Source organism: Punica granatum, chromosome 3 (assembly GCF_007655135.1).
Source record: "Punica granatum isolate Tunisia-2019 chromosome 3, ASM765513v2, whole genome shotgun sequence".
NCBI lineage: Eukaryota > Viridiplantae > Streptophyta > Magnoliopsida > Myrtales > Lythraceae > Punica > Punica granatum.
In genome coordinates, this window is record NC_045129.1 from 8,127,074 (window position 1) to 8,407,920 (window position 280,847).

The 280,847-nt window shown below is 38.4% G+C and overlaps 30 protein-coding genes, 1 long non-coding RNA gene, 3 other non-coding genes and 3 pseudogenes across 57 annotated transcripts; 15 read left to right on the top strand and 22 right to left on the bottom strand.

Annotated features, from left to right (window-relative positions):
- The first annotated feature begins 19,845 nt into the window (after positions 1-19,845).
- On the top strand, positions 19,846-22,100 carry LOC116201547 (cyclin-dependent kinase inhibitor 1-like). The gene is made up of 4 exons (XM_031532809.1): positions 19,846-20,569; positions 20,712-20,764; positions 21,031-21,300; positions 21,458-22,100. The coding sequence occupies exons 1-4, from the start codon at positions 20,186-20,188 to the stop codon at positions 21,543-21,545; spliced, it is 795 nt and encodes a 264-aa protein (XP_031388669.1). The 5' UTR covers positions 19,846-20,185; the 3' UTR covers positions 21,546-22,100.
- Positions 22,101-29,174: 7,074 nt separating this feature from the next.
- On the top strand, positions 29,175-32,223 carry LOC116200855 (B3 domain-containing protein Os01g0234100-like). Of its 4 annotated transcripts, none has more exons than XM_031531790.1 (7): positions 29,176-29,716; positions 30,037-30,117; positions 30,317-30,348; positions 30,453-30,615; positions 30,779-30,985; positions 31,115-31,205; positions 31,297-32,223. In XM_031531790.1, the coding sequence occupies exons 1-7, from the start codon at positions 29,507-29,509 to the stop codon at positions 32,058-32,060; spliced, it is 1,548 nt and encodes a 515-aa protein (XP_031387650.1). In that variant the 5' UTR covers positions 29,176-29,506; the 3' UTR covers positions 32,061-32,223. The 4 variants fall into 4 exon arrangements, with proteins under 4 accessions (XP_031387653.1, XP_031387650.1, XP_031387654.1 ...); XM_031531791.1 differs by having other exon boundaries at positions 29,178-29,716; positions 30,483-30,615; positions 31,297-32,203; XM_031531793.1 differs by lacking the exon at positions 30,037-30,117 and having other exon boundaries at positions 29,175-29,716.
- An 830-nt stretch (positions 32,224-33,053) lies between these two features.
- LOC116201211 (B3 domain-containing protein Os01g0234100-like) lies at positions 33,054-37,394 on the top strand. 2 transcript variants are annotated; one of them, XM_031532352.1, is made up of 7 exons: positions 33,054-33,214; positions 33,340-33,426; positions 34,193-34,224; positions 34,320-34,479; positions 34,775-34,981; positions 36,289-36,379; positions 36,465-37,394. In XM_031532352.1, the coding sequence occupies exons 1-7, from the start codon at positions 33,149-33,151 to the stop codon at positions 37,190-37,192; spliced, it is 1,371 nt and encodes a 456-aa protein (XP_031388212.1). In that variant the 5' UTR covers positions 33,054-33,148; the 3' UTR covers positions 37,193-37,394. The 2 variants fall into 2 exon arrangements, with proteins under 2 accessions (XP_031388212.1, XP_031388213.1); XM_031532353.1 differs by having other exon boundaries at positions 34,389-34,479.
- A 19,163-nt stretch (positions 37,395-56,557) lies between these two features.
- LOC116201801 (ribitol 2-dehydrogenase) lies at positions 56,558-59,455 on the top strand. 2 transcript variants are annotated; one of them, XM_031533214.1, is made up of 5 exons: positions 56,558-56,935; positions 57,203-57,462; positions 57,754-57,847; positions 57,953-58,064; positions 58,166-58,646. In XM_031533214.1, the coding sequence occupies exons 1-5, from the start codon at positions 56,800-56,802 to the stop codon at positions 58,299-58,301; spliced, it is 738 nt and encodes a 245-aa protein (XP_031389074.1). In that variant the 5' UTR covers positions 56,558-56,799; the 3' UTR covers positions 58,302-58,646. The 2 variants fall into 2 exon arrangements, with proteins under 2 accessions (XP_031389074.1, XP_031389073.1); XM_031533213.1 differs by lacking the exon at positions 58,166-58,646 and adding an exon at positions 58,851-59,455 and having other exon boundaries at positions 56,561-56,935.
- Positions 59,456-63,070: 3,615 nt separating this feature from the next.
- LOC116199017 lies at positions 63,071-66,218 on the top strand. Its single transcript, XM_031529308.1, has 3 exons — positions 63,071-63,829; positions 63,916-65,046; positions 65,344-66,218. Exons 2-3 carry the CDS (start codon positions 64,855-64,857, stop codon positions 66,160-66,162), a joined length of 1,011 nt encoding a protein of 336 aa, XP_031385168.1. The 5' UTR covers positions 63,071-63,829; positions 63,916-64,854; the 3' UTR covers positions 66,163-66,218.
- Positions 66,219-68,785: 2,567 nt separating this feature from the next.
- On the bottom strand, positions 68,786-70,749 carry LOC116198764 (peroxidase 10-like). Its single transcript, XM_031528996.1, has 4 exons — positions 70,503-70,749; positions 69,812-70,003; positions 69,532-69,697; positions 68,786-69,379 (listed from the first exon to the last, which is right to left on the bottom strand). Exons 1-4 carry the CDS (start codon positions 70,713-70,715, stop codon positions 68,970-68,972), a joined length of 981 nt encoding a protein of 326 aa, XP_031384856.1. The 5' UTR covers positions 70,716-70,749; the 3' UTR covers positions 68,786-68,969.
- A 950-nt stretch (positions 70,750-71,699) lies between these two features.
- LOC116201194 lies at positions 71,700-72,447 on the bottom strand. The gene is made up of 2 exons (XR_004155828.1): positions 72,081-72,447; positions 71,700-71,977 (listed from the first exon to the last, which is right to left on the bottom strand). It is a non-coding gene; the product is annotated as an uncharacterized LOC116201194 (long non-coding RNA).
- Positions 72,448-86,167: 13,720 nt separating this feature from the next.
- Positions 86,168-90,497, top strand: LOC116198843 (LOB domain-containing protein 36). Of its 4 annotated transcripts, none has more exons than XR_004155398.1 (3): positions 86,169-86,505; positions 87,200-88,301; positions 90,194-90,497. XR_004155398.1 is itself a non-coding variant. In XM_031529099.1 (2 exons), exon 2 carries the CDS (start codon positions 87,215-87,217, stop codon positions 88,232-88,234), a length of 1,020 nt encoding a protein of 339 aa, XP_031384959.1. In that variant the 5' UTR covers positions 86,168-86,505; positions 87,200-87,214; the 3' UTR covers positions 88,235-88,305. The 4 variants fall into 4 exon arrangements, 1 of the variants encoding a protein (XP_031384959.1); XR_004155400.1 differs by lacking the exon at positions 86,169-86,505 and adding an exon at positions 86,578-86,961; XR_004155399.1 differs by lacking the exon at positions 86,169-86,505 and adding an exon at positions 86,579-87,083.
- A 2,813-nt stretch (positions 90,498-93,310) lies between these two features.
- On the bottom strand, positions 93,311-98,586 carry LOC116201885 (probable disease resistance protein At5g66900). Of its 3 annotated transcripts, none has more exons than XM_031533335.1 (6): positions 98,235-98,586; positions 96,907-97,624; positions 95,581-96,026; positions 94,944-95,302; positions 94,405-94,616; positions 93,311-94,264 (listed from the first exon to the last, which is right to left on the bottom strand). In XM_031533335.1, exons 2-6 carry the CDS (start codon positions 97,559-97,561, stop codon positions 93,456-93,458), a joined length of 2,481 nt encoding a protein of 826 aa, XP_031389195.1. In that variant the 5' UTR covers positions 97,562-97,624; positions 98,235-98,586; the 3' UTR covers positions 93,311-93,455. The 3 variants fall into 3 exon arrangements, with proteins under 3 accessions (XP_031389195.1, XP_031389196.1, XP_031389194.1); XM_031533336.1 differs by having other exon boundaries at positions 98,205-98,586; XM_031533334.1 differs by having other exon boundaries at positions 97,998-98,586.
- A 3,132-nt stretch (positions 98,587-101,718) lies between these two features.
- Positions 101,719-107,114, bottom strand: LOC116200272 (probable disease resistance protein At5g66900). Of its 5 annotated transcripts, XM_031531109.1 has the most exons (8): positions 106,880-107,114; positions 106,728-106,801; positions 106,012-106,359; positions 105,635-105,924; positions 104,206-104,651; positions 103,573-103,931; positions 102,976-103,187; positions 101,719-102,788 (listed from the first exon to the last, which is right to left on the bottom strand). In XM_031531109.1, exons 3-8 carry the CDS (start codon positions 106,287-106,289, stop codon positions 101,980-101,982), a joined length of 2,394 nt encoding a protein of 797 aa, XP_031386969.1. In that variant the 5' UTR covers positions 106,290-106,359; positions 106,728-106,801; positions 106,880-107,114; the 3' UTR covers positions 101,719-101,979. The 5 variants fall into 5 exon arrangements, with proteins under 5 accessions (XP_031386969.1, XP_031386968.1, XP_031386967.1 ...); XM_031531108.1 differs by having other exon boundaries at positions 105,635-106,313; positions 106,946-107,114; XM_031531107.1 differs by having other exon boundaries at positions 105,635-106,359; positions 106,946-107,114.
- A 7,663-nt stretch (positions 107,115-114,777) lies between these two features.
- On the bottom strand, positions 114,778-117,284 carry LOC116201931 (probable disease resistance protein At5g66900). The gene is made up of 4 exons (XM_031533396.1): positions 116,848-117,284; positions 116,099-116,742; positions 115,569-115,978; positions 114,778-115,308 (listed from the first exon to the last, which is right to left on the bottom strand). Exons 1-4 carry the CDS (start codon positions 116,877-116,879, stop codon positions 115,135-115,137), a joined length of 1,260 nt encoding a protein of 419 aa, XP_031389256.1. The 5' UTR covers positions 116,880-117,284; the 3' UTR covers positions 114,778-115,134.
- Positions 117,285-118,563: 1,279 nt separating this feature from the next.
- Positions 118,564-123,383, bottom strand: LOC116200343 (annotated as a pseudogene).
- A 3,084-nt stretch (positions 123,384-126,467) lies between these two features.
- LOC116200738 (probable disease resistance protein At5g66900) lies at positions 126,468-130,797 on the bottom strand. Of its 2 annotated transcripts, none has more exons than XM_031531603.1 (7): positions 129,920-130,797; positions 129,319-129,495; positions 129,011-129,178; positions 128,551-128,807; positions 127,823-128,184; positions 127,498-127,709; positions 126,468-127,395 (listed from the first exon to the last, which is right to left on the bottom strand). In XM_031531603.1, exons 1-7 carry the CDS (start codon positions 130,365-130,367, stop codon positions 126,584-126,586), a joined length of 2,436 nt encoding a protein of 811 aa, XP_031387463.1. In that variant the 5' UTR covers positions 130,368-130,797; the 3' UTR covers positions 126,468-126,583. The 2 variants fall into 2 exon arrangements, with proteins under 2 accessions (XP_031387463.1, XP_031387462.1); XM_031531602.1 differs by having other exon boundaries at positions 128,963-129,178.
- Positions 130,798-131,314: 517 nt separating this feature from the next.
- Positions 131,315-133,246, bottom strand: LOC116200740 (protein DA1-related 5-like). The gene is made up of 2 exons (XM_031531611.1): positions 133,107-133,246; positions 131,315-132,790 (listed from the first exon to the last, which is right to left on the bottom strand). The coding sequence occupies exon 2, from the start codon at positions 132,672-132,674 to the stop codon at positions 131,958-131,960; it is 717 nt and encodes a 238-aa protein (XP_031387471.1). The 5' UTR covers positions 132,675-132,790; positions 133,107-133,246; the 3' UTR covers positions 131,315-131,957.
- A 357-nt stretch (positions 133,247-133,603) lies between these two features.
- LOC116200739 (pentatricopeptide repeat-containing protein At4g37170) lies at positions 133,604-137,793 on the top strand. Of its 6 annotated transcripts, none has more exons than XM_031531607.1 (3): positions 133,604-135,958; positions 136,047-136,724; positions 137,563-137,793. In XM_031531607.1, the coding sequence occupies exon 1, from the start codon at positions 133,634-133,636 to the stop codon at positions 135,704-135,706; it is 2,073 nt and encodes a 690-aa protein (XP_031387467.1). In that variant the 5' UTR covers positions 133,604-133,633; the 3' UTR covers positions 135,707-135,958; positions 136,047-136,724; positions 137,563-137,793. The 6 variants fall into 6 exon arrangements, with proteins under 6 accessions (XP_031387467.1, XP_031387469.1, XP_031387468.1 ...); XM_031531609.1 differs by lacking the exon at positions 137,563-137,793 and having other exon boundaries at positions 136,047-136,168; positions 136,304-137,004; XM_031531608.1 differs by lacking the exon at positions 137,563-137,793 and having other exon boundaries at positions 136,047-136,168; positions 136,321-137,004.
- An 828-nt stretch (positions 137,794-138,621) lies between these two features.
- LOC116201371 (L-ascorbate oxidase homolog) lies at positions 138,622-142,282 on the top strand. Of its 2 annotated transcripts, none has more exons than XM_031532592.1 (9): positions 138,622-138,805; positions 138,975-139,123; positions 139,266-139,375; positions 139,870-140,140; positions 140,331-140,427; positions 140,513-140,858; positions 140,962-141,327; positions 141,420-141,498; positions 141,861-142,282. In XM_031532592.1, the coding sequence occupies exons 2-9, from the start codon at positions 138,980-138,982 to the stop codon at positions 142,062-142,064; spliced, it is 1,617 nt and encodes a 538-aa protein (XP_031388452.1). In that variant the 5' UTR covers positions 138,622-138,805; positions 138,975-138,979; the 3' UTR covers positions 142,065-142,282. The 2 variants fall into 2 exon arrangements, with proteins under 2 accessions (XP_031388452.1, XP_031388451.1); XM_031532591.1 differs by having other exon boundaries at positions 138,623-138,805; positions 138,927-139,123.
- A 5,557-nt stretch (positions 142,283-147,839) lies between these two features.
- LOC116201965 (dof zinc finger protein DOF1.4-like) lies at positions 147,840-149,467 on the bottom strand. The gene is made up of 2 exons (XM_031533452.1): positions 149,357-149,467; positions 147,840-149,224 (listed from the first exon to the last, which is right to left on the bottom strand). The coding sequence occupies exon 2, from the start codon at positions 149,177-149,179 to the stop codon at positions 148,055-148,057; it is 1,125 nt and encodes a 374-aa protein (XP_031389312.1). The 5' UTR covers positions 149,180-149,224; positions 149,357-149,467; the 3' UTR covers positions 147,840-148,054.
- A 12,478-nt stretch (positions 149,468-161,945) lies between these two features.
- LOC116201490 (autophagy-related protein 101) lies at positions 161,946-165,579 on the top strand. Its single transcript, XM_031532740.1, has 7 exons — positions 161,946-162,203; positions 162,367-162,403; positions 163,227-163,312; positions 163,547-163,642; positions 164,336-164,498; positions 164,583-164,748; positions 165,198-165,579. Exons 1-7 carry the CDS (start codon positions 162,171-162,173, stop codon positions 165,271-165,273), a joined length of 657 nt encoding a protein of 218 aa, XP_031388600.1. The 5' UTR covers positions 161,946-162,170; the 3' UTR covers positions 165,274-165,579.
- A 2,386-nt stretch (positions 165,580-167,965) lies between these two features.
- Positions 167,966-169,952, top strand: LOC116201297 (methylesterase 10). Its single transcript, XM_031532481.1, has 3 exons — positions 167,966-168,340; positions 168,495-168,632; positions 169,280-169,952. The coding sequence occupies exons 1-3, from the start codon at positions 167,972-167,974 to the stop codon at positions 169,556-169,558; spliced, it is 786 nt and encodes a 261-aa protein (XP_031388341.1). The 5' UTR covers positions 167,966-167,971; the 3' UTR covers positions 169,559-169,952.
- Positions 169,953-173,337: 3,385 nt separating this feature from the next.
- On the top strand, positions 173,338-175,006 carry LOC116198899. The gene is made up of 4 exons (XM_031529169.1): positions 173,338-173,893; positions 173,988-174,040; positions 174,152-174,313; positions 174,541-175,006. Exons 1-4 carry the CDS (start codon positions 173,507-173,509, stop codon positions 174,749-174,751), a joined length of 813 nt encoding a protein of 270 aa, XP_031385029.1. The 5' UTR covers positions 173,338-173,506; the 3' UTR covers positions 174,752-175,006.
- A 5,177-nt stretch (positions 175,007-180,183) lies between these two features.
- On the top strand, positions 180,184-181,578 carry LOC116198588 (putative clathrin assembly protein At4g40080). The gene is made up of 2 exons (XM_031528774.1): positions 180,184-180,668; positions 180,764-181,578. The coding sequence occupies exons 1-2, from the start codon at positions 180,243-180,245 to the stop codon at positions 181,394-181,396; spliced, it is 1,059 nt and encodes a 352-aa protein (XP_031384634.1). The 5' UTR covers positions 180,184-180,242; the 3' UTR covers positions 181,397-181,578.
- Positions 181,579-186,446: 4,868 nt separating this feature from the next.
- Positions 186,447-191,057, bottom strand: LOC116201644 (protein DETOXIFICATION 27). The gene is made up of 9 exons (XM_031532934.1): positions 190,656-191,057; positions 190,303-190,562; positions 189,807-190,088; positions 189,410-189,496; positions 188,936-188,992; positions 187,760-187,998; positions 187,508-187,626; positions 187,239-187,328; positions 186,447-186,909 (listed from the first exon to the last, which is right to left on the bottom strand). Exons 1-9 carry the CDS (start codon positions 190,941-190,943, stop codon positions 186,862-186,864), a joined length of 1,470 nt encoding a protein of 489 aa, XP_031388794.1. The 5' UTR covers positions 190,944-191,057; the 3' UTR covers positions 186,447-186,861.
- A 7,910-nt stretch (positions 191,058-198,967) lies between these two features.
- Positions 198,968-200,407, bottom strand: LOC116202046 (classical arabinogalactan protein 4-like). The gene is made up of 2 exons (XM_031533560.1): positions 199,962-200,407; positions 198,968-199,493 (listed from the first exon to the last, which is right to left on the bottom strand). Exons 1-2 carry the CDS (start codon positions 200,133-200,135, stop codon positions 199,227-199,229), a joined length of 441 nt encoding a protein of 146 aa, XP_031389420.1. The 5' UTR covers positions 200,136-200,407; the 3' UTR covers positions 198,968-199,226.
- Positions 200,408-208,408: 8,001 nt separating this feature from the next.
- Positions 208,409-210,262, top strand: LOC116198930 (esterase OVCA2). Its single transcript, XM_031529201.1, has 6 exons — positions 208,409-208,798; positions 208,890-208,988; positions 209,199-209,240; positions 209,338-209,482; positions 209,612-209,716; positions 209,952-210,262. Exons 1-6 carry the CDS (start codon positions 208,430-208,432, stop codon positions 210,005-210,007), a joined length of 816 nt encoding a protein of 271 aa, XP_031385061.1. The 5' UTR covers positions 208,409-208,429; the 3' UTR covers positions 210,008-210,262.
- Positions 210,263-218,305: 8,043 nt separating this feature from the next.
- LOC116201901 (GLABRA2 expression modulator-like) lies at positions 218,306-221,161 on the top strand. The gene is made up of 4 exons (XM_031533355.1): positions 218,306-218,730; positions 218,825-218,926; positions 220,108-220,379; positions 220,719-221,161. The coding sequence occupies exons 1-4, from the start codon at positions 218,415-218,417 to the stop codon at positions 220,905-220,907; spliced, it is 879 nt and encodes a 292-aa protein (XP_031389215.1). The 5' UTR covers positions 218,306-218,414; the 3' UTR covers positions 220,908-221,161.
- Positions 221,162-225,368: 4,207 nt separating this feature from the next.
- LOC116199716 (mitochondrial uncoupling protein 5-like) lies at positions 225,369-226,937 on the bottom strand. Its single transcript, XM_031530180.1, has one exon. The coding sequence runs from the start codon at positions 226,602-226,604 to the stop codon at positions 225,630-225,632; it is 975 nt and encodes a 324-aa protein (XP_031386040.1). The 5' UTR covers positions 226,605-226,937; the 3' UTR covers positions 225,369-225,629.
- A 4,614-nt stretch (positions 226,938-231,551) lies between these two features.
- On the bottom strand, positions 231,552-231,633 carry TRNAS-GCU. The gene has a single exon. It is a non-coding gene; the product is annotated as a tRNA-Ser (tRNA).
- Positions 231,634-232,394: 761 nt separating this feature from the next.
- Positions 232,395-234,515, top strand: LOC116199719 (IMPACT family member in pol 5'region). The gene is made up of 6 exons (XM_031530181.1): positions 232,395-232,738; positions 232,917-232,958; positions 233,079-233,194; positions 233,393-233,498; positions 233,654-233,707; positions 233,893-234,515. Exons 1-6 carry the CDS (start codon positions 232,442-232,444, stop codon positions 234,049-234,051), a joined length of 774 nt encoding a protein of 257 aa, XP_031386041.1. The 5' UTR covers positions 232,395-232,441; the 3' UTR covers positions 234,052-234,515.
- An 851-nt stretch (positions 234,516-235,366) lies between these two features.
- On the bottom strand, positions 235,367-237,040 carry LOC116199715. The gene has a single exon (XM_031530179.1). The coding sequence runs from the start codon at positions 236,567-236,569 to the stop codon at positions 235,535-235,537; it is 1,035 nt and encodes a 344-aa protein (XP_031386039.1). The 5' UTR covers positions 236,570-237,040; the 3' UTR covers positions 235,367-235,534.
- A 1,385-nt stretch (positions 237,041-238,425) lies between these two features.
- Positions 238,426-238,621, bottom strand: LOC116202120. The gene has a single exon (XR_004156002.1). It is a non-coding gene; the product is annotated as a U2 spliceosomal RNA (small nuclear RNA).
- A 3,510-nt stretch (positions 238,622-242,131) lies between these two features.
- Positions 242,132-242,337, bottom strand: LOC116202143 (annotated as a pseudogene).
- Positions 242,338-245,768: 3,431 nt separating this feature from the next.
- Positions 245,769-245,963, bottom strand: LOC116202131. Its single transcript, XR_004156011.1, has one exon. It is a non-coding gene; the product is annotated as a U2 spliceosomal RNA (small nuclear RNA).
- A 1,793-nt stretch (positions 245,964-247,756) lies between these two features.
- LOC116202099 lies at positions 247,757-247,911 on the bottom strand (annotated as a pseudogene).
- Positions 247,912-250,244: 2,333 nt separating this feature from the next.
- LOC116200842 lies at positions 250,245-252,745 on the bottom strand. The gene is made up of 2 exons (XM_031531773.1): positions 251,426-252,745; positions 250,245-250,726 (listed from the first exon to the last, which is right to left on the bottom strand). The coding sequence occupies exons 1-2, from the start codon at positions 251,901-251,903 to the stop codon at positions 250,677-250,679; spliced, it is 528 nt and encodes a 175-aa protein (XP_031387633.1). The 5' UTR covers positions 251,904-252,745; the 3' UTR covers positions 250,245-250,676.
- A 3,802-nt stretch (positions 252,746-256,547) lies between these two features.
- Positions 256,548-259,141, bottom strand: LOC116199591 (magnesium-dependent phosphatase 1-like). Its single transcript, XM_031530007.1, has 4 exons — positions 258,886-259,141; positions 257,523-257,694; positions 256,991-257,107; positions 256,548-256,877 (listed from the first exon to the last, which is right to left on the bottom strand). Exons 1-4 carry the CDS (start codon positions 258,999-259,001, stop codon positions 256,767-256,769), a joined length of 516 nt encoding a protein of 171 aa, XP_031385867.1. The 5' UTR covers positions 259,002-259,141; the 3' UTR covers positions 256,548-256,766.
- An 848-nt stretch (positions 259,142-259,989) lies between these two features.
- Positions 259,990-264,487, bottom strand: LOC116199590 (O-fucosyltransferase 39). The gene is made up of 10 exons (XM_031530006.1): positions 264,065-264,487; positions 263,031-263,093; positions 262,854-262,935; positions 262,672-262,742; positions 262,319-262,407; positions 262,032-262,235; positions 261,420-261,687; positions 261,100-261,327; positions 260,609-260,806; positions 259,990-260,489 (listed from the first exon to the last, which is right to left on the bottom strand). Exons 1-10 carry the CDS (start codon positions 264,152-264,154, stop codon positions 260,280-260,282), a joined length of 1,503 nt encoding a protein of 500 aa, XP_031385866.1. The 5' UTR covers positions 264,155-264,487; the 3' UTR covers positions 259,990-260,279.
- A 7,857-nt stretch (positions 264,488-272,344) lies between these two features.
- LOC116198898 (MADS-box protein SVP-like) lies at positions 272,345-277,227 on the bottom strand. Of its 3 annotated transcripts, none has more exons than XM_031529167.1 (9): positions 277,021-277,227; positions 276,400-276,604; positions 274,316-274,394; positions 273,731-273,795; positions 273,497-273,596; positions 273,342-273,383; positions 273,140-273,181; positions 272,692-272,849; positions 272,345-272,488 (listed from the first exon to the last, which is right to left on the bottom strand). In XM_031529167.1, the coding sequence occupies exons 2-9, from the start codon at positions 276,579-276,581 to the stop codon at positions 272,470-272,472; spliced, it is 687 nt and encodes a 228-aa protein (XP_031385027.1). In that variant the 5' UTR covers positions 276,582-276,604; positions 277,021-277,227; the 3' UTR covers positions 272,345-272,469. The 3 variants fall into 3 exon arrangements, with proteins under 3 accessions (XP_031385027.1, XP_031385026.1, XP_031385025.1); XM_031529166.1 differs by having other exon boundaries at positions 276,954-277,225; XM_031529165.1 differs by lacking the exon at positions 277,021-277,227 and adding an exon at positions 276,653-276,873 and having other exon boundaries at positions 276,400-276,573.
- Between the last annotated feature and the right edge of the window lie 3,620 nt (positions 277,228-280,847).

The following is a 280,847-nucleotide window of genomic DNA, read 5'->3' on the forward strand; positions in this document are numbered from 1 at the left end:
AAAATTATTTGGAACTTTATTATTATTATTATTCTTTTTCATAATAAGAAATATCGATCTCATAGCCTGATTCATCCACAATGCCACCTGTATGCCTTGCAATCCCACAAACATGCGAGTTCGATGATTCAATTTTTGCAAATGGTCTAATAACGAGTAATTACTCGCATAATTTTAACCATAACTAGGTAACTTGGGGTATTTACTAAGAAACTGCTTTGCTGGGACACCATCAGACCAACTTGATTTATTGTTATTATTATTATTATTATTATCAGTAGTAATAATAACAAAATAAGAGACATTGGTGGACCATAAATAATGGTATTATTTTTCAAATAGCATATCCAACAGGGAAAGCCATAGCCATAGCCAATCCAAGCCATGGGTAAAAGGATGGCGATATGATTTTTAGCTACAAATAACAAACTCGTAATAAACACCACTATCGCACTTAAAGGTCTCTAATTTGACGCCAGCAATGAAAGCGCCTATTTTGTGTAGTAAGAAGATTACCCTGAAAATGTCGATTGATACATCGATCAATCGATATCTAGATCGATTATGAGTGTCAAGAGACCGAGTGATCATCCTTAACAGGTCCAATCTAATCAACATCGGGATAACTGATATAGAAATATATAGAAACTAAAAGGTAAAAAAAAATGTAAATGTGAAATATATATATGTATATATATAAAGAGTCAGAAATTGCAGAGTAATTGAGGGGTTGGGAATTAGTGTATGGCGGCGCTTTGAGACAAATAATGACCCATCCGATCAAAATTCTATCCACAATGACAAGAGAAAGAAGCTAATATCTAATCATTATTGGTATGACTGAACATTTCTTTTTAACAAAAGAGGCCCCTTGAACCTAGTGCGCATGATTCAATATTTTCTTTTTCATTTTCCATAACTCTCTGTGCATATATATATATATATTATATACATAGTGTAGAGCATAATTTTATGTTCGACCATTAGAAAATGAAAGTCCCATGCACGGGCTTTGAATGGTGAAATATTAGACTTAGAGTATTTCTATTGATCGGTTAAATTAGGTTTTTTGTTGGGATAAATAATATCTCACAAATGGTTTTTTTTTCTTGGACAATAGAATTAGATAGTATCTAAAAAACAAGCTGGAATTCCATTTGAGAATTTTATTGGAACTGCCACAACAGAAACTAATAATCGAAAGAATTAATTCACAGAAAAAAAAATAGGAGGTCCCGGAATTTAATTATTTTAAAGCCCATCCGCATATGTAGAATTTTGGGGCCTATATAATTTATATATATACATATTCTTATATATATGAATTATATTTATATAGCGTCGATTATTGATGAACGATTTCATCCACATATCCTCACTGAGTTCCTAATATCATGGGATAGGTGTCATATCGTACTGCCTTGGCTTTCCTAAGATTTTGGTGGGAAATTTTTTTTGAAAAGATAATATTAAAATTTGAAAAAAAAATGTCGAAAATGATTGTGAGATCTGTTTTTTTCAACTATTTTCGTCTTCATCTCATCAAATTAAACTAAATCAAACTTAACTTTGTTACCACATACAATGGAGGTGTTCCAAATCTGTTGGGTAAGAACAATTACGCTTGGATGTCCATTTGCCTCAGTAATGAGATGGTTTTCATGTGTTTTGAATATTTATTTATACTACAAATAAAGTTCACCTAATAATAATATGGTTTATAAACTGTATTACAATTTTCAAATTATTGCAAGAACTTAAACCACAATCATTTTTGAGAGGCACGCACTTATACTACGTATATGAATTGTTCTTCCGGCCTCTTAATGAGGAGGAGAATGCGAAGTCGCATGGACATCTAAGCAAGGAGATTGGAGATGCTTTCCGAAATATGAAACTTCTCGGAAGTCCAATAAGAAACCGAGTACCAGTTCATGCATAACAATAATTCAATCACAACAGAAGATCTGTCTGGGATGTGAATGCGAAATTGTCCTCCAACTCAATCAGTTGCTCTGTCTTGGAAGAATAGATAGTAGCTCGACCGACTGGCTTGGCTACTCCTACGGTTGTGGGTACATAAGCATAGCGACATATTGGATGGATATGAAGTGAAGAATATACACGATCGGGCGGTCTGATTATGGACTTCGAAAGAGGGTAGATGTTTGTGATGAATTGAGCTAAATGACGAGGGAAGGAAGGGTCCATATCCCCACCAACAAGTACGTAACACCCTCTCGTTGAATTGGACCCTACTTATAAATGAAGCTAGTCCCCCAAGATAGAGTGATAGAGAGAGAGCACATGGACAGATGGTCCAGCCCTAGAGGAGTGCTTTCGCATACAAATTCCCGTTATCGACCCTTCTCATTCGAGAGTCCCATATTTAATTGTGCCATCACCATATCTCTTTTGTTTAATAAGTTCTTCACTAATCGATTATTTTGTATATTATTCTATGCAAATCAATATAATTACAATCTATAAGGTCTTATTGTAAACGAATGCTATCCGAATATTTCATCAACTGTAATTGAATTGATCGTCATACAAAGATTCGATTCGATGGTTAGACTATTTAGGTGGTTCTTACGATGACAAAAACACGAATTGACCCGTCTAGTGGTGTGTTAATTTCTAGTTTCACGCAGCAAACTTCCGAACTACATATGGCATAAAATGGTACAAGGGTCTTTGTCTGCAGGTTGACCAGCAGTTAGGAGTTTCAGCTTGACTGCTCTTCTTTATCTCTCTCTATAGGACGGCGTCCCAATCTTTAATATAGATCAGATTTGGATAAGGTTTTACATATATGTGAGGCCGGAAAGAACACGAGATATATACACCAATAGCTTGGCTCTGTCCGTCGATGTGAGTGAGTAAACAACACTAATATTTGTAGCTATACCGATATGACCTGTCACGCATTCAATCAAGCCAGAAAAGATTCACGATCGGTATTAACAATTGATATAAAGATAATATATTCATGATGAATGAAAATACGCGAAAATCGTGGCTGATGCTCAGGTAGTTTTGGAAGTGCGGCGATCTTCTTTTAAGATCCCAGCAGAGACAATATAATTCAACGGGTCTGCTGCCATTAGTTGGAGTTTAGAGCTCGTTCTGTCTTGCATGCTGCTGCAGTTGCAGTTACAGTGGCGGGCTCTGCTCTTACGATCCTTTTCTAAGGTCTTCAATTCTTATTGACGGGCTTCTGAACACGACACACACACAATCCTCTTCTCAATAGTTGTAACTTCATCGAACTCTCTATGCGGTATATGATTAAATGATTGGCTTTCTCGGTTCTATCAAAAACTTTGATAGTGCGTCATTTCAACATCAACGTTATTGTTTTTAATTTCCTTTTTTTTTTTCCAGTGAATTATGACGAAAATGCATGCATTTTTGTTAAAGGTATTGAATGCATGATTTCTTATTAAAAACTAAAGCCACGCGTATATATATTACATACGGAAATAGACACGCACAGAATGGCCATCAAGAATGTGAAAATTAATAATTATGTTGGTGAACTCCGTGGAGCATGGTGCTGTGAAGATGATCCGTGCTACTCTTCATCCGGATGATTTATGAGTCAATGTTATGGCTGTATTGCGTCACAATCATCGGGGTGCTGACAGCCATCACATATAATATACAAGATGCATACTGTGCTACGCATGGATTGCCGTAACTTTTTTCTTTTATATTATTAAAATTTTGAAATATAATTATTTTACAATTTTATAATATATATGTATGTAGAATGTTTGCTATGATTTATCAATCAAATTAATTAAAAATAAAAAATAAAAAATTGTAAAATGAGAGATGGAAAAGGGAGAGCGAGAGTTGAATAACCGTGAGAGGAGAGAGGAGAGAGGAGAGATAGGAAGAGGAGAGAAAGGAGAGAAAGGGGGAGAGAATCGTGGGAGTGGTGGTTATTTAGTAATTGAAAGTGGTATAAAAATTTACTATTTTTACCTTAACTGCTTCTTAATCGAATGGCTGGTAAGTATTTATGTTATTGCAGTATGGGCATTTTAGGGAATTGAATCTTACCCCAACTTCCACCATATTCCCTTTTGTAATATATATATATATATATATATATATGATAAGGTAGAAAATTTTTGGGATATAGTTATGAACTATTAATATGTACTTGAACAAACCACAAGAAATTAATGTGGTTTATCAGCTCAATGTATTGCAAATTTGCTCTTTGTGAACGAACTTTACTGGCAAAAATCTACTTGAAGTACTTCATGTTTAGAATAAAGCCGATGCTGAAATGGGATTAATTTCAATCAATACGCTGAGAATATCCATGGCCTTACAGAATTAGTCAGGCCGTGCTCCCTCTGAATTGTATATTGGGGTTGATATCATTTTAAAAGCAATATAATGCAGTAATTAAAACGGCATCTAAGAGGTTGAGATCTCCTACATAATGAATGTGTCAGTAAAGATATTAAATTTTACTCTCTTCTATTGGAAATTTGCTAATAAAGGATCCATCATAACACTTATCAAGGACTCTGGACAGATGTTGATTTTTCTTGTTAAGAGAAAGCTTTTGGAGCCAATTGTTTATGTCCGTAAAATTAGTAAATTGTAGAACCTTCTGTATCGAGATAATTTACCATTATATTGAAACTAATATGTATAAGCCCATAATTAAATTAATGCGTTTATTTCAATATACACCCTATTGTTTGAGGGCGATCTCAAAAAAACATCCTATAATTTAATTTTTCAGAAAATACTCTTTAGAGATAATATAAACCGTCTCAATACACTTCAGATGGCTATCATCATTTTTTTTTTTTGGATGGGAACAGATTCATGTTCAAGTCACACGAATCCTAATCTGCACAACTGAAATTTAACAAACATCAATTTCTATTTAATGCACAAAGAAAGATAGTAATTTTTTTTAAAAAAGGAGTTGTCTGTTTGATATATATATATATATGTTCTCTTTTTCTTTTTCTTTTTTTCCTGGTAGTAATGTTATGTTCTCAGTTGCTAATAGTATGGATGATGTTCAACTACATGAAAGAAAACCTGAAATGACATGAACGCTCTCTTTTAGTCTTCCGCAAAGAAATAGGAATGAGATCTGAGGGAGAGATCAATATAAAAAAAAAAAACACTAACATAGATATAACCCTTCACGAAACTCCCTTTTAATCTTTAGTTCAAATTGCCCTTGATTAAGATTTATGTAAATCACACTTAAACCTCTTCCCATTCCATACATTTACGATACTAGCAGTTTGGAGCATATTGAGATGCTTTGACTATCTCTCAGAACATTTTGAGATAAATTAAACTATAAAGTGTACTTTGAGACTATCCTCAAAATATGAGGTGTATATTAAAATTAACCCTAAATTATAGCCGCAATAAGTAACCGTTTGTCTACATGCATGTCTCGAATTTACACGTGAAAGGGTTGCTAAACTTTCTCAAGGAGCCTAAATTTTCCCTCCATAATAAAGAGGCTAGTATTTTTCATCACTTTGACATAAAAAAAGAAAAAAAGAAAAAGAAGAGAAAGTAGCTTTTTTTACCTCTTTATTTGAAAGAAAAGAAAAGAAAAGAAGAACAAGGTGGAATTAGAGGCAAATTCCAGTCAAACATATAACCAATGATAAAAAAAAATTAAAAAGAAAAAGAAAAAGAAAAGACGATCTTTTTGGATGGAAATTCTCACTACATGTTGGTTTTTGTTTTTGGTTGAACTGGGCTTTCTTTTTGTTAGATAAGTATATATTGGGTTTTCATTTGCACGGACTTGAAGATTTTCTTGTTCTCATGCACAATAAAATATGTTTCGTGTTTTTTATTAATTACGAGTTCTTTTTTATAATCTACTTAATATAAGAAAATTTTAAATGATTCTAACTCATAATAATATGAGAAAAATCAATGACATTTCTTTAACAAAGAATAATATTTATGATATTTACTCGAGTGATCATATTGACGCTCATATTCTTGTCTCATGCATGCAATCTAATTTGTTATTTCTCACACCATATGATAAGATAGGATTGTCGAAAAATATCTCGTATAGTATCTCTTCTTTCTTAAGCCTCCAAAGCCGATCAACTACCAGTAAAGCATGCTTGTGATGTTAAAACAACCCACCATCCGACATGTAGTATCCACTTGCATGCCTCAAATGTTGTAATCATAGGTGCCATAGTGAGCCTAGTGCCGGTACCATTATTTCCTTAGTAGCAAGTTAAGGGACTCGATTTCTGATATACGCGATGGAAGCTCAGCACCATTGGAACGGATCAATTAGCTTCAATATATATAGCATGGTCGTGTGTCACCGCCGCTTGCCTTAACATGAATAGCCCCACTAATGTTGGTGATGATCGTGTGCAATAGGTCACTTCGAGCTAGCTGAAGGTCAAATCACTTTGAGATATTGCGAGGGGCTGCATCAAGGTAACAATCTATATATATTACAAGAAAATTGACAAAATATGTTAATTCAGTCTCTATGAGGCAATTTGGGATGGAAACATTGTTTCTATAAACTACACATCGCTAAAATTTAAAAGGGAATTAATTGAGATGTAAGGTATAGTCAAATTCACACATATTTGGTAGGGCTAAGATATGACATTGAGCCTTTTGAACCCATGCAACGCACACGCCGTTAAGACCTTGTTTCCCATTTTATTTTATTTTATTTTATTTTTCACACCAGTATTGCACTAGGCTTCGTCAGGTTTCGTTATGTTTTCTCGAAATTCATAATCGTTAAACTCATCTATTTTTTATAAAAGTAATTTATTTAGGATGTTATGTTTTTAATTGGATGTTAATTTGTTTGGTGTGCTTTTAGAACTATTATATTTGCATGAAAATTTTTCTTTATCATTTATTTTGTAATCTACACCTTAATAGATTTTGAGGTGGTATGATGATTTATCATATAATAAAAGAATTGGAATTGGAAGAAGTAACAAAATTATCAATTGTGATATAATTTTCCTTGATAAAGAGGTATACTTTGAGGTGTTTGATCGAATATATTATTTTATTAATAAAAATCAAATTAGTGTTAATAAAAATTAAATTATGACTAATTTGTTGTTTCTAATGAAAATAGGATTCATTGATGCATATAAGTATAAGAAAGTCTCAGATAGATCTGTTTCGGGCCTCACTTTGAGAAGAATTTTATACACAATTAATAATTTCAAGATAATTACACTCTCATCCAAGTATCGCCCAGTTGATATTGAAATAAAGATATCATTTTTACTTAGTCGATATGAATGATTTTTTTTTTAATTTATTGATATCCTTAGCATAATTCATTCAATTTTAACTAAATTTTATTTTATGTATAATGTGTAAAATTATTTATATTAATTGTAACAAAAAATTATTCAATTGCACCCGCGCAATGCGTGAGTCATCTATACATTACGAGAAAATTGATAAAATATGTCAATTCAGTCTCTACGAGGCAATTTGGAACGTATTAAATTTCCATTGGGCTTATATAGGCTCAGGCCCATATCCACTTAAAAGCTCAAGCTGATAAGTGGTGGTACCCAAGCCATATATTAACCCATGAATTTTCCTTTTCTTTTCTGATATGGGATTTATCCCATTTTACTCCTCAACACCCGCTCTCACGTGCAATGTGTGGTCTATTTCTGCCTACACGTTGTTACGTGCCCTTAAATACCCGCCCTCAACAATTGACCTCGAGTCGGGCTCATCTTCCGCGCTCGGGCGAGGGGGGACACTAACACGAGGCGCACTCCTGGCTGCACTCGGACATACTGGACCTGGCGTGGTGTGAGTCCATGCGCATACGCGCGTAGGCATGCGGAGGCATGCTGAAGCATAACCCGCTCTGATACCATATTAAATTTCCATTGGGCTTATACCGGCTCAGGCTCATATCCACTTAAAAGCTCAAGATGATAAGTGGTAGTACCCAAGCCATATATTAACCCATGAATTTTCCTTTTCTTTTCTGATGTGGGATTTATTCCATTTTACTCCTCAACAGAACGGAAATGTCTTTTTCTATAGACTACACATCGCTAAAATTTAAGAAAGAATTAATTGCGATGTGAGATATAGTCAAATTCACGTATATTTGATAGGGCTAACTAAACCCATGCAATGCGTACACCATTAAGATCTTGTTTCCCATTTTATTTTATTTTTTCCAATTACAATTGAAATCGAACTGATGAATTTAAAAGGAAATAGATAGGAGGACGGGAAATATGGGACACAAAAATCAAACTCAAAAAACATTTTGGTCTGAAGTGGAAGTCGTACAATGTCACTGTCCCTGCCGTATTTCTCCTGGTTTTCCGTTTGAATTTTTGATGCTCATTTCCAATAAGTTCCCCCTCGCAATCTTTCTTTCATAGTGACCCATATCACATCTTGCCATTCTCAAGGGATTGCAGGCATGGAAAACCCCTCTCTCATACTCTTTTTACTATTAATTGTAGCTCGCTATAGTCATGCTTTTATCTTTTTTTCCACAAATTAACATCCACCTTTTTAGAGAAGATTTTGGATCCTCGAGAGATGGCTGGCATTATGTCTACTTCTTTTTCACACTTGGGTCATGTTCGTTATGCATGCATGAGTATAAAGGAATGAAATAAAATCAACTATACGAAAATGATTTTTGTTTGTATGATTCCATAAATTACGTACAACCTTTTCATCAGACAGATTGAATATATAATTAATACCCATTTGAAAATTATCATATTCCTGCCATGTCTTTTTTAAATAGAAATTGTTGGTGGCCCAAAAAAACTAGAGAACTAGAGAATGTTGACTCCGTTAACTTTAACAGTATGCAAGCACTAATCCATTGACAATAGGAAAGCCCAAAAATGAAAATCATAAAAGAAGCTGCTCTAAAAAAATATGAGTGTGATGCAATGGCATTACTATCCACTCAAAAGTTGAATTTAGAATCAACGAGTCTTGGATTAAATTTCACTGAAAAGGTTCTCGTGCTTTTTATTTTCTCTTCTCTTATAGGAGTTGATTTTTTTTGTAATCGGAAAAAAAAATTCAGCTCTTATATTTCCATAGAACGTATATTAGATCCTACAAATTAACTATACATGCATATATATTATCAAAAATGATTTTTCCTCCGATTCCGAATACGTCGAATCTCTCTGCGGGACAAAATGCCCTTGTTTTTAATAATATTTACAACCATGCCCCACATAGAGATTTGACTGTGTCGACTTCGGAGGTAATAGAATAACTCTTATATTATACATTAGCAACAAATTGAAATTCTTCTTTCACCTATTCCGATGACCGAGTTCAAGATATTTTTTGGGAAGGAATCCATCTCCCGCCAAATAGATCCATGCCAAATTAAATTCCATGACACCTACCAAAAAAATTGTCTGTATATAGCCACCCACTTCATGGATGACAAGTGGCAATTCCTCACAGGAACTGAACTCACAGAATTTATCAACGTTAAACATCGTTTTCTGTGATCATTGTAATAATGTACCAATCACATTTACTCACAACACAAAAATAATTAACGCTAAATTCTCAGAGGGGATTTTAATTCATCACAACATAAAAAGGAAAAAGTGGGAAAGTAAGAAAAGACGTGAGCCGCAAAAGTCTTCGCTTTAAAAAGAAGAGATGTGAAGCCGCGAAAGGAAAAGGCCGTCATGACTTTGGAATGGAAAAGTGGATCAATGTTAGTGCTTTTGGAACTGTGGAGATGGAGATGGACGCGGAGAGGGGGAGGACCATTTTTGCACCATCATCGGAAAGCATGTTTTCGGTATGGAAGAGAGACCTCCTGAAAGGTCTCATAATAATGCGTCCTTCCATCCTCTTTTCGTGTTAACCCCATCTGACATCCATAGAATCTGTGTACATATTCAGCTAAGGGTCTAGATCGGTCCATCTTTGCAGTATATATCGAGTCGATCGTCATACAATGTCATTCCTCTAGTAAGATACAAATCATATGCTCGTGTCAATCATAAAACATGAGTTGCAGGTTGTGATCACCCTTGTTGCACATTACGTATATTTTGATTCCGCTAGTTGTCAAGTCAGACATATATAATTTTTCACCTCTGAAAAATGGGCCTTATCCCAAAAGGAAATAAAATAAAATAAAATAACTTACATACAAATAAGGTAGAACGATTATTAAATTTTCATTGGACTTATACGGATTTGGGCCCATTTTCACTTAAAAGCTCAAGCTGATAAGTGGTGGTACCCAAACTATATATTAACTTATAGATTTTCCTTTTCTTTTTCAATGTGGGATTTATCCCATTTTACTCCTCAACACCCGCCTTTACGTGCAACGTGTGATCTATTTCTGCCAACACGTTGTCACGTGCCCTTAAACACCCGCCCTCAACAATTGACCTTGAGTCGGGCTCATCTTCTGTGCTCGGGCAAGGGGGGACACTAACACGATGCGCACTCTTGGCTGCACTCGGACATATTGGGCTTGGCTTGGTGTTGGTACGCACACGCACGTAGGTGCGCATACGCGTAACCCGGGCTCTGATACCATATTAAATTTCCATTGGGCTTATACGGACCTGGGCTCATTTCCACTTAAAAGCTCAAACTGATAAGTGATGGTACCCAAGCCATATATTAACCTATGGATTTTCTTTTTTTATTTTCGATGTGAGATTTATCCCATTTTACTCCTCAACAACGATCTCAGTAATATCGCCAAATGGGAGAGCATGGCCATCATACGATGGAAAGTGAAATATTATATGACATATCCAATATAATTCAAGAGATTTCTGAACAAGCCAATCACCAGATGATTTAACATGTGGGATACTTACGGTGCATTTGATTTCAGAGTTAAAGTAACTTTGATTTTGATTTTGATTTTGATTGTGGAAAAGGACAAATGAGATGAGATTATAAAATTGACTTGGGAAACGTGTGTTTTTGTCGTGTAGTGTGTTGAGTTAAAATTAAAAATTTTGACTTGAAAAATATGTGTTTTTATTGTGTAATGTGTTGAGTTAAAGTTAAAGTTTTTTTATTCCCTATCCAAACAAGGAGACCCCAAATGGCTGAAACCGGAGGCCAGACAGTTTGGTGCACACTCATCTCCTGCTCGTAATGAGGTAGCGAAGTATGAGCGTCATTCCACACCTAATACACATAATGATTTGGAAACTGATACACTGATGCGACCTGTCTCCAATCATCATTGATCGAATTTTTATGTTTTCTTGACTACTTCATGGGATAATTTGCATATTTCATGAATCCAACTTTTTCATTTTGAACTCGGAGAGATTTCAAGAGATTTGGAAGGAGAGAGCCCAATTCTTTCGTTTAGAAGAAATTCTTGGAGGGGTCAGAGAAAGATAGAGAGACGTTATTGAGGAAAATGGACAGACGCCTGAATTTTCTGATCAACCCTCTCCGAACCGGGCATTTGGAAAGAGATAGACAAATCTTTTGGCCCCTTCATGATACAATGGAAGATCTTAAATGACGAGGCTTTACATCATCCGGAAACATCCTTATTGTCTCCTCTCTTCTGCTCTCCCTTAGGGAAATCTTTCAAACGAGGGAAACCACATTCCTTCCCTTTCTTCCTCCCTTTCTTCTCCCTCCATTACCGATCCCCCACCTTTCCTCCTCAATCAGAAGCATTCCAGACAGAGTAATGGATAATGTATCAACATTCCAATGCTGGATCATTCCTGTAGTACTCACCCTTCTCTCCACCTTAACAATAATAGTTGAGATTCCTATCTGATCCCTTCCTTTTCCACTTTCCTCTTTTCCCTTGGCTTTCCTTTAATTTCTTTCTTTTTCTTCCAAATTTCTTTTCGCAAGCCTTTGAATTTGGTACACCTTTATACTGTTGGGTGCCATAAAGAGATGACAAACATAAAGCTCTTTTCAATCTTAACCATAATTGCCACACTATGCATTTCAAACAATATGAATCAGAGGGTTACGAAAATGATCTTGTTTTCCGCTTTTACATTTTCCCAAGACCATCCACCTACCATCTAATAATTAACTTTGATTCTTTCTAGGTTTACGTTAGTCATTGCTAAAGATGTCTTTGCTTTTGATAACAATTAAGGATTACTATGAGCATATATATTATTAACCATCAATTGTCTGTAATACATATACATATATATATATATATAGTTACACATTGTTTATGTGCATGGCAATTGTAAATAGCATGGATTTTTACAATGCGTTTGCGTTTCCGTGCATTTGAGGATCCTTAATTATACTTTGTCATAGTCCTCCGTCATCATTGTTAGTGTGCAACAACTTCAGGAATACAAATGATGAGGATCTAGAATTTCGTGCGCTGAAGGGAATATTCCACTATATGTAATTATGAAGGTATCATTTTGTTTATCAAGAGTCAGCATAGTGACAAAACCATAAAAATATATAACAATGTTGACACTATAGAGTTTAGATGCGTATCAAAGTGTCGGTTCAACTTCTATGTCAGTAATAAAACAATTTCGCTATTCATCAAAAGAATAAAACAAATTAGCTATATATATGTACACAAACATATATTATATGCTCATGAAATATGATAAAATTGGCTTTCGAGGAGATTCGTTCTACCATACCAAATCAATGATCATAAATACGAAACATATAAAATAACACTCACATGCAAAGCCGGAAAAAAGAGAAAGGAAAACGCTAGCTTGAAGAAGACCAACGAGTTTCAAATCATGGCATATCTCTCTCTACATATAAGCATATATATGCGTGTGTAATAATTCACCATTTACAACTTTTTAAATTATCCGTTATAATAGAATTTTCATTGTAATGATGCTTGTCAATTGCTACCGTATATTGAGATTTTCTGGTCATATTGAGGAAAATGTGAACTTAATCAATATATAATATATTAAAGCGGGAGAGTGAGATTATGAGAGTTTTATTTGAGATCCTTCAACTCTTGGTAAAATTAGAGAATCTCTCAGCTCATGGTTGAACAACCTTTCCCTTGTACGTCTAGAAAGAGGTTACTTCATGTACAAGAATGAAAAATATTCATCTCTCTCTGTCTCTCTTGGGCAGAGCAAAAATTATTTAAATTCAATTTAATAGGCAGCCCAGACGAGATTTTGTTTGGGCTTTCCGAAGATGATGAGGGGGTTGTGAGCTTTATCGTGATAATTAAACATTAACAAAAAGTCGGTATTTAGTGTAAGAGTTCTTTCATTTAGTTTGGTGGCAGACGGCTGATAATTTACTCATTGCACGTCCTGATCTAGTTAATTCAATCTCACCAAAATCTAATTAATAGCATTTTATGTAATAAGAAAAGTAGAAATGAAATGGATAATTTGCTAGAGTTATAGATGCTTGTGGGGCTATATATTTTTCGAACACACAGAATCATATTGCTGTGCATTCAATTGTGAAAAATTGCAAATAATTAACGGACTGATCGCTGTACAATAGTAAAAGTGAATATTATAGCTATAAATAAATGACACTTGAATATGCATACAAAATTATGATAAATCACTTCGTATATATCTCAAATCATTTAATGAAGTCTAGATAAAGAATGAAATGAATCTATATATAAATATGTAATGCCGGGATAAAACAAGAAGGATGAACGTGGCTCCTTCATTTGGATCACTGATATTGTCTCGTTTTCCTTGAATGGCCAAATCCTCAACTTATAGTTGATCGACTTATCATTCATCTAATGGAGATGATTTGGCTCATAAGAAAAGGAAAATTATTCATATCTCTATTATTCTTTTTTCTTGGGAAGTGACACGCAAGCGACTGTTCATAAAACCTCTACTAAAGGGATTTGCAAAACGGAAAAACATACCGAAACGCAAGAGAAAGGATACGAAGGACACTGAGGGCAACCCCCTGCTCATGAAGACCTACAAGGAGGACCAATGATTTATCTGCAAGTTGAAGCCTTTTACTCTCTCTATATTTAACTTCACTTGCCTCATTTTCCGCTCATTAAGCAACAAAATTGCAAAGGCAGATGATGGCCGAGAGCGACTGTGACTGTTAAAGAATAAAAAATCAAAAATCCACGCAACGCGGGCTACATGGCTAGTTACTGATAAAGACGGCCTCGATATATGAATTGGTTGGCGATGATGAGAATATTTGGCAAAGAGACTATTAATGCATGAATGAATCAAACTTTGAGCAAAAGTGGTGATTGCACAAAAGCGCTTTGAGATTAAAGTGGAATCTTTTTAGCCTTTTCTTTTTTTCCCCTCTTTTTTTTTTGGATGAAATTTGATTTTAGCTTTTTTCTTCTTTTTCGCTGAAAATATTAATTGTTTCTAGCCTTAGACGGTGGCCGGCTCCAAGCTAGGTAAGTAATTTGAACGTCCTCATCAAAGGTTTATAATTAGGTGCAAATAACATCAAACCACATATTGAACCGGAAATAGAACATGAGACGGCATGCTGCAACGCGTGATTCGCCTTCTATTTATGCCAACTCGATTAGCTTAAATTAAACTAGGTGCAAGCGACTTCACTTAAATAAGAATTTCACATTAAAATATGATTGAGCCTAAAATGTATATTCATTGTTAATGCTACTATAACTTAAATATCGACAGAATCATGTTGAAACAGGATATCATCGGTACTATATTATAGAAAACTCGATCACGATCTATAGAGGGTTATTTTAATTTAAGAATAGGGACATATGTAGATGTTGGACATCAAAGGCTCATCATTGCACTACCTTACTTTCATTATATATATATATATATATATATATATGTGTAATTGCACTAACTTACTTTCATGTGTAAGAGGTGGTAAAAATAAAATCAACCTATCTTTGGGGTTATAGTTTTCCGTGCCCCCCCTCGCCCTATAAGGTTCCATGTGCCCCTGTCTGTTCCCTTTAAAATTCAAAGGAATCTTTCCCTTCGCTCTGCTTTTATATATTTTTTTGTGGGTGTTGGGTGTTGGGTATAATGATAGCTAGGTGTCTCTTTAATTTGAATCAAAAACATCCATCAAAGACATGCCATTCCCATTCACTCATGTCGTCTTCCTTTAATTATTCCCTTAATTTCATATTACTCTCCAATCTCACTTCTTTTTAAATTTGCAAGAAATCAAACTTTTAAAGGTTGTTGATCCAAATGCATTGTTTACCTTTGAACCGACGGTATTTTTTGAACTTCTTTTAAAAGAAAATTAAATATAAGGTAATTTCCTAATTACTTGAAATGAGTTTGACTTAATTCAAAACCCTCAAAGAACAAAGAATAATAGAAGTTACTAGCTGCAGTTTGAGGAGAAATTAATGGTCCATTTGATGGTCGATGCAAGGGTAGAATTTGGAACACACTGATTTCACCCATATTTCGTCCTTGGCTTCTGGGCCTGTCCCTCGATATGGTCAGTACTCGATACCGTCGGGCAAAATCTTATACACTGTTCATGACAATTAGTTAGAACCTCTTTTGCCCCTCTTATTTCGCTCATCCACAGGGGGATAAATCCCCACAAAGGGGGTTGAAGGAGGAGGAAGTCGGCTATGCACCTCAGTCATTGTCGGTTGGCCTTTACCCATGGTTTATTAGTGCAGTTGTATACATGTGTCTAACAAGGCTTACAGTCGATCATTTCTGTTAAAGATGTTCTCAATATTTATCGATAATTCCCTCTCCTTGAAAGGCCTGTGTCAGGTCTGATACATCTGATAAAGACATTGACTACTATAAATTTAAATTAAAAGTTAGTAAAAATTTATATGTAAAAATATGGACTCTAAAATCTCGATCAAAGCATGTCACCTTACAATAATACAAAAGACCTGTGGACAGATTCAAATTTGAACCTTTAAAAGGTAATCAATCATGAACATCTTCCTAAGACGTTAGGTTCATGATTAATTGAAGAAAGCCATAAAAGGCTATGGCGAAGAGCTTGCAAGTGATAAAATTTTACGGAGTAGTAAAAGCAAAGGAATATGGAAAATTTTTAAATTGGAAGCTCCCCCGTTTAACGGCTGCCGCAGCAGAGGAATTAACACTGGCTAACGAATTCAAGGAGGGGTGGTCCCACGTGCGGGGAAGCCTCGAATGACCCGAGCCCCACGTGCGATAATTTGGAATGACATACCTAACTCCTCTCCCCATTAGTTTTTTTTTTTTACTTATTTATTAATAATTATTGTCCTATCTTTTTTCTAGTTGTACATTATCTAATATCTAGAAGCTCGACTAATTCAAGTTCAATTTAAGCTGGTTCAATAAGAGATAAATCGGTCCAATAATAAAATTGCAGATCAAAGTTTTCTTATGCTCAGAAGCTAAAAGCTTATGACATATTTATAAGGTGAAATTACATGTTTTAAAATATGAAGAGTTATTTATAATTCAAATACATAATTATGAATAATATAAGACAAACACGGTACACTATGTTTAGAAACTATACAGCATATAGTTCCATACGAAACTTTCAATTTTTCTTGATTTCTTTCACCCCAAACAAAAAAAAAAATGATTTCTCAATGTGAAGGATATCTAATACTAACTGGTAACTAATGATGAATACAAATGTTAACATCCCAAAGGGGGACTATAGAAACATACAACTCCCAGTATGGCTTGAAAGAACTAATGTTTTTTCACCAATGTACGTACCTAATACTTCAAATCATTACGCAGTTCTCAGTGGACAAAAGAGTTCCTTCATCTTGAGCAACGCTAACCACGTCAGTACAAGCATCAATATCGAGGTTTTCTTGTGAAAGGATTCAAATTCAACATCATTTACTTGCTCGCTTGCGGCAATATTTTGCGACAAGACAAGCTAGCCTAATTAATATTTGAAATGGACAATAAAATATAGGGTTAATAACAAAAAAAAAAAAACATAAACTTTGTCCCATTTTTTAATTTTGACATGAACTTTATTCGTTGTCAAGAAAATGCATGAACTTTGATTTTTTTTTATCACGTTAGGCATTTGTATCATTTTCTATCTATTTTGCTAACATGACGGAAAATAGTGCATACGTGACGAACGGTGTCATGCAACTTCAACAAAAAGAATAAAAAATCTAAAAAAAAATAGAGAAAGACTTTCATCGAAGAAAGGGTGGGTGTCCCATATCGGTCACCACCCATCGCTAGCCACACAAGTAACTTCGATCAAGGGATGGTGGCTGGGATCGAGGCCCCACCTATTGGAATCGAGAGAATCCTCGGGGTAGCGGGGGCCCCCACCCTTTCTTCGAGCAAAGCATTTCTCTCTTCTTCTTCTTTTTTTTTTACTATTTTTGCTGAACTAATGCGACAGTATTCGTTGCGTAAACACTGTTTTCCGTTTCGTCAGCAAGATAGATAGAAAACGGGATAGATGCCTAACATAATAAGAAAAGCAAATTTCATGCCTTTTTTACCAAAAAATAAAGCTCGTATGTATCAAAATTGAAGAAGTGGACAAAATTCATGTTTTTTTTAGTATTAACCGTAAATATATGAATAGTTTTGGATCCTAAGGACAAGATTTGATAGAGCAAACGGTACAAGATATTTTCCATCTTGGGAAAAGGAAAAATTTCCCACAATTACGCATTCACTGGTTAATTAATAGACCACCTAACCGTTGAACCGTTATGGCCCCAAATTAAATGTCCATGCTCCCAATGTCCCCATCCTACTCACTGCGCGCATCACGCATACCTCTATACACTATCCTACATTTCAATTTCTAATCTAGCTTGCCCTAAGCTGAACGTGCCTAACCTGTTTTGACTTATCCAAAGAGAATGAATTAGCTGAAATACGCTCAAACTAATATAGACACCGCTTGATCGACTAAGTGGTGTATTCGAATGAGATGATTGAGTTTATCAAAATTCGAGCATTTAATTTGGCTTAAATCATAAACACAAAATTACTGTGCTAACAACTGGCATGTATTCCAAGAGCACCAGTGTCAACGAGCAGAACTAGTTATGAGCTACTTGGACTCGGCTAGGTAAATATTTGAGACTCGTTTCATAATAGTCGAGTCAATAAGGTCACGAACTTAAAACAAGCTTACTTAAAATTACAAAAATACCGTTTCTGATTGGGTAAATCACATTTATATGGCTCATAAGCTAGCATTAAAATTACTTATTCTCCTTGTCTTCCTTTTATGATTTTTAGTCCATTTAATCTCATAAATGTTGATGCTTCGATATGCTAGCTCACTTTTCTAATTGTAGCTTTTCTATACTGCATAAGTGAAATCGCAGAATGAATATATACGTTGAACTCAGTACTCGACTAAACTCGTGAGCAAGCTCGAACTGAATGTTTTTTAAGGTGAAAGAGTCGTGCTTCAGCTGGCCAGTACTCGACTCCGCTCGACTCCACTACACCCTTAGTCAAGAGTGCTCATCATTCATACAAGAGCAGAATTAATTTGGGAACTAGCTAGCCTTTTGATTATTGGTCTTAGTTTGGCAACGAGACTGTAGAAGTTGCTTCCAACGCGTTTCTAGCACTTAGCACTTGCAACAGTGACTAATGTATGTCAATTATCAAGCTTTTTAGTGATCTTATCCTGTCAAACGATGTGAGGAAGCACAAAGAAATTACAGTAAATGAGTGAATCGATTAAGTGTACGGGTAATATATAAGGCTAACTTTTATTAATTATAGGAATTTTCCTCATAATTTCATTATTATTATTGTGAGAGTGATCATCTTAGATTTTTCAGACCATGACGACATTGTTGGACCAGCTCAGATATTTAAAAAATGAGAAACCTAACCTTCAATTCGTTTCATCATCCTAATCAATAATTTACGGGTTCGCACTTATTATTACATCAAAATTCGACCTGCGCATTCTACTTCTATTGTTGATAATCAAAGACTACCCTATAAGAAAAAAACCAACATCAAGATGATCAATGGCATATTAAATTAACAATATTATGATGGCTGTAATTATTGTTCCTAATTAGCATCAGATATATATGCTCATTAATCTGTTTGTTTTCAGAAAATTTTTCAACTCTACTTCACTTAACTCAACTTATGTTCAATTCAACAACACAATTATTACTTTTCCTTTTTTCTTTAATTTTTTTAACCATTCAATTTAATTTTTAATATTTAATTCTCTCAACTATTCATTACTTTTTCCATAATTCAAAAATACAATCATTACTTTTTCACACGTTTTTTTCATAATTCAACAACATAATTATTACAAACCAATTAAAATCAAAACTCAATTCTAAAATCAAACACAACCTAAGTCACGCATTGTTGTAGGTTCACCTTTTTCATATTTTTCTTATGAATTCATTATCAATCAATAGATGGAAGGGAAATGTAAAATTTAACGACCTGATAATATATGTAGATTAGTTGTTCGTCATAGTCGTTTGCCACTCGATCAAACCCGACCGACCATGGCAACTTTACGAGCAAATTCGAAAATACAAAAAGAGAGAGAGACGTTGGAAGTCCCTCCGTTCATGCTAATTGGCTTTGGCAGCACAAATTTGGCATCAAATCCGCAGTTAAAAGATCCTCAAAAATAACAGAACGGGAAGAACAAAAGCAAGGAAAGGAGAAAAAACCGGGTAAATCTGCAATTCTCATCTCAGCCGTACGATATTATTCTCCCACTGTTAAATCAAGAGTGGACGCGTCGCATTGTATGACTAACCCCCTACCACCAGCAGATCGTACGGCCCCGCCTACTTTATCCAATCATTTCCTACAGTTCCCTCCGGTTACTGCCAAACGTTGACATGACGACGTGGAGTGGGGCGATTGGCCAGCCGACCGGTGCTGATAGGAACGGTGCACACCTGCATAACGGCGCCGTCAAAATTCCCGTTTGCAGATTCCCTCCATTAGCGTTAACGGAGCCTGGACCACGCATCATCGTTAAGTTAAATCCTGACCGTTCATCAGCCACCGTCACCATCACCCCCCCTCCCTCATATTAACTTTTTTCCTCCCGAAAAGAACTTACGGAACCCAGCCTGAAGAACTGCACAGGGGAGAGAGAGAGAGAGAGAGAGAGAGCAGAAGCCAACAAAATTCTAGAAAGAGAAAGAGAAAGAGAGAGAGAGATGGTGAGGAAGTGTGGAGGACGAACTACGGAGGTCGCCGTGATAGACGTGGCGGCGGTAGGGGTGAGGACGCGAGCTCAAGCCATGGCCCCGGCTTCCTCCGCTGCAGCTACAGCCTCGGCCAAAGCAGCGAAGAGGAGGAGGACTATTGGAGATGGTAACAGCGAGTCGTTCAAGCTGTCGAGCAACAATTCGACGTGCACTCAGCTCAGGAGCAGCTCCGGACGGCGGAATTCTGCCTTGCCGCCGCCGCCGCAGGCGCCGGTTGCACTGACCGAGGACTTCCGCTGCCTGAGCACCAGCTCCGATGATCAGGCCTCGTGCTGCTCGAGCTACGGATCCAGCGAGCTGGAGAAGGACAAACTCAGGTTCACAGATCTGGAGGTGAAGTTTCGAGAGACTATATACATGTCAGAGCTTAATTGCACACGATCCGCTGCTTCTACTGCTCTTCTCTTTCCGGCTTTATTGCATGAATTTATGCCTGAAGAGGCCTTTTAAAATCTCCGCGTTGCGGTTTCTGCAGGAGGAGCACAGCGAAGCCGATTCCTCGACGTCGTCGCGATTTAGCAGAGAAAGGTCTCTACTCTCTTCCTCTCACAAGCGCACACATCCATATACATATATATATTTAGATATATGTGCGTGTGTGTATAGAAGGAGTCGCCTTCACGGCTTCGCAAATTCAATTTGTACTGACGTGAAATTCAAAAATGGACGTCTCTTGAGTTGTTTGAAAAACCTCTCTCACTGCTATAAATGGCTTCCTTCTTCTCAGTAATAAATGTCTCTCATCTCTTCTCTTCAATCCGCTGAAGAGCTCCTCTCCTTCGCTGTGATTGCAGAAGAGAGAAGACGCCGTCGAGCGTGGTTGGAGGAGGAGAAGAAACGGACAGCATGAACTCGTCACTGGACAAATTAGCAGCGGAGCCGAACCATCCACAAAGATCAAAGGAGGAGTTTCAGTCCTCAGTTGTTGACGCCGAGATCGAAGGACTGTTTGGGAAAATCGGAAAGCCGGAGATCATCAAGATGCCGACGCACTCCGAGATCGAAGAATTCTTCGCCGCTGCAGAGGCTGAAAATCGCCGGGAGCTCGAGCGTTACAAAAACAAGTAAGTCCTAGAGAAATTCAGTGTCGCCTTTCCATTTCAGATCAGTTTCCGAGTAAAATAGTTTCCAAATTACCCCGCAGTTTCGTTGCAACCAAATGTACCGCGCTCACTGCGCAGCTTAATTTCGGCTCTAGATTAAGCATCGGAATGAATGCAGGTACAACTTCGATTTCGTCAAGGAGGAGCCGTTGAAAGGTCGGTTCGAGTGGCATCAGATATCGCCAGCAGAAAAAGTTACCGAGTAGCTTAAAACTACAACCAACAAGGGATTCGGATAATTCAGGCAAACCGCATCGGAATTCTTATTGCCCTAGCATTGTTAATGAATCAATCAGCATTATCATGATAACTACTATTATTAATTATTTAGAGTATAGCTCAGAAATTCGAATCGGTTCGAGCGAATTCCGCTTCTACTATAGTACTCTTATTCTAGTTTGTACAGTTATGTGTAAGCCAGTTTCTGTACCGGGGAGGGGGGCTAATACGAAGAAGAAGAAATCTACGAGGAGCACGCGGGGAGGGGAAATGGAAAAGGTGAGAAATAAAGGCCCTTTGTAGCAAGGAACCAGTGGATATTGATGAGTGACAGAAATCTTTTCTTCTCTCATATATATTCTCATTTTCGTGCTTACGGAGCTCCCAAAATTCCCGTCTCTTTCTCTGCAAATCTGCAAAACAACTTCTTCCCCTGATATCTCTCCTAGTACTTTCAGGCTCGCTCTTTTTCTGCATTTATGATTTCCCCCATTTTTCGGCCCTTTTTGTTTTTGAAATATTATTAATTATTATTACTGCCCCATGAATATGATGGATATGATGATACAATTTTATTTTACCTCTGTTTTTATTTATTTATGAAATTACTGGGTCAGGAAAAATAATTAAAATAAGAAAAAGGGGAGAGGGGTAAACTCATCAGGCGGGTGGATGAAGAGGGAAATCGTGTCATGGATGGTGGTGTTGGGTGAAGAAGAGGCAGGTACACGGGCCATGCCGAGTAAGTCACGGACACGTGTTGGTGGAATAGGAAAGCCTGATCTTATCCCGCCACCCATGTGATGGAGTGTGAGCCTCCTCCAATTGCTTCAATTTGTGTCTAATTATTAAGGGTGGCGGACTGCTACTCCTCTTCCTTCGAATGAATTAATCACAGCAGTTGATTGATACGGAACCATCCTATTGCCTGTCGGGCTCAGGTTGGACTCAAAATTATCACCCAACTTTCTCAAATGCGCAAGCAAGGAGGGCGTGCAAGGAAAGCATGTAGGGGATCTTGCTCACATATAGCTTGTACTTTCTCGACTTAAATTGTTTGGTTTTATTTATCATATGGACATGGATACGTGCGCTAGTGTAACCTTCACACGATGGTCGAACGTATTGCCAGCCCTAATTAAGGCAGGAGGGGCTAATGGTGGAACATTAATATACCTAATAGTTTCTTACAGTATGTTAACCAGTACTATCTCATTCTGTTAAGGCGTTTATATGATATCTAGAATGCAGGATGAAATATAGCAAAAACATACTCTACGCGGTGAAGTGAGATAAGTCGGGAAGGCTGGGGGTGGTTGTGAGCAATGGAGGAAGGGGAGGGGGTGGTCCAGCATGGAAATTGTTCCTGTTGATGAGAGGGGGCCCTAAGGGGAAGAGATGAAAAAGGAGAAGAAGACTGATGAAGGAGGCCATAGCTATATAGACAAAGTAAACGCTATGGCTAACTGCTTATATCGTGGGGAGTTGATGAGATTTGTTTCTATTATTGATTGTTGTGTAGTGAAAGAGAGGGTAAGAGGGGATAAAGAGTAAGGACATAACTGTGAGTTAGGGCAAGGGGGTTAGAATCTCATATGGATGGGTTGCTAGTTTTAGGGCAGGTAAATGCACATGCTGATGCCCGTAAACTAATTATAGAGGAAGATTCTCTTTGTGAAATTTGATGCTCTCTGCTTGTAATTATAGGCGCATTGTGTGTGTGTGTGTAAGTCAATATATATATATATATATATATATATGTACTGTATGCATGTGTAGTTGGGAGAGAACACACATTTTAAATAAGCTTATATAAAAGGAGGTTGAGAAATCAAAGAAAGTATAGTGCAGAGGTACTACACTCTGTGCCCGACAATCAAGAGATTGCAGGTTCGACAATTATTAATTTTCACCATGAGTAAGTAGGAGATTATCGGGAAATATTCTCAGCAGCTGCTCCTCTTACATGGAATGTTAAACCTTTCTTCCTCTTCCGGGGTGCTTTCGAGTCGAGTGAAGCCATAATCAGTAAACCGAAAGCGATCTCTGCTATCAGATGCCAAAGACACTTATTCGTCCAAATATGAATAGTCAGAGCCTAAGTTCCATCCATCTTTTATTCCTGGAGTCATGGCCAACGATAACATATATTAGCTACCATTTAAGAGTTTGAGTGAAGGACGAAACATACATCGAAATAGAAATATATACATTACGGTGATAGGGAAGAGTAATGAAGGCACATGACACCTTGTCCCTTGATTAGCTTAATTAGTAACATCAATAGCTAAGTCGGTCTCAACTCTCCTCCGGTATGCCATATACTCGTAAAAAAGCACGCAAGAAGTACGATTGAAACCTTGAAGAGCCTTTAATCTTCAGACCGAAAACGGGAAAACAACGAACTGATCACAACAAAACTGTACCATCTCCTCCAACATAATCTTGAGTCCGATCCTTTACGAATAATCTGTACTTCAAACTGAAGAGAATCCTAAACGGCTGCTGGTCTGGCTATTGATGTTTACAGTACAGTAAACAAATTAGTGATTGGATGGGCCATGTGCTGAGTACGTCCCGTGCTTTGGTTACTTCGGTCCTCGTCCCCTTTTTTATTCTTATTAAAATTTGGTATGCTGGTACGGAATGCCGCGTGAAGGAGCCACCAAGATGATGATTCCAAACGATGTGATAGAGCCTGTCATTAATTTGGTTCTCGATGACTAGCACGGAAACTCTCCTAATCCTATGATATCGACCAAGCTGTTTCTCTTTTCATAAATTTTTCCCAATAAAGTAACGACTTAAACGTGTGTCATTTTTCGATCAGTATATATGAAGGTGGCCCACGTAAAATTGCATATTATACTGATGCCTATGGGGTCTAATATTATTTAGTTTGCCACCAAAATGTTCATTAAAGCCTGGAAGTCAAGAGTATTAATTAGTACGCAACATTGGCAGGCCGTCCATATATTCTGGGTCATCTCATCATCGTCTTCCTTAGCAACACTGCCAACCATGCAACTGCTACTTAAAATATATATATATATATATGCAGTGTAACCAGCTTGTACTTTCTGTTTACTTTCATTTTCCACACTTCGCGGTAAATGAGACCTAGATGTGTGAAGCACGTGAGATTGGCCCATGTGAGGAGGATAGCCCACAATTGATAAGGTTCAAGGAGGTCATCCATGAGCTAAGGTTCCGGCTAAAGCTCACTATTTTCGGTTGATCTAGCCGATACCCAACTCTTCATGCAACTTCTGGCTAATGAGGCCGAGAAGTCATACAAGTCTTCTCACGAGCCAATCCACGCCGTGAGCTACTCGATAAGACCAACTTCTAGCCGTCTCTTGAGGTCACCTTATTGTTAGCACTCGAATTAGAGAAAATCCTAGCAGCCAAATCTTCGGGCCGCATAACCATCTAACCATCATCGTCTATCATCTACTACAATATCTCTCCTAAATCCAGCTACTGACTAGACTTACAGACTTTCGAGCTGTATAGCTACGCTCTAGCACGGTGAAGTCGGTTGGTAGTTTCGCTACCAATCTTTGGGACTGCATCCTGACACCCTTGACAATCCCAATCTCTTAAGAGATTCACGTAGCAGACACCGAAAGTGGGATTGCGTGATTCTACGCGAAACGCTTTCTAAAAGCAACTGGACAGAAGTTATACTTATAGCAACGGCATGCAACTAATTAATCCTGGGTTAGGGATCAAAATGAAATGGTGCTCAGTGGGCTCCGCCAGCCCCTTGAGTCCTAACTAACATATCCAGGACATGGGAGGTTGACAATTCATATTAACAACCCGTGTTTCGTTTCAGTTTCCATTAATGAGAGATCGAACGAACCAGTACTAGCTAGCATAGCTAGTCTTCACTTGAGATTTTCGGCTTGCAGGACTTGTAGATAGAAGCGGTTGGATAAGATGAGATGGATCGGCCCTTGCCGGTTCATGCAAAATGTCCGGCATGGTCATTGATGCGTCCAGCTTTCATGTTATTGATCTTAGTATAATAACCGGGTAATGTACTTGCATCATATAGGAGTTCAGTAGTTATATGCCTTGTATGTGCTCGACCAGATAATGTTGCACGGCCTTCTAATTTATGAGATGTACGTGCTTGACAGCGCACTGGAGAATCCAATCCCATTTCGAGGTTGGAGAGAACATCTTCTGTTATCTCGCAAGTAAGAATAAATTTAGGGGGGGACATCAAGTACCAGCAAAATTGATGGTAATTAAGAACGGGAGGATGTAAATTGATTGCTAGAGTACCTTCACGCAACTTCACAACAACTTGCATCTTTTTAACTTCACAGCGTACTCCCTAGAGCTGAAAAGACCGTTTCATAGGCCAAAGCCACAGCACTTCGAGTATATATGAGCGTACTCGGTTTTCATTTCCCGATGAGACCATGGAGTCGCTCTCAGCCTATTAATTAGCCGAGATTAATCCATGTTCAGATATTGATTCGGTTACGGCAAATGTGGTTAGTTCTAGTAAATTTTGAACCTCTACACGGTGCATGTAACAGACTACTATTTTGTAGGTCAAAAAATAAAATAGAAGCAAATACAGTTGAAAGAAATTTATTATTCACTGCAATGTGTCATCCTGGTGACTAAAGGAGCCGGATTTTCTTGGTGGTTCCGCAGAAAATCATACTAGGAAAATATTCTCTACTGCCCACTTGCCATAAAAAAGAAAAAGATAATTCCGCCATATAGCCTAACGTTCGAAGAAATTCTTAGTTTTAGTCTAAACTTGATTTTTTACCTGAGATATCACAACGTTGACGTGTTGGTTTCATATCTAGCCCGACACTAATTTTCCGTCCAAAATTGACGGAATTGCATACCTGGCACGTTAATTTTGTAACAATGCTTACACAAAATTAATATGCTACGTGTGCAATTCCGTCAATTTTAGACGAAAAGTTAGCGTCGGGCTAGATGTGAAATCAACACGTCAACGTTGTGATATCTCAGGTAAAAAATTAAGTTTGAGCTAGAACTAAGAATTTCTTCAAACGTTAGGTTATATGGCGCAATTAACAAAATAAAAAAAAACTATATATGTTCTTGTGGGTAAATAAAATAGGGAGAAATTAAATAAATAATCGCACCCAAATTATAAAAAGTAAGAGAAATAAAATGGACGTCAGATGTAATATATGATAGATAGCATTATGTCTTGGATCCGGTGTCCCCTCGTCTGTCCGCGGTTGTTTCATGTCATTCTCTCTGCGCTGAACTGTCCGTTGACTTGACCTCTTTCTAGTCAACATTTTTTTGCCTCTTTCTTTTCAGCTCCCTCCCTTGTCTTCTTCCTCCATTTTCTTCTTCTCCTTTAGTGTTCCCTGCATGACCTGACGATGTACATAATTTTCAATCATCTTGTTTGGTTTATTAATGACGATTTACTTTCGCATATCGATAGAAATTGGGGTCTCGACATAGTCGGCGGTCACACCTCTCAGACCCCGATAACTCTGGATTAAGTAGCCATGTTACGGGGCAGGATTGACTCCGAAGTGCTAACTTTGAGGCTGGACTCGCTTGAGTTGGGGCAATTAGTATTGGGCTATGGATGGGATCTTAAAGATGGTGAAATGTTTGTATACCTACTAATGAAGTGATCTTGGGAGCCCAATTTGTCACTTGAGCAAAGCCCGAATCTGTCATGGGGGACATTACTAGCTAAGCCCAATCCAAATGCTTCGTGCGATTTTGTGAGCGAATAGCCCTAGACAGGCCTACTTAGGTAATGAGCCCTTCAACCACTCCATGGGAAGGCATATATGGCTTCCAAAGTGCCATGACAACAATGGCTTGTGGTCAACAATGTAGATGTCCCTCCCTCTAGCAAAAGGGCATCTCGGCGATTCATCCGCGCACACCAAGGCGAAGCATATCTCATATCCATAACATATATCATGCCCAGATATATACACAAAGACTACCACGGTTTTCGAAATGGTCCCAACCAAACAATCATATATACAAAATACATAAGTACAGAATACATACTTATATGTGCATGAGACTTGCGATGATCCAGACGAAATGAAAATATACGTAAGGCAACGAAGAATCAAAGCATGTCTATTGTTTACATTTTCTCATTTCTCTACTTGGTCCAGTTCATGCGTATCTATATGCATAGCTCCACTAGAGGAATAGTAATTGAAAGAGTGCTCTGCCCTCTTGCCTTCTTGGCGGCCGGGCACATAATTATAAGCAGCGGACAAGTTCCTGGCATGGGTCAAGGTGATCGAGTGACGCCCTAATATTGCTTGGAGGTCAATATATAACTAATGACGACATTTGGATATGCAACTGCCTGTTTTACTAAGATCATTTATGGTAAAAACACTCTGATAGGACGCAGCAAAGCAAGCCAGAAATTTGGTTTCCATAAGATTTTTGGGTTTACAGATCGAGATTACAGACGGAAAGAGTTGTTTTTGGTAGGCCGTAGAGCTAATTCCTGGCGCATGGTTGCTTGACCTAATGGAGTTGGAGAACAAGTTATTCATGCGGCAGCGTAATGTCCAGTGGCACCAGCTAGCTGCAGACTGCAATTTGGAAGCCCTAACTCTTGTATGAGGTTTGCTCTAATGTTCCTGCAACAAATGACGACGAAGGTGCTCGCTCAGAAACCAGAATCGGGTGGACGGGAGTGATCATGTGGAATCAACGTTATGTTCATCAGGGGGCTTGAGTTGTATTCAGACGATCGTAAACATTTATATTGTTGGCAATCGATCCCATTATAATCGCTTGTGCATATCAACCTGAAAAATCTATCATCACAGACCAAAGATTTATCATATCCATGGTACTAAATCTCGAGTCATTTAGAAGAAAGACAAAGAAGCAGAACGTTGTATCATTGAGCAAGCATAGGCTTGGAGAAATTTGTAATGGGTTCTCTCTATTATTTGTATGAGCTGATCATCGGGATGTCTCATTAGATTTTGATGGCAAGAAGCACACAACATTCAGTGAGTAGACCTAACTTTCAATGGCAACCGGGAATATTAACCGGTTGATGAGGTTTTCTGATGAGATTGATGATCTTACAGGGTATATTTTGTGCTAAGATAGCATACGCAAGGCCTACGTGCTAACTGTGATACCATGGACTCATGAACCAGGGTCTAGGCAATGCGCAGATGAGACACTCTGTTCACTAGCTAGTGATAGAGAACCCGGTGATCGACGCCTTCTTCAAACCGGGAGTATGTAAACACACGTACTCCTTGGCACAACATGAGGCTTGTGAGACATGGGCGAGCAGAGGCGGCTCGTTGACGGCTGACACTATCCCTCCCTTGGATCGATAAGAACGGATGAGGTTTTCCTCCTACTCAAACAAAATATATGCATCACATTTTTCATTCCATTTAAGTTATGATAACCATTCATATGAATGGAAAGTTATAAATGTAAGAAGTAAATCTTTTTGAAGAGGTATTATAATTTATCGATTTCTCCTCAAATTGTTATCAGAAAAAATGATTATTTTTTCTATAAGAAGTGACACTTGAGACATACACTTCTTTCGATCCTGGACCATCCAGCCCCGGGGGCTCCCGAAACTGTTGGAATCTGCCAATCCGAAGGGCTCGGGGTCCCTCGCTGGTTCGGTCGGGACTGTAGAAAAACCCTAGTCTTCCATATTGTGGCTCAGTTGCATCAGCACTTTGGACCGTTAAAAGCCGCCTCTTTCTTCCTCACCCGAAAAAAAAGGGCCAAAAAAAAAAAAGGAAACCAAAACTTTCATTTCGTAAGCTCAGACCCCACCATGCAATTGTGCTCGGAGGCCCTGCAATCGAGCAGCGCCCCCCTCGGATTCTCCGATTTTCTTCAGCCAAGACCCTCGACCCGCTTCTTGAACTAGACCCGAGCTGCCCTTAAAGCCATGGAGCCTGCGGAGGTCAAGAGCGAGGCGCCCGAGGTGGAGGAGGGAACCCCCAACAATACGCCGACGCCGCCGCCGCCGCCGGCGGAGAAGCATACGCGCCGCAACCTCCGTGGATCTGCTAGTGATGTCAACAACAACGACGAGGCTGCAACCCTCGCCGAGCTCTGGCCTTCCCGGAAGTCCAAGTCCGACACTGCCGCCACTTCGGTCTCTCTCTCCTCTCTTTCTCTGTTGTAGTTCGAGTTCTAGGTCATGTTCTGCTCAGAGCCTCTGCGAATTAGTTCCACTCAGCTCGAATCGGAAATGCGGGCCGAAAAGATGGAAAATTTTGGGAAATTGCTTCCTCAATGCTTCGCAATCTCAAATAAACCAACTTTGACCTAATCTAACCTATCCCTAAATCATCCGCTTCGGAGGATTCAGATCCGTGAAGCTGTAATTTCTGCCACCGATTTGTCGACCTCCAGAATCTTCCCCCTTTATGGCTTGAGGTTAGTTTTATGGTTAAGTTGTCTTTCTTCCCCCAGGGAAAGGCCGGGAAGACTGTGGAGAAGAAAGACTGGACTTCGAAGATGAGGAAGAGGCTCAGCAACTCGACGACTAAGCCCGTGAGGGTTTTTGCTTCAGGAACCTCTGATTAGATATCCTTTAGCTTTGGAAATACGAATAATTACTCATCGTTAAGCTTCAAAACGAACGATATTGCTCGAGCTTCAAACTTGAACTGCTTAGAAAGAGTAGGGACAGCATCTGTTGATTGCTATACTGATGGAGGATCTTGCTGACAATGTTTAATTTCTTGGGCAGCCGGTGGCTCTTCGTTCCGGGAAGAGGTTAAGGTCAGTATAGCGTCTAGGAGGCTTTTTAAAATCTTTGGCAGTTCGATGTTTGCTTTCAGTAGATTGTCTTACAGAAATAATCGTGCAATTTACTTTACTTGAAGCTATAAGAAGTATATGTCCTCAATCGACAGATCAGGTACCCCTACTGTAACCAGGACTGCTGTTTGGCTTAAGGCAGAAGAGGTCCGATCAAATCTTGACCCAAATTTCCCAAGCTTCATCAAAGTTTTGGTCAGATCTCACGTCGGCAGTTGCTTTTTCCTGGTAATGTTGCCTCTCTTGGACTTCTCTATTAGGTGCATCAATGATGGAAATTTTGACATTGACTGATTTTCTGTCTTTTGACCCCTTGCGGTCTAGTAATGTTGTGTATATGTTGGAGCCAGTTGAGTTTATAGGGTATTAATTGTTGCCTTATGTCAAGCAGGGGTTTCCAAGTCCCTTTGGCAAAGCATATTTACCGCAGACCGACACAGCTATAATTGTGGAAGATGAACAGGGGAAGCAGTATGAGGTTAAATATATTGGTCAAAAAACGGGACTGAGTGCAGGTTGGAGGCAATTCTCTGTGGATCACAATTTGCTTGAGGGTGATGTTTTGGTCTTCCAATTAGTTGAAGCCTCCAAACTGAAGGTAACTCATGTTGGGTTTCTCGCATTTGTAGTAATTGGTGAAGCACTGCATAGGTACTGCTACAGTCCTGAAGTGAGTGATGTGGACCGGTATTTGAAGCTTTTTATGAGAGCCTTTTGCTTTTTGTAGGTTCATATAATCAGGAAAAGTGACAATAGAGAAATTGAAGGTGCCGTAGGACTCCTTAATCCAGATTCTCCTGCTGAAAATCCAGGAACTGGTAAGTTTGCTTAATTTCTTCGATCTAATATTTTCTTTCATTAATGCTGCTCTAATTTGTCTAACTTTCTCTTGTCTTCATCCTTTTAAAGACATCCCTCAAGCTGATATGATCGCTTCTAAGCGTGGTAGGAGAAAACGTCCTAAGTCTCTCCCTTTGAGTATCCTCCAGAAGAACAAAAAGAAGCCTCGCCAGCAAAAGTCATTGACCCCTGAAATAGGACGATCTGCACAACAATCGGGGAACGACAGTGAAGAGGTTGGTTCTGAGGTTTTGGAGAGCTCCAGGTTAAGTGTCACCAAGGTTCAATTTAAAGATGTTGCAGCTCTCGAGAACTTCAAAATCTTGATAGAAGGAGTTCTTGTGGACTCGGAGTTCCTCGAAGATACCCGCCGCAAGTACTACGAGCTCTGTTGTAGTCAGAATGAGTTTCTTCACGAGAACCTCATGGAGGGCATCAACTTGAAACTGATCATCGGCGCCATAGCTGAAATTGTCGGTATTTCTGATGCAATAAGAGCATGCGATCTCGCTACCACTCAGGACAAGTTCTTGAGTTGGGATAGGACTCTGCATGCCTTTGAACTTTTGGGAATGAAGGTTGGGTTTCTGCGAAAACGGGTTAATTGGCTTATAACCCTTGCATTTGAATCTGAGAGTGCAGCCGAGGCTCGAAAGTTAGCTGAAGCTAAAAGTAAACGGGCTTCTGCGGAGGAAGAGATAAGAAAGCTGGAGTTGAGGCTTTTGGAGTTGGAGGAAGTGAATGAGAATCTGGGGGCTGAGATAGAGAGCTTAAGGCCAAAAGTTGAGACCCACGCGCTGAAATTCTTGGAAGAGGTTAATGCTCCGTGGTGAGCGAATTCTCTATGTTGCTGGAATGTATTTCTGTAGCTTTTAGTCACTTATGGCATGTTTCCATACTCTGTAAAGATCTTCCATCCTTTTCAATGAGACGGTAGTAGTTGAAGGAATGCGAGAGACCTGAAGTTTCACTAAAATATCTCTTATCCCTTTCACATGTCAAACTGCTCCAGGATTAGATGGAAATTAGTTCAAGTTCGCGGAATGTCCAGAACGGGAATGATATATTCTTCCACGATTTGTAGAAAGACGGACCTTCGGAATGAAATGAACATGTAAACTTTGTTCGAACTGTTAAGGCGCTGGGACCTATGGAATTCAAAGCCATTTGCGTCCTTGAGAGCCTTATAGGGCTGTCGAAAGAGCCCAAAATGAATCCTGAGATTTCCTAGGGCGATAAGGCACATTCTTCCAGGATATTCATTCAGTTCCGTGGACAATTTTTAGCTTCCATAAGAAGTCCTACATTCCACTCCATGACAGTTTTGCAATGTGAAGCTGTTTTAGGCGGTTCACAATCTGATCGTTATGTTCCACAATGAATCCCTAAAACACGGGTGCGGGCTCAAGTCAATTGATACGGTCCAAATATGAGATGAACTCGAAGAAGTTGTTATATGGGTTATGATTTAAAATCATGATCCTAAGATTGAAACTTGTCAAGATTAATCGCCGGAAGAAAGTATCCATTATTTTTCCGAACGCAACCTCTATTTTTATTTTTATTTTTTTCGGTAGAAGAAATGCCTTTGCCGCGTATTTGTGACTACTTTCCTAAATCTCAAGTTGATCATATTGAACAATCCAGAAAGAGAAAAGCGAAGACTAATACTATTCCAGGAACCCGATCAAGAGCTACCGAGGCAGATGCGAACCTGAATCGAACCCGACCCTTGCGTACTCGGAAAAATTAACACAGCCATTAGTCTTTCTTTTTGAAGGATAACACGGCCATCAGTCTTTTGACAAGTCCATTAGGATATATATCACACAACCACGAAATTCCCTACCAACTGTGACTGGGTCTGGAATCCATAAAGACTAAACAGCATCCATCGACCTCTTTCCAGGAGACGGGAAAGATGGCGGAGGAAGACTCTGCAACGGCGCCGCCGTCACAGCTTCTCGAGCCATGGCCCAAGTCCACGGTCCCTCTCTCTCTCTCTATCTCTCTCTCCTATTCTCTCTTCGTCTCTCTCTTTCCGAGGTTTCAATTCTTCGACTGGTTTTAGCTCATGGGTTGGGTTCGTTTGGTGGGCTATTGATGGGTCAGGGAAAAGTGAAGAAGCCAATGGAGAAGAAAAGCGACGAATCAAAGACCAAGCGGAAGAGGAAGCATTCCTTCACCAAGACTATGCATGTGAGTGCTTCTTTATCCTTCGGGAGGTCAAAGTTCTGCTGCTGATTTTTCAGCATTTGAGCCCTGAATCTGCTTTTACTCTGTTCCGAGGACGGACGCCGATCTTGAATTGCATTTTTGGGTTGGGAATGAATGTTTTAGTTAGATCTCTGGTAATGCATGCCCTCTTGCCAACAGAGTGACACTTCTGAGCAACTCCCAGGTCATCAGTTGGAGTTGCATTTGTTATGTACCACATCTTCCGGATCATGTTCATCGCTCTGCATAGTACTCATGTCCCGATTCGTGTGTATTTGGGGAGGATTATAACCTAGGAGGCAAAACTGAAATGGTGAATCCGTGATCTAGTTCGCGAAAAATCACGGGTGAAGGAGTTAGCAAATTTCGCCGAAATGTTATATGAACTTACGTGGTTTTCTCCTGAAGGGAAACCTGGAGCAATGGTCATGTGTTCGGATTAGAACATCCCTATCATTCTCTTGCTTCGCTCCAAGTTCCCTTTTTTATTTTTTTTACTTTTAGATGTAAGTGATTTAATCAGCTAGCAACGCGTTGATGCTCTTTATTGATAAACCGCTGTAGGTTTTCTTATGATAAGATGCAGGTTAATGCAGTTTGGGTTTTAGCATATCCTTGAAATGGTTTGTGCGTCTGCGTGTTAATCCGCGACTACGTCACATCATCATTCGCGAATCCTTGCCCTAACAGTTATTTTTCTGAAATATGGGAGCCCTAACAGACAAGTTTCCTTTGTGTTCTTTGACAGGCTGAATCTAATGAACATGGAAATTCTACAAGGTCAGTGTAGCACCCAAAATGCTCTGCAAGAGATGTTAGAAATACCCGTTGTACTTTGCAGATTACTTACGAGAATACTGGCAATGTACTTACAGCGTTATGAGAACCAAGTCCACAGTGGATGGTACATCCCCTCATTTAGAAGCTAATTCGGCTATTGGCAGGGCATTAGAGGTCCAGTCAAACCTAGAACCGGCTTTCCCCAGCTTTGTCAAGACTCTCCTCAGATCGCATTGTCAGGACCGCTATAGGATGGTGCACTTATCTTTTGTCATCAACCTCTGTTTGATATTGGGAACTGGGGAGTGTTTTTTTTTTCCCTCCATTTTTCTCCTCTCAAAAAAGAAAGAATATAAGAAAATCAATTGCACTTTAAAGGTCATGAACATCTTTAACAGTGCAGTTTAACCCAGTTTTTCCTCATCTTTTTAATAAAAGATATATGGAAGTTGGAAACTTGAATGGCCCGACAAACAATTGGAGCTATTTTCTGAGACTTCAAGGGGAAGTTGCTAATTCAAGTAATATTTATTGCTTTATCATGTAACAGGGGCTCCCAGGGTATTTCAGCAGGGAATACTTACCACATGAAGATGTCACGTTGGTTATAGAAAATGAGGATGGAGTATGTTACGAGACTAGATACTTCAGTCGTGATGCAATGCTTGGTGCTGGTTGGAGGCAGTTCTGTCATGCACATCAGTTGAAAGAGGGAGATGTTCTGGTCTTCCAATTAGTCGAGCCTACCAAACTTAAGGTAATTATCATTAACTTTGTAATCATCTTTCTCATCTTTGTAAAGCTTGTAGTACTCCACATCCTTCCAGGTAGGATAATGCATATTCAAAGTTTATTGAGCATGTTCAAGTTCCTTTCTTTGTCATTGGTTCCATTGTTTCTCCAGCAGAGCGTGCCAATGACATAGTACTTCTTGTTTTCTGCAATGATAGGATAATTAACAATATAAAGCATAATATATGTAGAACTAGAAGTGGTACATATTTGGTGTATGCTGTATCAGATTTAAAAGCTGGTTTAGCTCATCTCAATAATGATCTTGTACTCAAAATAGTGTTTGTTTTTCATTCCCCAGTGGGAGGGAGGAAAACTGAGAAACCGATAGGGAACACTAGCCAATTGTAGCAACGGAACCCAAAGAAGCATAGGCATGGGTGGCATAGGTGGCGACATAAACAGGAGCAGCGGGGGAAGCCATCTGTTTTGATAAGATTAAAACTCTACAACCCAAGGGGCAATCAAGCCTTTGAAACTAGTGAAAATCAAACTAACAATCAACTAGGCAATCCAGCTGACATTGAAAGCAGATGTCATAAAGATAGAAAGCGATTCGGCTTAAGCGAGTGAGGGAACCCTATAGGTCAGGGGAGAGATGGGGGGTTTTCTGCAAATAGGGGACCACGTTTACCACTTCTTTATAGGGTAAATATGAGATTACCTTAATTATATGCAATGTATTCGGCAAACATAGTAGTTGAGATGAGGAGAAATCAAGAAAACTAAACATCATTTTGAGGAACATTATCAACATGGTGCTGAGAAAAACATTTGGAGGTTTCCTTCCCCAAGAATTCTCAGAATATGGAGAAAGAAGATATCTGCATTAGGGAGTTTATAACTAGTTCTGTACCATTGGATCAGTAGTGAATCTCTAGATTCTAATACGATTTATCTTCTTGTATCGAGGACTTGTACCAGAGGGGTAAAGGTTAGCATGTGGTTAACCTAGTGATTTCTCATGGCATCTCTTATTTTTTAACATTTTGCATAGATTGGGTGTTCGAGTTGAATCTAATAAATCTAATAGATACATGATGGGCCTCTGAAGCTGAGAATTTCTGGAGAAATACATGAAAAGTTGATTTGGGATCAGAATTGCTCGTGTAGGCTTCCCATAAATGTAGTTTTCATTAAAGGGACCGGATGAATTTTGAATTTAGAACTTGAATTACTGCAAAATCTCAATATTGGGTATAGGATGCAAATGTAGAATTTATGGAGATTGACTATTTTAATTTACTGATTGATTGCTACCCTCTTATGGAGGCTTATATAGTGAAAATAGACAACCTTAATGAAGTCGATGGGGCCCTTGGACTCCTCGGTCTTGATGCTTCTGCGAAAAGACTCTATCCAGGTGACTTCCTATCTTTTACATTTGATGCCAATTTCTTCCTTTGGACATTGCTTGCTTAGTTTTCTTAACCTCTGGCACATTCAAGATGATGATCGTGTGGAGGAGAAAGGCCGTGAGCCGGCAGAAAGTGAACACCTGGAGACTCCTTGTTCGTCCTATCACAGGCGGAAGAAGAAAAAGAAGCTCCCTGAGCAAACTTCGGAACAATCTCGAAATCAGAGTGAAGAGATAGTCTCGGAAGTTCTAGAAGGCTCCAAATCGGGCGTCTGTGATACTCAGTTTGAAGGTATCCGAAGTCTCGAAGACTTCAAAATCTTGGTGAATGGGAAGGTCATGGACTCGGAATTTCCTGAAGATATCAGGAGGAAGTACTACGAGCTTTGCCTCAGTCAGGGGTCCTTCCTCCATGCTAACATTGTTGAGGGCATAAACGACCAATTAGTTGCCAGCTCTATCTCTGAGACCGTCAGTGTAGCCGATGCCATAAGATCCTGCAACCGTGGTACTGCCCGGGTGACGGCATGGGACCGGACACTGAAGGCCCTGGAGATGCTGGGGATGAATGTAGGGTTCCTGCGGGACCGGGTGAAGAGACTCATGGGCCTCAACTTCGACTCGGATAACACTGAGCAGAGGTACAAAGTAGCAGAGAGGGAGCGGGCTCGCGCGTCGGAAGAGATACGGAAGATGGAGGCAAGGCTCAAGGAGATGAAGGAGGAGAAAGAGAAGTTGAGTGCCGAGGTTGAGAGCTTGAGGGTGAAGGCCGAGTCACTTCGAGTCAAGTACCTGGAAGAGGCTACTGCTCCCTGGTGAAAAGGAGCCAAATTTCCCATTATCATACATATTATACAGTGTGTATTCTGTGCCAAACTCCATAATGTTGATATCAGCTGTCGCTCCATCTTGTGTCGATACTCTTACAGATTAGACCCTTTGACATGAAACAAAGATTAGGTGACTCAAATATGTTAAAAACTGACTCTCATTAGTAGGTCTGGCTTTTTTCTTGCACTAATCTATCCTATTTTCATTGCGTAAAGTGAAAACTGTTTTCTTCTGTACTCTTAATCGACATTGGAGGACCGGGAAATGCATCAATTCCCGAAAAAAGAGATGCAAAATTTAAGGAACATTGCCTTGTAATGCGATGAAACATTTCGGCCTCTGGAACTATCACCTAGAGCAGTTACTTAGAGGCGACCCGAACTACTGTTCTCGTACAAGCAATGGTCATCTTAAGTCGCGGTAAGAACATTCACTCATTCTTTTATACAAGTTATGGTCATCTTAAATGACGGTACGGTACTAGGAACATTCACTCGGGAGTGGAAGGAAAGTCCGGTGATGTCTCTTTCTCTTGCTGGGCCTAGAATATATATGGCATTGGCTCTGGAAAGCCCGAAGCTTCGTTGGGCTGTCAAAGCCCAGTTATTCTTTGCAATAATCAGCAAGTCGATATTTATCGCTGTGATCAGTAAGAGCACTGCTCGACTAATCCAGAAAAAGACTTCTTGGCACAACGAAAAGTCAACTTTATTGTGCTTTAGGAGACACAAAGATTGAGTTTCTTTTCGAAGAGTCGAATTCTCGCCGATCTCGTTTGCTTTCTCACCGGGAAAAGAACCCTCTGATAGAAGGAATTAGATCTTGATAAGTCGATGTACGTCCGCAGAAACCCGCACATTTCAATATCGAATTAATTCATTCACTCCCCCAATAAATGCCTTTGAGTGTACACTACATTTATTCTGATTGAATCCTCAAGGTGGTCCTAATAGGGGCTGCTCGAGGCAATGGAAATCCCTAAAATAAAAGTAATTGGTTTGAAGAAAAGTGCCTTTGTGAAGATCTCCATAAAATTAATGGTATACATGAATTTGGTTGAGGTTCCTCTCACACACACACATATATATTTATATACTATTGGGGGATTTCATGGGACCCGTACAGGATCTTCTCTTATCACCAGGATTCTATTGGGATATAATTAAAAGTATGAAAGCCTATGGGACATATATGGACAATGAATTCCTGTATTTTTGGGAGGAATTGTTGATCGAGAAAATAGAAAAATGTCGATACGCCCAAGTGGATAGGATGCTAATCTTAAAACTCTCAGTCTGTTCCTAATTGGTTTGTACATGAGGTCTACAGAAAACCCCAGCTAGAGGGGGATTCCTAGGGCACGTTACGATAAGAATGTCGAACATGCTTCTTCGGTTTTTCAATTGTAAAGTATGTCGTCTTCAAGATCTTTTATTTATTTATTTTTACTTTCGACTTATCGACTTTTACAGCTAAAGGGGTTCGGATTCTTCTTTTACATGCATATACATCAAAGCCACAGCACGTTGCCATATGCATGAGGTAACTACGTACTAGTAGATTATTTTATATCAAAAATCTTTTTGGCAATGCAAAACTAATTAGACCATAAAAATCCACTGCCAATTAAGAAAAGATAAAGGAAGAAAGAAAGAAGGAAAAGGAAAAGGAAAAATATCTTAAAATATGATTCTTCTTATCTTTCTTTCCTTGACTAAATAAAATGGGTATAAAGTGATGATGGCTACATATATTGGTCCCCTTTCACTTGCAATTTTCATCTCCCGACACCTCACCATATTTAATGCTTCCAATTATTTGCAAATTGGAAAAAGGGCAACAAAATTGGTAATGAATATTAAAGGAGAAGTAGTAGAACCTCTTCTTCATGAGCAGATTTATCGAAATAACATTTATAAACAGAAAGGAAAAACATATAAAAGGAGACAGTTAGTGATGAGAATCGAACTTGAAACATCTTTTCATCATCAAGCGAGGGTGGCTACAAGGTTACACCCCATTTCTCTTCACCCATTGAAATTCGATTTTAATTCTGTTTACCTATTTTGAGCAATAACTCCTCTACCAACATGGTTGTTTAGAAACAGAACAACAATGTACACAGTATCAGCATGTGAGCTCATTAAACAGCTACAGCAGCTCTTATTGCTCGCAATATGCAGCCACAGATAGTTCAGTCACCTCTAGTAGGGTCCCGGCCGCATAAACTACCGCATGCATCGAGGCAACCATACTGATGATCAATTTATGGCATATACTGCATCTGCGGGCCTACGATGGATGAGAAATGACACATGAGTCGATAAATATATGACATGTTCAACTGCGGTGGCCTGGCTGTCTTTTTACCAGACCCTTTACACTGCAACAGACACACACACACACACACACACACACACACACAGACATATTTGACCGGATATTGAATATATGTTAGAATCTATCTATCCATCTATCTATCTATCAATCTACCTATCTATGTATATTTAAAGCTCTTGTCTTCATCTCTCTTTCGCAAGGGGTTTTCTTTAACAAAAAGTATGCGTGCGTGCGAAAGGAATATCTGGCATTTTCATAAATCCGTAAGGGATGGATAGAATGTAGTGAAAATGACCGTACATCACTACATTTTCCCAATTCGCATGGAACATTTCAATCTATTTTCGACTGCTCAGGATATTCAAGTCACCTTGACGGCCAAATGATACGGTAACTAATGCATATATTTTGAGCACGAGAATGTGAGAGAGAGAGAGAGGATTTTTTAAGGGCTAATAAAACGACCTCATTTTTCAACAGATATTAGTTGGGAAACAACGGCATAAAGATGTGGAGGTCTTGAAACCACAATGCAGAAAAAGATCTATGATGCCTCCTGCATATATATTCTATCTTTTTACGTTAGAAAAAGGTAATGGAACCATAGAACGAAAAATATATTCCGAACTAAATCCGAAGTGAATTTTGGATGTTTTGGAAGAATAATCGTAAGCTAGTGGGATTGCTGGAAAACGATGGAACATAGTGATGAACTACTTCAAAAGCAGGAGACGCCAGAACCCAAATTAAGAGGTGAGAAACGACTTTAATTTCATGGTCCCAATTTAATGATTAGGTCTGCGGCTATTCGTCCTCCTTTTTCTTTTCCATTTCCTTTTTTTTCCCTATTTTCTTTTGCTTTTCTCCTTTTTTGTTTGATTTCCTTTTTCAAGTTAGTTTTATCTAGAGTATGCACATGTATCGGGTATACTCGGAACCGATTAGAACTTACCCATTAAGATAGAGTCCGGATAGCTCGTATTGAAAATAAAGTAGGGTTCGAGTATTAAAATTAGAAACCGGTAAAAATCGATTCCAGTTTCGGTTTTTGCGTACAAGGTATCCAGAACCGAAACTGAAACCTGTACCTGAAACCGGATATTTTAAAAAAAAAAGAGAGAAAGAAAGAGTACAATTACTATCTTCTCTTATTGAATCAAAATAGAAGTACTTCTCTCCGTTCTCTTCTCTTCGAAACCTAATCTCCATTCTCTTCTCCAGCCTTCTTTGAGACTCCGATTTCTCTCTCTCTATTGCCAACCCCGACTCTTCAGAGGCTTCCCTCTGTCTTTGACTCTCCGCCAAGGTAAAGTTCAATAGTCTTCCATAACAGTAGGATGAATTGTCCCCACAAGTAAAAACCTGCATCAGTATAAGCCAATACCATTAGAAAGCCAACAAGAATATTGATCAAGATTATTTTCGAAATATGGATACATCAGCACGTGTTTACTGAAAACTGAGAATTTACAAGTTTCAAACCTCTCCAGATTGCATGACAAAAGTGACATGATTGTGGGAGGCCAACACTTGCAATACATGAGTTGGGTATGGAAAACTAATTGGGGTGAATGCTACGCATTGTGTTATTTCAGCATTATGACCGAGTATACTTGACAAACTAGATCCGCAAGAATACAACAATGATTCACGAAGTAGCAATGTCAGTATCCCATTTTGGTCCACCATAACAAAAGGGATGTCATTTTTTTATTTAATTTGATTTAAAAAAAAATCAGGCCGGGGGGGGGTGTCAGATTGGCGTCAGACCGGTCAAATCGGCATCAGACCGGTCTGACGCAGGTCGGAAGTTTCTGACTGTTTAATTTTCGCTCCTGCTCTTTCTTTCTTTCCACTTCGCCCCCTCTTCTTTTCTTCTTCTTCCTTTCCGCCCCCGCCGTTCTTTCCTTCTCTTATCCTCTCCCCCTTCTTCTTCTCCTCATCTTTCACCGACGTCCCTCTGCCATCTCCGACACGCCGCGGTTGCCCACCCACCGCGACCGCCTGCCACCGCTGACACGTTCGCCCGACACGCCACCGCTCACTTCCCCGGCATGTTCCCTCGGCCGCTATCTCCCCCTCACGGTCCTGATCTCACTCTCACTCTCTGGACTCCCGACTCTCGGCACTGGGCTCAAGCTCAAAATCAACACCGAATCCCTCTCGCTCGCTCTCGGTTTTTCTCCCCAACGGACTCGCGACACTCCCCGAGCAAAAACCCCTCTATTTCCTCCTCTCAATTCCCCCGATTTCCGATGATTGAACTCGGAAAATCCCTCGCCGAAAAAACTCGAAAACCTCGCCAAAAACCCAAAATTTCCCTCAATCCCGACCGACCCGAGCCTCATGATGCCCCTCCCGAGTACGGCGTAGCCCAGGCGGTGCTTGTCGCCGTCTCCCACACCCTCGCCGCGGCACCCAGAGGCGGGAACCGCTGTCCGCGGCTGCTGGACTCCTCTCCTCTGCCCAACTTCGTCTTCTCCGATCATCCCTATCTCACAGGCTCGGCCAGTCTTCTTTCGATTTTTGCAGGTCCAGCCCAGTCGATTCGGCCCAGTCCAGTCCAACCGAGACTACCCGACTCAGTCCAGACGACAGACCCGTTCAGCCACGCCACGGATTCGGCCCGGAACGCCCGACCCAGTTCGCCCAACTCCCCTTTGCGGCCCAGCTCGCCCGCTGATTCGGTCCAACCGCTGCCCCTCCGCGGCCCAACTGTCTTCCGCGGCCTAGCTCTCCTCTGCGGCCCAGCTCCAGCGCCTGGCCCAGCTCGCCCGCGCTCCCGGCTCGCTCCCCGCGGCCCAGTGCTCTGCACGGTCCAGACCGCCTCCGGCCCGGTCCAATCCCCCTAATTCCGGTTTGAACCGATACTAGGTATATTATTCCGACTTAGTGGCATGCGTGACGTTCAATTTATGAATAAATTCGATGATTGCGGTGATAATTTGTGATTGTCGTGTTAAAAAAAAATTGAAAATTGGGAAATAGGAAAAATGGAACAAAAAATAAATAAATAATTGTGTTTTTATTAAACTGACGAAAGCACAAATTGGAACATTTTTAATTACTCGACATTAAAACTGGTTGTTTGAAGCGAGAATGAATTCACACGAACCAATCTCATGTTCACTCGGCTTTAAGGGAATTAAATCGATTAAATACATCAAAATTGATTTAATTAATTATTCAGACTTAAAATTGACAAAATTAAATTCCGTCGTGACTGATTTTGCTTGTTCATATGCACATGTGAATAGTTAGATACGCTTTGATCGAAATCCCGCACGAATTGGCTAATCACGTAAACACGGCATTAAAAGACACAACTCTCTGTTTTCTGTTTATTTATTGCAAGTCGAGCCCGGATCCCTAGGATATGATATACACAGGGTCCAACACCCTCTCTTGTCAATCACGGGGTCTAACGCCTCCACACACCTAGCGCGCGTAACCCGAGCGCGGAATCAGATCTTGTTTGGACTTACTGCTTCGCTTCTAGTAGTGTCTTTGTAGAAGACGACTCGGATCGGGTAAAGTAAGTCGTGGCCGGACATGACCCGAGAGCTCAACCGATCTTACGGCTATCAAGAGAGTCACGTGACTCTTTCGCCATCCGTTCGTTCGGTTGGACCCGACCCTTGGCTCTTTGAGCTCGCGTTACTTTAATTTCAATTTCAGTCTTTTCAAACCACACGGTGAGCACAAGTGGAATAATGACCGAACGCGAACCGATCGGGATTCAGTTATTGTAATTTGTATTTTATTCATTTGAGAGAACAATGTAACGGTTTATGTTGTACGATGTCAAAACGCGCAAGATGAGCAGAACTTAATTAAGCGGTAATTAAATTAAAATGGAAAGCTTAGACAAGCTAGAGTACTGATAGGGCGTGAGGGATATATGCCCGCACGTAACAGAACCCCCGAATTCGGAACTTTGGGTTCCGCTAGACCATTCGGAACTTTGGGTTCCGCTAGACCATATGCCTTAGCAATTAGGTGTAGCCCGTACCCCTAGACTCAGGTAACTTGCCGGCCCTTGACCTTCAGGTCGTAAAATGACAAGTAGCGACTCTTTCTCACCTGCGTCCATCGCGCGTCCCCGGAAAGGTGGACGCTCCCAAGCCGTGTTGTATAGGCGCGCGCACGCGTACCCCGACGAGACGAAATTCGGGTGCGCACCAGCAAAGTATGATATCTCCTAGTTGTAACTTACATTTGCTTGAGAATTAGACATGGAATTAGAACATGTCCAAGTGCCCGCAAGTGAAGTAATAACCAATGGTTTGCACAATATGTTGAGGTTTACTATGCAATCATAGTGCATATAGGAAATCATGTGGATTAATCTAAATCTATGTTGATATTCTATTTGGCGTGATTACTGATTATGGATGTGATATTTTAAATTTTATTTAGCGAGATAAAAAAATTTTCAGGTTCCAATAGGGTGCCTGGAACTCGTGGTATAATACAAGTTCCGGATAATTTTCGATTCCAGGATTCAACCGGGTCGGATCCGATTCCAAAATCTTGAAACCTGTCCCTACAGAGTATGGCCGGATATTGTAAAAAATATAAGGTATTCGGAACCGATGACCCATAATTCTATCTTCAAGCTGTCGTTCATCTGATTCCTTTCCATTTCAAGATGGAATCATGAGCCTTGCTGGAGTCCTTATCCACTGAAGACTATTGGACAATCATATATATATATATATATATATTCAAGCTGATATACATGTATAGAATCAGTCATCTATTAATATTACTATTTTAATTAGTTGCAAGTCATGTCTTCTTCACTAAGCCCATTGTGGATCCTACATGCTTACTTGTGCCCCTAGTTCGACCTTATAACTATGATCGTTAACATCTCAATCCTAAAGCTATTTTTAAGCACATTTGCCCCCTACACTATGGCGAAGGAAAAATGTATCCCATCATTAGAATTTCAATCGAACGCATGCGATGAACGAAAAAATTTTGAAAAAAATTTAACGAAACCCCCCAACCAAAAAAAAATTGCTGCCATTGCCCACTCCCACAAGTCTTCGACAATCTTGTGAGGGTGGGTAGTGTCTGCAGGCGACCGCCCCCAATCTTAGATCAAAGGAGAGTTAGTGTAATATATATATATTCCGAATTTCCTTATTGAAAAAATTAAATTTCTTCTCTAATCCCGTGCAATGCATGTGACTTTTCTGTTCAGTTGGATCAAAATTCTAACGAATACCCTTTTCCCTTGCCATAGTTTTAGGAACAAATATGCTCAAAAAATTATTTAGGATGCAAAAGCGTCCGCCGCATAGTCTAGGGGACAAAAGGGTAATTTTACCTATTTTAATCCGATTGGCATATTATTAGAGGAAGTAGGTGGACACGTGTCCCAGTGTGACGTAATTAAGATAGTGATTATGCATACAGAAAATACTAATAAGATGCAATACAGCGAAGCAAGAGGGGTAGGGGGAGGAAAGTGCATAGAGCAAATATTATGTGAGTATTATTAATTTATTTGGATGTGTAACACCTAATTTAGATGGTTGAAAGTGAGAAACCGATTCCACAATGAGCCCATGAATTCTGATTTACAAGTGTTTTAATTGATTTTTATTCATTTAAAGTAGATGAGTAATACATATTGAATATTTGTGAAAGTGTATCTATTGGGTATCTTCGAGATGATGGCAAGTTGCAATTTTTTTTCTCTTTTTTCTTTTTGGTGAATTATGGGGCCAAGGCCCCATAAGCAAGTTGCGATTTCGAAAGCAATATACCTAGAGCTGCATGCAAAATGAAAGTCATATGTTTGTTATGTATCTTCCACATGATCAGTTGCAGCTTGCCATTAGTACAGCTAGCTAGCTGCTGCCGACTCCTCACGGTCACGGGCCCAACCTTATTTCGATTACAGAGATCCTCAGACCTAGTGCTAATGAATAGAAAAAGTTATAACAAAATGAATAAATTTCACGCGAATCTCATATAATTTATAAAGTCATATACATTCCTCGTTTTAAAATATGACACTGCTCCTGCTTTTATGGTCAAGGCAACGGATTCAGCATCATGTGTGCCTTTAAGCTGATACGTTGAAACATTTATTCTTTTATCTTAAAAAATTAAAATGATAGTAAAAAGAAAGGATTAATTATTTAAAAAATATAAACTTTTCACATTTTATCAATTTCAATAATAACTTTTTTGACCTAAAAATACGTAAACTATCAATTTGATATCAATATTAACACAACTTTCATTTTTTCGGTTCGTGCGCCTCAACGACAACCACTGCCCTCTCAATTGGGGTTGTCCGTGATTACAAAGGTTTCCGATGATCCCAATTAGAGAGATTATGGTTGTTAATGAGACTTTTACCACCCACTCCATTCATTCTTTTTCTTGATTTTACTTTTTCTTTTTTCAAATTTGGGCAATGATGGCCTCATCGGGGCCCGCTGCCACCCCTATAAGGTCGCCAGCAACCTTAGCTACCTCGATTGGAGGGTGTGGTCATAGATTCTAGTTTAAATTAACGAAAAAGTTGAGGTATGCTAAAATTGATATCAAATTGGCAATTTGTACATTTATAGGTCAAGAAATTTTTTTTGATATAATTTATAAAATGTGAAAAGTTTGTATTTTTTAGCAAGGTTATCAGAATCGCGATTCTACCTAGAATCGGTCGATGGTCGTGGAATCATGAATCGTAGAATCGAATCGTGAATCGTAAGATTCTACTTGTAATTAAAAAAACAACATATATATATACACACACCAAATCCCATGTCAGAAATAGTTAAAGTAAATATTAAATGATAAATCTTGCTGCCTCCTACTTTGTTTATCAAAATCAAATGGTGCTTAGTCTTCACAAGAGAGCGCTCCCACTATAACAATCTCCAATGAAAATTGATATAATACTGTAATTACGGATCTTGTAGACGAATCTGCTTTCCTCCCTAATTTCTTATTGGCCTATCCCTTCTTGAAATCATATTTCTCTGCACTTAAAAAATTCGAAAAAAATTACAGCCTAAATCATCTCAAACCAGACGGCAATCAAGAATCGACTGGAACCCAATTTGAAGTAGTTGCAGAAACTTTTCAGGTCCCTATCACTTACAGTCAAGATACAAGTTTCAAACTTTTCATAAAATAAAAAAACCAAAGAGCAATATTGTAGCACAATGAGAAAGATGAAGAGGGAAAGAGGGAGGGCATATGACTTTGGGTTGAAACTAGAATCGTAGAATCGGTACGATTCTATGATTCTACGATTCGAATCGCGATTCATCGACGATTTTACCTTCTTGATTCATGTCATAGAATCGGAATCGCTAGCTACTCCTTGAATTGTAGAATCGTAAGATTTTATGATTCGAATCGCGATTCTAACAACCATGTTTTTTAGACAATTAACCCAGGAAAAAGACACACACATGCAACTTGCCAAAGAGAGAGAGACAGAACAGAATCCTAACCAGGCTTTTCTTTCTTTATATTATTCTTAAACTTTTGAAAATAAATAATATATATTATCGAGCTATGTCAGTTTAAATATTTGTTTGGGCTGCAGGTTATGAGTGGTTATGAATGATGAGTTATGAAGAATTATCATACAATCAATTTTAATATATAAAAGCAGAAAAATACTTATGAGACGATGTCTTTTTAGAATCCGCATAAAAAAAAGCTATATAGCTATTTTATTAGTATTTTTTTTATTATAACTCTTTTGTAGATCGTACTTTTATAAGGGATGCATGTGAAATTTTTTATCATAAATAAAAAGATACACATTGTCCCCTTAACAATTAGAAGGTAATAGATGATCTATCAAAAATTCTTTTTTACTAGCCGTAAAGGAGGCAAACGTCCTAATACATGGATAAAAAAATAGAGGCGAAATAAAATGGAACATAAGTAATACTAGTGAGGATGGGATTCCAGACCTCTTCATTATGAATTGATAGAATGTGTTACTACACCAAGACCCTTTCTTGATGACCTCTTAATTTTTTTTTTGGGTACATATGACGTCCTAATTTTGAAACATAGAACGAATGTTACTGAAATATGATCCTTTCTCAAACTTATCTCCCCCCTTTGGATAGTTAATTAACTTGATGTAATCGCCATGCTTTTTATCGGGGATATTGCTTTGTCCTGTTTGCCTTATTTAGAAAGCCAAATCCTGAAATTTGGGAATGTATTGAGTGAATGCTGTGCTACCACGTGGCAAGCTGATGTGATATTTCCAGCCAATAAGAAACTGACACCTAATAATGGGTTACATGACCATAATTGACGGATTGCTTTAAAAAAAAATGTTGTTAACTCACTTCACTAATGTCAGGTTGCTCTCAAGCGATCATGTTTGACAGTGATTTTAGAGAATCTCTTTTCTCATATTTTCCATTTTACTTTTCGTAAGCTTATCTCTGAAAGAAATTTTCTGAATGACGTTTCAACAAACGGAAAAATGACAATTTGAAAATAATTTTCGCATAATTTCACCGATTGTGACTTCCCCAAGCAACTAATGTGGCGAAGTCATCACTTCTCCAAAAGCATTCCAAGGTAATTACTGCTTTTTTACCTCGTTCATGTGAAAGTCAATATAGCGAGATTGAGTGCTACTTTTGACATTTGTCCTACATTTCCTCGTAATGGCACCACATCAGCTTTGCCACATGGTAACACGGCTTCATGAAGACTTTTCTCATGAAGTTTGTGTGGTTGTTTTGTGTACACTAGTGATGAGTGACCTCAATTGAGACAACCAAGCTGCCTAGGCCATCTAATTTGTCATCGTTTTGATCTTGTAATCATTGTGTGTTTTTTTCTTTTTTTGATTAAAGCTGAGAAAAAGAAAAAGAAAACGGAAAAAAAGAGAGTTTTTCTATTTTATGAAAGACTTTTATGATATAGTAAAAATAAGCACGATGATATTTGATATATTTACCTTTTCTTTTTGGTGATTAAAGCATAACCGAAACTATCCATAAATGTTCATGCAAATTGATGCTTGGTCATCTTAAGTAAGTTTTAAAATTGAGTCTTGTAAATAGAGAAAATTCTTAATTGAGAGAGCTTTACTTCTACGTCAGTCAACCCGGCTCGAATTGGATTAGTCAATTTTCATTAGATTTCTATATATCAGCGTAAATACAGAAAAAAAATGGAGCCGAAGCTTCATAGAAGCATAGGATTTCAACAGTTTGAAAACGATATGATCTATTGAAAAAAAAATATTATTACAAAGTTGAGTTCTACTCTCGGATCCTTTTGACTAGAGTCGAGCTGACGATACGTGTGGTGTCACCTAAACGTCTAACGAAATTAATAAAGAAAAAACTAAAAGAGAATTTGGAGTATTAGTGGGAGAGAAAGAGAGAGAAGGGAATGTGAGGTGAGCAAGTAGAGGAGAAAGAGGGAATTGGAGAGGGAGAGAATTAAGTGGAAGTTTGGAAGTTAAAAAAATTAAAATTATTCATTTATACATAAATTTCTTTAACTTAAAGGCGATTTTAGGTTAATAAAGTGGTGGTTACAATATTCATCTTTTCCTACACTAAGTAGCATTAGTTACTTTAGTTTCTATACGCATCGTCTTAATAAAAACTTAAAAAATTTAGGAATTAACTAACTAATGAAACCAAAACCAAAATTTGAGAAATGAGTCTATGATTACCATTCGGCCCTTCCCTCCACCGTCGATGAGTATTTTCACTCACCTTTGCCTACTGAGAAGAGGTCATCTGCCGTGTTGGCCGATCTTGATCCAATCTTTAATCTACATTATGTTTCTGCTTATTCGAATCCTCAAATCCTCTCTGAGATCATCTATGATGTTCTTCCAAGGTTTTAATGACAGATTTTCATAAGGTCAGTTTTGGCCCGAAAATAGGTCATAAGGTCAGTGTTAACAGAGTATTTTTATATCTTGAGAGTCCTTTGATCAAAACAAAATTAAAAGATTTGATGGTTTGTGTTTTCATTGGGCCGTTTGTGAGATATTTTTATAAGGTCAGTTTTGGCCCGAAAATAGGTCATAAGGTCAGTGTTAACAGCGTATTTTTATATCTTGAGAGTCCTTGGATCAAAACAAAGTAAAAAGATTTGATGGTTTGTGTTTTCACTGGGCCGTTTGTGAGATATTTTACCTGTTTTGAATTATGTGATAAAAATTGAATTTAAAGCTAATTTTCTGAACTCATTTCTCAACCCTTTGTCCTTTTTCCCCCCCTAAATTATAACTTGATATGTGAGGTTTACATTGATACAATGAACACGTGAAATGAAGATTTGAACCAAGAGAATGAACAACCCAAAATTAGCTCGTTGGTTTGTTACATTCGTATGGGCATTGGGCAATCGGGCGAGTCCCATATTTCTTTCACGTGTATGCCACATCATCACTTTTGTTAATATTTTTTATGATTTTGTTAACAATATGTCACATTTGACATGAAACTCAAAAGCTGTGCCATATTCTGAAAATATATTTCAGAGACAGATCGGTCACATTTTATGTATGGTACATCGTTTTTAGAACATACAATACATAATATAATAAAAATAACACATCAAATCTATATCTATAAAAAAAGGATCTAATTTGCTTTATCCAAAGTAAATATATAACACGCCATATCTATGAAAAATATGACCTATTTTATTTTTTAAAAAGTAAATATGATTTACGCGATTTGTTTCATGAGAATCTCTTCATAAAATATTTTTAATTTAAAGAAATTCAAAAAATTAAGAATATAATGACTAGTCCCATAATTCTATACATTTATTTATATGTTTTAAAAAATTAAAAAAAAAACTTATGTTCTAAAAAAGTTCAAAACGCTGAGAAAATAACTACCAGTCGCGCAAATCTATATTTATATGTTTTATAAATTTTAAAATTTTAAAATTAAAAAAATCGTTTTTCTAAAAAACCTCTAAAAACCAAGAGGATGACGTCCGTTTCCACAAATCTATATTTATGTGTTTTAAAAAAAATTTCAATTAAAAATTGAAAAATCTTTTTTAAAGAAAGCTAAAAAATTAGAGAAAATACATTACAGTCCCACAAACTTATATTATATATTTTTAAAAATTTAAAAATTTGTTTTAAAAAAACTCAAAAAAAGAGAAAATTTCATTCAACAACCGAGTGCTCTGAAGCTATCTAACCGTGCCTAACATAGCTCTGCTTTATATTATCTGAAGAGGATATAGATATAGATTAATGTGGCACGACAAAAAGTCATACTAGCCAATAATTTAGGGCTAAAAATTCAACGAGTGTTACTCATTAGCAACAATCAATTAAAATATATGTAAGTACGAATCTGTGAGACCAATATGGCATTGTGTTAGTTAAGACTGAGAGTAGCTTGATCCAGTTTTGAGGCAACCAAAAATCTCTCTAGTTAGGCCTGATTATGGAACATGTGGTTAGTTTAGTTTGTCCCCCCTTCCCGAGCATGGAAAAGGATGCTTGGCTTATAGTCAGTTATTGAATGTTTAAGGATATGTGGCACATGATAGACCATGCATTGCCATGTGAGGGTATGTGTTGAGAGTTGTCCATCCCACATCGGAAAAGTAGAAAGAAAACATTGGGTTTTATATGAAATTGGATACCATAACCTATCAACTTGAGCTTTTGTATAGGAGATGAGCCTAATCGCTACACCTAGTTGAAAGTTTACACTCTAATATGTAAAGGTAAGAGTACGAATGCAATCTAACCATATAGTTCCTCGATCTAGCCCTCTCAGACTCTATTGGTGTAGAATCAAAATTGTCGAGGTCTGAGGCTTAATAGTAATTGGATGAAAGGTTGGCGTACATATGCGAGTTAGATTATTGAAAATAAAATAATAATCATTATTACAACACATATGCAATATAATCTTAGTATAGTTGATGTGAGATCTGGAATCTCATCCCGTCTGATGTTTGCTTATTATATAGGCAATCTAACTTGTAAAATACGTATGCTTTATGAGGTCAGCACAAAATTAGTTTTTCAACCCATGCCACGTTGTATGAATCTAATGGGCCAGTATATTTGGGGTCACTGGCGCAAACAGATAAAGATCAAGGACTTGTTTGCAATAATCAATAAGTTCATGACTTGAATTCCCCGTGTCGTCCAGTATAGGGAGATAATACGTTGCGTTTTGAAGATAGACATAATAATATGCTCGGTCGAACCATCTACGAGTAAAAGATGACCAAATGACACATTTGGTCGAATCATTCTGAGCGGGAGAAGAATGATTTGGCAAGAATTTTGCATTGATAATAACGAAGACACGGCTCTCAAGGATAAGATCATGTGAAAAATGTGCGTGGAAGACACGACCCAGAGGTTACTAACGAATTTACTTGGAGTAGGGAGCACACAAAGACTTTTCTTAATCAGCAAAAAAGTTCATTTCAGCCACTTTGTCCATGATCTCCACCTCAAAAGAAACCATCATAATAACCAGGGGAGCTTGAAGGCCTATAAATACTAGCTGATCTCCTGGGTTCACAACAACAACTCAACACACAACTATCGACATATTGCAACTTAGCTTAGCTTGTGGGCATTTTCCTTTTTATCATAGGAGTATAGTAATTTAGATAACCGAACTTGTAGCAATAGGGCTTATCCCGATTTAGGTTTAAATTCTATGGCGGTAGGAGTGTTCCTCAAAGACACGATCACGACTACATCAGTCCTTGTTCATGAAGGTTGGCAACGTCCCATGGTATTTGCTTCCAAGCATCTCAACGTAGTCACAATTCTTCCAAATCTTTGAACTTAGGTGAGCTCGAGTAAAGGTTTTCATAGCCTAAATTGCCTCTATCGATGGAAAGCAGTGTAGGTCATCCTTGGTAACTTTGTTTCGAGTATGTTATCTTTTAATATTTCAATTGTAATTCTGGTATTGTTATTGAAAATCACAATTCATTCTCATTTAATTGCTTTGCAATTGCGTATTTCTCTCTATTGTCAAGAAATACTTGTACGCAAGGTATTACCTAAAAGAACCCATAGGGTTTGGACCGGAAAGAATTTCTCCAGAAAATTAAAAATTGAAAATTGTCTTCTCTAATCTGTTAAAATCCGCAAACAGTCATGTATTCCACGAAGGGAATTACTATACAGTTTGGCTTGCAAGGCCGGCAGTTTCTCTTCCCTTTGGAGTGCATGTCTTATCTTTAGTTCCTAATGACTTAGGCACTTTGCTGTTAGGCGATCTTTCGAGAGTCTTTATACCTCGTCTTTGTATGCTTTAATTTTTTCTAGGCTCCTGCCCCGTTAGCTTATTGAGAAAAAATGAAATGTAGTATATATACATATAACAGTAGTATAAAGTTATCATTACATATATGATATTAGACTACTATATATGATCATAATAGTAGTGTATATACATATATATATGCTAGTATATATTATCATAATATATAGTAGTATATTATCATAATATATAGTAGCATATATATATATATATACCGTTACTGTTATATATACATATACTGGTATGTATAACAATAGTATATATATTACGGTTATACATAGTATGTATATTATGACAATAGTATATATATATATGTGTTTGGTTACTGTTATATATACGCTACTGTTATACTAGTATACGTATAATACAACAGTAGTATAATATATAATCCTTTATGTGTTCCCATTCTTTTTTTTTTCTCGTGCTTCAGAATTCGTTCATAATATGTAAAAATTACATGATAAGAGTACAAGGTAAAATGCTCAAGAAACGAAAGTTATAAGATCAGAAATAATCTGATCCTCCTATACATATTACACAAAAGAATTGAGGTGAAATACAAAGTAGTAGATATTCGAATTTCTGATCAAAATCTTCTCCCGTCACGCATGAAATTTGAAAAGAGACGGAGGGAAGGGCCAAGGGAGGGATCCCTGTTCCTTTATTTTGCAAATTTTAGGGAGGAGGGGGATATGGAAGGACTCAAAATTCTTTATTTTTTGCGGTCTTATGTTTTTAATTTCTCCAAGTTGGAAGAATTTGAAGGAAAAGGAACTAACAAAAATATTTACACCCTTCTGATTTGCAAGAACATATTATACAAGGGCATATTAGTGTTTAGTTGATTTAAGTAAATTTTCATTCCCATTCCTTTCCCTCCCAAATTAATTCTATCCAAATAATGCTAAATTCCTCCAATTCCCTCATCGTAACTCTCTTTTCTTTCCCTTCCCTCCTTTTCTCTGTTGTCGAGTGAAATCAAAATTGATGTCCCACCTAGCTTTTTCCAAAAACAAACTCAACCTTGCCTTTTTCGGTAACTAGTTTTTTTTTTTAAAGGGTGAAATACGGAACCAAAGCTCGTATCATTAAAACAAAAAATAAATTTTGGATCCCCAAATTACACGGAAGTAAGCAATCAGTCCATTTGCATCATATATTATTAAAAGGAGTTATTTGAACCAATCTACGGTAATTTAAGTTAAATTGATTTTTTTCTTTACCTTAGGAAATGAGTATATGCCTCTCTTTTTTTCATGCAATTATTTGAGAGATGGATCTCCAGCCTAGCAGATTAGTTAGGTCATCACAAGTCACTCCCCAACGGTCTGCGCCAAAAATGGGAATAGAGAACATAGCCGTCAACGTGGTCGACATGCAGCGGCTCCCGAGGAAACGATGAATTTAAGGGCAACGGATTTCGTGTTTAAGGGCCCCGATGGACAGATTCCTATTTTCTAGTTAATTATCATGTGACTGCGTTCAGTGGACAGATTTCGGAGATGAGGAATCTTGGAATCCTTAATTTCCCGTTTGGGGCGATGGAATAGGATTAAGAATTGGGACAAGGTAAGATATAATTATTAAGAAATTAATCCCCGCTATGACTGAAATTAGGGTGATTTAGAATGATATTTTATTTATAATGGCAGAAATGTCTCCCTTCTAACGTTGAAATCGAAAAACTCACCATTGTAGAGTTTGAGAATGAAAAGGAGAGAAAGAAACCAAACGGTGATTCCCGCCGCAATCAAGATCGCCTATACATGGCTTCAAAGGTCACCGGCAGCCCTTCCTCTCTTTCGTTTCAAGGAGAGAAAAATGGGGCAATTCTATGGGGTGCTGCCTAACGCCGACCACTACCGCCTAAAGGAGGTCGTAAGCGACCTTGAGGCTGTCGGGCAACCTTGATTGGGCAGCAGCCGGCATCGGGTACCCACCGCCCTTTCATCATTTTTTTTCTGCTTCTTTTTTTTCCATCTTCAATCATCGTTTTTTAACTAATCTTAATTTTTTTATTTTCTTTAAAAGTCTATTATTATTTTTCTGAAAATTAAAAGAAGCATCTGATTTTATGGACACCTTGGTCATTTCACCATTCTAATACTAGACATTGCCATGCTCTAAAATCTTAGGATTTTCAAATCTCATCCTATCTCCACTCTCGAATCTTGTCCAGTCCGACATACCAAACACAACCTATATATTTTGGAATTAATTTTTTTACTTAAAGTAATGATGTTCAACCCGTCGGGGATTGTTCTGTCCTAACCACGAGATAATTGCACTAGATTTTGTAGCATTATGCTCAAATCACATGGAATCCAACTTATTAAGATCACAACATGAAAAAATTGTGAGAAATATTATTCTCGTAATTCCTAGAATTGGAACTAATTTTAAACTTGCTTCGCCTCCCAAAAATCTGAAACTCGACATTGTTAGTTCACATTTTTATTTTTAATATTAATATCATTTTCCTTTTTTTTCATTTCACCAAATCAGCAGAGAGGGGGTGACATGAGAGAGAGTAGCGGCGACAATGAATTCCGAAAATTTAAAAGGAACTTTTTTCTAAATTTATTCTTTATCTGTAGTTTGACGACCGGGATTACTTTTCTGAATAACCGAAAGTTACTGAGCCCCCAACTACTGAAAGTTGCTGAAATTACTCTCTTAAAAGGTTTTTCTTCTTTGTAATCGAGAAAATATATTCTTTTATGAAATGAATGAAAAAAGCAGTCCAATTTCGCCTTGTGAATGCCCTTGGCCACTTTCATCTCTTACAGGCACAATTAAAGCCTTGGCCAGCTATAGTTTTGGGCCTTTTGGCCATGCCATTTATTAACAGATAATTAAAACAAAAATGATTATCAATTATGAGATTTCCAGATGAGGAGAGCTAAAGAAATGGAAAATTAAATTTTCACCCTAATTAAATAGATTTTAATAAAGGTGCTGAAAATGACCTTGAAAAAAAATTCTAAATCATCATATCTCACGATAAGTTGGTGAGAAAGAACCATTAAAATTATCATAATTAAAAAAATTATGCAATTATTCGAGAGATAGACATTCAATACTCTATTTCTAATAATTTGTTTGGTGCTTTCACATGTCACATCGCGATATTGAATCACTGAAAAATCTCTGACAAGATAAAAATATAATCTCTACTCCTTTAGTTTCTAATTTAATATTAATAAAATCATTTATAAAATAATAGAGAAAGCAAAATGTTACAAAAGTCTCACTAATTCACGAGGATCGAACCATAATACTCTTAATTCTGGGTCGGTAACCTGTGCCATTAGATTAAGCTCTTTTCTCATAACCATAGTTATTTAACTCTATATTTGGAAGGAAGAGAAATGGAGGGAAAGGGAAAGGGAAAGGGAAGAAGAGAAATGGAGGGATTTATATGGAAATTCTCATACAAATACATCAATCTCTCCCCTCTCTTTCCTCCCAAATATATTAGTTATAGTGGAGAAACTAATAGATGATCATACCTCATAATGATGAGGAATAATCAATAAGATTGCTTCAATTAAAAAATGTAGTATAATTAATCGAGTGATTATTACTTTTTATTTAGTTTATTACAATTTAATCATTGTTTCATCAAGTCACTTGACGAGGTAAGATATCTGAATAATCTAACGTGAGAGAGAGAGAGAGAGAGACTGTATGATATAAAGGAGAGGAAGAGGCTGAGAGGGGCAGCTGGGAAAGGTGTAGAGGGGAAGAGAATGCCTCTCCAGGAGGCAGCCACTGAGACAGCGACGAAACAGATCCAAACCCCACTAATTCTCCCTTTCTCCTCCTCCTTAAACGACCGCTGCCACCGCCGCTGTCACCACGATCACCACTAGTTCCTAGCTCCTTCCGACAAGAGGGGGTCGGGGCCGACGACTTTGGCAGTCTGCTACCTAAGGTGATGCAAAGATGCGCACCATGTCAAGCTCCACCTCCAGCAAGGGCATCGCTGCCATTGTTGGGGTCGGCCCAAAGCTCGGCCGCTCCGTCGCCCGCAAATTCGCTCACGAGGGCTACACTGTCGCCATTCTCGCCCGTGACCTCGGCACGTTATCCTCTTCTTCCTCCCAAAACTGACATCCTTAATGTTTAACTTTCTTTTTACTTTTATCTTTTTATTTTTATATGTAATCAAATATACTGAGCCACGTAAGTATTTATGTCCAAAATCAATTTTATCGGCACTGAAAAATATGGATTCTGATTGGATAATCGAGTGGGTGGAGATTTAGCCCAGTCTCCCCGAACTGTTGTCATTTTTTTTTTTTCGTGTACACATAAATAGAATAGAAGGCGACTGGAATATTTGCAGGAAGGCTTTCGAGGTTCGCCGATGAGATCGCGAGGGAGGAGAAGGCGCAGGTTTTTGCAATTCGGATAGATTGCTCGGACTCGAGAAGCGTGAGGGAGGCGTTCGAGGGCGTGCTCTCGCTGGGGTTTGTGGAGGTGCTAGTCTACAATGCATACCAGCCCGTCTCTTGGCACCCGTCCAACTTCGCTGATGTCCGGGTTGACTCCTTTGAGAAGTCCCTTGCCGTCTCCACTGTCGGCGCCTTCCACTGTGCCCAGCAGGTGAAACATACTAATCTTATATCAGTTCATCAGACGTTACTGTAAGAGTACTATTTCAAGCCGGCAGTACCATGCTAAGTAAAGGGACCACGCACATCAACCGACAAATATCGGAATTCTTGTTTGTAATTGACGCGAGACACTATTAGGCAATACTGTTCGTCCCTCGTAAGTTGCCCATGAATTTGACATCCCAAAATTAATCAGCCTTCGAGATTAGAATATTGGTTGGGATATGAATGCATGCGTGGTACCATATGTGGCTGCAATGTACTGTCAACTTGGTGACAGGTCCTGCCTGGCATGGTGGAGAGAGGAAGAGGAACGATTCTCTTCACAGGCTGCTCGGCTTCACTGAACGGCATTGCCGGGTTCTCTGAATTATGTAATAAGTCTAATAATCAATAGCAGTTTCTAGCCATTGCCCGCTCTGGTATTTTGTCAGTTAGGGCTTAACCATCAATTCTTGTTTTCCCTTTTCCAAATCAAGGCTGTGGGAAGTTTGCATTGAGAGCTCTATCGCAGTGTTTGGCAAGGGAATTCCAGCCGATGGGAGTGCACGTTGCACACGTTATCATTGATGGAGTGGTTGGCCCACCGAGGTTCGGCTCACTCTTCTTTGGCCTCTCCACTCTTTCTTGATCCTCCATCCATACATATAATGCATTCTTCTTTTTTATCTTTTATACATTCTCTTTGGCAGGCCTTTTCGATTCATTCATATTCGTTTGGCTGATTCCTTTCCCCGCCTCCCAAAAGTTTCTTTGAATTCTTATCTCTCTGAGTCAGCGATTGCTCAAAAGTTGGAATTTAATTTGTTTGAAGATACCGGGAATTAATGTAAAACCTTATCTTCCTATCAATTTTTCGAAACCGGACTATACCCGCATGATCAGTTATCCGTTTAGGGCAGAAATAAGTTGTCTTTCCAATCCCCGTATGGCCAGACCTTAGAGATGTTATGTGAGAAAGCTTCCAATATGTTTGGCAGAAGGGAACTGGGAAAATAGCTCTCCATCAGATTCAGAGTACGGATTATTCTTAGCTTAAAGGTGTACTGATGAAGTTTTCCAAATACATTGAATTGTATGTTAGCCTGAGCGAAAGGCAAGCTGACATAGACTATAGAACATGAGTATCACGACATCGTGGTACCAATCTACTAGAACTTTATTTACCAATAATTACGCGTGGGATGCTATGGACCTAACCTTTTCCACAGCAGATTCCTAAATGTTGCAGATTCCATATCTTTTCACTTGTACATTGTTTCACCTCCAAAAGAAAAAGATTTGCTGTGTTGGCTTGGTGAAATAAATATTTTCCAGAGTTATGATTGATGATGAGCAATAAATTAGATGAAAGGGGGCGTCCTGTCTGTGTCGCAGGGGGGCACTGACGATGTCGTTGCAGAGAGCACCTTCCGTTGGGGAGCCACAACAGCAAAGCATAGTTTCAGTAGACCATGGGTCGGGGCCAATGGACCCGGACTCGCTGGCACAGACCTACTGGCACTTGCACATTCAGGACCGAACTGCCTGGACCCAAGAGATTGACCTCCGCCCTAGTGGCCCCAGGCTCTTTTAAAATTCATTACCTGGTCCTATCACCAAAAATTATCAGGTACTTTCAGCAGTATACTAGATCTCCAGTATGAGGCTGGTGCCTCATAAGATGGGTATCTAGTGCATATATTACATGTTAAAGACTTACCCAAGTGCCATCTCCACAGATTTCTTTATTTCGTAAAGATCACGGGCAGGCCCAAAGTTACACTGTTTTTGGATTTTCAGTGTGTTTTGCCCTTGTTTTGTCGTTTGGGGTCTCTGGTTTTGACTTGATTTGACTGTAAATAATCGTGGGATTAAAGAGTTGATTTTATGTTTTGTTCAAAATGTACTTTGATTAGCTTCCCGAGTGGTATATTAGAAGAGGGAGAATGATTATGAGATGATTGATCTTGTCGGCTTCATCAATATATATCATCATGCCATGATTGGGGTGTAGGTTACCTTTATAAATCCTTAAAAATGATTTTCGTGAGTGACGTAGAAATTCACGAGAAACATAATAGTTGAAATTACGTGGAGGAACATGTTACCCTAGAATAAAAACAAGACATGGCACATTACATCATCGCTTTATGGACGGTCGAAATTGCCCATTATAATACTAAGGGGCCGATTTGTGTATATATGTGTACGTAAATGTATGATTGTGGCATCCATCAATGGGAGGGAAGGGAAGCTGGAAGGACTATATCAATATGCTCTAATCCAATCATTTCTGATATGGAAAAATTGCGGCAAGGAGGCCCACCCGATGGTGAGTCGTCGGGGGAAGTGACACAAGGGGGGCAGCTTTTGCATGGATGTTAAAGGGCATTCGTGTTCCAATAAAGGACACATAAACGCTTTGGAGCTTTATGACTGGCCACTGCACTATATGCTCCAATAGAGAAAAGTGATAAAATTTTCATACTCAGAAAAAGGCACGGGGAATCAAAGAGGGTGAATTGATTAAAGTGATTTGGAATATATTTTTTAATTAATATTCGGATTCGATTCTTATAAGTTAAGAAAAATATGATTTTGAGAGCTTTACTCTTGATAGATCGATTCAGCTTGAATCTGAATTAGTTAGGATTTATTGCATTTACTCGTACTAAGTGGTGCATATCGGAAAGGGTCTGGGAAATTTCTCTTTTTCAATTATTCCCCTTTCCATTGGCTCCCCTCAGTTTCGGCTGGGAAAAACCAACGGTGGAAAAGTAAGTATTCTTTGTTGTACTTTAACATAAAGGCTTTGGTACTTTATGACTGGCCATTGACTATTCCAATAGAGAAAATGGTAAGACTACATTTGAATTATTAGTGTGATTTTAAAATTATGATTATGATTTTGATTTTGATTGTGAAAAAAGACAAATGAGATAGTATTATAAATTTAACTTGGAAAACGTGTATTTTTGTTGTGTAGTGTATTGAGTTAAAATCAAATCATAATTCTAAAATCAGTTTAACAATTCAAACGGGGCAAAATTTCATACTCAGAAAAAAGGCACAGGGAATCGAGGTGGGTGAATTGATTAAAGTGATCCAAAATATGTTTTATTAATTAAAATCCGAATTCGATTCTTGTGAGTTGAAAAAAATATTATTTGGAGAGCTCAAAATCGATTCAGCTTGAATCTGAATTAGTTAGGATTTATTGCCTTTTTCGATACTAAGTAGTGCATATAGGGAAAGGAATGGGAAATTTCTCTTTTTCGATTATTCCCCTTTCCATTAGCTCCCCTCAGTCACGGCTGGGAGAAACCAACGGTGGAAAAGTATTCTTTGCTGTACTTTAACATCACATTTGGATAGAAGGATAGGAGGAGTTGTGGGGGGAATTTTTATGAACGAATTAAAACCATTCATGTTTAGCTATTAAAAAATAGAGGGTTATGAAGGATTAAAAAATAAAGGGTTATGAAGGATTATGAAGGGTTATGGTGAGATTACTCAATCTTTCATAACCCATCAAAAATCTATATTTTCATTCCACCAATTTAGGGTGTTATGAAGAAATAAGTTGTCAAAAGTCATTTTTAGCCTTCTCTCTTTTCACAAAATTGTAATAATGCCATCTCTAATTATATTACAATTGTTCGCTCATATATATGCACCTAGATGTATATATACATATATAGATATTATAAATCATTTTCTTTTATCTATACACACTTCTGTTATTTATATATGTGTGTATATATCGTCTAAACTCTATTATTTTTTTATATCTATTATTTGTCCACCCCTGTCTGCCTTGGTTCTTATACATATAATATACATATATACATATACATATACATATGTTTATATATATAACACATTTAAACCATACGGACATACATATATACATATATATACCTAGTAAATATTACAAATCTATTGTTTATCTTTGTTTGTGTATTATATGAAATGTGTATAATGGTAAAATAATATGTCTATATTATTCCACCTCATCATTTCTTAATGCTATCCAAACATGAATTATAAAGGGTTAAGAGAATCCCCTCATAAACCACCCCATTCCAACCCCCAATCCCTCCATAACTCATCCCATCCCGTTATCCAAATAAAATGAAAGAGGTGTAGGCTGAGTCCGTGATTGGCATGATGTTAAAACCATCACGTCACCGGGTCAGAGAACAGAACAATGACACGATAAAACCAAAGCAGCCAAAATCAAGATACATTTTTGCAAACCTTTAGTTTATGTTCATAGACTCTGATTCTGAGGAAGAAGATCTCGAACTGCTCATCTGTGGCCTTTCCTACGTGGCAAATGATGGCATTTTGAGAGAGCATTAAAGATTATGTTCTCCCCTCTCGTAGAACTGATAGACCCCATTGGTGCTGAAGTTCACTATTTTAATTGTCAATTTCGCTGTTGGTTCGTTTAAGTGAAAACAAGTCTTTCAGATGTCATAAATTCTAAATAGAAATTGAAAGATAATCCGGTCTGTCTCGATGAGGCCAGAACATTTATGACATGAGGGATTATGCATTTCCATTCCCCTGGTCGAAACATGACCATTGATGGCTAGTTTCGTTTTGAATGGCTAAAGCTACTATGTGACACAGGACATTCTTTGCTAAGCACAAGATTGGTTCCCTGATGAGGGTCTAGCCCAAGATCATCGACTTTGAAAGGTCCGTCGAGAGGCATTGTTTGCTTTGGGCCTGATCTGCATGGTTTTGCCTTTAAAAAGGCTTCTCTTGAGAAAAATAAGTGTTTCTTATTCTTGTAAAGAGGCTAAACCCTAGTCTCTCTTTAATGTGAGAATGGGGTACGCCTCCATTTCCACCAGCCGGATATGGAAAACTTATTGTGCCAATATCCATTGAATTCTCCAAGATGTAGCCTGTACTGATGCAAGCACTAGCTTTGTAAACAATAGTCGTCCTATGTTTCTTTCGGAGTTTATTTAAGTTATATCTGTATATTCCGACAGCTACTTTGCATGATCTTTACCAAATACTCAGCTTAAATCAATTGACTTTTTTTTTGTTTTTGCTTTTAGTGTAAGAAAATGAAACACGACTATATAGTAGCCTAGCACATCAGCTTCACCCACGAGTAATAGTAAGACGGCGAAGGAAATTGAATGAGAGGGACAGTATATAGTCCAGCAGAAGAGGGTAGCTCCATTCGTGGTGCATCCCTTGCCTCAGGAAAAGCCTAAAATATTCTCATAAGCAAGTACCAATACCAACAAAAACAAAGAATAGCATTGCATAGCAAAGAATTTTATGCATGAAATACTAAGGACTGTTGAAAATTGGAGTGAAGAATTAACAAGCTTGCATGCTCTGTTCGGGTTCCTTTAGGTTTCAGAACAGAAGAAATTTATGCACGAACCCAAGCTATAGCACAGAAACATTATCAAAACCGTGAAAATGCAACTCCATTTAGCATAAGCATCTTCTTCAAGGTCTTCAGCAAAACGGCAGTGGACAGAATGTGGTCTTGACCCTCATCAGTTGAATTGAAGAGAGCATGCGGAACTTGCAAGAAGAGAAGAATTCTGCCAAACTGGCACTCTGCCATGTAGAGTAGACGACCTATTGTAAGATGCAACTTTGCTCGTGGAAAATCGAATTCCATTCATCTCCAGTTTGGAGAATTGCCGATATTGCTGTTGAGTACATAGTGATCCTTTTGAACCATCCCTTCCGGGAAATTCCTGCTTCTTGTTGAGAAATCCCCTGCATTCTAATTTTCCTTGTGAATTTACTAACTCATTGTTCTCGGCATTAATGCAAATTTCGTGTTTGATGCAGGGGATATATTTGGACGTATACTTCACCTTACATTTGACATGAAAAACTTGTAAATTCTGAAGACCAAGTTAGGCAGGGAGTTTGACAATTTAAGAGCAGCATTCGGTCATTGGATGCCAAATTCTGGTAGTTTGGTGGAGAACGGAGTTGATTGTTTGGCCAAGCAACTCCTCTCCTCAGTAACGAATAACAGTGAAAAGAATTAAAGAAACGAAAAGCAACTCATTTAGTGTTAGAAAACGCAGCTGAGGATCAGTCATACTATCATAGATATCTTTAGGATAAGCTTTGTTGATTTCTCAGAATCGGCCTCTTAAAATCTAGGCACAAATCCTTCCATTTGATAAGGCCGTAACGACAGTGTATAGGTCATTGCCACACCTAAACTTTGATTATTTGGTCACACAGAAACATACATTCAGCTATTCATTGGTTTCCTCGATCGAAAGACTGGGACTCCCATTCTCGATCTCAAGTAAACTCTCTACAGCTTTTCCATGTTCAAATGCAAGGTGGAGCATGGATTTACTTTTTAGGTAAAATCCTAATGTATTTTATTCCCATAAAATGTACCATTTGTTCTTTTAATGCGAGTCAGCTTGACCCATATTTAATCTGCCAGGAAATAGATCGAGCTAGTTTTAAGGCACTCGGACCTCCTGGGTGAATGCGCGAACATAGTGGCTCCAGCTTCGGTGGTGGGGTTGTTATTTATGCTAACTGATTCGGATTCATTACTTCTGCTGGTAATTCTAGTATTGATTCGATAAATACCGTAACAGTAAACGCAATTTTTTCGTGTTTGATCACATGCAGCTCATATGGAAAGCTGTACAGGTTAATGAACGTACTCAGGAGCAGAAAGTTCTTCTTGCTATGCCATATCGTAGAATCAGACTTCCAGTCAACGATCACTTGCTCTGAAGGTCCTTAATGCCGTAGGGGAAGTTCCACGGTGCTTATCACTGGTAAACTTAATTTGTCTCATTTAGCAAACATGTCGTTGGATCTTCCACAAGGAAAGCACATTTCGTCCTGACGAGCACCGAATGGAATTGTCCATGGATTATTCCTAGATGTCTTTATAGTAATGATATTCTCTGCACATGCTTGGGCAATGAATGAAGTCGCTTGTCAGTTAGCAAGCACGACGACGCATCTATTGCAGGAGGTTGACAATCAGTTCTTTCCTATGGTAACCACAAAGCAGCCAAACTAATAGGACATTTCTCCTGCATAGACCCGGCAAGAACAAAGCAAACATTGAAACAAAAACTGCATATTAGACAAGAAACAGCATCCCTAATTTATATCTTTCTGATGGGCATAACTCCATTTTTTAGTAGGCAATTGATAGCCATGTCTAATATATCCCATGGGGAAAAAGGTTCCACATATGAAATTAGACAACCAGTATAAGACAATAGAGAACAAAGCTCCTTAAGGATCTTATGGTTCAGTGCTTATCCCAATCACCAGTCCTTTTACTTCCCCTTCCTCACAAGTTTGATCTACTAGGAAAAGAAGCCATAAATTCCTGATCTCTCATTCAAAGGGGAAGATGGAGCCTCGCAAAGAGAAGACTATTTCGAAGAAGGCCAGAGATTCTGGTCGAGGAATTAGCCGTAAGAACAGTGTTTTAAAGGCAAAGATGGATGAGCTGACAATGACAAAGGATGAGCTTAAGAAAGCTAAGGATACCGCAATGCAGTCGTGGTTAGATTCCAAACCTCTCCTTGATGAGCTGGAAAAGGTAGATACACTCGAAATTGCGCAAACATGCACGACACATATCCCTTAAATCATATTGTTAATCATTAAAAGGTTTGTAAATTGTTTCATGCATGGACTAAACTTCCGATCACAAAGTTAAAAACATTAGTGATAATTGCAAGATACTCCAAGATCTCTTGACACTTAATGATAATGTTCACGAGTAGCTGATGGTTTTCCGTTGAATGTAATAGCATATTATGTACCTACTTATTAGCATGGTCATCCGGAGAAAATGTTGCGGGAATATATATCAGTCCAAGAAATTTTGCAACAGGTAAAAGCGGCACTTGCAACTGCACATAAGCGATCTTCCATGTCCACAATTGTGATCTCCGAGCTCGAGGTGCAGCTTGAGACCACCAACTTGACGATCCGGGCCAAGAAGCAGCAGGAGCTAGAGGCCACTAGGACGATTGACCAGCTCACCCAGGCAATTGAGCGGGGCACTGGAGACAGAGAGGCCCTTGAGCTCCATATTGATGAGCGACGCCGCCTCAGGTCCAAGCTGAAGCAGCTCCTCCGTGTCAGGCGGCAGACCCACCGTGCACTCAGCCTTGCACTGCATGCCACAAGAGCTGAGATGGAGGCTGCCACGGTAGCTGCAGAGGAGGCGAAGCAGCATATCGAACACACCGAGAAGACCAAAGAGACCGTTCAGCTCACCCATGAGGAGTACCGAGCGCTGAAGAGGAGGGCGAGGGAGGAGACCCTGCTTGCAGAACAGCGGGTGTCGGAGGCGGGAGAGCAGCGAGCCGCAGCAGAAGCAAGCAGGCACAAGGCCCTGACAAGGAAATACACGAGGGAGGTGGCACTGGCATCAGCACCAGCGGCACTTGTGGAACAGGACGTAGATGTGAGGCCCGAGGCAGAAGAGGGAGCAGAGGATGCCATTGAAGGTCCGGTTTTGCCCAAGGCTTGGGTGCGAGCTGGGGCTCGGATCACGGTCGAGTCAAATCGGGTGGGCACAGCAAGGGGGATGAGAGGAGCAAGGACAGGAGGGAAAAGGAAGATTCTGAAGAAGAAAAAGAAGCCATCAATATTTCAACAGATTAAGAGTTTTATAGTGAGGACCATTAATAGGTTGTTCGGGTGATTGTGTAGAACGATTAAATGTAATAACTTTTCACATGGAGAACTCATTCTTCATTAGAAATCTCCCAAATTATTGCAAGTGAGTTCTCCTGTTAACTAGAACATCTTTTTGTATATAGAATATTTCGACAGTCCCGATCCGATCCTCTCGAATCCATGACATCAGTATAAGTGAGCTTAAGCAAGGTTATTAGCCATCATGTATGCATAAAGGCCCAATAATGTTATAGTTTTGGTCTCAAATGAATCAAAATCCATTGGTTTATATGATACTTGGGTACCACCACTTATAAGCTTAAACTTTTGGGTTGCAGATGGACTCAATCTGTGTAAGCTCAAGTGGAAATTTTACATGGTATCAGAGCGGGTTATGCTTCTGCATGCTCATGTGGGCTCACACCACGCCATATTCAGTTTCAAGGCAACCAAAAGTACGTCTCATGTTAATCGAACCCAAGATTGGCCTAATCCAGTTACGAGATAGCTAAAAGTGCACCTCTAGTTAGGTCCGAGTGTGGAGCTCGAGACTAGTTTGATATTTGTCCCTCTTTGCACGAGCTTGGAAGAGGATGTCCGGCTCATGATGAGTAGTTAAGGGCGGGTGTTTAAGGGCACGTGGCACGTGTTGGACCACATGTTGCCACGTGAGGGCGGATGTTGAGATAGATTATTCCACATGGAAAAATTAAGAAAGAAACCACAAGCTTATATGAGATTTGGGTCCAACAACCTATCAGCTTGAGCTTTTAAGTGAAAATGGACCCAAGTCTGTATATTCCAATGGAAATTTTAATATGGTATCATAGCCTAGGTTACGCGTATGCGTGCTTACGCGCGTGTGCACACTTACCACTCTAGGCACAGTATGTCGAGTGCAGCCAAAGTGCGTCTCGTGTTAGTCCCCTCTCGCCCGAGCACGGAAGAAGAGCCTGGCTCGAGGTCAATTGTTGAGAGCAGGTGTTTAAGGGCATGTGACAACGTGTAGGCAAAAATATACTACACGTTACAAATGAGGGCGGGTGTTAATGATATTAATCCCATATACAAAAGATGAATCAAAATTCATTGGTTTATATGAGATTTGGGTACCACCACTTATCAATTGGATTGCAAATGGGCTCAAATCTATGTAGGTTCAAGTAAAAATTTTACATCAACCACTCAAGGTCCAGGCAAGCCGGCAAGGCATGCCCTAACTTGTGGCTCGTTAAAAGTGGAACGCTACAGAGGTCAAGGGATCTCAGAGAATGTAATGGTCATAATGATCCCCGAGGCAGTTGCAACAATCATGATTGCAGGCACAAATGCTTCAAGATATTACCAGCTCCGGGGGGGTGTTTGGGGGAGGATATATGAAGGAAAATTATAGGGCGAGACTGCAGAGTTCTCAGCTATGGGGAATGAACTCAATCAAGATTTCTTTTGTCTTCCTTCATCGTGAAGGCACAACAGGTGCATTTATCAATGAAATAATACTATTACTCTTCAGCAAAAAACAAACCCGGAATGAGCGTAGCACCGGATGGCTGGCGCATAGTTGCAGGGTTTGATCAAACACACTTAAGATTTGAAACTTGGAAACTTCTCCTTATAATAGAAATAGGCGATAGGCATTTCAGCAAACAATAATAGGACTAAAGATGCAGGATTTTCCATCTACGCCACAACAGCCTCTTTTCAGGAATGTTTGTTTGTTGTGATCAAGAAGAAGAGAGGACAGAGCAGAGAAATTTGTCGGGCAGTCCATTTATGTGACTGTCAGCTTTTCCAGTTTCCTTTCTCAACAACAAACAACACACATCAGTAGTTACAGGCAGTTCAGACTGCCGTGACATAGGTTGCGATTGATTTCATAGTAGGATTTTAAAATCAGATTTTGATTTTGATTTTGAGTGGTATAAATAGGGCCCACCTTTAACTTTGTATGTGTTATGTTGTTTTGTTGTGGAAAAAAGTGGTATAAATGGAGCCCACTCTTTGACTTTGTATGAGTTATTTTGTTTTATAGTGGGTAGAGTTAAGTTAGAATTGTGATTTTAAAATACTATCTTGAAACCAAACAGGCCCTAATTGTACTTTGCAATTTGGTTGGTCTAATTTATCTCGTTCAAAGCCGAGAATCCTAGAAGGCTAGTGAAAGATTTATCAACAGTACCACCTCATGAACATATTTGGGTTAGACATTGCCAGAAACGTCACTAGCATGGAACTGTGCCTATTGCATCAATTTCATGCGTAAATAGCTCCCCTTCTTGGTTTCCTATTCTTTTTTTCACCAGTACAGAACACTGTCCCCCTACTTGTTCACCCAACTAAATTCACAAAATCATACAAGGCACGGTTCATATGTAAAACCAAGGTGAGAACTTGAAATCCAGGTAAATTTCACATCAAAAGAAGTGACTGGTGCCCTTGTGTCATGATGCTTGTTTTCGAGTTCTATGCAAAGACGGAGGCTGTTCTGATGGTGTACTGTCTCGTAGTCTGCACATTCTTCCGATCCATGGATTCTGCTGTCTTTAATTTTAGAAAAATCTTAGTATTGCCTCTGAGCCCAAATGTCAGTTCTACTATTACAATCAGGACATTGGAGTCATCGAAGGAGCTTTCAAACCAAAATGAAGTAAGAGAAGAGAACAGCTACTGTAAAGTTTATTACATAAGTTGTGCATATTATTTTTACATCCATACATTGGTGAAGCATCTTAGATAGAACCTGGAGATCTTTTTCCCTCCTTAAGTTCGTTTTCATTACTATGGACATTCCATTTCCAAAGAGCACAAATTTTTTAAGGTTTCCTTATCTTCTTAATTCACTGCCCTGCATGTCTTCCTTATTTGTCCGTTTTGTCCCGTAAGCACTCCTAGCCCAGCCATTTTGACCATGGATGCTCCGAAATCCTTCGCAAAAAGGAAGGGATACTTGCTATAATTCATGACCATGGATGCAGTCTTGTCGTTGCCCATGAGGGCTTGGTCTGACTGGAGAAGGCCAGAGCTGTTGACGAGGTTCATGTAGTAGCTGTTGTCAAACTTGTTAATTGTCAGCGGGTCCAGAGGAGCCAAATTGGTGTCAGAATCAACCTGGTTCGGGCACACACTTTGAAGGTTTTGCAGGAGTGAGGTGTCTAGTGCTGGGTCAGGCTTCCCCGAGCCGCCGAAGTCAAAGAGCCTAGACTTGAAAGTGAAGCACTGGGCAAAACCAATGGTATGTGCACCTGAAAGTGATGAACTTGGTCAAATTCAATTACTGTTTATGTTTCTTGAGCGCCCATATGCTAGTCGATGCTTGACAACCATTGTTTAAAACATTTTTATTGATTTTTGCATTCAACATATATTTTCTTGTATTATGTTAGGGAAGTCAAACCTGAGAGGACGACAACATCCTTCAAGTCAAGACCCTTTGAGGTAAACTTCGCTGTAATATTCTCCAAGGGCTCAAGAGGTGATGGAAGCTGCTCATTCGCTGAACTTTCCTTAGCACTGAGACCATCTCGACGACCTAATGGTACCATGTAAAATGGGCCACCTGCCTGAGGAACAAAGCATTCAAAAACAGATCAGTCAACGGAAGTTTTCCTAAAATGCTTTGAAGTTTGATCGATTGGAGACAGGAAGCTAGAGCAATTAAGTTAAACTTTTTTTACCAGATACACAGCCTCTCGGGCTGCTAGCGTGAGTATATCAGCACAGGAGACAGTGCCCGGGCAGGACTTCTCGACACTGGCTTTGATGGCATCTATGACCTCAAAACCTCTTACTGAGTTTCGATTGGGGAATGCATTTTTCTCGCCTTTCATGCTGCTTGTATCATCGAGCATCACCGATCCTTCACATCCCTATATTCATCAAGACATAGAATTACTCCTCCAGCTTACGGGAGTCATCAATTAAAAGAATAGAAAAATACCATCGAAAGTAGCATCCATATATGGAATAGCATCATAAAGGTGGAAAACTACACCCATTTGGTTCTGAGAAACTACAGTAACTAAACCTTCCAATGTTTTTTTCTTTTTCAACAAAACGAAAACAAAGATAAGTTGAAAGACTGCTGAGTCCGGCATCATGTTGGATCACAAAACATCACTTGAAATGCTATCAACCACATTTTCTGTTCCATATCTTCTTTATTTTCAATGTGAAAGGAACGAAAGCACGAATGTTGGTATCCCGGAAAAGCATCTTTTGTTCGGAATCCACAGATGGTTCATTTTTTATCCTCTGGTTTTCCTGAAAGATCATTTGTACTCTTTACTGTTTAAAAAAATGCCAAACAAACTAAGGTTGGTCGGAAAAAAATAAAAATAGATCCTACAAAGAAAAGCAGTCGATTACATCTACGAGACAGTCGTGGAAGTGAAGCCGTAAGATAGAAGCTGCCATCCTAGTCTCATTTGCGATTGCCGACCAAACACCATACCGGACTATTTTCGTCAGGCTAGCACAGGTACTGTCATAGAACCTATAGTCAAGTTGACATGACACAAAGTGACCAAGGAATAGGACAGAGAAAAATGGCAAAAAGTGAAATTTCTTGATACAATTCATATTTTCTGAATATGGCTGGATGAGGAGGATTGCTCGGCACCTCGAAGCAATTTATACATGAGAATTCAGCGGAGAGATAGTAAGATTCCATTGATTATTGAGGCAATTTAGGGTAAGTAACGCTGAGAGTGGGAGGGCCACTACGTAGATGTCCTTTTCAGCTGATGAGTTTGGCTCAATTCCACTTGCCTAAGTGTGCAAGATGATGAATTGGACACTATGCGAAGAGCACTAAGCAGAACAAATCAATCTTTAGTTTTGACTTAGTGCTGACATGGGGGAAGAAAAAACTGCAGCTCTTTTTACTTTTGCGGATACTTCCTACATGGATGATCTTTTGTCGTAGATATGATTGTTTATGATGCCGAAAGTTGGATAATGCCAAGGACCCGAGCACTTAAACGAGAGCTCGTTTTATGCACATGTAAGGTGGAGGTAGTTGACAAAGTTGGAAGAGCAGGGAATTCGATTTCAACTAGTATATTGGGAGGATCAGCAGCCGGAGCTGATGATTTATTCCACTAACATGTCGAGGCAACAAGATACTTCATGGTATATGAGTTCAGGGTTCTGTTATCTTCACGAGAGATCACACGTCAGTGAGTGCTCAACATGAGTACGCCTATTCATTTTCCTTCACAGACGCAGTATTTTGATGGATTTTGATTTACTGATGAACAAGTTTTTTGTGTATGGAAAACTTAGAGGGATTGATAATCCAAGTCAAACGGATTTTCAACTGGCTATAGATAGGCAACTCATTGTTTCGATCTTTCTCACCCGGGAGGAATGCAGTCTAGGGGTCTAGCAGGTGGGAAGCAGGGGGAAAGTCTCGAAGTGCCAAGCTGCCACAATTCAACACAACTCTCGACTTGGCCATGAGAGCTTTCCAGTAGATCACGTTATCAGTAAAAAGGAAAACCACTTCAGTCACAGAGTTGTAATGTGGCAAACCTCTAAATATATATCTGAATTGTTGCCAAATTTCACAAATATAGATCATTTAGACTAACTGGTTTCATTCAGTGTCTTTCTAACAAGGAGATCAGAGAACAAAAACATCATTCCGGAACGAAAAATGCATAAAGCAGTACTAATTTTCTCTCTGTATAGTTCCCATCTTTTGACCTTAGATCACTCTCTACATGATTCCATCTCGGACCAAAATAATCCTCCAAAGGGGACTCCGCCGATGCGCCTAACAGAGGTTACAGAACAAGTAGTCGAGGCAGCTCTCCGTGCAGTCGTAACAGCAGGAACAACTGGGCACAAGCAAGCATTCAACGAGGACATACAGATGTGGTACCAAAAAATAAAAATAAAAAGACAAAAATGAGAAAACACGGGCAAGCCATCGAGTATTACCATTCATTGGTGGCTTTGTCCTGCTTATCCTCCACAGCATTAACGTTCCTGCTAATCTCTTGAAATTGGGGCGGCTCCATTGTCCCTCTTCCTCTCTCTCTGTATTTCTCTTCGTGTGGGTTTCGTGAAGGTTTCTTCGCTGCTTCTTCTCAGAATTTCTATGGAGGGCTGAACTGGACCGGGAAGGGGATAGATAGTGATTTTCCTTTATCTCTTGCCGAGATGTAATTTGTCCTTCCACGAGTTAAAGATGGAAAGGACCTTTATCTCTTGCCTAGATGTCATTTGTCCTTCCATGAGTTAAAGATGGAAAAGGCATTCATGGATGTTATGGCCTTGACTTGATCCCATTGATTCCATGCAAAGCGATTCCCATCCCATGTGTAGTTTCTCCTAAAGTTATATACAGTAAGGTCAGTTTCCTTCCCGTTTTCAATTCCAAATCCTATTCCGAATCCAATTATCCTACAGACCCTCTCCACCCTTAAGGTTGCACCCCGTCATCGCCGTACTTGCCAGTAATTCCACTGCCTCCTGCTCTTGGCACAAAAGGATTTGGGCTCTAGCCCATATATACTGGCTAGTTCATGAATCACCACATGGAATCAAAAAGGGGCTTCCGCTTCACGAAGCTGAGCCGTACCAGGGAATCAGTTGTCATCTTAACAGCTAACCAGCCAGAACACGATTTTCGCATTAGAAGGAATGGGATAGGGGGTTGGATACTTATGGAGGGATAGGAATCCATAGTAAGGAATCCCAAGAAATTACGGAGGATTATGATGTATTGGATTAAAAATTAGAGCATACCGACCCCGAGAGGTCCATGACTTGGTCCAGCTTTTGGGTTTGGGCTGGGCCCCTTGAATTGAGTGGGCGTCAGCCCAAAACATGGCTAATTCAAAAGGATTTCTTGTAAGGCATGGATGCATAATCCTTTGTTTAAGTCTCTACATCGATTTTGTGTCAATTACCCTCAATTATGGAAAAACCTGATTTGTCCTTACCATTCAAGCAAATACATGACATGGACAAATAAGGAAAACGATTATTTTATTTTTTTGGGGGGGTGAATAAGGAAAACGATTAATTGATTGGTGACTATTTCCAAGCTAGTCAATGGACAAGGTGAAAACAACTCACAACTTGATAAATTGGACTTCCTCCTTTGATTTCATTTATGAATTCTTGAACTATATAGAAACTCTCTCTTCTCCTATGCCAATGAAAGGAAGGGTCTCAACTGCATCACAGCACCTATCGAGATTCGAATTCAAGGCTTTCGGCTTTTTTAAGGTTGAGCCACCCAGTGCTCCCGTTATTGGAATGACTAACCATATATAATAACTTTGTGAATCTGAACATTACCTACCATAATAATTTTGGAGGCACCGATCCTATGAATTCTCTACCTACTAAAAAGAAAAATGACTACATCCATGCCCCATCATCCAAAGACATATATATATATATATATATATATATATATATATATATATATATATATAAGCAATTGAACTTTTTACTAACTACAAGAAACCCAAACGGCGTCTTCTTTTGCTGGTTTTCTACCGACAGTTGCACACGCTTTATCATGGCGGAAATTGGAAAAAGTGATCCGATAAATAAACTCTAACATTATTGATAAAAAAAATAAAGAGATAAAGAATTTTATCAAAGTACTAACAAGAAAACGAATTATTCAGTTGAGGAATATCATATGTAGCGAGATCTTAAAATAGACCAAAACTATATTAAGAAAATCGTGCAACTTGTCCTCACACGCACCAAGATGGCAGGAAAAATCAGTATTATAATAATTAATGAGAAATTCCATAATTTATTATTAATTCCTTTTAAAAGGCACATGTTTCTTAACATGGAGATCAATTGAATCGTTCTTTATATACATTACTATTGCTGCGTCATTAAAGGGAAAGCCTCGAGTCGCATATTATCAGTCTAATAAAAGGGAAAACGATGTTGATGTTTTGAATTATTTGGGGTTGCTTTCTATTTCGTATGAACTGCATGCAAGATGGAGGAAAAGAATTTAATTAAAGGCTTAATTTGTCGAAATAATAAAGTTTGTATTTTTTTTGCTTTTTCCAATTATTGATACTCGTTTAGATTTTGTATTGTCCGATGTTTCGTATATTTATTTGAACATCAAAATTTTTTTCCATATAACATGCGCAGATTTTTAAATTCTTAGCGGGATGTTATACATAATCATTCATATTTTTATTTTTATCATCATATATTACAAATGGGAAACCATGCTGAAAGTCGTTTTTTCTTCTTCTTTTTTTAAGATAGGAATGCTGAAAGTCTTCAAATTATCTAATCGAGTTAATTTGCTTCTGAATACCATATGTCATTGTTGTAGTAGAAGAAGGTACAACTCCCCACATGACAAGTTGGAAAAATCGCCTGCGCAAATCTCAAAGTGTAATATGGTAGCTAGCCGACATATGTTGCTTCATATAATCTAGACATTATTGTATACAATAATATTTTCTTATTATAAAACTATGATCAACTAACACTTTAGCCAATTCAAGTGTCCTTACCTATCTGGTTTTAATATAGATTTCATCTTAAAAAACAAAATGCAACTCGATACTAAATGAACAATACAGATATAACAAAATTACTAGAAATGTAAGTTTTTTTATTAGACATGAATTTCTAGTATAAATAACAGTTTGTGATTACACATAGCATGAAACGCAGTCATGGGGACCCGCATGTATCAGCCATCGGATGAGCTGCTCTCTACGGGGTCCATGAGTATCACGCGGCTGGGACGAAGGGATTACCGTGACACACGGTCACTCTAGAGGGGTCCCACACATTCATAGGGCAAAAGGCATGGTAAAAATCTTAAGTCATTGACGAAGTGCATTAAACTAATCTCATTTTATCACTAGTAATTTATATAAGGTCATCACGCGTTGACACGTAAGATTTTCTGGATATCCTATCTCATTACATGATATAAAAAGATACCAATTTTTTTTTTGTTTCAATGGAGCCCCATAAACCTAATACAATGAAACATAAATCATAATAATTAATAAAATGGCATGAATAATCTCACTGAGTATTGAACCCAGAACCTCTTGATGATCAGGAGATAGTGTGCGACACTGCGTTATACTCTTTTTTGATATAATAAAGTACCAATTAGATTGCAAACAAACAGGTAAACTTATGCAAATCAAACGATCAATTGCCACAAATACCATTAGCCATAACAGTTTTATTGATTCTTTTTTTATCTCATCATTATAAGGTAATGATTATTTAAGATTTTCTTCACCGACACTTATAAATGTTTTAACTTTAAAATTTTCCTCTAAAAACCATTTCCCAGCATAGTTCATGTCATAGAAAAGGAACAATATTTTTTCTTTTCTGATTACAAGTGGAGCTTATAGACGTAGTAAATAAATAGGGAAAGGGAATGAATGGATGTCGAAAGTCTTACTATTGAGAATCAATTTTAGAATGTCTTAGCTTCGAACAAAAATATTTATATATTCTATAAAGCACCTCTCTTTTTTTCTCTTTTTTTTTTTCCGGGTGGGGGGCAGGGGGAGCACGCAAATACTGTGCACCGGCTTTAAAAGGAATAACAATGGTTAAAATTTATGAGATCACCTTACTTAATAACTTCCGAGAAGTTATTTACTATGGGACTTTTTTCTGGATTATAGCCCAAAATTTTAGATTGATTGGTAAATTATATTAGATTACAGGAAATATGAGTGATAATATATAATTTATTTTTACAGAGATAAATGTAGGTCCTATGACCGTAATCTTGTAATCTAACAATTCCACTTGTTTCGGATGTAAAGTATTTACGAAGCATGGCTGTAATGTTTTAACTCGTGAAAATAATTACAATAGTTAACTTTTACAACCAAACATTGTAAAATACGATGTAAACAATGTGAAATCCAAACTTTACACCCCACCAAATGCCCCGAAAAGCATTTTTCCATATAATACTATCTCTCACTGTTCCCGGTCAGGAAGAGATAATTTACATTATTTTAGAATAAATCAGAATATAGGTATAAAATTATAACTGATTCTTATAAGTTATAAAAAAGGACATAATCTCAAATAATTTTTTTTTCTTATATATTGAGAATAAGGTGTAATGCAGTAGCGAATATTATTACTTATTAACCAGTTTTAAATTCGATTCTTTAGAACCATCTAAATCTTTTTAATTAGTTAATATATAATTTTCTTGTACTAAACTCATGTACTTACTCGTAATTGATACTAAGCTAATAATATATATTTAGGTGAATAAATAATATTCATATGTTTTTAATTTTTTGATACTAGACTCAAGTACGTACTTATAACCTATATGTAGCTACTAATATATATTTAGGTGAATTATATATTATATTCGTATGTTTTTCAATTGGTCTGATGGGTTCGTGATTGATGAGAGAAAGGTGTATCAAAAGATGGCACAAACTCCAATAGAAAAGGTCGAGAGGGGGACTTATTTAATTAAGGAATGGTCTACTCCTAAAAAATGAGAGGTTATGTCACAATAAGTAAAAGACAGAAGGCCAGCCTGACTGATCATACAGAGAACTGTCAAACAAAAGAAAATATAACTGAGAGAATAAGACGGAGCATTTAAATCTGGGGAGAGAGAGCTATTTAGCTCAGACACAACAGAATTTGGCAGCAGGATATATATATTTGCGGAAGATAATAAGAGAGAGCTGGCTAGGTTTTAACGGGGAATATATATATATATATATATATATGTACATGTTTGTCATTTTTCATTAGGATTTCCAGAACCGTCGTGCTGATCCAATTTTTCCATGCATATGTATATAGATTCGCATCTAAATTAGGCAATGTCATTGTGTTCCATTCTATTGCTGTCCAAGTCAATGCCTAGAGGGACCTGCATGTAATGGTGATCATCAATGATTCAAATCCATGCACGCGACCAAAACATCCACCCAACTACCCAGTTACCCCCTATGCAAAAAAAAAAAAAGTCAATGGTTTTCACCCAGAAAAACAAAACAAAACAAAACAAATTATTGGCGAGAAAGAATATGTAATATAATAATATACGTTCATTTAATATTATGAAAGTTTCAGATTCGATTTTTGTGATAGAACTATTAGTGTCTCTTTATATTTTCTTTTATTCATTATACTGGTGGACATGATTCCCCTTATTATCGGAAAAAAAAAAAGTCAACGACAAAATGGGTAAAGGGGAGGAAAAGATATCAACAATAACTTAGAAAATACTCAGTCCAATGCGGTAACAGTTCGCCTGATCATATTAAATGATTTGTTAAGTGATTTCTTGTTACATCTTCTGACCTAATGTGATTAATCTCCCATTCTTGGAGCCAATAGACTGAGATTTAATGATACTCTTACATCTTCTGATCGCTATAGTAAAAAAATAGTTGATCATAATTGCAATTGACTAATTATATCAGGTGAATTTTCACACTAGGAATGCGCACGAAAGGATTTCGTAAAAGGATAAAACAGTAGCCGTCCTTTTTTGCTTTTAGGTACGGAAAGACCAGAAGTTTTTTCTGTACAAATCCTCCACGTGAGCATCCCAGCAATATTAATTAGGAGGGATTTTTTTTTCTCTCCGGAGTAATTTAATTAAAAAAACTAATTTTACCTAGTGATAGGATCAAGTAGTAGCAAACGCTCGAATAAATTATTCTCAATTAATAAGCTAAGAATATTTATAATCTTACAAAAAAAAAAGAGAAAGATTTGTCATACTTTTTATTATGTCAAGAGTTTTTTCATTCATATTACCATAATAAAATATTTAGAAATTTAGAATTGCGATAGCTCAATATCAGACGGCATACCTATATAACCAGACAAGTTTGCCAATAGGGGCATTGGCACTATCAACCCTAGTACGGGCTCGCAATGAGGGCACCTAGCCCGTGCAATTCCTGATCTAGAGAAGATCCTTGGTCTCCTCTAATCAGATATCCAGGTAGGTGCAGGTGAGGTCGGGCCACCATGAAATATATATTTGGGGATTGGGCCTTTCGGGGTCCATGTCAAACTATATATATATATATATGTTTGTTTGGAAGTGAATACTGAATAGTATATTTAATTATTTTGTTTGGAATTATGTTGAGGTCAGGGTCATTGGGCCTTCTTTGTCTTGCTTTTTCCGAGGGACAAAAACTTTGTAGCGATATGCGCAAAATCAAGCCATGAAATTCATCTCAGCAGACAAGCTAATAGATTTGATTGATTAATTTAATCATGTAAGCGCCTAATAATGTCAAAAGAATAAACTTGTCACGTAACGACAACAAATTCCAAAGATATGCCAATACTCTTTCTAACCTTACTTCAGATTTTGTATTTGTCGGTCTCCTATTTTGGGACGTTCCATCGTTAACGACGTGACATATAATTTAATTATATATATGTATAATTAACTTACGAAAATAATTTCATTGTCAACATTTACATGATATTCCCCCCGGAGTCAAGCTTAGTTTATCAATATCAATATAAATATATTAATATTAATCAATAGTAATATTTAAAATATGAGCCATGAAACTAGTATCCGTTCTGAAGAAATTATAGATATGTGATGGTCAGCATACTCTATATTCCTCTACAGCATATCTAATCTATCTTGATTATTCTTTAATTAATTTGTAGGCTAGACAATTCTTGGCCGAATTAATTACTTGATCAATTAGTTACATACATATATATATGTATATGTTTTTTCTTCGCCAAAAAAAAGGAAAAAAGAATTTATGCATTTTCTCATAACAACAATAGCACCCAGAAAAAAAATTAGGAAATATAATTTCCAAACTATGAGATGATTCATGATGTCCGCTCGAAGTTTTTATTCATAAGAAGGAATATATAGCCCATTAATTAATTACATATTGCTCAGTAATTTTCCACCGTGGAATCCACGACTCGGTTGTTCCTGTCATGGTAACTTAATGAAATTAGCTGCCTATTTGCGTACCACAACAGTCTATCAGCCCGTGTTACTAACATGGCAACACAGCAGATCTGTATGAGTATGATAGCTTACCGACAATCATATGCTCTAAGAATCGTTACTTCGGAGATAATGGTTTGTTCTATAAAGGAGAGGAACATAGATGGAAATTCACAAAGGGTACGGAATTAGTGAGAGAGAGAGACTGAGAGAGTTTTTTTTTTCTGTGGTTAAAGGAGATACGTGAGTCTAATACAATAAAGAATAGGAGAACATTTGAAAGGAAAGAAATTAAGAGGAAGAAAGAGAGATACAGAGTAAAGTGGAGGCAATTGCATGCTCACTACCAACAAAATGTTTGGTTAAATGCATGGTAAGCAGCAGTTTTGACTTTCAACCAACAAGGAGAATATAATTTCAAGTTTTGAAAAATTCATTTGTCTGTAGAAAAAAATAATTTTTACTATTTGATGTGAGAGAGCGATACCTCCTATAATTTTATCTACCATAAACAAATGGCATACTCAACCATAGCAAACCCATACTGGACTTTTACTGTGTCTGCGTTGGCCTGTGCATGCATGTATGTGTCCCTTCTTTTCTTCATCTCTTTCTCTCTTGCCCTTTTGTCCCCTTCTCTCTCTCTCTGTAGAGTAGAGACATATTTCGAATCCTGTGCAGTACTGAAGGTTTAAAGAGGGGGGCATTAATGGGGAGTGTCTCTGGGTACGAGATATATGTGCATGGATATGAATTGACCGCACCACCCTCGACTCACTCTATGGTTTGTCCATATTTGATTTGACCCAAGATTAGGAAAATTAAGCACGTTTCCGTAACAGCACAAGCCCGGATCTACAATGATGCTTGAATGTATCACTTTTTTTTTCCCCTCATAAGCTATGCCAATTATTAGAGATGCTCGGTTTGGTGCAGTTTTTGATTTAAACTGTAACCAAATCATAATTTCGGTTTTTGAAAATTGAAAATCATATTTATATCCAAATCACAATTTTTTAAATAAAAACTAAGTCATAAAATTCGATTTTTTTGGTTCGGTTAAGCAAATAACCAATTATTCTTTTGGGCCATACTAATCCTAATATATCATGAGTAATTTAATTCTTGTATTACGTCATATCCAAATTCATTTATTTATAAAAAAAAAGTCACAAAACATCATACATGATGCATCCCAAACAACAAAAACAAATGGCAAAATAATGCCAAATTTAACCTTCATATGCCTGAAAAGTTCATGATTAAGAAAAGTAGCAAAGTAAATCAAGTTTGAAGTAGCCAAATAAATAACTCAATACACATATAAAAAAAAGTTGTTTCAAGATAGGGATTGTAAGGCTAATGTGAAGAAAAATATAATTTATATGCACATGCAGTTCAGTTTGGTTTTTTTCTTTCAACCTAACCATATCCACTAAACTGCAAGAAAAACCACTCGCAACCAAACCACATTTTTGGATATTCAGTTTTTTTCGGTTTGATTTTTCAGTTTTGAGCAGCCCTACCAATTATATAAACCCCTACAAGAAAAATCAAAGTATAAAAGAAGCTCTCGGACACAATATGATAGGATTGTGTGAATTGTCTTTGCTTGGTTGTGGTTAGATTTTTATATCATTATGATTTTCTTTTGAAATGTATTGGTTTATCTCATATTTTTGTATAATTTATAGTCAAAGTACTATTACTCGAGCAGATTCAACAATAAATAGCTACCAGAACCTTCCTCCCTTTATTTGCTCTTAAGTCTCAAAGGAGATTTGAACTCCTAACTTAATAATACTTGAAACATTAATCTGTTACCAATTGAACTACATGCACTTGTCAAATACGATAAAGAGGCATAACTTTTGTTCAACAATTTCATGTTCTTTCTTGGACCAATATATAAATTAAGAAATTTAATACCTTCAAGACTCATTAGCACAATTTATTAAAATATCTATCAAGCAAATACATGATTTACTAGAAGCCTCTAGTTTTTTTTTTTTTGGTTGTAAGAGAGACTTGTGAGTTTAGTCTAATAAAATAGAAATCCTAATAATTAACAAAGGAGCATGGTAGTCTCACGGAGTATCGAACCTGAAACATGTTGTTATTAGGCAAGGACGTGCGCCAATGCGGTACACCTTCTTTTAATGGAAGAAGCCTCTAGTTAGGTTATTGATCATGCAACTTTCTTTGAGTGGACATGTGCAAAGAAGTCTACTTTATTTATGTCGATACGACAAAGAGGCATAGGGCAGTCAATAATTTCCGCGTTTTTGATGGACAATGTAAATTAAGAAGTTTGTTTCGCTCTTATTGGATAGGACAGAGAGGCAGGGGGATCTTGTTTATCAACCCTTTATAAGACTCGTTCATACTATTTATTACGAAATCGATAGAGTAAATACATGTTTTATCAGAAGCCTTCAGATAGGTTATTGCATCATGCAACTTCTTTTTTAGACTATTGTAAAAAAGCTTGTTGTGTAAATTAAAAAGTTTGTTATGTCTTTATGGTATTCGATAAAAAGGCACAACTTTTGATGAGCAAACCTCATGTTCTTTCTTGGACCCAATGCAAATTAAGAATTTCGTTATATCTTTATCGAATTTGACAAAGAGGCCCCTTTAATTAAGAAAACTTATTATGAGATTTGTCAATTAAATACATGATTTATTAGAGGCCTTTATGGTTAGGTTATTTTATCAAGCATACTTCTTTTTATAGAGTTAATTCAAGTAGTTCGACGTTTATTCATCTTAAATAATGTCTCGAGTTCAAATCTTCTTAATAGAAAAAATCAATGCTGGGAGAGTTTAACCTTTTAGTGGGCTGATTCGGCTTGACTGGATTAGTCGAGATTCAATTAAGTTTCTAAATACTATGGTTCATACAAAAAAAAAACTTCTTTTCTAGGCTTGTGTGAAAAGGTTTGTTGTGATTATGTCAAATACGATAAAGAGACATGGGTTTTGATTACGATTCCCATCTTCATGCTTGGGCCAATGCAAACTAAGAAATCTATTGTGTCTTTTCCAAATCCGATAAAGAGGCTCAGATTTTGATTATAAATCCCTTTAGAACTCACTAATATAACTTATACAGTATCTGTTGTCAATTAAACACATGATCTATAAGAGGCCTCGTGTTAGGTTATTGCGTCATGTAACTTCTTTTTTCGTTTTGTGTAAAAAAGTTCGTTGTGTTTCTAGAGAATACGACAAAGAAGCGTGGTTTTACTACAAGAAAAAATCCTTTTAGAAGTAATGATATTTGCTTCTAAAATCCTTGTATTTGCCTCTAAAGGTATTGGAGACAAAAGAGTAAATTGCCCAATTTACCTTTTAAATCTATAGAGGAAAATTCGCAATAATTAGTAAAAGTCGTTAATTCAAAATCCATTTATTTAGGATAATTGTTATTGCCTCTGTAAAATTTTTTCAAAATCAATGATGATAATTATATTTGACTATTATCTCTCTCATATCTTTATATTTTGACTTGAATCCGACTCGAACGCATGACCTCTAGCATAGTATTTTTAGTCTCGTGCCTTTACCATTTTGCCACCAATGAATCTTTGAATTGAATTGCATTTAATTTATATGTAATATTTTTGTCAAGACTCAATAAATATATATAATTATTTAAAATTAAGAAAATAATTAATATGCATATAATATTAAATCAAACATTGTGCATATATATATTGTTAATTCTTGAGTGGTAAGTTGAAGATTATGAAATTATCCAAAAGATTGTTTAATAAATCATAGATAATCCAATAGATGAAGTAAAATACACAAAAAGAATGCCAATGTACTATTTTATTTCATTCAAAATCTGCATAATGTATTCACATCCATAAATAAGTAAAATATATTTTCAACTTATGTTGATAGTAATTTGAATATCTTTTAACTCGTGTTGAATAAATTATTTATTTTTGGTAAAAATAATCCATCAAACTTTTAACATTTTATCTACTTACTTAGTAAGTAAAATTTCGTAAGTTTGAGGCAAATGAGAATTGGATTTAGAGAAAATTACTGTTTACCTTTAAAAGAATATATTAGGGCCAAATAAAATTGGATTTAGAAGCAATTAAGTCTTTTGCGTTTTAAAAAAATATTTAGTGACAAATTTTCTATATGCCTCAACTAATATGATTCTAAAAGTTATTCTTTTCAGAGGCAAAATACTTATTTGTTGCTAACAATTATGGTGTATATTTGTAATTTAGTAAAGTATTAATTTTAGGTGCTTTTAGAGGCATATAAAATTCACATGAGAGACATATATTGTATTTATCTCAAAATGAGAATTAAAGATACTAATATTATAATTTACTCTCATTATTTGTCTCTAATAAGTGTTTTTCTTTTAGTGTTTTTAGGATAACACTGAAGAAGCATGGTTTTTTTATTAGCAATTCATGTGTTTTTTCTTGCACCCGTGTAAATTAAGAAGTCAGTTATGTCTTTTTCTTTTTCTTTTTCTTTTTCTTTTTCTTTTTTTTCGATTACAACTCATGTCTTTTTTGAATTTGACAAAAGAGGCAAGGGTTTTGATTATTAACCCCCTTAAGACTTATTAAAATAAAAAAGATGTAATATAGTGGCTTGTACTTTCATCTGGTAATGAAGAAATTTCAAGTTCGTTACTTATTGGAGACTATCTGCATTCCTTTGTTAGATATTAGGATTTTTATTTCATTGTACTAGACTCGTGGTCTCTCTATGTAACTGAAAAAAAAAAGACTTATTAAGACAATTTAATACAAGATTTGTCGAGTAAATATATAATTAATAGAGAAAGAGAGTATAACGTAGTGGCACGGACCATTACCCATCAATCAAGAGGTTGCAGGTTCAATCCTCATGGTGGGACTATTCGTGTCATTTTACTAGTTGTTAGAAATCCTAATTAATTGTACTAAATCCATGGTCCTTTGTAACCGAAAAATATATATGATTCATAGAAACTCTTTAGTTTTTTTTTTTTTGGATTTCAAGAGAGGTAAGTGGACTTAGTACAATAAAATATAAAACTTAATAAAGGAGTATATTTAATCTTACCATGAGAATCGAATATGAAACTTTTATATTATCAAACAAGAGTATGTAGCGCCGCACTAATCACTTCTTTTCTTGGAAGTCTTTGGTTAGATTATTGCTTCACGCAAAATACAACAAAACGTCATGGATTTTGATCAACAATCTCCATTTTCTTTCTTGGACCAATGTAACTTAAGAAGTTTGCCGTGTCATTATCGAATCGGACAAGGAGGTATGGGTACTGATCAATCCCTTTAGATTTATTAACATAACTTATTACGAGATTCGTTAAGTATATACATCATTTATCAAAAGCTTCATGTTAGATTACAGCGCACTTTTGTGGACCGGTGTAAATTAAGAAATCTATTGCGTTTCCATTGAATTCGACAGTAAATACGGAACCTTTCCCATTTATTTACTCTGAAATCTCCTCAAACTCTTGATGTGAAATTTGAAATATTAACGCATTATCAACTGGTCTACCATCTCATTGGTAATAGAAATATCTTGTTGAATTTTAATACTTACTTGCTATAGGGCTACCACCTACTATTAAGTAATACCTGTATAATACGGGTATAGTTATCCAATTAGACCGTGTGTCTGTACGAAAGTTTTCTTTTTGGAGAAACGTATGAAATATGAATTAATGCATGGAAGGTGTGTTTATGGTATACCGTGTATTACAATTACAATTCTAGGAAAGAAGTGCTAAAGGCGGTAAAACTTCTCCTTGAAATAGTACGTAGTAATCCTTTCACCTCAACCAAAAAAAAAAAAGAAGCAAAGTTCAAATCTTATATATTTATTTTGAAAGAGGGAAATTAAAAGGAATTCTGAATATTAAATCCTAAAAAAAGTTACAATACCTGGATCTTTCGAAGATTTTGAACAAGTCTATGATATCTTGAAAATAAAGAAGGATTTTGCCACGTATCGAAGTCATCGAAAAATAACTTTGACCAGGAAGAAAAAAACCGAATGAAAATAAAATTACTAGTTTTCATTTTTTTCGAAATCATCTTGTTTTAGTTTTAGGCATGAAAAGATCGATTGAACGGTTAGTTATTCAGAATACCAAAAAATCACTGTTGAACTGCTCTTGATTTTGAAAGATTTGGTTTGAAAACTAACCCTAGGTATTGGTTTGGATAGGGTAGGAAAAAGATTGGTTGCTTATTAGTATTAAATTGATAAATTGTGGAAAGAGTTCAATTTTCTCAAGTCTCAGAGCTCTCATTTACTCACTTGACAAAAAAAAAATCTCAAATTTTCTTTGATGTAAACATTAATGTCTTGCCCAGTATCTCTTTTGATTCTATCATATCCAATTACTTATTTTTAACAAGAACTAATATATTGGACTAGAACAGTATCCAAATCATTCTAAACTAGCAATATAAAGGAGGTTGAGTATTCCTTTCGAGTTATTTTGGATATTAAAAAAAAATCCTAACGAAGTATATTTTAGATCGTTAACCAGATCACGATTATGTTAATTAGAGTTGGATTATTATGTTTGATTCCATATATGCATCGCGGGATCTCTATGTAACACATACATATATAGGTTGACAAAATACACGACGACCACGAACATCGGAATTTCCATATACTCGAACCAAGCACCGGACACCACTTAAGGTTTCAACGTCCGAACATTCATTAGAAGATGAATAATGTCGTTACTCATTACGAAACAACACTGTCCTCGTCTCCTCTGCCGATTGCCATAGACAACAATTGGGCTGTTTTGACTGCGTAAAATGATCTGTTATGGCATTAACCGAAGCCATCACCACTGAGCGCCCCGTCAGAGTGGACCAAAGTTAATCAAATCAGTCCCCAAAAAAAGGAAGGAAAGAAAGAAAGAAAGAAAATTAAGATTCGGTCAATGGGAGTACGGTGGTCGTGCCCGCACCGGATCATTCCCCGTGGGGGAGCGTGGGGGCAGTCTCACTCTTCTTGCTTTCCTTTCCTTTCCTTCCTTCTTCTTCCTTAAGAAAGAAAACCATAATCCCCAGACGCCCACGTCTCCTCTCCTCTCCCTTTTATTAGTTTCAGCGCTCCGCTCTCTTTGAAAAAAAAATCGTTTTTTTTTTTTTATAATAATGATTTTCTTTTTAAAATTTTTCGGGGTCTGTAATTTTGCTTCACTCGATACTTGGGGAGAAGATATATAGAGAGAGAAAGAGGGGGAGAGAGAGAGAGAGAGACGGGGGGGAGCTAGAGAGAGAGAAAGAAGGGATAGAGAGAGAGAAAGAGACAGCGAGCGAGAGCTCTCCGTTCCGTCTCAGGCTTGAGACCCGGGGACCAGGGCAGGTACGTCACCCCATAATGGCCTTCTTCTTCTTCTTTTTTTAAAAAAAAAAAAAAAATCAAAGAATCCCTTCTCCTACGCCTTTTCGTTCTCTTCTTCTTCTTCTTCTTTCCCCCTTTTATTTTTTGTTTTTTTCCCACTTTCGTTTGGTGTTCTTTAATAATGCCAGAGAGGATTTCTCGTCCGCTTGTCGGGAGATTCCGAGAAAATGAAGGGGATAGCGGGATGGATACTGTGACCGGAGGTGGAGGGTGGGTCGTTCTTGATATGGTGATATTCGGAATTCAAGATTTGGGGTTAACGATCGGTTTTTTCGATCGGTCCCGGCAAAATGGAGAGTTACAGTGTGGGAGAGATCGGCCCCGTTAAATGGGGGGATGCCCCTTTTGGGGAGTGTAACGATTCCATGAATTTGCCCTAGGCGGGAGGGATCGGTCTCGGTAAATCAGGCTCGATGGGTTCGCCTCGATCCCTTGGTCTTTTTCCGATTTGAACCCTTCACCATTTTCCTTTCCTGGGGCTTCGGGTTTTGCATCCGTCGGTCTAATCTACATCTGTTCCTGAAAGTGAAATCCAATGCGTACTGATCTTTTTTTCTTGGCGAGGGTTTCTTTTCTTTTTCTTCTTTTTGTTATGATTTAATTCCTGTTTATGTTTGGAATGATATATTAGAGTTCTTGGCTTGTTGTGGTGCAGCGGAATTTTGCGACCATGTCATCATCGAGCTCCCCGTGCGCAGCGTGCAAGCTGCAGAGGAGGAAGTGCACTCAGGAGTGCATATTCGCGCCTTACTTCCCGGCGGACCAGCCCCAGAAGTTTGCTTACATCCACAAGGTATTCGGGGCGAGCAATGTCGCCAAGCTCCTGAGCGAGCTCGGCGTCCACCAGCGCGAAGATGCCGTCCACTCCCTTGCCTATGAGGCCGAGACCCGCCTTCGCGACCCAGTCTATGGCTGCGTGGGTCTCATTTCGATCCTACAGCAGAAGCTGAGGCTCTTGCAGAACGAACTGACGAGTGCAAGGAAGGAGCTCGCCACCTACATCGGTCCCCAGGCTATGCTCCCAATGCTCCCTGCTGGCCACCAGGCCGGCCCACCGGGAGCGTTTGCGCAGCACATGGGCGGCACTGGACCATCTTCATCACTGGCTGTAACACCGTACATGGGGGCAGTGCCTGTGCCCTTGCCGCCCCACCACCAACCCTCAGGGGCACTGGTGATCCGTGAGCCACAGGCTCAGGCTCAGCACCAGCAGCAGCAGGTGGGGTTCGATCCGCATGGGCATCAGATAGTCGCTGCGGCAGCGGCACATCAGGAGATGTACCGTGGCCTCTACGAGCGGCAAAGGCAGCAGCAGGAGATCAAGTTCAGTGGTGCTGGCGGGTTCGACGGGATCATGCTGGGCAATGGGTATAATCACCCTGGGGCTGGAGGGGTGGCAGCTCAGGCAGCAGTCTCACCCTCACTGGCTCTCGGGGGTACATTCGAGCCTGTGGCAGCTTACCAGATTCACCAGCCAGGCGACCCCCACGCCCACCACGCCGGGAGCAGCAGCGGTGCCGCATTCCACCACCAGCATCCCGATCAGCCTCACCACCAGCACAACTTCCAACCCCATCTCTCCCTCCAGCCCCAGCATCAGCAGACGATGGTCCATCAGCCAGAGCAGCAGGAACAGCAAGGTTCGGGCAGCGACGAGCGCAAGAGCTGCGTGGAAGGCCCTTCCTGTTGATCCTCTTTGCTTCGTTCTTCACCATCAGTTCCATCTGCCGCTCTTTTTGCGTTACATACTCTTTTAGGTACGTTAGATCTCATTCCTTAATTTCCTGTGTATGATTGTGGTTAGACCAAATGCCCTTCAAATCAAAATAACCCGAGTTTATCATGACGCATATCATTGAAACTCGAAACCGACATTAGATCAATAAATCCATGATGCAATTGAGGTATTCACAACGTGCAAAGAAAATGGTTTTTTCCTTTTCATGTACATTAAAAGTTTAAGGTATTATAATAATTAGTTAATTATTTCATCCAAGTTGACTATATAAGACGTAAAGTGGCAGTTGGTGAAGTGTTATCTTGTCATAATCCACAAAGTACGTTAACATTAATGTAGCTTTTGTCCTCCTTTTTCCCTCTGATTTTTTTTTAATCTCCCAATAATGGGATTTTACTCTGCATTTACGAAGTGAATATATATTAGGGGGCATAAGTTGTCCAGAGTGTGAGAGAGGTCTCCATATGCTTTTTCATGGATGAGGAAATATTTGTTTGGTGGCAGTGGAAAGCCCACTTCGGCTCTTTGCTGGGCTGGGGAAAGGGTAGCAGAAAGGAAGGGGTGCATGTTTCTACAGGGAATTACTGTCTTTTCACTGAAAGGGATAGTCTTTCTTTGCTCTTCCTCTCTCTCACTCTCAGCTTTTTGCTATCACTCATTCGATTTGTTCCATGACGAATCCCTTTCACATTAATTCTTATATTTAAAATAAAAGTAAGGGAAAACCAAAACCAAAATAGAATAAAGGGACTGACTGGATCATTGAGTAGGCTTTAAGAGTGTGTGCATTGTTTATTATATGGGGAAGAAGGCCACATTTATTGTGCTTCGTACTAGCCAGCCAGCCAGCCAGCCATCACTGTCCATAAGACAGAGAGGGGGTTTAGCTCTAAGGAGTTTAATGGGGGAATTTCGCATGTTGTCTGTTGAGTCATTGACAGTGTCCAGTTTTGGCTTATCTCTGCAATATCAAGTCAAAGGGTCACCAACAGATGTTATAGATCATTAAAGCTAATCATGTTATTGAATATGCATATATCATATAGTCAGTGAATGTTATCGAGAGTATCGTGTGTCACATGAATTTTCATGGTGACACTCTCCATATTTGGAGTTGGTTAGAGCTTTTGCTATGTTGAGTTCCTGAAAAAGGGGGAAAGAAAAAAGCGACTTAATACGATTTTGTGTGTTTCTACTCCAAACAATGGTTTTTTGGACTTAGTCAGTTTGACAGTACTTTCTTGCTAATAAGTATCGGATGTTGCAGAATCATATATATTATATATACTTGTAAGGAAAAATATTTAACTATCTGGTTTCTAACCGGATTTAGTGTGAATTTACGACAACACAAATCGTTCTCATTCTAGATCCATTCGATGAATTAAATCTGTGTGCAACTTACTATAAATTATTTGCTTTAGCAGAGCTCTTTAAATTTAGATTGTCATAGAGTGGCATTGGCATGCTTAAGACAGTTCTTTAAATTTATGATCCGTAATTCTCTCATACCAGAATACCTTAGTTCACTCGATATGATTATCTTAACTGTTCGAGAGTTCCAAATGTGGCAGCCTATGCTTCTCTGCTGAATACTTCACATTAGAAAAATTGTGGCACTAATCACATGATTATTTATGAACACACGTGAATGATCAGACCAGCAACTGATATTGGTTATTTGTTAGTCATAGAAGATAGTTTGTCTCAGCCTCTCCGTAGGATACTTAGCCTGTACTATACTTTTTACGTTAAAATCTCGAAAATTGCTTACATATGCCTATTACGGTTATTGTATTTTACGGTGATGTTGGATAAACCTTATTTGTTTGTAAATATCGTACTGTAAAGACGGACTGAGGAAGTTCTGCACGTGCTAACTAATGCATTTGAGTGCTCATGTTTTTGCAGGGACATAAAATGAACAGAACGGGAATTTGTGGGTTATAGAGCGATATTGACGACTCATCTTCTTCAGCCTTTTGGGAAGCAAAAATTCTTTTTTTCTTTTTTTAATTATTATTTTTCTTTTCCTTTGGGAGACAGGACAGGGACAAACATATACAAATCTAGGAAGCTTAGAACCGTGGAACGATGATGGTGCTGATCTGATCATGTCTTGGATCTTATTTTTTGGTACAAATTTTCCTTAAGCTCTCCTCTCATTAAGGAAAATGTAAATCTCTGTATGTAGGAAACATGAACCCTCTTTTTCCATTGCCATGCACATCGTTCTCCAATTCATAGGATTTCTTAGTTTTTTTTTTCTTTTCCATTAAGATTAATCTTTTTTCATATGTTTTCCATTGCTCGAATATAAAAATATTATTTGTCTAAAATGAAAAAAAAATCTATATTTTCTCTGTATTGCCTCGTATATGTGTATAATTTTTTTTTCTTAAGGTTGAAAACTATGTTGTTTATGATTTTGGGGCAGTACTATGGTACTCTCTCGAAGTACCGTACCAGTGCCTTCCCGAGAAGGGGCGATCCAATAGCAGGGGACGACGCGGGTACGACACCGTAAAATTTCCCTTGATTTTTAGTATGCTATATTTTTTTGGACTTCTAAGCCTTCCAAATTTTTTAATCACCGCGAGTGATTAAGGCAGTATTTGTTGATTAATTTATGAAGTGGACACAAACCCCTAGCTGTAAACCCATAAAAATAATATGACCAAGAATTGATGGCGCACATCTTTCATGACCTTTATATATAGGATAAGATAGTGAGCTACGTATTATCATGAGACAGCGGCTCATATTCAGAAAATACCCTTAGATAACTCGGCGAGAAAGACGGGATATCAGCGTGATTAATTGGAGTGATTCAGTATTTGATCTCAATCTTTCTCTTTTTGGGTAAAAATATTTGATTTCAATCAAGTTGAGCAGATACGCGCATCGTTTGCAGGTCTCCTTTGCATATCATGGACAGGTTTGGATCAGCTTGTTTCATTAGATGGAGATATATTTTCAGGATGCAACTACTTGGGTCACCGACTCGCCAATTCTTATAACGAACATAATTCGAGAGAATTGATTTACAGTGAAAAAGTTGAATGAACTGTATTGATTTGAATCAATTGAGTGACTACATACATGCATGGCAGTGCATGCGTCATTCTAGTAACATGGAATGATATGGACCGACGTGGTTGATTAGATATAGACTTTGAAAATATGAATTAGTTAAGGAAAAGTTTTAGGCTCTTGAAACACAAACACATGAAGTAAAATTGCCTCATATTAGGGAGAGAAAAAAAGAAAAAAAAGAAAAAGGAATCTCCTGTCTGTATTGGTTCCACTCTATTTATTTATTTATTTCGTTGAATTGCATTGATTCCACTTCGTTGAGCGGATCTGGCATTCATCCATGGAACAATTTGGATATTATATGAAGTTTTTCCTTTTTCTATGGGTTATTCTAGCATAAAATTTAATAACTACATATCGTATTCTCTTCAAAATTGTAACTATATTTGTTCAAACTTTTACCAATTAAATACCAATATTTAATGTATTTTCTAATTAATACCTCTATTTGTAGTAAGTATTGTCATTTATCCGACTGATAATCTTCGTCGATCTCAGTGAGACAAATATGCATGGCGTGCTCGTCTCCTTTAGGTATCGAGATTTTGTTTTTTTGATAAAAGGTACCAAGATTTACTATAAAAGATTTAATTTGATTTGTAGTGAAAAAGTCAAGACTATCGCGTGATTGAACATATTATTCGATGATTATCTCAATTAGTTGACTTGAGCCAGGAAATAAGTGTATGATGTTCATGGGTTTTCATTTTCATGTACCAGAGAACGATTTGGACCGCTGTGATCAATAAACTTTTATCGCAGTCCATTGCATGAATACGTGCATGCATGCGCATTCTGCGTACCAAGTGAAAAAATTTGTGCTGGCATGGATAGAGGCATTATATGCAAATCTGGAAAGCTCGATCATACGAATTTTTATTAGATAGAAATCTACATATGACGGACTAATTAAACTAAAGCATTCAAATATTCGGTATTGAAAATGTTCAATACACTATAGTCCGTGCTGAATCATGTAAGACACGCAATGTACTTCTGCGAGACTGAAACTGTGATAAAACAAACGTACATATACATGGATCGTCTTTAATTTCTCCTTTTTTCTTTTTCTTGTAAAGATGCTCTTCGATCTTAATCTACCATGTCAGTAATAGATAAGGCCTGTCGGCACATTCTTTAGCCCGAAATGTATACATAGATGAAAATAATATGAGCAACGGATTCATATATAGGATAATAAATAAATAAATAAATCAGGTGACCTGCTATCTGGGATTATTGTTTTGTCTCTTCTACCTAGTTGACCCATGATTTTATATATTATAAATAATATTAGCTAAGGAACCATGTTGACTGACTGATCTAATGATCCAACATGCAGCTGAGAATTAATAGTTATCATTATTAATGTTATTATTATAGTATGATGACAATAATGACAATAGTATATTCTATATGGACTGACATATTATATCAATGGAATGGATTAATGTGATCTTATTTTACTAATACATGGTTCGGCTCATAGATTTCAAGGAAAGGACTTCATCATGTGCATGTGCATTCAGATATTCATTATATATAGAAATGTTCATACACAAAGTCTAATTAATATTTAAAGTCTGCGTATATTCTTTAGAAAACTATCATTGTGGTACATGATATTGTCCACAGCCATCAATTTGGTACAACAAATTGTTGTCATCAATTTCAATTTAGCCTTGAACTTGACGAGATCTTAAGGTCTACAAATAGAAAAATATGAAATTCAATGATAAGATATCAATGAATACATCAAAGTGTGGAGGCCTATAATTTTTCCTTCTGGGTCAAATACTATTGAAAGACCCTTGCAGTTGCCCGCATTAGTAATCCCTAGATCGACCGTGGATGATTTGTCTTTGACTTGTTTGAGATGTGGACTAATAAATCCTACGTAAATGAACTATACATTATCAATCCACCCAAATGGAAGTTGGAAAATGAAACATACCATCCGTAAGACAATTTTTTTTTTTTTTAAAAGAGCAAGCTCTGTTATGGCTTATACAAATTAGGAATGCCCGGAATAGGATTAGATGGAAAACAGATGATCTCGGTCGCATTCTTGAAGTCATTACTTAAGAAGCCAGTCTAAGGTGATGTCATCTTGAACGATTTTCACTTTCACTTGCGGGAGGCGATGCTTGTAAGGTGTCCACAATTGGGCCCTCTGCAAGTCGCAAGTCACGTACTTCAGCTGCTCGAGATTGACCACAGACTCAGGTACCGCAGACAAGCTCGAGCACCCTTTCATATGGACTTCAATCAGCCTGCATAAGCTGGCAATTTCATTCGGCAATTCCTTGATGCTGAAGCAGTCGGATATGTCGAGGAAGGCCAAGTTTTGGAGCCTCCCGATAGATTTGGGCAGCCCCGATAAGTTCATGCAAGATCTGAGCCTCAGCACTTGGAGGTTAACGAGATTCCCGATTTGATCAGGCAGCGAGGACAGATTGTGGCAGCTAATGATGCTGATCTTTCTCAAACTTGTAATGCTGCAGAGACAAGTGGGTAACCTTTCTAACTCACCGCAGTACGCAACATCAATCACAGCAAGATTCGGCATCGCCATCATACCCTGACTCAGATCGCACATGAAAAAGGATGCTTTCTGCAGGTAGCCTAGGGTCATTTCAGAATGATCACACGGAGTTATTTTGATGCGCTCAAGTCTGATTCTCTTGAGATTAGTTAGAGACCCGAGGATGGTCAAATTGCTCAACTCAGCCGGGAAGAACCCATTGTTCGTGATAATAAGAGTCTTGAGACTAACCAATTTCCTGATGAAGGCAGGCAGGGTGTAGTTCTTCATTCGGAAATTAAGAATGAGAACTTCAAGGGCCGGAAGTTCCAGGTGGGGCCAATCTGACAAAAAAGATTCATCTGCAGAAAAGTTTTGATCGATTTGAGAAGACATGTGAGATATATTCAAGTAGTGCATCTGGCATTTTGTTCTCAACAGTTTGTGCCATAACGTGAGTGAAAAGTCACCAGAAATTTGGGTCTTGCAGAAATCGACTGACCTGTGGAGATCGACAAGAGACTGGCATTGAGAGGTTGCTCATCTTGTGCAGTACACCAGTGGGGGAACTTGTTGCTGCGAACATCCAAATTTAACCTTTTCCTTTCATGTATCAGGGCCTGGCTATTCTGATGGATAGCCAGCTCCCTAAGAAGATCGTGCTGCTGAACATAAAGATCATCATAGAATCCATCGCCTTCACCTTCATCGTTTCTGCATAATATTCAATGCTCGTGTCTAACTTGAATATTCAAAGACTATACAAGTTTGCTTATAGACTACGGATCCAAATTTAGCTCAGTAACCCAAAGAGCGGTGAATCAGATTTTATCGTCAGATGATGTTCTCCTACTATTGGAACCTGTTCTGTTTTACAAAAAGTCAAGCATGCTTTTTGTACATGAAAACAGAAAACTGGATAAGTTTTGGGCAAACAAGCCAAGGTTAACAATTCAAATGAACTGGTGATTGCTTGTGAGTTCTCTTGGTCAGACACGATCAAATGAAATACTTGATATAAAAGACAAAGGCCAAACATACTTGGTGGCAACAAGATCAACTAGATTCCTGGCAGCGAGTTCGTGCAGGATTCTCTTAGCATGAACACCTTCTGCATCTAATTTGTGCAATTCAATCCACATATCGATCAGGGCCGTGGCAGGGATTGCATGGTCCTCAGGGAATGAGCCCAAGTCCATGAAGCACTCCTTGTACAGGGGCTTCCCATTTAAGTCGTCCAGACTTCTCTGAAGACAGTCGAAAATAGCTCTGTTTGAATCGACAATGGAACCTTCCGACCACTCAAGCAGTGTGCTTTCCCAGATTTTAGGATGCTTCCCGCAGAGCAACTTGCCCAATACTGTGAGTGCCAGAGGTGATCCTTTACAGTGCTTGACTACCTACATCAGAAAATTGCAGGGAAAAATTAAACTGAATAAAGGAGAAGACAAAATTAGTTGCAATTATAGCCTGTTTTGAACTGAGAAATGTTTCCAATTTTCTGTTTTCATTATTCTGGAAAAGGAAAGCAAGATATGTTTAGATTAGGTTGCATCTTGGATGCGTCTACACACAAATATAATGAACTGGAAAAGGTATTTGCATCTTAGCTACTTTTTATCCTTTATCTCAGAGTATTCATATGATTTACAACATTTATAAGGCAGTAAAAGGGCACCTCGTCTATAAGCTTGTCCCTTGGAACCACTGAGCCGTTAATCTTTTTCATCAACAGGGAACTCCTGAAGGAACTGCCAACTTTGGGTGTTGCAGAGTGAAGGAAAAGTTTTCGGGCATCTTCATCATTTAATGGAGGCAGCTTATGTGGAGGACCAAACCTCGATAACTCAAATCGTGATGTGACCAAAATTTTGTAATCTTTAACTTCCTCAAACCAAAACTTCTCCAATATGGACTCTGATTCAGACCAAACATCATCTAACACGAGCAAGATTGGATCTTTTCCTATATCCACCAGCAACTGTTGAAACTGATCAATCGCATGCTGTTCATTTTCAATTTGAGGTACCACCTTACCCTTATAATGAATCATGTTCTGTACCATCACAGTGAAATTGGGCGACTGTGAAACGGTTAGAAAGAAGATATTGTTACCGAATTTGCCTGGCACAAGAAAATAATGATATGTAACTTAGTCATATACAGGAGTAGAACTGTTAAACCAACAAATGTAATATTCTACAGAATAGAAAGCACACAAATTGCCAAAAAATAAAGGAGAAGAAAGAGCAAAATGCTTTTGTTGAAGAAAGATCTTCCCCGGAAAACTCTTCAATACAATCAGTGTATATTGCAAAGAATTACAGCAGGCCAATATTAATCATAAAACCAAAAAGAAATTTATCAAAAAAGAATCAGAGCATGCCAATGACAATGCAACTGGTGAAAAACCTCAAGGATGGAGACCAAACAAGTTCTAGGAGTTTGAAATGACTAAGACACAGCTGAAATGGGTACACAAAGGCAGCAATTTTCTGAATTTAGCATTTAGTGAAGCCATGCTGGTCCATTCTTGACTCTGTATTTGCAGAAAACATAAATGCCTCGTACATGTAAAGAAAAATAACGTAAGATTTTCAGCTTCACGCACTCAATTGAATCATCATGCATTATTAGCAATCAATTCCATAAATGAAACATATCGGGTATTCAGCGCAACACAGAAGAAGGATTTTGCTTCAGTAAAGCTCAGTCATCAAATATAGCTAGAAAATGAAATCAACTACCAAATATTAAAATCGGGTTGGCAAGTTCTGATATTCACAAACAACTTTGTTTGTTTTAGATAATTCAACTGTTTTGATTTACACGAGCAAGTGGGATGCACAAACACCTACATGTGCTGAAATACAAAGGTTAACGGAAACAGTATGATGCTATCATGTTGTGCTGAAAATGAGACACTAGATCAAACTTCTACCTCATAAGAAGGCAACTATTGTTATATACTTTAAACTGAGTATATAAGGAGATCTAACAGTACCTTTGATCTCCTCATCAAGACAGAGAGTCGTGACCAAGGTTGTCTTACCGCAACCCCCAGGGGCAGACACAACCATTAAGGACACACCTCCATCAAGTAGCTGATTCTTGAGTTGTCGAATTGACACATTCAATCCCACCACCAACTCTGGTGTTTTGGGTACTGCACAACTTCCAAACCCTCCAGCACCTACACTTCTCGTCCCTTTGCCACTCAACACATCTTCTAGCATCAAACCAAGCTTCCTTATGGCTTCACGAATATCATTCACCTTCACCAGTACTTCCTTATTGTCTCGACTGATAACTATGGTATAAAACTGAAAGAACTTCAGGATGTCAACGCCCAAGTCTTCCAACTGACAGGAGTACCGGTACCTCTTATATAAGTTCATCTTGATTCTCAAGGACTTCTCCACAAGGATTTTGCCGTTCTTCAACAGGTCATAGAGACGCTTCATTTCTTCATTGGAACGGTCCAACAGTATGTTTAAGGAATCGATCTCTTTTATGATTGGTTCTGTGTCTTGCAGGGTCGACTCGAGGCTTCTTAAGCGTGACTGGAACAGGGCAGTGGTTTTCACCGCTGCCTTAACAGCTGCAAACAGCTCACCGAATGCTGCCCCAAGAACCGCTCCTGAAACAAGGTCTGCCATTGTCCTTCTTGATCACAGCAAAACCACTGGAAATCTGCTCCCTCAGGTGTTGAAGAACGCAACCTATGCAGAACAGAAGGATGCAAAATTGCCACTGTCAGAGCTCATCAGGAAGCTGATTCAAGAAAATAATGAACACAAGCACACACAACAAAAATGATTGAGAAATTATCGAAGTAACCCAAGAAACATTAATCTCCGCCTCCTACTCAAAATTTATACGTGAAGCAGAAGGAAACAGAGAGAAACTGCATTACATAAGCCATGTCAAGAAGTTACTAAGAAAAGCAAATGCCCTTTGAGCTACAGTTTTAATTAGCCAACTGACACACTTCAGTACTCTACTAGGATCAGGGTAGAACTAAAACAGGTAAAATTCAACCTCCGAGCTTTGAGCTCAAAGCTCAAATCAAGAAATCAACGATTTTTCACGCACCCTTTGAGCTGAAAGCTCAGATTCACAAGTAAGCGGCTCAGCTAACAGCACCAGAACCGCTAACAGAGGAAGAATTTACAGAACCATCGGAATAAAATCGAAAATTTCAAGCGGTTCTTTAGCTTCAATAAGCCATCTCGTCAAGTAAGGATAGCTGCGCAGAGTAATGCCGGCATAGAGAGGAGAAGAGGGAGGAAGAGAGCACACGGGGAGGAGGAGTTCGCCGAAGAAACCCACTTCAGGATATGAAAGTCGCGTCCGATCCTTCGCGTAGACGCGCATGGTGAATAAAAGGGAAATGCCCTCTGATGCAAAACTTGAAGCCGTTGATTGGTGATGGAGCAGCCAAGAAGAAGACAACTTCAGAGGAAGAAATGAATCCGCTGGAGGGAATCTAGACATGCGCAAGCGGTCCTTTGCGTGGACTATGAAGACAGCATTATTATGAAAGTCGGTGTCTGATCCTTTGCGTAGACGTGCACGTGCATGCTCTCCGATAGTGATTCATATCAGGATTTCTCGTAACAATCAAAAAACTTCCTTTTATTGACGATCGATCACACGAATAATTTTTTGGCTCTTGGAATTTCTTCCTTACCCGCGCTTTGACTTCCTTGCAGAGAACAATTCTCCTTTTCTTCTTTTTTTTTTTTTTGGTCGAAAACAAAAAAACACGTTCTCTTTCTTTGTCTATATGCGGAATTTCTAGCAGTAGCTACTTTCCGCGAGTGCGTAAACTTTTGGCGAAAAAATAGTGATTGAGTGTTACTCATCATTAGAATCCTTTTAAGTTGAAATTTGTGGGGCACGTGTATGTTATATAATCAAATAGTTGACTAATACTCACTGAATATTTGCTTACTTTTTACATATGGAGAATAATAACAAGATTTTGCATGAATGTCATACACCTCCAAAAAATTTCCACACTTTGTTCAATAAAAAATGTTGTAAACGAAATATTGTTCTTCTCGTGCAAAATGTTTTCGCACGAGAAAAATAAAATTTTGCACAGAGTTTTTCAATACAAAATTTCTGAACTAAAATACAAAAACTTTCCGAGCAACTGCTTTTTTATTTAGTACAGAAAGAATTCTCTTGTACAAAACAGTATTCTTGTACGAAAAAGATTTCACACAAGAAAAACAATGTTTCATATAGACTTATCATACATGTTGGAAACTTTGTTCTTTAAGTGCAGAGACGTTTTGCACTTATATGATTATGCAAATAATTTTCATGCTTATGCGAAACGTTATTTTGTCTAAGTACGAAAAGTTTTTACACTTGAAGCAGCTGGAATTTCCATGACTGCATAACATAGAAACACCTCGGTCAATCATTTGCATTTTTTCTAATGGTAAATTACCAAAAAAATCTAATTTTGCACATTATATCAATTTTAATACGAACTATTTTTTTATTATGAAAGTTCACCACCTATCGTTTTAATATCAATCTTAGTATGACAGTGAATTTTCCCCCTAAATTTTGACAGATTTGCTAACATATACTCCACGTGGTTTAATAGGTGTGAGCCCCAAAGACCTATTTTAATAAATAAAAAGTTCTGAAAATAATAAACAAAAAGAAGGGGAAAAAAGAAACCCTAGTCGAGTTTCAATGGAAGAAGGAGGAGGAGAAGCCGGCAGTGGATGCTTCAAAATTTGAGAGGAAGAGTGGAGAGAGAGTGGAGGATCTCTAAATCAATATATATATATATATGAAAACAAAATCCAAATAAATTCTCACGCCGTCACATTATCAAAAATAAGAAACGAATTTCTCTTATTTTGCAACGTTATTACTTATGTATTAAGAAAATTTTTGTAATCTTTTATCTAAAAATATTCTCATATATATTGTCCACATATATCTAACAGAAAATATATGCATATTACACAAGGCAAGAATATGTAATAGAATATTTACATTGCCCAATATATAGATTATATACAACACAATATAGCCTATAAAGACATTATAATTTGCATTTTGTCCACATGTATCCAATGAAATATATATACATAATACACATGGCAAGATTATATAGTAAAAAATATGCAGATATACATCGCCCAAATAGAGATTATATGTAACAGAATATAGGCTAATAAAGACATTATAATATGCATATGCATATATATATATAGATGCCGTTTCGTTACACAAACATATATATATATATAGTGTTTATATAATGGTAAATGCATATATATTGCACTCAAATATATATATATATATATTATATAAGTCTCCAACAAAATAAGCAACGATTTCGGTGGGTAAGTTATATTGTTATGTGGCACATACTATATCAACGATGATTTCCATGAAATATCTATTTATATATATATGTAAATAAATAAATAAATATTTTTCAAAAAATATCTCATCACAAATTTAATTTCTTGATTTCTTTAATTTTTATAATTTATATAACATAATTTATTTGAAATAAATGAGAAGATTTTATTACATGTATAGATATTATTTAATAATCTTGGATTTTTTAAAATTAAAATTAAAATTTTATCACATCAATATTAACATCAAAATAAGTTTATATTAGCATATATTTTATGAAAGGAATTTTCTAAACTTTTACTTATTTATTTATATTTTCGAAATTATTTTTAATAATAAATATTTTTTAAAAGATATTTTATCATAAAATCTGATATCTTGATTTCTTCAATTTTTATAATTTATATAACATAATGTAATTGAAATAAATGAGAAGATTTTATTAATGTATTAATAATCTTGAATTTTTAAAATTAAAATTAAAATTTCATCACATGAAAATAAGTATATGTACACATAATATAAATTTATTAATATATGGTCATGTGGGCAACCCTTAGTATATATATGAAAAAAGTATATATAAATTATATATTTGTATAGATATCTATTTTTAAAAAATAGATTATATAATATTTTATTGATATATATGAGTTATATTTTCCTTTAAAAAAACAAATCAAATTTGTTCACAAAAAAGGAAAACAAATCAAATTATATTTTATCTAAATTCTTTATAATAGTTATAAATAAGAATTATCATACACATATGCTTGGGCATATTCAGCTCTCGAACAATACGTTTACAACTAAACGCAAACTCTCAAAAGCTATGTTTATCCCTACATGCAAGTGAGTATATTAAATTTATACTTTGATTTTTTCGTAATTTTTTTATTTTTTATTTTATTTTTTATCTAATTTTTGCTCTCTTTTTTTCTCATATTCTTTCTCAAGATTGGTGATATGAGTTTTGTTTTTGGAACAACTACCCTTATTATTATACACAAGTTCTCATAAAGTAAGTCCGTCTACTACTAAACGTGAATTCTATTTGTTTATATTATTATGTTTGTTTCACTTTTAAATCTAAAAAGAATTTTTCTTTTTAATTTTTAATTATAATTATCTTTTAGATTGATGTACTATCCGTGCAATGCACGAGTTCCATACTATATATATATATATATATATATATATAACAAATTAGAGTGGGTTCCTCGACTTGTGTCCTCGGGGGAAGTGGAAGTGGGACAATCAAGGGAAGTCCATCTTGAGGCCAGACCGTTCAGAGAAACCGTTGAAGGCCCTTTATAGAGGAAGGTTATTCCCCTCTCTGTGGTCCCGAGGCTCTTAGGATGCTCCGGCCTGAAACGACAAAATTTTTCAACAGTTGATCGTATTATCCAGTGGGTACAGCTGATCTATATGAAATCCATAAAAGAGTAGCATAATGGATGGCAATTTAGCTCGTCGCTGTTACATCAATTGGTAAGTAAATAAGCAATCCATTATCCATCCACCCCAACCAAAGTTGGAAACTGAGCACATCATCCGCAATACGAGTAAAAAAAAATAAAAAATAAAAAGAGGTACATTATGGCGTGTAAAAACCAAGAATGCCCATAATAGAATTAGATCGAAAACAGGTGATCTTGCGTCGTCGCTCAAAGCTTCACTTAAGAAGCCAGTCTAAGGTGATGTCATCTTGAACGATTTTCACTGTCACTTTCGGGAGGCGATCCTTGTGGGGTCTCCACAAGTGCGCCCTCTGCACGTCACAAATCACGTACTTCAGCTGCTCGAGATTGACCACAGCCTCAGGTACTGCAGACAAGCCTGAGCACCCCTTCATATGGAGTTCCTTCAGCATGCATAACCCACCAATTTCTTTCGGCAATTCCCCAATGCTGAAGCAATTGGATATGTCGAGGAAGGCCAAGTTTTGGAGCCTCCCAATAGATTCGGGCAGCCCCGATAAGTTCATGCAAGAACTGAGCCTCAGAACTTGGAGGTTAAAGAGATTCCCAATTTGGTCAGGCAGCAAGGAGAGATTGTGGCAGCTAGTGATGCTGATCTTTCTCAAACTAGTAATATTGCAAAGACTAGTTGGTAATCTTTCCAGCTCACTGCAGTATGCAATATCAATCTCTGCAAGATTCGGCATTGCCATCATACCCCGACTCAGATCACACATGAAAAACGATGCCTTTTGTAGGTTGCTTAGGGTTACATCAGAGGGATCGGAAGAAGGTATTTTGATGCACTCCAGTCTGATTCTCTTCAGATTAGGCAGAGACCCGAGGATGGCTAAATTGCTCAGCTCAGCAGGGAAGAACCCATTGTTTGTGATAATAAGAGTCTTGAGTCTAACCAAGTTTTTAATAAAGATAGGCAGGGTGTAGCTCTTCGTTCGGAAATTAAGAACGAGAACTTCAACTGCCAGAAGTTCCAGGTGGGGCCAATCTGACAAAAAAGATTCATCTGCAGACAATTTTTTTATCTATATCAGAAGACATGTGAGATAAATGTAAGTATTTTTTATGATTTTTGTTTTGATGAATAAAGATAAATGTATTTCGTGCATCTGGCATTTTGCTCTCAACAGTTTGCCGCAAAACATGACTGAAAAGTCCACCGGAAATTTTTAGTTGAGCAGACATTGACTTACCTGTGGAAATCGATAAGAGATGAGCATTGAGAGGTTGTTCATCTTGTGCAGTAAACCACCCTGGGAACTTGTTGCCACGAATATCCAAATTCAGTCTTTTCCTCTCATGTATTAGGCCCTGGCTATTTTGATGGATAGCTAGCTCTCTAAGAAGATCGTGCTGCCGAACATAAAGATCATCATAGAATCCATCACCTTCACTTTCATCGTTCCTGCATAATATCCAAATTTCATGTTCTAACTTGAATATTCATAGACTACAGTTTTAATTATTAGCCTACAGACCCATATAAAACTTAGTTCAAAAACCCAAAATGTTTCATTTTTCCGTTACTTTTCATGAAAGTGGAGAACAAGGTACAAAGAGGGGCTAGTCGGAATGATGATCTCCTTCATAAAAACAATTGGAGCTCCTTTCGTTTTATGAAAAATCGAGCGTGCTCTTTGCACATGAAAACAGAAAACAGGATATGTTTTCCATAGACAAGCCAAGCCTGGGTTAACAATTCAAATGAACTGTTGATTGCTTGCGACTTCTCTTGGTCAGACACAAGAGCAAATGAAATTCTTGAAATAAAAGACAAAGGGCGAACATACTTAGTGGCAACAAGATCAACTAGATTCCTGGCAGCGAGTTCATGGAGTATTCTCTTAGCATGAACACCATCTGCGTCTAATTTGTGCAATTCAATCCACATATCAATCAGGGCAGTGGCAGGGATTGCATGGTCCTCAGGGAATGAGCCCAAGTCCATGAAGCACTCCTTGTACACGGGCATCCCATCCAAGTCATCCAGACTTCTCTGAAGACAGTCGAAAATAGCTCTGTTTGTATCGATAAAGGAACCTTCAGACCACTCAAGCAGTGTACTTTCCCAGATTTTAGGATGCTTCCCGCAGAGCGACTTACCCACTACTGTGAGTGCCAGAGGTGATCCCTTACAGCGCTTGACTATCTGCAACAGAAATTTGGGGTGAAAAATTAAATTAATTAAAGGAGAAGACAAAATCAGTTGCAATTATGGCCCCATTAAGAATGGAGAAGTGTTTCCAATTTTTTGTTTTCATTTTTGTGGAAAAGGAAAGCAAGATATGTTTTGATTAGGTTGCATCTTAGATAAATCTACATGCAGAAATAATGAACTGGAAAAATTTTTGCCTATCCAAATAGCTACTTAATATACTTTATCCCACAGTATTCATATGATTTAAAACATTTATAAAGGGCACCTCATCTATAAGCTCGTCCCTGGGAACCACTGAGCCATCAGTCATTTTCATCAATGAGGGACTTCTGAAGGAACTGCCAACTTTGGGTGTTGCAGAGTGAAGGAAAAGTTTTCGGGCATCTTCATCATTTAATGGATTCAACTTATGTGGAGGACCAAACGCTGATAAGTCAAATCTTGACGTGACCAAGATTTTGTAATCTGTAACTTCCTCAAACCAAAACTTCTCCAATATGGACTCTGATTCAGACCAAACATCATCTAACACGAGCAAGATTGGATCTTTTCCTATTTCCACCAGCAACTGTTGCAACTGATCAATCGCATGCTGTTCAGTTTCAATTTGAGGTACATCCTTACCCTTGTGATGAATCATGTTCTGCACCATCACGGTGAAATTGGGTGACTGTGAAACGGTTACAAAGAAGATATTATTTTTGAAATTGCCTGTCACAGAAAATAACGATACGTAACTTAGTCATATACAGGATTATAGCTGTTGAACAAATAAATGTAATATTCTACAGAATTGGCAGCACAAAATTTGCCAAAAATTAAAGGAGAGGAAGAGCAAAATGCTTTTGTTGAAGAGAGATCTTCCCCCAAAAATTTCTTCATTAGCATCAGTATATATTGGAACGAATTACAGCATGTCAATAATTATCCAAAAAAATATATCAAAAAAGAACTACAGCATGCCGATGACAATGCAACTGGTGAAAAACCTCAAGTATTGAGACCAAACAAATTGCAGGAGTTTGAACTGACTGTTACACAGCTGAAAATTGCAAATGAAATGGGCATATAACGGCAGCAATTTTTGAATTTAGAATTTAGTGAAGCCATACTGGTGCATTCTTAACTCTGTAATTGCACAATATATATATGCCTCTTAGCATGTAAAGAAAAATAACTTTTCTGCAGCTTCACGCACTCAATTGAACCGTCATCAATTATTAGCAATCAATTCCACAAATGAAACATATCAGGTATTCAGTGCAACACAGAAGGAGGATTTCGCTGCAGTAAAGCGCAGTTATAAAATATTGCTAGAAACGGAGTCAACTACCAAATATTAACATAGGAATGGCAAGTTCTGATATTCATAAACAGCTTTATTAGTTTTAACGATAATTCAACTTTTTTAATTTACGCAAGCCAGTGGTATGCGCATAGACCTACATGTGTTGAATCCAGGCTGTTTCCTTGACATATTTCATCACGAGTGAGATGATTTCATATATATGTAACCAAATTCGACTGAAAAAATGAAACTACAATAGTATAGCACTGAAATACAAAGATTTACAGAAATAATATGATGCTATCGTGTGTACCGAAAATGAGACACTAGATCAAAGTTCGACCTCGCAAGAAGGCAACTATTGTTATTTACATTAAATTGAGTATACAATGAGATCAAAAAGTACCTTTGATCTCCTCATCGTGACAGAGAGTCTCGACTAAGGTGGTCTTACCGCACCCCCCTGGAGCAGACACAACCATTAAGGACACACCTCTGTCAAGCAGCTGCTTCTTGAGTTGTCGAATTGACACATTCAATCCCACCACAAACTCTGGGGCTTTGGGCACCACACAACTTCCAAACCCTCCAGCGCCGACACTTCTCATCCCTTTGTTATTCAACACATCTTCTAGCATCAAACTCAGCTTCCTTATGGCCAGACGACTATCCTTCACCTCAACCAATACTTCCTTACTGTCACGACCGATAACCATGATATAAATCTGAAAGAACTTTAGGATATCATCATCCAAGTCTGCCAACTTAAGGGAGTAGCGGTACCTCTTATATAAGTTCACATTGACTCTCAAGGACTTCTCCACTAGGATTTTACCGTGTTTCAACAGGTCATGCAGATGCTTCATTTCTTCTTTGGGACTGTCCAGGAGTTTGTTCAAGGAATCGATCTCTTTTATGACTGGTTTTATGTATTGCAGGGTCGACTCAAGGCTTCTTAAGCGGGACTGGAACAGGATAGTGGTTTTCACCGCTGCCTTAACAACTACAAACAGCTCAGCAAATACTGCCCCGACAACTGCTCCTGAAACAAGGTCTCCCATTGTCACAGCAAAATCACTGGAAACCTGCTTCCACGATCAAAAAGTTTCAAGCTTTTAGAGAACGCAGCCTCTGCGGAACAGAAAGAATCAAAAGTGCCACTGTCAGAGCTTAGGTGGAAGCTGATTCAAGAAAATAATGAACACACACACACACAACCCAAAAAAGAATGAGGATTTAACAAAGTAACCCAAGAAGTTGATAACAGCAAATGCCCTTTGAGCTACAGCTTCATCTAGCCAGCTTACACACTTCAGTACTCTACCAGGTTCAGGGTAGAACTAAAACAGGCAAATTCGAGCTCTCAGTTCTGAACTGTAAGCTCAAATCAAGGAATCAATTTATTATGCGCCCTTTGAGCTGAAAGCTTAATACAGATTTATCCAGAAAAGATAGCTTAAAGACAGAACCACTAACAGAGAGAATTTTACAGAACCCACCACAGGGAATCGGAAAATTTTAACCGGTTCTTTAGCTTCAAGAGGTCGTCTTGTCTGGTAAGGATGCCTGGGAACTGGAAGAAAGAGGAAGGAACAGGATTAACACAAAGAGGAGCTTATGGAAGAATCCCACTTCAAGAAATCAGCTGTACCAAATAATTCGATGATGCAAAACTTCAAGCTGTTGATTAATGATGATGATGAGCCAAGACGAGTACTTTGGAAGAATTAGTCCATAGAAAGAGGAAGAGGAAAGGTGCCCGGACCGCGTCGCCGTGTGAGCGGATTGAATCCGCAGCTTCCGAAACTTCCGACTTAGCTCGCATTGACTTGACGCCATTGTCGCCGGTCTTTGTTTTTTTCTTTTTTCTTTTTAAATCTTTGAAAAGTTGTCCTAGAAGAACGATCCAATAGGAGAGATTCTGTCGGAAAATTGATCGCGGGACAAATGCTTCTCTTTCGGGACTGTCTTTTATAATAATAATCGGTGTGAATTTTAATATTCAAAAGTCCAGTTGAGTCCGACAAATTCAATCGAATTGATCTATTAAGAGGTAAAGTTGTAAATTTTCTACATTATCAAACTTAAGGCTTTATTTAAGCGGAATAAGTCACCGAATCGATTGAACCAACCCAAAGACATAACATCAAGGGAGATCGAGACTTAATTTGATTTAGTTAAATACATTAAATTCTTAAATTTAATATTTAATACTTATTTGATTTAGGTTGATTGCTTAATCCACAAATTATTAATTCAATACAAATAAAAAAAACTCTTAATGATTTTTTTGGGTAATCACTTCTGTTTGTTTCACTGTAATTGAATTAATTATGAACGGAATGAGTATGTAATATGAATTAATAAGTTTACATATGAACTTATTTGTTTGATTGGATGTAATAGAAAAAATAGGAATTATAATTTTTAAATTTGATGAGAGAGAGGTTTAAGACATTACCCTTCTTACAGAAAGAAGGAATGCCCCATCGGCAAATATTAAAAATTTACTTATTCAAAAACAAATATTAAAATAATATTTATTAAAAAGAAAAAAATTAAATTAAAAAACTCTTTTGTAAAAAATTAAAAAATACAAAAAGGAAGAAGATGAACAATTCAGCGAACCAATGGCCCCCGACCCACACAAGGCTCGAGATCCTCATGGCTAGGCTTGCAAGGCTCAGGAACCCAGCCATGGGGGTCGCGAGCCTTGGGGTTGAGCCTCACGCAATCCCAACCATGGGGGTCCCGAGTCTTAGGTGGCTCAGAGGCAACTATATCGCCTTAAGGCATGAACTCACAGATCTTGCCCAGGCTAGATCTATGTCGGCGAGGCCGAATCTAGTTTTGATGTGGCCTGATCGAGCTTGTCAGCTCATGAGAGATAGGTTGTGTCACCGGAAGAGGATGCTCAACGGAGAGGTGGCGGTGGCAACAACGGCAAGGCGGTAGCGGCAGTGACGGAGGGATGACAGATAAGGTGAATGTTAAGGGTCTGATTTCAAAAAATACGATGTAATAGTAATTACATAGGGAAGAGGGAAGAATGACATTGACATATCTATCTATTCTGAATTTCAATTACGGACATAAACAAACAAGATAATCGATATTACGTATGTAATAGATATGTTCCTATTACATTGAAAAAAACACAATAATATTTTTTCGGTATATACTTTAGTATCCAGAAGTCTATCAGGCTCGTACTAATCCAGTTCGAGTTTGGTCGGCCCATTATGGGGTAAAGCTCTCACAATATAAATTTTATCTATTCATAAGACTCAAACCTAAAACGTCGCTTAATGGGAACAATTTTGCAATCGCTTGAACTAACCTATATTGGTAACATAATGATTTTTTAGATTACAAAGTAGTGGTCTAATACAAATAAATAGAAAAAAATAAGGCTCCGTGTCAGTTATGTCTCAAGGCTGCAATTTCTATTTTTGATATTTTGTTTTAATGTTCAGTTGCTTTAGTTGAATCAGTCATAGCACTAGGCCATGTATTTAGGAAGCAGTTAAGTTGTTGCTAAGTTAGTGGGAAAAGAAAGCTGAGCTTGTTCAGCTCATTTGTTTTTATATAATGCAGTTAATCAATGAAAGCACATCCTATTCTTCTTCCTCAAAAATAGAACTGTTTTTTTTCTCTGCGTTCTCTCTACTCTGCTTCTTCTTTTTCAGCTGTTTTCAGTAAAAGAGAACAACAGTGGTATCAGAGCTTTACTTCTTGAGGGACCTGTGAGTGAGTGAAACGAGAGACCCAAAAACACCGAGTGAACCCGAGGGATACACGTGAGAATTTGAGTGAGATGGAATCAGGATCAAGCACCATGTCTGCTCTTGCTCCTCCTGTGTTTGATGGAGAAAATTACCATGCTTGGGCTGTTCGAATGCAAGCCTACATGGAGGGGTGTGACTTTTGGGAAGCAGTCGAGCAAGACTACGAAGTGGCTCCACTTCCCAATAACCCAACCATCAATCCGATTAAGATTCACAAAGAGAGAGTTACCAGGAAGGCAAAGGCAAAAGCTTGCTTGTATGCTGCTGTTTCACCAGCTATTTTCACAAGGATCATGGTTCTTGGTTCAGCTAAGGAGATCTGGGACTTTCTAGAGGTTGAATACAGGGGAAATGAGAGGATCAAGGGTATGAAGGTGCTGAATTTAATCAGGGAGTTTGAGAGAATGCAGATGAAGGAGTCTGAGTCCATCAAAGGGTACTCAAACAAGCTTATCGAGATAGCAAATCAGGTAAGGATCCTTGGCACTGATTTATCTGACAGTAGATTAGTGCAAAAGATTCTTGTCTCTGTGCCTGAAAGATATGAGGCAACTATTGCTTCTCTCGAGAACTCTAAAGATCTCTCCCAACTGAAAGTAATGGAGCTGATAAGTGCACTTGAAGCACAAGAGCAGAGGAGGCTAATGAGGCAAGAAGGGAGCTGTGAGGGAGCCTTGAAGGCCAAATGGCAGCAGAATGAGTGGGGAAAGGATAAGAAAGGAAAGGGAAAGAAGAATGGAGGCAGTAGTGGTTCAGAAGCTGCTGCAAAGGACAGTGGTGCAGGGAATACGAGCAAGATCTCTGCTTGTAAGCACTGTGGGAAACATAATCATCCACACTTCAAGTGTTGGAGAAGACCAGATGTGAAGTGCAGGAAGTGTAATTTAATGGGACACATAGAAAGGTTCTGCAGAGAAGGAAAGCAACAACAACAAAGTGGAGCTCATGCTGCAGCTCAACAAGAAGAAGATCAGTTGTTTGTAGCTTCATGTTTCTCATCAGCAACCTTATCAGACAGTTTGTTGGTCGACAGTGGCTGTACTAATCATATGACTAATGATGAAGGGCTCTTTAGGGATCTTGACAAATCATTAAAGTCCAAAGTGAGGATTGGGAATGGAGAATTTCTGGAAGTAAGAGGCAAAGGGACAATAGCTATAGAGAATTGTGCAGGAGTTAAGCTGATATCAGAGGTGCTATTTGTGCCTCACATTGATCAAAACTTGCTGAGTGTAGGGCAGCTGCTAGAAAAGGGATTCAAGGTGTTTTTTGAAGAGGGCAAATGCTTGATTCTCGACTCAAAAGGTCAAGAATTGTTCAAAATAAAGATGAAAAAGAAGAGCTTCTCGCTGAATCCATTAGAAGAAGAGCAAGTGGCATTCAAGTGTCAGGTTAGTGAGATTGATTTATGGCATAAGAGAATGGGGCATTTCCACGACAAAGGACTGCAATACATGCAGAAGAATGACATGGCAATGGGATTACCAAGACAGGAGGAGCCGAGATCAACATGCACAGCTTGCTTAACAGGCAAGCAGACCAGGTTACCTTTCAGAAACTCAACCTGGAGGGCAACTAAAAAGTTGCAGCTCATTCACACTGATTTGTGTGGACCTCAATCAGCTCCCTCATTAAATGGTAGCAGGTATTTCATCATTTTCATTGATGCTTTCACTAGAATGTGTTGGATTTATTTCTTGAAGCAAAAGACTGAAGTTGCTGAAGTGTTTTTCAAGTTTAAGACTTGGGTGGAGAATCAAAGTAGCTGTAAGATCCAGGTCATTAGATCTGATAATGGGACTGAATACACCTCTCAAATGTTCAATAATTTCTGTGAGGAAGCTGGGATAGAGCATTAGCTCACTGCTCCATATTCACCGCAGCAAAATGGAGTAAGTGAGAGGAAAAATAGAACCATTATGGAGATGACGAGGTGTATGCTACATGAGAAGTCTCTACCAAAGGAGTTCTGGGCTGAAGCAGCAAATACTGCTGTGTTCTTGCTAAATAGACTGCCTACGAGAGTATTGGAGAAAAAGACACCATTTGAAGCTTGGTTTGATAGGAAGCCAAATCTGAAGAATTTGAAAGTATTTGGCTGCCTATGTTTTTCTCATGTTCCACAGGTAAAGAGGAACAAGCTGGAAGAGAAGAGTGAGCAGGGAATCTTTGTAGGCTACAGCTTGATATCTAAGGCCTATAGAGTATATCATCCACATACGAAGAAGGTTGTTATCAGCAGGGATGTTCAATTTTTAGAAGATGAGAAGTGGGACTGGACAGAAAAGGAGGGGACCAGAGAAGAACAGGTTCTACTTGACCCTACTGAGCTGGTGGATGATGTTCCAATTAGAGGTACGAGATCTTTGACTAATATATACCAGAGGTGCAATGTGGCTGTTCTAGAACCTGCAGGATTTGAGGAAGCTAAGAATGATGAAAAATGGATAGAAGCCATGAAAGAAGAATTGGCCGTGATTGAGAAGAATCAGACTTGGGAGCTGGTTGAGAAGCCTACTAATAGAAGAGTAATTGGAGTCAAGTGGGTCTTTAGGACAAATCTCAATCCTGATGGCTCGATAAATAAGCACAAAGCTAGATTGGTGGTGAAGGGATATGCTCAGGTATGGGGAATTGATTTTTCAGAAACATTTGCACCTGTCGCTAGATTAGATACAATTAGAATGCTGCTAGCCATTTCAGCCCAGCAGAATTGGAAGGTATTTCAACTAGATGTAAAATCAGCATTTTTGAATGGAGTGTTGGAAGAAGAAATTTATGTTGAACAACCAGAAGGCTTCATTATTCCAGACCAAGAAGATAAGGTTTATCTGTTGAAGAAGGCTCTTTATGGACTGAAGCAAGCCCCTAGAGCATGGTACAGTAAGATAGATGATTATCTACTGACCTTAGGCTTCATCAAGAGTCTAAGTGAAGCCACCCTCTATGTGAAGAAATCTGAAACTGAACTGGTTATAGTCTCTCTTTATGTTGATGATATGTTGGTGACGGGAAGTAATGCTGCTCTAATTGAAGCATTCAAGAGAGACATGATGGATCAGTTTGAAATGACTGATCTTGGTGAGATGCATTATTTTCTGGGCATGGAGATCAAGCAGGGACAGAATGAGGTGTTCTTATGCCAGAAGAAATATGTAAAGGAGGTTCTAAAGAGGTTCAATATGGAGGAATGCAAGAGTGTGAGCATTCCAATGAACCAGAAGGAGAAACTTCAGAAGATGGATGGAGGAAACCCTGCAGATGGGAAGCAGTACAGGAGCTTAGTTGGATGTTTGATGTATATCACCTCTTCTAGACCATACATAATGTACTCAGTAAGTGTTTTATCCAGGTTTCTTAATTGTGCCAGTGAAACTCATATGATTGCTGCAAAAAGAGTATTGAGATACCTGAAGGGAACACTTGCATTTGGGATCAAGTTCAGCAGAGTTGAGAAGTTTGAGCTGTTCGGTTATTCTGATAGTGATTGGGGTGGCTCATTAGATGACATGAAGAGCACATCTGGTTACTGCTTTATGTTTGGGTCAGCATGTTTCTCTTGGTGCTCAAGGAAGCAAGAATTGGTTGCCCAATCGACTGCTGAAGCTGAGTTCATTGCAGCTACATCAGCAGTGAATCAAGCAGTGTGGCTAAGGAAACTGATGGAAGATTTGCATTTAAAGCAAGAGGGAAGCACAGGAGTGTTTGTAGACAATCAAGCTGCCTTAGCCATCTCATTGAACCCAGTGTTTCATGGAAGAACCAAACATTTCAAGATCAAGTATTATGTTCTTAGAGAAATGCAGCAGACAGGTGAAGTAAAGCTGCTGTACTGCAGCTCAGAAGACCAAATTGCAGATATATTTACTAAGTCCCTTAGTGCTGGTCGTTTTAAAACATTAAGGAACAAGTTGGGTGTTTGCAGCTCTTGATCCAGGAGGAGTTTGTCAGTTATGTCTCAAGGCTGCAATTTCTATTTTTGATATTTTGTTTTAATGTTCAGTTGCTTTAGTTGAATCAGTCATAGCACTAGGCCATGTATTTAGGAAGCAGTTAAGTTGTTGCTAAGTTAGTGGGAAAAGATAGCTGAGGTTGTTCAGCTCATTTGTTTTTATATAATGCAGTTAATCAATGAAAGCACATCCTATTCTTCTTCCTCAAAAATAGAACTGTTTTTTTTCTCTGCGTTCTCTCTACTCTGCTTCTTCTTTTTCAGCTGTTTTTCAGTAAAAGAGAACAACACTCCGTTTGTCAGGGGAAAGTATTTTACAAAAAATTGAATTACTCATTTTCCAATATTTGGTCAACAGATCAGTATTTTCGGTCAACCTACAAATCACAGACAAAGGTGGGGAAAACAAATTCATATAAAAAATTTTGGAATTCAAAATACAATATAGTCCCATTAAAGAGAATTCTGATTTTCTTTTTTCTTTTTTGCTAATCCACTCGGTCAACAACCTTTTTTTTCTAGTTTGCAGCAGTACATCCAAAATTTTTCGGGTTGCAAAATGAGCCTATTTAGGTACAGACAGTTGGAAGAAGATGATAGACAAGGATGGGCGACTGAGGAGAGGGGAATGGTGATGGCTGAGGTTTCGGTTTCGGCCACCACTGCCCCTTCGGTCTCTTCCTTTTATTTATATATATACTTTTTAATTTATTTATTTTTATTTTTTTTGACACAATTGAAACGTAAAAAAAAAATTGAAACGTCAAAAAAAAATAATCAAGGGACAGAGGCGGCCGGGATTGGGAGCTTACTTTTTTGCACTCTGACCCGATTGGGAGCTTCCTTGGTTCCATAACTACAATTTCATGAGTATCAACAGAGGGAAAGCAAATAGAAGTTAATATGGAAGCAACTTGTAGTAGGGTCAAATCGATATCCACACGAGATTAGTTTCATGTTCTTAGATAGTAGGCCGAGAATATCGTGATTGCACTTAAAAGAAGAAAAAAACTGTACAAAGGTTCGGTGTTTATTCTCTTTAAGTAAGATATCGGATTCGAATCTAATAAATAGAAAAAATTCTTAATTATGAGAGTTCTACCCCTTAATAGACCTACTTGACTTAAACAGGATTAGTCATGACTTGTTGGGTTTTCGGATATCAGATAAATACTAAAAAAAAAAAAGAAGTTGAAATAAAGAGGATGGTTATCAGGCTATGTCTAGGAAGAGAATAAAGTTTAATGCAGTAGATAACAATAAAAGGCTATGATTATTTTGAGCTGCATCTTTCTTTTCCGTTTAAAGATTGTGTTACGTGCTTACTGTCGCGTGAGGGTGTCTAATTTCTTTGGCTGCAAATGTCAAATTCGGAAGTATCTATTACTCAGTGATCATCACGAGTTCACGACCCGCCTCATCATGCATCGAACAGGCAGGACTGCACAGATGCATCTGATCGGTTTATGAGAATGGTCATCCCACCACTTGCATTGTGCCATCTCATTGTGGTATAAACGCCACTTGCGATCGATAAGATCGACTCCATCTTGGTGAGCCTCTGATTTTTCTTTGTTCCAAGTATTGTTCAATCTTAAAACTCTACCAAGACTGGGTCTAAGATACAATTCTTCACCAACTGACATATGAAATGTAGAATCTGAATGGGTATGTATGCAGGAAGACTTCTTATGTATTCAACGGAAGGGATTTGGAAGAAGAGCAGTCAATAGGAGAATACTATTCTTCCGCACATACCTCTGCAAACCAAGGAATTTGTTCGTTTGATGTGAAAAGAATGGTGCGATCTTGATTCGAGTAAAAAGATTTCCAATTTGAATGAATTGATTTGGAGGAATAACAATCTCCCTCCAATTCCCTCCGTATTGTTATGTACATTGAACGCTTTTCACTAAAACAAAGTATAAATGATAAATATGACTACATGAAATGTCCACTTAATCAATTATCATCGACTCTAAAAGCAGCTTCCATCTAGCCATGAATCACATATCTGTTCTTTCCTGAAAGATGAGAGATTGTGGAAAGACAGGCCCAGTCATCTTTTTAGGCGCGGCTCGTCTACTTCAGCCAGTTTGTCCATTTGGCTAAGGAATACTTGAATGCAGGAAAAGATGGATACTGAAGGCCCCGATAAAAATCAAGTCATCCAAGTTTACTTCTTCCAAGGTGGTCGAGAATATTGCTGCCTGAATCCATAAGTGAGGGATCTTCAGACAATTCAAGCAGTACGCTTCTCCATATCGAGGGATGCTTCCCACAGAGAGACTTCCCGACTTCTGTAAGTGCCAGAGGTGATCCATCACAGAGTTCTACCATCTGCGACAAATCAAGTAAAATGGTTGTCAGTATTGGTTATCACTGTGGCTTAATATGAATTCGGGTCAGTTTGGTTCTGGATGATAGGGAGAAGTTGTATATAAATCTCTTGCTGAGTAATGATAACAATCATAATTCTTTTGTGTATATCATAGAAAAGCATCTGAAGCACATGTATGTACGTTGGGAAAACTTCGGGCATTTGCAAGTCGATGGATGGGCAGCACATAGTACAGATTGGAAGGAAACAAAGAAAATACCTTCTCGGTAAGATCTTCGTTCGGAGCCTGAGGGCTCCCGAATTGAGGGACTGCTGAGTGAAGAAAAAGTTTTTGGGCATCTTCATGATTCAATCGGCTCAACTGATGTGCAGGTCCGAAACTCGGGAACTCAAATCTTGATGTCACCAAAATCTTGTAATCAGGGAGTTTGTTGAACACAAACTTCTCAAGGAGGGACTTTGAATGAGATGGGACGTCGTCTAATATCAGCAATACAGGACCGTCTCCCATTTGTGTGAGCAGTAGTTGCAACTGATAGACAGCATCAGCTTCAGTTTCGATATCAGGTACCTCCACACCCTTATGATGGGATTGGATCATTTTATGAACCATTACCATGAAATCGGGTGATTTTGACGCGTTGATGAAGAAGATGTTCTTGAATTTGCCTGTCCACATAAACAGATAAGGAGTTCTGATTCCAATAAGAAAATGACTCAACTTGTATCTGTCGAGCGAAATAAAGCGCATAGTCTGGTATGACAGAAACTGGCAAAATATTGTGATACCTTCAATGTCTGCATCATGACCCAGCTTCTTGACCAAGGTGGTCTTTCCGAATCCTTTGGGAGCGGAAAGGACGAGCCTCGATACACCTCCCTTAAGCAGCTGTCCTTTAAGCTGACGAAATGAGTCGTCTAATCCGACCATGAAATTAGGTTCTTTAGGAACTTCGCAGCTCTCAAACCCTTCACTTCTCTTAACATTGCCCCGAACCTCTTCTTCCATAAAATCGTTCAGCTTCCTCACCTCCAGACCGAGATCTTTCACCTCCAGCAGTAATTCCTTGCTATCCAGACAAATTCGTAGAGGCACATAAACCCGAACGAGCCTTAAAATGTCATCCTCCAGTTTCCGCAACTTCTTGGCATAATGGTGCTTGTTCCAGCAGATCCGGTGGCTCCTCATCAAGCATTTGCCAACGAGGGCCTCGCCTTTCCTCATCAGCTCTACGAGCTCCCTGGTCTTTTCCTTTGGAAGGCTCAACGAGCCTCTGTCCTTGACCATAGGCTCCAGGTTCCGCAGGGTCGATTCGAGGCCTCGGAAGATAGAGCATATGGAATCGGTTTTCGACGCTTCCAGGACAGCAGCAAAGAGCAAGTGAAAAGCATCCAGCAAACTAAGATCACTGGTCACCAACGTATTCGACTGCCTGATCAAAACACAACAAGAACTTCGAACTAAGCCACCATTCTACGAATTAAAGACACCAAACAGAATGTAAAGAAAAAAAGAAGGGGCTGACGTCGAAACGCACCTGTAATACTCTGGAAATGGCATCATCACCATCCTGTCTGTATGTGTTTGCGCTTCAGTGTGTCTATCTTTCTATCAATCCCTATTTATCCATAATATGTAAATCGCAAAGTCAAAGAATGATTTGAGACCGGAGAGTGGTTGCCCATTCTACGCTTCTTATCCTATGCTCCACCTCAGACTCGCGACTTTGTATCGGCTTCTTGAATTGAATGAATGGGGCGATTGCCCCTTTGGACCGGCAGTGCCGAGGTGCCCTTCAAACACTCCAAATGGCGAAGAACGGAGACAGACCCACTCACAGAGAACAACAGATGGAACAGAGAAGTCTGCTAAAACTTGATTCGAGAAATCAACTATAAGGCCGAGGATATGGCGCCGCGTAGCGAGTGGCAGGAGCAGGAAAGAGTCTCTGCAGCTGAATCTTCTGAGTTCCCTCCCAGTTTACGTGTGTTATGTTTCATCTGTTTTTTCTAATCGTTTATTTATTTTGAAGTACGATGTTGGACACGACTTTTGTCTTTTGCTGACCCACACGGACAAGACTTGGAATATAATAATTTAAAATTAACTGCTATGCGGTTTGAGGATTTCCTGGATACATCTCATGCAATTTAAAAATTCTATAGTGCAATTAACAAAAGTAGTTGTACAATATAATTAGACATTTTATTAAAAATTCAAGTAAAATTTAATTAAATTTATGCAATTTTCTGAGTAAAATTTATTAAGAATCTAAGTAATTTATTACTCTGACTAATTCTTTTAATATGTATAACTTTAAGCTTTTGATATTTTTTAATCATTTTGAAGTCCAATGGAAATTTTAATGAAAGCTGAGCTCGCATGGTAATTTATGGTAGGCCTCTTCGTGTCCAGTGTTATGGATTTTGAATTATCCTGAGCTCTATTCCGTTCATGTTCGGCTTCCTATTAGAACCGAGTTGCTCCTGTTGTGAATGTGGCTTGGATTCTGTATGCTGACACGACGTATGAGCCAAAACGACCCGAAAGACTTGCAGTGACATGTGACGAAAAAGCAAGTGCTCTGTTCTTTTGTAAGTTAGATGTTGCAAATTCAATCGACAGATGACGCTCTCTTGCCCTCTGTTTCTGGATCGGCAACTTCACAGATATTTGCGGTATTTCCTTCAGGCCAAAAAGAAAACCCAGTCCGTTCTCATGACAACAAGAAGCAAAAGAAATGACCTTGTAATACACCAAAAAGAAGTAATAAAGGAAAATTTAATAGGGCATAGCACTGAATCATAAAATGGACAGTTTTCAACCTCCTGATGAGCAGAGCACTCCTTTCAGCTCCATATCATTTATAAGGTGTTACATAACTCAGTCACTATGGCCTTGGGCTTGGGGAGTTGCTGCTTGTAATCTGTGAATAAACTGCCCGTCTCTTTGTCACAGAACACGTATTTCAAATGCTTGAATTGGTAATAAAGATGGTGGCAACCCGGACAGCCTCGGGCAACCCACAGATGCCCAGTTCGCGCAGATTGACCAATTCACCAATTTGCGGCAGTGTTGTGATTCTAGAGTAGCCTAGATATGTTGAGCAACCTTAGGTTATGTTTGTTTGGACTTAATTTTAAGTGCTGAAATTTTAAACATTCTATCAAATAAGTACTTAATTGATTAAGTAAAAAAATTATTTGATAAAGTTGTGTTGAAAGTCTAGAGTCTTTGGTGCAGTACTCAAATGCCAGCCCATTATTTTCTTTCTTTTCACTTTTGACCCCTATCTTTACTATTATTTTATTTTTATCATTTCTCAAAATAATAAAAATCGAAAATTAAAAAAAAGAAAAAAAAGAAAAAAGAGAGAGGAGAGAGCAGATCGGGATGTGGGAAAGAGGGGGTGGTAGCCATCGATTCCAACCACGACTGTGGACCTCAGATTGAACCTTGAAACTGAAAGCATTGTCATATTTGGCAATGCAGAATGAGGTTACGAATAACTTCTCTGTGGGTTCGGCCCTATCTCACTCTCAAATGAGGAACTCCGATTGCATCTCGAAACTGAAATACTGAGTGAGGAACTACAAATGCCAAGAGGTTCCGAGTAACTTATCTTCGGATGGATCTCACACTCACACAATGATACTTTTTGCAGTTCATTGAATGCAGGGAACTCGCTGATCAGAATATGCTCTAGTGTGATTCTCTTTAGATTGGGCACGTTAGTAAGGAGTGAAGAATCACATACTTCTGCCAAGGGCGGCCCACAATTTGCAAGTATTAAAGTCCAAGTTATGCGTGCTTAAAATGAAGTCCGGTAGGGCATAACTCTTTGTCCTGAAATTCAGAACATGGACTTCGACTGCAGTAAGTGCAAAAATTGCTGTGTCGGGCCAAAGTGACGAGAACATTTCATCTGCAGACAACCGAACGATTGTTATAAGAAGGGCTGAGAAAGCTAAAACTTTATGCATTCAGCAAATATCGCCACGAATGGCTTCTGTTTATGTGCACTGAGGGATTGACTGACCTGTGGAGATGGACAAGAGACGGGCATTGGGAAACAGTACAAATAGATCATCTGGCCACCAGTCAGGCAAATTGTCCCCCACGAAATTCTATATTTAGCCTTTTTCTTTCCAGCACTGGCCTGTGTTGTTCCAATGGATTGCTAACTCTCTAAGAAGATCATGTTGCGTGACGTAGTATTCCTCCTTGAAAAGCACACCCTTCGTTCTCATCCTTGCAGTAGAAAAATTTGAAAGCACAGCTCATAATCGTACCAGATAGAGAAAAGGAAGTGAACGGAATTGTAATGTAAAACAGAGTTATTTTGTTCGGGAATCCTATTCCTCTTATATATTTCTCCATACCCAATATGAAGAAAAGGTCTGTTGTAGGCCATTAGGTCATTCTTCCTTATGTATCCACCCTTACCGGTTCTAGTAACTCCTATCTGTTAATAAGGAAAAGCGGACATACCTAGTGATCACAAGATCAACCAGATTCCTGGCAGAAAGTTCACGGATGATGGCAATGGCATGCATCATTTCCCCATCTAACTTGTACAGCTCCACCCACACATCAATGGGAGCTCCTGCAGGGACCTTGTGGCCTTTAGGAAATGAACCAAGGTCCAAGAAACAGTCCTTGTATAGGGGTATGCCATTCAAGTCATCTGAACTTTTCAGGAGACAACAACGAATGTCACCGTTTGAATTGATAATAGGTCACCATTCAAGCAGTCTACTTTTCCAGATCGAAGGATGTCTCCCGCAAAGCAACTTTCCAATTACCATCAGCACCAATGGCAATCCCTTGCAATATCGCACGACCTGCGACAAAATCAAGTATGATCATTAGATTATTAGATATTTTTGTCATGTCCAGTTATAGATAATTGTAAACGAAACTGCTAGAAAGCCACCTTGTCTATTATGAGAACTTCATCTGGAGCAGCAGAGGTTCCACTTCCACCATCTGGTATTTCTGAGTGACGGAAAAGCTTCTCAGCATCTCTATGGCCTAGTTGATTTGACTAAAATGGCAATTTTGTTCACGGTATGGATGAGTTACATCATTTGGGTCCTTCTTATGAAATTTATGTTAATTAAATCATTTGCTACATCAATTTTGTCCTTTATTCCATTAATTTGATCCCTCATTACATCAATTCCATTCCTCATGTACATCAATTAAGTCCCTCTGTTAAGCGTTGTTAAGAAAATCTTGAAACATTAAATACATCCTTTCCTTTTTCATTTCTTAAATTTCTTTCCTTTTTTTCATTTTTCTTTTTATAATTTATGTGATTAGGGAGAGCTCCCATGGAGGCTCCCAGCTGATGGCCTCCCCCTAATGGAGGGTCGCTGGGGGATTCTGAGCCTCCAACGACATCCTCAGGCAATAGGCTGCCAGAGGGGAGCCTCCAAGGGAGCCCCCCTCCCCCCACAAACACACACTCTATTTTTCCCTCTCACTTAAACAAAGTGGGGAGGGAGGCTGCCGGTGGTCACCCCTAGGAAAGGTCGCCTAAGGTATCCCGAGCCTCCGGCAACCTCCCCCCGGGGAAGAGGTCGCTGCTATTTTCCTTAGACTTGAGGGAATAGAGGTGGGGGAGCTCCCCCGCTAGCAAGGAAGCCCCCAAGGGGAGCTCCCGTTCTCTATCGAGGGGCTCCCTGGTCGGCAGTCTCCCCCCAAGGGAAGAAGTGGCCAGCGGGGGAAGACTTTAGGGGGAGCTCCTCCTCTCTATTTAGTAAGGCATCTGGAGCGGGGAGGTCGCTTGCCTAGCGTGGGGGTCCTCAATGGATCTCTCCGTTCCTTTTCGGTTCCCTCCTTTTCCTTTCGTACTTAAAAGAAAAAATATATATATGAAAAATAAATTCAAAAAGGAGGGATCTATTTGATAATTAAATTATTTGGACAGTTGACAGAGTCTCATCATAGGACTATATTGATGGGTCTCATAAGTTTAGAGGGTCCACGATGAAAGGACCTAACTGACATATAAAAAGGACAAAATTGACGTAATAAAGGACGAAATTGATATAATAAAACCAAATTGATGAAATAAATGACGGAATTGATGTAAGAAAGGACCCAAGTGATATTCATTTCATGAGAGGGACCCAATTGCCATTCTCCTCCGGTTGATTTAACTGGTGACCATGAGAAAAGCTTGGAAATTGAAACCTCGATGCTACCAAAATCTTGTAATCTGGAATCCTTTTGTAAACAACCTTCTCCAACAAGGGCTCCGATGCAGGCCAAATATCTTCCGACACAAGCAGAACAGGATGCTGCCCAATTTGCATTAGCGGTCGCCGCAGCTGCTCGGCTGCATTATCATCAGTCGGGATGTCCAGCTTGTCATAACCTTTGTGCCGGATCATATTCTGGACCATCACTGTGAAATTGGGTGACTCTGATACAGTGATGTAGAAGATGTCGTCCTTGAATTTAACTGCCCGAAAAGCGAAATTACACGGGGTTAATACTACAAAAAGAGCTATATTGATAGTTTTGCTTCTCCAAAGAATAACATGTGCTTCAAACCCCCCCCCCCCCCCCCCCCCCCCCCCCCCCCAACAAAAAAAAAAGAAAAAAAGGAGAGAATACCGCGTGCAACCTCAGGCTTCAGGGGTAATCAAGTTATCTAAATGGTCCAGATTCATCGAATGATTAGGGAAATGAAGAAAAACATGAACCTAAAAAAGACAAAGAATGATGCAGATTCATGGAAGTAAGCACTAAAATGATGCGAGTAGGATCTGATAGTGTACCTTGGATTTCAACATGGTGACTGAGATTTTGGAGTAAGGTACTCTTTCCAAATCCTTCGGGAGCAGACACTGCAGTCACGGAGACACCTTCGTTAAGGAGCTGCTGCCTGAGCTCTCGATCCAATCCCACAACAAATTCGGGGGCTTTAGCCTCCCAGCAGCTTCCAAATCCTCCAATATGCCTCTTATTGATTTTACTGTTTCTGCAGTGTTTCTGTAGAACTCATTCTCACACTCACACAAGGATAGAGAGATAGAGAGAAGAAAGGAAACAAATGTTCACACTCTGCTGAACAGAGTTTTGAGTACAAAAACAAAACATAAAAGGAGAGAGAACAGACACTGCTCTCAAACGTATATAGAAACTGCAGTACTGCTCCTGCACACGTCTAACATTCCTTAAATAGCTACAAAGTCCCTATAAGCAGAGTAACTGCAACTTAAGGACCTAACTGTAAATTAATAAAACTGCTTAGCAAACAAAGAAACTACAGACGTTTAACAAAGACACGGCAGCTCTGAGACAATATCCAACAATGCCGGCCACCTTTTCGTGTCAAACTGTGCCTTTAATGTCATTGCGCAGATCTTTCATCTCCAGGAGTATTTTCTTGATGTCGCTAGAGGTTATAAGAGGCAGATACACCCCAAGGTACCTCATAATGCTGCTGTCCTGTCCAGTTTGTTTAACTTCTTGGTCAGACGGTTCTTTTTCCAGTATCTCAGGCGGCTGATCTCCGAACATTTCTCTACGAGGATCTTTCCTCTCCTCATCAGCTTAATGATCTCCTCGGTTTCTTCCGCTGGACGGTCCAACAAGTTGTTGTACTCATCAATTTGTTGGATCATTGGTTGTATAGGTGTCAGCTTGTATTTAAGGCTTCGAAGAAGGGAGCTGAACAGCGCAGTGGTTTTCAAAGCTTCCGTCATGGCACCAACAGCTCCCCAAGAGCTGCTCCTAAGGCGGCCCCTCCAATAAGTTGAGCCGCCATGAATATCGACCTCAACCCACCTGGACAAAAAACAGAGCACGGTATGGGCAGACAGGGAACTATTCAAAGAAGTAAAATTCAGCAGCCTCTTGGAGTGAACAATTAGGAGCTAGGACAGAGCTAAGCTTTTTTTAGAAACCTATAACGTGAAGATCAAAGATTTCAACGCCTTTTCTTATGAAAAAAATCCTAGAGAAATTAGATTCCGGCCTTCTAAAAAAAACTTCCTGAGCTGGTTATATAAAAGAGGGAGCTCTGAAGTTTCCAACTTAAGCGAAATAGCAATACGCGGTCTCGAAGCTTCCCAGATCAATCGTGTTGACGGCATTTTTCTTTTGTTCTAATGAACCGGAAACTCAAAGATGTGTATTTCCGCAGATGGAAATTTTCTAATGGCCTACTTAAAAGTTGAATCTTTCTCAAGCAAGCATTTACTGCTGTTGGTTCGCTAGGAAAAAGAGTATTAAGCAATGGAATATCTGGTCAGCATTTGCTGTGGTGGAGGTGGCCGGTCAAATCTGCCCCTGAGGGGATTCATTTCTGGACAATGATTTGATAGCCAACTAAAGTTGATGTCTTCTTCGGGTTTTTTAATTATCTCTGGTCTTATGTCAAAGGGTCTCCGGAGCATCTTCCTCTACTCATCACGAATCACCTCCTTCAACTGCCTGAGATTGGCCATCGACTCGGGCAGCATCCGCAAACTCAATCACACTTCCTCATGTACAGTTTTTTGCAGGACGCATAGATTGCCAATTTGGTTTGGCAATTCGTGGATGCTCAAACAATCTGAAATATCGAGCACAGTCAATTTTCCAAGGCTCCCAATTGAATCACGTAACTTAACTAGAACTGTGCAAGAAATAAGCCTTAGAACTTCCAAATTGGCTAGTTCTCTGATTCCTTCAAGAAGCGAAGACGGATTATGGCAGTTGGTGATGCTAAGCCTCCGAAGACGGGAGAGCTCGCATATATCTTCAGGCAATTCCATCATATCATCACAGTAATCAATATTTTGTTTTTTCATAAGTGGCATAAACTTCATTAATCACAGAAAAGAAATATTTAAAGATGCATCACAAGCCACCCACCCAAGAAGCCCAAACAAACACATGGCATAAAATGCAAACCAGCCCAGCTACGGTAACGTTTCAACAACACCCAATCTCCTAGCTATAGTCGACTGTACAGACTTTAGGTAGACACATTTGGTACAACAGAAACTATCTCAGTCTCATCTCATCCTGATTTTTCTGCACTAACACAGAAGGAGATGTAACACATCTATTAAAAATACGAGCATTACGTTCCTTCCATATCTAGTAAATGTAATGCGTCCACAACAGCTTCAAGCAGATTATATCTAATCTTCGACCTTTGAGCAGAATTCAATATTAATCTCCACTAGAATGGGGAACACGTAAGAGAGGCTCCCATCACGAATTTTAAAGCCTGATGCATCTCACGCGTAATTACGGATACTCTCTGAAGATTGCAGAATTGTGTGTTTCTGCGGCAAGGGATTGAAACATGCTCCTGTCTGATCTTTCTCCGGGCGCGTGGATAGAGAACCAATGACATGAAACTTACTCCACTCGGTCAGGCAGTGGCCGTAGTTTGTTGCTTCAAGAACCTTCGATTTCTCCGAAGTACCTTTGCAGCCCCTGTAGCAAGTGGGAAGAACAGGAAGAGTCTCCGCAGCTGAATCTTCCGAGTTCCCTTGACTTTACGCGTGTTCTGTTTTCCCCCCTCCCCCTTTTCTTAATCGTTTAGGAATGAGTATTCTTTGGTAGGGACCATATGCCAGACAAGAAGGGAAGTGTTCCATGGTCCAGCCAGGTACAATGCACACTTCTGTCATCAGTGGAAAGAAAGGACAAGGAATGTGTTTTAAACCACAGCGTGCATTGCTCTCGGACCATGGATTAATTTCTCACGGACAAGGCTTTTCCTATTGTAGTCCTACATAGACACAGTGCACTTAAACATTTTACTAAAAGTTCAATTAAAACTGTAACGGAAAAAATTTAAGCAAAACTCCCTAACAATTCATGTAATTTACGAAAAATATAAGTAAAACTGTACGAATTGTGTGTATTTTCCGTTTATTGCAAATAATTTACTTGGAATCTAGGGTTGAGTTGTCTCGGTCTGTTTCCCATTATTTTAGGTTTAAATCTCTATATTGTGTGCATTCTTCTCTCCTTTGCTACATCTTCATTGTTATTGAGTCGATCTCTACAAACTATTATCAGAGCCATGGTTCTCGTTAGCCGCTCAATCAATTCAGTTTGGAGAGATTACAATGATGCTAGATACCAAGAAGTTTGTGTGCATGAGATGACAAGACTAGTTTTTGGCTTTCGGAGAAGACAACGGGGTCTGAAGATTATTCCCATTGTCTTAGCTGGTGTGCAGATTGAGAAAGGCAGTGTTTTGCATTGCTCGAAGTCTTAGAGTATGCAAGACAATATGGAGATACTTTGAGTTGCGTCTTGAATTTTGACCAATTCCATTTTCCATTATTTTAGATTTAAATCTCTATCTTTTCAACAATGACATGTTTTCATGATGCTCAGAATATTCTATTTGGGGATAGATTTTATATTTGGGTTCTATAAATACCTGTCAAGAGCGTTCATGTAAAGGCGCATAAGAGTGCTTAGTCAGTGGAGGAGTATGTTTGGGTGAGATCTCGGGATGAAAGTCTCTTCGAGGATTAGGTTTACTCTTTTTGTTCGATACTCGTTTTGTACTCCACTCCATTATTTGTTGCTCAATGACAAGTTACCGCCAAGCCTCTTTTGCCCATGGTTTCCTTCAAGCGTTTTTACTTTTACCTTGAATATCTTTTGTGCAATTTACTCTCCTCTGCTACTTCTTCATTGTTATCAAGTCCGTCCCCATCACTAATTTACTTCAAGTAATTTTCCTGAAACGTGTGTAATTCTTACTCAAAATATGTGTAACTTGGAGGTATTTACAACAATAATTTTAAGCAACTTGTTTTGGATTGATGGTGCAACCGTTTTAAATTGATTGTACGTTCCCACAGCACTAGGAAAATTATTTAGTCGAACTGTTATACGGTTTGGGGATTTCCAGGATATACATTTCAAGCAGTATGGTCCACTCGGTCGTACCTATTCCTAGGATTTATTTCCAGGGCATACAGCTGCAAGAAGGAGAACTGTGTCATAGACAGACAAAAGCTCAGTTGGCTTCAGTAATTCTTGAATTAAAATTCTGCCAGGCCTCCATGAGTTCGACCGTTCGGGATGGAACAAGAGGAACAGTTAGTAATGCATGAGAGAAAATTTTCCAGTTTTTTAGCTGATCATACGAAGCTTGTCAAGATTCAGCAACAGCTCATGTTGTTTTAAATTCCACATTGGAATAGAAAGCTTAGTATTTGCATTCGTTCATATAACGGCTACGTACAGAGGTTACATTCAGGCACATGTTCAGTTGCAATACTGATTCTATAAGACTATAACCAGTTCAAGTTTATGTCTTCTTTGGTTATCTTTATCTTTGGTGTCCTTTCAAAGGTTCTCCAGAGATTCGCTCTCTCTTCATCACAAATGACCTCCTTCAATTGCTGGAGATTCGCCATCGACTCAGGCAGCCCTTGCAAACTTAAACACTTCCGCATGTACAGCTTTTGCAGGCTGTGCAGATTGCCAATTTGATGGGGCAATTTATCCATGTGCAAACAATCTGAAATGTCGAGCACCGTCAATTTTCTGAGGCTCCCGATTGATTCAGGTAACATTTCTAGACCTGTGCAAGAAGTAAGCCTTAGAACTTCCAGATTGGCCAGTTCACCGATTGCTTCAGGAAGCGAAGACAGGTTATGGCAGCCGGTGATGCTAAGCCTCCGAAGAAGGGAGAGCTCGCATATATCTTCAGGCAATTCCACCAAATCATCACAGTAATCAATATTAATCTCCACCAGATTTGGGAGCACGTAACAAAGGTTGGTATTTTTAAATGCCGCATCTATCTTACACATCACCACCGATACTCTTTGGAGATTGTTGAGTTGTGTGGGGAATTTTCCGAGGCAAGGGATTGAAACATGCTCCAGTCTGATCTTCCTGAGGGCGGATAGAGAACCAATAAGGTGAAAGTTACTTAACTCAGTTGGGCTGTAGCCGTAGTTTGTCGCTACAAGAACCTTCAATTTCTCCAACTTTTCAATAAATCCAGGCAAAGTATAATTCTTCGACTGGAAATTCAGGATGAGTACTTCAGCTGCAGGGGCTTCCAGGTTGAGCCACTCCGATGAGAATGTCTCATCTGCAAAGATTGGTTATTTAAATGAGAAAAATGTACGGTGCCTTCGTTTGATGTTTTAAACTTCCGGTTAATTGATAGTGACTTAAGGAGAGAGAAAGTGACCTGTAGTGATAGATAGAAGCCGAGCTCTCGTGGGGTGAAGCTTTTGATCCTTCCACCAGTTCGGGAAGTTACCATTGGCGATGCTTATAATAAGCCTTTCAGTGAGTCCATCTTCCTTCTGTGAACCCAGGTTGATGGCTAGCTCTCTGAGAAGATCATGCACCGTAACGAATTGCCCACCGTGCCAGTTATCAACCTCATTTGCATTTCCCCTGTGAAAGATGGAGATCTCTCATTAGGATAGCCTAACACCAAAAATTAAAAATAATGCTCCTTTGGTATGACATGGTCAGATTAGCCTGGCTGCGCCGTGAGCGTCATTCACCTTACGAGAGTAAGACTGGTGAGATTCCGGTGGCAGAGTTTGTAAATTGTGTCCATGGCGCTCACACCATCTCCATCAAAGCCGTGTAATTCCTCCCACATGTCAATAAGCCCAGTCACAGGGATCCGCTGGTCCTCAGGAAAGCATCCCAGGTCTAGGAAACACTGCTTGATAGGATCCTTATCTTTCAGTACATCCAAGCTCATGCGGAGACAGTTGAAGATGTCTTCCTCAGTCCCTAGTTTAGAGCTGCCGCTGGACCATTCTTGTTCCTTTTTCTTCCAAACTGCAAGCGGCTGACTGCATAGTGATCTGCCCACCACCATTAGGGCCAAAGGCAGTCCCTTACAGCCCTTGACAATCTGCCAATCAAATCCACCAAACAAAATTCTCGAACTGAACGACTTTTGATAAAGAAAATGTACTTATACTAGTCAGTCTGTTTCATAATCAAGAATTTCATATTCAAGAGGAACAATCAGTTGATGAAACTTAAAATATATACTGAATGCCCCAATGAACAACAGGAATCCATGCTTAGAAAAAGAAAATTCAGCAAAAGTAAAGTGGATTCATTAACAATTCATTAATCTCAGCAGTTTCTCTTTCACATGCTTCAGCAATGTATTACGCTTATGTTTCAATCACCAGGATGATTCAACGAAGTTCTGAAGATGCTTTTGCATATAGTCATTAATATATGATACCATCAGAATCTTTGGGCATACCTTTTCCACAATTTCGTTGGGTATATTAGTCTCTGCATCTCGCAGGCCTGCAGCTAGATGGAAGAGCCTCATCGCATCTTCATGGTTCAATCCTGTCAGGGGGTACGTGCACCCAAATCTTGGGAACACAGACCTTGATGCCACGAGAATCTTATAACCTTCTATCTCAAACTGAACATTTTCTAAGAAGGCTTCTGCACCGGACCAAACGTCGTCCAGGACCAGCAGGATAGGACTTATTTGTTGCTTTAGATTCACTATAATGGAATTGAAATAGAACCGAATCAACAATAAATAATTCATTTGGGATTAGTGCAGGGGATAAAAATTTTGTTATTTGGTCCAATAGAATAGAAAAACTGAGTTGAATTTCGTATTTAACAGAATATTGTGAAGGCTTTAAATATCATACATTTGAATTTCTTTAGGGTAGGGACAGACAAGAAGCAGCAGCCCATACCCTTAGTTGCCACTTTCCTCAGCCGATGCCCCAGTTGATTCACAGCGTCTTCATCGCTCTGAAATTCTGATACCGGCTGTTCCGTTTGTTGAAGAATCCTTTGTACGATCCGCTTCACTTGAAGTGTCCGAGAAAGGGTCACGAAGTAAATTCGGTCTCCAAAATGGCCTAAGAAAATATAGGTTAGTGAAAACATAGAACAATATTGAAACTAAATTAATCATATCAAGCAAATGAAATCTGAAAATTTTCCGGGAAATAATTTCCTGGCAAAAGAAGATATAGCTTCTTCAGGAATCAGCGATAACCTTTAATTTCTTCATCGTGGCATAGCTTTGTAATAAGAGTAGTCTTCCCACATCCTCCAGAAGCAGATACTATGATCATTCGAGTACCATTACTTGTGAGCAGACGTGTCTTCAACTCCATAAGGTGTACTTCAAGTCCAACTACAAATTTTGGTGCTTCAGGAACAGCACAACCACCTGCAACCCCAGAAAATAAAATTAAATGATCTAACGAATGTTCAAAGCCTATCAAGGAGAAAAATTTTTGTTCTGATGTCTATCCTAGAAAGAAAGCATCTCTATTATAAATTCCCATAACCTTTTAGCTTTCGTGCTTACAATCTTAAGGCTTTGATAATTTAATAGTAAATATGTACTTTGCTTTGGGTAGGAAAGAATGTCTTAAACGCTAAAGCAACATGTTAGGACGAATTAATAGGTATGACTGTATCTTACCCGGAAGTTGGAAAGTCCAACTTAATTTCTACGAGAAACCTCAAGCCTACAAACTTGACTACAACACGCCATGCCCATTTCTCCAAAAAGAGGGAGAAAAAAACAAGGACTCATAAAAGTAATATATTCGCGGTAATAGGAATTGCCAGCCTTTTAGTATACTTACCATATCCCCCTGTCCCGGGGAAAGCAGCATGGATTTGATTGATCTTCACCAACATCTCCATCTGGTCCCTTCTCTGCTGCAGCTGCACAATTTCCTGGAAGTACCTATTCAGTTCCTCTTCGAGCTTCAGGAGCTCCCCAGCATAGGACGGCCTCTTGAAGCAGCAGTTCCACCAGCGGACCTTCTCAGTGCACTTCTTCACCAGAGATTGGCCACTCTGAAGGAGGTCGACCAGCTTCTCTACCTCATCATTGCGGCGGTTGAGGGTGGTGTTCAGTTCCTCAATCTGCTTGACAAGTGGAGCTATGGAGTTCACCCTCTTTTGCATCTGATTGAGGATATCCGTGTACTGTACTGCTTTGTTCTTGGCATCAACAATGACCTGCAAAAACTGATCCACTAAGGTTTCTAGGACCTTCGTCCCTACAGTGGTCAGCACCAGGTCCATGGACTCGACCCTCCGCTAGGAATTCCGTGAATGGAATCAGGATATATAACTGGGAATGTTCAACAGCAAGACTGATAATTAGCGCCTAAAAACTGGAACTCCCATTTATTAAACTAAGAAAACAGACCGCTTCTCAGGGAGTTTTCTTCCCACAGAAGATGATTGCTTAAATGATAAACCAGAGAATATTCTTTCTGCGTTGAAAAAACTCCAGACATTATTCCATGAAATGGAAAATTGACAAAATCGCAGAATTTGATTCATAATTTGATTTCTTTCCCAGGGAATTTAAGGTCCACATCTTCTTTTTGTAGTGAACAGGGAACGGTGTCTACCGTCTACTACTATGTGAAGAAGAAAGGAATGGAATCTATTGATAAACACGAAGGAAAAGAATCACTTTGCAGAGTGAGCTCTCAGAAACCTTTATCCTACATCAGGGAATAAAGCGTTTCATGTAAAATGTGTGCACCTCTTTTGAGTTTTCTAGTCGATGTACTTAAATGGGTTATTTGGTTGGTCCACTTGAGATGCAGTAGCTGCAAATTCTCTCGATGAATTGAATAAAATGCATTTTTTCTTCGGTTTTATTATCATTCTGGAGTGCCAGTGTTTTCGCTCTTACCAAATTGCTTAGCTTGATCAAGTATAATATCTTTTCAAGGCCTGACCTTGGGTTGAAGCTATCCTCAACTGCCTTGAGCTCTACGTGGTTGGACTCGGTTTCCCTTGATGAGTACCAGATGAGGCTTGGCTCAGCCTCAAGGCCAGCCTGGTTAGCTTTTGCTCGACTCAAGCTTAATTTGAAAATGGCCTACCTTGATAATTTTCATAAATTTTCTGTTTTAGTAAGGCTTGTAGCATAGGCCTCTGAGCCAGTTCTGCCCAACTCAAGATTATTCGTATTGGAGTACTCAACAAGTCCACCCCATCAATTCCAGGTTTATGGAACGAGGAAGTTGAGCCATTTGTTTCGTGACTATGGTCGAAGCTTTGAAATCGATTAATCTTTAACAGCTATGCTGTTCCACTGTTGCAATTGATTCACTGTGTCTTCGTACTTTTGAAATCGGATGTTATATGTGTTGAAGAATACTCCCTTCACATGCAGCAGCGTGCAAGAAATGGTGACAAAATAAATTTGGTTCGTAAAATGGCCCAGCAAAATTCAAACTTAGAGATTACTTGGAACCTGTAAAACCAAAATTCGCATATTATCAAGTGAATGAAATCTGAAAATCAGCATATCAAGTGGGAAGAAATGTTGAGAATTGATCAAGGCTTAAGGTGGGAATATTTAAAATCCTTGTTGCTTCATTTTATCCAAAATTCACATAATTTTCAGTTTTTTTCTTGCTTAAACTCCGAAGTCTTTGATTGCTAACTGAAGCACACACTCTAAAGAGCAAACGCCCAATAGAAAGCTTGCTAATCTTCATAGGCGATGGAGAGGAAGCAGGAGTTGCTATCCCTAAGAAGTTAGGCGCAAGCCTCTGTTTTTTGTCCCTTCCCCTCTTTCAGCATTCATTCAGCCTCCTTTTCGCAGTTCCAGTTACATTATGTGCACTCGTATCCTCGAATGAGGAGGGATCACACATTCCAAACCTTTATCATTATTGAATTTTCATTGGGCTTAGACCCATTTCCACTTAAACAGATAAATGATGAATACCAATTCTGATGTGAACCCTCATTTGTTTTTTCATTTTTTTCATGTGGAATTAATAATTCCCGACAATTGGACTTACCATTATCCCTCATCGTTTGGACTGTGGAGTTGATTTGATTTTTCTTCCTCGGCATCTCCATTTCACTCCTTCTCTGCATTTCCTCACATTGCTGGCCTTCATTATACTTACCATATCCCCCTGTCTCGGGGAAAGTAGCATGGATTTGATTGATCTTCACCAACATCTCCATCTGGTCCCTTCTCTGCTGCAGCTGCACAATTTCCTGGAAGTACCTATTCAGCTCCTCTTCGAGCTTCAGGAGCTCCCCAGCATAGGACGGCCTCTTGAAGCCACAGTTCCACCAGCGGACCTTCTCAGTGCACTTCTTCACCAGGAATTGGCCATTCTGAAGGAGGTCGACCAGCTTCTGGACCTCATCATTGCTGCGGTTGAGGGTGGTGTTCAGTTCCTCAATCTGCTTGAAAAGTGGAGCTATGGCGATCACCCTCTTTTGCATCCGATCGAGGATGTCCGTGTACGGTACTGCTTTGTTCTTGGCATCAACAATGACCTGCAACAACTGATCCACTAAATTTTCTAGGACCTTTGTCCCTACAGTGGTCAGCACCGTTTCCATGGACTCGACCCTCCGCTAGGAATTCCGTGAATGGAATCAGGATATATAACTGGGAATGATTGAACTGATGAAATGATGATGATCATTAGTTGAAGGGGATGATCAGTTGAGAGCACCTGAACAGAGTAATTAATTCCATTGATCAAACTAAGAAAACTGACCGCCATTCTCCTTTTACAGAAGATTGCTTAAATGATAAGCCAGGGAATAACCTTTCTGTGATGAGACCAGGCATCGCTTTTTATTACCATGAATTTGGTAAACTGACGAAAATGCAGAATCTGATTCACTGGTTGAAATCATTTTTCGGGTAATTTTAAGGTCCGCATTCTTTTAATAATGAACATGGACAGTTGTCTACAGTCTACATCAATGTGAAGAAGAAGAAGAGAATGGAATCTACTGACAAAACAACGAGGCAAGGAAGCATACCGTGAATAAGAAGAGCACCTTTTCCGAGTTTTATACTCGATGTACTCATGCGGGTTATGCGGTCGGTCCACTTGACAGACAGTAAGCTGCTAATTATCTCCATGGATTGGAGAAGTGGCCCGGTCCGGCTCCTGCCAGATTGCCAGATGATGTTTGGCTCAGCATCGAGCCCAGCCATGCATCACTCTTGTCCGCATCATGCCTAACCCCGCAAATGGCCTCCATCGATAACCTTCATAAATTTTTTCTTTTGACAAAGACTATGACCCGAGTACTGCTGGACTCGAGCTTAATCGAATTGGATTATTCGACGAGTCCGCCCAATAAATTGGAGTAACTCCGGCTGGCTTATGGAACAAAAAAGTTGGAGGCTTTGGTTAGGTGACTTAGGTCGGAAAGTTTTATCCATAAAGTACGAGGTAACTTTTCCTTTTGCTGGAGAGTACGAGGTTTTCCATAAAACCTCTCTTTCATGTTCATATGCGCTCTAAGCCGAAAACTCAATCCTCTGTTGCCTCCCTCAGATCATGAATTCCTCCAAGTACAAATTTTTCCATCCACCGTGTACGCTTCTCCTCAGGAGGAATTCTTTTCCGCATTTTTATTCTTCTCAGTCCAATCTTCAGCAGAAGACTTTCTTCAGATCAGACCCTCGAGACGGTCTCATCAACCGTCTCTGCAGCGAGCACAAGTTCAAAGAAGCCATAGATGCTCTATGCGAGGAGAAGCGCCTGAGGGAAGCAGTTCAGCTGCTCGATCGCATCGAACGGCCCTCTGCACTGGTGTACTCGACCCTCATACAGAACTGCCTCCGGCAGCATGATGTCGCGTCCGGGAGACGGGTCCATGCCCACATGAAAAGGTCCGGTTTTGTTCCCGGGGTTGTCATTTCCAACCGCATTCTGGATATGTATGCGAAGTGCGGCAATTTGGTTGATGCCCGGCACGTGTTTGATAAAATGGCTGATAGGGACTCGTGTTCTTGGAACACAATGATATCAGGGTATGTGAAAGCCGGCCGTGTCAAGGAAGCGAGGAAGCTGTTCGATGAAATGCCTGAGAGAGATAATTTTTCTTGGACTGCAATGATATCAGGTTATGCCCGCCATGACCTGCCTGAGGAAGCTCTTCACCTGTACAGAATCATGCAAAAGCGTCAAACTTTGGGTTCAAGTAAGTTTACTGTCTCAAGTGCTCTTGCTGCTGCAGCGGCTATTCCAAGTCTATGCATGGGTAAAGAGATCCATGGTCATATAGTAAGGCAGGGGTTAGAGTCAGACGAGGTTGTCTGGAGTGCTCTCTCAGACATGTATGGGAAATGCGGAAGCATAGAAGAAGCTCGATACATATTTGATCGAATGGTGGGTAAAGATATCGTCTCATGGACAGCAATGATTGATCGATACTTTGACAAAGGGAGGAGAGAAGAAGGGTTTGCCCTGTTCTCAGAGTTGACGAGATCAAAGATGAGGCCCAATGATTTTACGTTTGCTGGGGTCCTGAATGCATGCGCTGATCATGCAGCTGAAGGGCTTGGAAGGCAGGTCCATGGGCATATGACTCGGGTTGGATTTGACCCATCCACTTTCGCGGTGAGCGCCCTTGTCCACATGTATTCCAAGTGTGGGAACATGGAAACTGCAAGAAGAGTCTTCGAGGGGATGCCCCATCCCGATTTAGTCTCTTGGACTTCTTTGATAGTGGGGTATGCTCAGAATGGGCAGCCCGAGGACGCACTTAGCCTTTATGAATCGCTGCTCGGGTCAGGAATTCGGCCAGATCATGTCACTTTTGTCGGAGTCCTCTCTGCTTGTACCCATGCTGGACTGGTCGATAAAGGGCTTGAATATTTCCATTCAATAAACAAGAAATACGGGCTTACTCACACTGCTGATCACTATGCTTGCACAGTTGACCTTCTCGCCCGTTCTGGCCGTTTCCAAGAGGCCGAGAATATTATTCATGACATGCCCATGAAGCCTGATAGGTTCTTGTGGGCCTCGATGCTTGGAGGCTGTCGAATCCATGGAAACCTAGAACTGGCAAAACAAGCATCAGAGGCGTTATTCGAAATGGAACCTGAGAATCCCGCCACTTACATTACCATGGCCAATATATATGCAACAGCTGGCCTGTGGGATGAAGTCACGAAAATCAGAAAGATCATGGAAGATCGGGGGGTGGTGAAAAAACCGGGTAAGAGTTGGATTGAGATTAAAAGAGAGGTACATGTGTTCTTAGTGGGAGATAAATCACATCCGAAATCGGATGAGATACACGAGTTCTTGGGAGAGCTGTCCAAGAGGATGAGAGAAGAAGGTTACGTGCCTGACACGAATTTTGTGCTTCATGATGTAGAGGAAGAGCAAAAGGAGCAGAACCTAGTGTACCACAGCGAGAAACTTGCTGTTGCATTTGGAATCATTGCAACTCCAGCAGGAACTACCATCAAAGTGTTTAAGAATCTCAGAACTTGTGTAGATTGCCACACAGCAATCAAGTTTATCTCGAAGATTGCAAGGAGAAAAATCATAGTTCGGGATTCAAACAGATTTCATTGTTTCGAGGATGGGACTTGTTCATGTAAGGACTATTGGTGATCTATAAATCTGGATTCCTTGTGATTCATACATCTCATCCAAAGTTCCCTGAGTACTGGGTTGGTGATGATCACTTTTATTGGGCAAGGCCAAATAGGAAAAGTTTATTATAGTTGACATCAGCTGGGGAGCCCAAACGCAAAATTCTGCAGCAAGCTCAAATGTGCTCCGTTGAGGTTGAGAAATCTGTCTGGTGTCATCATTCATCAACTGGCCAATCAGAGTCACCACGCTCAGCTGCAGCTCTTGAAGGTTCGACTACATAGTTTATTACCAGTCATCAGCAACAGTATATGTCTCTCATTCCTTCAACTGATTCATTAGACAACTGTTTACACAGATCAGGAGAAAAGGTGATTTCTCAAGATATTCATGCAAACATGAGGAAGAAAAGTACTTGAACGCTATTAGTCAGTCCGTCCATTGAAATGTCATCACTCTTCGTCCCAATTCCCTTAACCTGTGAGTTCTCTCAGCCATTCCACAGATGTCCTTTGAAACTTGAGTGAAGGAAGACAATAAATCTGGGGGCTTTATTATTTATTCAAACAATTGTCAAACCCGACGCTGATAGATACTTTGCTTATACTGGAATAGATTTGAATGCTATGCAGAACCCTGGATTTTGACACGGCCCCGATTTCATAATGGGTTAATGATAATGTTCCTGGCCAAGGGTATTTTCTACCATCCAGTTGCTGAATGCTTCAGCCGGCGGCACCTTAGAAGTAGTACCCTTGGTCAAGACGTATTTGCTTTTGCCAACACTGAATATGGATCCTCTGGTTTGCTGTGAATGGCAGAGGATCAGCATCGGATCCACACAGAAATGGCAAAAGGGAAGAAGATGAGCTCTGCCCAATCTGACTGTCGAGAAGGAGGACAATTTAGTTGAATCACCTCATCACATCGTGTTGATAAAGATTGCAGCGGATGACGTACTGGCTTGTGAAACGTGCAGCTATCTGGCGATTACGTCTTGCAGATTTCTACGAGTTCTTCGCTCACTGAATCACTGGTATGAATGGTCATCCAACATTTTCTCCATCAGAGGAATTTTAAGGTCCTACTCAATGCGTAGGTTGATAGATGCAGTTATTCATAAAGTAATCGCGTGTTGTTTTACGATATTTATGTTCCGCTCCATCCCCATTTTCTGGACCAAATGCTCACTTTCTTATGAACATCTCTTACATTTGAAGATAAATTTGTGACATATTATGGATGCATTCGCACTTGGTAACGAGGAATCCATTTTTTGCATTCTATATTTATAGTGACAATGATTTTGAATTTCATCATGCTCTTTCTGCTGAAATTTTGGTCCGTATGGATGGATGTCCCTTTGATCCCTCGAGATGGCCAATTTTTGTCGGCTTCTTTATACATTTTATGTCTCTTTCCTATCTAACCCCCCCGAATCTCTTGCTAATTTTTGTCCAATATTAATAATCTTAACCATTTGATTGATTTTTTAATGTATGGATATATGAAAACTGGCTCAAAAATTAGTTTATTTATTTGAATTCTCGTATTGAAATTGAAAAATGGCATTTTCAAATGGGATTTTCTCCTGTTGTACGTGGAAACTGAATATAAACGTGTGGACCCATGTCTTGTCCACAAGTCAAAAGGCCCATGTGAGTCTCCATGATTTGCAGTGGATCAGGCTTCTCCCTTTATCTATCTAATCGCCCGCTTTTACTGAACTGAACTTTAACCCACTTTTTTGTTCTTCTTTTTTTTTTCCCCCTTAATTTCTTATTTTTGAAAATTTATGCATGGACTTTGATTCATTTTAAGCAATTTGTGGGATATATCAAGCTTAATTTTGTATCACATCACATGAACTTCAGGGTTAGTACCAAGTCACCGGTGAATCCGAACACATAAGCCATCGGTTATTACGAGTTCCATGCGGTTCTTCTCGCAATCAATGGCTCACATTCGATCGAGAGCACGAGGTACATGTCAGATTTATGATTGCAGTCCCCTGCAGTGTATGCTCCGGTAGGTGGGCATTTAAAGTTTTGTAATGTATAAGATTTGATATGGAAATGTATGATATACTTATTATATGTTCAGTATCCGAAGTGCTCTGAATTGACGTTGGATTTGCGAACTTTTGCTTGAGACTTTCGCCGAAGCTCGCATCCCATGGCGTGACTAGAAAAATTGCATCAGCCAATTCAACTGTTCATACCTTCACATCCAGCTCCAGCTGTCCCCAAAAAATCCACCTAATCTAACTCGAAAAATTTGACGCGAATGGAAATCAGTACGACTTACGCGAATCAATAACAAAAAATATAGCGTTACGCATTAGGTTCGATTAGGCGAAGTTTGTATTTGTTCCTTACGTTTCCCTGTCTGGTGTTCGTGAAGAGACTCGAATGTCCTCGGATCCATGAAGTTTTATCGTATTAATAAATCCACGCACTGTTGAGTGCAGAAGAAAATATGAATGAACGAGCTACTACGTTATCGTATCTAGATCGTTTCCGGTTTGCTCATACTTCACATATGGAGTCACGTACTCAATGTTTTATCGTTTTTCTTTCCGAATCATCACCGGGAACCTTTTGCGAGGTAGAAGCATCATATCGAGTTTCGAGTGTACAAGTAACGGGGGCCCTTTTGATCTGTTTGTGCAGCAAAATATATAGGAAATGCATAGAGAGAGAGAGAGAGAGAGAGAGCTATCCATAATCGTAGCACCTAACTTGCGTTTACAGCAACTTTGCATCACGCGGAAACGCGTAACATGCGCCGAATATGATCTTGAATACATCACAAGCGGACAGAATTAATGATAAGACTGTCATCAACTTGCATTGCATCTGCGGTTGCAGAGCAGGTTTCATTAAAGTAGTCAAAAAAAAAAAAAAGAAGGAAACTTTTTTTTTTTTCTTGGGGAAATCTTGAATTGTCTGACACCTAGCAAGAGTCCTCCGTCCTTCCCGGCACAGTAGTAATAACTGGACCGCAGTTATTAAAAGGATCTTGCCTCCTTCCCGCGCCTCCTATTTAAGACACAGATAGCAGAGCAGACTTGTCTGCAACATTCTACGACCCTTCGCCATTCTGAACATCTATCTGGTAAGTCACCATTTTCTTGGATCTTTCTCATTTTTGGAAGCTCTTAGCAATGCAAAGGAATCATATTATGATGTTGGATGCCGGAATGTGAGCTTATTGGCTTCCCTGTTTGCTGGTTCAGTCGAGTGTACTGGAGCGTGAACGTTTTACGGGATCGATCTGTTTGCAGATCCAATGGGAAAGCCAGAGCTCCTCCGTCTGATACTTGGAGCTTTGGCCGTGTCTTGCGTCTCCTTGGTCGTAGCGGATGACCCGTATAGATTCTACACCTGGACAGTCACCTACGGCACCATTTCTCCCCTGGGCGTCCCTCAGCAGGTTGGTTTCTTGACACCGACATCGTTCGTCTGTCTCTGTTTGTGTCTGCAGTTCTGTAGCTATAGTTGCAGAAAAAGGGTGCGAGAGTTCATACGCAGAGTATCCTGATGTTGTCTTGTGTTTCTGTTGTGGGGTTTTGAAGGTAATCCTCATAAATGGCCAGTTTCCTGGGCCAAGACTCGATGTGGTCACCAATGACAACATAGTACTCAACTTGATCAATAAGCTCGACCAGCCATTCCTCTTGACATGGTGAGTTTGGTTTTCTTCCCCTTCCCCCCCGCTCTCTCTCTCTCTCTCTCTGGTTTTCTTCCTTTTCCTATGGACAGCTGGATCTGGTTTCTTTTTCCCAATGGAAGTAGCCGTCACATGCTACTTTCAAAACTAGTTTTGGCCCTGAGAACTTCCAAAATGCCATTTCCACTTGGGTCATGTTTATATTATACCAACAATAAAATAAAAATGCCATATATAAAATCCCGGTTTTAATTGCAATCCCATTCAGCTTTCTTTCCTTTCTTCTATACCAGACATCATGTGATAGTGTTTTCTTGTCTTCGGAGAAGATGATGTAATATGGAATTCTGTCTACCACATAATGTAGCTCTCAAAGTACGAGGATTACAGTGTAGAGATATCAGTGGTCGGCACATTAAGCATTGAACTATAACCGTTTGATAAAATGCTGAGCTTCCTAATTCCAGAATTGGGACATTGTGTTCACTTTTTGCTCTGTTTACAATCAGGAATGGTATCAAGCAGAGGAAGAACTCGTGGCAGGACGGGGTACTTGGCACCAACTGCCCCATCCCTCCCAATGCGAACTACACCTACATATTCCAACCCAAGGATCAGATCGGGTCCTACACGTACTTCCCCTCGACTGGAATGCACCGAGCAGCTGGAGGGTTTGGCGCAATCAATGTCTATCAAAGGCCTCGGATCCCCGTCCCATATCCTTTTCCTGATGGAGATTTCACTCTACTTATTGGTGACTGGTTTAAGACCAACCACAAGGTAGGGATAATGTTCACATTTATTTGACAGCGCTGCATTTGGCCTATAGAAGATCATTGTTTACTTTGGGGAAGCAACTCATCAGAAACACGCCTATCTTTATAGAGGATAAATTGTCTAGGTTATCTCGTATTCGTGTTTTCTAGTTCTCTATAGAGTGTGGAATCATCGTTTCCATTGAATTTTGCAGACTTTACAACTTGCTCTCGACTCCGGAAAATCTCTACCCTTTCCTGATGGTGTGCTCATTAACGGCCAGTCTAAACCCACCTTCAGCGGTGACCCAGGTCTGCCAAATTCTCAACACAGAAAATCCATAATTTCATTATCTTTGAGAATTATTTTGGCTAAATTGACTCGGTTCTCGTTCAGGCAAAACTTACAGATTCAGAGTTTCAAATGTGGGGCTATCGACCTCTCTGAACTTCAGGATCCAAGGCCATAACATGAAGCTAGTCGAGGTTGAGGGCTCTCATACAGTTCAGAACATTTACGACTCTCTTGACGTTCATGTGGGACAATCCGTCACGGTCTTGGTGACCTTAAATCAGCTTCCAAAAGATTACTACATAGTTGCCTCCACTCGGTTCACTAAGACCGTTTTAACGGCCATAGGAGTCCTGCACTACTCGAACTCTAAGACTCCAGTATCTGGCCCCGTCCCTGGTGGCCCGACCGTTGAAGTTGATTGGTCCATTAAGCAAGCAAGAACCTATAGGTATATAAATAGGCAGAAATCCAAGCAATTTGTTCCGTTTCTTTAACCAAACATGTCTCTTTAACTTCTGTTCTCATATGGAATTATTGAATTTCTCCTGCAGGTGGAATTTGACTGCAAATGCAGCGAGACCAAATCCTCAGGGCTCATTCCACTATGGGAAGATCACTCCATCGAGGACGATTAGGTTGGCCAACTCGGCCCCTCTCATCAATGGGAAACAACGGTATGCCGTTAATGGTGCATCCTACATTAATGCCGACACCCCTCTCAAGCTCGCTGATCACTTCAACATTCCGGGAGTCTTCAGCATGAGTTCTCTCCAAACTTCCCCTTCGGCCGGATCCCCATTTCTCGCAACCTCTGTCTTGCCTGCCAACCTTCATGAGTTCCTCGAAATTGTCTTCCAGAATAACGAAAACACAATCCAGTCGTGGCATCTTGATGGTTATGACTTCTGGGTTGTCGGGTAAGGGAACCTTTGACTCACTAAGTCAGCTGGAACTTGGTTCGATTTTCTGTGATGAGGTCCTAACGATGTATTCCTTGCAACCAAAACAGTTATGGAAACGGGCAGTGGACCCAGGCAAGCAGGCAGAGCTATAATCTCGTTGACACCCTTACTCGACACACTTTTCAGGTAAGCTCCATCATCCTAATAACTTCTCACCGGAATAAATAAAGAAACAGTAAAGTATTTCCAAGTCATTGGAACTTTATTAGCTCTGTTCCGTTTCAAATTCGACAACTGCAAAGATTGTCTTTACATGGATATACCTTCCATATATTTGAAACGAATGGCCATGACCATGGACCTTTGAAGGCCTTCAGTAGTGTCTGTATTTTCAGCGTACGAACAGCCATATAGCACATCACCGTTTAAATATGCAGCACAGAATCCACTTTTCACAGCTCAAAGTTTGCTTGTACATTATAGTGAATGTGGTGATTGAATAGATAGTCCTTTTTCTTCGCTCGGAATCTAATTGCTCTCTAATGCAGGTATACCCAAACTCTTGGACAAGTATTTACGTGTCCCTGGACAACCAAGGAATGTGGAACGTGAGATCTGCTATATGGGATAGGCAATATCTTGGACAGCAGTTCTATCTTCGGGTCTGGAACCCCATCCAGAGCCTTGCCAATGAGTACAACATTCCTTCTAATGCCCTGTTCTGCGGTAAAGCCACCAAGGGGCACAACTGATTTAGGAGAGTGTTTTATTAACAGATCAGGTTCGATTTTTTATATACACGGTCATGAAGGTATGACCGATAAGGAAAGAGAAGAGTTAGGAACGCAGAAGCTTTTCGGTATCTACTATAACTTATTCGAGTCGGGGAATTACACGGAAGAATCATTTGTTTGTTGTATCACCATTGCTTTGTATCCGTTAATGATATAAGACTTAAATTCTTGGCCAATACTGCTCTACTATTCTTCCATCATTTTGGAAGGAAGATGACATCAGAAAATTTGTTATATCGGAGTACGAATTCCCACGAAGTGAAGATGACATCAGAAAATTTGTTCCTCGGTACAACTGCATAACAATACCTTCTCACCTACACAAAATTGTGTAAAAGTACTGTTCACTTCCGCATAAGTGTTCATGTTTTCTTTTTATAAACTTTCAGAAAAATCTATATAATTTATTAAAAATGGGCGAATTTATACGGCCCATTAGGAAACCATCATACCCCTTTGCAAGTCATCAGATCATTTTTTTCTATAATGGGGTTTTACAATAATAATAATAATAAAGTTACGATAGCTTACAGATGAAAGGGAAGGTTCCTTAAACGGACCAGAGAAGCTCCCATTTAAGATAGATATATAACCTATTTATTAAGCACTTTCTCAATATGCATGATTCTTCATATAGAGCATTTCGTATGAAGTTATGACAATGTCTTCGTCAGCTAGAATGGTTATTAAACTCGGACTTGTAGAATGGAAATCGAGCATCATGATGCTCTTGTTACCTCAAGATCAAATTTCTCGTCAGTTATATATAAATAAGGGAGAGTAGTTGATGGGGGCCCGGCTAAAGGCCCTCCAGGCCCAGTCAGGCCCACAACAGCCCAAAACAAATCAAAATATTGAGGTATGACACCAAATCTTGGATATGTTCACCTAAAAGCCTTCCTCTTGAGCATCCTTGCTGACTAAATCATTGGAGGGGAAAATCGGGGCCAACCCCACATTCCCTTCTTGACAGGTGCACCGGAGCTAGAATCGGAGCACGAAGGCCAATGATTTCCCCCACATCGGTAGGATATTACAAAACCTGAAAATAGAAGCAGGGTTCTATTTGCTCTCAACACCCGTCCTTATGTAATAACGTGAAAAATTAAGACATGTACTAATTCCAGTGCTTTCGTTATTTGATTGATTGACGTTCTGTCATGCAAAATAATTTCGACTTCCTGCAGTCCCCCAACTGTTGGGCATATGGCATATATTAACTTTAATTGCGAAAAGCCCAACCCACCTCCACCATTATATATGGACCTAAGAAGGCCGAACTACGAAGCGAATGCCAAAAAAGAGGAGGGAAAAAAAACCATAAAGAAAAATGAAAAAAACAAAACAAAAGAGAGAGAGAAAGAGAGCAAGAAAGCCTAATAAATTAAACTTATGGACTCCCGTTTTGCTCGGTGAGCGTCATTCATAATAATAATCATTCAAAATATCCGTCAGTGAAAACTTACAAAATTATGTACAGCATCTAAACAAATAGATTTACATGCCTAATATATTTTCCTTTAATATTTTGTAATGTTGTTGTGCACATAGGTCTTGTCTTCCCGAAACATCTAAACTTTATCTGTGTTATTTATTATAATATGTTAGGACGTTAGGAAAAAAAAAAATCCACCCAAACCTATTTCAGGCCCTTATATACTCGAAATTAATAATTTTCCTTTTCGTCTACTTCGTTGATGTTTCTTTCTTTTAAGGCTGGTTATTTTATTTTATTTTATTTTACTATCATTGTATAATGTAATTTGTGATAAGTACTAAAAGTATGTCATCTTCTAAATAAAATTGCAAAATTACATGGTATGCTGACTTCTTCGAAATTTTGCATGTTAAACTGTCTTTGCAATCCTCAAAAAGCAGGGTTCGAGACACCTAAGTTGAAATTTTGTGTGTCCAGTGACTGCAACATGTTATCTACCTCCTAAGAGGTACAATTTCTAGTATGTATGTATGTAGTCGATTTTCATTTCAAAAAATTTTGATCTTGGAAAACTTAATGTGACAATTTAATTGATTTTTTATAAGTTAGTATTTTAGTCTTCCACTGCAGGTCATTTCGGTTTCAAAAAGCGAGTTGACATCACAAAATTATGTAACTTATCATATTACTATTGATGGTCACATGAAGAGTCATGAAATGAAAAGCTTCCTACGTGACGCTTCTCGATGCATCGTCCCGTCTTTTAATATTTATATTGATATGCATTCTTACTGAATAGTGACCGAATAATATTCACTTATTATTTGATTGGCTTTCATACCCTATTTTTGTATTTTGTGATTCCTTTATGTCCTTTCGTTCTTCTAGACTCCGTTCTCCCTATCTACCGAAAAAGAAAAGCTCCTTAGGTCCTTTCTAGTTTATGAGGCGTTCTCGCTCCCTGTAGTTCATCTCGAATAGTCGTCTAGGGTTCAATTAAGTGCTAAGATAGCATCTCAACCGTCCAACCATCTCATATTTCCTCGACTGATGCCTTTTTCAGGCATGAAAATATGATTTCCATATGTGAAAGACTTCGGAATTAGTCATAGTCGAGAAAAAGGAAGCACGTGCTTCATTCGATTGGACTTTCGGACCATATTCCATGCTTTAATTACCGGGCTGTTACACAGTGTGCAAACATATATTACAAAAGAGGATCCTGACTCGAGTCAACCAGACGACCCCGTGATGATTTATTAGGACCAAATCCAAAATTTGGACCATATTGTTATTTCGTGTTATATATACACATTATACACAATATTTTATCCTTTTATAGGGTATCCCAAAAGTTACTAGATAGTGTGATTGTAGAAATCACTTCCCCATCGTTTTTTTTTTTCGGTAGGTCACTACCCCATCATTTTACATTTAACCATAGTGAATATCTGCTTTAATTTTGCTCCAACACTGAAAAAAATTCGAGTCCTCTATTTGATGAAGAATTGTATTCAGAGGAAAATGATATTATCATACTCTAGGAACATGTCCCGGACTATACGTACACAACCTTGCAGTAAGTAATCCAAGCAAAAATGCAATCCAAATTAGACATGTTTCTAAAATGTCGGGCCGTATTGATCATGTGATTACACCTAATTCCTAGACAGACAAATTCCACATTTTTTTTGCGATGCACTTATCTTATGTACTTCCTTTTTCTTTTCGCCAAATTTAAAGGAACAAGTATATCTTTCTCCAATAGCACATGATGAGAAGTGTTCCTGCCTTAATTAAGAGAATCATCTTCGTGCAGATATACAAATGATATGACTCATTGATGCACTTAATGGACCGTCATATAGATCCCTTTTGAGGTACCAAAATTTCATTGTATGGTTGCTTGATTAATTATTGAAAAACCCTGGAGGAAATGTAATTGCTATACTAATAATACTATATCTTTACGAGGATTATTTCATGTTCGTTAGTTAAGGAGTTACTAGCGTCATATTTTACCCAGCACTTTTGCGTGATAGTTTTATTCCATAAATATATCTATAACATGAAGTTTGAGGCATTGGAATAGTGCAAGAAGATGCATAAGTTTCTAGTTTACGAGAGGAACTATAAGTGCAAGACAATGCAATTCTATAGATTTCGATAAACGACCACCATTTGCAAGTATTGCACATACTTGTAACTCTTTTATCACATGTGACTGTTAACTATTCAAGTAAGCACTCGAAAAATGTTTGTATATGCATGCATGTCTACCGGTAGTTTTACAAGTGCGACACTCACCATGTTCAGTATTCCCAGTAGAACAACGCGCTTTAACTGGATATGAACATATATATATGGACACCATGGCACATGAATAAAATAAGAACACAAAACAAAGACGATCTAATTAAGAACATGATCATGCATGTGTTCATTAGCTAGCAAAGGAATAATTCAATCATCCTACGGTACGAACCCACTATATGTGCGTCGACTTTCCATCTCAACCGTCAGAACTAGCTTTATTCACAAAATATACCGTTTACTAATTATCATATATATATATAGAGAACTTTTGTGGTCTATTACCCCTCCATTTGGATAAAAGCAACTAGGATGAATTAGAAACACAGCATTATATCTCTATATTTAAACTGGGAATTCTTTTACTTGTTCATCAAGTATGAAAAGATTCTCTTTTTCATTAATCAAAAGAATTCATTATTTGAATTAAGGGGCTGGTGAAACTAACAGCCTTCTAAACACTTCGTTTCTTTATCTTTATCTTTTTGCTTGAATTGAACGCTTCATCCCTTTATATCGCTCGATCCATCCATGTTATGAAATGAAAACGATATGCCGCGTTAACATGTCAGAATTCTCCTCATCCAATTAAGATATATATGTGCATGATATTCATAATAGAATATATATATATATATAAGAAACTCCGCCTCCAAAGCCAAAAAGAACTTTAATCTTAGCGAAGGTGGAGGGGAGGGAGAAAGAGGGGTGCATTGCTTTGGTGCTTGTTAGAGGCAAAGTGGCAGACAAATGACTTTTTTTTGCAGCTTATAAAAGGCTGCAATTGTGAATCCATCCATCCTTCTCACTGATATATTTATAGTACTGTACTGTGGATTTCAAATTGAACCAAACATGCATGTGTAGGGAAATTCTATCACTTTCTCGTTAAAAAACATCAGAGAGGAATCTTCTTAGGCTGTATGTATCCCTAAAAAGCTACTTCTATTCACTTCTACCCTATAGCTTGTCCAAGCACACCATATATAATATATATCCGTACACACACACATATATATATATGTCATAGTTCATCTCATGTGTTACCAACTGAGGTATTTAATCTGCTGAAAAAAATCCTCATCCTTTTTTTAAAGTTAATCTCTATGAAGAACTTTCTTATCAATATGTATAGTTACCGTTCACCCAAGAAAAAATGTGTATAGTTACCATAATTGAAGTTTCAACATCATTTTAAGAAAATTAATGATAATTCAAAAGAGAAAAGGGGATATTCGCCCAAAAAAAAACAGAGAAAAAGAGATCAGCAGTAAAAGCACTTGAAATTAAATGTAGGATTAAGTGTAGGTTTTTTCTTCTTTTTTTTTTGGCTGGGAAATTTATGTGCGTTGAAAATAATTAAAAGATGTACAATATATTTGATTTTGAATGAAGAGTCGACTCATTGTTAAGTCACTCGGAAGTTGAGATGGAACCTCAATTTTAATGTCATTAATTACCTAATACAAGATGTGAGAGCTAAAGTGTTTGTCGGAATATTAGTGAAATGCTCTCTTGCTAGAGGGTCGACCAACATGTTACTATCAAATTAACCCAATTATTGTCGGTGCTACCGCCCCCTTGTTCACCGAAAGAAAAGGTGACCCGATCATTCCCAAAAAAAAAAAAGAGTAAACCGACCAGAAAAAGGGAAGGGAAAATTAACTTAATCCGTGAATTTAAAAGGTAAAGTTGGATGTAGAAAATGATGGTCTATTGATGTAAAATCTTGTTCAAAGGATTCATTTACCCCCAACCAAAAAAAAAAAAAATCAATTCTAGTCTACCGTAAAAAGATTCTTGTTCATAGGATTCCAATGGCTGCATGTAAAAATTCGGATGAAGAAGGGACAGTACGAATTTCACTTGTTAGTTCAGCCCCAAAAAGGTTCACCTAAATGTACTTTTTCATTTTCACTGTTTTCTTTCCGTCAATAATAGGTGCAAACATTCCACGAGAGTTAGAAGACACGCTATAATTGATTCACACAACAAAGCTAAGGAACTATATATATATATATATATTACTATAACAACACTGACGCTACAGTCAGTCCATATACCATGACCCCCACAACCGTTCTAAGCTATACGCCATAATATATAGCTTTTGACGAGAAAGAGGAAACTAATTAATTGAAAGACGAATGCATGAACAACAAACACAAAGGAGAAAAACAAGGTTTTTAAGGTTTTCTCAAGGGTATGCACCATTACTTGTTGGAAGATCCGACCAGCACAAGCTCGAGTTATTGCTCCAGTAACCCAATTGATCACCTCCAACCCCCGTTGGAGCTGACTCGAGAGCCGAAGAAGTCGGAGCAGAAGAGATGGCCAAGTTCTGGCTGCTTGATGCCGCCATAGGAGGTCGCTCGGTGTCGTAATCACCAGTCGATAATTTAAGCCTCTGGTACAGAGCTTGAATCGCGCTATTGTTTTGAGCGTCACTGAGCATGTAACCATGTTGGGGGCTCTGATGGTTGGCTTGGTTTTGTTGGAAAGTGGATTGTTGTTGATAGTTTCTATAGAAAGAACTGCACAGGCCAATTGACGGCAATTGATTCAGAGGATCGAGCCCGAGTCCGCGAGGACTCATTCCGCATGCGCTCGCCATCCCGGAATCGGCCATTACATGGGGTCCAAACATGTGTACTTCCTCCTTGATTAATGGACTAGGATTAGGACTAGGGCTAGGATTAGGGTTTATCGGGGCTCCTCTCAGTAAGGCCAAAAGGTGAGAGCCATGCGGTGAAGCCCACATGACTGGGTTGGACGGTAGCTCGTGATCGAGCCCTCCCATAAATCCCGACGAAGATAGGCTCTTGAACTTGGTAGCGCTCGACTTCGCCACGGAAGAAGATATGCTGGAGGTCTTGTTCTTCCTGCACCCGCCTCCGATGGGGACGTTCCTTAGGGCCCCACCCTTGGTCCAGTACCGGCGGCATGTCTTGCAGAAGTGGCGGGGCTGCGTGAGGTTGTAGTTGTTATAGTAGCAGAACTTGGTGTTCGAGGAATCGCATCTCGGGCACCTCAAGTTCGGCTGCTGGCCATCGGAAGAGTTCGACGACTGGGTTGCTGTACCATTCGAACCGGTACCAGTACCAGCACCAGCAGCCGTAGCACCAACAGTTTTAGCCACCGTTCCGGATAACGCAGCCGTGGCGGACGAGGAAGAATTATTGGGTGAAGCCAAGGGAGAAGGCGAAGAGGAAGACGAAGCCGGGGTGCCTTCAAGGATGATTCCATTGCTAATGGAGATTAGTTTCCTCTCTCCAGCTCCTCCTATTAGTGGCGAGGCTGATCCAAACAGCTCTTGAATCATCTTTAAGCTCTCCTTTTCTTTTTGGATCCTCCCCTTTGCTTTGATCTACAACAATCCAAAAACAATGAAAAGCAGAGGAGATGGGTTGAGTCTTTTTGTGTTAGTGGAAGGGAAAAAGCTAATAAAGAGAAATTAAAGTTGGGAGGTAGCTAGCTAGGGTTTTGTAGGATATATTACTGTATATTGTGATCTCTATTGCTATATGTAGAGAGAGAGAGAGAGAGAGAGAGAGAGAGAGTATTCAAGCTCTCAAAACATTCACTTGTGCTCTTGTAGACACAAAGGCTCTCATGGATGAGTAAAAAGAATGTAGGACAAAGGTGGTGGATGCTTTAATACATGGTATTTTTTGGTAAGAGAAATTGTGAAAGATATTACTCTTGCAATTTCGATAGTTCGATCACATAAAGTTATTTTTCCCCCCAACAAGTGTTTTTCCTGAAATTTGAATTTGTAATTCTCCTCCTTATGGGATGAAATTATTTACCACTCAACAAATACTATATGGTACTATATATCTATATCTATATTATACATACGAAAACAAAACCTGAGATGAATTCTCATGCAGTCACATCATCAAAAATAAGAAACAGAGCTATCTCACTTTGCCACGTCATTATATATGTATTAAGGAAATTTTTCTCATTAAGTATGCAGTAAAATATATATATTATTTGCATATAGCCCAACATAATATATACTATAGACATTAGCCGTTATTCAGGAAATTTTTTATATTGTAGCAATCAAGTTGCCATTCATATATATTATCGCAAAATATAGAATTGGAAACCAATATTAATGTGTGTCTATAATATTTATAGAGTTGTCATTTGCATTATGGGCAAGATGTTTATAATATTGACCACAATCCAATTCTCATTTATATAATACTGTTTGTTTATTTATATTTACTAATCTAACATCAAATATTCATAATATTTTTCTTATCTAATATATATAGTAGAATATATAGATTATATTTTCTTCATTTTAGAAATATATATATTTTTATATATATCATATATTGAGACTTAGACTACTATTACCCATTATATATATGCCGTATATATCGTATAGTGAAACTTAGACTATTATTTCCTTAGATAAAATTTTTATTGTATTGGAACTTTTATATTCGATAAGAAATTTCCGTTTTAATTTGTATGACATTTGTACGATATATATTGTGCATGTTTATTCGATATACTACCACCGATATCTTACATCAATTTGGTCTATTCGCAAGACTTTACCAACATTTCACTAGGTTTCAACAAGTCTTCTCAAAATCCATCATCGTCAAATCCATATTTTTTTCTATAAAAGTAATTTTTTTTAGGATGTTATTTGGATGTTAGTTTTTTTGGTGCGCTTATTGCATGATAACTTTTCTTTTTTAATCTATACCTTAATAGATTGTGAGGTGGTGCTACGGTTTATCATATATTAAAAGAATTATGATCGAAAGAAGTAACGAAATTATCAATCTTGATATGATTTTCCTTGATAAAGAGGTATACTTTGAGTGTTAAACCAAGTATATTATTTTATTAATAAAAATTAAATTTTTACTAATTTATTGTTTCTGATGAAATTAGGATTCATTGATGCATATAAATATAAGAAAGGCTCATATTGATCTATTTCGGGCCTTACTTTTAGAAAAAGTTTATATACAATTAATAATTTCAAGATAATTACACTCTATCGAAGTATCGTCCAGCTGATGTTTAAGTAAAAATATATAGTTTTTACTTAATTGATATGAATGATTTTTTGTAATTTGTGGATATCCTTAACATACTTCATTCGATCTTAACTAAATTATATTTATGTATCAAGAGTAAAATTATTTAGATGAGTTGCAACAAAAATTTATTCAATTGTATCCGCGTAACGCGCAGATCATTAACTAATTTATTTAATAAGTAAAACAATGAAAGGATAGAGGGGCAGATAGAGTTTTCTACTTTATCTTAAGATGATTTCGGATAGGATATGGGTTAAACCCTATGTAAATTTGTCAGTGGATCTCAAAAGAAAGATAAATCTATTTAGGTTTTCTAATTATTTTCTTATTCCACTCCTCTTCTGATTATTAATATATATATGTATATATATATATATAAATATATCATATATCTTCTATCTTCTAATGAAGGTCTATATTGACCTGTGGGACCCCTAATTCTCTAATAATTATATGGAGTATGGACTGTGTGTTAGTGCATATTAACCAATTGATGACTAGCTATGCAGTTTTCTCTAATTTTGTTCTTTCCTATTTATTTTCTTGCTTTGCACGCTTTATGCTCGTTATTCTAGCTTCTTCCAAACCGATCGTATAATTCAATTACTATATATGTCTCTCTCTCTCTCTCTCTCTCTCTCTATATATATATATATATATATATGAAAATTTTACAATATACGTTCACTCCATACATGCATTTATTTGAAAAAAAAATTGAGTCATTTCGAGCGAAATATATATATATATATATATATTGAGCAAGTATACTTCAGAATTTTTTTAGAGTTTTACTTCAAAAATACAAATAATTTACTTGCATGTATTATACTGTATACATAAAAGTGAATGACCAATGCATTTGTCAACTATCCCGTGTTTACATGGAAAACAATTCAAAATGCCAGTTAGTGCAATTTCCCAAATGATGTCCTAACGTTAAAAATAAATCAAGATCGTCAGCAATGATTTGTTTAAGTGCATAGATAAATTCTATACTAGTTTTCATCATTATTCAAAACACTTAGGACATATTAAAAGAACAGCCATATAAATGAATGCACTCCCATATATAAATACATATATATGTATGTATGTATATATGCATGCATGTATGCATTTTTGTATGTAATCGATTGAATTAATTAATAGAGATAATCAATGTGAATTGATTCAAGCAGCTCGACACTTGTTCCGTTTAAGTAAGGTTTTGAATTTGAGTTCTTGTGAATGCATAAAATTTACATTGTGAAAGTTTTATCCTTTAGTGAGTTGATCCGGTTCGACTAAATTAATCAATATCTAATTCAACTTTCGAATATTACGGTTTATAAGAAAAAAAAAAAAGAGCTATCATAAGACTGGAAATGCTATAAGTAGAGGAGAAGTGGAGGACAGAGCGAAACAGATAAAGAAACAATAATGATGAGATCAATCAATACTTTTCTTCTCCAAATTGAGGTATAATTAATAGTATTTTCCAATTATTAATTATATCAAGACATAACATATATAATGTATGAATAAATAAATTAATTAAATTATGGAAGACTAATGATTACGGGGTCCAAGGGAGAGGGCTTATCACATGGAAATACGTGTAAAGCTGAAGTCCCCACCACTACGAAGGCACACACTGTGCACCCCCGAGACTTGTGGCTTGAATTGGGCCTTTCAAACTCTTATCACGCACACTCAGATATTTGAATTTTTGTATATACAATATTATATATATATATATATATGCATAATGACAAGAAACCTGGAATTACATGATTGCCACCGTGCGCAGCACATTGGATCATCTCGACACAGGCTCTGCATTACTGTTCTTATTTACACGTGTTGTTTTGTCATGATTAAATTGGAATGGCGATCATCATGGTGAGGGGGAGAGCAATACGCGCTCGTGTCGGATCACCGGCCCGACCGATGAGAAACGAGACCGTACAAGTGGGGATATATGTGTACCGTCCCCATATAACCGCGCCCGCCCCCCGGCGGGATCAACATCCCCCGGGATCAATTCACATATTGATTGGGTATGATCTAATGGAGTGTGTAAGTTGAACTGATGAAAGACTACTATTATTTGCAGTTTGACATTACTTGTCGCAACTGATGAGTATGAATTTGGTGGGTGGTGCAAAAGTTGAAGAGCGAAAGAGAACGTTGCTCTTTTCCTTTTGATGGGATAGAGTTTCAACCGTACGGGCGCACATGAGAACATCATCGAGGGACAAATTATTCTTGTGGTTGGAAATTGAATCTCGTCACCGGCTCACTCACCGATATTAATTTGCTTCAAAGAAAAAACATAGGACCACTCTTTAAGTTCACGACAACACAATTGGAGCTTGGAATAATTTTGCATCTCTATGACTAATGTTTTGATAAAAATCTACTGTGATTGGTTTACATTCTGTACGAGGAAGTCGAAGGACATTCCCGGTCAAGGACCCTTTGTCCGAGAGTTAGCCAGCAGATAGGTCTTCATCACCAAATAAAACACTGTTTCAACTTTTAGAAGGGAAACAAACAGAGAACGTACGACAAAAAAAAAATCAGAGTGGGAAAGAAAAAAGAAGCAAAATCCACCCATTTTTGTTTGCTGCTTATGAAATGATTATGTTTTCAATCTCATATTGACCAGAAGAGCCATGCTGATTGCCACGGCAACAACAGTCAATAAAATTGATTCGGTCTGAACAAGCTGCCCTTTCCTTAATTAAATATCTGTTAATATCATATCGTATATGCCAAATGCGAATCACGTACCCGAAAAGCTAAAAAGAGAAGGTCTTAATCGCACTACATTTTAAAGTGTGAAACGATACCACAATCTGCATAGCCGTGACGAAAGAGTGTCGTTTCATGGCATTCACATGATAAATGTGAGTTGTTTCAATAATATTTACTCGATGTGGCATTGTTAATATATGTCGGTGTTCCATTGTAAAGGCAAGCTTAGTGAAAAAAAAAAAAACTTTTGTCAAGATAATTGTGATATGGAATGAAATGTTAATTTATTAATTAAATATGGGAAAAAAAGTTGGGGAATTGGGGATGGTCTTGGTGGTAGGGATAGGATTGGGGGGGGGGGGGGTCTACATGTCTCAAACTGGTACAGCCATTCGTCAATCACTATATATAGACATCTAGAAAATAATGGGTATCATGAAAGAAAACAAATCTTATCACTTGGCTTTGAAGATAATCTAAACACTTAAATTAAATATTTTACATACAACAATAACGTTTTAAATATCTATCCCTTAATAATGACAAGGAAAATTTAAATATCTATCCCCTATTGATAATCCTTGTCAACACATGCTATATAGGCGGCGACTGGGATCACGAGTAATTAAGAATTGTTTAATTATCACGCATCAGGAAAAAATGATTTCAATCCATTAAAAAAAATGATTTCTTGAGGAAGTAGTTAGTCAGGTTTTCTAAGTGATTCTTAATTATGACATAACTTATTAACCAGATAAGAAATTACGCTAACGATATCCTTAGATCTCTTGATTATGTTTTAGCTTATGACAATATAATTTGTAATTTTTTTTAACAAGAGCTTGGGGAATTGTTGTCTAATATTTGCAAATTAATCAGTTGAAGAAATCCATGTAATTTGTTGATTATATCAATATTTTCTTTTTAGTTTTTATTTTATCATATTCAGAGACGCAATTTAGGAATTATTTGGATTGGATATTTCTATATATATTTTCAGATGTTTTTCTTTTAAATATTTCTAAACTAATAACAGCCATGAGATCAATTAGCAGAGAAAAGGACAGCTCTCTCAAAACCTAATCTTCGACAATTAGGTCGCAAAAGAGTAATAACTGTATATGACAGTACGGACTTGGGGTGCCTGTGTTAAGGCTGATCATCAATTGCTTCTCCCAATGTCTTTGACCCAATAATTGATCATCTCAGAATCTATTAATGCTATATATATATATATATATATATCTCAGCTTGCAGAAAAACAAAAACTAACAAAATTAAATACCTCACTGAAAAAATAATGATAATATTTTCTATTTTGCTAAGTTCTTGGAACGAGATCGACGGGACATAATTTCTTTTTTTGGTAGGGAAAGAACACACACATATATATATATATATATTATACAAGAGTGTTATATATATTTAAAACACATAATCATTTTAATATTGGATTTATTACTGCAGACACCTAACGGTTGAATGTTTCTACTAATTTACACCCAAATCACGATGACACCCAAAACCAAAAGTATAAACTACATATAACATTGGGAGCATCGTCATATACTCACCCGAATTTTGTAACACGACCTTATGGTCAGAATGGCACAATCTTAGCATTTTTGTTGTCCCGAGACGATTTGTCATTGATTTATCATGCTCCCAACACTTTTTTTTTTCTTTTGCGTTAGATTATTATGTACACAATCTGCTTCAGCTGCATTCGCTATGTGCTAGTCCTGTTCCAGCATGGCTCGTGTAACGAAGCAGGTAAGTGACCGAGATTGTACTAACGTGATATAGCTTGTAGCAAGATGTTTAAACTGTTATAATTAAAAATATCGACGCCACATAATCAACAAACGACTCATACGTAAAATAGAGAAAGTTAGGTGAAGAGCCTTGGCATTGATTAATCAATATATTGGAAATTTACATCTAATCAACCAATATAATGGAGGGTCTCTTTCATCATCAATCGAGCCCTGAAAGTCGAAATGCCAAAAATAGTGTAAGAAAGAGGTCCAACTCAGTCAAAATGGGCATGCAGGGCAGGGCAAAGGGAGGGGGGTAAAAGAAAACGAAGTATGAACGAATTTAAAATCAAAATTAAAATTTAAATTAAAATCAAAAAGCAAACCCATGTTTGTTTGCCACTCATGCATGCACCCAGTACCGCTCCCCTTCCCTTTGACTGGTGCCTTTATCCTAAGGAACCTCTCTGTCCGGCTCCGTGCTCCCGGTTCACTGAGGCGCATGGCAAGCGGAGCACACGCTGGGTCTGGGCTCACGGTGCTCCGGGTGCAGCGCGAGGTGGATTCCGCCATTGGACGTGCTCCGGAGGAGATCATTATCCTGTTTGGGGCGCAGGGATTTTCTACGGAGACCTGATCGCGCGTGCCGTCCGGTCCGCGAGGTCCTCTCTGCTGCCGCCTGCCATGTCCAGTTGCTGCTGTAAGAAAGAGAGAGAAGAGAAGAGGCCGACACTTGTGCTGCCCGTATTATCATTATTAAGCTGCCCGCGCCCCCCCTGCTCCGGGCAGACGAAAGCGACGTGACCGTTTTGCATGACGCTACTGCACTTTTGCCCCGGGCAGCATACGGTAACGCCGGGGAGCAGTTCCCTTCCCCCTCAGACTCAGTCGTAGGTCTCGGCTCGAGGCCGTCCGGTACCGAGCAGCCCGACTGCGTCTTTTGGTTAGCTCCTGTTTCCTCTTCCACCCCCCCCAACAATACTAGTACTAATTGGTGTTCAAATATATTCAAAAAAAAAAATCCTATATGTATCCATATATAATCTTTTTTTTTTTTGTAATTCAGCAAGAAAATCAGCTCGTTGTATAAAGTAATTCTCGTTCAGATTCATTGTCGTAATCTTAATCACAAGGTGCTTCTAGCGAGGTTTGCTCCGATAAATACTCACTGATAAATAATGTAATTTGCTAACTGTGTCGTATTGCTTGTGCATGCTAAATCTGAAGCTCGACTTGCATTAGTACATAGCAAATATATCATTAAATCAATTTTTATCATAAGGATATTTCTTTCATATAATTGTATGCATAATTTATATATATATAGTGTACTGTGGTTCTAGCAATTATCATTTTGCATTGGTCAGTCACTGTCAGTTGCTTTCTCTTTGGTAGTCCCAGAGAGGTTTATTTTTTCCCGCCGAATCTCTAGAGAATCGAAACCTACACTCCTCCCTGGAATAAAATAATTCGTTTACATATATAATAATTGTGTGTGTGTCTGTGTATATATGTATAGATATATATCAGCTACGTACTATACACAAGTACATCCTTAAGTTTTAGGTGTATATATATATATATATATAATAGATAATAATTAGCTGATCAGGAGGGATAGAATAATTTTAATTTGATCATGAAAAAATTCCCAAAAAAACAAAAATTAATTAAAAAGAAGAAATTATAGGGAGGAGAGTGGACGTGACAACGATGCATGGATGCGATGCACATCCACATTCTCTCATTTGGGGTCCCTCCCGATGTCTCCTCTTTTGCGGCAATGCTCTGCTTTTTCTAGGGTTTCTCACCCCCTCTTCCTCCCCTTCTGTCCACATCATTCATTACTAATTCACACTCATAATTTCATTTTCATTTTTTTTGGTTGAAATTTCACCATACTATATACATATAATTAGCCGCAATTCCAAGATTAATTATACACCGTATAGACAACGTGAATATTCATTAAAACTCAGTGTATATGCATCATTATTTCTGATTCAATTTTCCTCTAATAAGTGAATAAAGATTATATAGATCTCTAATTGGATATGGGATGATTGTAATGATAATGAGTTGATATTAATTGTATAATCATCTTCCCCTCTCTATATGTATATGCACAGTAATTCTTATGCATCTTAATTTCTCTTATTGAGGTTGGATAGTTTTTTCTTTTTTCTTTCTTATCGAAAAGTTATTTAACTTATTGTGTCAATTGTTAGAAAACCAGAAAATTACACGCATGCATCCAAGTTTCTTTCAGCTTCTATTTGTCATGAGTACTGGTCAAGAACGGTTTACCATACTATGTATTTACATACCACAAATATACAGGATAAATTAAAGGAAGAATCCATGGAGACATTGTTCACAATTCCATAGTTATCATGTATATATTTGTACGCCCGCCTCGCCTAGTGGTAGCGGGAGAGCATCGATAAATATCTCTAGAAGGGACCCCTACCTATCTTGACATAAATATATAGCTAGCAGTAATTAGCCCGCGTATTGTGGCCGTGATTATCTCGCCATATGTTATTCAGTCCATAAATGTAATTATAACGACCGTGGCACGTTTATATTGAAAGAATTTCAAACATTATATATACATCACCAATCCGATTATATATGGTAGCATTCGGCCTAGCTGTTGAAAATCGATCGAATTAGACGGCTTGGATTTGTTGAATGAGGTTGAGAAAAGTTTCACCGACAATCAAAATGGTTTAGTGTAATTACTGAGTTGTATGTACGAACATATAAATTTGCAATACATTTATCTAATTAACTAGTACAAACAAATTAAGGGAGATTATGCACAGTCGATAATGCAGCTCCAGGTGTATTGTATGACCGTACTCTCATTCATGGTTCACCCCTTCTCTACAAGAGCTTGTCTGGATATGAGGAAAATGGATGAAAAGGAAATTCAAAGATTTTCATACGACTTTCCTTTTTCTCCGTTTTCTACAATCCAAACAGAGAATAGGCGATTCAAATGCCGTGGATGGGTGTTCGGACAGTCTCTAAGTTGCCTATATGAATTCCAAACTCTCTGTAGTTTTTTTTTTTTGTTTAAGAACTCATACGCAGTAACATTAATAAAGAAAAAAGTGTTACAATAAACAGGGCAAGAAACGATCATCAAGATCATCTTTTCAGAAAATTACAAGCAATTCTCTTGTAGGGTTTCTCAGTCTTATAGAAGTCTCTCTGCATTATTTACTTCATTCATGGGATTCGTTCTTTTTAATAATCGGATATGATCTTAATGATAGGTCCTGGCCAATGGAATGTACACATTTCTCTCTGTTTTTTTTTTTTCCTTTTTTTTGGCATTTTAGTTTTGTTCACATTCATATTGTCGTACGAATAATAGAGGCCAGTAGAAAAGTCACGGAAGAGGAATATATATGCCTGCCTCGAAAGAAAGTAGGAAAATGGATTCTTCTTGTTCTTCATGTTCTCTGTAAAATTTCCACATTTCCCGGTGGACCCCTTCTTGGAAAAAAATGTATACATGACAAATTAACGTACAAGACGCTGTCAAATTCGGGCGGGAATTTCTCTAAAGATCATTGATCTCCACACTCTCTCGAAGATGATAAATTTTCAACGATCGATAGATTAATTTCAAGCACTAGTATATAGACAGTATTCCTATCACATGTACGTAAGATGGAGTGAATTGTTATACGAATTTAATTAAAACGTACACTTCCTATGGTTCAGAGGATTTGGATTCGTTTTCAAGCCGTCTGTACAAAAACGTGCTCGGCCTTCTTTCTAAGTACACGAATAAATTTATCTCACCCATGTCTTTTTTAAGCATGTGGTTTGATTCTTATCGAAAGGATCGATAAAATATATACCGAAGTATGTGTTGAGAGAGCTTTAATTTGCATGGTACCTGGAATTTCTTTTCTTTGTTCTTTTTATACTGACAGGGACCATGCCCTGTTGGATCCGAATTTTCAGTTACCCAAGAACTATAGATTTGGTTCTCTTGAAATCTGCATTTCACATATAATAAATTATAAATCCAACCTTGCTTTTGCTGTACGTACCAAATTCTATTTAACTATATCGAATGTGGAACTATCCCCATCATTATATTAATTAATCCTCCATTTCATTTTCAAACAAGCCTAATGATTCATGTGAATCTCACCCACCTTCTGTAAAATATCGATCGGTATCTGCAGTAATATAGGAACCCATCAATCAGTACCAGCTAATTAATTAATCACCAACCGTTCTTTCAAATGCAAGTGGTTGGTATGATGACAACCGTACATGAAAACAACTGAGTGTTGTGATCTTCGAGTCATCTGTTGATTAACAAATCGATCCATACCCTTTGATAGATATCGATCAACTTTAGATGACCCGGTCAGTCCGGCGGTAAAAAATAACCTTATTATTGTGAGGTGAATATGGAAGTACTGGCATGCCGAAGACTAATTGGGGTGATGCAATATATCAATTTGGAGAGACTTGGAGAAGATAAGCATTAATTCGATTTGAAAGGGATTGTTGCCGGTTGTTTGTGGTTGTCTTAGAAAATTAAATTAATTTCTTTAATCAACTATTTATAAAATAATGAGCAGAATTATTGACATGCAATTGACTAATTAAACAAATGAGAGGAAATGAAAACCAACAAGGATTTTTTTTAATGATTCAAGTAGTTAGGCATTTATTTTCGTAGATAAAATTTAGGATTCGAGTTCTATAAATAAAAAAAATTCTTGATTATGAGAGTTTTATCTTTTAATGGGTCGATCCATATTAGATTAGATCAATCGGAGCTCGTGAAGTTTCCGGATATCAGAGTAGACCCGAAAGAAAATGAGAGGAAATGGGAGTTAAGGTGGGAGTAGTTGTTGATTTGAAGTTAAAATCTTTCCATTCCCCCCACATCGCTTCCACCTTTCTTACCAACTGGCTGATTGGTATGATATTACATATGGTCCCCCTCAATAGCTTAATTGTCGTTTAATGTTGTCTTATTGGCGCCAAGAAAAGCTATGAATAAACAAATTGGCGACAACTATCAATCAGACCGTCGTCGTCTACGATCACTAACTAACGTGGTGGACTGATAATTCATTGATTTCCCAATGAATAGGAGGCGATGTAGATTAATTTCGACCGTTGATTTGGAAGTTCGTCAATTGATCTATATGCTTCCTCACTCTGTACCATTCGCTTTCAAAAAAATTAAAGTTTCACTGATCCCGATTTAGAATAAATGGCTTGATTGATATTGTTTGGACCGTATATGCTTGAGGTCTCTCTTTTGGGTCATGAAGTGAATAGAGTTTGATTTGGCGTCAATTATATGTAGAAAAGACGAGACACTAGCCAGGAGAGATCGAGAAGACTAGGCAATCGAAGGGCGTAAAATGACCGACGTCAAATGCTAGGATATGAATGTATTCTCGTGATGTGTTCATGGACCTTAGATTTAGCTTGCTTGTGATAAAATGTCTCTCTCTCGTCATTAAGAGGAAAAGAGAGGGGTAAATGGGATGCTCCGTGTTAGCAAGTCACATTTTTGGAATCCCGTGTTCTTTTAGTTGAAACTCGACATGAATTCTTGCTCCACGTACTGCTTCATGTACTAAACATGAATTCTTTTGGGACACATCGCTACATGAACTCTACGACGCTCGCTATATGTACTTCATGTAGCGATGTTCATGAACTACATATATTTTGATGACATAACATCGAAATATATGTAGAAGGCTGGTTCGGTGCATTGCTGTACATCCTGACCTAGAATTAAGTGATTCTCAATTTTATTCTCATCAATGAGACTAGATGCGTCACTCTGTTTTTCCTTCTTCTATTCCTTACTGGGCTCTTAAACATCACTTGTGACCGGAAAAGAGAAATGGACTAAAAAAAGCAAACCATTAAACCATGGATTTATCTAATACAATTATAGGCCCAAGCAAAACCAAGTTAGGCCCAGAAAATCCATTACTGACGGCCCAGTTTAGGCCCAACAATTCAATTTTTTTTGGGCCGACATCAGTTCAATCTGTTAAAGAGGCTGTTATCCTTGGAAAAAAGTAAGACATTGAATTGAACTGGTCGGTCGGGGCAATCAGAAAGGATGGTCTAATAATTTTAAACTCCTTCTCATATGGTTTGGAGACCCCCATTTCTCGAGTTCGAATCCCGCGGGTAACATATGTTAGGGTGGTCCCGCTTAGACCTAGGATTATCATCGACTTCTGTGAACTATATTAGGTCCCTAGTAATGTTATACCGACGGAGTCAATACTTGCGCTGATTGTTCAGTTCGCCTGATGTGTTCGGATTTTACACACAAACCCAAACATTGTATAGTGGGAGCCTGGGAGGCGACAATATTGCCATCACTACTGTCCATCATATTACTCAGCAAATAAAAGGTCGGTCCGGTCGGATCCGGTTTGGGTTAATCCGGTTCTCTCTCTCTTCCTCTCTGAGTAATCCAATGGCTTCTGCTCGAAGCTCTCTCCGTGGCCCGATCAGAACGAAGGCGAACCCAGACTTAACTTCTTCACTCTCTCACGTCTCCATTGAATCTTCCTCTTCTGCTTCCTTTGATTTGCGCGACAACCAATCCGTACACGTCTCCTTCTTCGGGACCTTCACGATCTCGCCTCCGAGTCGCCGGTGAAGATTCACACTGACACTCCTTTGTCCGTTTTCTCCGGCAAAGTTCGCCGCCATGAACTGCGAGGTCTGCCAGCTCAAGGAACTGGTTAGAAGAAAAGCCCCTTCTTTATCGCTAAAATATCGAAAAACCCTTCTCGGGTTCTTCCTCAGTGTGCTCTAATTTCCGTTAGTTCCGCCCCATATGGACTTTCTGCTGGTTATTTTCATTATCAGTCTTGATTCTGAGAACTGTCTTCGATTATGTATAGGAAGTGGAGCACTATGAGATTCGGGAAGTTCTGCGGTGTAAGTTGGACTAAATTTCCCTGATTTTCAAACTGCTTGGCCAGTTGGAGTTGAAAGCATTTGGTTTTTATGGGCATAGTTTATGCTTACACTGTTTTATTCCCACCCCTTTAAGTATGTCGTAAGCTTATTACTGGAAGAAAGCGTTCAATATGCCGGAACGATTAGAGCTTGGCGATGGCTTGGTGAATCTGTGGAAGCAGGGGTGGACATGCAAATTTCACAAAAATTAAGAAGAGATTGGATAGAGGAGAAAGCGTGCAATGGGTTTTAAACTTGTATGTTGAACCTATTCTCATTCCATGTGGAACTCCTGCTAAAGAAATCTAAAAGGTTAAACTTGTAATGCAGGCGCCGTGTTATATCTGCTATCTATCAATAAGAGACGCTCATTGATGTGATCTATAACGGGGCATTATTGACTCTTTTCATCCAAGTGTCGGGTTGGAAGGAGGATTGAATGTTTTTCAATTCTACTTTAGCATTCCCTTTCAATGCCACTGATGAAAACACGTCGTTACCTGTTCTCAACTCTCTGTGTTGGGTCTTAATCTGTAATCAAATAAGAATTGCTGGTGGGATGAATTGATGGATCACCTAGTACTTGCTTTGACAAGTTGCGTTGAATTTCTTTAACTGAAGTTTATTTCTTACTTCTTTTTAGTAATATTTTGACGGAGCCTATCTGATAGACTTTGTGGATAGAAATTTCAAGTAGTTTTTCTTTTACTTCAGATGTTTGGGTTCTCTGGGCAGACTTTTCAGATTGTTTGATTGGATTTGTTTCTCCAGTATAGTCTAATGAAAGCTCCTGTTGGTGCAGGCATCCTGCATACTATTATTTTTCATCGTGCTTTAGGTCTTGTGCGGCCCAAGGAAATCGACTTGGAACTTTTCGAAATTACATATGTAAGTGGGTTTTAGTAGAGTTCCCCTTTTCTGATCCATTAGTTATTATCGACTGATGTCTGTGTATTCATTGCTAGTAGTTTTGGCAAGTTGGTTTTACCTTTTCTATGTAGCTTGCATATTAATATTGAAAAGGAGACCCAAATTTTAGTTTGTGATTGTTCATCTTGCAAGCTGAAAGTATTATGGAGCTGTGGCCTATTACTAATTATCTTGTCTTGCTTTCTAACATAGGTGCAATGTGGAGATGTAGATGTTGAGAAGAAAATAGATGAAAAGATAGAGCAGTTTATATGTTGGGTGGAGAAGCACCCAAACAAGAAAAGTCAGGTTTGTACTCTTCCATTGACCATTAGGTCTTATCATGTTGAATTTTTTCTGAATAAGTTTTTATGACATTTTGCTTGATGATAATCTATGACACATAAATGAGGTCGGTTTATATGGTTTGCTTACGTCTTAACTGTTTCACAACTACTATGTCTGTTGACGCTAATCTTATTTTTCATATGAAATAGCCTACAGTGAAGTTCATCAGATAACTCATGTAATGATTGTCGAAATGTTGCAATAAACTTGTCCAGACGTTTCATTGCTGTAAGTTAATTTACTTGTTCCTGTGCCTATGTAATTGTCAATTGTAGCTTGTCTTTGTTTTAGCTTCCTATGTCAAATTATGTTTTTGATGCAACTCTTTGATAAGAAATAAGCAAGCCCAACAGAAGGACAAGGTCTAAATTGTTATTTTCTACCATTATTACTATAATTCATATTTTTCACGCATTGTAAGAGTATTATACATTTGAATTTTTTTCCTTAAGATTATAACGAAGGTAGAATTGGCATCATGCCTGTGAAGATCGATTGGGCCACATTTGTTGTATGATAGGTTGGAAGGCAATGGAATAGGACAATTTCACATGGAGATTCGTACCCCAAACACTTCCCTTCATATCTAACATGGTATCAGGGGTATGAGATTTGATTTTTTACCTCAGTTATTAACTCTCACTCTTGATGCAGATATGTCTATCTTTCTTCGAAGTGAAAAATAAACAGGCATCATGGTTCACAAACAAAATTGAGCGCCTGTATTGGGAACAGTGGTACATCAACTTGAACGTAGCCCAACAGCCAAAAGTACATTCTAGCAAATCATACAGTTCCAAAGTCGTAGACCCTGGTGGTATGATTATTTCTGATATACCAATAAATACAGCCTTACTAGGGCTGCTGAGATTTTATCGCCTCATTCTGCTTCTTTGTGCAGAGAATGCCCACGAGGAGAGAAGTGTCCGAAGGGCAACATTAGAAGCGTCTCTTCGTGACGTTCTATTTCAGATTATAAGATTTGTGAATGACAAGAAAGAACATGTTCCTCCAATACCAAATCGAGAAGGGGTCATCTCATTCCCCTACGAGATTACTATCCCAAGGTTAGATTATCTTATATGTAATCTGATGGATTAAAGTTTATTTGAGTTATGAATTACCTTTCCAAGCAAAAAATAAAATAAAATAAAATAAAAAGCTTATTTGAGTCTTATATCAATTCTGTATCTGAATTTATTTCCAATTATTTTCCCTTTAAAAGTCTATTTATGTCTGATTTATGTTTAATTTGTAACCATTGCAAAAGGAATTCTCCCATTGGTCATCAAATTCAATTGATTTTCTCCTTGATGAGTGATGTTAATTCCGTATATTCCTTGTTGTAACATCCTTCTAAAAAGACTTGCGCTTTCTAAAGTCTTTGTGCCGTTTGAACCTGTATTGGTAGAATTACATATTGAAGACCTCATCTTTTTCAGATGATATTTAGAAATTCTTCATGTTTTCGGTCTTACATGTCCTGAGTTATCTGTCTTCTTGTTCCATCATGCAGTTCCTCGGATTCTGCTTTTGGAATGGACATGATTAAGAGAATGCTGCAGACTGGACATCCCACCATGCTCAGCTGAATATCCAATCACTAGATGCTTCCTTTGACATCATACTAGTTAAGGTACCCTTTACATGGATGATGATTGCCACGGCAAGTTCAGAGTTCAATTCGCTTAGGGGACAAAGGTTTACTTTTATGTGTTCCGGGTTTTCATCTCCGTAAATATGTTCCTTTTATGTACATTACGTTTCTGCTTTTCCTTGAATAGTTATGTCACGCTTATGAATCTGAGACCGTGATCTTGTATATATCTTCTTGATACTGCTTAGTCTATGTGAAGATAAACTACTTTCAAATCGTACCGTAATGTTGAAACTTCTGCTATCTGTTAAAAATTTAGATGCATTGTCCACTTGCTGAAACCTTTCCATGTTTAAAGTGCACTTTGTTTCTCGGGGACTGTCATGGATGCTAGGCGATAGCGAGCTGTAGGTTTGGTGATAATAATTTGCATAATATGACTGATGCTAGCCGTGGCATCAGTATGTGGTCCCCCATGCTGTAATGTGAACAAGAGCTATCAACATTGGATAGTGATACAACTGATGCCTAGGCTTCGCTCCATATGGATAAATGAAAGTCTCATTTCCACTAGACAACATGCCTGGAAAGGTCTATTTCATTTCCTTTCCTCTCCTGGTGCCTCGGTGAGCCATCAAGTTGGTGCCGTTAGTTGCCCATGCTACGCACCTTGGTATCTCAGTTGCGGAAAGTGTGTTATTTGATATTCGCTTGCAATGTTCAACGATTCTGGCTGCCTATACCATAACCTTTTTCATATATGGCTCCTTTAATATCAGTCCTACGTTTAATTTGTCCACTCGCTGTAATCGCACCATCTTTTGGTTAGGGTTTTAGAATCCTATATGTGCAGGAAAGATGAGTTTAACTCGTTCAATTGACTTAAGCCTAGCCACAAGCTAGACAAATTGGAGTGCCTGTAGAAACTTTTCGACCGAGAAAAAGAAAAATCTTATCATTATTCTACTCTCTAAGTCTCACTGGCCCAAATGAAAATGAAGTGCTATATTTGATACGATGGAACGAAATATAAATAACGTGTTACATATGATATGATAGAACTAAAAGGAAAAGTTATGGCAAAATCTGCTTCCATCTCACAGTGAAGCGCCACTATGTCAACCTTCACAACAAAAATGGAAATAAATGGAAAAGAAAAGAAAAAAAAAAATATATATATATATATATATTATTAAGCAAAAAAGGCATAAGAAGACAATTTAGGTTTGGTGCCAAAAGTGTGACGTGGAAGCAAGAACTGTTGTGGAGGGATTGATATCCGACAATGGATGGAGGTCATCAAAATTTGATGCGTGATCCGTCGCATTGGAGTTGGCTGGATACACTATCTATCACATAATCGGATCTTCATTTTTTGACTCCAAATTTCATCGTGGGTGTTGCTAGGGTATGGAGGCTCCTTAAAAGGTGAATTTTAAGGAGGCTTCGAAAAAAGTGAATTTATTATTATTTAGCAAGATAATAAGTCTTATTATATTTAAAATAATAAATTTTTTATTATTAGTAAGTAATATTTTTACAATAATAAGTTTCTTGTTAAATAATAAGTTTTTTATTATTTCGACATCGATAATTTGCAATGTGATATGTTCCGATTGGTCTCCGTAAACACTCCCTTTTAAGGAGCCTTCAAAGGGAAGTTTATCTCTTTCATCATAATCCGTAAATCAAATCGTGCGCATCACTTGAAGAAAAATGTCTCGGCTCTTTGGAATTATTAATAACCCATAATTAGTTTGTACAATGAGATATAGATGGTCGATTAGATAGACGTCCAACGGACAAGAGTAATATTTGAATTTTATTTTATGTGACATTATTAACTAGTACATTAATAATAAATCAGGTTATGAGAATATATCTACTATTTTTAATTTAAGTGTTTGATAAAAATATTAAACACTTGAACTGAAATACTAAAATTTGAATTGAAAATGCCAAATATGTCATTATAATTTAAAATCACTGTAAACGGATTGTCTTTTCCAAATGTGCATGCGTTAGGATGCGGAATTTTAAAAATGGGAGTACAAATTTTCTAATATATTTAATTGGTGCTGTTTCAAATTTGATACTGAATATTAATATCAATAACCTATGAAAAATTGAAAAGTTCAATACAAATAAGGCTTAGTGCGATTATTTGATAGTTATCTTGGTATATATATTTCATGCATATATATATATGTATACAAATTTAAATATCCTCTCGCTTTTCTCCTCCTTTAGGCTCAAACAGTGCCATCAGTATGAGAAAAAATGTATAATATAGTGACACATTTATATCTGAAATTAAGAAGATTCCATTTATTCGACTCACGAACTTTGCTCGTAAATCGTAACTAAAAAATGTAATGCCATCACTCTGCCTCTTTTTTTTTTATATACAATTTAAATTGACCACGTACATAGGATCTATCAATTTCTAGATTAATGCTATAAATGAAATCTTAAGAAATTTCTATGAGTTAGTGATACACGATTTATTTTTTTTAATTTAATGTCACTTTTTTCATATGGTAATTTTTTTGGGGGGGTTAATTTCTCATATGTTGGCGGGATATGACCATCTTTTTTTTTTTTTTTCAAAACTTTTGAGGTCCATTTCACATTTTCTCCATTTCTATATAAGTAGAACAGACTCCTCCCATTAACAGTATCCCTTCAGCAATATGAATAGTAATAAACACATTGTATTGGTTCACGGGGCCTGCCATGGCGCGTGGTGCTGGTACCGGCTGGTCAACCACCTCCGGTCATCTTCTGCAGGCAGCCGAGTCACTGCCCTTGACCTTGGCGGCTGCGGGACTGACCCCAGGCAGCTCGACGAGGTGCGCTCAGTCTCAGAATATGTGCAGCCTCTGATGGACCTCCTCAAGTCCCTCCCTGGAGATGAGAAGGTGGTCCTCGTTGGACACAGCTATGGCGGCCTTCCCATAGCCCTTGCCATGGAGAGGTTCCCAGAGAAGGTCTCGGTTGCGGTCTTCCTGTCGGCTTACATGCCGAGCTGCTCATCTCCACCAGGACTTGTCATCCAAGAAGTACGCTACCATCCTATCATCATATACACTTTATTTACTTTCGAAGAAATTATATCTACCGACACCGCACAAATACGAGAGATAGAAAACACTTTTTGAAAGGGTGTATAACAGAACATCCCACGATATATGCATTACAAATATTCTTTGACAGTACTTCACGAGGAACAGCGCATCATCGTTCTTGGACAGCAAGTTCGATTTGGATGACGGGATGCAGAATCCGCCTACGTCGGCCATATTTGGCCCAGGGTATATGACAAAGAAGCTTTATGCAGGCTGCCCACCAGAGGCAAGTTCTTCATTTCGTTTTCCCATTTTTTTTTGAAAAAAAAAATTTAGTTGAAAAGGATGGAAGCACAAAAGACATTTGCAAGAACATTATCTCTTTCCGACAGATTTTCTCATGGTATTTATTGTACTACAATTGTCATCCAGAAGATCTGACTTCATACATACATACATATATATATGAGAAGGCATAGTGTAGTATAGACTATCGTATAGAATAAAAGATTTCAGATTCAATTCTCAATTATATGTCATTTATTTAGATTTAGATTTTATTTTCTTATATATTTGGATCATGAATTTTCTTATAACCAAAAACATATTTTATATAATATATACATATAACATATTTACCTAATATATATATAATATATATTTTTTTTTCGGTGTATCTTCTTTGGATTACATATCTAATCCAATTTAACATATATACTTTGTTCGGTTATTTTCTTTCCTCTTGATGGTTCCGGCTATCAAAAAGCCACTTATCACTTCTTCTTCTTCTTCTTTTTTTCTTTTGTGTCATCTTAAGCTGACTCCGTTTTGTATCGAGCAACAGACATGTAAAACATTGTTTAATTTGGTGCTCCGTGCTCGAATGGCATGTGCTGTGAAGTATATTTATAGCTGTTATTATATATGGTGCAGGATCTTGAACTAGCAAAGATGTTGATAAGGCCGACGAGGCTGTTCACGGAAGAGATGATGGCATATGGGCTGACAGAGGAGAGGTATGGGTCAGTGAAGAGGGTTTTCGTAATGTGTGAGGAAGACGAAGTGATTTTTGTTGACTTTCAACGGTTCATGATCCAAAACAGCCCGCCCGATGAGGTTAAAACCATGAAAGGGGCGCATCACATGGTCATGCTCTCCAAGCCCAGAGAGCTCTGCCGATGCTTGGGCGAGATTGCTGCCAAATATCGTTAGGTCATGAAGAGCCTGTCCACGGAAAGAAATCGTGTTTGGTGCAGTTGCATCACTTCTGATACGGAATTATGAGATTTTGAATTCGATTCTCACTACTAAAACCTGTCACGCACTTATATATATATATATATATATTTGTTTCCTATTTATCCTCTTCTACGTCTACAGGTCTCGTTTGTTAAGAGAAAAAAATGCATGTCCATGGAACATCTATTTCGTCTGTGCGTAAGTGTATGTGTCCGATCTGTTCTTTTGTTATAGGGGTATTTCTTGGGTCCCATGGCTGAATGTCCAGTCACTTTTGACTTTTTTTTCTTTTGTACGAAACGTTTATCCAAATACGAAAACATTTCCTACAAAAACAATCAGTCCAATATATGAAATATTTTCGTACTTGAAGAATAACGTTTCGTATAAGGAGAATAATATTTTAGACGAGAGCCCCGACTAAATATTCAGTTATAGAATCCAAGAATTGCGGTTGATATCAGATTCCCCTTGCTCCTTGATCGTACTTTTAAAGATCAGTCCTTGAAAACAGAGTTCGTGTGATACGGTATATTCCTTTCCTCGACGAGATCGGGTGACAGCAGCAAAGTTTATTTTTGCCTTAAATGGAACAGATCAGTGGCAATATATCAGGATTAGCTAGAAATCATCGTATTTGATCCCGTGAGTTTGAGTTCCGGAATATTTCGTGAAATGTGGTACTGAAATGTAATATAGAGGTCCAAACAACCAATCGATATTGAATTGACAGTTAGGGATGGTAACGGTACGGATATGGTGTGAATTTTATGAAAACAACATCCGCACCGCATTTTAAAACCGCGCACCATATTCGCACAACACTCGCGTGCGGTGTTGAAAATTGAAAACCATATCCGTCCCACCTAAAAGTCGCGGTTATTCGCACTGCACCGCAATTAAATCAAATTAAACTTATAAAAATATAACAAAATATGCTAAGAAGTCTAGAAATTTACCATGAAATTGTATCAAAACATCTTAATACATATAAAAGAAAGTCCATAGTTCACATAAACTTTTTTTAAAAAAAAAATCGACAAGCTTATGAAAGAAATTCATGAAATCTCCTTACATAAATAAATGTTCATGAAGTGGGTCGGGGCTTGCGGTGGACTTTTTTATTATTATAGGCGAAGTGGACTTTGGTTTTTATGTTCTAAGGCTAAACAATATGTTTGTCTAAGGATTCTAATGTAAAAACATGTTAGACTTTGTGGTGCAGTTTTATCCGGGATTTTTTATGAACATCGTATCCGGATCGACAGTTTTAAAAATTTTAAACCATATCAGCACCATATCCATTTGGTATAGTTATGCGGCTCAAGAAATAGTGCGGTTATTCACGAAGATGGTTTTTTTTATGCACCATTGCCATCCCTAGTGACGATCAAAAAGCGGGTAATAAAAAGGAGGACCCGTGAGGGTACAAGGGACCCCATTAAGCAAAATCGTGGGGAGTCGATCTCATGAACGAACACCTCATGTATACCTATCTATCGATTTAATCGGGGGGAGACCTGTATCTTTTTTTTTTTTTCAAATGTAAAATGGGGCCAGCCAGAGTCAAGGAATGGCATGTGGCCTGGCCTAGCTGAAGATTGAGACAATGATTATATATATATATATATATAGTTATAAGGAAGTCTTATGAATTTAGCATAATGAAATAAAATCATAATAACTAATAAAGAGAAATGAGTAATTCTATTGAGTATCGAATATGAAATATCTTAGTTATCATACGAGAGCTTGTACCACTACACTACATCATCTTTTGATATAGGATAGAGAGAAAAAAAAGAACGAGGAGTCACTGGAAAGATGAAATTTTTTTTAAATGGAACTAGAAAGGTGAACATATTTAACCCGAGATCTTACTTAAGTGGAATAAGTGCCGAATCGTTTGAACCAATGATTGTTATTGATTAGAAAAGAGAGAGGAAAAATAATGAGGAATCACTTGAAAGATGAATTTTTATTAATGGAACTAGGATGATAAACATATTTAATCCAATACTTTATTTAAGCGGAGTAAGAGCCGAACTATTTGAATCAAGGTAAAATTATGGGAGATATTACTCTCGCAATTTCAGGAAATGAAACATTAAAGGTTACTCATTCTCTCAATAAGTATATTTCCTGATATTCGAACTCATGTTCTTCTCTTAAAGATTGAGGTTACTTGTCAATTCAACTTTGTTGGTTGGTACACTTGGTAGTTTTCTTTCATGGAGTACTGGGTTTATTGTGGGACAATGAAATTATTTTAGGTGCTTCGTCAAATTGAACGGAAGCATGTCGGGGTAGCCATAACGACCTAGCTTGGCATGAGTATCCTTATGTGCCTTCATGATTCAGCCTATGAGGACGATCAACAGTAATAAGGCATGCTCAACTAGGAAGATCTTATGCTGCGTTTGGTTTCATAATAGGATTTTAAAATTAGATTTTAATTTTAAAAAAGAGTGGTATAAATAGGATCCACCCTTTGACTTTGTATAAATTATTTTATTTTGTTGTGGAAAAAAGTGGTATAAATAGGGCCCACTCTTTGAATTTGTATTAGTTATTTTGTTTTGTTGTGAGTAGAATTAAGTTAGAATTGTGAAAAAAAAAAGTTAATGAATAATTGAGATAAAATAATAATTATATTGTCAGGTCCAAAGAGGTTGACTGCTCAGTGCTTCATTAATCTAAATTAATCATTTCTTTTTTCGATTACTGAATTTTCTATTTCTTTGACAAAAGAGAATCTTACGATTTTTTTTTTTGGGTTATTTTTTTCCATATTCTTATGGAAAAAAAGATTAGTTATCTGAAGGTGCCCATGCCGCAAATATAAACAGACAAGAAAAAATGTATTTGCACACGGGAATAAATGAGTCGAGTCAGGGTTGAATTTAAAAGGCTCAAACTTAGCTAGTTTATTTGCCCAGGCATGGACTTGAGTTTGATCGAGCCTAAATATCCAAGTTCGAGCTTGGCTCGTTGAACAAAAACGAAGGCTTGGGCTCGGACTTGATAAGGCTCAGGGTTTGGATGAGCTCGAACTCATTTAAGCTGGAGACAGTCAGTAATTGTAAACGTGCAACCCACACTACGAACCATATCATAAAAGTATGATGAAAAGATGTGGATTATAATTTATCCTTATGGACATTATATTATATGGGCCTACAGTAATGCATATGAAATAAAATAACTGATTTAGACTCGCGAGTTCATCGAGTCAAATAATATTGAGCTCGGCTCGCTTAGTTTGCCGGCTCAGCTCGATAAGATCGAGTTGAATTCAAGTTTTTATTGCGTCAAGTCCAAACCGATCACAAATAGTCTCATTTCATTTATACTCCCATACCACATTAGATGGATCGGAGCCCTTTGGACTTTATATTGGATCATCACTTCTTCCTATTATGTCAATTGACGTAATTGCGCTCTTGACGGGCGATATTGTCGGGCCGACTGTAACCCGACTTCTATCGAGTCCTCATTTAAGCTTCCTATTTGGATCTCGGCCGTGTTATCCATCCCCAAAAACAAAATTGAAAGAATTCCAATTGCCAGCTCTCAGAATCTGGAAGTATCCTTCCTTTCCCTATGCTCAAACCGCAGAGCTCATTCCTTCACAAACAACCTGTGGGTCCCCGTGGCAACGCGGTCTAGGCTTAGAAATTGCCACGTGTCGCAATCCACTGGAGGGACATGCGAAACAGTTATTCTTGACCATTCATTACGATATCCACCCTTCACCTCTGAATGGAAGAGCTGAAGCACATAGCGAGCCCACCAGGTACCAAGGGCTCTGGTCTCTGCTCTTCTTCCTCATAATGAGACCAAAACGGCACCCCTCTGTCCCCACTTCACTCCTCCACATTGCGCCATTGATGACGGCAGGTGATCGCCATAAGCCCCGAGATGCTTCACCTCGTCCCGAACTGCCACACCATCGTGCTCTCCGGCAGAGCGAGTGCGTGCTCCTCCGGACTGGGCAGAGCGGGTGGAGGATTCTGCAGTGAAAGGGAATTCAACAGCTATGCTGATCGCTACTCGGGTCGTTTCTTCCGGCGCCTGGGGATTGGTGACAGAGCTTCCGACTTGCTCCACAGCCGTTACTCGTCGACTTCTTCGCCGCTGAAGGGGGAGAGATTGGAGCTTGAATGCTTGGTGGGGGCGTATGGGTGGGAGGTGCGGAGGCTGGACGAGCGAGATGAGGATGAGATGAGGCAAGTGGCTCGCATACAAGCTGAGGCCTTCCACGAGCCCACCGCTCTCTTCGACGATCTCTTCTTCCAGTTTTTCCAGGTCTGTCCAGCACCATTTTCCGAATTCCAGGTCTTCCGATACTTCTCTTCCCATAAATATTCACCTCCAGGAATGCTTCCGTTCAATTTCTCAGGCAGAAGTACTTTCAGGACTCCTCTACAAGCTGAGGAATTCGCCGCCTGACCGGTAAGTGGAAACTACGCACGGGAAACTGCTAGTCCGACTACTTGTTCTGGTTAAGGTAATTGTGCCAGGCGTATCCGCTTGTCTTTATGTAGTTGCAATCTCTACATCAAGGTATGCATGTCTAGTGGCCGAACCGGCCACGGAGGAGCAGCCGAATGAACTCGTAGGAGTTGTGGATGTTACGGTGTTGAGAGATGATTCCGTGCTTCAGCACCTGCCGGGAGAAGAAGAGTACCTCTACGTGTCCGGGATCGCGGTATCTCAATCCTTCAGGTCGGTAATACCTTGTGCTCTCATATCATCGACAATGTTCAGTTATTTTGTTCTGCTTCCCAGTAAACTAGAGACCGGTTCGAGACTGCAAATTAAGCATCACGGAATTCGTTGCATTGAGTGCACAGTAAAACTGCTCTCCGTTTCCATTTTCCCGTTTCTCCTCCATCGCCAATTCAATCAATATTGAAAGATATCCTGTGTTTGCTATGTCTGAACCCGAACAGGCGGCAGAAAGTAGCAACAGCACTGTTGGAAGCATGCGCTGCTCTCTCTAGCAGATGGGGCTTCCGGTATCTCGCGCTCCGAGCTTATGAAGACGATCTCGGAGCAAGGAAGCTGTACTCCAATGCAGGCTATGAGGTCGTGGGAGCCGATCCAGTGTGGGTAACCTTGATTGGCAGGAAACGTCGTGTGCTCATGATCAAGAAGATCTAGCTAGCTGCTTGTGGACTATCAGTTGGCCTTCCGATTCTAATTCTCAGTAGCTGGGAATGAGTTGTGCTGCAACCGTTAGGACATGCATTAATGATGAACATGAAAATGCACCTGGACATGTACATAGAAGCTTAGCTCGAAGCCCCAAATTTCAGTCCAAGCAAGCTTCAAATGAAATTTTGCATTTTAAAGATATCGCTCACTAATTAGTAAAAAGTTGCTATGTATGTCATTAGGGGAGCGTTAGATTGACCACTTTACGGCTGCCATGACTTGATGACACGGCACATTATATTAGCATCCGTCTCGAGGTTTAGCATCAATGTACATTAGTCGTAAGTCGTAGTTGGCTAGAAACAGTACATTAGTTAACAAAAAGCAAATTTTGAAGTCGTAGACTTTATGACAGTGCATTTGGTTCGAAAGGTAACATAGCGCAGTGACATACGCTCTCGCTATTGACCTAGAGATCGCTGGTTTAATACATAGTGGGACTAATCGTGCCCTCCGGCAGCTTGAAGTCGGGAATAGGGGGAAGCCTTAGACCATTGCCAGGAGAAGGGCTCAAAGATGGCCAAATGGTAGCGACCGTTTCAATTTCGTGTTTCCAGCACCATGAGGATTTGGCTGAAACCGGCAGCTTTTCTGTTCTTCCAAAACTTAAGGGATTCTATCTCCATCTTTCCAATCATCACGCACAGCAGCAGCAGCCAACTTCTTGTAGGGGAGGCGTATCATTCATTAGCGGGCAATGTCTTCTTCTTTGCCTCCTCCCCTGATATACCCCCACCGTCACTCCGCCTCTGCTCTCTCCCGATTCAACTGACTTGAGTCGAGCTTTTCTCGCTTCACTCGTCTCCTGGAGTGTCCCTCCCCTCGTCGGGCTCTGGTCAGATAGAGCTGCTGCCGGGCAGATCTGCTCGGGTCTACCTCGAAACGGATCATATCTAAGCCCCACCTAACTAAATCCGCTCTGGTCGAGGCCAGTCTGCTCGGAATGCCAGCGTTTGCTCCCCATCGAACTCCACCATGATCAGTATCGACCTAGATCAAGCCAGTGACTATTCAACACGTATGGATCCCTAACCATGTTGGACCGCTATTATGGTCACCTCCTCCATTTCCCAGGATTAAAATCGTTGGTTGTTCGGGCCTTTATTGTAGACGCCTCACCGACAAAGTCCGGCGCCATTTTTGTGTCCGTATTTGGTTCCCTGTGGTGTCCACGGTATGGGTCTCCCGGTCTTGTTCGTCCGTGATTGCTTAGTTCTGGTCTATATCCAGTTAAGTCAGAAAGGCTTAGAGTCAGTGGTCTGTAACTTTGTTATGTTTGCTGTGCGTTTAATTTCAATAACGGTTGACTCTCCAGACGCCGATCCAGTTGTGATGGATGCCTCTTCAGTAATGGTTACCTCTTCTGGCACTAATCTATCTGGAATGATTGTCTCTTCAGTCACCGATCATGTGCATTACGTTTGATTTCAATAAAATTTTCCATTGATAAAAAATTTGCGTATTGTTTAAGGTCATATTTGAATAAAAGTAAATATACGTAGACACTTTTTCAATAATTTCCCAGGTGATTTTTTTTTTGTGTACACCACCCTGTTATCCGAAAGTCCCATGAGCCTCCAACTAATCCAGTCGAGCCGTGTCGGTCTATTAAAATGGTAAAACTCTCTCGGTGTGAATTTTCTCAATTCACAAGACTCGAACACGAAGGGAAACAATCGTCGAACCGTTTGAATCAATCAACGTTAGTTTCCAGGCGATTTTGTTTACGCAGCTTGATTGAGACTTCCATACCCTGGGTCTGCTATAGTTGATTTCTTCAGGCTCTCATTTGCTGAGGCTCCTCCCTGTATTGTATACCGAGAAAAATATTTACTAATTGTAGACACAAATAAAGGTGGTATATTTTTATAGAAGTAGTAAATAATAAAGAAGATTTGATGGGATGAATAAAAGAGGGGAGTTAAAAGAAAACGTGAGAAAGATAAAAAATGGGATACCAACTGAAATTGTTAGACAAAATTCAAATCTTATGATACACATTGACCTATTAGAAAATGAACACTTCTAAACTCATTAATGAAATGAGGATTTATAATTGTTGAAACCTATGAAGAAAATAAAATAACCAGGAGTAGAAGCAATAAGAAGGGTCGATATAAGAAAGACAGAGAAAAGAGGGGAGGCTCGACTTCAGCCTACGAGGCTCATGCTCGTGCGCCCAATGCTGCCTCCTCCCTTGGTTTCCAATGGGTACCTTGCTAGAGAAAGCAATGGCCACAGCGGCGATGTAGTTGCAATGGCTGCCTTAGGTCGGTGTCCAGTTGATGAAAATTTGATGAGATTCAACTTCAAGGAAAGATGGTGAAGGTGAACTGGAACATTGCATAGAAGGTTTCATTGGTCAACCTCTCATTTTCCTTTGTCGACCTTTAAATTAGTGCCTAATTACTTTATTTATACACATCTGTCGAAATGGACATCGCTAATCAATCACATTCCTTTTTAAACAATCAAAAGGAACCTGCAGTCAAACCAAAACGTATAATGAAGGCCCAAAGGTTATAAGTGCAAAGGAGATATGACATTTTTGGTAGTTTATGAGATCGTCGTCCAAATCACCCTAGCAAGGGTAACGTAACGTAACCTAACCTTAAGGAGTTCGGCCTAATGGTTAATGTGTACTTAAGTTTGCACCAAGATCCGGGTTCGAATTCCCTTGGGGCCACCGAAGCGCCTTTGGCGTAATTACCCGCTCCGTGCGCCGTCGGGGGTTCACGGAGCCCTAAAGATTAGTCGGGCGAAACCCGAAAACCCCGGATTAGCAAAAAAAAAAGGGCAACGTAACCTCGCAGAGACCATCAAGGATAGATAAATAAATGAAGCATTTAAGTTAAATTTTTTTCGATTATAAGGTGAAATCATAATAGTTAATAAAAGGGCGTGAATAATCTCACTGAATATTCAATCTAGAATATTTTTATTACTAAGTGTGAACGTGCACTACTATACTATATTCATTTTAATATTCAAGTTAACACTTTGATCACTTAAATTGGATTTTTTTTTTTTACTGATAGAAAAACTGTAATATATACAAATTAATGTCTAGATAGCCGCCTTTTTAGATTTCTTGTCGTATTCTAGTACTTTCAAATTTCATTTTCTAATTAATGCCTTTCGTCATTATTTTCCCCAACAAATTGCTATAAATGTCCCCAAAAAAAAATTTATTACTCAGTCAACTTGATAGTCGTACACTGAAAAACTAAATGAAGCAAAATAAAATAAAACTTTTCTGCGTGTCCAAAAAATTTGAATACTCATATCTCATAATAATATGACGAGAAAAAATCAATTAAATAAATAATACTACTGTAGCAATTCAATAAAGGAATGGGAGTGACTAAGGTAGGATTTGTCCATTTACGTAACGAGAGCGATATCTCACGGCCGCTTGGTAGGTAAAATCTAATAGTGTATGTATATCCAAATGAGTCGATATAAAGATATCGAGATCATTTGTTTTGATAGACTTATCCAGTAAACCAAGAAAGAGAGATTAAACCATACAAGAATGACAGCGACTATGCTTTGGGCTCAATAGAGATATAGAAGACAAATGAATTATACTGCATGGTAATATTGGTCACAAAGTTCGTCGAGAAATTGATTTTTTGATTACTTAAGTAACAGTAATACATTGCTAGATGTCGCTTACTATTTGTAATATTGAATAGAGATTTCGATATTACTATCAACATAATCTGAAATCTACAATGTCACACACTATGACCAAATCGATGAGATGCCTTTGAAATACTAATATTGTCTAATAGAAATTAGACGAGTTACAGTGCGATTAGCTAATCGAATATTTAATGAGATTAAATTTATTGATTAATTAAACTTGATTTATTAAACTTAACGGCCGAATTTGACACACAAATTAAGACGGAAACGGGCTCACATGGATGCCATGTGGCCTATGCATGGTCTGCCACCTCATGGCCACATGCATGACCATTTTGATGGCCACCTTGCATGGGTCAAAAGGAAGGCCACATGGCATGTAGAAGCTCAAATGAGCTGATCCCAAACTGGCCATTTGAGGCCTAAGCACCCCCCCTGACATATATATAAAGAGCTCAAATGTTGAGCTTTTTGTATGTCTGTGTATGCTTATATATGTGTGGGTGTATGCATATGTAAGTGTAAATTGAGAATTCGGGTAAAAAGGTTTGATCCGATTAGGTCCAATAGTTCTAATAATTTTAGTCGTTGTACTGGTGTTTCCTTCGGTCGCTAGAACCGCATATTTTGAAGATTCGTACCGGTGTTTCCTTCGACCGCTAGAACTACATATTTTGAAGATTCGTCGATGAAGTCAGTGTGAATACTTATAAAGACTTCACGCTTGGAGCGTTCGGTTGACGATTTAAAATTAAAAAATCTTAGGTACACTTTATCTACTTCTATTCTTCTAGTAGGTCTTTGAGATCTAACTGCACAGTAAGTAATTTTGAATTTTTCATTCTTTTACCTTTTCTATAGGCCCCATGAAACTAGCAATTAAGTAATTCACCTTTTCGTTGCAATCTAATGAAAAAGATCAGTAGTTGCAAATATCTTCTTGAGCTTATGCTCTGAGTGTAATTAGCATCAATTCGGAAATCTTCAAATTAATATGTGGTTTTAAAAAAAATTTCCTAGACATTATTTTTATTATCATAGAGGAAAATAGTCCATATTATTACCAGTTCATTCACATTTTTTTTTCTGCAGCTCAATCGCTTTTGCAGAGGGTAATTCCTTCGTGCATGGTTGCAATACCATTGATTTCGAACTATTCTTGGTTTTCTTCATACTAATACGATAATTATTTGCGAATTATATTGTTATAAATGAAAGTTAAGAGTTTAATAGAAGATATGGTATTCCAAAATAAAGGAAAATAGAATGTCTCATTAGTAAGAATCGAATATATAATCCCTTAGTCGAAGGTCGAGAAGAATGGTGCCCTTATTTTCTTTTATACAAATACACTTTGAATACGTAAATTCTCGTAAGCATAATTAGTAATTTTTTTCCTAAAAATCATAAGGAGTTAAGGTGAAAAGAGATACTTGCAAAAAGCACACTTGGCCAAAACTCAAAGTTGAGGGGGTTAATGAGGAAGGGATCTTGGTCTAATAATATAAGACGCCAACTCGAAAATCAAGAAGTTCTAAGTTCGATCTTCGTTAGTAGAACTTATATACTCTTTTGTTTCGCATTATTTCCTATTTTTGTAGGTCCACAAGCCCCCCTTATGACTGAAAAAAGTTCATGGGGTTAATTGCGACACTGACAAAACTTTAGGATGTAAATTGTCAAAACGGAAATTTCAAAGTGGATATTTATATTTTGGCTTCTTATCCACGTCGTTCGAAACATCGTTCATCTTCTCCGGTCAGCTCCAACTAATCTCAAGTCTCCGATGGGCCGCCGAGGGGCGACGAGCCTCCAAGACGTAGTGGGGAAGCTCAAGGACAAAGCGTCGCAGAGCAGGGCGGCGCTGAACCCGCTGTCCAAGCCCCACGTGGGGGCCCTCCTGCGGGCCACCACGCACGACCCCTCCGCGCCGCCAGAAGAGAAGCACCTGGCGGCGATCCTCTCCTACGGCCACCGGTCCCGGGCCACAGCGTCGGTCGTCGTCGAGTCCCTCATGGACCGCCTCCAGACAACCGGCGATGCCCCCGTCGCCCTCAAGTGCCTTCTGACCGTCCACCACATCATCTGCCGCGGCACCTTCATCCTCCAGGACCAGCTCTCGGTGTTCCCCGCCGCCGGCGGGAGGAACTACCTGAAGCTCTCTAACTTCCGGGACAGCCGCTCCCCCTTCACTTGGGAGATATCTTCTTGGGTAAGTTCGTTTGATCCAATTCGAGCAAATCGTTAGGATTTCCATTTCTGTGAGCGAATCAATGGAACTTCTGCTGCGAATTTCCTCGCACACAGGTCCGCTGGTACGCTCGGTACGTCGAGAATTTCCTCTCGGCTTCCCGAATCCTTGGGTTCTTCATCGGCTCGAGCTCGAGCATCCTCGAGAAGGAGAAGGTCGAGGAGACCGTCACGGGCCTCCTCAACTCGGACCTCCTCCGGGAGCTTGACTCACTGGTGGGTCTGATCGAGGACGCCTGCAAGATGCCCGACTCGACTCACGTCGAGTCGGCCCGTCTGCTCCGTTGCGTCAAGTCCCTCGCCGCGGAGGACCACATGTCGGTCATGAACGAGGTCGCGGTCCGAATCAGTGAGTTCCGGCAGCGGCTCAGCGTGCTGAGCTTCGGCGAATCGGTCGAGCTGGTCTGCAACCTGAAGAGGCTGGAGGGATGCGAGGAGAAGCTGTCGGCGATCTTCGACCGCAAGGTCCCCACGGAGAGCTTCTGGGAACTGATGCGGGAGGTGAAGTCTAACTTGACCGAACAGGAGGAGAAGATGTCGGCTGCGTTGGATAGGAGAGTGGGGAGGGGGAGTGAGTCGGCTCGGTACGGAGGGCGGCGCGCGGTGAGTTTGGACGAACCGGTGAGGTTCTCGTCGGGCAGGTTACCTCCTCTCCCCATTCCGTCGACTGAGCTGTACCCGTACGGTTGACCAAATGGGCAAACCGGAGTTATGTGTTTTTATTTTACTTTTTATTATTTTAAATTTTACCGTTGACTTATATATATATATATATATTTTTTGCACAGGCATAGATATGTAAAATAAGAAAAACATGGAAATGAAAACTGTTTTGTAGAGATTCATCGACGCAAGGTTTGTTTTCATTTTGATTCTTCTGAGTTTCGACATTGATTTCTCACCCTAAGTTCTCCGAATATTGCCGCAACTTCTCGGGGTCAATTTTAATGGAACATGCCATTTTGGTACGAGTCATTGTTTGGTCCTCTTCTGTTTTCTCTAATTGCAAAACAGGCCGAAGTCCCGACACAATTGTCTCTTTTTTTTTATAATGGGATGATATGGACTAAAGTCCCGGAACTAGTCAATATGGACGGAAGTCTTGGAAAGGCTTTCGGACAATAAATCCGAGAATGATCCCTTGTCTATGTTTACTTGTCTAAACAATATAGAAGTCAATCGAATTCGCACGTTTTCTAAGTGCCGATGATCCTATAAATATCTCGTGTTTACAAATTCAGATAATATCATGGAACTATAGCCGAGACAATATCAAACTTTGGATGGATATTAGAACTTCTAACCACCCAACCTTGCAGGAGAATTGAAATCGTCCCAAATTGGAATTCATGTGAAACTGGCTAAAGCTTTTTTATACAACACTTCTGCCCAACTAAATATATTTGGCAAGGAAAGTAAAATTTCCCGCAATTTCTATAATTTTTTTCTTTTTTAGAATAAGTTGGATTAAGAAAAAAAATATTAAAATAACAAAAAGAGCACCGGCACGTTGGAGTTGCCTTTGACCAAAAACTACGTTTGAAGAATTAGGTTAGTGTTAGCTGAGAGAGAGAGACTTATGTATAAAATATTTATTAATCAGTTACCACATGGTCCACATCTATATATATATATATATATATTAATTCAGACCTCGAGATTGTTTGTGTTCGTAATTTCGTATAACAAAAGCTTTCCATGCGTGGACGGGTGAAATTCTTCTATTCGTGCTCCTCAACTCGTAATCAGCTGTCTTTTCGAGTCTCCCCATTAATATAAATTTAAACCTTTTTTTTCAATATTTCCCCGAGTTTCATGATATATTTACAATTTTATCATATATTACCAATAAGATTTTTACAATTTATATATTCTAGATTAAATTTTTACAATTTATTTACAAATATCAATTAATATTATTATTCCCAAATTTTTAAGTATTTCTAATTTTTTACATTATAAAATTAGTAATATCAATAGTGTCAACAAATGCTTGCACATCGCGCGCGAGTTATATGGCTAGTTAATGTTTAATAAATTATATTGTCATCTAATATAAGAATAATATTTTAGAGAAATATTCTTTTTAGTAGACAATTGTGATAATCTTAAGTGCAAATCAAATGAAGACTATGAATTGGGGAGTCCTGAGGGCAAACTATAGGAAATCAACATTATTTATTTACCTTGCGGAGTCCAATAACTCACAAATTTTAAATGTTAAAAGTTCAAATTTCAAAGTTTTACTCTTTTGAATTTTCCATATTTTCTGCATTCCGATATAATGTTCACATATTATTTGTCAAATCTTACTTCTGATTTTCACCCAAAAAATAATAATAATACTTCTCATTTCTCACGGGCAGTGTGAACTTCTCGTCGTGCTCCGGCAAGTCAACCGACCATGTATTGAATATGAACAAATCATAGACAACTTTTCAAAAGTGAGGTTAAGTTAATATTTGAAATACCTAAACAAAGTAAGAAAATTCAGAATAACAATTACAAATAACATATTTTTCTCAGTTAATAATAATTGAAGCCGGAAAACAGATTCGCATAATTATAATAGAAATATAGATATAGATATGGTATAGTTGCTATTAGATTTTTCGGACTTCGATATTGCGTTGATTATTCCAAAATAGCAACACCCATTTACATAAGGCGGACTGTTCATTTTCCCAATTACAATCTCTTATTACGCTGTGGTCCGTGTTGACAAAATGTTTTATGAGTAATTCTTGCAAGATCTTACCCAACTCAACTTTATTTTTCACTCAATTTAATAATACAATTATTATTTTTTTAACTTTTTTTTAATCTAATTTGAGAATTATACTTTTTTTTCTAATAATTTTTATAATCAATTATTTAATAATAAATTTGCCATCTACTTATATACATTTTAATAATAAATTCTCCATTTACTTTCATATCTATATATACACATCAATATATTTATTAATATTTATAATTATTGTATAAAATTAAGTTGAGTTAAAATGAAACGCAAGCTAAAAAATTTGATTTGATTTTAGGACACCGACATGAAAATGATTATTTGCAATTAGTTGTGCTGTCCTATTGTCTCTTCCCACTATTGACGTGACGGGGCGCCTTCTCTGCCTGCAAATCATTCCCAAATTAACCACTGGTTTAGAATTTATTAACTCACAAGTATAAATAAAGTAGAGAAAAATGAATGCATATCAACTTGTTTTTTTGGTAAAAAACATCCGTAAAATGTTCTGTACCACACCTAAGCTTTTTTACCCATGTTTTTTTTTTTGCCTAAATTTGACCTGCTTAAACTACAAGAAAATTAATGTATCATGCATCCGTTACACCATATAATGTAAACAGATTAACAATATACATATAAAAAATCTTATATATTGTTAATATGTAATCATGCAAATGATAATTATTATACATCATATGAAGCATTATACGACATGAAATATGCAATATTGAGTATCCTTTACTGTTGTACTACATGTATCCTCCCTTCTGACAGCAAGATAGGGCAAATTAAGAGGATCTCTGTTCATTTTACTTACCTTCTCATCCCAATCACATCGAACGTTGACGACATCCAGAATCAAAGTTTTAGTTGCAGTCCTGCCCAAAATCATTCCTCCCCATATTCCCTTCTCAAAGCAAGAAGAGATCGATTAACCCGACATATATATAGTAAAGTGATAATTCAAAGGGCACATCCTTACTATAATATCGCTCTACTAGTAAACTATGTGAAAGAATGACCTTTACCAAAAGAACAATTGAACATGTATATGATTACCATAACACCACGGTAGAAGGCCCAGCCCATTAAAAAGCCCATGGGTACCCCAACGTGATAACAGCAACCCAAGTTTATGTAAGCCACATACGATTGCCACCCCTATATATGAATTTGACAATAAAAAAATTTTCGATTACATGGGAGGCCCGTGAGTCTAATACGATAAAATAGAAATCTTCATAACTAATAAAAGGGTAAGAGTAGTCTCATTGATAATCGAACCTGGAACTTCTTAGTTACCGAATGAGGGCACGCGAAGCTGTCCCGTACCCTCCATATCAGTCAATTTGATGTTGTACCCAAAATAAGTGGTCTGAGTTGGAGGATCAAAAAATAGAAAAGAAGTATTGTCAAGGTGATCACCATCGCTTCAAATGATAATGCACCAGACTGAACATATTAATCACTTCGGATAATAACTATATAGTTCCTATAAGAAGAAAAAATGCTTTGGACAAGTTGCTATCCCTTCTAACTTGTTCATGTTGGAATATCTAGAGGATTTAATTAACTCTACTTGAGCCCATTAAAATTCACACGTCCCGTCCTATGTTCCCAATCAGAAAAGCTAACCGGAGAAAAATTTGTTTTGCTTCTTTCTTTCTTTGGAGTCATTAGTAAAAGCTACAAGAACCTTTTGTCGTGGTCGTGGACCATGTCACTGCTTTGGATCCAGTTGATGCTTGTCCAGCTAGAACAATAGTATATTTTGGGGTGAATTCTCAATCCTAGCTCGTGAATTCCGTCGGCACGATCATTATATATCAGAGCGCACTGATCATGTAGATCATCATTCACGTTGGTCCAAGTATACGTTCTTGTCATGTGGTTTTCTTCCAATCACATTTGATTGAAAGTTAATCGAATTGAAAGTGGGACAATGCATATTAAATTAATCGTCATCTTTATTTACCCCCCCCCCCCCCCCCCCCCCCCCCCCAAAAAAAAATCATCCTTTGTATGCATATATATGTTCCAGGAGGCCGAAGTCGAAGCTGACGGTGACATTCACAGAGAGTGAGAAGGCGGATCGAGTTCAAGGTCGCCGAGGTGGCTGGTGAAGGCCTCTGCGAGGACGAGCATTCATTAGGAGGCAATCCTGCCGAATACAGAGGGCCCAACGATGCGCCATAGCTTCTTCGACTCGATCAGTACCCTTCTTCCGAGGCCTCGCTCTTCGCCCTCCTCTTCAGCACGGGTGACCGGTTTGGGTTTCAACAGTAGGGCAAGCTATGTGGACTCCTCTCTCCACTGGAGTTGATACTTCCCATCTTTTAACCTGTCTTTTTGTTGCTTTGTAAAAGAATGTAGAGATCTCCTAGTCCGTTCATACAAAGAAATAGCTACCTAGCACACACTGATAATGAATGGGCAATTGCATTATCAAAGCGGGATTGGTTTAGGTGATTCAACAAGCGCTTTTTTCTTTTTCTTTTTGCTTTTTAAATAATATTTTGGATTTTAGTCTTATGAACAGAAAATATTAAAAATTAATGAAAGAGTTTTATCCTTTAGAGTCAATCCAGTTTTTGGGTTTCAGTCTTATGAATGGAAAATATCAAAGATTGGAGAGAAATTTTGTCCTTTAGAGTCAATCCGACTTGAACCTGAATTGGTTGGAATTATCGGATCTTCCGATATAAGGTGGTTCACACTAAAAAGCAAAAGAATTGCATGGAGACTCTATTCCTGCTGTGTATTTGTATGGACATGACCACACAGCAAATCAAGGAGAGGATGCCGGCGGGGGAGCCCCACCGGCGAAATTCTCCTCCTCTCTCTCCCTCTCTCTCTCCCCGTGATTGAAGAACCGCAGAGAGTCAAGGAGTCCTTTTTAAGTGTCGGATGGCTAAAAAGCCAAGGAGCAACGTGTTAGTTCAATGTAAAAAACCACGCCATATACAAGCCTTCATCGAAATGCTTTTGATTATAGATCACATAAGCCAACAGTATATTATACTATTTATAACATAGAAATGAAGAGTTCCAATCACGACATATTCCCGACAATTTCATATGATTCGAAGCAAAGAAATCATCTTTTCGGGCAACAACGAAACAAGAATAAGAAATAGGAAATTTTTCGTAATAACAATAGAGAATATACATATCACACGGTTGCTATCTAATTCTCCAATTTCGATGTTGCCCCGAATTTTTCGTTATCATCTGCACCAGCCCCGTATGAGATACGATTGTTTGTTTCCCCGATTACCACCTCGGCTTACGATTCTACATGGTCTGCGTTGATTGAAGGTTCATGAGTTATACTGCAAAATCATTAAGTAAATTAGATTTGATTTGTGGACATTAGCAAGGAAACATCTTGTCAGTGGCGATCTTGCTGTCATTTTATCTCTGACCACTTATTCACGTGCATGCACGCCTTCTCCGCCTGCAAATCATGCCCAAATAAAACGGTAGTTAAGAATTAAATTAGGTTATGTCAAGCGGAAAAGTTTGACTGATTTTTAGTTAATTTCTTTTCTCTTAAGTTTTTCCCTGAAAAGTTACTAGAAGAAAAGTTATTTATGCCATGCATCTGATGTACCACGTGATAATCACAGATAAATCAGTAACTTAATAGTGAAATCCTTAATATGCACATTAGTCGGTGGTGATTATGGATCATAAATTATGCATCATATGATCATATCCTAAAACATATTTAACTGTGTACCGTACGGTATATGCAGCGAACGCATGTTTTTTCCTTTTACTTACCTCCTTATCCCAATCACATCGAATGGTGATGATAGCTAGAATCAAGGTTTGAGTTGCAGTCCCGCCGAAAATCATTCCGGCCCATATTCCCTAAACAAAGCAATAGAAGCGATTGATTAAGCTCCTGTCTATATATAATTAAATTATGATTCAAATGGCACAAACCTGTGATAATTCTAATAAGTCACTGGTGGAAATTGTTTATTATGTGAAATAATGATTTACCCAAAAATAACGTTCGTTAATGTAATTTGATTATGCATACTCACCATGACGCCTAGATTGAAGGCCCAGCCCATTAAGAAGCCCATGGGAACCCCAATGAGATAATAGCAGCCCAAGTTTATGTAGGCCACATATGATTGCCACCCCGATCCAACTGCCACCCCTATCAATTTGTACATCAAATTAAATTTAACTCGACGAATCTCATATATGTCCTTCAAAGTGGAGGAAGCATCAAAATCCAAGCAAACCCTTATTTGACAAGCGAAGAGGACACGGGACTAAGTGGTTGTTACCCGATAGAACTGGCTGAACACTGTTGAGTAGGATGGTGAAGGCCAGGAGTATTGACAGTTCGTTCACTGCGTGAAGCACGACTTCGCTCGAGGAGAATATGAGCCCGAGCTCGTTGTGGAAGAACATGATGAGCACCCAGAAGAAAACTCCAATAACAACCGATGTTTCCACTGCAACTATGGTCGCGAACTTAGCGCCTTTCCCATTCCCGGCACCGAGCTCATTTGCAACTCGTACCCTGCATATGAGTCCATTTTACTCGATGTATATAAAGTATGTAATAACAAGTAGATATTTTTATTTAACATGTTGGCACTGGAGTACTTAATTAAGGAGTTTGATTTATATAAAATTGGGAAACGGACGTCTTCTTTCTTCTCTTTGGAAGCTACATGAACTTCTTGTCTTGCACCAAATGTCACTATACTCGGGTCTAGTTGATGCCAACAACATTTACTACATCTACCGATGAATAATCAATCCAAGGGGCAATTCTTGTTCTAGAGATTGAATATTCAGCTGGGACCCGTACGAAACGTTATTTTCATTGTACGAAATATTATCCACCAAGTATGAAAATATTTCGTACAAAACATTAGTCAATTAATTCGTACATACAATGGACTGATTATTTTGCACAAAATATTATTCTCCTTCTTCAAGTACGATAACATTTCTTAGGAGACGCAGCAATTGAATACGTCACTGGCCAAGAATTTCCCATCACTCCAAATGTATACTAGTCGGGCACGGTTAAAGCTATCTAGCATTGATTTAACATCCTCCCACTAATCAACTACGCACGGTACGTATGCTTTTTTTTGATCAAATTTATCATATACTTTTTTTTGTCAAATTTATCACATAGTTTACTTTTTACATCAAATCTATCACGACGTTATCTTTTCCGTCGACATCTAACGGCCATGCTGACATGGCAAGTGGAGAGATAATGGGTCACACTTGCCACGTGAATGTCACGTCAGCACGGCCGTTAGATGTCGACGAAAGAGATAACGCCGGGATAGATTTGATACAAAAAATAAACCATGAAATAGATTTGACAAAAAAAGCATATAATAGATTTGACAAAACGATTAAATCATGTGTCATTTTAGATAAATTTCCCATTAAAAAATGAAATTGAAGATAGGCGAGAATGTTATATTACGTACCCTACGCCAGCAAAGAATGCAAATGGAATCATCAGCTCCCACCCATTGATCGTCATGCTGCACGTACATTATCCAGATAAGACAAAACAAAAGCAGTCCCACAAATTTCAGTCCACAAATCAGACCAAGCTAACTTATGAAAACAGTAGACAATAATAAACCAGTGATTGTGGAAATTTAGGAGACGGAATCAAACAAAAAAAAAAAAACAAACAAACAAACAAACGATGAAATTGTCGACAAGTATTCTAGTCTTTTCGAGGAAAGGCGGCAGCCATAGAATATGATATTTGAAAATGATCGATAGGCTACTGGTAATGAACTAAATGACAAAATAATCATCGTAATCAATACCCAGAAAAAAAATGATGATCATAAACGGTATATCAAAACTATACATGATTTAGGCGATGTGAGCTAGAAAATGAAGCATCAAAACTTGGGGAAAAAAATTAACGATTGTGCAGTATTTACCATATCGACAAAGCATCCACGGCTATTTCTGCATTCTTCAGATTTCCGGTCATCAGAACCAGTACTCGGTAGTACCAGTTCTCCAAGCTGCCCACGTATTATATGTCACTTCTATTAGCAACTAGTTGCAATCTGTATTGCTACCAATTACATCCAACAAATATCCTCGATTAATCCCCTGGTCTATTTCATTCATTAGATCTGATAAAAGTTATATGAAGCATGGATTGGCACGTAAGTTGTTATACAACAGTTAAGTCGTTTACGGTTTCCAAATCGATCGATGATAAGGATCAGTGGGTTTTCCAATTGCTCACTTTTATAACCCTAGTCTCTTCTCGGATCCGATTCTACTCCGACAGCATAGAGAAACTAGGGGGAGAGGGAGAGAAAGTACCATAACATGATCCCAGAAGCAGCGGAGAGCTTAACAAACTCCCACAATCCGGCTAAAGCTTCCAAGGAGAAGCCTGTCCAAGTGAGGGGGCACCCGCCAAAGACGGTGTAGCCCAGGAGGCCAAACACCAGCACCCACCATGAGAAGTTGAGGGTCACGGCGGTTCCCACCACCCCGAGCTGGAGCTGGTACACGAAGAGCCAGCTCACGGCGACGTGCACTAGAAGGGCCAATAGGGATACCCATGCTATCGCGGCCGTCTTCAACTGGCTCTGCAGAAACCTGTTAACAAGAAATGTCAATGGAAAATTAAACAATTCGTTTTGAGATGCCAAGAGAACTGATTCTTCTTTTAGTTTCTATATACAAAAAAAGATGCCTAAACACATCCTACAATATAAGAAAACAAAAGCTAAAGATTATAGTTTGATAACCGAATTACATACGAGATATCCAATCATATATATGTCGTTCGTGTTAATATTGCGTGAAGAACCTTTGTAGGGGGAATTGGAATGCGAAGCTGAAGTGGAGAGGGATGAGCCACGAGGAGACGAGCCCCGAAAGGTCCGCCAAGTCATCGGCCTGCCCGAGGAGCTTAAGGAATGGGGAAGCAAATGTGTAGAGAGGCAAGAGGAGGACACAACATGCGAAGAGCACGATCCACGAACGCTGCATATACACTCCCAGCATGTAGTACTTCTTCGCCCCAAAGGCTTGGCCACAAAGGGTTTCTAGAGCACTGGCCATTCCTAGCTGATGAAGAAACCAACCAATATAATTAGAACCAAATCAGGAAAAAAAAGAATGGATAGTGGGGCGAGAGATTCTTAATCTGTTTGCGCGTACCAGGAGTCCGAAGTCGAACCCGACGATAACGTTCACGGAGATGGAGATGGCGGCAAGCTCAAGATCACCGAGGTGGCCAGCGAAGGCCTGGGTGATGACGAGCATCGAGTATGATGCGATTCGGCTGAATATCGAGGGCCCAACTATGTGCCATAGCTTCTTCGACTCGATCAGGACTCTTCTTCCGAGGCTTTGCTCTTCTTCCTCCTCTTCTGCGGCGGCGACTGGCCCGGGTTTCCACAGGAGGGGAAGCTTTGCCTCCTCTTCTCTGGAGGCGGTACTCGGCATCTTAATTTAAACCTGCCTGTTATTTGTTGGTCCGCAAATTAATGTATATCTCTGGTCTGTCGATAGAAAGAAAGATCACAGGAAGATAGGAAGAGGGAATTGCATAGAGACGATTGGCGTTGTATATATACGGGCACGTACACAGTTGCTCCCAAGGGACCACATTTCTCGTGAAGAGAAGGAAGGCAGGCAGGCACAACAGAACAAAGGCGTTTTTTTTTTAGCGTGAATCATGATATCTAGAAGTCCAATTAGGCTCTGACTAATCCAGTCCAGCTGAGTCGGCCAACTAAGGGATAAAGTTCTCTTAACGTGAATTTTTTGCATTTATAAGTACTCGAACCCGAGACTTTGCTTAAACAAAACAAGTACCGAACCGCTTGAACCAATCCGCGCTAATCATTTGTTTATATTTTTTGATTTGATATAAACGTTAGTTACTGACGTGAAGAAATTTTGAACCGTTTAGGCCCCGTTTGAATTGTTAAACTAATTTTAGAATCATGATTTTGATTTTAACTCAACACACTATACAACAAAAATACACGTTTCCCAAGTCAAATTTATAATACTATCTCATTTGTCTTTTTCCACAATCAAAATCAAAATCAAAATCAAAATCATGATTCTAAAATCACACTAACAATTCAAACGCAGTCTCAAACTCTTCACAAGTATCGGGCCTTAATAATTGTTTGCTTTGATTTGGATTAACCAAGGCCAGATTCTTAACCAATAAAGTGTTGATTAAGTGGTAAACAACTTTAAATTCAAATTTTCGTAAGGAGAAAAACATGACTTCGAGTCCGAGGAAGCATATCTTTTGGAAGGAAAAATAATCTTTAATGCGCTCTTCCGAAATTATCAGAGCAGTGTTTTTCACAATTTTTTAAAAATAATTCTCACGAATTTAAATGTAAAGTAAGATTACCCAAAAAAAAGGTTAAAAAATGAGATATTTTGAATCTTTTTATCCATAATTGGAATATATCAATTTAGTTAATATATTGGGAACATTTAAATTTTAATTAAGTAGGTTCCATTTAGACGGAGGATAATTTAGGAGATTCTTCTTGAAATGAAATAGAAAATTATGAGGTACCAAATTCTCGAATTTCTAATTTTCGGTCACGTTGTTGGGGCCATCATACCTCGCCTTTTCTCTTAACAACTTACAGATTTATCTTAGTGCATTTGGTCTTCCGCTCCCAATTCATCCAAAAATAAAAAGAAAACTACTTCGCAATCGTGGCTCTACGTGAATGTTCTTTTTTTTTAAAAAGACTTTATTAGGTGCTTCAGGCCTCTCATTTGCTTTTGTGGTCTCCTTTTCTTTTTAGGGTTTTCATATAATATATAACTAGCAATTTCACCCGCGAATGACGCAAAAGTGGTATACTTGGCGGAAAATTTTATAATTTATTATACGAAATCTTTAAAAATATTGATTAGTTTATAATTGTAGAATTAATTCTTTGATAATCGTCAAAATAATGATGAATAAAGAATGTCAAATTCATCAAATTAGATTTTCTCTATTAAATACTTTTATTTACTATTCACTTAAAAAGCATTAATTTATGATTTTATAAATAAAATTAGTAAAATCACATGAATAAAATTATTTTAACTAAAGTAATTAATTAATACCTTTTAGTTTTTTTTAAAACTCTTAATTTTCAACATCTAAATTGTAGAAGATATTGGCATTTATATCCTTTATACAATAATAAATTACTCATAGAATTTAAATGTTTCAATTTTAGGTAAATTTAGTAAAAAGAGAGACTAAATTCATTCCATTCATTTAATGAACTTTTAAATAAATAAACCCTTTTAACATCATTTTTAATTTCTAAGTATATTTAATATAACATAGAACTTGTAATGATTTTTTAATATTACAAACCACCTTACAATTTCAATTATGTAAGTAATTACTTATGTGAAAGATTTTACAAAAATATTTTATTATCCTTTTTAAATTGAAAAACCCTATTACCATTAAATAAATAAAAGAGAGACTAAGATTTATTGCGTTCATTTAATGAACTTTTAAAATAAATAAATTCTCTTAGCATCATTTTTAATTTCTAAGTACAGTTAATATTAATATAGAACTTGTAATAGCTTTTTAATATTCCAAATCTCCTTACAATTTTAATTATGTAAGTACTTACTTGTGTAAAAAATTTTAGAAACATATTATCCTATCCCTTTTAAATTGAAAAATCCTATTACAGTTAAATAAATATTGGAGAGACTAAAATTTATTCCATTCATTTAATGAACTTTTGAATGAACAAATTCTTTTAGCATCATTTTTAATTTCTAAGTATATTTAACATTAACATAGAAGTTGTAATAGTTTTTTAATATTCCAAACTTCCTTACAATTTCAATTATGTAAGTAATTACTTGTGTGACAAATTTTAGAAAAATATTTTCTCCATTTTTTCAAACTAAAAAATTCTATTACAGTTTTAAGAATATAATTAAGTATTTGTAGAATTGAAAACTGGAAAAGAAAATAATTTTAATTTATAGAATTCCAAAAGATATATTTATTACTAAATTGTACGAACCCTTAGATCAATTCATTTGTATTATTTTTTCATATTTTTAAGTGTATTTAATATTGGTATAGAAAGTTTTGAAAGTTCATAGACATTTCTTGTAAACCTAATTTTACTTGTTAAACTGAGAATTGAAAAATGGAAATAATTTTAGTGAATTAAATAGATATAAATATATCGCCCCTATAAATCAATTTATTATTATTAATGCATTAAATAAGGTAGAGAATATTAGTGAAATTTGGCTAAATAGAGAGTTGAGGGCTTGACACATGGCACAACCTCATTAAACTCTTTTTTTTCATTTCGCTATTATATATTATATATAGACTAGTCATGCGTTTGCAGATTTTATTTTTAGTTGATTTTCTTGAGTTCATGAAATTTATAATGCCAAAAAAAAATTTAAAATATAACTTGGGGTTGTTTCATTAATTATTATCTTTAAATAAATTGTAAAATTTTTCTTGGGAACATCCGATAAAATTATAAAAATTATAGAATTTTGAAAAAAAATCGAAAAAAAGTCTTAGTAAAAATTAATAGGGAGACTTGAAAAGATGTACAATCACAATTCTTATGTGGAAGGCTCAATCCGTGAGAGTAGCCCAATTGATATATATATAGATTGCAAGACGATAGGGGAGGATTAATATTGTTGATCCGAATTTGTCATCCTTAACCCCTCATTTCCCGGCTCTTCATGTATACATTGCTCACATTAATTAACCAACAACATTAATTACCTCATAAAATATCCAGATAGATGATGTTAATTAAACTGTAATATTAATTTAATCCATGTGCAACTTAAGATTTAATTATTATTTAACATAAAATATATAAGAAAGTATGAGATAGTCGAAACGTTCACTATAATATGTCAATTTGCTTATAAACTAAACATCGATCTTTCACCAAAAAACTACAGGCTATGAATTATATGGCATATCTCTTTGGAGGATTTAGCATTTTTGCAGTCTATATATTGCTAATTAAATTGGGGTGATGCTACAGCGATTATCACTCGAAAACAACTATTGTGATTATTTTATTCTCAACCGTCAAATTCTCTAACATAAAATCATGACCGTGCGAGTATCCTATATTTTTTATCTTAAAACTTCACCCCTAATATTTTGACTATTTATAATTTTGGTCACATATCTTGTCATTTATGGTTCTGCTGGGATTTAATTTGGTTAATGCTGAATTAGTATTCTCTTTATTGGATGTCTGTCGAAATTTTCGAGTTAAGGTTCTTAATTGAGGAGAAAGCTTCCTCAATTTCGGTTGGATTGACCCTCAGATCAATGATTCATTCTGTCCTTTCATTTGATTATCCATTCATATAATCTGACTGATTTTCGACAAATTTGAGGAGGATGAATTGAATTTTACGGATAATGGCATATCTCAATCGGAATGCAAATGATAAAAAACAACTATTTCGGGGGGCCTCTAACGGTTGGGATATGTTTTAGTCCGAATAGCGATGTCCCAAATATTGAAGCAACCCCATTTTGGTGTTTAGACGCAAAGTCTCGAACCTGAATATTTACACGAGGCAATCCGAAACATTGTTGGTGGGAGCGCAACCTTCGACTCAGTAGACACGTTGTCACAATTTTGACCCCTTTGTTCGATTGTTTTTTCTTTTAAGTAATTATGATTCGGATTCGGCTTGTTCATCGATGAGACTGAACGTCCACAACAAGATGTGTGGTCCAAATCATAGATAATCAAAATATCAGAGATGAATCATTAAGATAAAAAATTATAGGACAATTATACGGATATGATGTTATGTCAGAAAATTTGACGGTCAAAAATAAAGTAATCGTAGTAGTTGTTTTTTAGTGTGAACAGTTATAAAAAAATGGGTTGCTAACTAGAGAAATGTGAATTGCAAGCTCAGCATTAAGTGGAATTAAATGTTACAAACAATTCCTATAAATGGAAGTCAATTGGGAATTGGAGAGAGGAAAATGGTAATTGCAAGCTCAGCACATGCATTAATTTGCTTTAATTGCAAGCTCAGCACATGCATTAATGGGGGGGGGGGGGGGGGGGGGGGGGGGGGTTTTGGTGGAGCATAATGCCTTTTATGTTACTGCAAAATAACTACATTGCACAAGTAGTACAAAATTCTAAAGAATAATTCAAATTAGAATTAGAAATAATAAAATTTCAATTAACATATGCTTGAAAATAAGTTAGATACAATAGTAATGCAAATTCAATTAAAAAATGATAGATAATAAGAACGAACTTTGATTTACATGGTGATAAATAAATACAATTGAAATTAAAATGTATAATAAAATAATTCAATATCTACAACATATAATATTTATCGTTAATAATATTGAAAATAAAGTTTATATTCATCAATATAACAAAATTTGTTATAATTGAAAATATAAATTAAAAAAAGACTATGTTCATCAATATAATAACAATGACTAAGTATGTGGAACAATATTAAAAATGATTTATGAACTGATTCATTCAATATTTATGAAACAAAAAAGAAAAAATCCGTAATACGCCAACTGTATGTAAAAATATAATATATGGATAATCTAATTGTATATGTGATCATGTGGTGTCGGTGTGAGTTTGCGTGCACTTTGACTAATCCACTTCCATGATCGAGTCGAAGATATGTTAGTCATGCTCGGTCTTCAACGACAAACATGAATTTGATGAAAATATATATATTTTATTGAATATAAAAATTGAATAACAATGATAATAAATTCTTTTGAAACTGTAAATTTTGGCAGAATTAGAAATAAACATATAGGTTTTCAAAACAAAGCACTTAATAAAAATTCTATGCAAGCGGCACAATACATGCATGAAATGTGAGAATAAGTAAATTTAATAAAAATGATAAGTATATTTATATTAGTTTAAATTGAAACTTTTATGATAGGAGCATTTTATTATATCTAGAACATATAAAGTGAACTTTAGATATCAAACTGTAATTTACAATTTCAATATTAAAATTAAGTTCTCTTAAAAATCATAAAGAATCAAATTAACTAAGCTAGTTTTGGTTAAAAAAATTTTGCTAGCTTGATTTACTATTCTTACTCGTAAAAGACATAAGTTTAACTACTTTCATACGGATAAAGTATTTTAGTAGTTGAAAAATAAGTATTGTAGTAGCGATAAATCGTGAATTTAATATTTTTTATTCATATGTAACTTAAATATGAGCTTGAGTAAATTCTTTAGTGATAAAAAAATTACCTATTTTAAAGAAATTGAATTGAATGATAAAATGATCCTTATCACTAATAATAATCATATGCAATGCACAAGTGATGGGACAAATTTTATTTACGCGTGATTGGAGAGGACTAATGTATCCCGGCCGCCTTGGTTTTTTGACTTGTATGTTTTCATAAATTGATAGGATGATTGTCTGATTTATCAATTTTTGGACGTTCAATTAAGGCAATAACTTAGTAAAGTTTTAGGGTTACCTGAGTGAAATATCCGTTCTCGACTAATTCATATTGGAGTAGAGCCACCTGTTAAGGAATAAAACTCTTTCACCTTATATTTCTTTTATTTATAAAATTCGGACGAAACACCTTATTTAAAGAAATAAACGTTAAATTATTTAAATTAACTGTCGTATTTCGAGAGCAATAAATGATGAGGTAGTATATACATTATTACATAGACAATCGGGGGGGGTCCACATGTCCTTGGGGGGCACGGGAAGCCAAAGTGGGGCTGGGATGATGGGTGGCTGCGCTGGGGGGGCAGGCGGGTCGGCGTCGTCTGAGATGATCAGTCCAACCCTCTTCCAAGAGGAAAAGAAACCAAAAACCAAAACATATGGAGTCACTTCTTACCGCACCAATTTTGGATGCATCTCCGTCCCTTTATAATTGCTTTCAAACATATCAACGATGGTTGTCCTTGTCATTTGGAATTCCTCCCTTGAAGGGGATAGTCATCACAAAAAAACATTATTATTTGAATAAGAAGAAAAGATGAGGGGGAAAAAAATGAATGATTGCCGAATCTTCAACTCGAATACACGACAATGTGACCACGGGTCTTGTGGAGCGCATCACTCCACCACATAATTATGAGATTAAGAGGTTTGCTGAATAGGGTAATATTGTTACAAATTAACAACCAAGTGAGGCTGTAAGAGATGTTTTATAACGTTCCGTGAATCAAAAGTGAGCCGTTGTCGCTGAACTTTTTATCTTCAGTGGACGGTCATGAAGAGGGTTCAAGAATCGAGATGGACCTTATCTCACTGTTTTTCGTATGCAAAGCTGTGATTTTAAAATAACGAAAATAACTTGTTTAGACGAAAAATTTTGACTAAAAAGGAGGAAAGACATAGGGGGGTCTTATTCCTTCCCCATGACGAGTGCTATTCCTCCATCCCGCCAAGCCATAGAAATGCATGGAGTGGGCCGGACCTCAATCAGATATCAGTTATGCGCCTACCGGTCCACTTACATGGGCTGGGCTTTGTGTTCGACCATATCAGACTTGCAACCAGGCTTCTGTCTTCCATTTAGTGTACGGAAACTTATTTCCTTTCCTGGTTTTTTCACTTTAAAATAACAAAGTTAATTTCACGACCATCAAAATAAGTAGTTCGTGTTTTTTAAAAAAATTTATGTTAATTCGATGTTACTAAATTCTACCATTGTTCAGTGTAATTTCGATTTATTTCTAATTATATAAACTTTATGTATCACTTGCCTAGTTGTACTACTACTTAAATCTATAGGTTAAATATAATAAAAACTTCGATTTTTTTTCTTAAGAATATTCGGTATGTCTAACACCTACTGGGTGGCCTAACACATCTAGGTTAAATTTAATGAATGGACCATATTCTTCCAATAATTAAGATTAGAACAAAGTCAAATAAATAAGATCCATGAGAAATATTTCAAAATTTCCACGACTATATATGCTTAGCTTCACGCGTCTTTTCAAAATGCTCGCTGGCCACTTTGCTCGAATGCTTCTCCCACACAAATAAAATCAAATAGTCCTTCCAAAAGTCAAAAGAAATTTAAAAAGAAAAATATGGGATAATATAAAATCTAGAACTTGGTTGAGGTGAGGATGATTCTCATAGATGTCACATTGATCGGGATGTGAATTTTCTTGGGTGAAATCAATTAATGTTTTGAATCAATAGAAATGTGCCACATTAATCTTCATCCTAATCAATCATTGGATCTTCCTTGTCAAACTTGCCCTCATTAACCTCAGAGTACACATATCACTTCCTCATATTAGAATTTTTTATAAGATTATTCTACAGACATGATGGAGTTTTTCGATCTAATTTGAATTTATCTGTCGCACATTACGTAATACGAACTAGAATCAAAGTATTTGTATTTGAGATTCCACGAGCAATCATCATTAGAGTGGAACGGCATATAAAGAATATAAGGTATTTTATTAGTCTACTATTTCGATGTACATAAGGGAACTCATCTACACAAGGTGAGGACACGATACAATGAATCACCAAATAATCAAAATGGTCAAAAATACAAAGCAATAAAAAGAGAAAAACCCAAAGATACAAAAATCACATATGGAAAATAAATAAAGTGTGAAAACGCAAATAAATGAGAAGAAATGGAACTATTCGACAAACAATAATATATCATAACCGTCCGCGGAAACAGTGAATCTAGGCCGCGAAAGCCAAGGCGAAGACTACGCCGGCAAAGGCGGTGGCGGCGCTAGCGGCAGTGGTGGCAGCGAAGTTGTCCGATGGGGTGGGAGGGACGGTAGGAGCTTCAGAGCCTGCTGGGGTGGGAGCAGAGGGGGGTGCCGGCGGGGAGGCAATGCCGGGTCCGGGAGAAGCAGCCGGAGTCTCAGAGGACGGGGCCGGGGATGGGGTCGGCGTGGTAGTCGGGGTTGGAGCAGGGGAAGGAGGGGTTTGGGGAGAAGGTACCTGTTCAATATCAGGCGACATATGCGTAAGGAGAAAAGCCCAAACCATAAATCAAAACGACTATGGATTTGTTTCTGATCCATTAACACGTGATGTCCATGCCATTAACAGGAGAAACACCCGAAAAGATTCTCGAATTAATGTACTAATTCGAAAAAAATAAGTGTCACATTTCAAAAAATCATGATCCATTTCGAGTTTAAAGAAATGCTAATATAATTCTAAATAAAATCTACAGAATGGTGAATCTACAGTGATGAACATCAACTGTTCCACTCGTTTTGTAATCGGATCGAGCCGATTGTCTCGGTGTTTGTAATAATTTCCTATGGACAACAATTGAAATAAGACTGGAATTTCTTTGGCCAAATAATAGAAACTCTACTAAAAATGATTTATGCTCCCTTTGTGCATCATAGCATGCTGTCAACAATTATATCAATGGCAAATGTGCTGAAGTGAACGTACCGGTGCGGCGGATGGAGCGGGAGTAGGAGCCGGAGGAGTGGAGACAGGGGCGGGGGTCGGAGCAGGAGGAGGAGTCGACCCGGCAGGGGATGGCGCCGGGGACTGAGCGAAGCACGAAGTGGCCAAGAGGGCCAGGACCAGCACAGCCTGAACCGAACCGAAACCCATCTTCATCGTCGTATACGATCCTGTTCGACGGAAAAACAGAGCACGGGAGCACAGAAAAGCAGAGAGAGTATGTTGGTTTGTTTTCTGGGCAGTGAAGATGTACTGAGAGGGATGGAGATATATAAAAAGGGGGGTGTAGGAAGAAGGGACAGCGAAGAATAATCAATCAACCCCCAAAATAATAATCGGATTAATAATTGAAGGGTGCGTGCGAAGATTCCTCCAAGAATTCGATTTTAATTTTTGTATATATGATGATGATCACATGCAGATGAACATATGAATGAATGTGTATGTATGTGCGTATTTATAGGCGCAGAGGAGGGGTGAATGAGGAGGTTAAGGTAAGGTAAGACTCGGCCATGGCGGTGCCAACAAACGGGGTCAATTTGTTGACCGTCTCCTTTCTTTGAAGTTTCAACTTCCCTCAAAGGTTTCTCGTTTCTTCGCGGATCGGGCACACGGTTAGGACCAACCAAGGACGAGGTTGCACTTTGCAGCCGCCCCAGCCCTGCCCGCTCAACCAGAACTCGACACCTGTGCGAGGGCATTTTAGCAATTCGAATCGGGAATGAGGACTTGGCTTACTAGTCGTCTTATGTTACGAGCGTGGCCGATCTGTACTTGGCTTATTATCCCGATCGAGTCATCCGAACGAGTGATTTAGGATATAACGCCGCACTTATCATCTGAAATGAAAGACCCGTTCAATGAGGTGGTGAAAGCAATCGTCATACGTGTTCACATCTAGCAAGTTAAAGGCTCTTTTTAATTTCTTAACGCGACCCTTTTATCCCTTCTAATGCCATTGATAATTGCACATCTGTCTGTCTGTATGTATGTATGTATGTATGTATGTATGCATGCATGCATGGCTTAGAAGGTAAGTGCGAAGTCTCTTTCTCCGTCACAGTCTGGCCTCCGCGTTAATTATTTTCTTTTTATTTTTTTATTTATTTTTAAAAAAATCAACCAACCCGGCAAGCCCCAGCCCGAGGTCGGTGATTTTACTGATCTACCCCTTTGACAATTTCGTCGAGGGAAGTCTCTCCTGTAGCGGGGATGCAGTCAGACGAATTTGTGCCCTTCGCAATCTGGACACGTGGAAGCATCTCTTTGGTTCATTCTCATGACATCAGAAGGAACCGAATTAAAGCATGAAATTTTGAGGACACGTGTCGCGTTTGGGTGCCTTGAAAGATGGAAGTTGACAACACGTCGGTTTGTTGACAATTAGATTCCTTGCTAAGTCGGTCCATGTAATGCTTCTTGCAAATATGATTAGATGCTGCATTAAGTAATTGTATTGTGGCTTCTATTAGTAAGATGATGAGTAATGAATCGTGCTTTTATCATTTTTAGATATTATCAATTGATCGAAAAGAGCTGATGTCAAAGCACGATGAATGACGTGATTCTAATAGCTTCATTAAAGCTGATTAAGGCACACGTACACACACAATAGAAATAGCATTCGAACAGGACGTGTTCTCGATCCAAAATTGATGCGATGTGGGTAAATTTTGAAGCAATTTGGCACCAAAATGGTCATTTACATTGTAATACAAGAAGTATAGGGTAATTTCTTGCAATTATTTGATTAATTGAGACTTAATAGCATTACGGTGTGAATAGAAGTTGGCGCGGCCTTATGGACATAATTGGGGAGAGAGAAAAAAAAAATATTAATGTAATGTGAACCGAAATTGGGATTGGGGAACAACTTGCAACAGTCACTTGACCCCAGGCAACAATAATATACACATAAAACAAATGTTGCCCCAAAACTTGCATGTTTTCTTGTCCTTTTAACATGACATTATCTTTGAAAAGTGGCATGACATTTCTAGCATGACCGCTGGTGTTAGTCAGACGGACACCGAGCAGGCTGAGTATTTGGACGGTGCGGGACATATGGATTTCTAGGAAGGGCATAGCAACTAACACAAAATGAAATCGAACGTGTGAGAACCTGAAAAGCTGATAGAATCCGGATTGCAAAAACCCTTGCATGTAAGGATTCCGGTAGATCGCAATACATCGATATAGTTGATATGTAATGTAAACTTGGAAAGTCTCATGTTCTTAAGCCATGCAATAATTCAATCGTAAAGTGAGCTAATTCAATCAAAAGAGAGTGTAGTGCAGTGGCGTAAGCCCTCGTTCGTTGATATAGAGGTCGTAGATTCGATACTTAGTAGGAGCAACGGTAGAATCTGCAGGATTTGATTCTGTTACAGCGCATAAAGCAGCAGATCATATATGGCTAGCTAGCTCAAATTGATGGCCTTTTTCCGTGTTTCATGAGGCACATCGTAGTCGTAGATGCCTGCTACATGAGCTTCAAGAAGAGACCGGATATATAAAGGATTGAATAATTTTAAGAAACATGCAATGCAAGCTAAGCTAAGGTGCCCACCTCCCCAGGGTAGTTGGACACAACACATTATGTATCATATGATTTTATTGGCCCAATGTGTGGGTCGTAATTGCTGGTATACTTTGGGAAGCCATTATTATTTATATATTCAACGATAGCTTATTCCAGTTAATTCGGTTCTGGTATAATAATTATTATTATAATATAATGTGTAATGTGTGTATAGAAGCTGGCACAAGGCTGGCAATGATAAGAAATATAGAACATGGCAATCATTAGATCAACAGATCTGTATTAATCAAATCCCCTATCTATCTATAACGTATTAATTTGTTCTCCCCGAAGATAGATAAGTTGATATGGAAACTTCTAATCTATATATCTATATCGATAGGTATGAAATTTTACTGAAATTCTAATGGCAGAATTGGTCTTAATCAATGCAATTTGGCTCTTTATTTGGATTTGTTGTTTGTGCTTTGGATTACCCTTTTACATTGTCAAAGGTGCCGTTGTGGGGATTGCATCAATCTTCACCGAAAGGCTTTTGCACAAAGATGTCGACCTTTATTTAAATGATATACCTGTCTTTATATATATATATATATTATATTGTTGGGAAAGTCGTATAATATATGTTCGCTTTTGTAGGCTCAACTCAAGTACAAAAAAGAAAAATAGAAAAAAAGGATTGTTTATCATGACTCCTAAAATTCATCCCTACACGTTTTAATTAATTTCCATGGACTATATCCGGACATGCATTTTTTCGGGAATAGTTAATTTCCGAAGTTTTCATCCTTCTATTAGTATCAACCTCCTGTGCGACCGAAAAAAAAATTCCTAAAAATTAATTCTCTATATATCGTCCTATGGTTATTGGACGTCAAACCGGTGTTCAGAGGGGGTTGAATTTGTTAGCCTATTTCTATCCCACAAGTATACGGATCGCAACAAGTAATATAGAAGTTAATCAAGTGTCGTCCCACAGAGATTACTCCTAAAAATTCTACTAGCAAGCAAAATTATCGCCAAAGTCGAGCAGTCAGTTATTTAATGGAAATTTTGCAAAAAAAAAAAAGCAACTGACATTTAAAAGCAATTAATTTAAATCAGATCGGAAATTCACTCAATGACGACTACCTAGGACTGCGATTTCCCCTAGCATTTCACTAATTTAATTAATTCTCCCTATCACTAACTTTCCCTAAGACTCCATTCATTAACCTAGGGTTCTAATTTATTTTTAAAGTTGTTTCGAATCTCCTAAGGAAATACCTACACTAACCGATCCCCTACATTTCTATGGTTACCAAATTAGTGTAAATTCATTAAGATTCAACCCTACTTTGGCTATCTAAAGTGAATAGTTATATTTCTATTCTACCCACAAATAAATTATAGACCCAAATCTACCATCGAAACGATTTATTAAAGTTAATCTTAGACTATCCATATCTCAATCTAAACCTAAAATTCCCCTTTCTAGTTCAAATAGATTATTCGGTCATTGCAATTAGTGGCCAAGTAATTGAAAGCATGAAGCACAAGTAAAGATAAATGAATCGAAATCAAAGACTAAATAGATCAAGAGAACAATAAAATTAACTACGTGCTAGGTTGTATCACAATCCTAGAATAAAAACTCAACACATGCGGACTAGAGAACATATGGAAGAATTCATAGTATTCATTGAAACAAATTAAAGGAGTTCACAAGGAAGAAGAAGAAATCGGCAAAGCCTGCCGAAACCCCACACACCCCAGAGTCTTCTCCTCTGTTGTGTTCCCAAAAGCGAGCCGCCACCTCCCTGTCTTCCTGTGTGTGTTCGTCTGCCTATTTGTGGCTGCCCTCTATATATATATATATATATAAAAGCTTTAGTTTATAAGGGCGCGTTTGATTTCTTAGTTTGATTTTAGAATTATGATTTTAATTTTAACTCTACTCACTACACAACAAAAATACACATTTCTCAAGTTAAATTTATAATATAATCCCATTTATCCTTTTCCACAATCAAAATCAAAATCAAAATCAAAATCAAAATCAAAATTACTTTAACTTTGAAACAAAACGTACTCTAAAATTCTAGCTATAATCATAGTATATGTCTTGTATTTCAAAATTCCTATAATCAAGCAACAATAGATATTTATGATAATCTTCTCTTCTATGATTATATCATCAATATATTCCCTCCTTGATATCCAAGCATGCAAGTAAACCAGCAGATCTTCACGAAACTATCAAATCAATAAAAGGTCTTTTACGGAGCATAGCAGGAGTGGAAGCAGCACAAAACAGAGAGAAGGAGCCTCGCAAACACACCCCTGCAACTATCGGTGGCACAAATACCCACCGGACTAGATTGGAGCATTATTAGCACAGATGCAACTTGGAGCAGTAGTAGAGCATGCCTCTCGGAAATCATCCAACGACCGAATAGCCCACCGTTTCTATCTTGGGTCCAGATCTCCAATGAGGAAAAGCCACTCCAAACAAAAGCTCGAGCCGCCCTCCTTGCCCTTTCAATAGCGGCGGATAGAGGAATGACAAAGATTTGGCTGCAAAGTGACGCCTTGATTCTTGTAGATGCCATTTTACACCCGCATACTACACCGTGGGAAATTAAGACCTTAGCAGCGGATATTATTTCTAGCCTAAATTACTTCTCGAATTGGTTTTGCTCGTGGAACCTAGGGAAGATAATACCCTTATTCATGACTTAAGCCAATTTAGCTCTAAGTCAAATTTTCACTCTCTTTGCACTTTCGAAAGGTACCATATCCTAGATTCATCGACTTCTGTATCTTTTTCTAATTAATGAATTACCTTATTCAGAGAAAAAAAATCAAGTCTACATTCGAAAATTTCTAGAAGCAAATTTCATAGCTCTTCATGAATAGGCCAAAACCCAGCCCGACAAAGAAGTCCCCGTGCTCCCTTGATATTCCATGCAATAATCTCGAGCCCTTGAGCACTTCAAAATCTCGAACAACTATTAAAATAGAACTCGAATTAATAGCATGCAATTCATAGGGAATAATCAAAGAATAATATGGAAAAGAAATCAAAAGACTAGAAAACCTATAAAATAAAACTAAAACTAATAATGACCTAAAAACGACCTAAAACTAGACTATCTCAAGGTTCTAGCTCCAATTAACAGCTCAATAGTGCTTAGATTAACTCGATTTGATCGAGTTATCAGAATTCCATAAGAAGTATTTCCTCCTTATATCATTGGTATTTATATTCACAGCGCATGCATACGACAATTTCAATTAAATAATAGCATAGTTTCCGTGACACAAAGATTGCGCCATAACGGCCCTTCAGACGTTGTTGATATCGGTGACCCGGGAAAAGGCTAGTACTGTAGTAGAGATGTATAACATCATCTGAATTTGGCTGGAACCGATCATGGTCAATGATGGGCAAAGTACACCCTGAAAGTTTTCGAAAAATCATTTATTAATTGAAGATAATCACGATTGAGACTAATGTATCCTTTTTATTTTTTGCTTTATTTCATATTCTTATATGAGACTCATGAGACTCCCTTAATGACCGAAAAAAAAAATTAAGATGATCGTTGTTGTCCCAAAATTTGAAAAGCTCATATATTCATTTGAAGTTTAAAGAATACGTTAAAGATTAGAAAATTAAGAAAATCAAAATTAAGATTAAAATATGAAGAAATTTTCTGTTATATATATTAATTCATGACCTTTAGTAAGAGGAAAAATAATGCATCATCGTAAGACTTCTGATAAATTTTAATAACCTTTTCTCAAGTAAAATATGGGCCTGAAGCTAGGGCAGTAGGGTTAAATAATAAAAGAATTACAAAAGGAAAGATTAATCATCTTCAATATAATTATCTCAAATTCTGTTGATTTGACCATGGGTATTAGAACATTTCACCTTCTTCCTTCTCTCTCTCTCTCGGATATCTGAGGATTTGTCTTTCAGGTTTCTTGACGATGTATGCTGCAGATGATATTAACAGTTCGGTCACAGATCGCGATAAAACCTCATATCCGAAATTTTGCTAATTAAAAGTTCAAGAACTGAGATCACCCGGGGAAAAAAAAGAAAAAAAAAGAAGTTCAAGAACTGAGCATATGGTTCAGCTTCAATTGTATCAGGAATGTATGACAAATGACGTTCTAGCGCTGGCAAACTGAAAGGAACGAGCCCACTCAAAGGCCCATGGGCTATTTAGCCCGACCAGTCCGCCATTTTGCTCCACAAATCAATTTACTCGGAGTTTTGCTTTCTTCCATTAACAATCCACCCATATCATCATATACTTGGCAATGTTCTATGCGGTTCCAAAAATTGTATTAATATTTTAAATTAGAAAATCATGATTAAAAAATATAATAAATTCTAAGGACCCCGCTAATTTTAAGTGGACAAACTTTAATTACTTGCAGTACTGGAATTTGAAATTCATTTAGAATATTTCGTAGTCATGATCAAGTCAAAGTTCAACCGACGATTAGTCTAAGTCAATAGGTTGATATAATTTTGTCTTTTACTGAAAAAAAGTTAAGACATTTTTAGTGTCATTAAAAAAACTTAAAAAGTTAAACTCCGACCATATCCATCACGGGAGTAACTTCTCTAAGCGAAAAGAGAAGTGTCGTGTGAATCTGCCACCAAATCCTTTTCATAATGCCAAATTTGCCAGCAACATATAAAATTGTTGCTAGAACATCTTGCGGCATTCTGCGCCATAACTTCTCTAAGCAAAAGGAGAAGTGTCGTGTGAATCTGCCGTCAAATCCTTTTCATAATGCCAAACTTGCTGGCAACATATAAAATTGTCGCTAGAACATCTTGCGGCGTTTTGGGCGTTTTCGCAGCAGTGTTTAGGTGCGGTCCAAAGACTAGGGCTTGTTTGGTTTTAGGATATTATTTTAGAATCACAATTCTAACTTTAACTCTACCCACTACAAAACAAAATGACTCATATAAAGTCAAAGAGTGGGCCCCATTTATACCACTTTTTTCTATAACAAAACAACATAACTCATACAAAGTCAAATGATCGGCCCCACTTATACCACTTTTTTTCAAAATCAAAATCTGATTTTAAAATCATACTATGAAACCAAACGCAACATAACATTTACATGTAGTAGTGTCTTAATCATAATCCATTCCTATTATATGCTTATATAATCTGTCTCCATAAATTTTCTCCTTATTACCACATGCTTCACCTTCATCATGTCCCTCTCCCTCCAAAATAGAATATCTGATTTTTTAATATTCACTTAAATAGTTCAAATATCAATAGACAGAGTTAAATTACTGGAGTTATATCGTTCAGTTTTGTGGAATAAACTATACCTCTTTAATTCGCTTATATGTCCACGCAATGCACGAGATTTTATCTAATTTTTCTTTTAACTATAAATCAAATTACAAGCATTATCATGTCAAATAAAATTATGCTTCACATGAATTGTTAAAAGTATTCATACTAACTATTAGATCATAGCATAGCGTGTTAACTCATTTGCCCTCGTAGCATGGCTCAGTCTCTACAATGTCGAATCATCGAGGTACGAGTACCCCATAGCACATCTTCCTGTAGACACCGATTATGTAAATCCCAACCTAATCCTTGATGTAACTGTGAGTAAGAAGAAAAGTGACGGTTTAATCGGATCGAGAGAAAGTTAAATCAACAACATCAGACATTAGGTTAGGAGTTAAACCGATGTAAGCTGTCGAGATTTTCGTGAAAGCACTGCTGTCTTCGACAACTTTTTTTATAATACGACTATAAAGAGCATTGCTTTTAGGTCATGCCGTAATTCACGAAATTTTTTGTTCTTGATGCGCTTATGACCTTCCACATGTGAGAAACCACCATCTGACGGTGCACATGAACCTGCCATGAATGGCCAACTACCATTAGTGAAACAAGCTATGCTTATTATTCAAAGTAGCCAGTCCCCACGGCATCACCTAACTCCCTTGCCAAAAAAAGCTCTAAGCCGAACAGCAGACCGTGAAGCCGAAACCATGGCGCCAGGAGAAGCGGAGGAGGGCCAAACTCAGCCGGAGAGAAGGCCTAGAATAATCTGCCTCCACGGCTTCAGAACAAGCGGCAAGATCCTCCGGACGCTGGTCGAGAGGTGGCACGAGAGCATCCTTCAGAAGCTCGACCTTGTCTTCCTCGACGGGCCCTATCCTGCCCAGGGAAAATCCGCGGTCGAGGGCATCTTCGACCCCCCCTACTACGAGTGGTTCCAGGCCAATGAGGTCAGCTTTCTGGTTCCCCTAACTCACTTTCTAATTTCCTGGAAATTTCAGAAGAAGTTGGTAAGCGGCTTTTTCTCGTGGGCGAAACCAGGATTTTACGGAGTACGCGAACTTGGAGGAGTGCCTTAGGTACATTGAAAGCTACATGTTGGAAAACGGGCCTTTCGATGGCTTTCTCGGGTTTTCGCAGGTAGGGCTCGACATAGGATGAATTTAAGGATGCTCTTTGCAATCTGTTGATCGTACTTTAATAATGAAAGATGTGGAAGACAGAGCCTATATAAAATTGTCTGAATGATAGAAACTGCTCGTAGATCTGATTTCAACACTAGTTGTACTCATGCCATTTTTCCTAGTAATTGGAAGACGAATTTGTTACCTTACAGTTCTTGTTTCTTAGGGAGGGCTTCTAGCAGCTGCCTTGCCTGGAATCCAAGCACAGGTACATTACCAGATTTCCCGAATAAAATGTGATTGAAAAGTGCAATTTCTTGGATTTTGTAAGCGAACTCTAAGCAACTTGGGAGAATTAATCGCAGGGATTGGCCCTTACGAAAGTTCCAAAGATCAAGTTCTTGATCATTATTTCTGGAGCTAAGTTCGGAGGGTCGAAATTTGGGATGCCACCGATAGCTGCAAACGCCTTCTCATCTCCCATTCGTTGCCCTTCCCTCCATTTTATCGGTGATTCTTTTTCATATAATAGATACATCCCAGATGTGGTTTCGACGTTTTCTAACAGCATTTATTGCATAAATGATCATCTTGAGACGAAATGTTAATTAGTTGATCGTATGACTGTGTTTTATGCAGAGGATCAGACGAGTTTTATGAGCTCGGAGGGAATCGCACTGCTGGATTCATTCGTGGAACCTGTCGTGATTCATCATGCACAAAAACACACGGTCCCAAGACTCGGTGAGTGTCGCTGTTATGACATTCTCTCCCACATACATTTTACGGAATTGATTTGTTTAGGAGTTGAAGCTCGAGCGACATGGAGTTTGCATACTACTGATATGCGGACCTGAAAGAAAGGCCAACAAAATATATTTATGAGATGTACTAAGAATCATACTAATATTTTCAGTGGTATACTATAGAGCGGAAACTGATTTGTTAATTTCGGTTCATTCTGTTTTCATCAATACAGATGATCGAAGCGAGGAGACGATGCTTCGCTTCATTGAGAAGATTACTAACATCTAGGAGTAAATCAATAGAGAGAAGACTAGTCTCTCTAGAATTTGCAATTCATATCGGGGTTTCCGTATAATGTCACGGACTAATGTCGTCTTTTTATATTTCTGCATGTGATGCAGCAGAGAAGTTGCCATAAGATTTTCACCGCATGTGTGGCCTGAAATAGCAATCAAGCATAATAAAACCCGTCGAAAAACTCAAGATCTCTTGTGAATTTTGTCGAACTATTGGTCTCTATGCTTTAGTGTCAAGTTCACCTAATGTCTACATTTCAAGTTTAAATCATACATGTCAAATCGGACGCATTTTTTTCCTTATACAGCGCGTGAAGTTGGCTTAATCTGCTTCTATTTGAATGATTTGTCTAATTTCATTTCTTGATGTTGATTTAAATGTGTCTTATTTCAGAAAAAAAGATTAAAAAATGTGTCTTAGTCAAATACATAAACAGTCAACTAATCAATTGGACGATTTCTTGAGTCATCATCTCGAGTTTGACAATAGTTGCTACTTGGACTGCCACAAATTCTTGTCCAATCCAAAATTAAGTTTCAGTTATTTAAATGTCAAAATAGGAATATATATATATATATATAGAGAGAGAGAGAGAGAGAGAGAGAGTAAAACCAACTGCACCAAATAATAAATGCATTTAATAAATATCACCAATATTTTAAAATAAATTATAAATATTATAATTAATAAATTAATATTATCGTTAATCTAAATAATAAATAACTATATTGTACGACAAAAGTAAGTCTCAAATTATATATATAATCCCATTTCCATGTAAAAATTACAAAATTAATCACTAAAAGTCACTATTTTTATCAAAAAAATTGGCAAAAGATTTAAATTAGAGAAAACTGTCAAATACACCTTGAAAGGTGAATTCTATATCAAATTTAACCTCGAAATTTTTTTTTTACATCACATAATCCCTTAACAGTTGAAAAGTATGTCTGAGAAATATCTCCATTAACTTCCCGTTAAAAAAGGACGGAATCCTGTAATGTGGTATTTTTTATTATTTCATGCCTTATTTTATTCTTTCATTCTTTTTTCTCTTCCATTACTTATAATAATATTTTAATCAAAAATATGAAAACCCAAGCAAAAAAGTCTTCTGGTGGGGAAAGGGGAGATTGGTGGTAAGGTAGTCATGGCTGCCACCGCCCTCCAATGTGATCACGGCGAAGTGGTAATCCATTTTGGCCGTCTTCCTTCGAGGTTGTACAATCACGAGTCGCGGTTGCAGAGGAAGAACCCGACCTTCGCGAGCTCGGAATTGGGGACATGGTGGTTGGGAGATGTGAGATACATTAAGCACGAGATGACGGTGTGCTCAATTTTGTAAAAGAGAGAAAGAAATATGAGTTTTGTGTAGAGAAGACTGAGTCAGCGATGGTCGTTGGAGTGTCCTTATTGGCGATCTATCGCCTCTCTCTCTTCAATTTCTTTTTCAGTGGCTTCACTCTTCAATTTTTTGTATCGTAGAATGCTTCGCTTAAAATCCTCTCAACCTAAATTCTAGGCTGAGTTGGGTATACTTTTTTGCGTCTCTGCTTCAATCTCAACTCAAATCTTGCTTCTTCCTTATTCGTTTCTGAAAATTTATCTATGTATAGTTTTATCCTACTTGTGCAATTAGCTGTTGTTGCTAAGAAACAGAGAAAGAAAGGCTGAATCCCCACTCATTAGGTGAGGTGAGTGTATTCAATTATATAGATAATGTACATGGTTGTTAAAGGAAGGTACATAAATGTATATCGATAAATGCCTAGAATACAACAATTATAAATGGAAATCTATGATCGCATATCATCCTCTATTACTCCCCGTCAAGACGATAAACCTTTTGTGAGTCCATCAGCTAGCTGATCATTGGAATTGATGAAATGAATGGAAAGTTGCTTGCTCATGAATCTCTCTCGCACAAAGTGATAATCAATCTCAATGTGCTTTGTTCTGGCATGAAAGATAGGATTCGCCGTAAGGTAGATAGCGGAAATATTATCACACCAGAGAGTAGGAGGATGACGTTGCGATATTCCCAGTTCGTTAAGTAGGGACTGTAACCATAATATCTCCGCAGTGGCATTAGCGAGACTTTTGTATTCTGATTCAGTACTAGACCGAGCTACAGTCCGCTGTTTCTTGGAGCTCCAAGAGACTGGATTGTTTCCAAGAAATATCACAAACCCACTGACTGATCGACGATCATCAGGATTTCCTGCCCAATCAGCATCGGAAAAACCATGAATAGATGATGTAGAACTGGGGTGAAGATGAAGTCCATGAGTAATAGTTCCCTTTAGATACCGCAAAATTCTTTTCACGGCTTGCCAATGAGTAGTGGTAGGACAGTGCATGAACTGGCAGACCTGATTAACTGCATAAGCAATGTCAGGTCTGGTTAGAGAAAGATACTGCAAGCTGCCCACTACACTTCTGTAGAGTGAGGGATCCTCAAAGGAACTTCCATCGTGAAGAGAGAGCCGAGATCCTGTAGTGACAGGGGAGCTGATAGGCTTGCAATCTCGCATAGAGGTGCGAGTAAGGATGTCATGAATATACTTGGACTGAGTGAGATAGAGTCCAGTAGAATCCCTGCGAGCCTCCATGCCAAGAAAGAAATGAATCGAGCCAAGATCCTTCATAGCAAACTCCTTCTGCAGGGCAGTGATTATTGACTGAAACGGTGCTCCTGGAGTCCCAGTCAGAATGATATCATCAACATAGACCAGAAGATAAACGATGTATTGTGGTCCCCGGAGAGTGAAAAGAGAGGAGTCAGCCTTGGAGTCTGAGAAGCCAAGATGCTGAAGGTAGGTACTGAGTCGCTGAAACCAAGCCCTAGGAGCTTGCTTAAGCCCATACAGAGAACGACGAAGTCTGCATATATGATCTGAACGAGAGGGATCAACAAAACCAGGAGGTTGGGTCATATAGACTTCTTCAGTGAGATAGCCATGGAGAAACGCATTCTTAACATCCAGCTGTCGAATGGGCCACTGAGAAGAGACTGCAATGGAGAGGACTGTCCGAATGGTGACCGGTTTGATAACTGGACTGAAAGTTTCTGAATAATCGACCCCTTCCCTCTGATTGAACCCTTTGGCTACTAGTCGAGCCTTGTAGCGATCAATGGTGCCATCAGCCTTTTGTTTAATACGATAGACCCACTTGCAGCCAACGACATTGTGAGCAGAAGATGGCGGAACAAGATCCCACGTATTGTTCTGAAGTAATGCCGTATACTCTTCCTGCATCGCTGTTCGCCAAGCCGAATGTTTACATGCTTGAGCAAACGACTGGGGCTCTTGTAATTCTGCAGAGACAGTGAAAGCAGAAGGATGACGAGATATTATAAAACGCGGAGGAGGAAGAGTTCCATCTTTGGATCGCGTGGTCATCCTGTGTGTATTAGGAGGAATAGATACATCTTCAGGACCCACGGTATCCTCAGCCGATACTATAGAACCTGCAGACTGGTTAGGACTTTCAGGGGAAGACACCAGTAGATCAGTGGGAGAGATGGTAGAATTATGAGAATCATGAATTGGTAGTGAGACAGATGAGGGAACAGGAATATGAGTAATGGTGGTATTAGAAGAAGAACGAACAGACGTACCAGCAGCACATACGGGCCTATAGGAAGACCCTATTGCTCTCTCCGAGATAGGCAGCCTTGTCCTGTAAGGAAAGGAATGCTCATCAAAGATAACTTTGGTTGACAGGAAGATTCGACCTGTGACAGGATTGAGACACCTATATTCTTGATAGTTATAGGGATACCCCAGAAAGATACACGGCTGAGACCGAGGTTCTAACTTATGACGAGTATAGGAACGAAGATATGGATAACAAAGACAACCAAACACTCGTAAATTGGAATAATCAGGAGTATGGCCATGTAGAACTTCATATGGAGATTTGAAACCAAGAGACTTGGTGGGTAGTCGATTGATAATGTATACAGCGGTTTCAAAAGCATAGTCCCAGAATTGTGATGGAAGTGAGGAATGAAAGATTAGAGAAAGACCCATGTCAACAATATGACGATGCTTGCGTTCAGCAGACCCATTTTGTTGAGGTACATGAGGACAGGAGATTCGATGAAAGATGCCATGACTCTGTAATTCAGATTGGAAATCTATAGAGAGAAATTCTTTGGCACCATCAGACTGAAAAAATTTGATCCGATGTCCATAAATGTTCTCAATTTGAAGTCGAAATGCACGAAAAACACGAAGTACATCATGTCGAGATTTTAGGACATAGAACCAGGAGAATTTACTATAATCATCAAGAAAATGAATATAGTAATGATGACCAGTATGTGAGGTAACTGGTGCAGGTCCCCAAATATCAGTATGAATAAGCTCAAATAAGGATGTGCTTTTATGATGAGTCAAAGGAAAAGAGTTGTTTATTATTTTCCCTTGTTGACAGGCGGAGCAAACATAGTCAACATGATCATTATTGAGAGAACAAGAAGAATTCAATGCACGACGAGTAATGGGAAATGATGAGTGACCAAGACGCTGATGCCATAGAATACTAGAACTAGATGTGGACAGATGAGCTTGTGGACCATTAGCATGCCTGTCTCTCTGGTGAAAGCAATAGAGTCCGTCCTTAACTGGACCACGCATAAGCTCCTGGCGAGTATGAAGATCCTTCACAAGAAAACAGTCTGGGTGAAGCTCAAAGAAACATCTATTATCCTTGGCAAATTTAGATATAGAGATGAGATTTTTGGAAATGTGTGGGGCATATAGAATATGATTTAAGTGTAAAGGGCGTTGGGAAATTTTAATAGTAGAGGAACCAGAGGCTAGAACTGGAAGTGCTTTACCATCACCTACGAAGACATTATCTGAAATCGGAGCATCATCACGAAGATTAAGATTAGATAATTGTGATGTCACATGGTGTGTAGCACCTGAGTCCATATACCAGTCGAGGTCATGTAGTCCTGGAGAGGATCCGTGGGTCAAATGAGCCTGTGCCCCAGAGATAGGACTGAATTGACAGGAGGGTGCGGTGTGGCCCGCACGATTACACAGCTGACAGACGACTGTGGATCTGGGCCCAATGTACTGAGCCGGCCCAATGAAATTATTGTTAAATGGAGCTGGGCTGCGAGTTGAATAACCGGACGAGGTGGGCCGGTGTTGAAGGGGCCCAATCGGCCCAGTACGCTGGTCTCGAATTTGGCCCGTGTATCTACCCGGTCTGAAACTCGGATTAAAATGCCTATCCGACCCGAGAGCTTCTCCTCCTCCACCCGATAGCAGATTAGGGTTAGCTTCCCCTGTTTCTCTGCTCGCCTCTTCTCCGGACGAAATCCTTCCCGAGCCGCCTCCTTTGCTTTTGCCTTTCCATCCTTTTCCTTTCCCATTCCAATTGCCACGATTCCCTTGATTACCGCGGCTATTAGTGTAGTGAACCTCAGTCGGGACTGGACCCAGAAGACCCGAGAGAGGTGCAGGAGATGGCGCGGCCGGAGACGTCACGGTTTGGGCTGCTGCATAGAGACGACGCTCCTCATGGCCAACCAGAAGCGATTGAAGTTCCTCCGTGGTCATGGTGAGCATTCTCTCCGACTGGGCAAGGACAATCGGTTCCCAATCGGGACCGAGTCCCGTGTAAATACGCCTGTTGATTTCTGCAGGGGTCTTTAGTTTCCCAATTTGTGCATATCGCAGAGCATGCTCTTTTACTGAGTTAATGAATTTTGCCATTGATTGGTCTCCTTTTTTGAGGTCACGCCATTGTTGATCAAGGAGGTCTTCCTGTGCAGCAGTTAGAGTGAGGAAGGCAGTGGCAAGTGACGTCCAGGCTTCAGAGGATGTTCTGGCAGAGAGGATGGTTACACCGATTTCTTCGGTGACTGCCAGCATTATGCAGGTAAGAGCAAAATTGTCTCTTGACTGCCAATTGAGGAAATCCGAATTTTGCATGACTGTACCATCTGCTCCTGTTGTGGTTTTGCTTGGTATTGTGATTTTTCCCTCAACATAGTCAAGCAGTCCATATGTAGTCAGCAAAGGAGTCATTACTCCTTTCCAATAGAGGTAGTTCTTGCCATTTAGCTTGACCGGTATTGTTGGAAAAGATGAAGGAAGAGTTGTGGGATTTGAAGAAGAAGAGGGAAGGGTCATGAGAGTTGAGGAGGAAGAGCTGTCAGCCATTGATGCCAAGAAGTTAGAGAACAGATGGGTGTTACCCCGTAGGCTCTGATACCATAAGAAACAGAGAAAGAAAGGCTGAATCCCCACTCATTAGGTGAGGTGAGTGTATTCAATTATATAGATAATGTACATGGTTGTTAAAGGAAGGTACATAAATGTATATCGATAAATGCCTAGAATACAACAATTATAAATGGAAATCTATGATCGCATATCATCCTCTATTAGTTGCCATGGGATTGGGGAAGAGAGAGTAGGGTTGTTACAGAGAGGCTTGCTCGAGATCTCGCTATATCCCTATTAACCAGTCTAAGCTCGATTTGGCCATTTATGGGTGTGACAAGCTGGACACAAATCTCAACCAGGTCAAAGGTAGGGGAAAGGCAGTGCTAATGGGGACGATGGTGGAGGCAGTCGGTAATAATTTTGTAGTGCTTGTAGACATGATCGGTGTTATCAGAAGTACAATTTGGCTTGCATTTTATTAAACATATATTCTTTGATAGTGATCTTCTGAGAGGAAAGAAAAGTGTGGCTATTTAGCCATCGGAGTGGTCGCCAGAGCTCTTAGGAGTCACTAGCAATCTCCCATGGAATGGGAGGGTGGAGGGCAGTAGGAGATGAGAATAAAAAAAAGGTCAGAAACAATAAAAAATGTCACATTGGAAAATTTCGTCCATCTTTTAACGGGAGGTTGACGGAAGGGCTTTCCGGACATACTTTTCAACTGTTAAGAAATTATGTGATGTAAAAAATTATTCAAAGTCCAATTTAATGTAAAGTCCATCTTTCTAGGTTGACAGTACTCTCTTTAAATTAAGTATTCTAAATGATAATGTCATAAAACATTATTTTAAAAGTATCAATTTATTTCATAGACAAAATAAACATGCATTAAATCCACTACAATTCAGTGAACTTAGAAGCAATAAATATTGTAGGCGTAATCTCTCTCTAAAAGAAGAATATATATTGGAATAATATATTAAAAAGGGAAACAATAAGCTGGCGAACAAACTTACATTAAATGGTTCTACCCAAAAAAAAAATCATCGGAAATAATATTTAATTGAATAATAAGAATTTGTATCCATAAATGAATAGTGCATATATATATATATATAAATTGCAAATCTATCATCTGTTTTATATAATTGTCTATATTTTTCAAAACATGCAAATAATAGATGCAATAAACATTCGAAAAATTATCGTATAAATAACTTACAATGAATAAATGAGAAAATCAATATTGAGTAAATTTATCTCAAAAAATAAATTAATCATATATAGAAATTATCACGGACTGCTATTTTATATCATTGTATGATCATATTAAAAGGATTAACATTTAATACTTGAAATTAAAAATTTCGAATAATGTTATATTGAGAAAAATGTGTGAGATGACATTTGTATATCTGAACTAAATATGTGTAATTTATCTGTGAGTTATATTGATGATTAGTAAAAATGTCATCTATATTAAATGAAATAAGTAGGTACAAAATCATTGAACAAAATTTTCATGAAAAATAATTAATACATTATTTTAAAGAAAATCATCCAACAAGTACTAATTTCACAAAATTACGGTGACATAAAAAGTAAATGTTTTAACATATGATAGTAGAAATATATATTTTTTAAATGCAAAATCAAGTTTGTATAATTAGATTTAATGTGCATAATGGTCTATCGTAATATACAAATGATCAAGGAAATATGTAATGCATATTAAATATGAGAATTAATTGCAAAATTATCACTACACCATATTAGTCTTAAGTTTAATGTATTCGAAATTATTGTTTGATAATAGAAATTAATTATTGAAAATTGTCGTTGTTCTTAAGAATTAAATTCATCTATAAAAATTATGAATAATTACTACATGCAAACAAATCAAGTAGTTATTATTGTATAATTAAATCATAATTAATAATTATAATTATAACAGATAAAGAAAAAGAAATGTTATCAAAAAAACAAATAAAAAGAAAGAGACTGACCAAAAGAAGAAAAGAAAAGAAAAAAAAAAGGAGAGAAAAGCGAAAACCGCGTAGGCAAACTTAATTTAAGAACACCCATCGAAATTTGGAAAGGGGAAAAAATTAAAATAAATAAATACATAAATAAGAGAGAAATTAATTTGATTGCCAGCGAAAACGTAGAGAAGATCAAATTCTGAGCTAAAAATCGCACGGGAAATGGAGTCAGAGCCCAAGCCGGAGAAGGAGATCCACGTCGAGAAGGAATCTCCGGTGAAGGATCCGGATCCCAAGCACGATCCGGCGGAATCCGCCGACGTGCCGAACGCGGACCATGGCAGCAGCGACAGTGGCGGCTCCTCCGCCCCCGGATCCGATGCCACGGCCGCACGCTCCGCGTCGAGGAAGTCGGTCCACTGGAGCCCCGAGCTGGTGTCCGAGTCTCCGGCGAATCCACATGCGGGTCCGCATGGCGGCTCGAATCCTTACATTACCTCGGCTCCCGCGGGAAACGAGGACTCTTTCTCCATTAAAGGTTAGCACTGAATGCGTTCATTCGAGGTTAATGAGTTCAACGTTTGCTTGTGTATGACGCAATTTCATGGTGGCATGATTGTGTTCGATATCAGAATCGATGGAAACGGTGAAGAATGTGCTCGGGAGGTGGGGGAGGAAGGTGGCCGAGGCCACCAGGAAAGCCGAAGATTTGGCCGGCAATACCTGGCAGCACCGTGAGCCTCTAACTTTCCGTTCAGACTTCAATTTATGCCATCATTATGCGGGTTGATGTGATTTTACGATAGAGCGGTCCCACTGGTTTTTGAATGAGAAGTTTATAATTCTAGATGAACTAAATTTGTCCAGATCCCGTGTGCTTCATTAACTTCAATCTTTGGAGACGCTCGACTGCTAGCATATGTTCGATGTGCATCGGAAGGTGCATTGTTCGGAAAATGGTTTTGAAGATAAGATAATCATGCTAATTCAGTGCTTCTAAGTTTGCATTGAGCAGTTGAGAAACTCTATTCTCTCATATGATTCAATCCATGCTTTTAGATGGTAGTCTCTATTGCTGCTCCGAAGGTGTACCGGTAACCTAGGTCGCAGGTGTAACCGAGGCTTTGGCTAGAATGAGGAGCTGTTGGCCTCTTATGCAATAGGTTTTAGGCACCGCATATAATTGTGAAAGATGAAACAGATGCAGTGCAATCCCTCCATCTGTTTCCTATTTCTTGTTTCCTTATTGAAGAATATATGCTCCTTCTCTGGCATCTCACAACAGCATAACCAGAGGTCCAGAGTCCCCCGTTAAGGATAGGACATGAACTTTTGAAATTTGAATGCATTGCTCAGTCATGAGCTCAGTGTAGTATTAGGTGGAATTATGTAAGCTAAAGCTTCAGAGCATTACAAAACTAGAAGTTGCAGGTTAAAGCGAATTAGCATAAGTCATGGTTCCTGGATTTTTCCGATTGGACATTAAGCAGCATCAAAAGTTACGATGGCTTGCGTGGAACTTGAAAGTTTGAATTCAGTTTGGGGTGAATTTCAATTTAAGTCAGTTTTATGGTTGGATTCTCACGAATGCTCGTGGAATAAAATAGTTCTTTGAGGATTTAAGTCCGAAACAGGCTCATCTATAAGAAGAGTTGACTTATAAAATCTGACTCACATGCTACAAGATCATGCTGATATTATGTATGCGTGTGTGCACACTCACACGTGCATATGTATGTATGTGTATTTGGCAGTAGTCACCTGATTGGATTAATTTTTCTTTTTGTGCAATTTTTGTGAATATACTTGGCTAATCTGCTTTCCTTTCTGTCTCCTTGACTTCCCTTTTAATTGAGGTGTTATCTTCAGCCGCATAAAGTTTTCCTAAAAATTTTCCCTTCTCATGTTTAATTAGTGAAAACGGGGCCTAGTTTCGCTGATGCTGCTATGGGGAGAATTGCCCAGGGAACAAAGATATTAGCCGAAGGTGGCTATGAGAAGATATTCCGCCAAACTTTTGAGACAGTGCCTGAGGAGCAATTGCTAAACTCGTATGCTTGTTACTTGTCCACCTCAGCTGGTCCAGTCATGGGAATATTATACGTATCTACTGCAAAACTTGCATTCTGTAGCGATAATCCTCTGTCATACAAATCCGGTGGCCAAACTGAGTGGAGTTATTACAAGGTTTGTCCACATCACCTAGTTCTTTCAATCATGTTTAAGTTACTGATCTATAAACCAGAGCATTGTCCGGACACTATATTGTCATAGGACACAGTAACTTAATGCTTGATCCCATCTTTTGGGCCGATGCATCCTCTCAGAGTCTCTCGGCTGTGGCAGATAATAGACAGAGTAGATGGTATATACTGGATTAAGAAACATTGAATAAATAAGTTTTTACGCTGCAGATGCTGCTCCTGTGGTGCCTATAATCACCTTTGCTGCACTTTCGTTTCTCATTCCCGTAAACTCCATTATAAATATCCGGGCCTAAGTTTTACTCTCCCTTCACATGAGCAGGTAGTGATCCCGTTGCATCAGCTCAAAGCAGTCAATCCGTCTTCAAGCAGAGCCAACCCTTCCGAGAAATACATCCAGGTCATCTCCATCGACAATCACGAGTTCTGGTTCATGGGCTTCTTGAACTACGACAGCGCCGCGAGTTGCCTTCAAGATGCTTTACAATCTCCAACTGTACAATCCGTTTGAACCCCGAAGCTGCTTCCTCTTCGAGCAAAAGCTCAACTGTCGGTCATATCGCCTCCATTTGTAACTCATAGGTCGAAATATTCCGTTAGAGCTGATCATACTTTTTCCCCAATGAAGTGCCGGAAATTTTGTTCGTATCGTTTCCAAGTGAAAATCATGCAGCACCATTATATCTACCGTCTAGCATTCTGGGACTCTTTTAAGTGGATGGATGTTTTTGAGGAGATACTAATGCAACTGTTTTTTTCTTCCTCTTTTTATCTTACTCACGATCTCAAACCGTATTTTCCTTGCACCATTCACTTCGTACAATATAAACTGGTTTTATCGTCAGGGTCGCTCGGTGCAGTGCCACCCTAGCCATTTATCATAAATACTTATGATGCTGCTATTTACATCCACCATGGTGTGACCTATGTGAGAAATAATATTGATTTGAAAAATCTATCTTAGATATGATCTTTTAATATACTCGCAAGATGTTCCGGATGGCTAAAGCTCGAACGGTTCAAAACTTTTGTCGAAGTTGCTCTGGTCCACTCTTATCTCGAAGTAGGCCATCCACTAGTCGAAATCATCCGGATTCAATTTAACGAATGTATCCCTCTAGGGGCTTTCACATCAACCGTTCATTTATTATTATCAACAAAATCTCCCCCGAATGAGAGGAGCAATGTCCTCCATCCGCTAATGAATAGCGTATATATACTTTCTGGGGCTAAACGAATCACTCTCTCCTTTGACCCAACATCTTCTAAATGTCTAAAATATTCACCCACTATGAAGCCTATTCATTGAGGCGTCGTCCTCAAATCTTGTTAGGAAGTCGCGGTTCGTAGTTTTGGAGAAGGAAGTAGATTGAACGTATATGACTTGTTTAGACTGATCCAGAAAATAAAATTAAACAGAACTTAAATTCAAGGAACTCTTATCATTATAACGACCAAGACAATGGATTGTCATATTCGTACGATCTTTGTTGTTCTTTATCGGTCCGACAACTTTCAAGACTTGCACCGGACCAAAATCGAATTTGAGGAATCTCGTCTTTCTTCGTAGTTTCGCTTCGACCGTCAGTAAGCATATGCTGGTTAGTAAAGGCCCACCAGTAAAGGGGGCATCGTCATCACGTGCCTTAGGAATAGGAAAGCCCACTTGGGACAGTTTGCCTAATACCTTTTTCCATCCTTAACGCTATATATTTTAGTTCCTTCCATCATTCTTTGGAATTATTGACTTCTGTAGTAATTCATAGGAAATGCTGATATGGGTAGGAATTAGGAATTTTGTGTGCTACAGAAACATGTGTCTTGAAGAGGCAACTGAAAGTATACGTACGTAGGAGCGCAACGCGATTGAGATATGCAAAAAGCACATGCTCCCAAGGCATAGTCCTCGCCGATCAAAGCGCATAGAATATGGAGGACTTATAATGAACTTTAATAAAGAAGGTACAGGTCGTAACTGGAAATTAGTCATGCTAAGCATAGTTTCATCACAAACATATGACAAACATCTTATAAATTTCTATGGTATGGTCTATCTTGATAAAAGGATGCGAATTGTGAATGTGGATCACTTCAACGATACTTTTTTTTTTTATAAGACACTTCGACGATACTTTAATAACACATCCAACGCTTATGAGATAAATTAGCATATAAAATTGCAAATCTCAGGGAGTTGGAATTAGTGGTAGTGTGAGTAGTCTTTCACACTCCCTAACCCAGTGCAGATCCTTTAGGAGCAACCTGCACGGCCTGTGATCACTTGGTCCGCGAGTTTATAATGTGGACTGAAATATTCATTGAACGAAACACGGATATCCCGTTATAAAAAGGGAAAAAAAAAAGTTGAATAATATTGCAATCGCCTTTGTGGAAATCTTGACCTCGTCCTTACATATTATTATTTCTTTATCTACTTGGAGTTTTCCTTATCGTTAGCAATTAGAATATCATGTGGCATTTGATCGGCTGATTGATGATTGAGATCCGTCCAAGTATGTAGATCGCATTCAATTGGATTTAGACCTTTCCCATATGAAAAAAAAAAAAAGATTTTGACCTTGAAACTAAAGACTGAAGAGATGAAAATTCCGTAGATATAGCACGATGTAAAGGGAGAACTGTTCATACATATTTTTTTCAGTGGTACTTTTAGTGGATAGGCGATTTAATTAAGCTGGAGACACTCTCGAAATTCATTGTGGGGGGTGACAGTGGAGCGAGGCTTAGAGAATTGAAAGACCTGCAGTTCCTTCGAGAGGAGCTTACAATTGAAGGTTTGGGTAATGTGGGAGAAGTCGGAGATGCAAGGGAAGCTGCGTTGAATGCTAAGACAGGGTTGACTTCTTTGATTTTGGGGTGGGGGCAGGATGAAGGCCCTGCTAGTGGAAGAGATGCAGAAAGCCAAATGCAGATCCTCGATTGTCTTCAACCTCATGCTAGCATAAAGAATATCGAGATTGATGGTTACGGAGGTACAAAGTTGTCTTCTTGGATCGGAGGTCTCTCATTTGTTCACTTAGAACGCTTGAGGTTGTGTAATTGCAGAAAGACAGAGATGCTACCATCGCTTGGGGTTCTGCCTCAGCTGAAGGAATTGGAAGTTGAACGCATGGATGCGATATGTGCCGTGGGACCTGAATTTTATGGAAACACAGCGAAGCCTTTTCCAGCTTTAGAGACTGCTTTTTATTAATATGTCCGCATGGGAGCGATGGTCTTTCTCCACTGGCAATGAGCAGGAGAATAATCCATTTCCTCGGCTTCGCAAGCTGACAGAGGAGGAGAGGGTTCTAAAGTCCAAGTCAATAGAATTGCTTTATGGCATCCTGAAACAATCCTACATTGTGTAGGTGTAGTCAATAGAATTGCTTTATGGCACTTATATATGTATAAAAAATGAAAATCTATGCGATACATTTTTTTTTAATGAGGATCTGGTATCTCTAATAACTAAAGATTTGATCTTCTAATTTTAATATTGAAGATTAAAAATTTCAATAAGCTCAGACATAATTTTAAGATTTCAAATGATGGAGATATATGAAGAAAAAGCACGTAAATTCCACAAGTGATTGAATTGTAGATCATCAAAAAATAAATAGGTCATCTTCATAGCCAAAATCTGGAGGAAAAAAAAAGTGTTACAAACTCTTTTTTGTAATCATCATATTTATCTTAGGACATTCCCATATTATCAGGAACTAGTGAAGGACCCCACTTGACCAGGGGTGGTTGGTCTTGCATCTATGCACTTGATTTTATGTGTTGAGCACTACGTACGAAAAATATCTTCAGATTAAGTGCCGCATATTTAGACATTAGCCAAAAAAAAATCTCATTATTTAGTAAAAAAATCTTATTATCAATAAAAGGCATAGCACAATAGTGCACGTCCTCACTTAGTAACTAAGAAATTCCATGTTCGATACTAAGTGAGATCATCGTGCTCCTCTATTTGATATTATGATTTCAATTTTTTTTATCCTAAGTCCATGAGTCTTTTTTATAATGGAAAAAATCTCATTATTTAGCCAAAAAGTGTTTAGAATATATCCAATAATCAATATAAAAGTTCTCCACATTTAAAAATTCCACTCACTTAGCATGAATTATAATTTACATTACAGCTAATAATTACTTAATTTATCCAAGCATTAAATTAGTTATTCCTTCTAAAATCTAGTTTTTTAAAATACGTAAATGAAAAAGAAATTGCGATAAGTATATAAAATAGTTGGAAAACTTTTAAAAGTACGTAAGTTCACGTGGATCATATGCTCGTGAAAAATATTATGTTACTTTGGAGAACATGAGAGGACATGGGAATAAATAAGACAACAAGAACATAAAAAATCAATAAACAATATTAGATAAATACCTATGGGATGTAACTTAATTGGTAACAAGCTAGTGCTCAAAACTCTAGATCAAGATGTTCAAGTCTCCTGCTCAAAACTCTAGATCAGGGATCCGAGTCTACTTGGGAGTAAATAAGGGGGAGAAAGACACCGTATTTATCATCGAATCCGCGTAAAGTAGTAGTATTCTTATTATAGATTTGCGAATGGATTGTGTTTTTTCAACTACTCATGGGAATCAATAGGAGACTTGGCGTGAAGGTTACCGGCATGTGCAGCATCATATTGTCGTAGCCAGAGACACATGAACGACAGGCAACATCTTAAAATATTGCCATTGACTTTAATTAATTTTTCCCCTTTATACTCTCAAAGCAAATGATAAATGTCGCACTCAAAAAGAAAATTCTTCGCCTTTGGCCTTGAAGATATTCAAAAAGTATAATTTGCATTTATTTATTATATTCAAAACTGGACGAAAGATATATAAAAGTGTTCAAAAATTATTTAAATTTGCGAAATATAGTGCGTATGACAAATTGCTCAATGCGGTCGGATTTTACATGCATCAGGCCAATATTAGCGCGAGGGTCTCAACAAAATAGAGAATTTGAATTATTCACATATATATCTTTTGGCCAATATTTATTCAGATATATTTGGCAAGATAAATACACTGAAATGGGTGACAAAACAATGAAAGTTCGGGCATGTGGAGCTAAGCTTCCTTCCAAAACTTACGGAACAAATGACAACACAACAAAATAACGATAAATAATAATAATAATAATAATAAATTCCTAGAAATTCTTTTGTCGTCGTCATCATCATCCTTCCGGCGCCGAAGTAAGGTCTCAGAAATCCTTGAACAGCTTCCGAACCTGCTCCAGCGTCACGAACAGCACGATCGTGAACGGTCCCTGCCTCGATATCGTCGGTATGAACCCTTTGTAGAGCGCCATCGGCCCCTCCGACCGGACCGTCTTGAGGAAGCAGTCCATGGCCCCCGAATACGGCGGCGGGCAGCCCGGCTGCACCTTCATGTTCATCACGCGCGTCTTGATCACGTCCACGGGGTTGGAGGCCACGGCAGCCACGAACCCTGCGGCGAAGCTCGCCGTCACGTGGGTCCCGAGCCCGTCCCGCATGACCTCCTTTGCAAGTATGGTCTCCTTGATCTGGTCGTAGGACGCCAGCTGGGAGGCCGTCACGAGCATGGCCCGGTTCACAGTGAGGGCTGAACCCCGCCACAGGCTGGTCACCCCCTCCTCCCGCACCATGCGGCCGATCGCGTCCCCGACGCTCCGGTAGTTCCGCCTCTCAGCTGCCGGGAGCCGCCCGTCCGCCTGCATCCGTACCATCGCCACATCGGCCGGGTTTCCAACAGCGGCGCCGATGCCACCCGCCATCAGCCCGGCGGCGATCTTCCGGGTCAGCGGGAGGGTGCCGGTCCCGGGGTCGGTCCACTTCTGCTTGAGGATGTCGTAGAGGCCCATGCGGGTGGTGGAGTAGAGGGTCTGCCGAAGGATCGTGGCGGAGACGCCGGAGAACAGGGCGGCCACGCCCTCCTGCCGGACGATCATCACCCCGACGGAGATGGGGCCAGGACGAGCAGCCGCCGCCACAGGAGGAGCTTGGAAGGCACGGGCCGCCTGGGATGAGGTGGTGTTCTGGAAGGCAAGGGCGGGGCGGAGAGCCTGGATATCGGGTTTGGGGGCGGCGGACTCGCCCTGGAGCTGCATGCGGACCTTGATCAGGTCGAGCGGGTGGGTGGAGCAGCCCGCCACGATCGAAGCTACGCCGCCTTCGACAAAACCCTTAACGCCCATATTTTCTCTTGAAATCAGATCTCAATAAGAAAATTTACAATCCAAGATTTGGATCGAAAAATCCTTTGTTTGATGGGCCGAATGAAGCTTCACCGGAAAACCCGAAAAACGAGAGACCCGATTGGATGGACGGATGGGATTATTAACGAGGGGACCAATTGGAGCTAGGGTTCATCTCACTGGAGACCAGGAGATGGGAATGGAGGCCGAAGGCTGTGGAAGAAGAATGGGGGACGGTGGGCCTCTGAGACATATGACGGCGAGATTTGCCGGAAAAAGGTTGACGCCGGTTTTTATGGGGTTATTTTTTTGGTCCTGAGTTAACGGAACAAAGACGAAGGTGCAAATTTATAGGTGAGGGGGGGGGGGGTTGGGGGGACGGACGGAAGAAATTGGGAAGAGGAAAGTCAGTGGAAAAAGGACGGAAAAGGAAAGCGAAAATTGCCGTTCGTACTAATAATTGTCTTCTTTTTTTTTTTTTTAATGTTGTTTTTAAGGACGCGGTTTTCTGATTTTGTGTTATTGCCATTTCTTTGGATGCTGATCTCACAGAGATTTTTTTATTTTTAATATAACAAAAAAAAAAAAAGGAAGAGAAAAGGAATAGTCCCTAATGGTGGGCTATTGAGTTAGTGCCTCCCCTGGACATACCCGCTTGAGGTCTAATTCCCTGGAGATCTGGGGCCTAGAAGTAGAAGGTAAAGATGCCTTGGCCGCGATAGACATGCGACACTCAAAATCTCGTTTCTGAATTTAGGATTATACAAATTTGACAGTGTTATTGAAATATTGCATGAAAAAAAATCTACTTGAAATAGGAAAGTCATTTTTGTATCGAATGTGACGGATATTCATCAGGCCATGGACGCAGTCCTTTTTTTTTTTTTTTTTTCCTGTGCTTAGAGACGCAGTTGATTGTTATACGTCCCATCATAGTAAACCTCAGGCTCAAGCCTATAGTCGGCACTAAAATTGGCTCGTTAGATGCTTAGCTGGATAGACAATGCAAATTGGCTTGTCACATACGGATGAATCTTTTCCCATCTTGCATGAGAGGAGAAATTTCCCTCGAGCACATGCGTCCGTTGTGTATCGCAGTCATAACTATCTTGGAATGAATTAGCTAGGGGGTCACGACACGAGGAGGGCAACGGCTACCTGTTGACACTAGGCTTGGTTCCGACCGGGTTCGCAGACTGTTCACATTGAGTCGAATTTGAAGGCTTCTGGCCATAATTTATGGCCAACAAGATAAATAAACGCTATATTATGCCTGCTCTGTCATATTTGTTGAAGTTGCTAGGGAAAAGTATGACATTTAGTCCGCTATATTTACCTACTTTTTCGGCCATTTTCTTATTCTTATTCTATTTTCATCCAATACTTTCTATCACTTTTCTATTGAAGTCTAATACTTTTTTAATAATTCTTTTCTTTTCCCTATCCTTCAGTGACATTTTCTGTTAAAAAAAAAAAAAACCTCGTGGGACCCATGACAGAATAAATTGCCACATGGGCAATTTGTTTCTCCCAAACCGAACCGGAATTAAACTTTTAGCCGGTTCCCATTATGCCTCGAACTACATATCCTATTTCTTCTTTCTTCTTTTAAGACAAAGAAACTCCCTGGGCCGCTCTTTTAAGTCGAATCAACTCCGTAGTCTTCATCATGGATTTCTCATCTTAGAGAGTGGGAGATTGGTAGGCCTTGATATCTTAATGGCTATCTACTCTCTCGGGATAAAATTTGGGGCTTTATAGGGAAGTTAAGATTTTAGTAGGAAGATAAAACTCGGAGCTGTTATCGTGATGAATGAGCAATTGAATTTGTGGATATGAATTGTGGGTGTGCTTAAGGATATAATTGAACAAAGAAAGGATGCATTTGACTCATTGAGTCCACGAATCGACTTAGCCTTCTTTGAGTCTGCATTTGGGGCTGGTAATGTGACTAACAGTGGCGACAAAGAGTGATTTTCTTGTAGCTGAGATGGGCGAAGATGGGAAGGAGGGTGGGGATGAGAGGGAGTTCGAACTCGTCTCTTGGTCAGAACTTGAGTTCAAAGCTCCGCCAGTGATGGGTTACCGTTGTTGTGCTCTTCCCTCTCTCTTATTGATATTTCCTTTTTGCCTCATAATGTTTATATCATAAGCAGCTGATTATATTGAGTTGAGTTGAGGCAGAGGGAAACGGAGCAATGGTCGGATTTTTTCTTTTGTTTTTGTTTTGTGTTTTTGTTTTTTATTTTTTTGGAACAAGAGAAAAAGGTGGATTTATTGATGCCAAATGAACTTGTTTTCCATTTGTTGGTCAAGAGAGAACAACCGAACAAAGAGTTGTTTCCAAGAGCCACTAGCAATACATTATTCATGATGCATATTCTGGAGAACCGTTTGTCGAAAGCAGCTTGTTGCGGCCTCCAAATAGAGCTCTCTGGACGAGACAGTGATAGAAAAAGGCCTATCATGGAAGAAGAAGAGAGGTTTGACAAGAGAATGAACTCAGCATAATGTTTTTTGTTCTGGTGAAGAAAAGAACGAGTAGTGGACCAGGTAATAATGAGTTGAGGTTGAGAATCGGAAATAAATTATCTGTCGGTTCATCAACCGGTTTGGATCGATTAGAATTTAGAACATTCAAGTTGCCACATGTCAATTCTTTTTTCTGATGTGGACTCCAATTCAACATAATTAACAGTAAAGTTACCGAAAGATGAAAATAAAAAAGTAATAGAAGGTAGTGGAAGAAAATAGAAAAGAAATAAGAAAGTGGACTAAAATGGAAAAGTAGATAAAGCTAGTGGGCTAAATGTACACTTCTCCCAAATTGCTAATATGATCATGTTTAAAAGTAACCATCAACATTTTTTTTTGAGAAAACTATTAATTTGGCAAAAAAAATCTTTAAAGGATCAAATTGATGGCAATATGATTTTTGAAGGAGCATATTGATAGTTTTCTCGATTTTTTATTTTAAGATAATCCTGTCATGATCCCTTTTTTAATAAATGGTGAAATCATTCACGTGTTTGATTCATTATTATATATATGTGTTGTGTCTGCTATATGGATAAACAAACACTATATCATGTCTGCTATACGGTGTGTAAGAATTAACAGAAAATTAAAACTACAATTATTTACATGTAATTATGAAAGGATCTGCTAGATTTAAGAACATGTTGAAACATCGTGTTGTAGGGCATTATTTTCCCTTGCAGATTGTCCAATTATCAACCACAGACATATATTCAAATGTATACTTGACACAAAATCAAACACTTACGTATACTTTTTGAAGAATCATTTCTATTGGCCTTTCATCAGGTTATGTATAGAGAAAAGTAGAAAAAATTTCAATTTTTTAGTTCTTGCACAAAGCCCCGAAAGGAGAACGAAGTATTGCTCAATCTTTTTGTCCATGAATGGTGTCCGATTACTTTGTTGATTTATCTCTCTAAGAATAATTACATAAATTCTAGTTTATTTCATAATTAAGATTAAACTTCTGAAAGGTATAATTACTCATTTTTTTTTGTTTAATTTACCAATTGTTCAAATTGCTTGCGTATAAAATGTAATAAATAACTGAATTTAATTTATATATTCGTGGAAAATTCTTCCTTTGAGCACCTCGACATATATCATTTTCTGTGAGATTAGTTCTCTGATCTCTCGAGATGTTAATGTCAAACTTGTCTTCCAAACTTTTGTACTTCTCTCAAGTCAACGCATGTGTTGTTTTGAATGATTCTGTACTCCTTCCTACGTAATCAATTTATAAAAATCTACTTAACATAGTAATTAACACTTGAGCTATTGAAGGGTCGACAAGAATTATTGAATCTTATGCTGAGGAACTATATAAACTAATTAATAACATGATACATAAGCCATCCCATGCTGTCAATGATAGGAAGTCAAACATTTGTAGACTTCAGTTTCTGTAATTTTACACCACGATAAGATGAAATACCTGTGACATTTATATATCCATTTTATTAGAAGTTATCTTTTGTAACATTTCAAGTACCGATCGAATGGTTAACTTATCTAGCTAAAGGGATAGGGAAAAGAGTTTCAAATACGGGAATTATTCACCGCGAGTTGGGGGGTTTTTCAGTCGAGCTTGTTTACGAGAATTATACACGTTCCCGAGTAAAAGGCGCAAACTGGATATTCAAGTGCAGATTTGCATTCTAGCTAGAGTGATGATCCTTTTTTTTTTTTTCCTTCTCTCTCTCTCTTTTACAACCAAAATAAAAATTCACTGTTTATAGTACCATTATAAGTTAAAAGTTGTCTTGTTTCCATATGGCAAACTAATAACCTTTTTTGAAGCCGGGATTATGCGCGGCCGGCACGAAAGTAGAAACTTGTGCATCGTAATTAAGACGGTGGACCTTCCTAATAATATCAAGGGAGAGACGGGGACAGGCAACTGCAAGCACACTCTCTAATCCTACGAACGCGGAAAGAATTCAAGTTGGTCATCTCTGACTCGACTGCAGCTGTATGGGACGATGATGTTTATTATTTCTATTCTTAATTATTATCCTAATTGGTCCTGTTTTTGGGGGGTTATAGTAACAGATTATTATTGTCTTTCTAAATGTACAAATGTTAATAAAATTGGAGTTGGGATATTGGGAATTTGATTCTTGATTGGTCGGACTTAATAGCCATCCATCGGGTGGGGGCCAAAGGCCAATGGAAACGGTGTGCCTTTGACTCGGATTCCCATGCTCTTGCCTTTCCCCGCATTTAAACGCCGTCAACGTGTCCGACAATCATTTGAAACTGAGGATCCCTAATATTGCAAATACTAATAAATAAATAAGAATTCACAAAAAAAAAAAAAGGAAAAGGAAAAGAGTAGAGAAGAAAGGAAATTAGCTAAAATTAAAAATGAAAAATAAAAACTGCAGCCGAAAGCAAAAATCAATTCGTCGCCTGAGAGATTCGAACTCTCGCGGGGAAACCCCATGTACTTAGCAGGCACACGCCTTAACCACTCGGCCAAAGCGACTTTGATGCAGGTTAGCATACGTTAATAACTTAAAAACATGCAATATTAATGTGTTCGCTATGAAGTATCGCCATGTTGTCAAGTTATATGGACAAAATTCAATTATATATATATATATATACGCACACTAATTGAGAAGAGCCACACATTAGTAGTTTCCACTTTTGTTTTCTTTTTCAAACATTTCATAAAACAAGATGAAAAAATTACATAGCAGTAAAAGTAATCTCCATTTTATTCTTTCAACATCAATGACGAGTTCAAGCGACGTATACAATATTTTCTATTTACAAGGTCTTCTTTTGTCATCGGCCCTACATAAATTTGATGTAACATCTTTAGGATTTACTACACTTGATATGAGAAATATAAGCCTCCATGATTGTTTTGTTGTTATGAAAACTTCCATCCACCACCATTATTACATGAAAACCGTATACGTGCCATTGCCGGAAAAGCAAACTTCTACTCTGCCGGATTGGTTGGTCAGTCGAAGAAATACTAGATATTGGCAAATATGGCTCATTGAACAATTACCCGCAAGTTTCTCTCTTTTACATACCAAAAACTTCAAAGACTATATAACCTCTAGGGCTCTCGTCTCATAACATTGTCCTATACTTTTCATTTCTGCCTTTTTGGGTTGAAGGTATAATGGGCGATTCCGGCCCATTGGGCATGATCTTTTCACCGAGCCCATGATAATGGCCCACCAAAAATATTTAAAAAGGACCATGAATGAATTACTAGAAAAGAATTTGGCCGAAAAAATGAAAATAATTAACTAGAAAAAAAGAAAAACCCAACAATGGCCATGGTGAGCAATAGCATGAGCATCCCCAGCAGCTGCCACCTCCTCCACTCCCACAAGCTCCTCCTCCTCCTCCACCACCGACGCGTCCTTCCCTCTCGCCTCTTCTCTTCCCTCGCCGGAGCACGCCGCAGCGGTGCTTCTCCCAGCAAATCCATGGCCACCTCCGGCAGCGGCGCCTACACCACCATCAAGGAGAAGTTCACCGTCGAGCGCGAGATCAAGAAGAGCAAGTTCATCGCCATCGCCGGCCCCGTCACCGACGAGCGGTCCGCCCACGCCTTCCTTTCCCAGGTGCACTTTCCGTCTTTTTCTATCCACATTAGAGATTACGGGTTCTCGGATTTTATTTATTTATTTATTTTTTTGGGTCAAGGCAGAGATTTGCTATGCATTAAAAAATTGCATTTTTCAGCTGAACGATTGATGCTGATAACCTGGTTGATTCTCTTGTTTTTGATCGCCATTTCAGGTCCGAGACCCGAAGGCAACTCATAATTGCTGGGCGTATAAGGTTTCGACTTTCAACTTCTTCACCGACCATTTTCCGTTGCCAGCCAACGGATGTTTGCTTGATGCCCACTTAAGCGTGTAGAAGATGCAGTTTAGTTCCATTTTCTGTTCGACATTGTAGGTCGGCGATCAGTACCGGTCCAATGATGACGGGGAACCATCGGGCACAGCTGGAAAGCCAATATATACTGCAATCGACTCCTCGGGAATAGACCGGATTATGGTGGTTGTTATCAGGTAGAGCTGACGAAACTGACAAACTAAGGTACCTGCTGGGCTGCTGATGGTTGGTAATTTGGTCCTGTCATGAATGCTTGATAACTAGCAGCAGCTTTGAGATAAATAAAATCTATAATTGAGTAAACAAGGATCGCATGTACGAGCAAAATCTTCTCATTTTCTTTCATTTGGGGTTCATTTCATAATTTGCTTTAGGTACTTTGGAGGTATCAAACTGGGCACTGGAGGACTAGTCAGGGCATACGGTGGATTGGCATCGGAGTGTCTGAAGAATGCTCTGACCTGTCTGGTGAAATCTAAGGTAACGTTCTCTAGGTTGGCTTCTAATGTCCTGTTCTTCCATTTGGGAAGTTTGTTCCAGGGCTGGTTCATTTCTATGTAACTTCCAGTTGGCAAATATTGTTGTCCCTTGCTTCTTTAGATTCTTTCCCACGAGAGTTCGATATGTTCCTGTAGGTCCCAATGGGTGTGGAGGTTTCTTTTGATCTTTTGGGAGTTCTACACCATCAGGTTGGTTTACTTCAACAAATTGTTTCATTTTTAAGGCCGCAGAATAAGGTGTTAGCTTCTATTCCAAGTCCTCAAATGTCATAGATGTTTATTTATTTTAATTCGGGTCGCATGAAAGATATTGTGGTGATCATTCTCTCTATGATTTTCTGCTGTCCCATCCTCATCTACCGTCATTGTTTCAGCTACAGTCTTTCAATGTCGAGGACACGAGGCAGGACTATGAGACGGGTAAAGATGGCACCTGCATGATTACTTTCAAAGTCGATTTCGACCAGGTCGAGAAACTTGAAGAAGCTATCAAAGAAAACTGCTCCCGAGATATTGTCTTCTTCAAGCAATGAGGGCCAAGACTTGCTGTTTCCTATACCCAACAAATCGTGACTGTTGGAGCTATAAATGTGGGCTTATCAGAGGAAAAGGCTACAGCTCGTACCAATTTTTTCGTTTCTCTTGCTTGGAATGCTCAGGCCTCATGAGTACATATTCGTTTGGTCCAGCAGGGTGGGATTACTTAAGTCAATTTTAAGAAGACGAGAAGAGATGGTGAATGGAAAGAAGAGATTATCCATAGATTTTGCATTCTGACCATGCTGTTGTCAAAAGAACATGTAAATTGTACATTCAAGGCTACTGTCAGTACTCTAAAATTTATACTGTACCCTTGATATTGATGTCTCGCTGTTTCTGAGGCAAAGTCCTCTTGTTTTAGTCGATAGAGCACACATAGGTGGTCATGTCAGATACATTGTTGACTACAATGTAATACTTTAGGACGAGTGATGATATACTTTGACTGTTTGTGTTTTTTTCATGGACTTATACTCCTACTTCACTGTAGAAGCGACAATAATCTGAGATTTACGGGCATGAACTACTGCAAATGCCATGTCAAGGCTAATAAATGATGATACTTATCACCCAGGTCAGCAGGCGTCTTTGATCTTTGGATTGATGCAGAGAGCCCACTGAGGCTCATGGATCATGGAATCGGGGCTTTTGGAGATGCGACCCACTTCGGGGGCCCTCTTGACCGCCACCAGTCCTTTCCCACTCCCGGAAGGCCAAAACATGAGGACCGTCTTTGTCCTCCCGCCCCGCTCACTCTCACCATCTCAGCCATCACCATTTGCCTCTTTACTAATCCACTTACTTTGATCAAGTTCGGGAGGAGGGCGTGGAGGGCTGCTTACTGGCCATTGATCTGCATCCTCCGCCTCCTTTCAGCCTCGCTGTTCTTCCTTGCAGCGAGCACCTTGACTTCCTTCTTCATTCGGTACCATGAGCTCTGTTGGTGGAGAAGAAATTTAAGGTTTACCTTTTAAACCAACAGAAGGCCATTGCCAAGGTGATAAATATATTGGTAAATCAATGAGCCAAAGACAACTGCCGTGAGTGTACCTGTTCCAATCAGATCAAAGGTGATTTTGGACCTCATTACATACAGACTTTTGTGTTTTTTAGAGTATTAATGGTTGCTTACCAAGAACTTTCTAGGAAAGATCTTGTTCATGCGTAATATCGAGCCCCCCATTAATGTGACAAATACAGTTAAAACTGTTTCACGGGATGAATCGAACTATACCTCCATTAACAATGTAGCTATGTCAATGATATATTAGATACGCGTCGACTAGATACTTGGAAACAACTCATAAATAACCTCAAAAAAACATTAGGTGCATTGATCATTTTAGCTTCACAAGCTTTCTGTGCACATCCTAAAGCTTCATGACCATCCTTTACCCCAATGAACAAAGAGATGCCCATTTTCTATACATCTAACTATCTGCAGCTCTGCTTTCTCTTTAACCTGTCCACATGAAATCAAAGAACCATCTGACTGCCGCTGAAACATTCGACAAAAATGTCATCGCCCTCGAATGTGAACTTGAAGTCATCCTCAAAGCCATCACCATCGCCATCTTTAACCTCCGAAACAATCCCATCGGCATCATTGTTAGTTTGCGGTTGTGGGGCTAGAATTGGATTTCCAACTCCTCTTCCCATCATCTTCTTTGTGGTTTTAGCTGTAGTCTTCACCCTCATCTTCCTCGGCCTTTGCTCATCCTTTGGGACTTCGACTCTCACCGCCCCTCCAGCCCCATTAGAACCTCCAAGGCCGCCTTGTCGTCGTACTACTTCTTCTTCCATTGATGGTACCTTCACAAAAGGGGCGTCGCCCGACTTTTCGGCTTCCAACACGTCGGGATTCAACTGATACTGGAGGTGGAAGCCTGCCAGGCGACAACAATACCCCTCCTCCACGCGGCCGTCCGCACCCACGATTGTGATGATTTCCGGCAGCGGCCCGTCGACAGCAACAGCGTGGAAAGCCCTCCGGCAGCTCTGGCACCGGAGGCAGCGGTCCTTGTACGTAATCTTGTAGACGAAGATGTAGTAGCAGTACGGACAGACGGTGTTGAACGTCGCCGGCGGGGCCACCTCCGCATCGTACTTGGCCTTCGCCGCCGGGTCGGAGAGGACGCGATATGCGTTCACGACGAGCCCTACCGCGTACTCGGCGAAAGGGAACTTGTTCTTGGTCGGGTCCAGGAGGTGGACGAGCCTAGCAAACTGGGCCCGCACGACCTCAGGACGCGAGGTGGCCCGCACCTGGAGGATGGAGTACCAGTCGCGGTGACCGTGACGGAGGCGTTTCTCTGAGGCGAGGAGGACGTCGACGATAGCGAGTGCCTGGACGGGACCGGGGTGACGCGGATCAGAGTGGTGGACGGTGAGCGCGTGCATGCGGCAGCCGGCGAGGTCGTAGGCGCCGAGCAGGTCGGCGCAGTGAAGGAGGACGGTGGTCATCGGGGCAACACCCACCAGCTCCGGCTGCGGCTGCGGCTGCCACTCCATTGACGGAATTCTTGGGCTCTTATTGTCACCGACGATTGCAAAATCCGGGTAGTTTTGGCATTTAGTTGGATGAATTTTGATTGGACGAAAATGGGTGCGGGACTTTGAAGAATTACGAACGTGTCCTGGAAGGATTCAGCCTTCAGTACACACGAGCTGTAGACAAGAGTTTGTTGATGAGATGGACGGTGAGGATGCAAGGGGAGATGAGACTTGGGGAAGAAGGTGGTGGGGGTGGTTTGGGAATTAACTTGGGGCTCGGAGGCGGTTTATTCGATTCGTGAAAACAGAAAATCGACTGGGATCTTTTTCACAAAATTTGAGGGAGATTTGTTTCTCAAATTTTGGATTTTTTTCTTTTTTGCTGGATATTTCTCCTTTTCTTTTCTTTTTTAAATTATTTTTAAAATCATAAGAAGGAGGTCTATAAGCCGAGATAATGTAAATATTGAAAACAAATAAAAAGACATCAAAATGCGAGGATTTCACTGACGAAAAATCTACAACTTTACTTATACACTAAGTCCCCTTCCTCATGTATCTCTATCCAAATCAGCAACTTTACTCATACACTATTTCAATTCCTCACGTTTCTCTTCATTTCATCGTGAAACATTATGTAAAATCGAAAGACATGCGAATGTATCTATTTTTCTCTTATTCTTTCATTGAAAGAACAAAACTTGATTTGTGCTTATTAAGAAGTCCTAGCTAATGTCTTGCTTAATCCCTGGAATGTTGCTTGGGATATTAGGCCCCCTTTGAATTGAGAGTTATCTAATTTTAACTTTAACTTTAACTTTAACTCAACACACTATACAATAAAAATACATATTTCCCAATTCAAAAATTTTAACTTTAACTTTAACTCAATACACTACACAACAAAAACACATATTTCTCAAGTCAAATTTATAATCACATCTCATTTGTCATTTTCCACAATTAAAATTAAAATCAAAATCAAAGTAATTTTAACTCTGAATCCAAACGGCCTCTAAGAACATTGTCTTAAATATTAAGCTTTTGCTTTCCACTTTTTTGGATTGGCGTTGTACTTGGATTCCATGCTCCTCCAACCCTCATGCGCATGATCTATGCCAATTTGATATTAGATCAAATTCTCTTTCCTTTTGTATATTTGAGGGTTACCCTTGTAACAATGTCCGGAAATAATACTATTCGATGTTTATTCAGAGAAAAAAGAAAAAAAGAAGTAGATAGTCGGTCACAAGTACGTATGAGGAGAAACTTTTATTAGTCCTCATTCATAATATCATTGTGACAAGCATCATCAAAAGTTTTTCTTTAAATTTTTGTGACAAGCATCATTAAGAAACTTTCCAAGAAATTGATCTCCTTTATGATAAAGAATATTTGGAATTTCTATAAATTTCTGGGTGTTATATATCCCATGATAATCCCCTGGCGAAGGACCAAACCAAATAGTAGTGGAGGTTTGAAACTTATAAACAAGGAGGAAGTCTCAAAATTGAAACTAAGAATTTTCGAGATTGATTTTTATTAGTGAGATTTCTCATACCTTTTTATTTTCATGGTTTCCATCATTTCATTTCATATGGTGTATAAACATGTCATTCATTACAATCATCTGCTAAGAAAACACCAATAAAATTATTGCATAAATTGATTGTCCACAGAGGTAGTCTGAGCCTGTATTTGACTTTACTATAGCATATTTTCTCGCGCCACGTTTTGAAATAGCAGCGTAAAGAAAATTGCTCGATTTGATTGTTGCTGTTTTTTATTGATGTCCACACATTGCTATTTCCTAAAACTGCACAAATTATGTCGGTCCTTGTATTAAAGAGGGCATAAAGTTGCGACTAGGTTTGGTGGGGTGCGCCGGGCCCAGGCTGTAGTGCAACGCTTGGGCGACGCATGAGAACCCCAATAGCAAGCTACTGTTATTGGCCCTCCCCTTAAAAAAATTAATTTAATATCATGTGAATCGATGACCCACGTATCAGATATTAAACTGATAAGAACAGATACTACACTTGATCTTAGCCAAAAGGCCGAGAAAGGTATGAGCTGAACAGAATCAGAAACTCCATTTTATATGCGCACCAGGGAGAGGCACGCGTTATAGGCAGTCGATGTGGGACAAGTTTTCCTGATAGTGTTACATGTGACAGAGAAGAAACAGAGGTGCATTAGGTGGAACCCTCCAATATGACATTTTCTTAATCAATATCAATATAAGATTTAAGATTAAAACTAAATATCTTTTGGGCAAATTTATTAAATTATTCAAATCCCTTAAAAATATCTATAATTGACGGGAATCAGCCCCATCCTGCTTAAATCCAGGTATCTTTTACTTGGGAAAGAAACTAAAATAAACACTGAAAATTAGTTTTACATAATTTATCTTGGAAAATTTATTTTTTTAGTCCACTATCTTTGAATTTATTTTTTTAATCCATTTACTTTTTTCTTTATTTCATCCATTAGATTTGCTGACTTCTATGTTTATTCCTTCTCCCTTTATTTTTCGTTTTTGTACTATACCTTGATTACTTTTATGTTTCTATTCATTTATTCAAATTTTTTATTAGAGAAAAATCAAATTTATGTCCTTAACTGTAGTTGCTTTTTTTATTTCATCCTAATTCTCTTTTTTCTTTTAGAGTCATGCATTATCTTTGTCTTAGTATTATTCCTTAATTTTCCGATTATAAATGCTAACATAATATTTTAAAGAAAAAATTATTTTCATGAAAATCGAACCATTAATTTATTCATTAAAAAATTATGGAAGTTGGAGAGGGAAAGAGGACGAGCTGGGGTTCAATCTCCAAAACTATTGCGCGAACAAGGTCGCTGGCAGCCTTCCATTACGTCCCTTCTTTTTTGTGAAAACAAAAATTCCATTATGTCCCTCCTTTTATGATGGAAGAGTGAGGTTGTTGCGATGGTGGCCAATTTAGGGCCATAGCACTTCGGTCCCTCTTCACTTTGTAAAGAGAGAAGGCGGTCGACATCTTCACCTAGGCATTCAGCATTTGCCCTTCATTACCCACGTTCTCCCTATGCAGTCTCCCACCTTTATCTTTTTTCGTTTTAATTTTTCATTTATTTTGTAATTTTTGTATTTTTGTATTTTTAATTTTTTTGTAATTTTTTATTGTAAAAAATGTCAAATTGCATATTCATGGGAAAATTAAATGCGATAAATCTAACGAACAAAATATTTAACATGGAGGACAACATTGAGAGAGAGAGAATTAGGACACAATTGAAAAAGTTATAACAGTTGGCTACCAATACTTATTTTTTTCCTAATAGAAAATTTGATTAATGGATGGAAATAGAAAGAAAAACCATAGATACAGTATAATAATAAATAAAAATAATAGGAAAAAGATTAAAACATAAAGTAAGAAAAACTACCATATGAAAAGTAAAAGAAATTGAGAAATTGACTAAAACATAAAAGCGTCTAAAAAATAGTGGGTTAAAAGTATAGTCTTTTTATTTATATCTTTTATACCTATTTACTTTTTGAAATGTTTCCTTCTAGTTTTATTAATTTTCCAAAATCATTGTTCATAATCAAATTGTTAACGACCATCAAGTCAGAACTAATCAAATTGTTCGTGATCGAGAAATGAAAGTTATATAATGTTGATGATCAAGTTGGCCCAAAATTAATGTAGAGGACCAAAACTGAGAAGTACCAAGAAGCTGAGGAACACTTACATCGGTGATAGTCAATAAGGAGAAGTGAAGCATAAGTCCCATAAGTTTGGACTTATTTGAGATTCAGTCCTATAAATTTCATTTTGGAATTTTCAATTATATATATTTGCTCCGTAAAACACTTTTGATTTTATCCGTTAACCGCCATTAGGGATAAACTAATTGTCCACGTGACAATTTTCTATTGATCAAAAACTTTTTTAAAAAAATTAAATTTCAATTAATTATTATTTCTAATAATAAAAATATTCAAGAAAAAAATTGAAAGGGAGCGGTGGGGGCCTCGATTCAAACACAAATTTATGAAACCACAATCCCCCCTCCCCCCAACAATTGGGATCGCTGGTGACCACAATGGCCATTGGCGACCCCAATCGGGGGGTACTTGGCTCAGATCGTGGCCTCACCTGGTGGAATCGAGCGAACATCTGATTTGGGGATTTTCTTGATTTCGGAGAATGGGGCATCGATCCCAGTCACCATCACCCCGATTAGGGTCACCGACGATCACTGTGGTCACCGGCAACCCCAATCGTGGGGGTGGTTCCCTATCGCTTGCCACCGCCCCCTTTCGAAATTATTTTAAATTTTGATTTTCCTATTTTTAAAGTTTTCAGGTAATAGAAAATTACCACGTGAACTTGTATTTTAATTTCTGAATTTATTTTTACGATTTTCTAACATTTTAATTTTCAGCCAATAGAAAATTGCCACGTGGATAATTAACAGCTACCTATGACAGATTTAACAATGTAAAATCTCCGTCGGCATATCCCTAATAGCGGTTAACGGATAGGACCAAAAGTATTTTACGAAACAAACACATAGAATTGAGAATTCCAAAATAAAACTTATAGGAGTGAAGTCCAAAAAAATTTAAACATAAAGGAATTCTGGTTCACCTGACTCTGGTTAATAACATTGAAACATCTAATATGACCATAGACAGGTTTATGCTCTATCAAATGATAGACAGTTGAAGAGGGGATTCGGTTCATTGGTCATTGGAACTCGGACATAGTTTGGAATCGAGATATTTTTGGTACAATTCTTATTCACTATAATTCCTATGTCCTCTTATTATTATTTTTTGAATCTTATTAGATTCTTGAGCTTTCTCTATTTAAAAAATAAATAAAAGGATGTGTATTTATATACATAATACTTTGCGTAAAGTTAGTGCTTTGTAAGATTAGAGCTCGAAAAGATTAAACTCGGTCTGATAGGGTGCACTAGGACCATGTTTGCAATGCAACGCACAGACAATACTCAAGGATCCTACCACATATCAGATACTGATTAAATAGGACATGTACTACGCTTAATCTCTTAGACAAAAGAGCCAAGAAACTTGCATCATGTCCTTGTCTCGTTTCTATCCAACTTAGTTAGGAAAATGCCTTGGGATAAGCAGACGATCAGTTCTTATTATCTAAATTACAATAGCGTTTCGTTTTAATCTGAACGAAAACACGTGTCAGTAAACATCGGAACGTTAATTTGTCAATTACCATTCTCAATCGGGTTTCATCATTACGACTAGATGTTAGGATAAACCCTCTCCCAATAATTTGCTTCCAGTGGAATTTCTACTTTTCTTTTTCATGCCCTAAAGTTCATGGGAAAAAGCTAAAGGCATTGTAAGATATGCAGGCGATGATGACGTGCCTCTGATTCGCTACAAGAACATGTTACTGCTCCCATTTGACAATTACAGCCTTATCCGATCGAAACAAGATCATTGTATGCTTAAGTCGATCGAAACAAGACAAACCCAGGTTTTGTCAAATGTTTAGCACAGGCGTTGGACATCTACGTACGATCTAACTTAGCGCACTCGCTATCAGAAAATGTTGAGTGCTCCAATTTGACAATTTCCAAGCTTATTCGATTGATTCTTTAGCAAGCTAAAGATTGATTCTCCAAAAAAAAAAGAAGAAGAAGAAATTAATATCATGTGGGTCGATGACTCACGTATCGGATATTAAACTGATAATAACCGATTCTACACCTGATCTTTGCCCAAAGGCCGAAAAAGGCATGAGTTGAGCTGAATCAAAAACCCGATTTTATACTTGCACCTGGGAGAAGTACTTGTCATAGGTAGTCGACGTGGGACAAGTTGTCTTATTAGTGTTACATGTGCCAGAGAATAAAGAGAGGTGCATTAGGTGGACCCCTCCAATATGACATTTTTCATAATAAAAAAAAAGAAAAAAAAGTGAGATTGAATTTCTTACTCAAATCTCTAATTATTTAACGCCAAATCAACTTCTCAAATCATAACATCAAAAAAAAAAACTTCTCGAATCCAAATATCGTAATCTTTTAATGAATATGTCATACATTTTGAAAATGTTAATGAACATTAAGTCAGAGTTAGTGAAAGGATATTAGAAAAGTTAGATATATAGAGTTTAGTAACTAAATTAGGTATTATTTAATTTGATTTAGTTTTGTAACTCACTCTCAACTAATTGAGATTCAAAAAGTTAAGGAGATAAAAGATAAAAATGGTCGGGAAATAATGTGAGAAAATTTGAAAAATAAGATAAAAAAATAATGATTGTGTTGTTAAATTGAAAAAAAAGTGTTGAAATTAAGAAAAAAAGTATTAAATAGTTGAGAGAATTGAATAATAATAATAATAAAATAATAAAAGATTAAGAACAAAATTCTAATTTGTTGCCTTCATCTTTCTCTTCGTCCTGCACAGCATCAGTTCTTCTTCATCTTCCTCGAAAACCTAATTGGCTTCTCCACTTCCTTCACCGTCTCGTCTCCTCCCTCTTTCGCCTCACTAGTCTCCCCAACTTCCTCGAATCCCCCTCCTCCTTTGCCTCCTACCCCGACTTCTCCCCTCCTACCCTAACGGCCCCTACTTCCTTGCCTCCTCATTTGAGCTGTCTTCCGCCCTAGAGCTGCGTCGTCTGCTGCTGAGTGACAGCTCCTTAAACGAGTCGAGCCTGAGCTTGTCTCAGAAGTTGAGGCTTGCACAAGCTTGAGCCCGAGCTCACGGATTACTAAATGAGCCCAACTTGAGCTTGGTAGGCTCGAGCTCGGCTCGGCTCATTTATACTATTTATAATCATTTATTAGTTATTTTGAATTTTTCTTTTATTGTATTGGACTTGGATCCTCCTTTATAATTGAAAAAATGATAAAAGACAATTGAAGAAGGGGTTAAGTATATCGGTACAAGTCTGCTACTTACTTTTTCCCTAATAGAAAATTTGATTAATGATGGAAACAGAAAATACAGGACCGAAAACAAAATTGTAAAAATTAAAACAAAAAAGTAAGCAAAACTATCGGATAAAACGAAAAAGAAAAAGGAAAATTGATAAAACTCAAAAGCGTCTAAAAATAGTGGGTTAAACATATAATTTTTCATTTATCTTTTATACAGATTTACTATTTGAAATGTTTGCTTCTACTGTTATTGATTTTCAAAAATCACTGTTCATGTTGCACGTAATCAAATTGTTAACTACCATCAAGTCAGAACTAATGGAAGGATCAAGATACGAAAGTTATATAATGTTGATAATCAAGTTGGCCCTAAATTAATGTGGAGGACCAAAACTTAGAAGTAACAAGAAGTTGAGGACCAATGGCATTGGTGATAGTTAATAATATTGAAACATCTGATCTGGTCATAGAAAAGTTTATGCTCTTTCGAATGATAAAGTTAGTCCTGATAAAAAAGATAATGATAAAAGACAATTGAAGAAGGGGTTTGGTACATTGGAACTCCACCAAAATTCGGAATCAGGAGATTTTCTATACAATTCTCGTCCATGATAATTCATGTCCTGTTTTTTTTTTATCCCTATTAAATTGATAAGCTTCCTTTAAAAAGAAAAAAAAAAAGAATGCGCTTTTATACACATAATATTTTGCCTAAAGTTAGTGCTTTGTAAGATAAAAGCTCAAAAGACTAAACTTGGTTTGATAGGGCGACAATACTCGAGGATCCCACCACGCATCAGATATTAATTAATTAGGACATGGATTAAGCTTGACCTTAGCCAAAAGAGCCAAGAATAGAAACTAATGGTTTGGATCATGTCCTTCTCTTTTTTCGAGTCCAACTTACTTAGGGAACGTCTACTGATAAGCATTTTCTTTTTCTTGAAAGGTAATGTCATTCCACAATAAAAGAACAGTACAATAGGAGAAAATGCACAAGAGAAAGATTACAAGAATGGGAAACGTGCAGGTCTTCCGGACAATTACTAAAGAAAATATACGTGTTAAACACATTAGATGAGCAAAATTCAAAGGAAGGGGTCCATCCTTCGCCGTAATCCTGATTCTCGATCTCCTACAACCATTTGATACAGACGCCAATGAAAATTAGAAATGTGATCATCAGTTTAGTCCATAAATCCGTATCGAATTTTACTTCTTTGTGGTATTTGGAAGGAGTCACAAAATAGTAGTACAGTAAGGGGTTTTGAACTGGTATCCGAGCTGAGCAACTCTTCACAGAGCCATCCCAACGAGATTAGAACAAAGTCTACAACCAAACTGATAAGCAAAGTACGATTAGTTCTAATTAATTGCATTGTTTCGTTTTAGTCGATCTATAGAATAAAAACATGTTTCAGTTTCAGTAGATTGAACTTCGGGACGTCGATTGTCAGTTACCATTGTCGTTCGGGGTTTCGTCTTTAAGACAAGAAGTTAGGATAAGCATTTACTTGATAATTTGCTTCCGGTGGGATTTCTGCCTTCTTGTTCATTCTCTAAGGTTTCTGGAGAAAGATAAGGGCACTGTAAGAGATGCAGATGCTGATGTGCCTCTGATTTGCTATCAGAACATGTCGACTGATCCTACTTGACAGTTCCCAACCTTTAGTCGATCAAAACAAGATTATTGTTTGCTTAGGTCGATCGAAACAAGATAGTTTCGACACAGGTGTTGTCTAATGTTTAGCACAATTGTTGGACATCTATGATCTCACTCGGGGCAGTCGCTATCAGAAAATGTTAAACAAGACCATTGTCAGCGTGGGTGTTGTCAAATGTTTAGCATAGTCCTTGGATGTCGAATTTAGGGCATGACATCTAACTCAATCCATAATACAGGCAAGAAAAAAAAGAAACAGTTTTTTTCTTTTCTTTTTTTAGTTCAACTGTGTCATAAAACTGAACTTGTGTCTGATTACACCTTAGTTAAATAAGTCCATAAACTATGGTAGTTAATGGTTTAATATACTTAATCAATAAATCAAAAACCATTTAATGAATAAGTAACAAAAACTTGACTTGTATATTATTTCACTTCTTCATACTCTTTACCCTCTCGCAAAAGATCTTTACCATCCTTATCATTCCTCCTCTTTTTATACATTTATTTCCGTAATTGACTCTCGCAAAAGATCTTTACCATCCTTATCATGCCTCCTCTTTTTATAAATTTATCAGACACTATCTCAACGACCAATCAAATCTTAGACTACATTTGATGGGGTGCGCCAGGCCCGAGCAATAGTGCAACACCTGGGCAACACACGAGGGCCCCAGTAGCAAGCTACTGTGGTGGACCCTCCCCTAGAAAAATTAATTTAATATCATGTGAGCCGATGGCCCACGTATCAGATATTAAACTGATAAGAACAGATACTACACTTGATCTTAGCCAAAAGGCCGAGAAAGGTATGAGTTGAGTTAAATCAGAAACTCAATTTTATATGCGCGCATGGGAGAGGTGCATGTTGTAGGCAGCCGATGTGGGACGAATTTTCATATTAGTATTACATATGCTAGAGAATGAAGAGGTGCATTTGGTGGACCCCTCCAATATGACATTTTCCTAATCAAAATAAGATTGAATTTTTTATGTGCGTATTTACTCGAAATCCATTAAAAATATCTATGAGTAGCGCAAAATCAACGCCTTAAATCCAAATATGCTTAATTATCTTTTCATTCAGAGAGGAACGAAAAATGTTAAATAATTTTTCCCTTATTCAAAAAATATTGTTCACTTCAGGTTGCGCATAATGAAAATGTTAATGACCATTAATTAAAGATAATGGAAGGATCGAGAATTAATAATGTTAAGGAACAAATTGGCCCAGAAAAAAAAATGGAGCACCAAAACTAAGAAGTGACAAGAAGTTGATTGACTGGTTTGTGCTCTATCAGATGATAAAAGACAATTGAGAAAGGGGTCGAGTAAATTGGTACTAGACCTTAGATTTGGATTTACGAGATCATGGTATAATTCCCATTCGTGAGATTTCAGGATCCTTTTACCTTCTAGTTTTTATATATGTATTAGATCTATAAGCCTCCGCATGAAAGGAAAATAAATTAAAGGATGTGTGTTTATGTACAGGTAATTGACATTTTACCTAAAAGTAGTGCTTTGATAAAAACTCCAAGAGACTAAACTCGGTTTGATAGGGTGAAATTGGCCCATGGTGCAGTGCAACACATGGACAATATATATTCAGACGTTAACTAAACTATTTAGAACACGTATTTTACTTTACCTTAGCCAAAAGATTGGGAAACTTACGATGATTTAGGCCATGTATCTGGTCTCACTTCGTATTCAACCTAGCTCGGACATGCCTACTGATAAGGAGACGAATGACTTCTCGATCCAAATGGCATGGTTATCTCACTTCGGTCTATAGAGGAACATGTGTCGGTACAACATCGAACATCGGACAGTCAATTATCAATTTATCAATCTCAGTTTTCGTCTTTATGACTAGAAAATAGGATAGACATTCACTTGGTAGTTTATTCCAGTTGCTTTAGAGCTGCAGGTCTCATTTGTTCCGGCATGAATCTCGGTATTTAAAAGTTCAATTAGACCCCGACTAATCCAATCGAGTTAGGTCAGCCCACTAAGGGGTAAAATTCTTCTAGCATAAATTTTCTGCATTCATAAGGACTCAAACTTGAGACTTTGTTTAAGCGGAACAAGTGCCGAATCACTTGACGTAATATATGGTGGTAGCAAACCAGCAACTTTAACAAAATGATAACACAACAAAGTTCGGTACTGGTGAAATGCAGAGGCAAAGATCGAGCAGTGTCATCATCAACCAGGTCTACTATGGACGCAGCTCAATGTTATAACTGGACTACTTTCGATGTTCATATGACTGGAAAGACTGCAAATTAAGGTTATAAGGTGTCCCAACAAATTTTAAGATGAAACTCGTCTTGATATTTAAGATCGAGTTCTTAAGAAAAATTAGGAAGGTAAGAGTTCTCAAGAAATGTTACAAAAGTTGTAGACGATTTGGTCCTACTGGGTCTCGCTAATCTGAACATGTTCAGTGAACCCGTCATACTATTCCCCAGCTTAGTTGATTAAACAAGATCAGTATCTAATCTAGGGCATGACATCTGACTCGATTTAAACAATCACACTAGTTTAAGGATATCATGAAATTGATTAAGCGCACGACTCGAGTCTTAGACTAGATTTGGTGGGGGTGTGCTAGGCCCAGGCTGTAGTGCAACGCCATGGCGACGCAAGAGGACCCCAGTGGCAAGCTACTGTGACGGACCCTATCCTAGGTAGATATTAAACTCATGAAAACATATACTACATTTGATCTTAGCCAATAGGCCGAGAAAGGTATGAGTTGGAACTGAATCGGAAACCCAATTTTATATGAGGGCTGGGGAAAGGTTCTTGTCACGGGCAGTACGTGCGGGACAAGCTTGCCAGACAAGGAATAAATTAGGTGGAACCCCCCACCACGACATTTCCTAATCATAAATAAGATTGAATTGCTTTGCGCAAGTTGCGCATATATATCGTCTCTTTTCGATCAGGTTATAGAGATGCAAATACAAAATCGGAATAAGACGGCCCCTAACGATGTCGTTTGCCTTTACAATTGAGACTTTTTATTGCAGGTTTTGAGACGAAAACATATTTAATAACAAGTCGAGATGCGTAAGTCGAGTCCCGTTCGAGAAATCATTATTATCTGATAAAACTTTTTTCAGGTGATAAATGGGAATTCTCGAAATGCCACTTTATTACATTTTTCTAATATCATCAAATTCCACAAAAATCAAAATAACAAACGGAGATATATATATATATATATATACACATTATGTAGTTTTTGACTATCACGACTGGGGACGAGAGTGCAATGCAGACAGGCGATACGTAGGGACACATAACGCTTTTTCTTCGGATTGGATTGGAAAGAATCAAAAGCGATCGCTGGTGACATTATTACTTAGATTTGAATCGACCAAGCATATCTAAGGTTGATTTTTAGTCAATTAGAGCTAAGTATAAATTCAAAAACCGGCTGATTTCCTGGCGGCGTCAACTGGGAACTACCTAATTCCACGACAAGACATGCATAATCTTTAATCTAATATATGCTCGCGACCCCTTCCGTATCCTAAATTTCCACCTTCTTCTTCCCACCAAAACTTAGAAGCTTCTCGTCTCTAGCTTCTCTGCCTCCTTTGCGACAATATCCCTGCCTTCCGCGTCAAAAGGTTGTAACTCTAGTTCTATGATCGAGCGAACCGCCGCTTGCAAAATCGACCTTTTTTTGCTTGCCTTTTTAGTCGAATTTCTGCAGGTCTCAGCTCCCCTTTTATAATCGTTGGTTCGAACCATTCAGATATTCCGACTAATTTGATTTGATTGTCCTGATTAATAATCGATGGTTTGAACCAATAAAAAAAGTCTAGTCGATGATTTGACTATCTAGGGATTGGATTTGTTTAGAAATTGATCTGATTGATTAGATCTTGAGTTTTGACCTGTGAATGGTTCCCGTGCCAAGTATCGATTCAAGACTTCTTTTGACTCTGCTCCTTTCCTTCTACACAGTTGCAGCTTCATATGGTTTGCGACTTGGCTCCACTTTCCAACTTTGTCTGGGACCATATAAAGTCTAGTTATAAGAGGTTGGAAACAAATATACAACAATTGAAATAATCTCTGTAACTGTATTTGTATTCATTGATTGTGCTTCATCACTTTGCTTTTTTCTTTACAGTGATCTCGGTAATCTGCTATATTTTTTTGTTCTTGTAATATTCTCTTGAATATTTTATCATGTACTCATTTTTATTATCAATGATTCAATGGACAATCATTGATTGATGAGCCAAAAAAGCATTCCTTCCTTCCATTTGCTGATCAGATCTAAGACAGAGCTTAGGAGTCGATCGATTCACGGTGTTCTTTCTTTCCGCCTATTACTGCCAAAAGAAACCCCCACGCGTCGGAATCACTCCCCGCCCACAAAGATTGGTTTCTTCACCATTGGGTTGTTAATAAAGAGTGTGGTCGATGGCCCCACATGTGGTCCTTGCGAGAAATGCAACTCTCCATTCAGATATATTGTCGTGTGGAGTCCATAAAACTTAATACTTTTATATTTTTCTTAATATTTAATTGAAACTAATACATGCCCCTCCGATATTTTCTCGCCCGGTGCTTCCGATAACACTGGGACCCTCCTTCCTCTCCGATGAATGACATGAATGGACTCATCATTCTCAAGAGGCCAGCCATTAAAACAATGTCTGATTCAAAAGAACACAAAAGAAAATTTACCACTAGTGTAAAAAACCTTTTCAAAGTCGAAAAATACAATTCATGCCATTCTGAGTGGTTCGGAATATTATAATCAGTAAGGTTTTCGGTGAGCAAGTCGGGGTTCCATGTATGCAGGTGCTCAGATCTATTACTATGTATATAACATTAATACGAGTCGTCCAACAAGAATGATTGGACTCGAAGTGAAGCACGTCAAGTTGTGGACACTGAGAATGGGAACAAAACAGGCAACTCTGTCATGCATTCTGATCGGAATCTCAGCCTAATAATACAACGATGGCGCCAGACACAGACAATGCAATGAAAATAAAGGATCATCATTCATCAATGGCAGCCTGGAACAGTACAGCGAAAGGAGGACAGCAAGAGGAATTAGTTGGGTGGAACGATATACTATATTAACAGACGATAGAGGATTACATTTCACAGGTTCAAAGGTTTCGGAATTTCGGAACAGACAGCGAAATAATTTACACCAGAAAGAAGCCAAACCTTAGCATATTATAGTCATATACGCCTATTTATAGAGTCATATTCACAAGCATACTGACCCATATATCATACCCAGTACAAGGGATTCCGCTATATTAAGATCAGTGACGTCGAGCAAAATCTAAGTTGATGTTAATGCTCCCAAAACTCGTGTAGAATGTGGACCCAACTGGTGATCTTGAACTTCTTCTCAGCTTTTCTTGATTATTTCTTCATTTGAGAGCGCACTAACCCTCTTATTCGAAATGGTTGAGAAGTGAAGAAGGTGATTCGGGGAATAGCGACTTGGGCAAGAGCTTGCAGCTTCATGTTTCAGCAGTTCTGGAGAGAAGACAGCCATTGCTCGATGTAATTGTTGCCCTCTGCGCACAAGATATGAAAAAAGCTTGAATCAAAATCTCTGAGATTGATGGAAGTTGTTCAAAGTAAACGAAAGAATCCATAGCGCCTCATGCCAAATAACAGCAGACTAAGACAAACTGATCAAGAGTATAAATCTATTCTATTTCAGCTCATTCCACTATTAAAAGGTCATGAAGAATTTTGAACCTTGATATGCATTTTATACTCACCTACAAACAGATAAGAGCAGAGAAGCAGTTATCAGATAGATCCTATCACAACCGAGAACCCGTTTGTATGCAAAATTATGGCATGAAAAGCTTGCTAAACAACCCTATGCCCGAAATAGTCTACTTGTGGTAAAGGACGGAACCAATTCGCCTGTGTCATCTCCAAGTTGATCGATATTATTTTGTTTCATAAAATATTTTTAACCTCAAAATCCCTCGAGGAACAAACTCTAAACTTAGGTGAACCTTGCAGAACGAATCCTCGAGAACCATGAAAAAGATGAACTGCAACAATTGCATAACTACGAAGAACAAAATCAGTTCGACTTGCTGAACAAATTCATGGTATCAAACAAGCCAATTCACATATTCTTTTCAAGTAAAGCAGCAGGACATGATATGTGTCACCCAAAAAGGAAACTAAATCGTCCATCAATTCCAAAGAATCAAACTCAAAATAGCAGGTTTTGCAAGAGAAAGGGCCCTCACCAGCATCAAACTCATCGGGAAGATTCTTAATGACGCTCAATAACTGCTTACTTGAGTCCTCCACCAGTTCTTTGCTGCCAGGTCTGTAGCAAGGAACAAGCACAGCAAAGCTATTATCTTCACCCTCATCATCGCTCAGAAACTCTGTGCCAGGAGGCTCCAACCACCCGATCGACCAATCAGAGTCCTCAGACTCGTCGGAACCCGACAAACAAACTCCATCAGACGGCACTAACACGATATCAAATTCCCTATCAATGTTCCTCCTCTGTTCCCGACTCTGCCACTTCCGCTTCACCTTCCTTGACGAGGAAGCTATCTTCTTCCCCTTCACAAAAGGGAACTTCAAGTTCTCGGGTTCCCTGAACCCGAAGCCAAACTCATTGGTTAAACCTGTGGATGAAGGGCCATTTGAAACCGGCTCTTTCTCTTTAGCACCCCACGTCCACATCGAGAACCGGCTGAAGGAAACCGCCATTTTTCTCGAAAACCCGAGTGGAAAGGAAGGATTTTGATGGGGGAGAGAAAAGGGATTGTAGGATGTTTGCAACTTTCCTGTTGCAGTCAGTGACCACTAATTTAGGAAACTTGATGGATCCATTGAGTCCCCAACATATCAAATTAAGAAATGAGACCCATGAATTGAATTGAATCGAATCGAATCGAATCGAATCCAACAACGAAAGGAACCTGTCAGTTAAAACTCAAATCATTAACTAAGAGGAAGCCCCCAAAGTTCTGAAAAGACCAAAGGATCATGAATCAGTTAAGTCAATGATTGCAAGGGAAGGAAAAAGCTTAGGGATTCCTTCAATTGTCAATGGAGATTAGCACACTATCGGATGTTAATCGAACAAATTGAACATCTCCTCGCTCAAACAACTAGCAGGAAACTTTCCATTTATACAAAGGTTTTAGCACAGAAGATCGACCAGCTTCCGGTAGATCATCGGACTCCCAAAAACCGCTCGTGCCCAAAATCAATGAATTACTCAAGGAAGATCTCAAAGACCTTTTTCCGAAATCAATCGTTTAGAGAGAGCCACGGAGATGATTAAAGAACCCCGTGAACTGGGCAAAAATGGGATGCTCTTCTTCTGCCACGATCTTCAAAAACAAAGATTAAATTGGCCAATTTTTGAGAGATTTTTGCCGGAAAAATCTAAACATTCCGCCGGCAGCCGGAACTTTGGAGTAATCAGAGGAAGATTTTCCGAGAAATCGGAGCCTCAGGCCGCCCGATTGACCATCTCTCCCGCTCTCTTCCCTCTCTCACTCAATCTCCAAGTAAAGTCGTCGTCTTCGTAAAATCAAATGACAAACCGTGTCCGCTTCCGAGGGTTATATAGAGGGAGAGGCAGGGCCGGGCCGATCGTCAATCAAGTTGGAAGCATCCAATGGCTCAGATCGCGTCGCACTGATCTGTACAGTACAGTGCGGCGCGTCGTATTATCGTACGGCCCAATCAAGCGGAAACAATGAAAGGACTCGACCTCGAGCAAGTTGTTGTCAAAAAGATTAGTTGAAGGGTTAACTTCGTATTAATCCCACCAGATGAAGTGTGTTTCACGAAGTCGCGGTGCTGAATTATTGTTTCATCCCGACCGACTACACGTGCTAATTTGGAGTCATATTTACTGATTAAATAAATAATTCGAGCCGATAAAACTGACGTATTTTCTTATTTGCTCGAAACGATAAGTTGGGAAGATATTTTTATTGTAAAATTAGATATACAATACATGAGGGGTATTTCGTGAGAGCCACCGGAGTTGAATCCAACAATTACTTTCGTCGTATACTGAAGGAGATGGTTTCTCACGCTTTCAAAGAACAGCGGAATTAATTAACAGACATTCATTGATATGTCAATCTCAATTGTGTAACTATCTATGGTATGGTCCACCAGTTGCGTTGGGGCATCTAAATTAGATTAGTTTATGTTGATTTGGAGAAGGCAGAGCGGTATCACCAGCACGGTGATCTAGTAATTAAGTATCAAGCACTCCACTTGAATATCACGAGTTCGAATCTCATTGAGAACGTAGAGTTCACCACTATATGGGTGTATTATATAATGGCAGTGACCGACCCATAATACTTGATCCAGTGGGCCTTAGACTTAATTTACTAGTATGTTAGTGAGGCTGCGGTGATCAAGTTAGGTTAAAATCTCAGCGAGGTATGACGAACGGAACATTCTGTGGTGATTAAATTTCCTTAATTGGAACAGTAATAACTTGATCTAGCCTTTTATTCGGCTAAAAAAAGAGAAAAGGCAGAGTGGTTCAATTTAGCTGACGTGGCGGTTTTCCAGCCCAATCATTGCATGCGTGCATCTCAAGTGGTCGACACGTGTGAAGGATGTCAGCCGTTGGAACATAGAATTCCACAAATTATATTTTTAAATGCTTTTATTTAATTTATAAAATCGGGAATCAAAGGTAAGCCATTGCATGAATGCTTTCCCTTTCTTAAAAAAAAAATTATATATATATATATATATATATATATATAAAGAAAAGGGGGAGCCATTGCTTTGATTATAGAGTCTATGGGCTTTGATGACCTCCATGGACATCGACTGATACTAATGAGATTGGCTCTTGAAAGAATACTCGTTTACGGTGCCGGAGTCGGGCTATCAGGAAGCTGAGGACCATTTGATGAGGAATCTTCCGTTTGTTGTGTTGTCACTATTCCTCATCCAATGGTCGTGAATCTTTCTCATACGGTCCAATCCATAAATTTTAAGCGTTTAATGCATGTTAATTGAACACGTTTTAAATTATTATTTTTAAGGTTATTGTCACTATTGGATATCAATTCTCGTTTGAGGAGAGGGAATTAGTACTGTTTATCACAAATTTCTTTATTCAAAGCTACAAACGTTGAGACTTCTTATCAGCCACTTCTCCTGGCGAAAGGTTAAGACCCCATAAGACATAAAAGATAAGGTCGAAAACAACATCACATCTGCACAACTCGAGCTCTTTTTCCTTATGCATCTTAATATTATCGAATCTTTGTGCACAAACATTTTTTTTAATGCACGATTTTGATAGGGACGCTTTTTTCTTTTGTACGCGCAAGTGCCAATCTAGCACCTTTACCTTTGAATGGCTAGGAATTTCTTCCCTCCGTTTACGACATGAATGCGGAGTCTCGACATTGTAGATAAGTCTTAAAGATTTACATATATATATATATATCGTAGATACAGGCATCTAAAGATGGAATCCCATGTAAGGGAGACCTCTTTTCTCCATTCTTTCAAATCAAATACGACTTTCAAATATTCCATCGCCAAGATGCTTAAGCTAGTTATCCATCAGTGCCACGGAGATATATGGAAAATAAAAATCTCACACAAGTGTACTTCCATATTCTTTTTCAGAAACATCAAATGTAAGGCCTAGGAAACTATTAAGAAATTACCAGAGTGACTTCCGATAGCTTTCAAACAGAAAATCGCATCATTGTTCTCCACAAGCCGTATATCACGAGTGCACATTTAGGATAGTACCACTGAAAGTTCTGTGCTACCATAATCTATGAACTGGTTTGAAGAAAGTAGAGTAAACTAACATTTTAGTCCCTAACGTTTGGACCGGCCATCAATTTCGTCCTCAACGTTTCATGGCCATCAAATACACCCCAAACGTTAGCCTTATGTCCGCCAATTTGGCCCTTGCCGTCAACTCACCGTTAATTAAATACTAAAAATAAAAGAAAATACAATTTTTTTTTTTGGAAAAATTCAAAACCAGATGGGGGCCAATCTAAATCGGATAGTAGATGTTCATCAGCTGCACATCGGAGATATACAATATTCGAGAAAGTGAGCTCGAGTTTCACGCCATAGCAGAATTTGTACCAAGCTTGGCCTTGCCGTTGGAATGCATCTGTTTTGGAACCCAACTTCACACGCGCCATTGCCAATTCTTGGAAACGAGCCAGCAGACAAAACAACAGCATGAGCTCACACAAGTCGAGAAAGAAGACTTTGGAGATCAACCCCGACAATGGCACGTAAGGATGAACATCGACGAGGATGCAGGGGAGGCTAATGCGGACATGCCACATCAGGGTTTCAAGCATGGGGAGGAAGTCGGGTGAAGGAGGAGACATCCGGACCTGAACCCGATCATTCAACCCGGCTCGTGAAACCCAAAAGCTCCCACCCCGAATCGGTTCTGTTCGGGTCTGGATGTCTCCTCCTTCACCCGACTCCCTCCTCATGCCCGAAACCCTAGTGCTGCTCCTCTCTTCCACGCAACTCAGCGCCGCCCTTGCCTGTATACCCATTGAGAAACTGCCGAGACAGATCAGATCTATATCTTAGCGGCGCCCCACCAACAAACAGCGCCAGGGGAATCCGGAATCAATCTTGCTTAATTCCTCCACCCAGAATCGTGTAATATCAGGAGCTTGGAGGTTTCAATAGAGGAAGTTGAAGTGAAGATGCTCGACAGAGGTTCCCAGTGGGGCTGTGCTCAAAGGGCTAGAGGAGAGACAGTGCCGCATCTCAAAATGGAGGAAGTCGTCGGAGCGGTAAGGAAGGAAGGCTGCATCGAGGTCTGAGCTCAGGGAGGCTTGCGGGTTCGTATCGTCCTTGCCACGAGCAGTGGAGGGAGGAAGAGCTGAGCTGGGGTGGTCTCGGTGGCCTGCTGATCGGAAAATGCTTTTGAAGGGTAGCGGCAGCTTGAGGATGGGAAGGAGGAGGAGATGGAGGGGTCTGTTTGTTTGGCTCCTTGCACCGAAGACGATGAATTTGGTCCTCCTCTTGAGGTAGCGGCCAAGCCTCCTCCCTCCTTGGCCTTTTTTTCAGATTTACAAAAGAGAGTTGTACCTCTAATTTTTTATTAGCATTTAATTAACACAGTTAACGGTAAGTTGATGGAAGGGCCAAATTGATGGAGAGAAGGCCAACGTCCCAGGTGTATTTGATGGCCATAAAACGTTGAGGACGAAATTGATGGCCGGTCCAAACGTTAGGGACTAAAATGTTAGTTTACTCAAGAAAGTAAAACCAAGGAGAACTAATACCCTCGCAATATTCCAATGAAGATGAAATACACTCGAATAATAGCGTAAGTGGTGATATCTTGAGCAAAGGAAGAAACATAGAATGAGAATTATTTCAATTTTATAATCTTTGATCAAATCTGGGTAGTTAATCAGGCAGGTGCCCAATATTTGTAGTATACATACTTCTATTGAAATGTATAGTAAAGGTGCAAGAATCGATGAAACAACATATTTGATGGGAACCTGGACCGGTTACCAACTTAGTCATAGAAGGGATTTCGGATCACGCCCATTTCAGCTGAAAGCTGCGTTAAGTCCAAGAGCTTGAGCTTTTCTCCGCAAATTTCTTCAGGCCCTGTCTTAAGGCGCCAAGAGTTACCCCGCGATGCACCAATATGCTTGTCACGCCCATTTTTGTAATCTGTATGTCAAGATTATATAGATTAGGAAGTCTGGTTGAGATGTCTTACAACTGTAAGCGGGGAAACACAGCTAAAAGTAGTATAGTCAGAAGTAGACAGGACAAAACTCAACTGCTTGAATGTTCCTGTCCTCATCATCAAAGAACAGCATTGAGCTGAAGGGCACCCCAGTTTTCCTATGTATTCTTTGGAAATGATCTGTCTTATGAGTCCAGCTCGAATATATTTCCTGCAAAATAGCTGGAGAGGATCAGAGATTCGTAATCATAATAAGCTATAACTTACTCTACCCAACAAAAAGAAAATTGCAGTATGACTATAGAGTCATGTACTATTGGGATGAAAGAACTAAACCGTAGAAATGTGATCTACAAATCAATTAGTTTCAAGCATGGACAGCTATCAATGACGAAATTCATCGCAGAAATAAGGGAATCATTAAGTCGAACAAAGAAGGATGCAACTAGACAGCCGTCTGCCCCCATGGAAATCCTGTGACTGCAAATTGCTTCCAAATAAAGTTCATGTGCATGAATCACATAAAATTACCAAAGTGGTAAGTGAACCCTCCAAGCTAAACAATTAACATCTCTATGAGTTGAAAGAGGAAACACAAAATAAGGATAAGAATACAGATTTCTCACCTGGGCAACAAACATGGATTGGATTCCCAATTTATCAAGAAATGTTTTGGCTATATCAGGAGTTGGCGAACGTGAAGCAATGGCCACATCAATACCCTTGTCCTTTAGTGCTTGCAATATGCCCATAGCATGTGGATATAGATAGGGCATCTCATCCTCATAGCAGCACTCGCTGTACATAAAATGGGGAAAGTATAGGTATCAAGTACAAATAGTTTTCTATTTGTATGATTAAGTTCTCTACGGCCATTTTCACCCGAATAAGAAACATACAAATGCAAAGGAAGAAATTAATATAACAATTTTTGGCTGTTTCAGAGCAAGTTCCACTCAGTCTCTCCTCCAAAGATACTAGAAAAATTGAAACCCCATTAAACTTAGACCAGCAATCCTAGAATAGAAAAGTAAAATCTTCCATTGTAATACATCAGCCCATCATTGCAAAAAAAAAAAAAAAAACCCTTATGCACATAGACATATCGAGTACGTGTATAAGTACAAGAAATATATCAAATACCCGTGTATTTTGCTTCTTCAACAAGGAATGGTCAAATCATTAAATTACTGTTAGCAAACTATCTGCAAGATGGATTCAGGACTCGATGGAATAAGCATGAATAGAGCACTTCAAATAAAAGCTCCCAATGCTAAAATAATAGCAGTTAAAGCCTAAGCACAAAGCAGCAGGCTACAACAAGAATCACTTTCATCGTTTAGCATAAATGAAATAACCATACATGATGCAAGCATGTACCAAAAGGAGTGTGATATCCATATCAAGCAGCCCCATCTTACATGATTATCATATTTCCACAAGATTTTATGCCAATGTCCCGCAAAAGGCAACAATTTCCTTGACACATTGTAAATACTCAAACAAAGCAGCCACATTTACAAGAACCAATCTTTCCGATAAGCCAGAAAAGAAGATTTTCTCTGTTTTCATCAACTAATATCAAAACGGATTTGCTTTCAGCTCACAATTTAATAAAGACCTATCCCCAATGCATTCTTTCCGAGTTTTGCATGATCCACAAAGAGAAAGCGCAGCATAAGATTCATCATCAAAGAGAAAACACAGCATAAGATTCATCATCAATCTCATGAACCAACTCAATTTCCACTGAGGTTTGTTGCTTTTTGCCAGTATTAACAACCGACCATTGGATATAAAGAACAGATTTTTAGGGAGCAAAACATCATCAAACTTTCATTTGGTAACAAGCTAAGACACAGCCAACAGATGATAGCTCACGGTCAACAATGACAGAGCATTAGTTCAACTCAGCTGTATTGATTCAGCAGATAGGAGCAGAGAAAGGGGGGTCAATGGAAACGGAGATGGCATTGGTGTTGTAATTACCAGTAGAAGGGCCAGAAAGTGCAGTCGAGATCGAAGACGACGAGGCGGGGAAGCTTCTGGGAATCCTCGATGATCTGAGCCGCCTCCTTCTTCACCTTCTCCAGCTCCTCCCCCATTTCTCGTCCGTCCGTCGGTCCTCACCGTGCTCCGATGAACCCGACTCAGATGACAAACGACGTGGATACTCGCGTTTTGTTCGTCCAGGGATGTGGAAAGCCCGCCAAATAGCTCTTCGACACGTGCGCCTAAACTCGATCGCTCCCTCAGTGAGCCGAGCGCATGCACCCTCCCTGACATCATGGGTTCCAGACAGTCATGGTCCCACCCATGGCCAGTAAAGATAGCAAGGACCGGGACCATGGAATAATTCTCCCTAAAATTGGCCCACCGTGAGTTACTTTTCTTTTTTTTCAATATTGGTATCACATCAAATTTTATAAATTGAAAAGAATACAAAGCTGGGTGAAGTGAATTGATACGCAAGGGTTGGTTTTTGTGTGGCAGCACGGTGGCACTGGAATCTGTAATGTTAAATGACACGATTTTCTCGTCCGATCGATCTGAAATTACACGATGATTTATCATGTGTTCATCGTAACGATGAGGTGGAAAGTAAGGATCAGTAGATCGATCAATATCGACAGATCGATATCTGCGTACATAAATGTCTAGGGTAAGGAATATCGAGCCTCGCAATGTGTCATTTCACATTCTCAGCTCCATTGATGGTCCAAAAGAACATTCCCAACTTCATTTGACATACTGCAGCCGGTCGTCATTGGCCTCCAATGAATATGAACAATTGAAGATTCTAAAACTCGGTTCAATAAGCTCAGATGTATTATAATCTTCGTAGTAGCATTCCTCGTCGTACCATTTCATGACCAAAAGTTTCAATTCTTCTATAGAACTGCATAAGATGCCGAGTTCACTTTGCACTTTGTATGAATTGCACATGGCCATATGGATGGAATGCATATTTCCCTGGTATATACCTGAACTCCTTGGCTAAGAGCCCGATGCCAAGAGTCATAAGACCAGGCTGGGCACATTCAAAGAAATTGCTTACGAAAACACACGGAGAACTAAAAAAACTATATCTCATGTCATCACAATATACTGTCAATACATGCGAAAGTCGAAATATCGAATCAAACCAAACCCTATGTTTCACTCCCTCCCATCCCCTCATCTCACACCTATCCAATCCATCCCACCCACGTTCTTTTCTGTACTATATATAATATCACGACCTCTACTAGTAATAGCTCGACGTAGAAGGGAAGAAACTGAGTTCTTCCTTTTATTGGCCACATTGTACAAAAGCCCACGAACAATAATAGCCCTAATGAGTAATGACAATGGTAGGTGTTGGAGTAGAAACCTAAATCAGGTTACGCACCGCACATGCAATCGGTGGCAGGATATGTGTAGATGGACTTCTTTGGCTTTCTCAGCCTCATCTGGCCCTGCCGGTCCTTGTGCCCCTCGATCACAGCTTCTCGGAAATCGGACCAGTCTATGGTCTTGTTGAGGAAGAGTTGGCCTAAGAGTGGCATGTTGGGTCTTATGGTCTTCATATTCTCGTAGGTTCTGTGGCCCACCTGCAAACGGTGAAGCAAAGTTGTTAAGTTCATCATGCACAATTAGTATTTCAATTAAATTCCCCATCCTGGAGACAAAGAAGTACCGGACACAATGCTAATTACGATTTCATACTCACCAGTGCATTGTGCATATTTCCGGGTGAAGCGGAGACAAAGATATCACTCTGCATGCTCACATAATAATCAACTGCAGCGAGTAGAGAAGCCTTCCCTCTGATCTCGGAGAGTTCTTCGAATGAAGAGAGACTCTTCTTGTCTTCCATCAGCGGAAACAGCTTCCTCAAGGCAGAAATCCTTGCTTCCCCACCATATACCTAATGAAGAAAACATACCGAAAGTAAAACCATTAGTCCTGTAAGTCATACAAAAGAAAGTAACATCTGGACTTGGTCCCTGTGCTGAAATCATGAGGGCATGCCCTTCTTTTCTAACAATGTTGCAGAAAAAGGGGAAGTTAAATTTATTTCGATACAGGAAATCAGAAAGCTGGAACTGTTCTCTACAACTGAAGAATGCCAGACGAAAGGTCCCAAACTACTCAATAAGCAAGAACTTACAAATAATATGCTGCATATACAGTTATTCTTGAAGAGAAGAGCCAAGTTACCTTGTGGGAGGCAAGGTATAGATGAGTATTCTTGTCAAAGCCCATAGCAGCTAGCAGCAGACCGATCTCCTCGGGGGTCAACGGGCATCGCCCCTGGCTCCTCAATTCCTCATCCGTGAATTGGGAATTGAGGACTCTTCCTTGCCAAATCATTTGTCGATACTTAGCTAGAGCCAGTTTCTCAACTTTGCCCCCACCAAAATCGCATGCCGAGTGAGCAGCCATATCCTAGAACAACCAAATAGAAAATATAAGATTATCAAAAAATTGCAAGTTTCATATGCAAAGAGAGCAGCAGCAATTCACATAAGCGATTATACCTTGTCAAAACGAAGATGTAGCACAACAAACTTCCCAGGCTGCCCATTACTTGAATCAGTGACCCTACGAATATAGTTGGTTTCGGCAGTTTCACTGTCGCCAGAATTATAACGCAAGCGATTGACAAGAGCCTCTCCCAGAGCTCTAATGTGAGGAACAAAAGTAAGGGCTTGGAAGTTGACTTTGCATCGCAGTTTTTGCATTTCCATTGGCAGGTTATCAAAGGTCAGGCGGTGAGAGAAAGGAGCAATAGCTGCAATTCCGTGGCTGAAAAATAAATTTACAAGACATACAGATTATTAATAAGGTGAAGTGGAAATGTTGGAAAAAGCCCAGGACTTCTACATGCGATGAGACGAATATGAATGGAAGAAAATGAGATTCCATGGGAGATGATATAATAACTAATCGAGCAAATTAGGCATCATAATAGTGAATGCAGCTAAGCAATTAAAACCCCCACCTGCTGATGAACACCATACAACATAATGGCGAAAAGAGTTGGATGTGGGACATTTTGCACTAAAACTATTTGTAATTGAATATTGTATCTAATGTCAGATATCAATGCACATGCCAGAAGGTGTTTTCTTTTGCTAGTAAATACAAACCTTCGGAGAACAGGCAAGACATTGTCCTGGTACCAGTTGGCAGAAGCATGAACTGGCGCGGTCTTAATTCGAGTGGGTCGAATGGCTGCAGCATAATACTCTCTAGTGCTCCACGAGAACTCATCAGGAAGTTCTCTCACTATTGAGATATCATCCTTCAGAACATTTATGAAGTGTTCCACATCAAAGATGTCTTCAAAAGAACTGCCAATGTCAAGTCACTTTGATGAGAATTAAGAGTTTCTTTGGCAGAAGAAAGAACAACATCTAGATATCGCGAATAGTACCTAGAATCTTGCCAAACCGGATTCACTTCGAGATGCGGGATCACAAGAGTGGCATTCAGTATTTTTGCCACGGCCACTGCATCGCATATCTATGGAGCAAATAAACAAGCATTATTTGAGATCTTCACTCAGACGAACTCTTTGAAATTCCAGAAATTCTTCAAACAGTTATATTTGTTTCGCAGCAATTAGCCATAAAGGATATCCCCTAATTAAATGTGTCCAACTAGCCACTGCAACAAAAATTGTCTCAAAAATTGTATTCCCATAAGGCGCTACACATGAGTTTTATAAAATTTATCGTTCTGTAAACATTTTTGGAAATCTGAAGACTTATCAATGAAAATTCTTACCCCCATTCTTTGTTGATTCAGACCTCCATCGAGGAAGACTTGAAGGTATCCTTCAGATTTCTCGGGCAAAGCTGCAGATCAGATGATTTATTTAAAACAAAAGCCATATATTCAAACATTTAAGATCAAGATTTATTAAACCAAAGAAAGTAAATTTGCCATCTTCATTTCAGATAACTTACAGGAAGTACTAGAAGAACGCATGCATTTTCCCCATTTTTGGTTGGGCAAAGGGTTCCAAAGATAAGATTGCTCTTCATCCGACTAAATTTAAAACAAAAGGAAGATCAAAGAGACTAAGTGAGAGAACCAAGAAACAGGAAAAGTAACATCCCAAAATATAATATGCTTGAACTCACAGTTTGTCGTTGCAATGCGCTCCTGAAGAGACGCATATGTCTAGGCTTGATACCGGTCCATTCCTGCAAAAGATCGTTGTTTATTAGACATCAATATAGGCCAAGGAAGGTACAACTTTTCACACACAAGGGCTCATTACTTTCTTAAGGGTAAGAGTTATTGCGAGATGATCAGAATATTGGTGGCTCAATAGAGTTAGCCAGTCAGCCTAAGGTCCCAAAATCAGTCGCAAATTTTTTTTCTTCGAGAAGAGGAAAACATCATAAGTGGTGGATCGACACTCAAATCTCATAGAACAGAAGCATAAGCTAAGCACTTCAGCGCTTGGCAACTCTTGAATACGTAAAACTGAGTATCAATAGAAACCTACTTATTAATCATCCGTTCTAAAGAAACCAAGTACTCCATACTTCCTTTGAATCTAAACACAACAATAACATTGGGGGTTTGCATATTCATCCGCTGAATATCTTAGCCTTCTACCCATATCCCGAACAAAAAGAAACTCGGCTTGAACCGACATCTACCCCAGACTAAAGGAAAAGTTACTGATCTGAGATTCAATACAAACAAGAACCATCCGCAATCCTGTCACGATCATGAACAAGATTTAGGTAATAATACTATTTTAGAAGAAGAAAGAATAGAACAATAATATATTTATCCTCGACCCAGAAAATTAATATTTTTCCCCTTCCATCACAATTTCAATGAATTATACAACCAACCAAACGCTAAAGGGGAACCATAATTAATATACGATAATAGCATCCACCTGCCTCAGCAACTAACTACCTTGGATAATAAACAAGAACTGCTCGCTAAGCCATATCTTAATCACGAACTAGAATCTGAATATAAATACGATTTTTAGCAGCAGATATAGCACGACTGAACATTAAAGAACTGCCGTCGACGGCAAGATCAGCGCTTCCCACTTCCACTTCTCCTGCAAAGTGAGCATGGAAAGGCAAAACAGAGGAGCACCCAACAGGGGAGAGGATGAGAGAAATCAAGAAGAACGGAGCCATACCGTCAGAACCGAAGGCGAGGAGGCATGGGCCACGGTGCCCAGAAGGCCGAGCAAGAAGACGGACAGCACCAACCCCCCACAGAGCTTCATCGCAGGGAGACCCAGATCTAGAATCCAATTAAACCCGAGCTCCCCTCAGGACCATAAACAGGTTAGAAGGGGTGGAGGAGGAGGAAGAAGGCAGGCAAGACCAGGACCCAAGAACCCAAGAAAGAAGAGAACCACAGAAGGGAAAAGCTTATATAATATATATATAAATATATCTGGTATTATATTGTTTTTGTTTTTGTTTTTTTCCCCCTTTCACTTCTACCGTGAGGAGAAGAGGAGGAGAAGAGGAGAGGAGGTGAGAGCGAAAGGGCCGATGAATGAATGTTGCCTTATTCACATGACAACTTTAAGCTTTGGGAGAGCATTCATTATGCACCCAGAGCGGGTCGTGTCGTTTTCTTGGGTGGCCGGAGTCGACGTCTGCGACGGTGCCATTTATATAATATTATCGAGAAGAAGAAGCTTTGCTTTGCTCTCTCTCTCTCTCTCCCCCGATCTTTTCTAACGCATAACTTTCCTTCTTTTTCTACTCCGTGCCTGTGTTTGTATTTTAACCGCGTCCGGTATCGAATTTCCTAGGATTCTGTTGCCTTCATTCGGCTCTCCGGGGTCGGCCAATTTCTCGATACGAATGCAGAATGCGCGATACGAAGTAATATAGAGATACTGTAGGGATCGACGGGCTCTCACGGCCCGATCTGCGGAGACTGGAGAGTAGCAAACTTACAGCACAGGGAATGGAAGGTTTACTTACATTGCGGAGATAAATAAGGCAACTGCCATTATGACAACCACCGATAGTAAATATACAACCACCAAATTTGACGGAAGAGAATATATTTACGTACCAAAATACGGAATTTGTCCCAAAAAATACCGTTGTTGGTTAACTGGAAAAGAGGGATACATACATACATACATACATACATACATACATGCATGCATGTGAAATACGGGGTCACGTCACGGTGACTTGCCTTGTGTTTTGGCATAAAGTGTATGCCTTTCCGGCTCGGAGGGCAGGGAACCCCGTGGCCGGAGGGGGCCCACGCGAAAAGACCCGTTGACAAGGGCAATATCGTCCTTTCCACCGCATGGAACGCCTTTATTATTTGCTTATTTATTTTTCATTTTTAATTAGTTAATTAATAGCGAGCACCGACAGTTTTCTTTTCTTGCTGAAGGTTTTCTTAATTTTATTATTCTCCCTCTGCTCTCTATGTGGTTCCCGATCCCTTTTTTTCCCCCTTAAAAAAAAAAAAAGAAAATCCTTTTTTTGATTAATTTCTTTCTTTTTCCTTCTGGGGCCTTTCAACACTTTAATCACTTTTGACTAGTACGACTACGACCTCATGATTTATATATAAAAAAAAATTTAATCAATTGTCGTACACACATTATGCGTACATGTACATATATATATATATATATATATATAAGAGATGCCAGCTTCTGCTAATTTGGCGAACGAAAATTGGTTCTTTAATTAATCAAGAATCTTGTTATTGTCAATCCCCTTGTGAGAGTGTAGCCAACTACAAAATTCTCTTGAAACTAATCTTTATTATCCTACATGCAAATCATGGGATAAAAGTTGTTGTCACAATGTGCTTAGCTTTTTTATTAAAAGAATCGAGGAGATGTAAACCATGCATGTCAACATCGCCATAATATTAAAGTTATTCTTTTGTTCGGGTTAGAATAAACCCTCGAAATTAGTATATTTATATATACTACCTAATGCTATCACTTCAAGAGCAACAAGAACTAGTATTTCTTACGAGTTTTTTGTGGGAAAATTGATAGAAAAAGAGATGTCGTTGTATGTTTTACGGGGAAATTCATTAATAGCGGCCTCTTTGCTTGCATGATACACCACATTTTTATTGATCCTTTATGATCAAGTTTGTCACGATGAGTGAAATATGGTTATTTATTGAAGTTCTTTTTTTTTTTTATGGCATAAGACTTAATTAATTTTCTTTCACTTTTTGAGTCTTTTTCTAAATTCGGTGCCTGCCTGCTTAATCATTAAAATAGGCAAGCTTAATAAATTTCACTCGATCACTTTGATGCGCCAACCCCCTTCATCAGTGCCGCCCTCATTGAAGGGATATTGAGATTGGGGACCGAAGGTTTGACCTTCAGATTTGCACTCACTTTCACTCAATGAGCTGGCAATTAATTCCCAATTGAAGTGCCAACTTTAATCTTCTTCTTCTTCTTCTTCATTAACGGTTTGACGTCGAAAGCTCAGACAAATTAATTAAGACGCTTCATATTTATTAGAAGAGACGTGAGATTTAGATTTGGAACCAACATGGATTGGTTCAAGCGATTCGACACTTATTCCGCTTAAACAATGTCTTAGATTCGAGTCATTGTGAAAGCAGAAAATCCATGTCGATAGAGTTTTACCCATCAATGGGTCGACCAGACTCGACTGAATTAATCGGGATTCAATTGGATTTCCGAATACCAGGATTTACACCGAAAAGGATGTAAGATTTAGAGATCCATATACATATCTATACACTCATAGATCCTTATTAAAGGCATAGTCCCAAAATTTCGCTAGTAATGAGGAATTATAGAGTAATGTGAGACCCATATCAACAATGCGATGATGTTTGTGCTCAGCAAACCCGTTTTGCTGAGATACATGAGGATAGGAGATGTAGTGGAAGATGCTAGGATTCTATCACTCATATTGAAATTCTACAGAGAGAAATTCCTTAGCACCATCCGACTAAAAATATTTAATTCGATATCCATAAATATTCTCAATTTGACAATGAAATGCACAGAAGATGCAAAGTGCGTTAGATCGAGATTTAATGACATAAAACCAAGAGAACTTACCATAATCATCAAGAAAATGAATATAGTAATGATGACCAGTATGAGAGGTGACCGGTGCAGATCCCCAAATATCGGTGTGAATAAGCTCAAATATTGACGTGCTCTTGTGATGAGTCAAAGGAAATGGATTATTTATTATTTTCCCTTATTGACAAGTAGAACAAACATGGTCAATATGGTCAGTATTAATAGAACAAGAAGGATGCAAAACACGACGAATGATGGGAAAAGACGAGTGACAAAATTGCTAATGCCATAACACACTAGAACTGGAAGAGAAGAGATGAGCCTAGGGACTGTCAGTGTGCCTACCTCTCGGATGAAAGCGGTAGAGACAGTCCTTAATTTAACCACGCATAAGCTCTTGGCGAGTATAAAGATCCTTTACAAGAAAATAATCCTGGTAAAGCTCAAGGAAGCATCCATTATCCTAGGCAAACTTAGATATAGAGATAAGATTTTGGAAATATGATTTAAGTGCAAAGGACGTTGAGAAATTTTAATGGTAGAGGAACCAGAGGTTAGAACTAGGAGTGCTTTACCATTTCCTACGAAGGCATTATTTGAAGTTGGGGCATAATCACGACTATTAAGATTGGATAAATCGGATGTCACGTGTTGTGTAGCACCTCAGTCCATATATCAATCAAGGTCATGGAGTCCTGGAGAGGAGCCATGGGTGAGATGAGCTTGAATCCTAAAAATCTGATTAAATTGACAAAATGGCGCAATGTAACTAGGGTGATTGCACAATTGACAAGATAAAGCAGATTCAGATCCAAAATATTGAGCCGGACCAAGAGAATTGCTACCGAACGCAGCTTGACCACGAGTAGCCTAGGCAGGAAAGCTGGGCCAGCTTGAGAAAAGCCCAGCAGGGAAGCACGGGTCATGAGCCTGACCCGCGTACGCTCGACCTGGTTTGGAAAATGAAGCTGACTCAAAAACCTGATTATTTTGCCCGTCCGATTGAAAAGCTTCTTCGATTGGAAAGCTTATCCTTGTCCAGTCGACCCCTGATTAGGGTAGACGACTCCATTGTTGTCCGATCCTTCACCATAGAAGCTTCTTTCAAAGCCGACCCTCCCGTCTCCTTTCCCTCCTTTGTCGTTCCTATAGCCACGATTTCCTTGATTTCCACGGCCATTATCATAGTTGATTTCGGTTGGAACCGGACCAAGAATTCCCGAGAGAAGGGCTGGAGAGGACACGACTGACGGTGTGCTGTGGACTGCTGCATAGAGGCGCCATTCCTCATGGCCGACTAGGAGAAACTGGAGCTCCTCGGTGCTCATCGTCAGCATTCGTTTCAACTAGGCAAGCACAATCGGCTCGCAATCGGGACCGAGACCTATGTAGACATGTCAATTAATCTCAGCATGTGTCTTCGACTTCCTTATCTGAGCATATCGCAGGGGCAATGCTCCTTCACTAAGCCAATGAATTTGGCCATCGATTGGCCTCTCTTCGTTAGGTCGCATCACTGTTGATCGAGAAGGTCATCTTGTGCTGTAGTTTGGGTGAGGAATGAAATTACAAGAGACGTCCAAGCCTCATAAGACGTATTAGCATAGAGAATAATCACATCGATTTCCTCTGTTACCGCTAGCATCACGCAGGTAAGGCCAAAGTTGTCTATAGACTGCCAATTAAGGTAGTCTGGGTTCGGCATGGTGTTTTCGTCTACTCCTATAACGGTCTTGCTTGGTGTCGTGACTCTGCTGTCAACATAATCAAGCAAGCCATAGGTAATAAATAGTGGAATCATTACTCCTTTCCAGTAAAGTTAATTCCTACCGTTAGACATGACAAGTATGGTTGGAAAAGATGAGGGAAGAGTGGTGGAGGTCGAGGACGAAGAGGAAAGAACAATGAGGATTGAGGAGGAAGAACTTTCAACCATGGGTGCCAAGAAGGAAAGGGATAGACACGTCAAAGGTGAGCAAAAGCAAGCCAATCGATTGAGAGTTACTCAGTTAGGGCTCTAATACCATAAAGGTTCGGGCACAAGAAAGACTAAATCCTCACTTAATTCTATGAGGTAGAATGTATTGAAATTATAGGCATTGTGCAATGATACAAAAAGGGGAATACATAAATTGTATGTATACCTGCCTAAAATCCTATGACTATACAAGGTAACCTATGATTTCTGATCATCTTCTCTTTTACTTATATACGTATATATGTATATATCGATGATGCTCGTTTAGCTCGTGAATATGTGACCGAGCGGCTGATAATAATTTGCCAAAAAGGAGAGATCCTCTCCTCTAATTAACTGTAATCATAATTTATTTTAATATTTAATATTAATAACGATAGCAAATTTAAGAAATGTTTGAGAAATAATATCGCAAAACGTTGAAAATATTTGTGAGATAATATCAAAATATTTGTTGAAAATAATTGTGGAGAGAATATGTTTTGATATTTAATTGTGATATCGAATATATGTACCTGCTTACTTTAATTTTTTTTTAAAGTAACATAATATTCAGAAGAAATTTTTTAGGAGATAATATCGGAAAAAATTATCGATAGTAGTTGTTCCTCCAATTGATTTGTTACTGTTATCAGAATGTCGAGGAGGGACCAGTATAGGAGGCTGGACTAGCTAATTTGGGTCAATATTTTGCGTACACGTCATACATATATAGCAGTGATTTGAGGATGCTTTTCAAGCTTTTTTATGTAATAGAAAATTATATATATGCCACGGATTGATCTTCTGCAATTTATGTTGCGCTTGATTTGTAAATAATATTTTAAAATAATATTTTAATTTTTAAAAAAAGTGATATAAATGATTATATATAAGACTCATTTTTTGATTTTGTATGAATTATTTTGTTTTATTATTAAAAAAAATTATATAAATAAAATTCACTTTTTGACTTGTATAAGTTATTTTATGTGAATAAAATTAAGTTAAAATGTAATTTTAAAATCACACTAACAAATTAAATAAAGTATTATTTTCACGTGATCCCAATCTTTGATTAATAGAAGACAAATCAACAGGTGTCGCGTTTACTTGTAAGACTAATTGACATCGATATAATTTATATATATTCTCATGTTTCTGGTTCATACTTTAATAATGAACCATATTTCCCCTAAATTGTTATCGTGATCCGAGCCATGTACAGGTCTCGATATCGTTCGTATATGTGGATTCCGGACTATAGAGAGGGATAATGCGACGTTATTGTTTAGGCCCATCAATCAATTATAATAATATATAAAAATCGAAATGCAAAATATAAAAATTCCATAACCATCAACTCAACCCTACGTGAATTGACCATTCTATTCAAAAAATATATTTGATAACTCTTTAACTTCACGTCAATTAACATTTTCATTCCAGTTAAAGGAATCTTTATGTATTTTATTTGGGTTAAATTCGATGAATTTTGAATATATGTCCATATTGTTTGTACATAGCATAATATAATTAAATAATTTGTTTGAAAAAATTTATAAATTTCTCGATAACTGAATAAAAATCCCTGAGATGTGATTTTTTTTTTCTAAATTTAATGTGTTAAATTTCCTCTAAATAGATTTCAAGTAAAAAAAAATCCTATAAGTAGAAGACTTGAAATTTCATTTTACATATCAACTTTCAATTCAATATGGTATTTCTGACAATCTGAGCCCCTACACAATATCTACCATTCTTCGTATATATGCAAATACAAATAATACATCATTATTATCTATTAATATGCATGTTATTTGCATTTTCATAATTACAGAATAAATATATGCTTATCATGACTATTTGATGGAATATACTGCTTTTGTTATATCTTTATTCTATCTATATTAATCATAGATTTATGTCATTGATAACTTATTCTCTGTCAGAGAAAAATTAACAAAAGATTACTGCACAACGTGCAAGTATCAACTACTTTTCATTTTTTTTCTCAATCGGTAATGAAAATCCTTCATAAATCGATCCATCAATCAACAATGGGTATCAACTACTTTCCTTAATCTTTTGGGCTTATGACAAATGATATTCTTACTCCGCCGATCCCAATTTCCATCAGTTTATTGTTCATAGTGGAAGTCCACGAACTTAGAAGGAAGGATGAGAAACCGCAACGATGAAGGGGAGCGGAGTATGACAAACCACAATAATACAAATCGAATTCACAATTTCTTGATTTCGAATTGAAGACCAAGATGATTGTACTAAACCCTCTCTCATTTTCCGGCATTTGGGAACCCCTCAGCTCCACGTCAATTGACATTTTCATTCCAGTTAAATGAATCTTTATTGTATTTTATTCAGTTAAATTCAATAAATTTTGAATATATGTCTACGCTATAATATATTAAATAAATATTTTATACAAATTAAATTTTTTTTCAACAACTGAATAAAACTCCTTGAAATGTGATTTTTTTCTAAATTCAATATGTTAAATTTCCTATAAATAGATTTCAAGCCAAAAAAAAAGGAAAAAGAAAAAGATCCTATAAGTAGAGGACTCCAAATTTCATTTTACATATAAACTTTCGATTCAATACGGTATTTCTGATACTCTAAGTCCCTACACGATATCTCCCACCTTCGTATATATGTAAATATAAATAATACATCATTATTATATTTTAATATAAATGTTATTTGCATTTTCATAACAGTAGAATAAATATATGCTTATCAACATGATTTTTCTATCTTGACTTTCACTCGTAATTTGTAATGTTTATTATGACTATTTGGTGGAATATACAGCTTTCGTTATATCTTTATTCTATTCTATGTATATTAATCGTAGATTTATGTTATTGATTACTTACTCTCTGTCATACAAAAATTGATAAAAAGATTACCGCACAAAGCGCGGGTATCAACCACTTTTCATTTTCTACTCAACCGGTAATAAAGATCCTTCATAAATCCATCCACTACTATCAATCGACAATGGATATCTACTACTTTCCTTAATTTTTTGGGCTTATAATAAATGATATTTTTACTTCATCGATCCAAGTTTCCATCGATTTATTGTCCATAATGGAGGTCCACAGACTTGGAAAACGATGAGAAACCACAATAATAAAACGAAATGGAGTATGAAAAACTACAATAATGGAAATCGAATTCACAATCTTTTAATTCGAATCAAAGACCGGGGTGGTTGTCTTTAAACCCTCTTTCTCAATTTCCTGTATTTGGGAACCGGAACATGGACAACGTACAAAGAATATAATGAGTTAAGATGTGAGCTGGACCGACAGAGAGGCGTCCCAAAAGCCGAATTAAGTCGGAAGATTTGATTTGACGTGTGCATTCACGGACGATATATCTTGACCATTAGATAGATGGAAGGACCATGCAAAGATCGAAAGATAGATTCCCATTCATTCCATTGCATAATAAATTAGAGTCGTCTATTTTCTTCTTTTCTTATTATTAATCATTAATTAAGTACAAAATGGGCCTCCCCATCTGATGAAACTTCAGATCACCCTGCGTATGGCAGCCTGCAAAAAGAGTGTAAAATCCGATTCTTCGATTACATTTACCGGAAAAAAGCACTTTATTTATTGCTACTTCATTGATTACTATAACGTTGGCAGTGGAGATTTGCATTGATCCGTGATCAATGGAGCTGTTTGGTGGGGTGTATGCTTCTTATGAAAGTGCCACCATATGAAGTAATGAGGTGGATTTCAAAGGGGCTTACCCGAGCTTAAGAGACGTATCGGAGCTCTCGTAGTCCATGGGAGGGCCGGTGGAGTTGCATCCGTTGGTGACCGACTCCGATGATAGGCCTTCCTCGTAGTTCACGAGGTTATCTGAATCCGCGGTGACGAGTCTCTGCCCATTAGATATGTCCATCACCTGCTCTCTCATCAAGATAATAAATCGTATTAGATTATCGTTCGTGCTCATGGGACACGTAAAAGACCGACAATATGCCGCGAAATTCTAAATTAATTAGAAAATGGGGCATACATTCAACGATTTGAGCTGAGCTTGAGGTAACTATTCTCGAAATATTCCTTGAATTGGAAATATGGTGGAAAAATAGAGAAAGATGGCAGATATGAAAATTAAATGATGCAATTAAATTCTCGAAAAAAATGAAATTAACAATTCCCATTTATGACAGCCTGAATAATTATACATACCTGTTGCCTCAGTCTCTCGTTCTCCTCCCCCAATTGCATTCCCTGCACCGACATAATTGCACAAACAGGTTATAATGAATATACGAGGATCAAATTAAAGCAAAATAACAGAAAATAAGAAACTGAGAAACTTAGAGAGAGAGAGAGAGAGAGAGAGAGAGATCCAATTTTCGTCAATTTATTCTCAGCATGCACATGTTACCTTCTCCTGAAGTTCCGTGATCTCTTTCATGATGCACTCGCCCTGAATTCAGGTACAAAATCGACATTCAGATCGAACTGTTTATGGCTACAATAAAAGCTAGCCCCAGCTTACGAATTACCATTAGTCGATCATTTTAAGATGTAGATATATACCTTCTTCTCGATTATGCGACCCAACCCGGCTTCGAGAGACTTTTCTAGCTGCTGAAGTTCTTCTATACTCAGTCCTTGGAGCTCCTCTCCCCTCATTTGCCTTAATATATATTATGTTGAAATTAATTACATCGTTTCGATAGATATATTTTTGCCATATCTTGAGAACGGGCGGACGACAAAATAAATTAGCTGACAATTATACCAAACCAAAACAGATGTATATAATTGTACCTAAGTTGATGGCTTTTCTCGGAAACTTCTTTGCTCAATCTCGCGTAGTTGCTGTTCTCTACTAGCTGGTGAGAGAAAATCAAACACAAATTACATTTCATAATTTTTTATTTTTATGTATTTCATTATTTTCACGAAATAACCTTTGAAATTTTTTGGTAATTTTCCACATTGGACAATGCAAAAATGGCCCATGGACATGGGCCTACAATTTATTCAAGGTCCAACACTCCCAAATGAATTCTGTTTCCTCCCAAGATTTGCCCAAAGAAACACATTCCTTTTTTTCAAGTTACGGTCGTGTTCGGACCAATTTGCGCGCACTTCAACTGGTCCAAGTCAAAGGCAGAGAAAAACATCTTTTATCTTGTATATGTGTATATATGTGTGTACTTTACCTTTTTTCCTGCTAAAAATATACTTTGAAACTAGATTTGATTATAGGGAGGAAGGAATGAAAACCGAAGAAAGGAACCTAAATTTGCAGAGTAATAAACTAATTAGCAAGTTACTGGATCATCGAATTGCAACATTTTTACCCCAGAAGTTTCGAGTAAAATGAAGGAGAAGAGAAGTACGACAGACCTGCAACTCGAGGGACGGCTGCTCTAGTTTCTCGAGGTTCTTGGAGTGCAAACGATGCCGATCTATTATATCCTTCATACTATCATATATGTACAAACGGGAGAAGAAAGTTACAGGCTCAGAGCATTTCAAAAATTATATCTGCAACGGATCTAGCCGAAGCAAATGAAATGTATTGAAAGAACAATGACACCGAATGATTAGCAGCTCTTTAGTTTGTACACACACATACATACATGATACATGCTGTAGAAGAACCATAAGTTCGAGTTTATCCTTTTGAAAGCCCCCAAAGATTGAAGGATCCAATCGAATAGCAGTCTCTTTTAAAGCTAGCTGAATCTATGCTACCAACAATTACAGATGAAAATACGAAGAGACTCATATGTTCTATGTTTAAGATTGACGAATTTTGGAGAAACAAAATAATAATTGGAGTATTTCTCTTTTCTGCTTTCCTAGTTATTACTTGTTTAAAACATAAAAAAATGCTAATATGCTCCCGGAAAAGCCCATCGTCAGCATAAAGAGAGCCGGTCTGTATCACGCTCATTACATATATATGACATATTCAGACTGGAAATTCATAAGATTCTATGCAGATGATAAAAATTTATGCCAATACGATGATTAGACTGCTCGATGATCGAGTGCAAGGGTAGCAAATTTTCTAGTAGGAAGAGCATGGTACTAAATCGTCAGTGCTTACTGCTAGCAACCGAAACTTATGTACATTTATAGGCTATGAGGATGATTCATATAACGGTAACAGAATTTCAAAGCACTGGCGCCATACTTTCCATTATTCCACCAATGAAGCCGTGGAAAGTTATTAGTCACTGGAAACCTTGTAATGAAGATAACAAAAAGTTTTCAGTCCACAGCAAGAAAGTCCTCGCAAGACGCCCAAACTCTTGATGAAATCGTCCGCTAGCTTCTCCGACTTGTATGCTGATTTTTATTTTAAATTTACACTCCCAACTTGCTCCTTATCGGAACAAACAAATCTATAACCATCATTCATGACTCATATCCTTTACTCCTGCTATCAATACAGCATTATATACGCTTAATGTCTTTTGTTCTTATGTTATATCTGCTCACCTTCAGCTTTGTATAAGATATATTTCTAAGTTAATCCAGGAAGTATATTCTGACCTTTCAAATATATATCATTGCTTTCCTATACCTTAAGAAAGAGAATTAAGAGACATTTTGTGAAAATCACGATAGTCTATTTTCGGATTGCCGTAAAAATTAAACGACAATGGAGCTCATATATTCTATACCTTGGAAGTGGTTTATCTTTGTTTTAATTTCTGAAACCTACAGTTGTGCCAAAAATAGAAAGAATGAAAGTTTGACCGCCTCTTCTTTGGTTCTTAACCACATTTTCAGGAAATGAGTGGATCTTTTCAAAATATATAATATAATGATTTATCTCGTCCAGTATATATATGAGGGTACTGTTCAACGATAAATTAAATTCCTAGTTGGGCAGTCTTTGCCGTAGTGCTAGGTTCAAAATCTAGTGGAAGCACCTATTGTTAAGACAAAGGTGAAGCCCAAATGAGATTAGTCTCGGCCTATATGTTTAGGATATCCGTAGTCTTACCGAAAAATATGTACATGGAGTTTATTATAATGAATTTTTTTTTTCAATTATGATGATATGAGAAATTCGGAAAAGATATATCTGTGTATATATAGATATGAATGCATACCGATATGTACATATTAAGTATGTAGCTTCAAGCAAATATATATGTGTGTATATATATATTATGTATTTAGCAGCTTAAAGCCTAAAATAGACATAACTGAATTAATCCTTTCCCCTATTGATATGTACAGTATATAAATCCCCCACTTATCATCAATACATTTGGTCTCATTTCCTGACATCCACACTTCTAGCTTACTAGACAAAAGCATCAAAACTTCTCATGTGTATCATTTTCATTTTAATACCACCACAAAAATTTAACATCAACTTCAAATAAAAAAATTAAGCAAACATTGAAATTAGACTCCCTATGAGAGAGAAAGAGAAGTTTAATTAGTTGGTGAAAAAGAAAATGCACCTGGAGCTAGAGTACTCGAAGAGCTTCCTGCTGGAGGAGAAGATGATGAGGCCCACATCAGCATCGCAGAGAACGGACAGCTCCTCGGCCTTCTTTAAGAGCCCCCGCCTCCGCTTCGAGAAGGTCACCTGCCTGGCCGACGCGTTGTCTATCTTCTTGATCTGTATCTTCTCCCTTGCCATCTCGATATTCCGATTCGATTAACCTAACATCACAAATTGAAGGGGGGAAAAAAAGAGAGAGAGAGACATACTTGTTATACCCAACAAAGCAGTGCAAACGTAACCACCACAGGAAGGAGTTACGTTGACCGAGAGTAGTGGTAATTACTAAAAATAGAAACGGGGGTATGGGGAAGGACATGAATTTTTGCCCAATGTAGCCAACAATCCCTTTTATGGAAGCGGAAAAATGGATATGAAACCCTAGAGGGGAAGAAAGAGACCCCAACGCAGATTCGAATTCCCAAACCCCCAGAAAGCTCATGATAAACAAAAGCAAAGAAGGAAAAGAGAATGGAAGACAAGTTTTATTCCCTTCCTCATGACACTCACCACTTGGGTAGATAGAGGTTGACGGGGAAAGAGGAATTTTCTTGCTTAAATTCCTCAGAAGACTTACTAATTTGGGCTGTTCTTTCCCTTTGGGGGAGTAGACGAGAGGGAAGACGTTGAGTTGGGTTGGTTCCAATGAGATGCAGAGAGAAAGAGAGAGACACAAAGAGGTGTGTGAGAATCTGAGGACAGCCAAAGGAGCCTTGGCTTTTCTGAGGAAACAACCCCCTCCGCACAATCGGAAAATAAATTCTATGTATGGTCAGTTCAGCATGGTACACGACAGGGATGGACCGATCGATCAAATGCTGACATTTAAAATGTCGTGCTACGTGGAGTTCTTGCTATACTTCGCCGTCTATATATTATCAAGTTAACCCGGGAGAGAATACAACACGAGAAAAAAACATATATATAATATAGTAGACCTTAGTCTTTTGATTTTTTTTTCCCTCTCTTCTTTTTGGTTAATCTTGCAAATGATGATTAGAGGGCGTTTTGGCGCTGCTCTTTAATGATAAGATGGGGTTTGAAAAATAAAATGGGGTTGGCAGGAGCCTGGTCTATTCGGAAAAGATCAGAGTGTTCGTCAACTATTTTGGAATTTTGTAGAGCTTGTTTTCCCATTTATTTATTTCTATATACTGTCTGACTCGTGCCTGAAGTATTTGTTAACACATTTTGGGACTTTTCACCAACTATTAAATGTAAAAAGGAGTATTAAGTTAACCAAATAAATTTTCATATATCGCCTTTTTATGTTAGGAAATTTTAGAATAAATTGAATTTGTAAATAAAAATTAATTTTCATGCTACTACCAATGAAAAAAGCTTGGTATATGATGCGTATTGCGATAAGAATTGAAATACCAAAAAAGATAAATTTCGAGAAAAGATAATGACATCCCCATATTATTAAATGGTTACATACCACCTCTATTTCTGCTTAGGCGGCAAATTACAGGTGCTACATGGGCAAATATGCTGATTGGATTTTTTAAATAATTTTTATTTACGAAATTGAAAATAAAAAAATAAACAGAGAGAGAAAGAGAGAGTTCATCAGTCTCTCTCGATCTTTGGGGGCTCCTGCCTGCCTGACATCCACCCCGCCGGCAAGGTTGCCTGTGTGCTCTAAGGGCACTGATGACCTCGCTGGTGGGGGTGGTGGCCGCCCACCCCTATCGGAGAGGGCCTGTCTGTTTTTATTTTTTATTAATAAATTTCAAAAGTTTTTTTATTAGAATAAAAGTTATTGGAGAAATGTCACGTCAGCAAGCTAATCATGTAGCGCCTTGTAATATGCAACTTAAGCACAAGCAGAGGTAGTATGTCCATTTTTAAAGTAGGGAGCATCACTATATTTTTTCCGAAATTTCAAAGGGGTGGTTAGAATTTACCCTAACAAAAAGTATCTTAGAACCAAATTAAGTGAGGAAAATTTTTATATAAGAGTATTATCGTATGTATAGGTGATGGTTTATATACAGTGGTCATAAAGTGCTTAGAAAGATATGATGTTGAACAAAGAATGTGAATATGATTTTATAAAGACGAGTACAAACAGGATGTTGTTAGTTTTTCTTTTTCAATTATAAGGAAGGTTGATGAGTTTTATAAAACGAAATATAAATTTTTAACTAATAAATGATTATTGGATAGTTTTATAACAAGTATCGAATATGAAATATCTTGATTATTATGTGAAATCATGCGCCTCTATACTATTGCACTACGCTCTCTTTTTTAAAATTTTTAGATATAATTGTGTATAAAATTGAATAATTAAAATATGATTAATTAGAGTTTTATAAATAGAAATTTTAAAAAGGACTCGCTTGAATTCAAGCATAAATAGGAGAATGATAAAAGGAACCTATAAAAAAAAAGGAGAGTAATAAGGGGGGGGGGGGGGGGGGGGGGGGAGGCAATGGAAGAAATTAGAGCAGTTGACATGATTTTTTTTTGGTATACTCTCTTTGTAGGAGTAAATGTTAAAATATTATCAACAATATGAATTTATTTAAGTAGTTCGGTATTTTTTATTCTTAATTAAGTTTTGAAGTTTAAGTTTTGTGAATAAAAAAATCCCTAATTATGACATCTTTTACTCATTAATAAGTGTTGGAGAAAAAAAGTGGTGATGTGAGAGGAGACAATGTCCCACATCGGTTAAAAAGAAAAAAATGGGAAAGTTTATAAAAGACAAAGATTCAGTAACTCATTGGCTTAAGTTTTTGGGTTGCATATGGGCTTGAGTCCGAATTAAGGTCCATTTTTTATTTAAAAATTTATCCAACTGGTATCAGAGTCCATGGTTATAATCCTGGACGTGTAAGGCCGCCTTAGTGCGGTGTAGTGCGTGTATGCACGGTTCTGTATGACCCGTAGGCTCGAGTGTAAGCGTAGCATGCGCCTCGAGTAGGCACCCGTTGTGTCCGATGTCGGGACTTCGAAGTGAGGGCGGGTGTGATTAAGTCGTGTGGTCCCGTCGATTTATTAAGATCACGTGGCTCGTGTAAGACGACACGATACCACGTGAGGGCGGGATGTTGGAGAAAAAAAGTGGTGATGTGAGAGGACACAATGTCCCACATTGGTTAAAAAGAAAAAAATGGGAAAGTTTATAAAAGACAAAGACTCAGTAACCCATTGGCTTAACCTTTTGGATTGCATATGGGCTTGAGTCCGAATTATGCCCATTTTTATTTAAAAATTTATCCAACTATAAGCCAATCTTGCACGAACTATATTAGTCGGGTGCACACTGAAAAAATGGTGAAATATTATATAGATAGGGACGAAACAAAATTTCATTCAGTTTTCTAATTTCAGCTCCGGCGGGAGATTTATAATTCTCATTATATTACGAAAAAAAATTAATAAGCTCAAAACACAAGTCTAACGAGGCTAACGACCCTCTATACCCGTTCTAAACCCCCTGCCATTTATAAGGATTTTTTTTAATGAAAAAATGGGGATAGAGGCCTTCATTTCTGTTCCTGTGTTTGTTGCGTTTCTAGGATGAAATATATATGTTACACATTCAGAAGGAATTTCGACATCGAAGCAAAATTGGTCGAATCCTGGATTATCTGCTTCACACTGATCATGACGAGAAGGATCTCGATCGAGCAAAAAACAAAACCCTATATATATGTGCATCTATATAACGGCATTTAGTTTTCTTTGCTACCGAACTCTACAAAAAAAAATTGAAAGATTCACCAAGCCTTGAGAAAAAGAGGACAATGCGGTACCTAGCTAGCTCGTTCTCCGAAGGTCAAGTTGGCCTGGGTTTGCAGCATCGCGTAGCCTATACAGCAGTAAGAGACTTGTATAAAACCTTTGGTGTAGCCACCAGCAACATGTGAGTGCATATTAAGTTCGGTTTAATCTGATTCGTCGAGTCCAAGCGATATCGATTAACGAGCTTGAGGTTGTAGGAGTATTTGATACGACATATATATAAATATCTGTTTTTAGCTGGGGTGTAATGTTCTAGTAACATATAGGCACAATCCCTGAAGTTGCTCAAGTGCTTTAAAAAAAATTAATAACATATAATTATAATAATCCTTGAGATCATGTTATATTTTTTTTAGAAAATATTTTTAATATCCATTGAAAATTTTAAATACTTTCTAACTTTATAGAATTTTTTAAATATTTATTGGCAATTTGCAATATAAAATTAATTGTTATGATAATATCAAACTTTAAATATTAAAATACATGAATCTCTTTTCAAAAATTAATTATTTGAGTAGTCAATCATGAGTTAAGGGTTATTAAAAAGAATTTTTACGTCTTCCACTTCAAGTTTTATATATTATAATAGATAGACAGACATATCACATATGTATAGACAGACATATAGCACTATAAATATGT

What these genes read in the sequence shown, in the direction of transcription:
- LOC116201547 (XM_031532809.1), top strand. Translation starts at nt 20,186, where the DNA reads ATGGTGAGGAAGTGTGGAGGACGAACTACGGAGGTCGCCGTGATAGAC. An exon ending in TCGCGATTTAGCAGAGAAAG is followed by an intron (nt 20,765 to 21,030) that starts GTCTCTACTCTC and finishes CTGTGATTGCAG; the next exon opens with AAGAGAGAAGACGCCGTCGA. An exon ending in CTCGAGCGTTACAAAAACAA is followed by an intron (nt 21,301 to 21,457) that starts GTAAGTCCTAGA and finishes GAATGAATGCAG; the next exon opens with GTACAACTTCGATTTCGTCA.
- LOC116200855 (XM_031531790.1), top strand. Translation starts at nt 29,507, where the DNA reads ATGGAGCCTGCGGAGGTCAAGAGCGAGGCGCCCGAGGTGGAGGAGGGA. An exon ending in CCGACACTGCCGCCACTTCG is followed by an intron (nt 29,717 to 30,036) that starts GTCTCTCTCTCC and finishes TTCTTCCCCCAG; the next exon opens with GGAAAGGCCGGGAAGACTGT. An exon ending in TGCTGAAAATCCAGGAACTG is followed by an intron (nt 31,206 to 31,296) that starts GTAAGTTTGCTT and finishes ATCCTTTTAAAG; the next exon opens with ACATCCCTCAAGCTGATATG.
- LOC116201211 (XM_031532352.1), top strand. Translation starts at nt 33,149, where the DNA reads ATGGCGGAGGAAGACTCTGCAACGGCGCCGCCGTCACAGCTTCTCGAG. An exon ending in CCTTCACCAAGACTATGCAT is followed by an intron (nt 33,427 to 34,192) that starts GTGAGTGCTTCT and finishes GTTCTTTGACAG; the next exon opens with GCTGAATCTAATGAACATGG. An exon ending in TCGAGCCTACCAAACTTAAG is followed by an intron (nt 34,982 to 36,288) that starts GTAATTATCATT and finishes CCTCTTATGGAG; the next exon opens with GCTTATATAGTGAAAATAGA.
- LOC116201801 (XM_031533213.1), top strand. Translation starts at nt 56,800, where the DNA reads ATGCGCACCATGTCAAGCTCCACCTCCAGCAAGGGCATCGCTGCCATT. An exon ending in TGCCGGGTTCTCTGAATTAT is followed by an intron (nt 57,848 to 57,952) that starts GTAATAAGTCTA and finishes TTCCAAATCAAG; the next exon opens with GCTGTGGGAAGTTTGCATTG. An exon ending in GGAGTGGTTGGCCCACCGAG is followed by an intron (nt 58,065 to 58,850) that starts GTTCGGCTCACT and finishes TCTGTGTCGCAG; the next exon opens with GGGGGCACTGACGATGTCGT.
- LOC116199017 (XM_031529308.1), top strand. Translation starts at nt 64,855, where the DNA reads ATGGAGCCTCGCAAAGAGAAGACTATTTCGAAGAAGGCCAGAGATTCT. An exon ending in TCCTTGATGAGCTGGAAAAG is followed by an intron (nt 65,047 to 65,343) that starts GTAGATACACTC and finishes ATTTTGCAACAG; the next exon opens with GTAAAAGCGGCACTTGCAAC.
- LOC116198764 (XM_031528996.1), bottom strand. Translation starts at nt 70,715, where the DNA reads ATGAATTGTATCAAGAAATTTCACTTTTTGCCATTTTTCTCTGTCCTA. An exon ending in TCCACGACTGTCTCGTAGAT is followed by an intron (nt 70,004 to 70,502) that starts GTAATCGACTGC and finishes TGATGAATATAG; the next exon opens with GGATGTGAAGGATCGGTGAT. An exon ending in CCCGAGAGGCTGTGTATCTG is followed by an intron (nt 69,698 to 69,811) that starts GTAAAAAAAGTT and finishes TTTGTTCCTCAG; the next exon opens with GCAGGTGGCCCATTTTACAT.
- LOC116198843 (XM_031529099.1), top strand. Translation starts at nt 87,215, where the DNA reads ATGTCATCATCGAGCTCCCCGTGCGCAGCGTGCAAGCTGCAGAGGAGG.
- LOC116201885 (XM_031533335.1), bottom strand. Translation starts at nt 97,561, where the DNA reads ATGGCAGACCTTGTTTCAGGAGCGGTTCTTGGGGCAGCATTCGGTGAG. An exon ending in TCTTGATGAGGAGATCAAAG is followed by an intron (nt 96,027 to 96,906) that starts GTACTGTTAGAT and finishes TTCTTGTGCCAG; the next exon opens with GCAAATTCGGTAACAATATC. An exon ending in GTTGATCTTGTTGCCACCAA is followed by an intron (nt 94,617 to 94,943) that starts GTATGTTTGGCC and finishes AATATTATGCAG; the next exon opens with AAACGATGAAGGTGAAGGCG.
- LOC116200272 (XM_031531108.1), bottom strand. Translation starts at nt 106,289, where the DNA reads ATGGGAGACCTTGTTTCAGGAGCAGTTGTCGGGGCAGTATTTGCTGAG. An exon ending in GGGACGAGCTTATAGATGAG is followed by an intron (nt 103,932 to 104,205) that starts GTGCCCTTTATA and finishes TTTCTGTTGCAG; the next exon opens with ATAGTCAAGCGCTGTAAGGG. An exon ending in TCTCTTATCGATTTCCACAG is followed by an intron (nt 102,789 to 102,975) that starts GTAAGTCAATGT and finishes AATTGTCTGCAG; the next exon opens with ATGAATCTTTTTTGTCAGAT.
- LOC116201931 (XM_031533396.1), bottom strand. Translation starts at nt 116,879, where the DNA reads ATGGTGATGATGCCATTTCCAGAGTATTACAG. An exon ending in CCATTTCCAGAGTATTACAG is followed by an intron (nt 116,743 to 116,847) that starts GTGCGTTTCGAC and finishes TGTTTTGATCAG; the next exon opens with GCAGTCGAATACGTTGGTGA. An exon ending in ACGAAGATCTTACCGAGAAG is followed by an intron (nt 115,309 to 115,568) that starts GTATTTTCTTTG and finishes GATTTGTCGCAG; the next exon opens with ATGGTAGAACTCTGTGATGG.
- LOC116200738 (XM_031531602.1), bottom strand. Translation starts at nt 130,367, where the DNA reads ATGGACCTGGTGCTGACCACTGTAGGGACGAAGGTCCTAGAAACCTTA. An exon ending in CCACGATGAAGAAATTAAAG is followed by an intron (nt 129,179 to 129,318) that starts GTTATCGCTGAT and finishes ATATTTTCTTAG; the next exon opens with GCCATTTTGGAGACCGAATT. An exon ending in CCAACGAAATTGTGGAAAAG is followed by an intron (nt 128,185 to 128,550) that starts GTATGCCCAAAG and finishes TTTGATTGGCAG; the next exon opens with ATTGTCAAGGGCTGTAAGGG.
- LOC116200740 (XM_031531611.1), bottom strand. Translation starts at nt 132,674, where the DNA reads ATGGAAACGGTGCTGACCACTGTAGGGACAAAGGTCCTAGAAAATTTA.
- LOC116200739 (XM_031531607.1), top strand. Translation starts at nt 133,634, where the DNA reads ATGAATTCCTCCAAGTACAAATTTTTCCATCCACCGTGTACGCTTCTC.
- LOC116201371 (XM_031532592.1), top strand. Translation starts at nt 138,980, where the DNA reads ATGGGAAAGCCAGAGCTCCTCCGTCTGATACTTGGAGCTTTGGCCGTG. An exon ending in CAGCCATTCCTCTTGACATG is followed by an intron (nt 139,376 to 139,869) that starts GTGAGTTTGGTT and finishes GTTTACAATCAG; the next exon opens with GAATGGTATCAAGCAGAGGA. An exon ending in TTACTCGACACACTTTTCAG is followed by an intron (nt 141,499 to 141,860) that starts GTAAGCTCCATC and finishes TCTCTAATGCAG; the next exon opens with GTATACCCAAACTCTTGGAC.
- LOC116201965 (XM_031533452.1), bottom strand. Translation starts at nt 149,179, where the DNA reads ATGATTCAAGAGCTGTTTGGATCAGCCTCGCCACTAATAGGAGGAGCT.
- LOC116201490 (XM_031532740.1), top strand. Translation starts at nt 162,171, where the DNA reads ATGAACTGCGAGGTCTGCCAGCTCAAGGAACTG. An exon ending in CAAAGTCGTAGACCCTGGTG is followed by an intron (nt 164,499 to 164,582) that starts GTATGATTATTT and finishes TTCTTTGTGCAG; the next exon opens with AGAATGCCCACGAGGAGAGA. An exon ending in TACGAGATTACTATCCCAAG is followed by an intron (nt 164,749 to 165,197) that starts GTTAGATTATCT and finishes TCCATCATGCAG; the next exon opens with TTCCTCGGATTCTGCTTTTG.
- LOC116201297 (XM_031532481.1), top strand. Translation starts at nt 167,972, where the DNA reads ATGAATAGTAATAAACACATTGTATTGGTTCACGGGGCCTGCCATGGC. An exon ending in CAGGACTTGTCATCCAAGAA is followed by an intron (nt 168,341 to 168,494) that starts GTACGCTACCAT and finishes ATTCTTTGACAG; the next exon opens with TACTTCACGAGGAACAGCGC. An exon ending in ATGCAGGCTGCCCACCAGAG is followed by an intron (nt 168,633 to 169,279) that starts GCAAGTTCTTCA and finishes TATATGGTGCAG; the next exon opens with GATCTTGAACTAGCAAAGAT.
- LOC116198899 (XM_031529169.1), top strand. Translation starts at nt 173,507, where the DNA reads ATGCTTCACCTCGTCCCGAACTGCCACACCATCGTGCTCTCCGGCAGA. An exon ending in TCTTCTTCCAGTTTTTCCAG is followed by an intron (nt 173,894 to 173,987) that starts GTCTGTCCAGCA and finishes TCAATTTCTCAG; the next exon opens with GCAGAAGTACTTTCAGGACT. An exon ending in AGGAATTCGCCGCCTGACCG is followed by an intron (nt 174,041 to 174,151) that starts GTAAGTGGAAAC and finishes CTCTACATCAAG; the next exon opens with GTATGCATGTCTAGTGGCCG.
- LOC116198588 (XM_031528774.1), top strand. Translation starts at nt 180,243, where the DNA reads ATGGGCCGCCGAGGGGCGACGAGCCTCCAAGACGTAGTGGGGAAGCTC. An exon ending in CTTGGGAGATATCTTCTTGG is followed by an intron (nt 180,669 to 180,763) that starts GTAAGTTCGTTT and finishes CCTCGCACACAG; the next exon opens with GTCCGCTGGTACGCTCGGTA.
- LOC116201644 (XM_031532934.1), bottom strand. Translation starts at nt 190,943, where the DNA reads ATGCCGAGTACCGCCTCCAGAGAAGAGGAGGCAAAGCTTCCCCTCCTG. An exon ending in GCTTCTGGGATCATGTTATG is followed by an intron (nt 189,497 to 189,806) that starts GTACTTTCTCTC and finishes ATACGTGGGCAG; the next exon opens with CTTGGAGAACTGGTACTACC. An exon ending in TGTTCAGCCAGTTCTATCGG is followed by an intron (nt 187,627 to 187,759) that starts GTAACAACCACT and finishes ACAAATTGATAG; the next exon opens with GGGTGGCAGTTGGATCGGGG.
- LOC116202046 (XM_031533560.1), bottom strand. Translation starts at nt 200,135, where the DNA reads ATGAAGATGGGTTTCGGTTCGGTTCAGGCTGTGCTGGTCCTGGCCCTC. An exon ending in CCGCTCCATCCGCCGCACCG is followed by an intron (nt 199,494 to 199,961) that starts GTACGTTCACTT and finishes GATATTGAACAG; the next exon opens with GTACCTTCTCCCCAAACCCC.
- LOC116198930 (XM_031529201.1), top strand. Translation starts at nt 208,430, where the DNA reads ATGAATGGCCAACTACCATTAGTGAAACAAGCTATGCTTATTATTCAA. An exon ending in AGTGGTTCCAGGCCAATGAG is followed by an intron (nt 208,799 to 208,889) that starts GTCAGCTTTCTG and finishes GGGCGAAACCAG; the next exon opens with GATTTTACGGAGTACGCGAA. An exon ending in TGCCTGGAATCCAAGCACAG is followed by an intron (nt 209,241 to 209,337) that starts GTACATTACCAG and finishes AATTAATCGCAG; the next exon opens with GGATTGGCCCTTACGAAAGT.
- LOC116201901 (XM_031533355.1), top strand. Translation starts at nt 218,415, where the DNA reads ATGGAGTCAGAGCCCAAGCCGGAGAAGGAGATCCACGTCGAGAAGGAA. An exon ending in CGGCAATACCTGGCAGCACC is followed by an intron (nt 218,927 to 220,107) that starts GTGAGCCTCTAA and finishes ATGTTTAATTAG; the next exon opens with TGAAAACGGGGCCTAGTTTC. An exon ending in CTGAGTGGAGTTATTACAAG is followed by an intron (nt 220,380 to 220,718) that starts GTTTGTCCACAT and finishes TCACATGAGCAG; the next exon opens with GTAGTGATCCCGTTGCATCA.
- LOC116199716 (XM_031530180.1), bottom strand. Translation starts at nt 226,604, where the DNA reads ATGGGCGTTAAGGGTTTTGTCGAAGGCGGCGTAGCTTCGATCGTGGCG.
- LOC116199719 (XM_031530181.1), top strand. Translation starts at nt 232,442, where the DNA reads ATGGCCATGGTGAGCAATAGCATGAGCATCCCCAGCAGCTGCCACCTC. An exon ending in ATAATTGCTGGGCGTATAAG is followed by an intron (nt 232,959 to 233,078) that starts GTTTCGACTTTC and finishes TCGACATTGTAG; the next exon opens with GTCGGCGATCAGTACCGGTC. An exon ending in TGGGAGTTCTACACCATCAG is followed by an intron (nt 233,708 to 233,892) that starts GTTGGTTTACTT and finishes TCATTGTTTCAG; the next exon opens with CTACAGTCTTTCAATGTCGA.
- LOC116199715 (XM_031530179.1), bottom strand. Translation starts at nt 236,569, where the DNA reads ATGGAGTGGCAGCCGCAGCCGCAGCCGGAGCTGGTGGGTGTTGCCCCG.
- LOC116200842 (XM_031531773.1), bottom strand. Translation starts at nt 251,903, where the DNA reads ATGGCGGTTTCCTTCAGCCGGTTCTCGATGTGGACGTGGGGTGCTAAA. An exon ending in TCCCGATGAGTTTGATGCTG is followed by an intron (nt 250,727 to 251,425) that starts GTGAGGGCCCTT and finishes TCTTGTGCGCAG; the next exon opens with AGGGCAACAATTACATCGAG.
- LOC116199591 (XM_031530007.1), bottom strand. Translation starts at nt 259,001, where the DNA reads ATGGGGGAGGAGCTGGAGAAGGTGAAGAAGGAGGCGGCTCAGATCATC. An exon ending in ACTTTCTGGCCCTTCTACTG is followed by an intron (nt 257,695 to 258,885) that starts GTAATTACAACA and finishes TTTTATGTACAG; the next exon opens with CGAGTGCTGCTATGAGGATG. An exon ending in AATCCATGTTTGTTGCCCAG is followed by an intron (nt 257,108 to 257,522) that starts GTGAGAAATCTG and finishes GCTATTTTGCAG; the next exon opens with GAAATATATTCGAGCTGGAC.
- LOC116199590 (XM_031530006.1), bottom strand. Translation starts at nt 264,154, where the DNA reads ATGAAGCTCTGTGGGGGGTTGGTGCTGTCCGTCTTCTTGCTCGGCCTT. An exon ending in CCTCGCCTTCGGTTCTGACG is followed by an intron (nt 263,094 to 264,064) that starts GTATGGCTCCGT and finishes GATCTTTTGCAG; the next exon opens with GAATGGACCGGTATCAAGCC. An exon ending in GAAATATGCACAATGCACTG is followed by an intron (nt 260,490 to 260,608) that starts GTGAGTATGAAA and finishes CACCGTTTGCAG; the next exon opens with GTGGGCCACAGAACCTACGA.
- LOC116198898 (XM_031529165.1), bottom strand. Translation starts at nt 276,762, where the DNA reads ATGTCCTTCCCCATACCCCCGTTTCTATTTTTAGTAATTACCACTACT. An exon ending in TGCTTTGTTGGGTATAACAA is followed by an intron (nt 276,574 to 276,652) that starts GTATGTCTCTCT and finishes CGAGATGGCAAG; the next exon opens with GGAGAAGATACAGATCAAGA. An exon ending in GTCGCATAATCGAGAAGAAG is followed by an intron (nt 273,384 to 273,496) that starts GTATATATCTAC and finishes ACCTGAATTCAG; the next exon opens with GGCGAGTGCATCATGAAAGA.